General features: G+C 47.3%; 76 protein-coding genes across 76 annotated transcripts; 31 read left to right on the top strand and 45 right to left on the bottom strand.

Annotated features, from left to right (window-relative positions):
- Window positions 1-18800: 18800 nt before the first annotated feature.
- Window positions 18801-21170, top strand: PG994_002623 (uncharacterized protein; the record flags this gene model as incomplete). Its single annotated transcript, XM_066854032.1, has 4 exons — window positions 18801-19382; window positions 19459-19714; window positions 19767-19906; window positions 20046-21170. The coding sequence occupies 4 exons, from the start codon at window positions 18801-18803 to the stop codon at window positions 21168-21170; spliced, it is 2103 nt and encodes a 700-aa protein (XP_066719887.1).
- Window positions 21171-23321: 2151 nt separating this feature from the next.
- On the top strand, window positions 23322-24423 carry PG994_002622 (uncharacterized protein; the record flags this gene model as incomplete). The annotated part of the gene is made up of 2 exons (XM_066854031.1): window positions 23322-23773; window positions 23874-24423. 2 exons carry the CDS (start codon window positions 23322-23324, stop codon window positions 24421-24423), a joined length of 1002 nt encoding a protein of 333 aa, XP_066719886.1.
- Window positions 24424-25391: 968 nt separating this feature from the next.
- PG994_002621 (Choline dehydrogenase) lies at window positions 25392-25805 on the top strand (the record flags this gene model as incomplete). The annotated part of the gene is made up of 1 exon (XM_066854030.1): window positions 25392-25805. The coding sequence occupies one exon, from the start codon at window positions 25392-25394 to the stop codon at window positions 25803-25805; it is 414 nt and encodes a 137-aa protein (XP_066719885.1).
- Window positions 25806-26471: 666 nt separating this feature from the next.
- Window positions 26472-27554, top strand: PG994_002620 (uncharacterized protein; the record flags this gene model as incomplete). The annotated part of the gene is made up of 1 exon (XM_066854029.1): window positions 26472-27554. One exon carries the CDS (start codon window positions 26472-26474, stop codon window positions 27552-27554), a length of 1083 nt encoding a protein of 360 aa, XP_066719884.1.
- Window positions 27555-28377: 823 nt separating this feature from the next.
- On the top strand, window positions 28378-30277 carry PG994_002619 (uncharacterized protein; the record flags this gene model as incomplete). Its single annotated transcript, XM_066854028.1, has 2 exons — window positions 28378-28410; window positions 28484-30277. 2 exons carry the CDS (start codon window positions 28378-28380, stop codon window positions 30275-30277), a joined length of 1827 nt encoding a protein of 608 aa, XP_066719883.1.
- A 113-nt stretch (window positions 30278-30390) lies between these two features.
- Window positions 30391-30807, bottom strand: PG994_002618 (uncharacterized protein; the record flags this gene model as incomplete). The annotated part of the gene is made up of 1 exon (XM_066854027.1): window positions 30391-30807. The coding sequence occupies one exon, from the start codon at window positions 30805-30807 to the stop codon at window positions 30391-30393; it is 417 nt and encodes a 138-aa protein (XP_066719882.1).
- Window positions 30808-31891: 1084 nt separating this feature from the next.
- Window positions 31892-33295, top strand: PG994_002617 (uncharacterized protein; the record flags this gene model as incomplete). The annotated part of the gene is made up of 1 exon (XM_066854026.1): window positions 31892-33295. The coding sequence occupies one exon, from the start codon at window positions 31892-31894 to the stop codon at window positions 33293-33295; it is 1404 nt and encodes a 467-aa protein (XP_066719881.1).
- Window positions 33296-33543: 248 nt separating this feature from the next.
- Window positions 33544-34483, bottom strand: PG994_002616 (uncharacterized protein; the record flags this gene model as incomplete). The annotated part of the gene is made up of 2 exons (XM_066854025.1): window positions 33544-34184; window positions 34273-34483. The coding sequence occupies 2 exons, from the start codon at window positions 34481-34483 to the stop codon at window positions 33544-33546; spliced, it is 852 nt and encodes a 283-aa protein (XP_066719880.1).
- Window positions 34484-34512: 29 nt separating this feature from the next.
- Window positions 34513-34815, bottom strand: PG994_002615 (uncharacterized protein; the record flags this gene model as incomplete). The annotated part of the gene is made up of 1 exon (XM_066854024.1): window positions 34513-34815. One exon carries the CDS (start codon window positions 34813-34815, stop codon window positions 34513-34515), a length of 303 nt encoding a protein of 100 aa, XP_066719879.1.
- Window positions 34816-40670: 5855 nt separating this feature from the next.
- PG994_002614 (uncharacterized protein) lies at window positions 40671-43409 on the top strand (the record flags this gene model as incomplete). Its single annotated transcript, XM_066854023.1, has 1 exon — window positions 40671-43409. The coding sequence occupies one exon, from the start codon at window positions 40671-40673 to the stop codon at window positions 43407-43409; it is 2739 nt and encodes a 912-aa protein (XP_066719878.1).
- A 4125-nt stretch (window positions 43410-47534) lies between these two features.
- PG994_002613 (uncharacterized protein) lies at window positions 47535-48080 on the bottom strand (the record flags this gene model as incomplete). The annotated part of the gene is made up of 1 exon (XM_066854022.1): window positions 47535-48080. One exon carries the CDS (start codon window positions 48078-48080, stop codon window positions 47535-47537), a length of 546 nt encoding a protein of 181 aa, XP_066719877.1.
- Window positions 48081-48543: 463 nt separating this feature from the next.
- Window positions 48544-49839, bottom strand: PG994_002612 (uncharacterized protein; the record flags this gene model as incomplete). Its single annotated transcript, XM_066854021.1, has 1 exon — window positions 48544-49839. The coding sequence occupies one exon, from the start codon at window positions 49837-49839 to the stop codon at window positions 48544-48546; it is 1296 nt and encodes a 431-aa protein (XP_066719876.1).
- Window positions 49840-49977: 138 nt separating this feature from the next.
- Window positions 49978-50280, bottom strand: PG994_002611 (uncharacterized protein; the record flags this gene model as incomplete). Its single annotated transcript, XM_066854020.1, has 1 exon — window positions 49978-50280. The coding sequence occupies one exon, from the start codon at window positions 50278-50280 to the stop codon at window positions 49978-49980; it is 303 nt and encodes a 100-aa protein (XP_066719875.1).
- A 241-nt stretch (window positions 50281-50521) lies between these two features.
- On the top strand, window positions 50522-50878 carry PG994_002610 (uncharacterized protein; the record flags this gene model as incomplete). The annotated part of the gene is made up of 2 exons (XM_066854019.1): window positions 50522-50711; window positions 50760-50878. The coding sequence occupies 2 exons, from the start codon at window positions 50522-50524 to the stop codon at window positions 50876-50878; spliced, it is 309 nt and encodes a 102-aa protein (XP_066719874.1).
- Window positions 50879-62168: 11290 nt separating this feature from the next.
- PG994_002609 (uncharacterized protein) lies at window positions 62169-63293 on the top strand (the record flags this gene model as incomplete). Its single annotated transcript, XM_066854018.1, has 3 exons — window positions 62169-62405; window positions 62485-62779; window positions 62920-63293. The coding sequence occupies 3 exons, from the start codon at window positions 62169-62171 to the stop codon at window positions 63291-63293; spliced, it is 906 nt and encodes a 301-aa protein (XP_066719873.1).
- A 341-nt stretch (window positions 63294-63634) lies between these two features.
- Window positions 63635-64006, bottom strand: PG994_002608 (uncharacterized protein; the record flags this gene model as incomplete). The annotated part of the gene is made up of 1 exon (XM_066854017.1): window positions 63635-64006. One exon carries the CDS (start codon window positions 64004-64006, stop codon window positions 63635-63637), a length of 372 nt encoding a protein of 123 aa, XP_066719872.1.
- Window positions 64007-64065: 59 nt separating this feature from the next.
- Window positions 64066-65117, bottom strand: PG994_002607 (uncharacterized protein; the record flags this gene model as incomplete). The annotated part of the gene is made up of 2 exons (XM_066854016.1): window positions 64066-64735; window positions 64783-65117. 2 exons carry the CDS (start codon window positions 65115-65117, stop codon window positions 64066-64068), a joined length of 1005 nt encoding a protein of 334 aa, XP_066719871.1.
- Window positions 65118-66647: 1530 nt separating this feature from the next.
- On the top strand, window positions 66648-68745 carry PG994_002606 (uncharacterized protein; the record flags this gene model as incomplete). Its single annotated transcript, XM_066854015.1, has 7 exons — window positions 66648-66869; window positions 66966-67123; window positions 67207-67717; window positions 67783-68156; window positions 68230-68251; window positions 68334-68438; window positions 68518-68745. 7 exons carry the CDS (start codon window positions 66648-66650, stop codon window positions 68743-68745), a joined length of 1620 nt encoding a protein of 539 aa, XP_066719870.1.
- A 147-nt stretch (window positions 68746-68892) lies between these two features.
- PG994_002605 (nad dependent epimerase dehydratase) lies at window positions 68893-69875 on the bottom strand (the record flags this gene model as incomplete). The annotated part of the gene is made up of 3 exons (XM_066854014.1): window positions 68893-69158; window positions 69269-69631; window positions 69716-69875. 3 exons carry the CDS (start codon window positions 69873-69875, stop codon window positions 68893-68895), a joined length of 789 nt encoding a protein of 262 aa, XP_066719869.1.
- A 440-nt stretch (window positions 69876-70315) lies between these two features.
- On the bottom strand, window positions 70316-70681 carry PG994_002604 (uncharacterized protein; the record flags this gene model as incomplete). The annotated part of the gene is made up of 1 exon (XM_066854013.1): window positions 70316-70681. One exon carries the CDS (start codon window positions 70679-70681, stop codon window positions 70316-70318), a length of 366 nt encoding a protein of 121 aa, XP_066719868.1.
- Window positions 70682-72809: 2128 nt separating this feature from the next.
- On the top strand, window positions 72810-74201 carry PG994_002603 (uncharacterized protein; the record flags this gene model as incomplete). The annotated part of the gene is made up of 1 exon (XM_066854012.1): window positions 72810-74201. One exon carries the CDS (start codon window positions 72810-72812, stop codon window positions 74199-74201), a length of 1392 nt encoding a protein of 463 aa, XP_066719867.1.
- A 20481-nt stretch (window positions 74202-94682) lies between these two features.
- PG994_002602 (carbohydrate-binding module family 1 protein) lies at window positions 94683-97250 on the top strand (the record flags this gene model as incomplete). The annotated part of the gene is made up of 3 exons (XM_066854011.1): window positions 94683-95792; window positions 95925-97000; window positions 97139-97250. 3 exons carry the CDS (start codon window positions 94683-94685, stop codon window positions 97248-97250), a joined length of 2298 nt encoding a protein of 765 aa, XP_066719866.1.
- Window positions 97251-98405: 1155 nt separating this feature from the next.
- PG994_002601 (uncharacterized protein) lies at window positions 98406-98681 on the bottom strand (the record flags this gene model as incomplete). The annotated part of the gene is made up of 1 exon (XM_066854010.1): window positions 98406-98681. One exon carries the CDS (start codon window positions 98679-98681, stop codon window positions 98406-98408), a length of 276 nt encoding a protein of 91 aa, XP_066719865.1.
- A 39-nt stretch (window positions 98682-98720) lies between these two features.
- Window positions 98721-99315, bottom strand: PG994_002600 (uncharacterized protein; the record flags this gene model as incomplete). The annotated part of the gene is made up of 2 exons (XM_066854009.1): window positions 98721-99031; window positions 99306-99315. The coding sequence occupies 2 exons, from the start codon at window positions 99313-99315 to the stop codon at window positions 98721-98723; spliced, it is 321 nt and encodes a 106-aa protein (XP_066719864.1).
- A 1235-nt stretch (window positions 99316-100550) lies between these two features.
- PG994_002599 (uncharacterized protein) lies at window positions 100551-101444 on the top strand (the record flags this gene model as incomplete). Its single annotated transcript, XM_066854008.1, has 3 exons — window positions 100551-100624; window positions 100937-101083; window positions 101162-101444. 3 exons carry the CDS (start codon window positions 100551-100553, stop codon window positions 101442-101444), a joined length of 504 nt encoding a protein of 167 aa, XP_066719863.1.
- A 1322-nt stretch (window positions 101445-102766) lies between these two features.
- PG994_002598 (uncharacterized protein) lies at window positions 102767-103167 on the bottom strand (the record flags this gene model as incomplete). Its single annotated transcript, XM_066854007.1, has 2 exons — window positions 102767-103012; window positions 103081-103167. The coding sequence occupies 2 exons, from the start codon at window positions 103165-103167 to the stop codon at window positions 102767-102769; spliced, it is 333 nt and encodes a 110-aa protein (XP_066719862.1).
- A 7082-nt stretch (window positions 103168-110249) lies between these two features.
- On the bottom strand, window positions 110250-110618 carry PG994_002597 (uncharacterized protein; the record flags this gene model as incomplete). The annotated part of the gene is made up of 1 exon (XM_066854006.1): window positions 110250-110618. The coding sequence occupies one exon, from the start codon at window positions 110616-110618 to the stop codon at window positions 110250-110252; it is 369 nt and encodes a 122-aa protein (XP_066719861.1).
- Window positions 110619-111278: 660 nt separating this feature from the next.
- PG994_002596 (F-box domain-containing protein) lies at window positions 111279-112413 on the top strand (the record flags this gene model as incomplete). Its single annotated transcript, XM_066854005.1, has 2 exons — window positions 111279-111467; window positions 111859-112413. The coding sequence occupies 2 exons, from the start codon at window positions 111279-111281 to the stop codon at window positions 112411-112413; spliced, it is 744 nt and encodes a 247-aa protein (XP_066719860.1).
- Window positions 112414-113522: 1109 nt separating this feature from the next.
- PG994_002595 (uncharacterized protein) lies at window positions 113523-114707 on the top strand (the record flags this gene model as incomplete). Its single annotated transcript, XM_066854004.1, has 1 exon — window positions 113523-114707. One exon carries the CDS (start codon window positions 113523-113525, stop codon window positions 114705-114707), a length of 1185 nt encoding a protein of 394 aa, XP_066719859.1.
- A 929-nt stretch (window positions 114708-115636) lies between these two features.
- PG994_002594 (mediator of rna polymerase ii transcription subunit 7 protein) lies at window positions 115637-116561 on the top strand (the record flags this gene model as incomplete). Its single annotated transcript, XM_066854003.1, is given in 3 exon segments — window positions 115637-115824; window positions 115839-116121; window positions 116235-116561. 3 exon segments carry the CDS (start codon window positions 115637-115639, stop codon window positions 116559-116561), a joined length of 798 nt encoding a protein of 265 aa, XP_066719858.1.
- A 604-nt stretch (window positions 116562-117165) lies between these two features.
- PG994_002593 (uncharacterized protein) lies at window positions 117166-117348 on the bottom strand (the record flags this gene model as incomplete). Its single annotated transcript, XM_066854002.1, has 1 exon — window positions 117166-117348. One exon carries the CDS (start codon window positions 117346-117348, stop codon window positions 117166-117168), a length of 183 nt encoding a protein of 60 aa, XP_066719857.1.
- A 787-nt stretch (window positions 117349-118135) lies between these two features.
- Window positions 118136-118495, top strand: PG994_002592 (HET-domain-containing protein; the record flags this gene model as incomplete). Its single annotated transcript, XM_066854001.1, has 1 exon — window positions 118136-118495. The coding sequence occupies one exon, from the start codon at window positions 118136-118138 to the stop codon at window positions 118493-118495; it is 360 nt and encodes a 119-aa protein (XP_066719856.1).
- A 2231-nt stretch (window positions 118496-120726) lies between these two features.
- On the top strand, window positions 120727-122614 carry PG994_002591 (uncharacterized protein; the record flags this gene model as incomplete). The annotated part of the gene is given in 4 exon segments (XM_066854000.1): window positions 120727-121078; window positions 121090-121616; window positions 121662-121733; window positions 121796-122614. The coding sequence occupies 4 exon segments, from the start codon at window positions 120727-120729 to the stop codon at window positions 122612-122614; spliced, it is 1770 nt and encodes a 589-aa protein (XP_066719855.1).
- Window positions 122615-122914: 300 nt separating this feature from the next.
- On the bottom strand, window positions 122915-123641 carry PG994_002590 (uncharacterized protein; the record flags this gene model as incomplete). Its single annotated transcript, XM_066853999.1, has 3 exons — window positions 122915-123074; window positions 123143-123218; window positions 123500-123641. 3 exons carry the CDS (start codon window positions 123639-123641, stop codon window positions 122915-122917), a joined length of 378 nt encoding a protein of 125 aa, XP_066719854.1.
- Window positions 123642-125675: 2034 nt separating this feature from the next.
- Window positions 125676-126648, bottom strand: PG994_002589 (uncharacterized protein; the record flags this gene model as incomplete). The annotated part of the gene is made up of 3 exons (XM_066853998.1): window positions 125676-126022; window positions 126271-126299; window positions 126395-126648. The coding sequence occupies 3 exons, from the start codon at window positions 126646-126648 to the stop codon at window positions 125676-125678; spliced, it is 630 nt and encodes a 209-aa protein (XP_066719853.1).
- Window positions 126649-128129: 1481 nt separating this feature from the next.
- On the top strand, window positions 128130-129979 carry PG994_002588 (MFS general substrate transporter; the record flags this gene model as incomplete). Its single annotated transcript, XM_066853997.1, has 3 exons — window positions 128130-128724; window positions 128803-129408; window positions 129525-129979. The coding sequence occupies 3 exons, from the start codon at window positions 128130-128132 to the stop codon at window positions 129977-129979; spliced, it is 1656 nt and encodes a 551-aa protein (XP_066719852.1).
- Window positions 129980-132849: 2870 nt separating this feature from the next.
- Window positions 132850-133227, bottom strand: PG994_002587 (uncharacterized protein; the record flags this gene model as incomplete). Its single annotated transcript, XM_066853996.1, has 2 exons — window positions 132850-133030; window positions 133073-133227. 2 exons carry the CDS (start codon window positions 133225-133227, stop codon window positions 132850-132852), a joined length of 336 nt encoding a protein of 111 aa, XP_066719851.1.
- Window positions 133228-136314: 3087 nt separating this feature from the next.
- Window positions 136315-139152, top strand: PG994_002586 (uncharacterized protein; the record flags this gene model as incomplete). Its single annotated transcript, XM_066853995.1, has 6 exons — window positions 136315-136689; window positions 136956-137401; window positions 137454-137649; window positions 138268-138454; window positions 138506-138746; window positions 138819-139152. 6 exons carry the CDS (start codon window positions 136315-136317, stop codon window positions 139150-139152), a joined length of 1779 nt encoding a protein of 592 aa, XP_066719850.1.
- A 1749-nt stretch (window positions 139153-140901) lies between these two features.
- PG994_002585 (Alpha/Beta hydrolase protein) lies at window positions 140902-142378 on the top strand (the record flags this gene model as incomplete). Its single annotated transcript, XM_066853994.1, has 2 exons — window positions 140902-141993; window positions 142034-142378. 2 exons carry the CDS (start codon window positions 140902-140904, stop codon window positions 142376-142378), a joined length of 1437 nt encoding a protein of 478 aa, XP_066719849.1.
- A 329-nt stretch (window positions 142379-142707) lies between these two features.
- Window positions 142708-143928, bottom strand: PG994_002584 (uncharacterized protein; the record flags this gene model as incomplete). The annotated part of the gene is made up of 1 exon (XM_066853993.1): window positions 142708-143928. One exon carries the CDS (start codon window positions 143926-143928, stop codon window positions 142708-142710), a length of 1221 nt encoding a protein of 406 aa, XP_066719848.1.
- Window positions 143929-145000: 1072 nt separating this feature from the next.
- On the bottom strand, window positions 145001-146970 carry PG994_002583 (regulator of chromosome condensation 1/beta-lactamase-inhibitor protein II; the record flags this gene model as incomplete). Its single annotated transcript, XM_066853992.1, has 2 exons — window positions 145001-145276; window positions 145324-146970. The coding sequence occupies 2 exons, from the start codon at window positions 146968-146970 to the stop codon at window positions 145001-145003; spliced, it is 1923 nt and encodes a 640-aa protein (XP_066719847.1).
- A 1372-nt stretch (window positions 146971-148342) lies between these two features.
- On the bottom strand, window positions 148343-148799 carry PG994_002582 (uncharacterized protein; the record flags this gene model as incomplete). The annotated part of the gene is made up of 2 exons (XM_066853991.1): window positions 148343-148617; window positions 148730-148799. 2 exons carry the CDS (start codon window positions 148797-148799, stop codon window positions 148343-148345), a joined length of 345 nt encoding a protein of 114 aa, XP_066719846.1.
- Window positions 148800-152432: 3633 nt separating this feature from the next.
- PG994_002581 (uncharacterized protein) lies at window positions 152433-153387 on the bottom strand (the record flags this gene model as incomplete). The annotated part of the gene is made up of 3 exons (XM_066853990.1): window positions 152433-152639; window positions 152726-153026; window positions 153137-153387. The coding sequence occupies 3 exons, from the start codon at window positions 153385-153387 to the stop codon at window positions 152433-152435; spliced, it is 759 nt and encodes a 252-aa protein (XP_066719845.1).
- Window positions 153388-154435: 1048 nt separating this feature from the next.
- On the top strand, window positions 154436-155798 carry PG994_002580 (uncharacterized protein; the record flags this gene model as incomplete). The annotated part of the gene is made up of 2 exons (XM_066853989.1): window positions 154436-154443; window positions 154628-155798. 2 exons carry the CDS (start codon window positions 154436-154438, stop codon window positions 155796-155798), a joined length of 1179 nt encoding a protein of 392 aa, XP_066719844.1.
- A 1008-nt stretch (window positions 155799-156806) lies between these two features.
- On the top strand, window positions 156807-157638 carry PG994_002579 (uncharacterized protein; the record flags this gene model as incomplete). Its single annotated transcript, XM_066853988.1, has 2 exons — window positions 156807-156822; window positions 157190-157638. 2 exons carry the CDS (start codon window positions 156807-156809, stop codon window positions 157636-157638), a joined length of 465 nt encoding a protein of 154 aa, XP_066719843.1.
- A 1716-nt stretch (window positions 157639-159354) lies between these two features.
- On the bottom strand, window positions 159355-160113 carry PG994_002578 (uncharacterized protein; the record flags this gene model as incomplete). Its single annotated transcript, XM_066853987.1, has 1 exon — window positions 159355-160113. The coding sequence occupies one exon, from the start codon at window positions 160111-160113 to the stop codon at window positions 159355-159357; it is 759 nt and encodes a 252-aa protein (XP_066719842.1).
- A 47-nt stretch (window positions 160114-160160) lies between these two features.
- On the bottom strand, window positions 160161-160400 carry PG994_002577 (uncharacterized protein; the record flags this gene model as incomplete). The annotated part of the gene is made up of 1 exon (XM_066853986.1): window positions 160161-160400. The coding sequence occupies one exon, from the start codon at window positions 160398-160400 to the stop codon at window positions 160161-160163; it is 240 nt and encodes a 79-aa protein (XP_066719841.1).
- Window positions 160401-161218: 818 nt separating this feature from the next.
- On the bottom strand, window positions 161219-163643 carry PG994_002576 (uncharacterized protein; the record flags this gene model as incomplete). Its single annotated transcript, XM_066853985.1, has 3 exons — window positions 161219-162211; window positions 162649-163309; window positions 163390-163643. 3 exons carry the CDS (start codon window positions 163641-163643, stop codon window positions 161219-161221), a joined length of 1908 nt encoding a protein of 635 aa, XP_066719840.1.
- Window positions 163644-165029: 1386 nt separating this feature from the next.
- On the bottom strand, window positions 165030-168249 carry PG994_002575 (WD domain-containing protein; the record flags this gene model as incomplete). The annotated part of the gene is made up of 5 exons (XM_066853984.1): window positions 165030-165136; window positions 165211-166591; window positions 166657-166847; window positions 166904-168137; window positions 168208-168249. 5 exons carry the CDS (start codon window positions 168247-168249, stop codon window positions 165030-165032), a joined length of 2955 nt encoding a protein of 984 aa, XP_066719839.1.
- A 773-nt stretch (window positions 168250-169022) lies between these two features.
- PG994_002574 (uncharacterized protein) lies at window positions 169023-169697 on the bottom strand (the record flags this gene model as incomplete). The annotated part of the gene is made up of 2 exons (XM_066853983.1): window positions 169023-169418; window positions 169632-169697. The coding sequence occupies 2 exons, from the start codon at window positions 169695-169697 to the stop codon at window positions 169023-169025; spliced, it is 462 nt and encodes a 153-aa protein (XP_066719838.1).
- Window positions 169698-171652: 1955 nt separating this feature from the next.
- PG994_002573 (uncharacterized protein) lies at window positions 171653-172812 on the bottom strand (the record flags this gene model as incomplete). The annotated part of the gene is made up of 6 exons (XM_066853982.1): window positions 171653-171699; window positions 171778-171816; window positions 171895-172096; window positions 172173-172246; window positions 172309-172416; window positions 172494-172812. 6 exons carry the CDS (start codon window positions 172810-172812, stop codon window positions 171653-171655), a joined length of 789 nt encoding a protein of 262 aa, XP_066719837.1.
- Window positions 172813-174668: 1856 nt separating this feature from the next.
- Window positions 174669-175732, bottom strand: PG994_002572 (uncharacterized protein; the record flags this gene model as incomplete). The annotated part of the gene is made up of 5 exons (XM_066853981.1): window positions 174669-174840; window positions 175053-175222; window positions 175315-175404; window positions 175488-175595; window positions 175664-175732. 5 exons carry the CDS (start codon window positions 175730-175732, stop codon window positions 174669-174671), a joined length of 609 nt encoding a protein of 202 aa, XP_066719836.1.
- A 1625-nt stretch (window positions 175733-177357) lies between these two features.
- Window positions 177358-178828, bottom strand: PG994_002571 (uncharacterized protein; the record flags this gene model as incomplete). Its single annotated transcript, XM_066853980.1, has 4 exons — window positions 177358-177660; window positions 177761-178264; window positions 178398-178479; window positions 178557-178828. The coding sequence occupies 4 exons, from the start codon at window positions 178826-178828 to the stop codon at window positions 177358-177360; spliced, it is 1161 nt and encodes a 386-aa protein (XP_066719835.1).
- Window positions 178829-180162: 1334 nt separating this feature from the next.
- On the top strand, window positions 180163-181267 carry PG994_002570 (uncharacterized protein; the record flags this gene model as incomplete). The annotated part of the gene is given in 5 exon segments (XM_066853979.1): window positions 180163-180211; window positions 180506-180612; window positions 180645-180766; window positions 180828-181218; window positions 181238-181267. 5 exon segments carry the CDS (start codon window positions 180163-180165, stop codon window positions 181265-181267), a joined length of 699 nt encoding a protein of 232 aa, XP_066719834.1.
- A 527-nt stretch (window positions 181268-181794) lies between these two features.
- PG994_002569 (uncharacterized protein) lies at window positions 181795-183300 on the bottom strand (the record flags this gene model as incomplete). The annotated part of the gene is made up of 1 exon (XM_066853978.1): window positions 181795-183300. The coding sequence occupies one exon, from the start codon at window positions 183298-183300 to the stop codon at window positions 181795-181797; it is 1506 nt and encodes a 501-aa protein (XP_066719833.1).
- A 906-nt stretch (window positions 183301-184206) lies between these two features.
- On the bottom strand, window positions 184207-185643 carry PG994_002568 (archaeal flagellin n-terminal; the record flags this gene model as incomplete). Its single annotated transcript, XM_066853977.1, has 4 exons — window positions 184207-184607; window positions 184700-184855; window positions 184917-185439; window positions 185605-185643. 4 exons carry the CDS (start codon window positions 185641-185643, stop codon window positions 184207-184209), a joined length of 1119 nt encoding a protein of 372 aa, XP_066719832.1.
- Window positions 185644-187350: 1707 nt separating this feature from the next.
- On the top strand, window positions 187351-188566 carry PG994_002567 (uncharacterized protein; the record flags this gene model as incomplete). Its single annotated transcript, XM_066853976.1, has 5 exons — window positions 187351-187383; window positions 187513-187722; window positions 187773-188124; window positions 188207-188359; window positions 188415-188566. 5 exons carry the CDS (start codon window positions 187351-187353, stop codon window positions 188564-188566), a joined length of 900 nt encoding a protein of 299 aa, XP_066719831.1.
- Window positions 188567-190721: 2155 nt separating this feature from the next.
- On the bottom strand, window positions 190722-191557 carry PG994_002566 (uncharacterized protein; the record flags this gene model as incomplete). The annotated part of the gene is made up of 3 exons (XM_066853975.1): window positions 190722-190964; window positions 191034-191273; window positions 191357-191557. The coding sequence occupies 3 exons, from the start codon at window positions 191555-191557 to the stop codon at window positions 190722-190724; spliced, it is 684 nt and encodes a 227-aa protein (XP_066719830.1).
- A 2221-nt stretch (window positions 191558-193778) lies between these two features.
- PG994_002565 (uncharacterized protein) lies at window positions 193779-196549 on the top strand (the record flags this gene model as incomplete). Its single annotated transcript, XM_066853974.1, has 3 exons — window positions 193779-194328; window positions 194367-194380; window positions 194492-196549. 3 exons carry the CDS (start codon window positions 193779-193781, stop codon window positions 196547-196549), a joined length of 2622 nt encoding a protein of 873 aa, XP_066719829.1.
- A 1966-nt stretch (window positions 196550-198515) lies between these two features.
- Window positions 198516-200353, top strand: PG994_002564 (uncharacterized protein; the record flags this gene model as incomplete). The annotated part of the gene is made up of 3 exons (XM_066853973.1): window positions 198516-198703; window positions 198768-199587; window positions 199652-200353. 3 exons carry the CDS (start codon window positions 198516-198518, stop codon window positions 200351-200353), a joined length of 1710 nt encoding a protein of 569 aa, XP_066719828.1.
- Window positions 200354-200671: 318 nt separating this feature from the next.
- PG994_002563 (oxysterol binding protein) lies at window positions 200672-202160 on the bottom strand (the record flags this gene model as incomplete). Its single annotated transcript, XM_066853972.1, has 3 exons — window positions 200672-201505; window positions 201623-202003; window positions 202074-202160. The coding sequence occupies 3 exons, from the start codon at window positions 202158-202160 to the stop codon at window positions 200672-200674; spliced, it is 1302 nt and encodes a 433-aa protein (XP_066719827.1).
- Window positions 202161-203534: 1374 nt separating this feature from the next.
- PG994_002562 (uncharacterized protein) lies at window positions 203535-203900 on the bottom strand (the record flags this gene model as incomplete). The annotated part of the gene is made up of 1 exon (XM_066853971.1): window positions 203535-203900. The coding sequence occupies one exon, from the start codon at window positions 203898-203900 to the stop codon at window positions 203535-203537; it is 366 nt and encodes a 121-aa protein (XP_066719826.1).
- Window positions 203901-205975: 2075 nt separating this feature from the next.
- PG994_002561 (uncharacterized protein) lies at window positions 205976-206311 on the top strand (the record flags this gene model as incomplete). Its single annotated transcript, XM_066853970.1, has 1 exon — window positions 205976-206311. The coding sequence occupies one exon, from the start codon at window positions 205976-205978 to the stop codon at window positions 206309-206311; it is 336 nt and encodes a 111-aa protein (XP_066719825.1).
- Window positions 206312-207469: 1158 nt separating this feature from the next.
- On the bottom strand, window positions 207470-210101 carry PG994_002560 (polyprenyl synthetase; the record flags this gene model as incomplete). Its single annotated transcript, XM_066853969.1, has 8 exons — window positions 207470-207793; window positions 207867-208012; window positions 208065-208327; window positions 208383-208537; window positions 208596-209271; window positions 209361-209617; window positions 209677-209711; window positions 209774-210101. The coding sequence occupies 8 exons, from the start codon at window positions 210099-210101 to the stop codon at window positions 207470-207472; spliced, it is 2184 nt and encodes a 727-aa protein (XP_066719824.1).
- A 99-nt stretch (window positions 210102-210200) lies between these two features.
- Window positions 210201-210736, bottom strand: PG994_002559 (uncharacterized protein; the record flags this gene model as incomplete). Its single annotated transcript, XM_066853968.1, has 2 exons — window positions 210201-210410; window positions 210692-210736. The coding sequence occupies 2 exons, from the start codon at window positions 210734-210736 to the stop codon at window positions 210201-210203; spliced, it is 255 nt and encodes an 84-aa protein (XP_066719823.1).
- A 782-nt stretch (window positions 210737-211518) lies between these two features.
- On the top strand, window positions 211519-212040 carry PG994_002558 (uncharacterized protein; the record flags this gene model as incomplete). The annotated part of the gene is made up of 2 exons (XM_066853967.1): window positions 211519-211636; window positions 211691-212040. The coding sequence occupies 2 exons, from the start codon at window positions 211519-211521 to the stop codon at window positions 212038-212040; spliced, it is 468 nt and encodes a 155-aa protein (XP_066719822.1).
- A 557-nt stretch (window positions 212041-212597) lies between these two features.
- Window positions 212598-213698, bottom strand: PG994_002557 (uncharacterized protein; the record flags this gene model as incomplete). The annotated part of the gene is made up of 2 exons (XM_066853966.1): window positions 212598-213169; window positions 213215-213698. 2 exons carry the CDS (start codon window positions 213696-213698, stop codon window positions 212598-212600), a joined length of 1056 nt encoding a protein of 351 aa, XP_066719821.1.
- Window positions 213699-213813: 115 nt separating this feature from the next.
- Window positions 213814-214970, bottom strand: PG994_002556 (uncharacterized protein; the record flags this gene model as incomplete). The annotated part of the gene is given in 3 exon segments (XM_066853965.1): window positions 213814-213930; window positions 214164-214934; window positions 214953-214970. The coding sequence occupies 3 exon segments, from the start codon at window positions 214968-214970 to the stop codon at window positions 213814-213816; spliced, it is 906 nt and encodes a 301-aa protein (XP_066719820.1).
- Window positions 214971-215699: 729 nt separating this feature from the next.
- On the bottom strand, window positions 215700-216194 carry PG994_002555 (uncharacterized protein; the record flags this gene model as incomplete). Its single annotated transcript, XM_066853964.1, has 2 exons — window positions 215700-215787; window positions 215869-216194. The coding sequence occupies 2 exons, from the start codon at window positions 216192-216194 to the stop codon at window positions 215700-215702; spliced, it is 414 nt and encodes a 137-aa protein (XP_066719819.1).
- A 69-nt stretch (window positions 216195-216263) lies between these two features.
- On the bottom strand, window positions 216264-216648 carry PG994_002554 (uncharacterized protein; the record flags this gene model as incomplete). Its single annotated transcript, XM_066853963.1, has 2 exons — window positions 216264-216497; window positions 216595-216648. 2 exons carry the CDS (start codon window positions 216646-216648, stop codon window positions 216264-216266), a joined length of 288 nt encoding a protein of 95 aa, XP_066719818.1.
- Window positions 216649-217616: 968 nt separating this feature from the next.
- On the bottom strand, window positions 217617-218564 carry PG994_002553 (uncharacterized protein; the record flags this gene model as incomplete). The annotated part of the gene is made up of 3 exons (XM_066853962.1): window positions 217617-217706; window positions 217832-218203; window positions 218439-218564. 3 exons carry the CDS (start codon window positions 218562-218564, stop codon window positions 217617-217619), a joined length of 588 nt encoding a protein of 195 aa, XP_066719817.1.
- A 1150-nt stretch (window positions 218565-219714) lies between these two features.
- Window positions 219715-220655, bottom strand: PG994_002552 (GroES-like protein; the record flags this gene model as incomplete). The annotated part of the gene is made up of 2 exons (XM_066853961.1): window positions 219715-220182; window positions 220239-220655. 2 exons carry the CDS (start codon window positions 220653-220655, stop codon window positions 219715-219717), a joined length of 885 nt encoding a protein of 294 aa, XP_066719816.1.
- Window positions 220656-223752: 3097 nt separating this feature from the next.
- On the top strand, window positions 223753-227281 carry PG994_002551 (uncharacterized protein; the record flags this gene model as incomplete). The annotated part of the gene is made up of 4 exons (XM_066853960.1): window positions 223753-224128; window positions 224245-224597; window positions 224650-226651; window positions 226713-227281. 4 exons carry the CDS (start codon window positions 223753-223755, stop codon window positions 227279-227281), a joined length of 3300 nt encoding a protein of 1099 aa, XP_066719815.1.
- Window positions 227282-227309: 28 nt separating this feature from the next.
- PG994_002550 (uncharacterized protein) lies at window positions 227310-227657 on the top strand (the record flags this gene model as incomplete). Its single annotated transcript, XM_066853959.1, has 1 exon — window positions 227310-227657. One exon carries the CDS (start codon window positions 227310-227312, stop codon window positions 227655-227657), a length of 348 nt encoding a protein of 115 aa, XP_066719814.1.
- A 423-nt stretch (window positions 227658-228080) lies between these two features.
- Window positions 228081-228332, bottom strand: PG994_002549 (uncharacterized protein; the record flags this gene model as incomplete). Its single annotated transcript, XM_066853958.1, has 1 exon — window positions 228081-228332. One exon carries the CDS (start codon window positions 228330-228332, stop codon window positions 228081-228083), a length of 252 nt encoding a protein of 83 aa, XP_066719813.1.
- A 1939-nt stretch (window positions 228333-230271) lies between these two features.
- Window positions 230272-231336, bottom strand: PG994_002548 (RTA1 domain protein; the record flags this gene model as incomplete). Its single annotated transcript, XM_066853957.1, has 1 exon — window positions 230272-231336. The coding sequence occupies one exon, from the start codon at window positions 231334-231336 to the stop codon at window positions 230272-230274; it is 1065 nt and encodes a 354-aa protein (XP_066719812.1).
- Between the last annotated feature and the right edge of the window lie 22265 nt (window positions 231337-253601).

Here is a 253601-nt window from a genome sequence, read left to right as displayed (position 1 = left end):
CCTCTAGGGACGTCTTTCGGCCTATTTATTCCTTAGGAATTAAAAACCTTAAACAACCCGATTAAGGCCTAACGTATCCAACAAGCGAATATCTCACATAAGCGAATGTCTCATTTTTATAAATTTTCTTATAGCTTTAACCTTTTTTTATATTCTTTTACGTTTAAAAATATTATAACTTTAAAAAGCAAATAATATAATTCTAACGTTTTAAACGTTTTAAAAAGATTTAATTTTAAACGTACGAAAAGCTATATTAATTTATTACGTTTTATTAAAAACTTTATAACGTAAACGAAATAATTAACCTATACGATACGAAATATTTACGAATTTTTAAAAGCTTTTAAATTCCGAAAAAAGCGATTATTTAATATATTATTAATTTAAATACGCGATCGTTTTTTCCTTAATTAAATAGTATAAAAGATATAGCGAATCGATTATTTAATTTACGTAACGCGGGACGCGTCGGCGTTAATTAGGCCTCTAACTTCGTACGATAATAACTAGACCTCCGGACGCGTTTTAACCGAAGAATCGATTATTAAAGAGTTTTTTATAAAGATTTCGACGCATATCGCGCGTAGTTTACCTTCGTACGAAATATAATTTATAAATACGGGATTTAAAAGGAGGATATCTATAACTTCGACGAGACCGACTTTTTTATAGGCTAAATCTCGTCCGAAATAGTCGTAATTACCTCCGATTAATACGGAAAGCCTAGGGTAATATAGTAAAAAAACTAGGAATAGGTTATAATTATTTAAGGCGTCGGATTATACGGTTACGCCATCTCTCCGTATATTATTTTTACCGGGAAAACGCACCCCTTTTTCCTAATACGAAAATAGCTTATTACCGAAGGACTAGGTGATCGTAATTATTAAAAATAGCTAGACTACGAATAAAAGAGGCGAGGACTAGATTCGATATTTTAATTAATATATTAGGTTTTATACAAAAAGTCGTTATCGCCTCTTAATTCTAAACGGTTACGAAAGCTACTACTCGATAACTTTCGAGCTTTATTATAAAAAGAACTCGATTATTATATTTTATATACCTTCTTATTTATTATATAAATTTTAACCTTTTAATATCGGCTATTTTCGTATATTAAAAAAGGCGTATAAAAAAAGAAATTAAATATTTTATACGGGCGTATATTATTTATATTTTAAAGGAGGACTTTTTATTAGCGTTTTTAAAAGCGTTTTAAGCGATTTTTATCGTTTCGAATATATAAGGAGGCTTTTAAAAAATAGGACTCGTTTTATATAATCTAGAATATATTATTTTATAATTAGATATAAAGCTATATATTTTAATACTTTTAGGGACGTTTTTCGGCCTATCGATTCCTTAAGAATTAAAAACTTTAAATAATTTAATTAAAGCTTAATCTTAAACCGAATACGTTTAAAACCGTATTATATAATATTAAAATAGTTTTTCGATATTTATTTTAATTAGTTTTAATTAAATCGTAAAGGTTATAACGTATATTATATACCGAGTTACTTTTTTAAAAAGTAAGAACGTAATATTTCGAAAAGTAAATAAGATACTTAGCCGGCGCCGCCGTATAAAAAAGAAACGGCTATAAGATAAAAGATCACTTCGTATATAAGTTAGAAAAGATTTATAGTTTTAAAAAAACGTTAATAAATAGTTATAAAACGAATCGCGTCAGAGGAATAATTATATAAGAACGTTTAAGACACGTTTATAACGTTATAAAATTTACGGAAAGCCCGGGTATATATAACGAACGCTATCCGGGTTTTAAAAGAAACTTAGTAAGATATATTAAGGTTTATATTAATAATATAAGAAAGTATTTAAACGTACGATAAAAATCGTTTTTATTAATATAATAAATAATAATTTATAAAAACGAAAATAATTAAAATATATAAATATTTAAAAGTATTTATAATAATTTTATTAAAACTATTTATTTTATTAATAAATTAAAATTAAAATTTAAATTAATTATTAAAATAAAAAGTATTTATATAAAATATATAAAAAATATTTATTATTTATATATTTAATCTTTTTTTTTTATTAATTTATTAAATTATTTAGCTCACCTTTATATTTTAATAATCCGAGTAATCCCCTCGTTAATTAAATTACCGGCTCACTTCGTTATCTTTAGTGATCCCTATGATCGCTTACGTGACGTTATTTTTATTACTCTTTTAAGTCGTATCTAGTTTATTACTATTCGGGATACCGTTATTATAATCGTTATGCGTCCTTATAATATAGGTACGTTTATATTAATATAATTAGTAGCGCGGTCGGTGGCCGTAATATCGTAGTTTAGGCGGGGTATTATAAATCCGGCCTAGTAATTTATAAGGTTTAGCCGTATAATTAAGTTAGGTTATAATATTACCTTCTTTTTTTTAATTATTTTATTTTTAAAATATTAAATTTTTTTAAATATTCTTACCCGTTTATTATATTAAAGTTTAATAAGTTTTTTTTTATTATATTTTTATTATAATATTAATTTATTATATTAAATTAAATTAAAAAACTTATTTTTTATATAAAGTTTAAAAAAACCGAATAACGTTATAACTTAGTTATTTTTTTTAACGAATTTAATTTCGAAGCTATATTATATTTTTTTTTATTTAAAAAAAAAAATAAAAATATATTATAGTAAATAATATCCCTCGTTATAAAAAATATGTCCGTCGTGGTCGGTTTTATAATAATTCCGGTTTATTAGTTTTTATAATGTTTCGGGTTATTAATAAGTCTCGTCGCTTACGCTCTAAAAAGTAGGCGGCTAATAACTCTTTACGTAAAGCAAGCGCGGCCTTAGAAAAGGCTTACCGGGAGGCTTAAGGGGCCTTCTAGCGTCTAGAGCGGATTCGGCGGCAGCGGAATTCTCTGGTAACGCGCGGCGTGGAGATGGCTAGGCGTGGTCTTCGTTCCTTGGACGAGCTGGAGGCGGCCGAGCACGTCGAGTTTAAGGCGGTCGTCGAGGCGCAGTTTTTCGGGGCGTTTAAAAATAATAAATTAAAACGTATTAAACTTTAACCTCGTTTTTTTTTAAACTTTTCTAGTTTTTTTATAATATTTATTGAGTATTTTTTAAGTTTTTAAATTCTTTTTTTAATAAGTAATTTTTTTATTAAACGAGGTATTAAAAGTTTCGTTTTTTTTATTAATAATTTTATTAATTTCGTATTCGTATTAATTTATTTCGATTTTTAATTATATATCGATTAAGGTTTTTTTAATTATTAATTTAAATAATAAAATATAAAATATAAAGTATATTTATATTATTTTAAATATTAATAATTAATAATTAGTTTTTAAAATAATTTTTACGATTTTAAATAATCCGATTTTTTTAAAGTTTAATTTATTATTTAATCGTTTTATTTTAATATTTCGTTATAAAAGGTAAACTTTTTATTTTTTTTTATAAATTAGTTTTTTTAATTTTATTTAGTCGGCGTATTTTTTTATTTATTATTTAAAAGAGGTAAGGTTTTATTATAATATAATTTAAAATTTTTTTAATTTTTTAATTTATATAGTCGAGATTAGTATTAATTCTTTTTTAAAGGGGTTTTAATAACTTTTAAGTTATATTAGTAATTTATTCGAAATAATAAAATATATATAGCTTCGTTATTTACGTTATTATAAATAAATTAAGTTATAAATAATAATTATACTTAATTATTCTATTTATAATTAATATAATAATATAAGTATTATTTTAAAGTTTAATTTATTCGTTCGGTTTATTTATTCGTTTAAGGGTAATAAGTTATAAATAGTTTATATTTAATACTAAGTTATATTATAAGCGATTTTTAAAATTTAGCGGTAAATAGTTTATCTTTATTAGAGATAACTGTTTCGAGCAGTTTATATTAATTAACGATTATTTAAAGAAATATATATATTAAATTATTAATATTATTAAACTCTTTATATAATAAAAAGTAAGAATATTTTATAAGTTTATTTATAATTATTAAGATATTATTATAATCGACCTTGGTTAGGGGTTTTTTAATAAGGGTAGCTTAATAACGAAGTTAAGTGTAATAGTTTTTTATGCTTTATTTAGTGATGGGATTAGTTGTAACTCTTCGTATAACCGGTATCGAGTAGCTTTAGTTTTATTATAGAGGTTATATTTACCGATTATTTTAGTTACGATTAATTTAAGGTTTTTATAATTAAATTACTTAATAATCCGTTTTTAAGTTTTAAATACTTTTTAATATTTATAGGTAAGGTATTTATAGAACTTTTTAATAAAGTCTTTGCGATACCGTTTAAAGATATAGATCTTGTTTCGGTAAAAAGTAAGACCGTCGTGGTTTTCGAGGTGATTTTTAAAATAGCTTACGGGGTCGGGGGTTTAATTAAGTTATTAAAACTTAGTAATTTAATCGTTATTATATTAGATATAGTTCGTAGCGTTTAGTTATTTCGACGGTGTGAGGTTATCGTTTTAATTATAAGTAAGAATAGTCCGCGTTTCGGGCGGAACCTCCTCTTAATAGTCCGGTCGTTGGCTTAGTACGTCGACGTAACCGTTCTCGCTACCTTTCCGGTAAATAATAATGAGGTTAAATTTTAATAAGAATTTAAATTATTATATTTATTATTTATTTAATTTTTTAATAATAATAAACGTTATAAAGTTTTTATAATCGGTATAAATCTTAATTAGTTTTATTATTTTATTAAAATAATATCTCTATTTTTTATAAGTTTTAATAATAATTATTAGTTTTTTATTATAAATTTAATAATTAAGCTTTAATTTATTAAATCTTTTTAAAAAAAATATAACCGGGTATAATTTTTCGTTATCGTTTTATTAATTAAGTTAACTTCCGATTATATAGTTCAATACGTTAGTTCTATTTTAAAAGGCTTAAACGAGTTTATTACGCGGAATATTAATTCGTTAAGGATTCGCTCCTTAATATCGCGGAAGGCCTTATCTTTTTTTTCCGTTTATTAGGAGTATTACTATTTTATTAAATTTAGAGACGAAAATCCGGTAATAATTAATTAATTTTAAAAAAGATCTAACTTCTATAGCGCTTATAAGCGTGGGCTACTCTTTAATTATTAAAATTTTCGAAGGTTTTATTTAGATTTCGCCTAAGGATATTACGTATTTTATAAAGGTGACGGATCGTTAATAGAATTCGCTCTTTTTTAAGTTAATTAATAGGTTAATGTCTTATAACTTTTAAAACATTAGCTTTACGTGCTCTCGGTATTACTTATCGTTTTCGGAATAAATAAGGATATTATCGAGGTATATTATAATAAACTTATCGAGGTATTTTTATAAAATATAGTTAATTATAAATTAAAAGCTAATTAATTTATTAATTAAATTAAACGGTATAGCCTAATTATTATAACCCGACCTAACTATGCGGCTAAGACCCTACCCGCCGGAACGGAACTATTATACCTTAACCAGGTTACGACGTTATAATTACCGACCGTATTATTAATTATATTAATATAAACTTTTTTATATTATAAAAACGCATAAATATAATTACGAGGGTATTTTAAATAGCGAAGGGATAGACCCGACCTAAAAAAGTAATTAAGAAAGAGTTATAAAATAAGGAGCGACTAAATTACTACTCTAGTAAGTAAGTTAAGAGCGACGGATTACGACGCCTCTAAGTGAGCTATTAAAATGGATCACCGTGAGCTAATAACGGGATTATTATAAGCCAAGTAATTTAATAGATTAATAAAGGAAGAAATTAAATATATAATAATAAACGTTTTTTATATATTTTATATAAATACTTTTTATTTTAATAATTAATTTAAGTATTAATTTTAATTTATTAATAAAATAAATAATTTTAACGAAACTATTATAAATATTTTTAAATTTATATACTTTAATTACTATTTATTCCTACTAATTATTATTTATTATATTAATAAAAGCGATCTTTATTACACGTTTAGATACTTTCTCGTATTATTAATATAAACCTTAATACGTTTTATTAGGTTTTTTTTAAAACTTAAATAATGTTCGTTATATTTTAATTATTTTTATTTTTACGAGTTATTATTTAAACCTTTAAATAATAATACTATAAGAATTATATCTATACCTAGCCTTAATAATACCGTTTAATAAGGAAAAACTCTTATCGCCACCTTTAAATACTTTTTAATAGGACCCCGTTATAGACGTTAATAGCGACGATAATAACGATGAGCTTATATAATAAGTATTAGCTAAGCGAATTAAAAAACTCGAATAAAAGAGCGTTAATTATTAGTATTATTACGTTAAACTTAAAAGGAGCGTAACGAGCTCCTAATTAAAGGTATTTCAGGATAGATATTTTACGATATCGATAAGCTACGCGAGAAAGTGCGTCTCTTTTATATAGCTATTAATATTATTTAAACCCTTATTATATTAAAAAAAGGGTATAAAAATTAATACGTTAACCCTTTTTAATAGATAAGCGGAAATTTCCGAAGCTTTTTTATTTAGGTTAAAGCTTATTAACGGTTTTATAAAGGGATATTTTAAGATATTATTTAACGAGTTATTTATATCGCCTTGTTTTTTAAAAGTAAAATACTCGCTTAGTTTAAACCTTATTTAAACGAACTTATAAAAAAACGATTAATAAATTAAGCTATGCCGTACAGAGGTATAACGTATTTTTGAAAGTTACGACGGCTTCGAATAAACCTTTAAGTCGCTCTTTTAAAACCCCGACGAAAAGCGACAGGCGGAGAAGGAGCTTAAAACCTTTAAATAAAAGGGGTTAGCCGCTTTTTATATAGCTAAGTTCTGGCGTATTATAGCTCGATTAGATTATATTAAAATTATAAAAATTATAATATATTATTAAGGATTAAAAGATAATATTAAGAATAAATTTAGCCGGCTTAACGCCTTTAATAACTTTTTTTTATATATAGAATTTATTATTAAAATTAATACTTATATATATAAACCACGTCGCGAAAAATAAGGCGGACTTTAGTAATAGATTAATCAAATTTAAGCTAATACGGGGCGATTATAATAATATAATTATATACTGTTTAAAGAATATTATAATATATAATTATTATAATAAACTTATAAATTTCGACGTTATTAAATACGATAAATAAGATAAGAAGTTATATAGTATTTATTATAATTATTAAAAATTAAGATATTATATTTAAAAATATTAAGTATTAAAGAAGGATTTTTAACGAGTTTTAAAAAGATAATATGTTAATATTATTAAAATAGAAGATACTTTTATAATAGTTATTAAAAAATAATAACGTTATTATTAAATATGGAATATATTTTAAATAGCTTATTACGACGATAAGGTGTACCTTTTATTTAGTAATAAAGAAGGTATCGGATAGTTTTTTAAAGCCTTGAAAGGCGGGAAGGATTATAGCCGAAATATTGCGGTAATACGAAAGGAGTAACCCTTTTCTTATAACGAAGATAGTAATTCGATAGATAATATTATAAATTAGTTAAAGTAATTAATAAATTATAAATATTTAATAGGTATATTAATAAATGAGTTAGTAAGCGAGATTGTTAAATTTAGAGACTTTAAGACCGACGGATGGTTAATTATTCCTAGTATTTTTTACCCGACTCGAAATATTTATATTAAATATTTATTACGGCCGGTTTTAGTTAAGGAATTTACGGTAATTACGTAGTAAGGGATGATTTATAGATCTCCTTTATTTACGAAGAATATTTTACGCTTTTATAGATTTTATATATATACGACGCTTATACGGAATACTTCGCGGAGAAGCTTGAATACGAGTAGTTCTTTTAAAGGATTAGTAAGCGACTTATTACGTAACTATACCCGGATTATATTATTAGAAAAATCTGAACGTTAATTTTAAATAGATAACGCGCGTATTTATTAATATAAAAAGATTTATAATAGTTACGGTAATATTATTTAAAAAGACGAGATTAGAGGAGTATTTTAAGGATTAATATTTTAAGTACGCCTAAAAAAAATTACGAGCTTATAAACGTTTAAAGGAAAACGTTTAATACTTTTAGGATATATAGGTATATATTTAATAGGAGAACTTTTTTATTATATTAAAAAATTTATAAAACGTTTATAAATTACTGCGAACTTAATAATTTTTTAAATTATTAAAAAAACCTGAACTTTAAGTATTAGGAGTAATATTTTATATAAAGAAGAGTATAAAAACACCCCTATTAATATATTAAAAAGCGCTTTATAAAGAATGGAAAAAATAACGGCGATAATACGAAGATTGATCGTAAGATATTATTAATAACTTATAAACGTAACGTTTAAGAAATAGACGCCGCTTATTATAAAAGGATAATAATAAGCGGATTAAAATAAGTCCTTATATTAAATAATAGATAATCGAACTATTTATAAATATATTATATTAATATTAAGTATAAAAAGAGTTTATATTAAAACGTTACTCGATAGCGGAATATAAAGAAATTATATTTTATTACGAATTATTAATTATTTTAAATTCGAATAATAGGAGAAAAACGCTTTATACCGATTTAAAACCGTTAATAAAAGACTTATAACTATAACGATAAAAAAGTACGGAAAGAAGTCGCGAACCTTCCGATTAATATCGAAAAACGTTATAAACGAATTACGTATAATATTACGGACGTCGTAGGATACGATATAATTTTAAGGATACCTTAGTTATAGGTAAGTAATCCTAGAATTAATTAAAAAATAGGCTAATTTTAATAAGATATATTAAAAAAAGGTTTAATTAATAAATAACGGTTTAAAAAGCGACCTTTTAATAAATTTAAAATCTTTAAAATATATATTATTATTAAAAAGCTTAAGCCGAACGTTATAACGATTATATTAAAAAAATATCGGTAATTCGAAATATTTTTTAATAAGAAACTAAAAATAAGCTTACCGTTTTATGTATAATAAAATTATAAGATACCTTTTAAGAATAAGAAAAAACCTTTATTTATATTTATATATAAACTTAATTAAGAGTATAAATAAGCTTTAAAAGAGTATATTATAGAAAACCTCGAGAAAAGAGTTATATAACTATTTATATTATTAGTAGGCTTCCTTATTCTTTTTATTTTTAAAAAAAGTAAAAAACGGGAAACCTAAATAATATATATATATCGATTATTAGAAACTTAACGAAATTATTATTAAAAACTAGTACCTTTTATTTCTAATTGGCGATTTATAAAATAAATTACTATACGTTAAAATGTTTATAATACTCGACCTCTTTAACGTATATAATTTAATCCTAATTAAAAAAGGAAAGAAGTAAAAGACCGCGTTCTGAACTAAATACGATTATTTTTAATATTAAGCTATGCCGTTTAATTTAATTAATATATTAATTAACTTTTAATCTATAATTAACTATATTTTATAAAAATATTTCGATAAGTTCGTTATAATATACTTTAATAATATCCTTATTTATTTTAAGAACGATAAATAATACCGAGAGTACGTAAAGCTAATACTTTAAAAGTTATAGAACGCTAACTTATTAATTAATTTAAAAAAAAGCGAATTTTATTAATAATCCGTCAGTTTTATAAGATACGTAATATTCTTAGGCGAAATCCGAATAAAACCTTCAAAAATCTTAATAATTAAAGAGTAGCTTATACTTATAAAACGCTACGGAAATTAAATCCTTTTTAAAATTAATTAATTATTACCGGATTTTCGTCCCCGGATTTAATAAGATAACGACACCTTTAATAAACCTAATAAAAAAGGACGAACTATTTTAATAAAAGAGAAAAAAAGATAAGGCCTTTTATAATATTAAGGAACGAATTTTTAACGAACTAATATTTCGCGTAACAGATTTATTTAAACCTTTTAAAATCGAAACCGACGTATTAAACTATACGATCGGAGGATAACTTAATTAACGAATAATAATAGAAAGTTATACCCGGTTGTATTTTTTTTAAAAAAACTTAATAAATTAGAGCTTAATTATTAAATTTATAATAAAAAGTTAATAGCTATTATTAAAGCTTATAAAAAATAAAGATATTATTTTAATAAAATAATAAAGCTAATTAAAATTTATATTAATTATAAAAACTTTATAACGTTTATTATTATAAAAAAATTAAATAAATAATAAATATAATAATTTAAATTCTTATTAAAATTTAACCTTATTATTATTTATTAAAAGGGTAACGAGAACGGTCGCGTCGACGTACTAAGCTAATAACCGGACCATTAAGAGGAAATCCCGCCTAAAACGCGGACCATCTTTATTTATAATTAGGACGGCGACTTTATACCGTTAAAATAATTAAATATTATAAATCACGTTTAATATAATAACGATTAGGTTACTAAGTTCTAATAATTTAATTAGACCTTTAACCCCGCGAACTACTTTAGGAATTACTTCGAAAACCGCGACGGCTTCGCTTTTTATTAAAATAAAATCTATATTCCTAAGTAATACCGCAAAGATTTTATTTAAAACTTTACGAGCACCTTATATATAGATATTAAAGGATATTTAAAACTTAAAAAAGGATTATTAAATAATTCGATTATAAAAACCTTAAATTAATTATGGCTAAAGTAATCGATAAATATAACTTTTATAATAAAATAAAAGCTACCCGACACCGGCCGTATAGAGAACTATAACCGATCTTACTACTGGATAAAGTATAGAAAGCTATTATATTTAATTTTGTTATTAAGCTGCTTTTATTAAAAAAACCCCTAATTAAGGTCGATTATAATAACATTTTAATAATTATAAATAAACTTATAAAGTATACCTACTTTTTATTATATAAAGAATTTAGCGATATTAACGACCTAGCGTATACATTTTTTCGAATAATCGTTAGTTAGTACGGGTTACCCGAAATAATTATTTCCGATAAAAATAAACTGTTTACCGCTAAATTTTAAAAGTTATTTATAACGTAACTTAAAGTTAAATATAAATTATTCACGGCTTATTATTTTTAAATAAATAAATAAACCGAGCGGATAAATTAGACTTTAAAATAGTATTTACGCTATTATATTAATTATAAATAAAATAATTAAATATAATTATTATTTATAATTTAATTCGTTTATAATAGCGTAGATAACGAAGTTACGCGTATTTTATTATTCCGAATAAATTATAGGTATAATTTAGAAGTTATTAGAAAACCTTTAAAAAGAGAGCTAGTACTAATCGCGACTATATAAGTTAAAAAATTAAAAGAATTTTAAATTATATTATAATAAGACCTCACTTTTTTTAATAACGAATAAAAGGATTAACCTTTAAAAAGGGAGAAAAAATCTACTTCTTATAACGAAATATTAAAATTAAGCGATTAAGCGATAAATTAGATTTTAAAAAGATCGAACTATTTAAAATCGTAAAAGTTATTTTAAAAACTAATTATTAATTATTATTATTTAAAAAAATATAGATATATTTTATATTTTATATTTTATTACTCGAATTAGCGGTTAAAGAAACCTTAATTAATATATAATTAAAAATCGAAATAAATTAATATAAGTACGAAATTAACGAAATTATTAATAAAAGAAAAAGAAGGGCGAAACTTTTAATACCTCGTTTAATAAAAAGGCTACCTATTAAAGGATAATACCTAGGAGTTTAAGAAATACCTGGCGAACGCCGCGGAGAAACTTTAAAAGTTTAAAGAAGAGCTTCCCCCGCGGGAACCGACGGCTTAAGCTTGGGAAACTTATTAAATTAAAAAAACGATTAATTAATGTTTTTAAAGATATTTAAAGAACGCAGGTCGCTAAAAACGAAGTTTTTTTAATTAATAATTAAAAAGGAAATATTATTTTCTTTATTTAGTTTTTATATTTTTTAACGAAACGTCTCCGAACGCTTTTTTATTATAACCTTTTTTATATAATAAAAACGGGCTAAACGACTTAAGGCGGTAAATAATTACGTTTATAAAAAGAATAAAGTTTTTTCTACGTTTAACTTTTCCGCTTTTAGCTTTTTTTATTAAGTAGCCAGTTTTATTAAGGCCGACGTAATAAAGGTATTATTATAAAAGCGATTAACTTAAATATACTCCGAATAATAAAACGATTTCTCGTTTATATAATAAGCTAGGTTTTAACGAAATAATAAGTATAAAGTATATTAATTAAATTACCCGTAGATTTTATATTAACGGTAAGAGTTAAACGCGCGATAGTTTTTTTAAACCGAAATTTTTTAATATAACTAGTTATAATAAATAAATATTATAATAAAAAATAATAAAAAAAAAAACTTATTATAACCTAATAATACGGGTAATTAAAATACTTATAAAATTAATACTTTAAAAATAAAGCGGTTAAAAAAAGGAGGATAATATTATAACCCGATTTAACTATACGGTTAAAACCTTACCCGCCGGAATAGAACTATTATACCCCGATTAGGTTATAACGTTATAACTACCGACTATATTATTAATTATATTAATATAAACTCTCTTATATTATAAAAGCGCATAAATATAATTACGAAGGTATTCTAAATAGCGAAGGAATAGACCCGACCCGGGAAAGCAGTTAGGAAAGAGTTACGGGACAGGGAGCGACTAAATTACCGCTTTAGTAAATAAGTTAAGAGTAACGGATCACGACGCCCCTAAATAAGCCACTAAAATGGATTACCGTGATCCAAGGGAGGGATTACCGTGAGCTAATAACGGGATTATTATAAACTAAATAATTTAATAAATTAATAAAAAAGGAGATTAAATATATAATAATAAATATTCTTTATATATTTTATATAAATATTTTTTACTTTAGTAATTAATTTAAATATTAATTTTAATTTATTAATAAAATAAATAGTTTTAATAAAATTATTACGAATACCCCTAAACCTACGTACCTTAGTTATTATTCGTTTTTACTAATTATTACCTACTATATTAATAGAGGCGATCTTTATCGCACGTTTAGATACTTTCTCGTATTATTAATATAAACCTTAGTAAGTTTTACTAGGTTTCTTTTAAAACCTAGATAGTGTTCGTTATATTAATATTCGAAATAACTGTACTTATATTATAACCTGACCTAATTATGCGGCTAAAAGACTTTACTTACCGGTACGGAATTATTATGCCCCGAATAAGCTACGATATTATAATTACGGACCGCACCGCCAGTTATATTAATATAAAGCTAAACTCTCTTTAATAACGAATAACGCTATTACCGCGCCTAGCGATAAGGCGAACGCGCTTATAAAGTAACGGCGACCGTTAATAAATTACGTGGCACGGTAAACGATTAAGCGAGATTATTAAATAGCGTAAAGCGTAATTAAAAGAGATCACTAAGTAATAACGAATTAATAAAAGAGGGACTAAATATATAATAACGGATATTCCCCTATATATTTTATATAAACACTCTTTACTTTAGTAATTAATTTAAGCATTAATCTTAACCTATTAGTGAGGCAAACAGCCTTAACGAAACTATTATAAATACCCCTAAGCTTACGCACCTTAGTTACCTTCGTTTTTATAAGCTATTGCCCATTATATCGATAGGAGCTACTTCTATCGCACGTTTAGATACTCTCTCGTATTGCTAATATAAACCCCAGTACGTCTTACTAGGTTTCTTTTAAAACCTAGATAGCGTTCGTTACATTTTAATTACTAAAGTAAAGAGTATCTATATGAAATATATAAAGGAATATCCGTCGTTATATACTTAGTCCCTCTTTTATTAATCCGTCGTTATTTAGTAATCTCTTTTAATCACGCTTTACGCTATTTAGTAATCTCTTTTAATCACGCTTCGCGCTACTTAGTAATCTCGCCTAATCGTTTATTATACTACGTAATTTATTAACGGTCGCCGTTACTTTATAAACGTGTTCGCCCTATCGCTAGGCGCGGTAGTGTCGTTATTCGTTATTAAGAAAAGTTTAGCTTTATATTAATATAGCTAGCGGTGCGGTCCGTAGCTATAGTATCGTAGCCTGTTCGGGGTATAATAGTTCCGTACCGGTGAGTGGGGTTTTTTAACCGCATGGTTAGGTCGGGTTATAATAACTTAGTTCGGAACGCGGTTTTTTATTCTTCTCTTTTTTTAATCCGGATTAGGTTATATATATTAAGGAGGTCAAGTATTATAAAGATTTTAGTGTATAGTAGTTTATTTTATAAATCGCCGATTAAAGGTAAGGGGTACCGGTTTTTAATAGTAATTTCGTTAAGTTTTTAATAATTAATATATATACGCTACTTAGGTTTCTTATTTTTACTCTTTTTTAGGATAAAGAGGATAGGGAAGCTTATTAATAATATAAATAGTTATATAACTTTTTTCTCGAGGTTTTTTATAATATACTTTTTTAAAGCTTATTTATATTTTTAGTTAAGTTTATATATAAATATAAATAGGGGTTCCTTTTTATTTTTAAAAGGTATCTTATAATCCTATTATATATAAAGTAGTAAGCCTATTTTTAATTATTTATTAAAAAATATTTCGAATTACCGATACTTTTTTAATATAATCGTTATAACGTTCGGCTTAAGCTTTTTAATAATAATATATATTTTAAAGATTTTAAATTTATTAAGGGGTTATTTTTTAAACCGCTACCTATTAATTAAACCTTTTTTTAATATATTTTATTAAAGTTAACCTATTTTTTAATTAATTTTAAAATTGGTTACTTATAATTAAGGTATTTTTAAAATTATATCGTATTTTGCGACGTTTATAATATTATACGTAATTCGTTTATAGCGTTTTCCGATATTAATTAAAAGGTTCGTAACTTTTTTTTATATTTCTTTATCGTTATAAGTTATAAATCTTTTATTAATAATTTTAAGTCGGTATAGGGCGTTTTTTTCTTATTATTTAAATTTAAGGTAATTAACGATTCGTAATAAAATATAATTTCTTTACGCTCCGTTATCGAGTAGCGCTTTAATATAAACTCTTTTTACGTTTATTATTAATATAATATACTTATAAATAGCTCGATTATTTATTATTTAATATAGGGACCTATTTTAATCCGTTTATTATTATCCTTTTATAATAAGCGGCGTCCGTTTTTTAAAATGCTACTCCTATAAGTAATTAATAATCTCTTACGATCGATCTTCGTATCGTTATTATTACTCCTTCCGTTCTTTATAAAGCGTTTCTTGGTATACTAGTAAGGGTGTTTTTACGCTCCTCCCCGTACGAAATACTATCCTTAATACTTATAGTCCGGGTTTTTCGGGTAATTCAAAGGTTTATTAAATTTATAATAGTTTATAAACGCTTTATAAGTTTTTTAATATATTAAAGGGTTTTTTTTATTAAATATATATTTATATATTTTAAAAACGTTAAGCGCTCTTCTTTAAACGTTTATAAGTTCGCGATTCTTTCTAGGCGTATTTAAGGTATTAGTCCTTAAAATATTCCCTTTAATCTCAACCTTTTAAGTAGTATTATCGTAATTACCGTAAATTTTTTTATATTAATAAATACGCGCGTCGTCTATCAGGGATTAACGTTCGGATTTTTTTAATAATATAGTTCGGGTATAGTTATATAATAAATCGTTTACCGATCTTTCGGGGAAACTATTCGTACTTAAGTTTCTCCGTAAAGTGTTTTATATAAGCGTTATATACGTACGAAACTTATAAAAGCGTAAAGTATCCCTCGTACGTAAAAGAAATTCGTAGGTCGTTCATTACGGCGTAATTACCGTAAACTTTTTAATTAAACTTAGCCGTAATAAGTATTTAACGTAAGTATTTCGAGTCGGGGTAAGGAATATTAAGGATAGCTAATTATCTACCGGTCTTTAAATCCTTAAACTTAGCGATCTCGTATATTAATTTATTTATTAATATAGTTATTAAACATTTATAATTTATAAATTATTCTAATTAGTTTATAATATTATTTATTAAATTATTATTTTTATTATAAAATAGGGATCGTTCTTTTCGTATTATTATAACGTTTCGGCTATAGTTTTTCTTACCTTTTAAAGCTTTAAGGAATTATCCGGTACTTTTTTTATCCGTTAAATAAAAAGTATATTTATTATTATAATAAGTTATTTAAAATAAGCTACCGTATTTAATAATAACGTTATTATTTTTAATAATTATTATAAAAGTATTTTTTATTTTAATAATATTAATATACCGTTTATTAAAAATTTATTAAAAATCTTTCTTTAATATTTAATATTTTCGAATATAATATTTTAGTTTTTAATAATTATAATAAGTATCGCGTAATTTTTTATCTTATTTATTATATTTAATAACGTTAAGATTTATAAGTTTATTATAATAATTATATGCCGTAATATTTTTAAATAATATATAATTATATTAATATAATTATTCCGTATTAATTTAAGTTCGATTAGTTTATCGCTAAGGTCTGCTTTATTTTTCGCGGCGTTATTTATATATACGAGTATTAATTTTAATAATAAACTTTATATATAAAAGGAAGTTATTAAAAGCGTTAAGTCGGTTAAGTTCGTTTTTAATATTATCCTTTAATCTTTAATAATATATTATAATTTTTATAGTTTCGGTATAATTTAATCGAGTTATAATACGCCGGAACTCGGCTATATAAAAAGCGGCTAATCCTTTTTATTTAAAGGTTTTAAGTTCTTTTTCCGCTTGTTGTTTTTTGTCGGGTTTTAAAAAGAGTAATTGAAAGGCTTGTTTAAAGCCGTCGTAACTTTCGAAAATACGTTATACCTCCGTGCGGCATAGCTTAACTTATTAATTATTTTTTATAAGTTCGCTTAAATAAGGTTTAAATTAAGTAAGTATTTTATTTTTAAAAAACGAGGCGGCGTAAATAATTTACTAGGTAGCGTTTTAGAATATCCCTTTATAAAATCGTTAATAAGTTTTAATTTAAATAAAAAAGTTTCGAAAATTTCCGCTTATTTTATTAAAAAGTGTTAACGTATTAATCTTTATACCCTTTTTAATATAATAAGGGTTTAAATAATATTAATAATTATATAAAAGAGATATACTTTTTCGCGTAGCTTATTAATATTATAAGGCGTTTATTTTAAGGTACCTTTAATTAAGAGCTCGTTATATTCTTTTTTAAGCTTAACGTAGTAATATTACTAATTAGCGCTCTTTTACTCGAGTTTCTTAATTCGCTTAGTTAATATTTATTGGGTAAGTTTATTGTTATTATCGTTACTATTAACGTTTATAGCAAGGTCTCGTTAAGAGGTACTAGGGGTGGCGATAGGAGTCTTTTTTTATCGGACGGTGTTATTAAGGCCAGGTATAGATATAATTCTTATAATATTATTATTTAAAGGTTTAAATAATAATTCGTAAAAATAAAAATAATTAAAATATAATAAACGCTATTTAAGTTTTAAAAAAAACTTAATAAAACGTATTAAGGTTTATATTAATAATACGAAAAAGTATTTAAACGTGCGATAAAAGTTATTTTTATTAATATAATAGATAATAATTTATAAAAATAAAAATAATAAAAATATATAAACGTTTAAAAATATTTATAATAGTTTTATTAAAATTATTTATTTTATTAATAAATTAAAATTAATATTTAAATTAATTATTAAAATAAAGAATATTTATATAAAATATATAAAAAATATTTATCGTTTATATATTTAATCTCTTTTTTTATTAATCCGTTAAATTACCTAGCTCACCTTCGAATTTTAGTGATCCGAGTAATCCCCTCGTTAATTAAATTACCGGCTCACTTCGTTATCCTTAATAATCCCCGTGATCCCTTACGTAACGTTATCCTTACTACTCTTTTAGGTCGTGTTTAGCCTATTACTCTTTAAGATACCGTCGTTGTGGTCGTCGTACATCCTTATAGTATAGGTATGTTTATATTAGTATAGCTAGTAGCGCGGTCGGTGGCCGTAACATCGTAGCCTAGGCGGGGTATTATAAATCCGGCCCGGTGATTTATAAGTCTTAGCCGTATAATTAAGTTAGGTCGTAATAGTATAATACGCGTATTTATTAAAATAATATAAAAATATTTAAAAATAAAGATTTCGATTAATTTTAATATATTAAATATATTATAATAAAATTAATTTATATTTTATTAAAAAGGGTATAAAAAAATAAGATATTCGCTTATAAAATACGTTATAACTTTTTATATACTTAATTTTAAGTTATTTTAAAGCGTTTAAAGCGTTAAATTAAACCTTTTTTCTTTATTTTTTAATTCTATACTTATTAAAAAAGAAAAGTTAATATAAAGTTAGTTATAAGAAAGTTAATTAAAAGTACACAGCTCGCTTATATGCGCAGCTCGCTTGTGGGGTACGTTAACTATTAGCTAAAAGACCTCCTTAATCATGATAGGTCCGCAACACAGCGGCTGCGGACCTGCGCACCGCAGCCCAGTATTACATACGAGCAGCGCATGAAGATCGCAGCCGTAAGCACTAAAATAGAAATCACTTGGGGGGGGGGGAATCTCCCTGGGCTTCTAAAATTACTTTTTGCAGACTGTCCCGTCAAGTTCGCAAAAACGTGTTGGGTGGTACAGTTTCCAAAAATCTGTCTTCCAAGCTTTCTTCGAATTACCCATTCACCCACACTTCCAACCATCACGGGAGGCTCCGACCTTTTTGGCGGCATGTCTACGAGTTACCAGCCAGTCGACGACTACCCATCATATCATAATCATGCACAGGGCGGCGAGCACTTCAGTTCGACACATATAACCGACAATGATCCGGCACACAAACCTGCTATGACTGCCAGCTACTGGCCGGTCGACAGTCATGCATCGTATCAGTATTCCCAGGACAACAACCAATTCGATAATACAGTTTTCAGCGACAATGTTCCATTGCATAACCTACCATGTCATGACCAGTTTGGAGATGCGAGATCCTATCCAGTTTCAAATGGTGAGAAACAGGGAGATAGTAGGAAGCCACGGGCGCCCAAAGACAGGGTTCTTCCTCGTCTCTGGATGTGGGAGCTAATGGCCTCGGCATTTAGCCTCGTATGCATAGCCGTCATCGTCGTGGTTCTGCTCAACGAGGACGGCAAGCGCCTGGACGGGTGGGCGCTCATGATCTCTCCCAACGCCGTCATCTCCTTCATCACCACGCTGGCTAAGTCGTCGTGCCTCCTGATGCTGGCCGAGGTCATCGGGCAGCTTCGATGGCTGCATTTCGCCACGGCGCCGCGGCGGCTGAGCGATGTCCAGGTATGTATGCATGCTCCACAGCACACCATCGCCGAACTAGCAACGATTAGCAGCACGCTAATCTGTCCTTCCGCAGTTGTTTGACGCCGGCTCCCGAGGCCCGTGGGGCGCGCTGCAGCTGATGTTCCGGATGAAGACCGCTGCGCTACTGGCTTCGTCTGCTTCGCTGTTGACCATTGCCGCGCTGGTCATCGATCCATTCGCGCAATTGGTATTCACCTTCCCGACCCGGCCCACGCCCACACCGCTCGAGGCTGCCTCGATCAGGCTGGCGCATGTCTATGACGCCAACTCGTCAGTCACTGCCAACCATGGTCCACCATATCCCGTCGGTAGGTTGGAATGTTGATCTTGGTTGGTCCTGGACTGATCCTCGGCCTGCAGCACAAAACGCGCCGTTTCAGTTGCAGAGTGCTGTCATTTCGGCAGCGTTTGGTACCAGCCCTGATTTCGACCTCACTTGCCCTACTTCGAACTGTACATTTCCGCCCGTTAGTACGCTTGGTATTTGCAGCACGTGCGAGGTAAGCGACTTGATCAACGGTTTTGGGAGTATGAGATCTGCCAGGAGGTCTTGGCACTAAAGCTATGTACCTATGGGGGAATCTGACTTACACCTTACATGAGAGCATTCTTAGCACATTCTAGACTAATGCATCCTAGGACGTGGTAGACGCAACGAACACAACTTGCGGTCGCGATAAAACATCAGGCGCCACAGTCTGCAATACCACTGTTCCGCGTCAGCTGTTGCCACCGAGCCGCTTCGCTTGGAGTGTCTCGAGCGATGCAGCTGGGGAGTATGCTGACGTATGGAATTCTTCGAGTGTACCTGCCACACCCAACATGGTTACAATGTATACGGGTTATGGCGAACCCGCAGTCCTCGCGGCATTCACGGCACTCAAGTTGGATCGAAACCTCTTTAGAGGCAACAACGACAGACCCACGAAACCGTCCCAGGTCAACCAGTGCATGTTCGCCTACTGTTTGAAGACATACAACCACATCAACGTGAGCAGCGGAAGGACGAACATCGGGCCAGTGGATGAGAAAATCATGCATATCTCTAGCCATGAGTTCTTTCTCGACCCCCCTCAAACCGGCAATTTCCTCTTCACCATGCAGACATTCGACAATGGCCAGACCTTCGGGCCAAACTACACGATGAACTGGTTCGACCACCTGAACCTCGGAGTGTACATGAAGGATGTCCTAAACAGCACCGTGTTCCTGAACACCGGGACCTACCAGCCCGGCGCCGGCGGGAGGATGGCGCCTTCGTTTGGCCTGGCCATGTACAATGCGGAGAACCTGACGGTGAGGGTGGGACAGATCGCGGACAGCATGACCAACTCGATGCGAAACAGCCAGAACAATTTCACCACGGTCACCGGGACCGCGTTCGTCCAGGAGACGTACATCCATATCGAGTGGAAGTGGCTGTCCCTGCCCATCGCGGTCTCGGTGCTTTCGCTCGTGCTGCTGATCACCGTGATGATCAACTCCAAGTCCCACGGCGTGGAAGGTAAGTCTGTCCTAGCCTTTTTCCTGTCGACAATATTGAAGATACTGACCCGGTCGACTCTTACAGCCTGGAAGTCTTCCAGTCTGCCGCTCCTGTTCTACGGTCTAGAGGGCTGGGACAGTGAGCTTACTCGTGGATTTAAAAATGCTGAAGACCTACAGCAGAGGGCCAAGGCTATGAAGGGCCAAGTAACTTTGGATAGTGATCATCCGGTATTTTTAAGAGATGGCTTGTATCCTACGGACGGTACTGCTGAATAGGATGATACTCTGTTAATTTATAAGACCGTTTTTTCTGGTTATATATAAATAAATCCAAAATAATTACTAGATAGTACCTCAAAAAATCGTGGATGCCAGCCAGTATCGAGCATCGTGCGTTGCCATCAGTTTTCTAGGTGCTCTAGTCGTCTCGGCTATTATGGATCGTTCCGATTTTGTAGTGGCAGTCATTACTCATGATAGAGCGTCGAGACGGCCAACACACGCACTTTCGGAGTGAACCCTTGGTTATTAGGCAGTGACCGGATTATAATTGGATACTTCATGTCAAAGGATTGTCATTTCTGAAGCCACGGCCTGACGGAGAGCTCCGATTAATTGCGCCAACCCCGGTCCCTGCCCGTGCGGCTAGGCGAAAGGACAAGAAGACCCAAGTCAACTTGTGTAACATCCATTGGGGGGTATCATGCCCGTAAGCAAAGCGTGTTATGCCCATTTGGCCGGGAGTGTAACGGTCCGAGCGCGGTAGGAGGGAAGGGAAGCAGATGCAGGAACAGGGGGGCTGGGGGAGAACAATCAATGTACGTAGGGAGGAGAGGGTAGGTTGAAAATTCCAAATAACTGAATTTTTCTGTCAAGGGTGGTCGAGTGGTCTCGATGGCGGAATGTTGAAGAGCTCCCAGGTGCACGCTTGAGGTTTTCCTTCACAGCTCCGTCGCGTGCGAAGTGCTCCCATTGGGACTCTAACTTCACACCAACCCATCTCACTTTTTTTCTTCGTGATAATAACCCCCCAGTGAAGATGCATAGTACAAGCTGTGGCCTTCCTTCAGTACTTGACGTGGATTGTAACAGCGTTTGGTTGGTATGAGCACATCCTGTGAAGAGACATCCCTTCGTAGATCTTGCGTTCGAATCCGACTCCTAGCACCGACCGTCCAACATCCTTTTTGACCTTTTTTTTTTCCCCTCCCTGTCATGCCCCGGCGATAAATAAGTAGAATCTTATCCGGTTGACCTGGATGTTGGTTGGCCCTCCCGAAACCCATCAGTGGGCAACAGCACCCGATGGGCTCAAATTCTTGCCCCCTACGCGTGCCGATCATGAGTCCTTACGTACTTAACCTAGCTGGATGCTATGAAGGCAGCCCGATCTGTCCATGTCATTTACATCTACAGATAATTGTTATCTACAGATGCGCCGAGGTAACACAACATCTTCTGGTTGCATGCATGTCGGATCTCACAACCGGGCATTTAGCCAAAATTGACTTCCGTTCTTCAACCCAGCCGTCATGCAGATACCCGGGGGCGTCGTGACGACGGTCCAATCGTGCAACGACTCGAAGCGCAGTGGCTTGAGTTGATATCTGATAGACACACACTTTTGCTCCCACCAACAACGCTATCCGCGAATTCCCATCCCGCTTCCGCTCAATAAGAACATGCAATTCGATACTCGACACTTTCGGTTCCCGATGGATGAGCTCGAGTTTCTCCAGTGCCTGTTTCATTTCCACGCCAATAGAAACCAGTTTCCTTTTCTAAGCTGGCGCACCTAGCCGAGGCCGACGAAGATCTGGGCTGTGAATGGGGTCATGTTCTGATTACTTCCAAACCATAGCAGACTTGCGTAACCCAGATCATGGAACATCGAAATTAAATCCCACAACCAGTCCCAGTTGGTTGGTGGCCTCTTAGCATAATTTTCACGTTTAACTCCTATTTGAAGTTTCCCCCATGCTCACACCCTTGAACCATACGTACTTACTCAACAGTTGAGTGTGGCTTCAATTGATAAGAATCTCGACTTCATGCTTAACAGTCGGAGTTCGTGGGGTTCAATGGCCTTCTCTTCACTCTCGGTGGACCATGGCTTCGATACCTGACGAGAGGTCTCTTCCGACCGAGTCCACGGACCTGTCGACCTACCCAACAACCTCATTGCAACAAATCGGCTTCTTTGTTATCTTCTTCTTTCCAGCCCTTGCCCTCGCAATCGGCTCTCTTCGAGTGTACAGTCGGTTGTCTGCTAGAACGTTTGGATGGGATGACGGATTCATCATCGCAGCCATGGTACGTGTTCCCACAACAAGCCTAATAGCTGTCTGAGAATGGGACTACAAGTACTCACCTAACTATCCCTCTCAGATAACGGCTTTGGCCGAATCGGGCTGCAGCTATGTGATGATGAAGCTGAACTTCATCGGAGTCCACACGTGGCAGATGCCTGCTCAGCCCATCGAGCGACCATGGAGTCAGATCTGGGCCTACGTGGTCATAATGCTGTACAACCCAACACTCGGCTTCGTCAAATCCTCGGTACTCTTCTTTTTGTTGCGATTAGGGGGCCATAAGCCCGGCATCCGGCGGTCTATCCACTTGCTGAATGTTTCCAACATTTTGCTCTTGATATCGGTCTTCATGGCTTCGGTGTTCACCTGTGTGCCTGTACGCAAGTACTGGCACCGGGGTATCCCGGGCCACTGCAATAGTGAGGGCTTGCAGTACATCGTCACCTCTTCGATTACTGTTCTCACAGATATCCTCGTGGTAATCTTGCCGATCAAGATCGTTATTGGTCTGCAGATGCCCACGAGATTGAAGATGAGCCTGACATTGGTGCTTACGCTCGGCATAATGTAAGCTTCTCTCTTATGGCTCCAGGAAGAGAACTACGTATTGGTACGAGAGAGAGCTGACAACCCCTTCTTTAATATGGACTAGCGTGACCATTGTCAGTATCTTGCGCCTACTTTGGCTCGTTGAGTACCACTACGGCGGCTTCTTCCTGAAGCCCGACTTTTCGTACGACATCCGCTTCGTCTACTCGGCCATCGAGTGCAACCTCGCCATCATCTGCGCGTCGATCCCCGCCCTGTCATCTCTCCTCCAACGGTGGTTCCCAAACCTCTTCGCGAGGCTCACGAAGAGCGGCGGCGGTGGTCGCAAGTACCCAAACCGGCTCTTCTTTAGACGCAGGGACAACAAGACCGCCACCGACGACCAACAGACCTCGTCGCACGTCATCAGGACCTTCGGTGGCGGCACGATCGTGCTGAAGGACCTGCCGGCAAGTCCTGTCGGGAGCTACCCGTGCTCTCCACTGTATCACACGCCCAGGGGTGACAGCGACGAGGAGGGGATACTATTTGATCACTATAACATATGGAAGACTACAAAGGTGGATGTGAGCTATAATGATGCGGGGTCCGTTAGATCAGGGGATTTGGCAAGGTCGGCTTCGAAGTTTCGGTATCAGCAGAGCATGCGTGCATTCTCGGGTCAGTAGCTTGACTGGGTGTGGATGAGATTGAGTACCGTTTGACCAGAAATGCAACTATGGTGGCAGCTGAGCACTGCAGGGCTGTATAATTAGACTACTAGGTTGACGACTCCGGGGGTTGAGCCGTAGTGAGCAATAAGCTGGTCTAAACCAATGAAAACGATGGCCCCCTTCATCTTCTGCAGCGGTCCATATGTTGTTAGCGAAACCGCCAAATGCATGGGCTGCAGTAAAGTCATCATTCAGTCAGCATATGGTGGCGTTTCCATGCAAACCGAGTTAAGCCTCCAGCCGGATGCACGAGCCAATATTTCCCGGCATGGTTGCATCCCGGACCTAGATCCAGATTGCACTGCGACATTCGTGCATGAGGGCGTAGGCCACATGGCGTACGACCTACCACCGACTCTCAATACAGCGGCCCGTCCACACCGCCCATGGAGCATGAAGACCCAATTCCCACTCTGCTGTTTGTCGAGCCTCCCTTGCGTCGCTTGAAACCCGCCAACTTACAAACTCGACTCGGCCACGCTGTATACTATTACTAAAAAAAAATTGATATTGGTCTATTCATGGCGCCCAGATAATCGATATGGGTGCCCTGTGGGAAAGCGATCTGGTGATTGGGCAATTAGACGCATAATATCCCTTTGGTGGCTTCAACCGTACGCGACAGCCGAGCGAAGGAATTCGCCTAAGGGATAAAGCTACCTGCTAATGTGGAATCCCCGCTGGCCCACGGTAACGTCGACACGTGGGTGGCGCAGACTTATAGGCACATGACAAACTCAAGGTATCCTGAATATGGAGGTTAATATAGCCAGGTTGGCTGAGACCGGGTGGGCTCAAGGGGTTTCCGCGTGCCTGGATCACATAGCTACTTAAGCACTCAGCTCGCCTGAAAAGCTGCAGCCTCATAGGCTTCGAGCCCTGCTTCACAAAGATAGTCTGCAACAAAAGCCTACTGGATCAACATGATGCTCGTCAGTCTCTGCAATCTGCTTCTTTTGGTTGCATACACTCTGCTTGGATACTCTCAAGGTCATCCTCATTCTCGCAAAAATGACGAGCCTCTCGGAGCTGTTGATACTTACGACTACATCGTCGTAGGCAGTGGCCCTGGTGGCGGAGTAGTCGCGAGCAACCTGGCCCTTGCGGGCTACAGCGTGATGCTGATCGAAGCCGGCCGCGACGCCAGCGACGATCTCTCGACCACGATCGCGGCGTTGTCATACCCGGGCACCGACGCGCTGAAGTGGCACTTCTTCGTCAAACACTTTGCGGACGACAAGGACCAAGAGCTGCAGTACAACCACCTAACGTGGACGCTGCCGAATGGATCCTACTGGGTCGGCAGCGGGGCCGGGCGCCCAAGGACGCCACGCTGAACGGCGTGTACTACCCTCGAGGCGCCACGCTGGGTGGGAGTGCCATTGTCAATGCCATGGGGACGTTTCTGCCGAACGATGCGGATTGGGACTACGTGGCGGATATGACTGGCGATGATTCATGGTCGTGAGTGATCGAGCAACTTGCTTGTTTCAGGGACATCTTCTAACCGGGCTGTATAGATCAGGGAGAATGAGAGCAATCTTCGAGAAGATAGAAAACAACCATTACCTACCCAAAAGTACAGCAGGACACGGCTTTCACGGCTTCATGGATACCCAACTAGGCTCGTCAGACTACTACAAGAGGAGCCCTGGCGCTCTGTCGTTCCTGGGAACTTTGGCAGGTGGCCTGCTCGGACGAGTTGGAAGTCCGCTTGGGGTAGGCGAGTTGCTGCCACTCATCGGTAAAGATCCAAACTTTGGAGGTTCCAAACGAGACTATACCACTGGCTCTTTTGGGTTGCCCATCCACACGACGGCGTTCGGAAAGCGCTGGACGCCTCGAGACTTGATCCTCTCCACCGCCAAGGCCACGAAGAAAGATGGCTCCAGTCGGTACCGCCTCAATTGCAGTTGGAATCTCTAGCCACCCGTGTCCTCTTCGATGATGGCAGGGGCCATCCCAAACCACGAGCCGTCGGTGTCGAGTTCATCGAAGGCAGCATGATCTACGGTGCCTCATGGAAATACAACTCTCAAGACCCGCTCAACAGCACAGCGACGAGGCGGGCATATGCACGTCGCGAGGTCATCGTGTCCGGCGGGACCCTCGACTCGCCCCAGCTGCTGCAGCTGAGCGGCATAGGCGACCGCGCCCACCTGCAACCCCTCGGCGTCCCCGTCGTGGCCCACGTGCCGGGCGTCGGCCGCAACCTGCAAGACAACCTGGAGCTCCCCGTCGTCGGCCACGGCGCCGCCGACTTCACCACCGCGCCCGACCCCGCCGCGGCGAACTGCACCTTTGGCGCCCCCGGCGACCCCTGCGTCGCGGCCTGGCAGCGCGGCACGGGGGGTCCCTACGCGGCCGCCCAGGGCAACAGCGAGTGCGCCCTGCTCCGCACCCCGCACAGCCCCGACGGCCGTCGCGATGTCCTCACCTTCTCGCCGCCGGGGGGGGGTTTCCGCGGCTTCTGGCCCCCCACAAACCAGACCGAGCTGGGGCTGTTCACGGACCCGCCCAACGCCGTCTCGCGCAGCATGGTGCACATGTCGCGCCGACGATCGCCCTACTCGTCCTCGACAGCGAAAGCAGGCGTGCGCATCACGAGCCGCGACCCGACGGTGCCGCCGTCGATCATCTTCGAGCACTTCCCGGGCGGACTGGAGGATGAAGACCTCGGCGCCATGCTGGACACCGTAGCCTTCGTGCGGCGCGCCTTCGCTGCCGTGCCCCCGCCTTTTGGGCCCGTGACGCCCGTCGAGCCGCCCTGTCCGGCTGGTGTCCTGGCCGACGGACACTGTCGCGTGCGTGAGCAGGATGCGGCTTGGGTGCGGGCCCAGTCGTTCGGGCACCACGCCTCGGGGACTGTCGCATTGGCAGCTTCGGAGACTTTGACGATGGCGACGAGGACGAGGGGAGTGATGATCCGCTTGCCGTGCTGGACTCGCGGTTTCGCGTGCGTGGGGTCCGCGGGCTGCGCGTCGTCGACGCGAGCGTGTTTCCGAGGCAGCCGGGGGGCGTTTCCTGTGTTGGCAACTGTCATGGTGGGGCAGAAAGCCTCCGAGGTTATCCTCGAGGATGCATGATGGAGAAGGCCAAGGAACAATTGTAGTATTGCGTGCCAGTTTGATGAAATGTTTTGTACCGTCGTGGACAACATGAGAGGGTTTTCACTATGACCTTGCTTAGTTCATTGAAATATCTCGGGGAATAAAGTGTGCGTTCATGTCGATTCTGACTACTACAGCTTTTGGGAGTGATCAATGGATCCCAGCCTCTTGAACGTTGAAAGCATAGTATGGAAGCAATATAACCTCCGTTGGATTCAGGAAAGTTGTTGTAGGGGGTTTGGCGTTCTCCTCTCCTTACCTACGGCGGGTGTCTAAGTCTGATGCCTATATTGGTAGAAATCAGTTCATACTTGCATAACTTCCAGAGTTCAGAGATATTGGTTTATAGTTTCAGCCCGTAGCCCCTGCCTGCTGTAGGCCCCTCGCGCTACGCCTGCGTGTAACAGTGAGACATAGATCATGCCTCTGACGAGACCAATCCCATGCAAAGATCAACTTGATATATCTTCCAATTGATCCACGTACCTATTCTCTCTAATTCTCTCCATGCTACTCACCAATAAGCCTTTGGTGGTCGGTACCCCTATTTCCTCCGCAGGTAGACCGAAGTTGAGAAAGCGGAGCCGGAGACTTACTCGGCCGATCCACCACCCAACCCTAGTCGACGAGCCAATGCCTGGTCTTAGAATATCGCAAGGCCACAACCTTAATCCGACGCCCAGTGGAGCAGTTCTATGACTCGTGTTCGTGGGAGTTCCTTGTTATGGCTGATGCACACACGAAGCCCCCCTCTTCCCAACCTCAACACTAGTTACAGTGTCGCCCGTGCATCACCATCATGGCAACGACCAACGCGACAGTTGACGCCGGTGTCAAAGCTAATACCAGGCTTGAGGTGGGATAATCTTGTCCTCTTTTTGAAACGGAAGGCTAATTTTCACTAGAGGGACCGAAGTATCGTCGAGGATGAGTTTAGTCGTTGGCGGCCAAAGTGTCACCTGATCGCACCCAGGGGCTGGCTTAATGACCCATGCGCGCCAGGGTATGATCCAGTGAACGAGCTCTACCACGTCGGTTTCCAATGGGTCCCGAACAGCGTCGAATGGAACAACAGTATCTCCTGGGGCTCAGCTGTATCACCTGACCTGGTCACATGGACCGTACGAAAGGAAACGTCGCTGGAGCCCACCCCGGAAGCCGATAGGCTCGGTGTCTTCACCGGGTGCCTATCCCCCGTGACGGCGAAAGCCGGCACAATCACGGCGTTCTACACCTCGGTCACACGGTCGCCTATCCATCACGCCTCGCCGTACTCTTATGGCCAGGAGTTGCTTCATGCCGCTACGTCATCCGATGCTGGCAAGACGTGGGAACGCTACGAGATGAACCCGGTCTTGCCTGGGCCGCCTGAAGATCTAGACGTTACTGGATGGCGCGATCCCTTCGTCGCTCCATGGATGTCCATGGCCAGGGCGCTCGACGACCCGCCTGCAACGTTGTATTCTCTTATTGCCGGAGGCACTAGAACCGGCGGGCCAACATCGTTTCTATACCGCCTCTCCCCAGAGGCACTGTACGATTGGACCTTTGCCTCCACTCTAGGGACAATGCCGAAAGGTTCCTCTGCATCAGGCGATCGGTATGACTTCGGATCGAATTGGGAAGTTACCAACTTCATCTCCTTCCCCGACCCTGACTCCACCGCAGCAGAGGACTCTCAGCTTGACTTCCTCATTATGAGTGTGGAAGGGATGACGGAGGCCGGTGTACCCTCTGGGCACACCGAGTTCAGGAGGGACCACAAGCAGATGTGGCTATGCGGCAAACTGCAGCCGGGACAAGATCAACCCATCGAAATGGCATACCGCTACGGTGGCTTCCTGGACCATGGATGCTACTATGCTGGCAACTCCTTCTGTGAGCCGAAGTCGCAGCGTCACATCATCTTGGGCTGGCTTGTCGAAGAGGATCTTCCGCTGCAGAGAAGACAGGCCCAGGGGTGGAGCGGAATGCTGTCGTTGCCGAGGATGCTGAAGCTGCAGAGGCTTGAGCACGTCTTTGAGCCGCTTGACTCCAGGATGGAAAACCTCAAGTCATTCGGCGTTCAGAAAACAGCGTCGCAAACATACAACCTCACTACGCTTTGCGCAGTACCGGCCGGCAGGTTGCAGCAGCTCCGACGGAATCACCAGTCCGTGGCTCCACAGACACTGTTGCCGAAGACTAGCACCGGCGGACTTGACCTGCCCCATGGCGATTGCTGGGAATTGAAGGCGTCATTCGAGCTCCCCACCGAGACCGAATCCGTCGGTCTTGTTCTTCAGCACTCCAAAGAGGACCCGACCATCCGCACCATCATCACGTTCCAGCCCTCGACAGAGACTCTCACCATCACCCGCCGCCACTCCACCGTCCACGACGACATTAACAGGAGCGACGAAACGGCACCGCATACTCTCTTCAAGTTCCTGAAACCTTCTACTGCCTCATCATCCGACAGCGATGGTGCTCCGACGGGCCAGCCAACGGTGCGCACAGAACCTCTTACCCTTCGGGTGTTCTTCGACGTCAGCGCGCTCGAGGTTTTTGCCAACGAGAGGACGGCCATGTCGACCCGGATCTACCCCGAGTCGGGCGCTTGCTACGGCATCTCTCCTTTCGTTGAAGGGGGCGAGTGCGAGATGTTGCAATTTGACTACTGGGAGATGGCGCCGAACGTTCACATGGCGGATAATTAGCATGTTAGCTATACAATACGGCTGCAAAAGTTAGTTACTTACTCGTTACGGTGGTAGTTTCAGGGGGTATAAAGGTAGTTTTATTATAACTCAGTGACTAGTGTCAATTTCAACTAAGCCTCTTGTTCCTCCCCTTCCTCTCCTTCTTCTGCCTCCTTCGCCACTCCCAGCCAGAAGGGGCTCCCTATAATCACCATCTCCTCGTGTCCCTTCGGGATAGGCCTTTCGAGCTTATCGATTTCATCATCCGGCTCCGCCTCTTTCTTCTCCGGCGACGCAATGTAGTAGCCCTGGTGGACCAGGCAAAGGCGGTACCCATTCTGTGGCCCGTGTCTTTCGGTCTGGTAGATGGCGAAGACGATGGACCGCTGCGTCTTGCCAGTCTCCCTGTTTCGGTTGGCGTGGTTGAAGATGTGGTGGCGCACGCCGTTCGGGTAGTTGGAGATCTCGTCAAAGGCGCTTGAGTTGGCCAGCTCGCGCAACATGGGGGTTGGGAGGGCAGTAGCGTCGGTCAAGATGTGGGAAGACATATCTTAGTGGTGCTGATGATAGAAGAGGACGGCGGGGGTAGGGAGAGAAAATCGGCACTGTAGCTCATCGGAGGAGAAGCTCTTCTTTATAGTTGCATGAGGAATATAAATAGCCACGTGGTTATGACGTAAGAAGTAAGCTGCAAATTCAAGATGCTGGTCCAGCAGGTGTCGAGGCGATGGACATGATTCCATCATCGCAGATCGTTAGTCAAGCTGAAAATGGCCTGAGGTTAATCAAATTATGTAGAAGAATAACATCAATGCTTAGCTTGCTTTCGAATCTCTCACATTCCCCGGGCAGCTGTCACTTCCCGTAGACTTGGCCGGGTGAGTCACTGCCGGAGTTCCTCCGCGGGAGATAACGATGATTGACCCGGATTTAAATGATTCTTTGAGATTCTACCTTGGGCCTTCCGGGTGAGTCTAAAGCCGTCATGGATTACTGTATGGAATTCGGCTAGCATGTATAAAGGCCCACTGAGAAATGAACGAGGTTTGTATCGCTCGTGCAGTTTTATCGCACAAGATGTAGTATTTGGTCAGTTAGAGAAGTCCAACGCTGTGGCCGACACTGTTGAATAAGCTTGGCACACTAAGGAACTCACCGTTGATCTGTTCACGGTAACTGGATATAAAGATATTAGTAGCTTACGCTGTTGATTCCATCTTTACTGATTCGTGGGTTTCGCCCATGGGGGACGCCACCTCCTTTACCCCTGGGCTATCATGCACCGCCACACAAAACACCAATTAGTCTCATCCTTAAGTCGCCTAGCGCCGACGGTAGCATGTCAACAGAAGAAATTGCTGAGTTGAGTAAGCCGAGACAACTACCATGAAGCATGAGCGTGTTCAATTGCATCCATCAATCAACCAACAGGCTAGATTGGAGAATGGACGTCTCATCACCGCTAGCTCGGATGACTCTAGGCAGCAGCGCCAGCTAAGCCTTCACCACCGTCTGAGATGCGCAAGAACGCGTGAAGCCGTTCATGGTCGTTATCCTGCGACCTTTTCCCCACCTTCTCCCATCTCACCGAGTCCATCGGGAATTTCTCTCAGCCTGAAGTCCACCGCTGCCATGCCGCCGCCATGTCCGCACAAGACTTTACAGCTCGAGCCTAGCGCCTATGCCCGCGAGGTAGGCTTCGAGTGGACGTCACCAGCCCAGCGCCTCGCCGCGGCCACCAGGTCTGGACGCGTTCCGATCATCCATGGTCCTTCGGGTGGCCCCAACGGGGGTCGCCGACGGGCTGACGTACACGTCGACAAGTTCGCACGGGACTTGCTCGCGTCGTTTCCGGGCCCCTTGGTGCTGCCCACGGACGACCTGGCGTGGGACCCGGGCTACGAGCCGCAGAGCTTTCAGGCTTGGTGCGACGACGAGACGCGGAACCGACCGACGAGAGTGCGCAAGACGCTGTACGTCGTGGCGGTGCCCGAGATCACCGAAGAAGTAGGCTTCATGAAGGACTGGTTGCGAGCACAGCCTAAGGCTGGAGTAGCAGCAGGCTCATCATCATCATTCTCGTCATATCCCGAGCTGAAGACGCCAGGCCTAGATGACTATGCCGCGTACCTCGGTGCCTTTTACCACGGGTTCACCGTGAAGCCATTCCCCCAGAAGCTGCGGTTTGTATCTTGGGACCGGAAGAATCGATCGAAAAAGTATCAGTATGTCGGTCTGGCCACGGAAGACGGGAACTGTACCCGCATTAGAGCGCGGGGCTCACCGTATGGCGTGTTCGCGAAGCAGCTGAACCTCGAAGATGTGCTCGATGCGGAGATGTCCATGCTGCCGAAAGACGCGTACGCACTGGCCCTGCTGGTGGATCACGACCTGTACGAGGACGAAGAGGACGATTTCTGCTGCGGGCGGGCGTACGGCCTGAATCGTGTCTGCGTCGTCTCCACGGCGCGATACCACCCGATCCTCGATGAGGGCGAAAAGCTGGACTTGGACCACGCCTGGCCCGCTTCGCACTGCAGGGCCTTTGTCAACGCTCAGGTCGCAGAGGCCGACGTTCACCGCGGCACGCGCGCCATCGCGGAAACATCGACCAGCACGTCCCCGATGCGCGCGGCGATCCAGCGCGCGAGCCAGGTGGTGGAGCACAGCGACACGTCTGTCTTGGCGGAGCACGCGGCGCACCTCCGGACCCTCTGGCTCGCGCGCTTGGTTCGCACGGTGTCCCACGAGCTGGGACACACCGTTTTTCTGGACCACTGCATCTACTACGCGTGCATGATGCAGAGCACCACGGGCATGGCCGAGGACCTGCGGCAGCCGCCTTATCTCTGCCCCGTCTGCCTCGCCAAGGTCAGTTACAAGGCCGCGGTCGAGCTGCAGGGGCGGCGGCGGCGGCGAGCGCGCCAGGGACGCGTACGTGCTGGAGCGGTACGAGGCGCTGGCGCAGGTCTGCGACCGGTGGAAAGAGGTCGGCCTCTTTGCTGGGTTTCAGGCTTGGCTGAGGGCGAGGATTGAGATTATTCGGGAAGGACAATAGCGAAGTTGATTAGATTGGTGCAGTTATGGTCTGAAAGACGTTCTTGTGATGCAAGCGTGGTATTCATTAGCAGATGCGCCAGCACTTCCTAGTATGCTGAAAGAATCACACCGAAACGTAATTGAGCTATGTACCGAAATGAAATTGAGAGATTTACCGAAACGCCATCGAGACTGGCACCCTTCTCCTCCCATAGACCGCGACCAAAACGCAATTGAGAACAGAACTAAGCAGAAGCGTTTCCCGCCATGCTGCCCACTTCGCTGGGCGCGCTGCTGTAAGCAGTCTGAGCCCGGCCGCCTCTCTTCCGTGCCCTCACGGCCTTCCGGGCCTCCGCCTCTTCCTTCTTCTTCTTGCCCTGCCACTCCCGCTTCTCGCGCGCCTCCTGCGTCAGGGACGCCCGGAGCCGCTTGGCGCCGATCTTGGCCGCCTGCTTCGCGGCCGCGAGGAAATTGTTCAGGTGGTTGGTGTGCTCCGCCTTCGCGCGGATCTCGGCGACCCGGCGGTCGACCTGCTGCCGGCGCTCGCGGTCGTTGCGGGCCTGCCACTGCGCCATCGTCTCTGGGACATCGGCACCGCTCTGTTGCTGCTGCTGCAAGTAGCGCCCGGGGTTGGCGGCGGCGGCGAGCGCGGCGGCTTGCGCGTACTCGGCCGCGTGCATGCGGTCCTCGGCCACCAGCACGTTCTCGATAGCGTCGCGGCACGCGCGGCGGTGCAGCTCGAGCCGGTGCAGGCGCCGGCCGAAGCGCTCGATCTTGACCGGGTCCTTGCAGTCCATCATCCGCTCCGTCAGCTTCTCGATCTCCTCGGAGAAGCCGATGTGGTCGTGGATGGCCTTGTAGAGGTTCATGCGGGTCTTGTTCTCGACTGCGGGGGAGGGGGCGAAAACGAAACACTTGGGTTAGCTAGGACTTTTCATATTCATATTAATGAATTGTTTTGCAAGGCGCCTTACCGAAGTTATCCTGTCTGCCGAACTCTCTTACGTTGAAGACAACGGACGTCAGTCTGCGCCGAGACGCAGGAAGCGGATCCTCATTGGAGGAGCTGGCGGGATCGGTATCGTCGGAATCGGAGTTATTGCCGCCACCGTGGTGAATTTTATCTGCGTCACCGTCGTGGAAATCGCCGCCGCTGCCGCTTGAATCATCGTCATCGATGACCATGACGTCAGAGTTGCTGGTCAAGTCGTACACTACGGGCGGAGAAGGTGCGGAAGTGGAAGGAAGAGGAGGAGCCGGCGGGGCGGAAGGGGCGGAAGGAGCAAGCGGGATGTCGTAGAGAGAGCTTGCGGCGCCTCGAGAAACCTCGACTTGACGCCACTGCTGGCGGCATCTCCAGCACCGGCATTGTTGCCGCTCGGACCATCGGGCAAGGCAGTGAATCGCTCGAGAACGGCTCGGCGGACAAAGCTGTTGTCCATGCAAAGATCTCGCAAGACGTCGTGAAGGAATGATCGATCGCTGACAGCGAGGATCTTCTCGATGGCGGGATCCATGGTTGCGTTCCCAAAAAGTGAAGGAACAAGTGAACAGTAGCGCAGGAAGGGTTGAACGGAAGGCCAATTGTTTGATGGGACAAATCGCTTGTTTGGTTGCTGACGAGAAGGTACAAGATCAGGTTATTAGACGAGAGTTGATCTTGACGTCAAGAACGCTGAACAAGTTGGGGGCAGAGAAGGATTGTTGTTCTCTGTCAGGTCAAGGTTCCCAAGGCAGAAACTGATGGCTTTTGACAAGTAGTGGCAGGGAAAAGAGTGAGACCCAAGTTGTGGGATTGAGAGATGTGCACATTGAATAGAATGCCTGAATAGAAAGTGAAGCCGTTGATTGTGGTTCATTTCGGGAACGAGGTAGGCGACGAGAATAATAACACTGGTATATGATTTCTGGCTTGCGGTGAGTAGTTGGTAAAAGATTAGGTCCAAGTTGGGGACAAAGTAAGTTTAGAAAGTGAAAGAAGTACTGGCCTGGTAAAAGCATTACAGGCGATTGTGGTTTGCTTCTAGAAAAGGCGTCGGCGTTGAGTATTTGGTTTCTGTCAGGCTGACTTGGTACTGGATCCAAGTTGAAGGTGACAAAAAAAGAGGTCACCTACAACAGTGAGAAAGGTCCGGGAATTGGCAAACTTTGATGGGATTGTAAGAAGTTCAGGTAATGACATGACATTCTGAGAACTGGGAAATGGTCGGTTATGTTTTGCTTTAAAAACAGGGGGTCGCCGATAATTTCAACGAGTCTCCCTGAGCTGTGGCCGACCTAAGCTGAAGGTGCAAAGTTCTGATTTCCATGAATATTGACTAAGGACCACCTGACTTATTAAAATTGAAATCCAGAATATAGAAAAGCCTTTCTTATAATCAATAATGCGCAGTTATTATTCATTACTAAGAATGACCTGTTTTGTATATTAAGGAATACTAAGTAAACTAAAAATGCCACAAGTGATTACTTTTCACGAAGGTGTCAAAATACTTGCGTGGTTTAATCGAACATTTCAACCAAATAGAACATGACAATTATTTCCACTATTCGCCTTCAAACGAGGGGAAACCGAGCAAATTTTACTGGCTAGAATGACTTCAGGAACAAAGCCAGTGGCCGTGATACTTGAGGCACCACCTTGCCAATCTATGTTGGCTCCTTCCTAAATCCTCCGACTGTCGACATGATCCCCACTCAGCGACTTCCCGTGCCTCACGATGAAATCGGCAAGCGCAGAGCCACAATCGTGATGGTGCAGATCACGGTGTTGAGGACCCCCTTTGGCCGCGAGTAGTGTTGTTTTCCGGCTTGTAGGAACACCAGGCAACAGCTGGTCTGGACTGTTCTGCTCCTTCTCCGCTGGTGTCTTCTTCATTGGCCACGTCTGACGCTTTCCCCATACCACATCTAAGCCTTAGGGCATGGAATTGTTACTTGTCTACTTGGGGCATCTAGGGGGCAAATAATATGTGAGATATCTTAGTATTATGAGCCTTCATCATCTAGCTTTGCTTACATGAACTGGTTGTGTGTATCCCCTACTCCTTGAGTTTAGGTCGGTACACACATTGTGATCTCGCTCCGGGTGGGGGGAGGGGGTAGGGGTAAGAGATGTAGGAATCTACAAGGCTTTTGACTATTGAAACGTACAAAGCAACCAATGATATCCTATGTAAGTATGAGTGATGATATGCCTGTCGCCTAGCTCTGCTGAGTCATGGGAAAGACTGCTCAATTCCCGCGAGTATGAGGCCTGCAAGTATGAGTGAGTGCCCCCTACATTTACATGATTGGGTGATTGTCTCAGGTTGCTCCACATATCCAAAGCTGGCAAGAATGCCTTTCTGATAAGAGCACAAAGTGACAAGATATTGAGCAGTGGACAATGGATGCCTAAATCTGTTGGCTCACACTAAACCTATGGCTAACTATCACCCTTCAACCAGTACAAGGCCGCAGGCTTACCACTATGTACTAGAGTGCGATGGCAGATACACGTTTACGGCAGAAAGCAGAACAACTTTCTCTACATACCCAATAAATGAGAACTACACTACGAAATACACCGGTGTATCATCATAATGAAGTCGAGAAGATAACCACAGAGTACGCTCGATTCAAATTCAACTCCACCGGTGGGTGAACAAGCAAGGCAGCATGGGCAAAAGCCAAAGGACTGGGCCTTGAAAGAAATATTACCTTGAATGTCTGAGTGGCAATTCTAAGAGCTGGCAGGTAACGACCGAAATTGGCCAGCTCAAGACTCGAGCCACTGAGCCTTCCCTCTGATTAAGGCCCAATCTGACTCAGAAATCCTCATGCAACACCAACCGCAGATGCCCAAGTCACACATTCCGACATGCCCGCTGTGATCAGTTGCTTAAGAGGGAGACTCGGCACGCATCTTCCAGGATCCTAGAAGAATTGCAAGACCTGCAAGCGAGGGATTTGTCGAATCACCGCGCCTATCGCGGAAAATGACGGTCACCCGTGACAACAGCGTGATTCATGCAATGCTCCCGCGGGACTGCTGACTGGCCAACTGCGAAATGAACAGTTTTCGGAGGAGCTCGCCGCCCTTTTAGTAGTAGCATCGAGAGCAAGCCTATGCTCAAAGAGGTGTTATTGCCGTGACGTCCTCCTAGAACCGTTATCTCCGATGGAGCAAGTAATTATCGCAGCTACCAACACTGGAGAGGGAAGTCCCCGTCAGCCTACATGAAATATTGCAGATAACGACCGACAACTCCGCGTCTTACGCGTATCTGCGTGTATCTTGGCTGCGTATGGGCTTATGGCTACATAATATTGACCGAATTCTGTAAACGGTACGGTGGAATTCCTCAACGCTGCTGCATACATATATTCCACACCGAAAACGAATTTTGCCGTTTTCTGGATTTCTGTGCGTACATGAGGTGACAGCTAACCCGGCAGATGGCTGGAGCCCCTGCAAGCGACATCCCGGCAGGCCTTTCCCCATACCCACCTCGAACGAAACCAAGCGGCCATGGTGGAGCCGGATGCCCACCTGGTTACTGCAGGGCTAGGCAATAGTCAGCTAGGAACTCGCGTACGTGCCCACTTTGGGTCTTTTCGGCCTAGACTATTCTGGACTATCGCGGGAACAAGCTAGACAGAAACACCTAGGTCGAGCTAGCACAAGCACCTAGGTCACACACACCGTGCACCGTGGGCAAACTGCTGACTGCTAGGCCGAGCAGCACCGGGCAGCCGGGGAACACGTTGGTGAGCGCGCGCGAGATGGGGCGACCCCTGCATCCCGATTGGCCGGTGTGGAGCCACCGGAGAAGAAAAAACATCGTGGCTGGATACTTACTATTCGCTGGCAGCGGGCCGGAAGGTGGATTGCGACGACCTGAAGGATGGAGAGTCCCCATCGCCAGTCGACACATTTGCTTTTGGCTGCCGTTTCCCTCTTCTTTTCTTAGGTAGTGTCTGCTACAGTTTCGTTTCCTGCCTGGTAGTTTGAACCCTGTTTTCTGTCAGACGGTTGAAAAAGCACTGTCCGGAAAGCAATAATCTGCTGTATAATGACGGAATGACGCATGTGACCAAACCAAATATCTTTTGCAGAAGGAAAGGGGAAGAAGGCGTGAGGAGGGGGAACCAGTAGGTACTTCGATGCCAACACAGCGAGAAAGAGCCTGTCCGTACTCTCTTCTCTTCCATTGGCGAGGGAGTGCTGAAAATCAACCTTACCACCTCACAAGCCACGTAGGCTGACCACATCACTGTGCACACAGCCTCTTTCGGTCGAGGCCTGATGTGGCATGAATGGCTTCCCTGCCTTCTAGAGGCGGCAGCAGGCAGCCTATTCGCGGCTCCTCACGCTTTGCAGTAGCCCGCGGGCCACTCACGGTGCCTAGATCGTCACGTAGTAATACCTGCTCCAGAAAATCAGGAAACATCAGTTTGCCGTAATGCGCACTGGCTTTGTCGTTCGGTCGCGACCGAGACGCGGAGTTTCGCATTAACACGACCTTTCGTTGGTTGGGTTCTGGGTGGCTTTTGGTGGTTTGGGTAGCCACTCTTGTCCAAGATGTAGTCAATAGGAGAGCACGTGAGGTTTCATTGGACGATGAAGGGGGTAAACGTCCAGATCGCAACTGCTTTGGTCAGCGGGGGCGCCTTTACGCAGGGTATCCCAACCAGCCTCACGGTGATCGTCACTGTAGTAGTGCATGAGGACGAAGGAGAGAGCACACCCTACCAGATAGATACTCTTACCTCGACGCCCGGGACGTGAGCCAATGAGTGCCGCCGTTATGCATGTTTCGTATCAGGTGATGAGCCGAATAGAGGTCGCTGCAGACGGGCGACCATGCGAGGTGAGGCGAGGCGCCTGAAGCAAGCAATCTACGTCTGTACAGTTTGAAAAGTGACAGCCGGATTCCGTTCCGGGCAATCTAGCCCTGCAATTGTCGCCCCAAGTCATTATTACGGTATCGCGGCAGTTCCGCCGTTGAGCAGGTTTGCTGCGGAATCGAAAAGGAAAGCAGGTCATGCAATGGGTGACAAACACCCCAAGTTTGATTTGCCGGGCAATCGATCAGCCTCACACGGGGTCATGCTTCAGATCGGAGAAAATAAAGAAACAAAAAAGATGATGCAAGCAAGCAAGCAGCTGCATGTTTGGCAATCCATCTCTTTGAGAGCCTGTCGGAGATATCAACATCTCAATTGATGCCTCACAATCGTCGCTTTGTGTCGCACTTGGGACACATGGGCCGTTGTAGCGTAGAAGCAGCCGCAGCAGCAGCAGCAGCAAACCCGCAATCAAATGACTTACATTCTTAGATACAGTGTAGCGTAAAAGACCTGAAAGAGACCAAAGAAGAGGAGGGAATAAGTCCCGCAGAAACGGCAGAGCGAGAAAACGAGACCATGTGGCCCTCCATGGTCGTCGCTGATTGTCGCAAAAACCCAAGTCACGTCGTCGTCTAAGTATATCGCACCCCTGTCGCTGCTTGGCTGACCAGCCCGACCAGCCAGCCAGCCCCCATGCGCGGAGCCGATTGGCCGAAAAGGGAAACCGAGTGGCGATTTTTGGGCTGTCCCATTTGTGCCCAACTGGTGCCAGCACGGCTTATCCTGGCTCACCCTGGCTTATCCTGAGACCCCCCTGTTCCACCGACTACCATTGGCCCCAAGTGGGTTGCTTTTCCAGGCGGTTGAACCCGCAATACCAGGGGACCTCACAGACTAGTGGGACTACCAGGACCAAGGGGGGCCGTTGGGCCACGTTGGATGTCTTGATTGAGCGCCCGATCCTGGTGAGTCAGGCACAGCGACGGCCGTCGAGACGTGCTGCGTGCCCAGCCAGACATGGCATTCTGGACATTTTTTGGCTGCGCACAACCGAAAATGCGTCATCGCCATTTGGCCCGGGCTGAACCACGCAATGAGCTGTTCGGGCACGACGGGCGGCTGGCTGGGCTAGGGCAACACCCCCCATCGAATCCGGGGGATGCTTGCTTGGCCCAGCAGCAATCGTCCGTCGTCTCGTCTTATTTCCCAGCCCGTGTCACCTTACTTCCTGCTTTAGCCTGCCCGATGTACCTTTTTCTCCCTCTTTCTCCTATCTTCCTGCATCACTCGCCTCGGAATCCCAGACAAACAAAACCCTCACAGTTGATCATCGGGCTAGTACTTCTGCTCACCTTTCCCCTCCCCAATCCATTTCAATAGCAATATGCTCAACTACATCAACCACATCTACTCACCATTCAGCTTCATCGCGGCCTACGCACCTTCACACCAACACCGACCCAGGCTAACCCCAATTCATCCACCAACAGACACTGCCCACGACACATAGATCAACACCCAGCCCAGTAGTAGTAAGATGGAACGAACGGCGACGGCGACTCGACCAACGGTCGAAATCAGGAACGACATGGCATCCTCCTTCTCCAGACTCCCTCAAAGGCCCAAGTATCTCAGCAGGGGTAGCTCAGGAGCCTCATCCCAGAGAACGTCCGAGACGGACCTCACATCAAGTGGATATACCACCAGCACCTCGGGGAACTATGCCCCGCAGACGCCAAACCCAGCGCCTTTCGGCAGCACACGGTCGCTCGCCGACCGCTTCATCCGGAACCCCCGGCCTGAACAACAACCACAACAGCTTCAAAGCCTGCAGCAACTGCAACAATCACAACAACACCAGGCCGGCCCGCCACTGGTCTCGTCACCAATTGACAACAACTTCTACAACTTCGACACAGACACGGAGTCGGGCTCGGCATCGTCCGAGCTCTCCATCAACACACAAGCCACTAGTATTGCATCTTCTGATTTCACATCCTCGAGCAAGGAGACCAGGGCTCCTATTCAAAGCAAGCATGTCCGTCATGCGCCCTCCATGACCAAGGTCCGTATGCCGCCGCGCAGCAGGTCGGGTCTGCCCTCCCCTGCCAAGGCGGCGCTCCCTTCCACAACCACAGCACCCTCCCGTCCCACACAGAAAAGTGGCACGACAGTGCGCATCCAAGTACTGCCAACGCCCGCCGCCCCTGCAGCCCCCGCCCTTTCTACGTCCCAATCCAAGGACCTCCAGCTGTCGGGTAAGAGGCTCGGCCCAGCCAGCAATGGCAACAAGGACAAGGACTTGCTCCACAAGATCGAGCAGCTCGAGCGCGAGGCCCAGGATCTGCAGGCCTCCAACAGTCGCCTGAACCGCGAGCTGGCCGACACCACAGAGCAACTTTCGAGGCACGGCTACGACCACAAGGAGGCCGAGCGGTCCATCAAGCAGGAGCGCATGGCCCGGGAGCTCGCCGCACGTGACCTGCAGGAGCAGCGCCAGCGCTTCGACGAGTACCGCTCCAACTTCGACCTACAGCGCAGCATGCTCGAGATGGCCGAGGCCGAGCGCGACGCCATGCGCCGAGCCGGCGCCGAGACCAGGATGGAGCTCGTCCGGCTGACCCAGGACCTCGAGCAGCGCAGCCAGCTGCAAAAGGACCAGGAGGAGCTCCTCCTGCGCCAGATCGCGGCCTTCGAAAAGGCTGCCGCGGCGCTCGAGGCGCGCATCGCGTCCCAGGGCAAAGAGGTCAAGGACCTGACCGCGGAGCGCGATGCCCTCAAGGGAGACGTCGAGAAGCACGCCGCCGAGGCCCAGGCCTTTGCCGAGGTGAAGAAGAGCTTCGCCGAGGCCCAAGCGGCGTCCCAACAAGAGAAGGAGTCCATGAAGGCGGAACAGGAGAAGCTCCAATCTCGCATCAAGGAGGTCGAGGACCAGAACATCGACCTCCAAAACGAGATCGAGAACCTGGAGCAGAAGATCGGCAACCTACAGACCCAGATCGACGCCTTCGGCCCCGAGAAGGAAGAGCTCACCAAGCGCCTGACCGACGAGAAGAAGGCCCTTGAGAAGGAGCTCAACAAGGAGATGGATCACCTCGAGAGGGACCTTCACCAGGAGATGGACCAGCTGGAGAAGACGCTCTTGGACGAGAAGCATGCCGTGGAGGCAAAGCTCCTCGCAGAGAAGGCGGTTATGGAAAGGCAGCTCCTGGAAGAGAAGGAGGCCGTGGAGAAGCAGTTCATGGGCGAGAAGGCGGAGGTCCAGAGACGGCTCGAGGAGGAGAAGGCTGCCATCCAGACCCAACTGGAGGAAGAGAAGGCCACCATCCAGAAGCAGCTGGACGAGGAGAAGGCCAGCATGGCGGCGCAGATCGACACGCTCGAGACTGACCTAGCCGGCTCCAAGATGGCCAACATCGCCCTTGCGGATGAGAAGCTGGTCCTCGACAAGAAGCTGACCGAGGCCCGAGAGCACTTCAACGAAGCCACCGAGAACCTCGCCAAGCTACAGACCGAGATCACCGCCTTCCAGGCCAACATCCAGACTCTGGAGGCCGACAAGGAGCAAGCCGCCAAGGACCTCAAAGCCGCCCGCGAGGAGCACACCAAGGGCCTTGAGGCCGCGAAGGAGGAACACACCAGGGAGCTCGAGGCGGCCATAGAGGGGCACATCAAGGAGCTCGAGGACGAGAAGGCGAAGCAGACCGAGCTCGAGGAGAAGACCAAGAAACTCGAGGCGGACATCGCAGGGCTGGACCCGGACCAGCTCCTGGCCAAGAACAAGGAGCTCGAGGCGGCCCGCTTCCTGCTCGGCGTGGAGAAGACCGGGCTCGAGACGCGCATCACGGCGCTCCAGGCCGAGGCCGACAAGGTGCCCGGCTTGGCCGCTTTGGCCGCGGAGGCCGGCAGGGTTTACGGGCTCGAGGAGCAGAACTGCCAGCTCGCGTCCCAGACGGCGACGCTGATGAAAGAGCTCGACGAGGCGCGCACGGTTCACGCCATCGTTGCGATGAAGGCGCACGAGCTCGAGCTCCGGCTCAAGGCCGAGAGCAAGCCGCGCCGGTCGAACGGTAGCAGCTCGCGCAGCTCGTCGCGCTCGTCGAGCAAGGATGGGCACAGCGACAAGAAGTCTTCGTCGTCGTCTTCGGCGTCGTCGTCCGGGTCCTCGTCGTCGTCCAAGAAGCACGCGCGCTCGTCGTCGTCGGGTATGGTGTTCGTGCGCAACTCGGGCGACCGCGCGGGGACGGTGTGCATCATGCGCCGCGAGGAATTGTAAAGGGAAAGGAAAGGAAACACTCATACGGGTGACGTAATGAGGAGGACGAAGGGTATTGGGGTTCATGTTGTACGACTAATGAGGTCGAACGGTCATGATTGATTGATTGATTGGACGGACGATTGATTTAATGAGGGGGATTCGATGCATGGATGGATATCCAGGGACTGCTCGTTCAGTTTGTTTCTTTTGTCGTGCGCGTTCTCCTTTTGGCGGTTGCATTTGCGAAACTTTTCCTTTGTTGGGCTTGCATTCTCAGGTAATCATCACGGCGGACGGATGGACGGATGAGTTGTCGACATATTCGAGTTTAATCATGTATGTACGAAAATGTACGGGACGGATTGAATGGGAATGGGCAAAAAACGAAATTGGGGGAACGGGGGGATGGAAGGACTTGGGATTTTGTCGGCGGGCAACATAGAACGGCCATGTTGCGACCGGGCAAACTGGAATCATGTATGTAAGATCGTGGAGATTGATTTGGCGCCCCACGGCACACAGTTCTGTTCTTGTAATGAGGGGAATCATCTATCGGATAGGAATAGCATAGATCGTACCTACCTTAGATTTGTTTCGTGTTGTCGGAGAATGAAAAGCAGAACAGCAGTTTGGTATCATCGTCAAAGTCGGTAACCAGGCAACCTCTCGTAGTGAGATTTGTCCCCGTCATCAAAAGGCACAGCCACACTTTAGCAACAGGTTGACCTCAGCCAAGCGCAGCCACGGTTATCCAAGAAGCCGCCTCGTTTACATTCAATACATCATTCCGCTGGTCGAACGGTAACGACGAGATTGTCTTGTACATGTATGTCCTGATTGATTGAAAGTGTAATAGATGAAAGTTTGTGAACAGACATACGGGGATGGAGCAATTGTCCACTTGGAAAGCCCAATCGAAGCTTCCAAGACAGCGGTCTAGGGTGGCTGAAGATCGCACCTCCACAGTGTGGCGCTCCTAGCCCCTGAACCTCTTTTTGTAATATCTTCGCTGCTTTTGACTCGGACAAAGCAGTTATCGTAGGCTATAATCAAGCATTCGTTAAACTTCTATAGAAATTCAATCTCTTAATTAATATCTACGTATTCTGTAGATTTATTGACCTATAACTCGAGTTGCCTTAACTATAGCGCCAAGGTCTCGCCTCATAGTAACGTTAGATTCATCAGCCAGCCTATTTCCTCTTTTCTAGCAAAGGCGCTGTAGCCTTGGACGGAACTGTGTTTAGATATTATAGTCAAAACCATGTCCTCGATGTCCTGAACTGGGGAAATACTCACTCATCGGTTGCCGCTGGTTCGAAACCACCCTCCACCAAAAGATCAACAGGCTCTTTAAGGGTTTCTAGATCGCATTCCAATCGGCTCTCAAATTCTTGCATGCAGGAGGCAGACGGAACTCCCCAAGTGCATGTTGGACCCCACCTTGCGGAGTCCCTGGCTTTAGAGCGCGCGGCGCGCAGAGACTTCCAAGCAGCGTCTAGGTGGCGTTTGGATTCATCGTACCTCCCCAAGTAAACATATGCGATGGCCCGTCTCTTTGAACTTGAGCGGCGGTGAAGTTACGCACACGGTCGTAGAAATGAGTGCCGGGATAGTGTAGCATATCCTCGAGGATCGAGTCAGCCAACTCGTATTGCCTGTCGTGCAGCGCATAAAGGGCGTGATATCTTTGCAGCTCGAAATCGACCCGATCGGAGTTGTGAGTTTGGCCCAAAAAGCGAGTCCGTTGAGACTTGCATAAACTCATTCATTTTGCTTCGCATGGATGAGGCATAACTGATATAATAGTCCTCCGGCATTAACTCCACTGTTGGCTTCTGAAGAGTTTCTTGCGAAATCCAACGCGACCATACACGAGTAGGAGTCTGTAACCACCAACGCTGCATGTTTTCATCATGTCGCGTAGACTTGGACCGCCCCGGGTCGATATCAGGGTTCTCCCAAATCATTCCGTGGACGCAAGGAATAACCAAGGCCTGCGAGTTTCATCTGTCAGACATAGAATGATTTTTGGAACGGATCAAATGAAGGAAAACGGACCCTAAAGCTTCCAGTGAACGTGTTATTATAGATACCTGTTTTTGAGGGCTGCAGTCCATATTGCTCATTGAAGTCTTACTACTGGAGGTTTTCTGTGACAGAAGTTCGAAGATGGTCTGACACTTTAGACTGTGGAGAGCGACAGGCCTACGGAATTTAAAGTCGATTGAAATATTTTATGGTTTGCCAAGCAGTGGTTTGCTTTCCAGGTTTGGCACAAAACACCACGGTTTGGAGACAAACTTCTCAATCTTTTAGCAGGTGTGCCATGCCTAACCAAGGATGCCAAATAACAAACGGGAAAGCAAACTTCCCAGGACAGCAGGAGCTCCTGATGGAAACACACAGGAACGAGGTAGATCCCACGTTTAAGCTCGGGTCTCGTGGCGAGGACTCCCGGCTTACGCAACATCAGCCACGTGCACTATGGCATCACAGCCGACCCGATTCGTACAGGCTAATCTTGCACAAAAGTACATCCTAGGCGTAGTCGATCGCGGTGTCGCCCTTAAGAACCACCAGTATGGGAACAAGTATGACTATTGCGAGGAAGGGTTCGAAGGCATGATATGGAGAATGTCGTTCATTCTATCATTTAAATCACCTAGTTATGTTGCGAGCTATGTGCTGGGTGGCCTGTTGTACGTTCGTGGATGAATAGAAGGATAGGCAAGAACTTACATGTATAAGCAGTCATGGCGCCAGACACTCCCATGACTTTCCGGGCCCAGCGTCGTGGCACTGATGAAAGTGTGCGAGCCCTGTTCTGCCACTCTGCCTAGCAGGGCTTGGATCAGGACCATCAGTAGGTGGCTCACGACGCCAAAGTTGCGATCCAAGGCCAGCTTTGTACAAAAAGGGACAACAAGCGTTGATAATCATACGGCCCTCCCGCTCCTCCCTGGACTGGTCTTGTCTGGTCCTGCGGCTACTTCGTGAGGGCCATCATAGCTTTCAAGATGGCCATGGAGAGCAGCTTGGCGCGTATGTAGCTTGTCTGATCAGCCCGTCCAGTCTTCTCGTTGGCAACGTGCAAAAGTGGTTAAGTTAGCAAATTTGGAGGGCTTGACGCTGATGTGGCAGGCGCTGTTGGTAAAGGAGACATGGACGGTTCACCCGGCATCGGCCGTCCCGCGTAGCTTCGCGAGCAGGAGGAGAGCCATGAGCGCGGTGGAGAGTAAGTTAAACTGGATCGTCAGCTCCTACCCCTCAGGCAACGTCTCCGGCTGCTTCGAGTGTATTTTTATAACCGACAGTATACCTCTCGGCTTGAAGCCGTAAACGACCTCGTTGGAGGATCTTTCGAGCACCGTTGATAATGCATTGTTGAGGTTGAATTGTAACGCGGCACAAGTTCCGTCCATGGTATGCCTGAGGTCGTGATGTGGAATCGAATGGCCACATCTACTTCCAGGTTCGTCCTCTCTCTCTCTGTCCATCCGTTTGTCCATGCCAGGCCGTTCCCATGGCCAGCCTCGTTCCGAGCCTTGTCCACATGGTTTTCCAAAACACGGAGGTGAACTTCGGATCTCAATCCGATATAATCTTTCTTGGATCTAGATCGGTTCATAGATGATACTAATTCTGCGCTATTCATCGGAAATTTTATTCCATAATGCGAGTAAAATCACAAGAAACAACTTCAGCCTCTCAGGATCTTACAATAAATCATTTCGGATTCTCAGGCACCAAAGCTGATCTGACACGGCCGCCATTGGAAGCTGACACATTCTCAGCAACACCTTCTGGTCCTGTCTCAAGTATTAAGCATCAAGGGCGGCAAACCATAGCAATAACTCATGGCCTTGCCCTCAATCCATCCATAGTGATCCATACACATTTACCCATACTAGTACAAACTCGTACACCATGTAAGCTGCTCAGACTTAACAGCTAGTCTGCCGTAGCAAACTCCCAGTCCATGTCGTTGGGAGTGAGGTCTTTCACTCGATACAATTGCCGCAATGGGCGCATGTGGTTGGCAGCCATTGTGTCCCAAGGTTTATGTTCGTTGGTACTTTGGAGATGAGGACGGCACTTCGTGGTCAAATTTCTTGCTTTGATGGGCGCGGCAGTCTGATCTCAATAGTTGTTTAGCAAGTAGTAGCCCATCGCCGTGCCACCTGCCTCGCCTCTGGGGATGCTTCCTTCTCCTCGACCATCCGACGGCGCACAGGGCCGTGATGGAGCGAGAGGACTGGGGGCCGTCGCGTAACTGGGATAAGATGCTGTCCATGAGGGCGTCGAACATCTTGCGGTACTGGATGTCGCCTGCGTTGACCTCTGCGGAGTTGCATGCCAAGTCGAAACGCGCAGGGAAGACCGCGCCGAAGAACCGGAGGCGCTGCATTCCTCCATTGTCGTCTCCGCCGAGCGCCAGAGCCTCAAAGATAAAGTATTGGAATTCAAAAATAGAATGGCCCGCATGTCGCGGTGGTCAGTTAGGTTGTACGCCATCTGATTTCGCAAGAGATACAGGGCGTTGTGGGCATCCTCATGATATCGCGCTGGGCGTGGTCCAGCCCAGCCTCGCGCGGCCGTATGGAGGGCCAAGGTTCCCGCGCGTTTGAATTTCTTGGCCGTGAGCGTCAACTCGAAGTGGCTGAGCAGGGGCAGGAACACGCGCATCTTCTTTAAAACCGCGGCTTCAGCGAGGTGTTGGAGGGGATTCCACCCATGTGCGAGCTAAAACCGGCGCCTGTGCTCGTGCAACCAGACGTAAGCATCTTCGTTGCTCGTGCGGCCGAGGGGCTTACGGCGGCCAAGCAAATCTCGTAGGTTGAATGAACTCTCCCAGGCGTTCGACGGATTGCGGTGCCACTGAGAGGTGAACCACAGCATAGGCCACTCATTCTGGTCATTGGTGAGCAGTTCGGTGTCCACCTGCCACCAGTCCGACAGACCGCCATGGCCGTTCTTTCTGTTGAGCAAATCGAGGACGTCGACTCGGTTTTCGGAACAGGCCAAGAAGAACAGGCCAAGAAGACTGGGGGAGGGTTGTTGATGAGGCAGTTGATGAGGCAGCCGTGGCGATGTTATCTCGGCTGTCGTTTCGGCCCTTTGGGTTTTTATAGTAATTTATTCCAAATTCTTAATTACTAAAGCTGATCTGACAATCCGTACTCTGTACCGGTTTCGCAGAATCCGAACTCAGAATGGAATTGCGAAAGAGATCATGGCAGTGGTGTCTGTCGTAGCGGTGGTGACTGCAGTGGCTGTAGCGTTCTGTCGTCTGGTAGCGACCTGCTGGGCCTCTGCCTATTCCATTTTCTGGACCATCCCCTCGCCAACGCGTTCCCGACCAAGCCATTTCACGGCATAGAGCGCCGTCGTGAAGCAATCTGTTCTGAAGCAGTCTCTCATCTTGGCGATAAGGCAGTCCTTCAAGCCCTCGATCTCCGAGTGACAAAAGGCGCTGCCGCGGCCGAGGTGTTCGGTCTCGCAAGCCGGGTCGAAATGAAGGGGATGACGGTCCGGAAGAACTCGAGTCGCTTCTTGTCGCCTTGTCCACCGAGCTCGAGAGCGGCGCAAAAAGCAGCGCGCAGATCACGGCGGTCGACGAGGCCCAGGTCCATCTGCCGCTTGAGTAGGTAGAGGGCGTTATCGGGGGCTGAGCGTATGGCCTGCGCAAGCAGGCCCGCTCGTCTCTTCTGTCCGGGTTCTGCCAACGGTTTGTGGCGCGATCCTTGCCCGCTTCCAACAGGGTATCGATAATGGCTTCATGTCCGTCAAAGGGGGCCATTCCGGTGTTGAGCCGTTGCTGGTATCGGCGTGCTGGCTTTGGCTTGTGCGAACCCACCCAGCCTCTGGTAGCAGCTTGAAGCGCCAAGGTAATGGCCCGCTGCCACTTCTTGACGGTCTTGTTGCGTTTGAAGTGCGCGATCAAGGCCTCTACTACCCGCATCTTCTTGAGAACAGCAGCTTCCTCGAGATGCTGGATGGGAATTCCACCCGGACGGGTGGAATAGCCGAGTCCGTGCTCGATCAGCCAGATGCATGTTTCCTCATTTACCATATTCATGTTGTTGAGATGTTTTCTTCGGCCATGGCTATCAAGTGGGCGCATGGCACACTCCCAGGCGTCTAGGAACGGCGGTGGGCGCTGGTGCCACTCGGAGTGGATTCCGACGTCGAGGGATATTTGGTTCCGGCCATTCGTGGCCAGGTTGATGTCCATAGGGGCCCAGGGCTTTCTATCAATATATTCGGCCTTAGTATGCAGCAACTGGAGCATATCGGGTCGGTTCTCGCAGCAAGCCCAGAGTACGGGAGGGAGGTCGTTTGTCAAGGTGTAGCCATCCGTGAACCTTCTTCGGATGAGAGCCTCTTTCCATCCCAGCAAGTACACTGTGTACTCAATTAGGTAAGCCTTGATGATGTCCTTCATCACTTCTGCATTAAAGCATGAGCTGATCGCTCGGTTAATTAGGCTTCCAGGTCTGTGGTACTTGGGTAAGCGCTTCACCAACGCCTTGTCCTACAGAGTGTCGGACATGGAACAGGTAAAGTACAGGACGCCGGGGCCCTATTTTTCGACGTCCTCGTCCATCATCGCGAGGACTCTCTGAGCAAACTCATCGTCGTCGATGTCGAACTTGGTAGCCCTCGACTCCGGCCATCTCTCCACATCGCCGAGGACGAGGTCAATGATGTGCTTACGCTGAGCCTGGTGTGCAATATGCCAGGCTCTGCTTATATCGAAGTCTTGCCCGTCTTCAACTTCCCTCTTGATATAGTAACGGCCGCTAATGCCTGCGAATGTGTTTCTACAGCATCTTTGCATGCTGGTCAAGTCCCGGAAGTTCAGATAGTCACCGATCCGGCACATGACTGCGCCTTCTAGGGTATTCAGACCAGGCACGGTTGCTTGCGTCTGTAAATTCCATGTTAGCGTGTGGTTCGATAATAACCCACTTTCCGTGTTGAATTCATGTGAATACGACAACAGTGCTGTACTTACGTTCAATCATGTTGACAGACACGTGGTACTAGAGTTCAGCAGAGACAAGTTGGCATTGGGGTCCCCGCTGTCGTGGGGCGTGCCCTCCGGCGGCGGGCCGCATTCGGCGATGGGACCATCCATGATTCTTTGCCCCGTGGGTGCTTCCACAGCGGCAGATACTTGCGTTGGTGAAGGCAATGGAGATTGCAATCCAGGCAGCAACGAGGGCAGCGACGGCGTCAGCAAAGAGGAGAGCAAATTGGACGGTGAGGAGAATGGTGACGAGGATGGCGAAGAGGATGGGAAGAGAATGTCAAGTAGGATGACGAAAAGGTTGTGCAAGAATTGCTGAAGAGAGTGTCTAGTGAAGAGACCGTTCAGCAAAGAAAATGCTTGTGTTGGCAAGGTTGAAGCTCTTTCTGAACCAAGCCGGGAAAAAAGGGATTTTCCTTGGCTTGCTCAAGTTGTGGACAAACTGATGTAGGAGTTAGGTAGCTATATATGCCTTCCTCCAATGCTGTAGGATGTTTCGAATCAGTAACCAAAGGGTCGACCACACTTGACGAGGTTGCCGGGGAAGTGTATGCATTCGACCACTTTCGACCACACACCAGTCACTCGTCAATCACTCTTCTCTAGACCGTGAAGCCAATTAGGCGTTAAAGAACGGTTCCAGTACATCCCACAAGTACAGAAGCCGTCGTCGTTTCGCTATCTCAAGTGCTGAGCCATACAGTAGATTCAAGGAGAACTTTCTAACGATAATCCTTTCTATAGCCTGGATAATCATAGCCATGCTTTTGTAGGATCAACCCACACAACCCAGAAGGGATTTTCTAAAACATAGTCAGGCTCACCAAGACCGCAAGTTGGTCTAGCAGCATTAGAAGAACTTTGCAGAGTTGAGTCCAGGATCTAGGTCTATATCAAATTGTATAATTAGGAAAACCGAACATCGAGATCGGTATCTTGCAGCTACTATCTGTTTTGAGCAAGGGCAAGGCTCATCATCAAATGTATGAACTCCGATCATCTCACTTGAAGCTCGTTCAAGTTCAGCAAGGGAGAAATGCAGCAGTTACGGAATCCGAAGCCAGAGGTCAAAGGTATGCTATAGGGCCTGGTCAATCTTATAGGCGTAAGATATCCATCACAGCAATGGATCGGGTTATTGGGGGCCTCAAGTTCTAGTTTCACAACTGATTTCTTCCTTGAGTCATGCCAGTCACCGCTGTTGGATCCAGCAAACTGTCAAGGTCTTGCAAGATAGAGTGAAGAGATGCCCGTAGGGGTAGGTGTGTGCATTCACTGAACTCTGGCCCTCCAACTATCTGGGAGGACCACTAGACTTATATACCTAGCGGCGACCTCGGCGCTCTGCAGCCGGGTATCAGACCCTTGTCAGGTGCAACCCTGACACGGCACCCCTCCTTCCCCCGAGGCCGTCCCGGCCTCGTCGAAAACCTCACGGCCGGAGTGACTTCCTTGTAAAGGCCCGGTAACTCCACTATGTAGCTTCCTAACAGGTCCGGTATAATTAATGGCCGCTCCTACTAATTCTATTACTTCTATCACTCCTACTAATTTTATTAATTCTATCGCTCTTACTAATTTTATTCCCTTATCGGTTTCGACCCTTTACTAATTCTATAATATTCCCTCGGCTCGTCACCTATATCGTTTTCTCCTCTTTTAACTTCTACTCTCACCTCTATTATAACTAACCCTACTAATATTAACACGTTTATTAACGTAAGCTCGTCGGCTACCATAAAAAGCTCGCTTAGCGATATATTCGCGTCCTATAAGCTTAGAGCTGCTATAAAGCGTTCTGCTCGTAATTAAGCCGCGGTTATTCTAATTAAAAAGCGTTAAAAAAAGGCGTAATAACTCGTTATATTACGGCCGAAAACTATATATATTATTAAAATTATAATTATATCCGCTATTTCGTTATTATAGCTTTTATAAATATAAAATAAAGCTTAATTAATTATAACCGAGCGCGTAATAATTTTATTATTTATAATAATAAATTTAATATATTATTTTTTATTTTTTAGTTTAATTTTTATTAATTTATTTATTAATTATTATTAATTCGAAATATTCTCGTTACGTTATTTTTTTTAAGTTTTATTTATTTATAAGTTATCTCTTTTTTTTAAAGCCGTTTCCCGGCGGTATCGTATTAAGATAAAGGTTAATATAATAATAATATTTTAAAGTTATAATTATAACCGGTATTATTTTATATAAAATATATATTACGTATTATTTTAAACCGTTTAATAAAACTTATTAAATTCTAATCGATACTTAACGTAATTAAAATATCGTTACCGCTTAATATAAAATTATTAATAAAGGTTTATTAAACGTTTTTATTACCTCTTTTTAAATAATTATTAATAAAATTTTAAGCCTTATTTTAATACTTAATTAAATTATATCGATATTAAGAAAACTTTATAATATTATAACTAATTTTTATATAATTATTAAAGTTTTAAAAAAAAATATAACTCGTAGCGTTTATATTAAAAACGAGTAAGGAATAAAAAGAATAAATAAAATTAAAAAGTTTAAATAACTTAATAATTTAATATAATTTAAAAATAGTTTTTATATTTTATAATAACTTTAATTTTAACGTTTTTTTAAAGCTCTTACGAATCGTTTTTATAATTATATCCCTTTTATTATATTAAATATTAATAAGTTTTTTTTATATTTTTATATTAAAGGATCTTTTTTATTTCGTATACGTTATTTTTATTTAATTTAGGGTATTAAAACTTTAATAAGTTTTTATAGTTACGGCGGATAAATACCTCGATCGAAAAAATAGGAAAAATATCGTGAATTTTTTAAATAAATAGGATATCTAACTAATAGGCTAGTCCGTTCGAGCTTATTTTTTCTAAAACTTAAAATAATTTTAAATACTTATCCGAAAGTTTTTTATTAAGGCGTTTTTATTTAATATTTTTTAATAATAAAAAAACTTAGTTATTTATTTCGAAATTCCGGTTTAAATACGTTTTATTATATTATTTCGAATAAATAGTTTAGGCGGTATAAATTATTTATAAAGCCGCTTCGCGGTTATATAAAAGTTTTTTTTAATTAATTAATAGTTTTTATTAATTATTTTAATTTAAAATTATTTAATATATTAATTAATTTTTTAATTTTATATTTATATAATAAATAAAATAAAGTTTATTTTATAATTAAGTAAGAATTAGTATTATATATATATATAACGAGGTCGAATTAATTTATTTAATCTAATTATTATTTATTATAATATACGCGTAAGAAATATTTAAAGTTTTAATTTTAATATTTAATTTATTTATTTATTTAAAAATAATAAATAATATTAAATCGTTATCTTATATTTTTTAAAACTTATTTATAAATAAGGAGCCTTTATTTAAAATAATACCTTTTAATAAGCCGAATTAGTAAAAAATAGCATAGAAAAAGATATCCGCGAATTCGCCGGTAATTAGTTTCGAGGTTATAAGGAGGTAGAAAATATATTTCGTAAACTTATTAATAATAATTAGGATTACGTTATAAGTTTTTTTATTCCGGTTAAATATTTTCAATAATTTTATAATAAAATTAAGTAAGATCTTTTTTTAAAACTTAATTAGTATTAAAAGCTCGCTAAATACGTTAAATAATTAATACTTTTTAAACTTAATTTTTTAATATATAGAATATATTTATATATACCGTTTTACGTTTTTTATTAAAACTAGTTAAAAATAATAACGGCTTAATAATTTATAAGTTTTAATATAATTAAGATACCCCGCCGTTTCGGCGTTATAAAATAATTATAGAAGCTTTTTTTATAATTTAGGCGTATTAAGTACGTATAGTTTTTTTTAATTTTTAAAAAATTATCGTTACTTATTTGCCGCTTACGAGGTCTTTTTTTAATTTTATTATCGCGACCGTAAAGAATTAACCCCGTTTCGAACTTATTTCGCAAGATTGTATTCGTTTATACTTTATAAATAATTTATTTTAACAGTTCTTTTAAATCTAGCGTAGCTAATTCGGTTTATATTATCTTTTTTTTTATTCGTTAAAGGTTAAGCGGTTTATAACCCGCCGTTCTTAATAATAGATTTAAGCCGCCCGGCGGTTTTATCGCATTTTTTAGGTTATTAACCCTTAACTGTTTATTTTAATTTATTACGCGGTTTATATTTATATTTCGTATTAAATATTATAAAAAAACGCGGTCTATATTTATATCTTATATTAAATATTATAAAAAAACGCGGTTTATATTTATATCTTATATTAAGTATTATAAAAGAACGCGGTTTATATTTATTTCTTATATTAAATATTATAAAAAAACGTTACTTATATTTATATTTTATATAAAACGTTATAATATTAATAATAATAGCTTACTCGTTATTAACTCGTTTCGATCGGCTTATTAATATTTAGGCTTACGTAATATCCCGTTTACTAAATTCTTTATCCCCGGTTTATACTCGATTACGAAATTAAATATTATTAGTTTTTAGTTCTATCGTAGCTCGTAATTATTAAGCTTTTTTTTTATAAAATAATTATAATTAAAGTAATTAGTTTTAATTATTACTATATTTTAAAAATAAATTAAATAATATTTTTAAACGTGAAACGTTTTAATAACTGTTAAAAACTTAGCGTTTATAGTATTATAACGAGTTTCGATATTAAAGAGCTTCTAAGATAAGAACGTTACGAGGTATTACCGGTCTTTATATAATTAGGTTAAGACGGCCCTAATCGCGAACGTAGACGTATCGGTTTTAACGCGTATACGTTTCGTTAGTTTAAAATAAGCGAGTAGAAGTGTTTTAATAAAATATTATTTTAATTACTTAAATACGGAAGAGGCTATTCGATTTAACTTAATCTTTTTTATTACTTTTTTTCGAAATAAATTTATTAAAGGTGCCGTAATTTTAAAATAGTTTTTAATAAATCGTTAATAAAACTTTAAAAACTTTAAAAAAACTTAAAAGTTTTTTACGTTTCGAGGTTTTTATTAATTCGTTATTATTTTAATTCGATTTCGTTTTATATAAATTTTTTAATTATTAATTATAAAGTTTAGGAAATTAATCTTTTATATTTTAAACTCGTACTTTTTAAAGTTTATAAAGAGTTTATATTATTATAATCGTTTTAAAATAATACGTACGTAATAATAATATTATTTTAACGAATTAAAGTAAATAAAGATATCGTTTAAATATATAATATAAATATCGTTAAAGAGTCTTTTAAACGTATAATTAATATAAGTTTAAAAAGTAAAAAGGGTATTATTTAACCCGAAAAATAACATGAAATATTCGAATAACCCGTAATATATACGAAAAGCCGTTTTTTATTCGTTATTTTTATAGATCCGTAGCCGATAATACGCGTTTTTTAGATTTAATTTTATATAATATTTTATATTCAATAATTAATTTAAAATTTCGCCGATTAACGGTAATAGCGTATAATCTTTTTATATAATCTAATTTAAGCCTTAATAATCTACGTATAAACGGAGCTTGCCGCCCTTTTTAAATATTAATATAACGGGGGCTCCCGCTAAGCTAGTAGACGGTCGGATCTATCCTTTCGCGAGGGCGTCTGACAGGTAGTTTCGAAAGACCTGGAGCTCCTTCTCGGTTAATAGGTAGATAAAGCCCTAAGGTAGGTGCGACCCGGATTCGAGATCGATTCGATATTTTAATATATAATACTTCGAAAGTACGCTAGCTACTTCTTCGAAAAAGGTATAAGTAAAGTCGGCTATTTATTTAAATAATTTCGATCTCGGTTTAGGCTCGCTTTAGGATAATTACGTTAATATTATTATAAAAACGTTCCGGGCTTCGTATATAACTTAGCGTATCTTTTTCTAGCTTTATATAATAAATACGTTTCGAGGGTTAATATAATATTTTTAGCGCCGTTTTAATTATTAATAATTAGAGTTAATTATTATATATTAAAAATATTTTAAAATAATATTAAACTTTAAGCTAATTAATAAATCGGCGATTATAAAAATATCTCGCGTCGTTTTTATTTCTTCGTAGTTATCGGTAAGCTTTATAAATACCGAGGCTTCGCCGTAAATAACAATAATATTTTTTAAAATAGAACCGATTTTAAAAACTTTAGGTTTAAAAAAGCCCTTATTACCGTATTCGTTAAATATATCTCGTTTAATTATATTCTCGTCCGCTCCCGGGTTTAATAAAGCCCGCAGCGGTTTAAAAAACTAGTTACCTAGACCTCGTATCCTTATAAAAATACGGATCGTACAGGGCCTCGACGGCGCGGCTACCTAGCTACTAACTCTTAATAATGCCGAATTTACTCCGGTACGAATTCCCCCAGGGTAGTCCGGTTAGGTATATCCGGAACCCCTACACCTTCGGCACCGCTTCCTTTATATATATTCCCGTGAATAGTAGCCAGCTATTCTATACGTTTAATATACCGAGTTATCGCTATGCGGTCGCTTCTCTCCGCCCCCGAATTAGTCCTTATTACTTATAATAAGATAATCGGTAATCCTATTATTAATTAAAGGGGCGCGGGTATTAAGCCAGCTAATAGTACTACGGTTACCTCATATAACGGCGACCCTTAAATTTAAATAGCCCTTAATAGTATCACATATAAATTAGTATATAAACTAGTTAGCTTTTAATTTATAGTTAATTAAATAATACTATCGTTTTCCTTTTCTTTTCCTCTTTTTAATAGGCTATAAACTTAACGAGTTAACATTATAACGCGCGATTTAAGATATTATAAATAGCTCGTTAATAAAATAAGCCGCCGAGAAGCATAATATCCCTAAAATAACTCTAAAGGCTCGGATTCACGGCCGCAAAACTATAAAATAATAGAATAAGTCTTTCCAGGCCTTAATAATAGCGGAAAAGTCTTAGATCGTGACTTAATACCTTCTATAATATAATCTAAGCTGCTCACCGGCGTATATTATCTTCCGGATATTCGCCTAACGGATTTTTCAAACTAACGGGATTAATATAATACTCGGTAAGAACTAGGTTAAAAGATTTATTACTCGCTATCCATCTATCGGTACTACTTTTTTTAAAAGGATAGATTTCCTAAAGCTTAACGTAATTTCCGTAAAAAAAATTATCGAGTTTTTCAAGCGGCTTAATAATCTTATTCTAAAATCGATCCCTTTAAAGTTTCGATTTAATATTAACAAGATTAGTAATTAACTCGATTATAAAACGAATATAATAATTATTAAACTTATTAAAATAAAAAGAATATTAGTTATAAACTCTTTTAACCGAAAATAAGCTTCTACGATTAAATATAATAACGTTTTAAGCCGAGCTTTACCTCTTTTTATTATATTTAAAGGTTAATAAGTTCAATAGTAATAGTTTTTAGAAAAAGGAGGACTCGCTAATAGATACTATAAAGGATTAAGTCTTTACGGCATCCTTTAAAAGCTAAACTAATAAGGAGCTAACTTTAATATAATTAAATAAGGTTTTTATTTTTTATATAAAGCTTAAAAACGAAGATTAATAACGGTTTATTATCTTAAATAATTATATTAACTATATAAACGAAAACTTTATTATAACGTATTTAAAGCATAAAATATAACTTCTCTTCTTTTCCGGCACACTCGTCGCACTTATTATAACCTTTAAATCTTAATCCTTTTAATATACTAAAGAATACTTATTATTAAAAAATAACCCTACACTATATAGTGTTTAATAATATAAATATAAATAAGAAGGACTTCCTTTAATATTACGAATTAATTAAAAGGTTTATTTTTTAACCGTATATAATAATTAGCGGCTAAGCCGTAATTAATATATTCCCTCGTAATATTAATAAGCTCCTTAATAACCGGAACCGGAGAATAAAAGACTAAGCAAAAGCAAAACTATTTAAGCCTCCCCCTAACGTTTTTAATAAATAATTCTCCTCTATAGCGTTATTAATATTTACGACCAGCCGCTAGATTAAAGAGTTAGCGGATACGCTTAATAATAATAATATTATTTTTAATAGCGCGACGCGCCGGGTTTTATTCCGGAAGCTCTAAAAGAGTTTAGATACTTTGAACGGCTAGATCGGCTAATTAGAGCACGAGAAATCAGTTTAAAAAGTAATTTAAAAAAAGAAAGAAATAAAAAAAGGAAAAGAGTAATACTTAACCCTAATTAAAAGTTTACGCGTATACGAGATACTATAGTAATTAAAAGGGAAATAAATAGCGTTATATCGGAACTTTAAATTATTACTCCTTTATTATCGGCGTTAGAAGCCGTTATAATTAAATCTAACTCTAAATTTGAGATTAAGAGTATTATAAAAGCGTTTCGAGACTAAAACGGTGTTTTTAAGATTTTATATTAATTTTTAATTAAATTATTCGTATTATTATTATATAATATTATTATTAGTTTTTAAAGTCGCCGTTATACAAGGTGACCGTAGCACCGTTAACTGGCTTACGATATAAAATATTAAGTACTTCTTTAATTAATTAATAATTCGATACGAACTCGTTTTTTATTTAAATCCGTAATGTTTAAAATATAATTTAATATTTCAATTAAGGTTTAATATTTCGTACTAAATTATTAATACGCGTTTTATTAAATAATAATTTTAAAAGCTTTTTTTTAAACTTTTTAATACGGTTTATAAAACTTTAAATTATTTCGTTTTTAGCTTAACGGGTTTTTACGAGTTTTAAAAATATTACGAGATCGCGGGTATTTTTATTCGGTAAAGTATTTTTTAATTAATTAATAAATTTAAACTAATTAATATTATTAATTAAGCTTTAATTAATATATTAAAAGTAATTAAACTATCGCTTTTTATTTATTATATTTAACTTTTATTATACGATAAGGATTCGATTTTTATTTATAACGAGGTCGCTTCGGCTAAGGTCGAAATACCCCTCGTATTCGTATAAAAATAGTATTATATCCGAAGGAGTTGGGTAAAAACTATTTTTAATTATAAGCTTTAAGATTTTAAAACCCTTTAAGTATCCGCTCTCTCGTAATAATATTAAAACCGGTTTAGTCGTAATACTTTAACCAGCCGAGGTAATAGCTTCTCGAGGAGGTTGCTTTAAAGCTGCTAGGTCGCTTTATTATTACTAGATCCGATTACGAACTTCGTTAAGGCGGATCTATTTATTAATAGCCTCTAGCTCGCGGTTAGCCTACTTTAGTTAGGTGTTTAAGGAGGCCTGCTCTTCTTTTCTAAGTATTATGTCGATACCGAGCCGCTACGGCGTATAGCTGCGGTCGCTCCTCTTTTAGGCATCTCGACGGTCTATCGCCTTTGGGAAGAAAAAGAGTTCAACGTGTCAAAATCTTATAAGATAGAGTGAAAAAATACCCGTAGGGGTAGGTGTATACATTTACTGAACTCTAGCCCTCTAACTATCTAGGAGGACCACTAGACTTATATACCTAGCGGCGACCTCGGCGCTCTGCAGCCGGGTATCAAACCCTTGTCAGGTGCAACCCTGACATAAACCCAGCAGCGGCGGTTGCTGGCCCAAATGATGACTCCAATTTGGCCGCAAAACAGGTCACGTAGCGGAACAACCATAACAAGCAATTAAATAAAATACTCGTTTGATTGGAATCATCTTATCTCTCCCTGGGGGTGCGGATAGCGTAAATACGCGGAGTCTATACCCACACCGAGATTGTTGATGCATTGGCATCGGTGTCCTATTGACGTTGCCCAATAGCTTATTGTTATAATTTTTCTACTCTCAATCCTTTAGCAATGTACCGGCACTGCGGCTTTGATAATTTGTCTATTTAGTGTCACCTTGATGCCCGCTGGCGCTTCCCGCATCTTTCATGTTCATTCAGATCGACTTCTGCACTGTGATTATACGCCATGTAACCAACGTCCATGCCCGCAGTCCAACCACTGCTGTCAAGTCTTTGCCAGCGTGGAAGTTGAGGCGTTGTTGGCCCTAATTCCTCTCGGCCGTCTCGGTCGTCTGGGCCGCAGTATTCCTCTGAATTATTTGTCCAGTGGTTAATTGCGCCGGTTAACGACACCACGGCGAACTGGATCTGGAGGCTTACCAATCAGACCGATAAATATTTGACGTATGGCTGCGGACCAGTGGGAAGCATATCGGGGATTCGCAATCTGTGGCGGTTATCGGGCGTCATCGTGTTTTGACGAATTATGACCTCTGCAAAAGGTCTTATGTAGAATGTCGTTACGCGTTGCGGCCGATGCCGGGCCGACTGGACAACCTCTGCGCGGTGTGGGGCCGATCCGGGGCCCATCTGATCGGGCAAACTTAGACATTGGACGACACTAATTGAAAGATTGTGGGCGTGTAATGCGGCTCTGCATACAGTACATTAAGTAGAAAAGCAGTGTCAAAGTATCGCACACGTGCCAGCCCTCCTCTGGAAGGCGCCTCACGGACTCGTTCGAGAAGCAACTCCTTCCAAGACATCCCGATCATCAAAGATGTACAGCTCTCCAGCTCCGCTTTCTGGGCCAGTGGGTAGTTCCAATTGTCAAGCTTACCCAGTTCATACCCATGCTTCTCTAAATTTTGATCCGGACTCCAATGGCAGTACTTTTGCTATTATTGCAGTCTAGGAAAGGCTCGGGCCGATCTGGGATAGCGTTCCAGAATGATACCGGGAAGGGTATAGAGAACCAGATTGAAAGCCCATTCGCCTCAACGCCCCAACGTTTCGCTTGGCGTCTCGACAACGAGCACATCTCCTCGTGTCTCATAGCCCGGGCTGTCGCGCCTTTCTCATAAAAGCGAGCCTTGCATGTGGGAATACCTCCAGAGAGGTTACCATGCTCATAATCCCGTCGCGAATGATCTTGCATCCAAGGCGACTCTCATAAGCGCACCGCTGGCACTCCTCGTTTCCATAGATTTCGATCCTTAGCCGATCTCCGCGCCCAAAAACATCAACGCCCAGATTGTGGCAAGCCGAAGCAGTTCTGACTGTCCGGTGGCAAACAACCAGTGTCGCTCAGGATGATATCGCTGTCGGAAGGTATAATCTAGTAGATTGGGCAATATGGCGACCTGACATGACTCAACGCAGATGGAAAGGTGAAGATCGTTCATGTCAAGCCCCGCTGTTAGAATTACCGACATGCATTGGACGCGATTCTGACCAGTGATCATCGGCTCTCCCCACCCATCCATGGTTACATAATACATTCTGCCTCGCTTTTCATTGGCAATGGATCCTCGCCAATAGAGGAACGTGATGCGATGCAACTGCTCCAGCCTGATGTTGGCTACCCAAGTCTTCTATGATTTCTGCCTAATCCTACTCCCTTCCTTCCTTTTCGCTTTCCGAGAAACACTTCGACGTGTTGATCGACGACGTCCCAAGGGCTCGTGGACGTACAGTACACGCGTTCAAGGCTCGGAGAAGCATAAATAGGATGCCTTCCCCCTCACCTCACAGTAGTTGTAGCAGTAGCAAGTAATCTAAGCACTTCATACCTTCATTTTGACACAGAACCCAGTACGATAATTTCTGTTAGCTATCTGGTAGTTCTCCGTTGTCTTGCGATGGAGACCGAGCTTGAAGTGTTTCGCGGGCGGTATGCCAACATCCAAACCGATCTCACCGGAGAAGTTGATCGGGGATGAAGCTGATGGAGGCAAGGCTCATGCATCTCTAATAATGGATCCTCTGTTTTTTTCCCGATTTATTATCAGCGCTAATGACGTGGCTCGAGAACAGGAGCTTTTGACCAGGCTTGATTCTACCAAACTGGAACTGCATCAGTCGAAGCTTGATCTGGAAAGCGAAAGCCAGACCCGACGGCTCTTGCAGCAGGAGAAGAAAGAATGGGAGGCGCAACAGGAAAAACGACCCTTCGCTGCCGTGTTGATCGATGCGGACGCAGACGTCTATGTGGTAAGTGCGGCGTGTACCGAGCAAGTACTCCAATGATAGACAGGCTGACGAAACGATGACCTGTTTTCCCTCCATCTAGTTCGACGAGGACTTGATCAAGAAGGGCGAGAAAGGCGGCGTCGAAGCGGCCGATGCGCTGCTGGCGGCGGTGCAGAGCCACGTGAAAGAGACGCTCGGGTTCCCATCCGAGGTCAACATCGTCGTCCGGGCGTTTGCCAACATGACGGGCCTCGGGGAAACACTGCGGCGCGGAGGCACGCCGTGCGACGTGGGCCATTTGAGGGCGTTCGCCAACGGCTTCAACATCCGCCAACCGCTGTTCGACTTTGTTGACGTGGGCTCCGGCAAGGAGCGCGCGGATTCCAAGATGCGCGGTGAGTTTTCCTGGCCTTTTTTTTCATTTCCGCTTTTGCTTCATCATTAAAGTTCCTAGCAATGCCCTCCAGCGTCTTGTTCAAGCAACACTAACTATTTGTTACTAAACCACAGAGAATATCAGCTTTTTCATCGATAGCATTCAGTGTAAGCATCTCATGTTGGCATGTGGGCACGACGAAGGCTATGCCCCTTTTTATGGGACAGTTTGTTGCCAACAAGCAAGTCGCCGAGCGCATCACCTTGATCAAGGGACGAAACCAGTTGCCGGCGGACATACAGAAGCTGGAGCCCAAGACGGCCCAGTTCGATTCCGTCTTCAAGGGGCTCAGCCCAATAGCGACGTCGCCCAATGTGGTCGGGACGGTGTGGGGACGCACCACGGCCGCCCTGAAGCCAGCAGAGCCCCCCATTCCAGAAGAGCATTCGAATTACTCCAGGCCGGGGGTCTCCAGGCACAGTCCGGCTTCACCAACCCTGCTGCGCAGTCGTCGAGGTCGGGTCCGGCCATAAGAGATGGCAACGGGCGTGCTGTTGGCAAGGCGCCGCAGATAGAACAGGTCGTTGTTGAAAGAACGAGGAAATGAGAGTTTTGCTACTGGCTCTCTCTTCGTGGGGATTGTGACGGGTGTGGATGGACTATCTCGGGAAATCATTAAGCGTCATGGTAAATTGGTCAGAATGTAACCCTAATCTTTTTTTAATATCTGTTTTCATAATTACTCATAATCATTACCAGAATCCATTTCATCAGTCTTCTAGAAGCCCACATTTGTCTTAATCATAACTTCATCGAGATTCAGAATTACGTTTACCGTTCCATGTCACGCATGCTGTGGCCTCTTTCTCGAACATTATAGAACCACTTTCGTAAACCAAAAAGAGTCCGGCTTGGTGCCCGACCACTCATACTCCAGAATCCGCGAGCCGCCCTTGGCCGTCATGTACAGATGAAAGTCCTGGCTCAACGCGATGGGCGCCAAGTCTATTTCGGGCTTATCGGTCGTGACATTGCCGCCTCCGTTCGTGAACATGGCGAACAGGTTCGACGTCTTCCCGCCCTCGTTCCAGTCGCCGGCCGAAGGCAAGTAGCTCACGGTGATGTTGCCCCCGTCCCGCAGCGCCATGACGAGCCCCCGGGAGTTCATGTAAGAGGGGCAGCCGTTCGGATGGGAGCCCGTTCGGATGTCGGGATGTGCTCGATCAGGTTCACCGCCCCTGTCCATGATTTGATTATATTATTTCCTTTCAATGTAAATAGGGACCGGAATAACCTATCGCTGTGTCAGCCAAGCTTGGTCTCGTTATTGAATAGGAACTCGTCGATCTGCCCGTCGCGGTGGTAGAACAAGTGCATCTGGCTTTGTGCTATACCAGCTGACATATTTGATACGGTGGCCGGGAACATCGCCAATGGTGTCCCGAGGTTAGCCCCAACAATTCGATGCTTGACTTTTATGTCGTCCCCAGCTATAGAATACAGGTCGCCGCCGTCTCGCTGAAATACCAGAAGCGTGCGGTTCGAACAGGGCGAACAGTCAAGCCCGAGGACCGCGAGGTTGGAGTTGTCGCCGGCGGTCACGTTGGAGTCCCAGAACTGGCCTTGGCTCCAAAGGCTGACGTTGGTGGGCCAGGCAACCAAGTCACGAATGTGGTTGTTCGAGTCGAGGTAGAACAGAGTGATGCCGCTTTCGGTATTATTTCCCTCCCACCCTGATCGGGTGGATATGACAACGGACGCAAGTGGTGTCCCGTTCTTCACGCTGAGATCCTGGGTTTCCGGGGTGTTCAGCCGAACGATCTCTTCGACCCAGTCATCGCCGACCGTGCGGCTCATGAGCAACAACCCACTCTTCTGGTAGAAAAGCGCCGTGCACCGGAAGCACCGGGCCTCTGAGGATCCGATCCAGTTGAGCGCGCTGAGTCGCGACGCAGTTGCATGGCCAAGGACGACCCTGCCGAACGCTCTTCGGGAGAGTCCGAGCCCTTATGAGATGATGACCTCTCAGACTGGCCGCGGCGACCGAGAAGCCCGCCAGCTATACCCCTGGCGACCACAGCCGTCAGCAGGATGTTGATGCCGATCACCATAACCCAGAACACTCGAGGTGATAGTCCGCATCGTCTCTGGTCCAATTTCGAGCGCTGTCCCTCTGCATCACTGCTGATTTTCGACGCCCTGTGATCGCTAAGTTCGCGCGGCCCCTCGGTACGGCTAGCGTACGAGTTGCAGGTGATCTTCTCGGTGGCGTCCGGCCTGACTATCTTCTCCTGTGAAGATTCAGGCTTTTGGTACACTTCCAGAGTGCTCCAGAACTGGCCAGTGTTTCGCGACATCTCACCGCCAGGTTTTCGTTCGTGGGGCTTCTGTGAATTATGGACAAGGCATGGCGACGCACACGCAACGCATTAAAATGTCTACAACATGGGAAATTTCAGACACAACTCACAAGATGACCATTATGAGAATGCAGTCTTATTTATGAAACGAGCGAGCAGCAGGCTGTGGTGCTTAATTGTAGCTGGTCTCTGGTCGCTGCTATGGCCTACGATGACCCAAATGCAAGGCCCGGCTGGAGGTTTGGAAGAAGCAAATGCCCGTGATAAAAGCTTATGAACATCGGTACTTTGAATCTTGCCTACCCTGGAGCCAACCGTCTCTGACCGGAATGTTTTGATACCGCCACCGCGCTTATCTGACGAACATGGATTGGAAGATGGAAAACTGAAATCGCTCCTGGTATGGATATCAGGCTGCATACCAGATACTAGTGCCGTTGTTTTACGCATTAGTGAAATCCTTCAAGAGGGGCCTCAGCTGTCGGGTTCTTTGCTCGGCTCGAAGACTGCACCTTCCATTTGCCAATTCGATCTGTGGCTGACACGAAGGATTCTGTAAAGGGGCTGTACTTATAGCATCTCTGGCATTTGCAGCCATATGTGTAGAAGAGAGGCCTGAAACATCAGGAGCACGTTAGGAGCGGCGCTTATTCACGCGATTGTATTATAGGCTGACTTGGCGTGGAAGACCCGGCCGCGGCCCGACATGTAACTCTGCCAAGACTATGGCGTTATTGGCGCTTACAGCGTCGGATCTCAACACGATTGGGCTAACCTGTCTCGGATCTTTGTTTTCTTCTTTTATACATGAGGCACATATACAAACTTCTAAATAGTGGTTGCAAATTCCATCGTAGCGGCCTACAAGAGCCGTGCTCAGTGTGCTGTTGTGGAAGAGATCCCGGACCTCTGGTGATACTGCACGCCTATGGGCTGGCGAGCTTTTGACGTGATATTGCACCATACTGACGCTGCTCAGATAGCGGGGGTCACGCATACCAAGTGGGTTGCAACAGCCCAAAAATACGGACAAGGATAACTCTGGGGACGATAATCACGGAATCTGCCTGGATAATGCGCCTTATGCTGAATTGGCCTTACTATCAATGGTGTCGCTGGGGCCCAATTGGCCGAGGTGTCTTCGCCGGATGGCATCATCATGGTTTTGGTCCACATCTTCGGGTCCAGGGGGCGCTCGGTATTCTTGTTTAATAGAACGTGCATACTCGTCAAGATAAGAGAGATGCAATGGGGATAGACCCCTGACCTCGGTTGTTTTTAGTGTGACTCTCCCACGCTTCTGCGCGAAAAACAAGACAATCCTTGACGCCATGCTGCATGAGCAGCCGGGTTTTGATGTATCACGCCAGGAAAGAATGACGACATATAAGAACACGAAGCCAAACATCACTCAACAACGGCCTGACGTTTCTCTCAGAATGCTTCTCTCTGGTCAGTCGGATGAATACGGCAGTAACCCCCTTTTGTGCGACCGACTCTTATCCACGACGAATTCTTTGCACCGCGATGGCAGACGATCAAAAAGCCCCGCTGAGCGTGGCCTCAAACCGAGGAACAGATTCTGCCAGCGACAAGACGCCTCTTTCGTTACGCCTGGGAAACGCCGATGCTTTCGCCGGAGGAGGCGATATCCGATTCTACGAGCCCATACCCGAGTATGAGGGCTATCACCGCTACGATCCGAAAGAGACATGGTCACCAGAAGAAGAGAAACGGTTGGTCAGAAAGGTATGCTGCCCAGTGCCTTTATCTCCTTCGCCACTGCTTTGGTCTTCTGGGGGTAAACTATCGCCCCTTTGACCCGGTTCCCTAACACCGTCACAGCTTGACTACAAGATCTGCACTTGGGCCTGCATCATGTTCTTCGCGCTTCAGTTGGATCGAGGCAATATACAGCAAGCTTTATCGGACGGTATGTTGAACGATCTGGGGCTTTCAACCAACCAGTACAACACCGGCATGACCATCTTCTACCTCTACTTGTAAGTACCTAATTGCCTGCCTCCCAACCTCTCTATTAGATATGTAGATGCCATTCCTTAACGTCACACACGCACAAACATAGTCTGTGCGCAGAGCTGCCGTCCCAGATGATCTCCAAAAGGCTCGGCCCCAACGTCTGGATCCCCATCCAGATGACCTCGTGGAGCATCGTCGCGTGCTGTCAGAGCCGCCTGACCAGCGAGGCCTCCTTCTACGCGATGCGGGCCCTGCTGGGCCTGATCGAGGGCGGCTTCATCCCGGACGTGATTTTGTATCTGAGCTACTTTTACAAGTCGCGCGAGCTGCCCCTGCGCCTCAGCTTTTTCTGGGCCGCTTACATCTCCACCAACATCTTCTCGGCGTTTCTCGCGTACGGCATCCTGCGACTGCGCGGCGTCACCGGCTGGGCCGGCTGGCGCTGGCTGTTCGCGCTCGAGGGCGGGCTGACGGCGCTCATCGGGATCCTGTCGTGGTTCTATCTGCCGCCGTCGCCGACCGAGACGGCTAGCTGGTTCAGGGGCAAGGATGGTTGGTTCTCCGAGCGAGAGGAGAAGATCATGGTGAATCGCGTTCTTCGAGATGATCCAGGAAAGGTACGTTCTTTGTTTACGGCCTGATATCGCCGGATTAATCCCCACTAACACCAACAATCAATCAGGGTGGAATGCACAACCGCCAAGGCCTGACCCTGAAGCTGCTCTGGGAGGCCCTGACCGACTACGACCTCTGGCCCATCTACATCTACGGGCTGGTCTGGAACATCCCGTCGACCCCCATCACGGCCTACCTGACCATCAACCTCAAGACGCTGGGTTTCGACACGTTCCAGACCAACCTGCTGACCGTGCCCGCGTACTTCCTCTTCCTGCTCCAGGTCGTCTTCTGGACGTGGGTCTCAGAGCGCATCGACAACCGTTTCTTCTGCGTCCTCGTCACGCAGATCTGGTTCCTGCCCATGTGCATTGCGCTCGAGGTCTTGCCGGCGACGGCGAGTCCGTGGTCTTGGTATACTTTGAGTATACTCATGATTGGGTAGGTTTTCCCTACTGGTGAACCTCCTACTGCCTATAACGTGGATATCTCTGTTGACACTAGAATTGTAAAGTCACCCTTATACACACGCTATCGTAAGTTGAGCACCAGCACCATCTTTCTGTCTTTCTGTGCCGGGAATTTCCATATGAGACGCACACGTTAACTCTGCATCAGCTGGTCGCTCTTACGTCACGCAACGCAGGCACCGTGCGTACGCGAACAATTGGGAGCGCCATCTACAATATATGCGTCCAAGCCGGAAATATTATAGGGTCAAATGTGAGTCCGCCCTCTTCTTCTCCTACTCGTGCACCTCGCTTTTCGTCTTTTACCCGATACTTACCAACGAGGCCTACAGATCTATCGAGACCAGGACCGTCCGCTCTACCGCACAGGCAACAAGGTGCTCTTGGGTCTCATATCCTTTAACATTGTATGGGCAGTGGGTATGAAGTTCTTCTACATATTGAGGAACAAGAGCAAGGAGAAGCTATGGTCTACCATGTCACGAGATGAAAAGGACCATTACTTGAACACCACCAAGGACGAGGGCAATAAAAGGCTTGACTTCAGATTCGCTCACTGAGTGGCGGAGTTGCCACGTCGAAAAGGCGTCAAAAATGGAACGTCTACCCAACAGTATACCATCATACATATAAAGCACTCAAAATAACTGATTTGTAAACGATTTCAATCCTATACCACACTAGGAGATTGTTTCCTTTAATCCACCTCAGCGTCGCCACAAATTCAAGCTGGCGTAGATCCCAGCGCCCATCATGGAGAAAATGCCCAGCCACATCAGCCCGAGCATCCCGAACGCTTTTGCAGCCGTTGCATCGGCAGCCGCGGCATCGTTGACTCTCGGGAAGGGCTCGTCCGGAACCGGCTTGTCCAAGAAGTTGCACAGGGGCTCCCAGCCCTCCTTCAAGGACATGACCAGCAGTTGCTCCTTGGGGACCACGGACCTGACCCAATTTTGGTAAGCCGGCAAGAACTCTGATTTTGTGAATGGGGTAGAGTCAGCACGCAAACCCATCAACAGTTGAGCGAGTTCATACAACAACCGTAACAATAACATTACCAACAAGAAAAAGTCTCCAACTTACCCGGACCAAACGTATGATGATCATACCCCTCCCCCATCAACCGCCGAATCTGCCGCGCAAACTCGGAAACCATGACGGGCATCCACCGCAGCCCCGGGTGGATGCACACCGCGAGCGGCAGCCACCAGCCCTCGATGTGGCCGAAGACGCCCTTGAGACTCGGGTGCCACCGGGCCGGTTCGCGCGTCACGAGCACCACCTTGACGCCCGGGTGCAGCTCCAGCAGCTCCTCGAGGAACCACAGGCACGGCACGTCGGTGCACCCGACGAAGCCGCGGATGCCCGCGCGCACCAGTTTCAGGGTGCGCGCGCGGTCGCCGGCGCGGCGGGCTAGGCAGGCTTCGCCCCATTTGCTGCCGAAGTCTGGTTGTTGCGTAAGGAGTAGTCGTCCACGTCAGTAACTGGTTATGCAATGTCTAGGTGTGTGTAGGGGTGTGGGCGCTGTACCTTTCCCGTTGGATACCATGTGCGATCCGCCGTGGGCGACCGGGCCGTGCAGTAGCCTCTCCAGAGCCAGCTGCATGGATGTCGTGCCCGTTCGGGGGAAGCCGGCCCCTATGACCTGCAGGCTCTTGGAGTAGTCGGGCTTTGATGGTATACCGCCCATTTTATTTCTGTGTGTGCGTCTGTCTTGAACCGAAGAGCGATTGGGGAATTGCGAACTAAAAAGGTCGGTGGAAACGCCATAGCTCGAAGATACCCACTACCAGCCGTCGAGTCGAGAGATCATACAGGAGCATTCCACGCTTCCGGTATGGTGCTCTACCAATAAAACCGGGCATGACGTACTATTTCGGGCATAGTTGTGAACTGTGCCGCAGGAGTAGGAACCAATTGAGAAACGGAGCTAACCATATAGTGAGCTGATTGCAACACAACGTGCTTGGCAAGAGAAGATTGCATTGGACCTCTGTAACCTTCCAGGTATGATTCGACGCAGTACGATATCATCGAAAGCCCAAGGCTTATAATCCGATCTTAATCGCGACTGGAAGGTCCTTATAACGTCATCCATGAAGAAAGGGCTCATGGTAGATCAAGAAAGTGTCAAGATGTACCATGAACGACACCGGCGTATCCACTATGGAAGTTGGCAATGGCAAGCCTGGGAAGACTGCTGAAAGGTCCAGATGTTATCGAAAACTTGCTCTGGCTGTGTTTGCCCTGGACAAAGTTGCTAGGACCTCCAGATCTAGCGTTGAGTTTTTGTTGAATGACATAACGCGGCTCAGTCAGGCCAGTATCCTCGGGCTCTACGGGTGTGTCGGAAGCTGGACCAGTCAGTATCAACGATGGGTATCCGACCGTGGCGGGTTCCCAAGCCTCTAAGTCGACTGCTACTATACCAAGTATCGAAGCGAAAGGGCCAAGCTGCTTCGGTTTGTCCAATTTGGCAACAGCCTTTGACTTCATACTAGCCAGTCCGGGCACGCAATCATCGTCTGTATATACAGGTGAAATCACATGGTCTTCGCCAGATAGCAATTTGCCTTCGGTCAAGTCATCGGGCTTGCTAAACGAGCCCCTGCCATTCGTCGCGTTCGGCGAAGGTGGTACCCGAGGTCGGAACCGTGTTCTTTATGTTGAGAGGTGGGTGGATATATTGGGACCTAATGGTCTTGGAAGTGATGATGCAGACGTGATTCAACTGGGGACGGAAAATACATGGATGATGCTGAAATTGAGCAAGGCCGATACAAGGGAAGCAGAATACGTACGGGATTAAGCTTGCCGTGTCGCTGGTTCTCCCAACAGCGATTTTCCGGATGTCTTCGCCCATTCACGCTTCGTCACTCATACTTGTCCATCAAATGAATTTAGGCCATTGAAACTCGAAAAGAATTAATGCCGAGAGACATGGATTAGGCTGCTACGGGATAACCCTGCATACTATGATTAGAACGTGGCGTCGCCATTGCCGTCTCACTCTTTCGCCGCGTCCCAGCTCGGCCAAACCGGGTTCTGGAGCCGCTGCTCTAGTTCAGCCGAAAGGGGGAAGGGCGTGGAGTATTAATGAGTATTCAGCCCTAGCGATATTCCCCTGGCTTGAAGCCGCCCCAACAGAGTGCTGACGAGCGATCGACTTGGCCTCGGCCGAAAGCGACCTTTCTCTTCCAAGATGTGATTAGTATCACAGAAGGACAATTTTCTCCTATGCACTAATCACCTCTCACCTTACCCTCATCTCTATCTCTCTACATACACGTACAATGATACAGACACCGCCACGGCGGTGCTAGTAGAGGAAACGGCGGGGATCGGGCGAGCCACCAAAGACTCGGGTGTCATGTCAACAATAGCGATACACCAAAGGGTTTCACTTTTTGGACATACGTACAGTACGGTCAAGGCCAAGCTAGAATATTCACGACCGAGAATCCTAGAGGCGGTCTCGATTTTGTATATTTTAATTTTTCACTTTTGTCCCTACCTATTTCGGTCAGATCAACTTTCAATTTCGATTCTCTTTCACGCAGATCGTGTACATCCCTGTTGTTTCTGCCAGCTCTAATTACCATCCCATCGTTTTCCAGTGACCCCAGGTAGACTGTTTGCTAAAAGGGTCTTTGCGCGGATAAGAGAAATCTGGACTATCAATTTGGCTGCCTAAACCAACTAATCTTCGTTTTTCTCACTAAATGCCATGGGCTCTACGTCGTCCGCAGTAGTCCACCAGCCGGGTAATGCCTTGCTGTGGTTGGCTGGTGTAGCGAGTGGGCGGTGTAGCGAAACCAGGGCCGGCGGTCGCACTTAAGCTGCCCAAGGCGGGCTCGTGACTTGGAGGTGAGAGAGGGTTTACCGGACCGCCATTAGCCGGCGGAAAGAACAAAAAGAGGGCGACCTTGCAACCCTTTGAGCTAATTAGTAAGCCGAGAAGATGGTGGGAGGCAAGGGGGTGGTGAGTGAGTAGATTAGGGCCGGTGAGAAATGAAGTTGATTAGTGTGTGCGCACACATAGTTATTCTTTCAAAAGTGAGACTTAATCTACCTCGAATTGCCTGGGGCCTACTTGTCCTTGGAGGAGGTGAAAGCCAACCAAGTCTCAGAGCTGCATGTAGCGGTGCGTGGGTTTTGACCGCCAAGAAAGAAAAGCGATCATGAGAACGCTATGGCAGTAGAATCATCTCGTGGTACAGGATCATGGTATGAAGTAGCAATGTAAAAACTATAAGTAAGGAGAGGTTCACATGGAAAGCGGAATGATTTGTCCAGCTAGTCCTGGCATGACACATATGGTCAGTTCTGTATCCTATATTTTTCTCGACGTGCTTGAAAATCTCAAGCCACAAGCTCAACCGCCTCGCAACTAAAGTTTAGAGAACACTGGGGTACTGGCCGAAGAGCAAGAAACAACCCTCAAACTACGACTTCCTAAGCGAGACTTCGCTTCTTCCCGAGGCCCGGAAGTCATTCACCAAACCCTGGCCCTACTGACTTCATCTCTTCTTGTTTCTTACATCCCCCAAGACAAGCCAAAAGCCACTATTCCCAAAATCAGCCTTTTGGATGGTTCTCACCTCCTTGATCGCCCTTCTTCAAGATGTCGATGCTTTCCAACCATCAGAGGCTGGCCCACGTGAGCCGGATCTCGCAGCTCGAGAGCATTGTGGTGCCTCCGAGGTCCACCCCTACTTCAACCACCCCGATCCGAGATGAGCCCAAAACCTCTTCTCGACGCAAACGAGCAGCAACCTCGCAGAGCCCCCTGCAGACCCCCAAGCCGGTCAACACCCCACCCGGGGACGACGGCTTCTGGAGCCCGCCCACGTCGCCCGTGCAAGAGCTACAGGAGCCACAGTACACCAGGGTCGCGACCGACATCCGAATATCGCTGTTGGGGCCGGACCCCACCCTCGAGGCCGACTCGGAGGAGTTCAAGAAGCAGGCCAAGGAGATCAAGAAGGACTTGCAGCGGCTAACGCGGTACACACGGCGGCAGCACAGCAACCCGGCCACGATGGCCGAGTACTCGCGGATCCAGCGACCTTCATCGACGCCGGCATTGACAGCCATCGCCAGAGTTCCAACAATAATGACACAGCAGCAGCAACAACACCAACAACAAGAACAACAGCTACAGCAAATACCACCTCAGCAAAAGCTCGAGGAGCTGCAGCACGAGCACGAGTTCCGCCGGCGCTTCTCGGTCCAGGAGGGCCGCGACTTCCTGGCGGACTTCCTGCGGGTGCACTTCGCCGAGCACCGCGACCACGTCGCGATTCGGACGGCTAAGACGCTCGAGGAGATCAAGATGATCGGCAACGAGGAGGACGTGGCGAGCGGGGTGCGGCAGTGCCGCCGCCTGTTCAACGCGCCCGTGCTCAGCGACAGCGTCGGCTCTCTTCTGTACGAGGAGCTGCGGCAGGGCGAGGACCTCGACCACAGCCACGAGTGGCGCCCGTCCATCACCGACGATGACGACGAGAGAGTCTATGAAGAGGACAAAAAAAATGATGGTTTGCAGCAGAGCCGGGAAAATCGGAAGAAGGACAAGAAGAAGAAGAAAAAGATACCCGCGCCCGAAGAGCTCCGGCAGTGGCGTGTCGATGACTTCGAGAGGAGCAAGGCCGAGTTCATCGAGATGATGCAGCTGGCGGCAACGGCCCAGAATGTCAACGGCAACAACAGCAGCAACACCGCCCTCTGCAGGTGCGCGTCACTGGCCGGGCCGACGTCGACGTCTGGCTGCATGGCGTGTTCCCGACCACCCCCGGGCGGCCAGTCCTCCGAGCCCAACATCATCAGTTTCAAGCCCCGGAGAGACGGGGCGGCGCAGTCGTATGCCGCCAGATCAGAGGAGGAACTCGATGAATTAGCGAGGGAACTGCTGGCGGGCCGGAAGTCGGTGGACAGCATCTTGAGCGAGGTCAAGCGGCGGACATTTCGCGGGGCCGAGTTGATCGCGGCATCGCTGGCGGCCGGATATCAATGAGCAGATGATGATGCCTGGCCGTTGGTTATCTTCTTTCTTCTTTTGTTGCGATGAAGATGGAAGGGTTTTGTGGCGTTCAAAATGGGGATACCACATGATGAACGAGAATGAGAAAGCAACCTTGTGCACTTTCAAGTCAAAGTCAATCGTACGCTATGACTGCTCATGACCTAGATATTGAACCTGGAGATCTGCATCTCCAATTGGCGTCCATAGCCATTTCCATTAAACATTGAACCAATTGAAGCGCTGCACTCACTGACTTGAGCGTGTTGATGGATGTTCCTGGAGATGTGTGTCTATTGAACATTTCCACCTTTTTAAGCGAGCCGAGCCCCTCCCCAACTTTACGGGGACACCAGTAATTTAGGTTATCCCTTTTAAACTGCTGTGAAGCTTAGTACTTAACTTATTACTCGTATCCTACCCTTATATTAATGCTTATTTATTTATTTATTTTATAATTAATTAATATAAAACTAAAGTAATATATAAATATGTTTAATATAATTTATTATTAAATAGTTTATTTTTATTATATCTTAATATTTTTATACATAATTATTTAATTATAATATTTTAAATTAAATAAAATTACTCGTTATTTAATTCGTTACTCAATTTTTTTTATATATTCGTATATTATAATTTATTTTATTATAAATATTATACCGCTTTTTATTAATCGTATTTTATTTTAATAAATCTTTATTTTTATATTTATTAATCGTTAAACGCTTTTTTTATCTACTTATTATATATATTTTATATATTTTTAAAACTTTTAATAATAAGGGCTTTTTTAAGTTAAACTCGCGATTTTTAAACTCTTTAACACTTTAAAATAATTAAATTAACCTCTTTTAAAATATATATTTAATTATACATTAAGGTTATTTTAAAACTTATTTAACTTATACTTTCGTTATCTAATTTATAATATTTTAAATTAATATTAAAAAACTTTTTTAATAAATAAACCTTTATTTTTGATAAAAACAAGTATTTAATCGTATATTAAAAATTAAATAATAGTTAAAAGTTATAAGTATTAATCGTTTTTAAATATAATAAAGTAAGTGTAAGCGTTTAAATATATATATTTAATTTACTAATTATTTCGTTTAGTTAATAAAATATTAAATTAAATGTGTTTAATTTAAATTTAATATTAAGTTTTATAAAAATAGTAAAATACGCGACTTTAAAAGCGATTAAAAACTATATCTTTATTATATAATTTATTAACACTTTAATAAATAGATTAATCTTTTTTAAATACGCACGTTTTAATAATAAATAAAGGTTTATATATTAAATAAGCTTTTATACGTACGTACTAGTTCCAGGTTTAATCGAGGTTATATCGTTATATTTTATTATTTATATCTATCTTTAATACGAGCTACAAGGGGTATCGTATACCCCTTTTACTAAAATAAAAAAGGGGTTCTTACGCGTAGGTACGTAGCACCTTTTTTAAAGTAGTATAAATAGTTTTAATTTTAATTATTTTAATATTAGTAGTTTTTTATTTTAGTAATAAAATTAATTTATTCCCTTTTTTAAATACGGGCCTTCCCTTCCCGAGGGTTTCGTACGGATAGGTTACGCTAATTCGGTATTCGGTGCCTACTTAAGCCGTATAAGTAATGCTATACCTTTTTAATATTAATTTTATTAAGTAATAGGTTTATTTAATTAATTTTTTTAATTATTCGATAATAATAACGGTAATAAGGGAAGTTATTATATATTAACGTATATTATTTCTCGTTATAAATTAAAAAGAATAGTTTAAAAGTAATAATAATAATAGGGGTGTTATCGTATATCGCGATACGTTATACCTTATTAAGGATATATAAATCTAGTTTTTCGATTTACGTTTTTATACGTACGGTAAGGCTATTTATTAAAACTATTTACTTAACGGCTTTATTTAAGGATACTTTAGTAAGGGCGTTTACCGGGTTATTTTTTTTAATATAATAGATTTATAAGATTTTCTTTTTTTCGTACGACTTTTAAAAAGATATAATATCGATTATAAGCCTCTTTTTATTTATTATACCTAGCTTAATTAAATATTTATAAAGAAATTTTAAATTTATATAAAAGGTTATTAATATATTTTAGAATTCCAAGGTTTATATAATTTTTTTAAGCGTATTATTTAATATAATACTGTTATCTATATTTAAAGTTATGCTATATAGTTCGTTAATTAATATACTTCGTGTAACTCTTTTATATTTCGTCGAGCTTTAATAAATAATATTATTTTATATTTCGAACTAGTTTTTTATATAATTTATCTCTTAATATAATAAGATTAAGTATTTAAATTAAAAAGTTAAATCTTTATTATTTATAACCGAGTTATTAATAAAAATATATATTTTTATATAATAAAGGTTAAGCGGGATAACGTTAGAGACCCACCTTTAGGCCCCCTGTTAACCAGCCACTTAATTTTTCACCCCCTTTAAAATTTTGTAACTCATTTATTAATTCCTTATCGTTCTCTTTTAGATTTTATTTATAAAGTATTACTATTTAATTATAAACTAATACTTTAAAAAAAAGCTTTAAAAACCTTTAAATTATATCGTAAATAGTACTCTAATTAAATAAGCCGCTTAAGAATACGGTATTCTTAGGTTAACGCTTTAAAACCGGCTTAAATGTTAATACTCTCGATTAGAAAGTATAGTAGATCTATAAAGGCTTAGTCTTAACTAAGAGAAGTACTTGTCGTTATGAATTATCGCTTAGCAGGCTTTAGGGCTTCCTCTAACGCACGTTTAAGTAAAAGAATTCGCCGAACGTATCCTCCGAGCTTAAAAGGACCCCGAACCACTCGGTAAAAAGTAGCTGCAAGCCTTTTTACATAGAAATCCTACTATAAAGGCCTAGAGAGCCCGATTTATCGATTTAAAGCGTATTAATAGAGCTTTTATTAAAGTAATTCGGTTATAGTTTTAGCGGCTTAAATAACCCGAGATTTAAGAAGTTAAACCGGCTAATCGTTATAATATAAACGAAGTAAGGGTTTTAAAAGGTATCGAATCGAACGGTTTAATACTTAAAAGTATTAAAAACCGGTTTATTTAAAAAAAATAGCCTAGTTTAAAAGCTTAAACCTCTTTTATTAAATACGTATCTACTTAAAGGCATATATTACCTCTATTAGTTATTTTTAAGGGTAAAACCGTTTAATAATAATAATTTCTTTTTAATTTAAATCTTTTTAAAGGCTAGTAGTTTACCGTAACGGAGAATAGATAAATAATAGATAAGACGGTTATCGAATAGCTCGAAAAAAATCTTTATCTCGAATACCGCCTCGAAAGACCTTTCGAAATACCGGCTACTCGTTATAAATAGCTACGGAAGCTATAAAACGACCGATTTTATATATTTATATTTCCGCTATCGTATTCGCCTTCTTTTTTTACCCCCTTATATAACCCATGTTTTATAGCCTCTCGATTTAACCGTCTTCAGCGCTCTTAAATCGGCATATCGAAAAGTACTCAAGAATTTAAACTAATTAATAAACTCGACGGTAATCAGTAAGCGATATTTCCTTTAATGCTGTTAAAAAGCACGTTCGGAAACACTCTCGGGCTAGAATATCCGAAGTAGCTAAAGGGTAGCCGGTCTTTAGCCAGTAAGCATAGCAAAACCACTATTAAGCTCGCATCTACTCAAAAACACTAGCTATACGACGGCCGATCCTATTAAGACAAGGCCTAACGAGTTTAATAAAGCCTTCTATACGCCCCGGAATACTACTTAGGGTTCGGATATTATTTAATCGATTTTAAGAAAATCGAAAGAGTTTAGAAAATAAGTACGACTTATTAACTTATTAAAAGAGTATATAACTATATAACGCTAATTATTCTAGAAAGTTTAAAAAGTATTCGATAAAAAGAAAGTATAGGTTACTATTCTATAGAGGCAAGTTAAAGCACTCTAGGCTTAATTAAAGGCTATGAGGCTAAAGAAATAAAAGAAGGTTAATTTAAGCTCGAATTCGAAGTTTATAAAAATTAAAGATATATAACGCACGTAACTAGTTATTAATAAAGCTAAAAATAATCCTAATAAAGAGAGTAATAGTAATAGTAATAAAGCTAGTTCTTATATAATTATTACAGTAAGGACGAGCTAAAAAGACGGTGTTAAATTAAAGGGGTTAATTTAAGCGAACTAGTTAACAAGGGGCTCGAAGTAAGGGGGGGCTTAAAGGTGGGTCTCTAACGTTATATTTTAAGCCGCGTATCGAGTTTTAAATTTTTTAATTAATACGTTCGTTTAAGCTCTTAATATTCTTATTTTTTAAGGTTTATATTTAAACGATAATAAATAGGTTACACGTTATTTTTAATTAATAAATAAATATTAAGTATACTTTTCTTACTCGTTAAGAGATATAGTACTAGTTTTTATTAATAACCTTCGAATTAATAAGCTTTAATTATTTAGCTTATCCTTTTTATTCGAAAAGAATATTATACGATTTTAGTCGAATTTTATTTCCGTTAAATTTTATTAGCGTGTTTTCGGTTAAGATGCTTTTCGGCTTTATATAAAATCGTTACTTTATTAGCTTTTTTCTTTTTTTTAAGAAAAAGGGGCTATAGCGAAGCTAAACGTATCGTTAGTTTATATTATTATAAAGCCGAAAATATCCGGTTTATTCGTAATAAATAATAAGTAGGCGTTATATGTTAAAACTATTATTTTTAGATTTTATACGTAGTGATTATAATACGTTTTAAATTAGTAAAGTCTCGATTTTATTAGTTCGTATAGATGTAATACGATTTAAAATAGCGTCTCTTCGAGATATTAAGTTTTTAGCTTTGCCGATAAACGTGTATAAATTAGTCGGTTTAATTTATTATACGATTAAATATATGCTTATATAATATCGCGTAGCTTATTTTATACGTTAAAGTATTAGATTAAGGTCGGTTTAAAGGCTAGTAAAAGTTTTTATTTTATCTTTTAAATTACTAATAACTAAGTTAAAATAGCCTCCTTTTTAATATTTTTATAACCTTATATTACGAGCTTAAACTTTTTATATAGCTTTATAGTTTTTCTTTTAATTTCTTATATAAGCCGTGTTTTAAAGATTTTCCGGGTAGTATATTTACCGGGTCGAATCGAATAAGTTCGAAAACTTTTTATGCGGCGAGATTATTAATTTCCTTCGCGTTAAACTTTTAAAATAGATATTTAAACGAGGTAATAACGCCGTTTTATTAGAGCTTAATTATTAAGTCGTAATTCTTTTATTTTTTTTAGGTAAGAAATACGGCGGTTAGAACATTCCGGAGTGGATATTTTCTAAGTCGTTCCCGGCTACGTTATACGAGAGCTACCGTAATTTCCTCGGCTATCGGTTTAATATCTAGGGTATTTACCAGTTATTTTAGATCTAGTTATATATACGGCTCGTTATACGGTTCTCTAGCCTCTTCCCGGTAGTACGGCTTAATTTAAGTTATTCGAAAAGCTTTCGGGCCGTTTAAGGTGTTCACCCGGATCGTACGGTTTTCGATAGCTACTATCTTATATAGTCCGGTTTATCCTTTTTTTTTTATTAAATTAAGACTTTATTTCAGAGCGGGAGTATTAAAATATTATGGATAGCCGGTTCGTTCCGGGTATTTAAAGCTCGGTAAATATTAATATCTATACGTATTTTTTAAAGTATCTTTATTATTTTTTATACGGCTTCTCTTCGTGCCTATATTTCTAGTAACGATAGTAAGTTTTTATCGATACGAGGGTATATTTCGAATATAAGTAAGCTAAGTACTAAGCCGTCGGAGCTAGCCGTATTATTTAAAGCATTATTTCGATATTCGTTTAATAACCGAGATCCTTCTATAGGATATTAAAGGCCCTACGTAGCGAAACGTGCGCTCGTTTTATTTTATTTATTATTTAATAAGCTTCGATAAATATTTATTTATAAGTAATTTTTATTATTCGTATATAGTTTCGAAATTATTTTTAAAAGTATATACCCGGATTATACGAGATATAATTAAAAGGTTTTTAATATATATATATTTAATATTTATAAAGGGTATTTTAAGTATTTTATATATTAAGCGAATATAAGAATATAGCCGTTTAAAAAAACGTATTTAAATCGATTATATAAAATACGTTTTATTTATTAACGTAAATAATATTTATAATAATTTCGTAATTAAAGTCGTATTTATTTTATAATAAGAATTTAAATCTGTATAACGCCGAATCGTGCGATTAGTATTAAGAATAAAACTTTTAAATCTGGTTAAGAATAGTGAAATTAATGTTATTATAGCCGGCGTTCTTTAAAAGCGTATAAAGCTTCTTTATATAAAAGTGTTTAAACTATTAATAGAGGTATTAAAGCTGTTTTTTAATAAAATATAACGTTATTTCTATACGGCCGGTATTAAACAACGAGTGTCTTTATTTTTTAACTATAAGTAATATCTCGCCGTTTTTTCGTATAATAAAATTAAAAATATTATTATAATACGCTTTAAACCGGTTAATATTATAAAATAAGAATAGGAAAAAGGTTATACTATTTAAGATATAATACCTGTATTACGATCAGCGGGTTAGTCCCTTACGAGGTAGCACTTAAGGCGTAGAATTAGATAAAAATAACCCGAAGAGTCATTTCCAAAGCTTTTGCTTTATAGCTTAATAATTAGTCTAAACGTATTATAATATAACAACTCTTCGCCCTTATTAAATAGGAGACGTGGGTTCGATTCCAACACTTGCTAAACAGGAGCTCTCTCTAGCTGCTTAGGCAAGATCGTTAGTAAGCAGGCAAGGCCTTGTACGGGCTGGTTACTCGTATAAAAGCTTTAGGGTTTCTTTATACCGAGCTTAAATAAGTTATATAGTATTAAGGGTTTATCGCCTTAAGTATAAGGGTATACCTTTAAAGAAAGGGTATAGTATTACGATCGGCGGGTTAGTTCTTTACGAGGTAGTACTTAAGGCGTAGAATTAAATAAAAATAACTCGAAGAGTTATTTCCGAAGCTTTTACTTTATAGCTTAGTAGTTAGTTTACACGCATTATAACACGTATATTATTTATATCTTTAAGGAGGACTTCCTACTAGCGTTTTTAAAAGCGTTCTAATGTAACGAACGCTATCAGGGGTCCAAATGGAAACCTGGTAAGACGTACCGAAGGGTTTATATTTAACAGTATAAGAGAGTATCTAAACGTGCGACAGAAATCCGCTTTTATCGATATAATATGTAATAGCCGTAGGAAATAAAAAAGGGGTGACTGAGGTGCGCTTAATTTAAAGATGTTTATAATAGAGTCGTTAAGGCTATTTATTTTATTAATAAATTAAATTAGTATTTAAATTAATTATTAAAATAAAAAACGTTTATATAAAAATATATAGGAAACGTTTATCGTTATATATCTAATCTCCCCTTTATTAATTTTTCGGGATCACTTTTAGCTCACGGTAATCCGTTAGTAGCTTACGGTAATCCATCTCCTAGATTACGGTGATCTATCTTTTAAATTACGATAATTTATCCTTAGTTAACTTATTATAGGCGTCGTCTCTTCGTTATCCCGTAATTTCGTTACGTAACCCGTCGTCCTTCTTCCCGCGTTTATCCGTACCCGTCTTATCGCCGCGCGGGCTAAGACTGCTTAATTTACTATACGTTATTAAAATACGATCGGGTTTATATTAATATAATTAGCGGTACGATCGCTAATTATAATATCGTAACTAGGTTAAGTTATTATATTTCCGTGCCGATAAATAGAGTTTTAGCCGTATAATTAGGTCGGGTTATAATACTATCCTCCTTTTTCTAATTGTTTTATTTTTAAAATACAGATTTTATAAATACCCTTATTTTCTTTATCTCGTTAATTTTAATAAGTTCCTTTTTTTCTTATTTTTATTATAATATATATTTATTATATTATTTAATCGTATTAAAAAACCTCGATTAAAAAAAACTATTACGCGTTTAGCTCTTACTATTAATATAAAATTTACGGGTAATTTAACCAGTATATTTTATACTCGTTATTTTCGTTAAAACTTAACTTATCGCATAAACGAGAAATCGTCTCGTTATTTAAAGTACATCCGGGTCGGTCGTTCTTACGACGGCATTTTCGTCGCGTTAGTTTTAACGAAGCTAGCTACTTAATAAAAAAAACTAAAAGTAAAAGAATTAAATATAAAGAAAGCCCTATTTCTATTATAAATATAGTTATCTACTACTTTAAGTCGTTTAGCCCGTCTCCGTCGTATAAAAAAAGTTATGGCGGAAAAGCGTTCGGAAGCGTTTCGTCGGGGAATACAGGAGCTGGACGAGAAGGACAGTATTTCCTTTTCGATCACTAACTAAGAAAATTTCGTCCTAAGTAACCTGCGTTCTTTTAGGCGTCTCCGGGGATATTAATTAATCGTTTTTTAATTTAAGCGACTTTCCGGAGCCCGGCCTATTAATTCCTACCGAAAGAGTTCTCCCTTAAACTCCTAGAGTTCTTTAACGGCGTTTTTTAAATATTTCTTAAATTCTTATATATTATTTTTTAATAAGTAACCCTTTTATTAAACGAGGTATTTCTATCCTCGGCCGATCTTCCTTTTATTAATAATCCTTTCGATTTCGTACTCGTATTAATTTATTTCGACCTCTAATTAAGTATTAAGTATTACGTATATTAAGGCTAGTTTAAGTAAAGAAATATAAAATATTAAGTATATTTTTATAGTTTTAAATAATAATAATCGGTAATTAGTTTTTAAAATAACTTTTACGATTTTAAATAGTTCGATCTTTTTAAAATCTAATTTATTATTAAGTCGTTTAGTTTTAATATTATATCGTAAGAGGTAAACCTTTTCTCCCTCTTTAAAGGTTAATCCCTTTAACCTTATTTTATCGGCATATTTCTTTATCCGTTCTTAAAAGAAAGTGAGGTCCTATTATAAAGCAGTCTGGAATTCTTTTAGTTTCTCGATTCGTATAGTCGCGGCTGGTGTTAGCTCTCCTTCCAAGGGTTATTTAATAATTTCCGGGTTATACCCATAGTTCGCTCGAAATAATAAAATACGTATAGTTTTATTATTTACGTTATTATATACGAACTACGTTATAAGTAATAGTTTTACCCAGTTATTTTACTCGTAATTAACGTAATATTATAAGTACTGCTTTAAAATTTAATTTATTCGTTCGGTTTATTTATCCGTTTAATAGTAGTAAGTTATAGATAGTTTATGCTTTACGTCTAGCTGCGTTATGAATAATTTCTAGAACTTGGCGGTAAATAGCTTATCTCGGTCGGAAATAATCGTTTCCGGCAGCCCGTATTAGCTAATAACGGTTCTAAGGAACGTATACGCGAAATCGTTAGTATCGCTAAATTCTTTATACGGAAAAAAGTAGGTGTACTTTATAAGCTTATCCGTAATTATTAGTATATTATCATATTCGACCTTAATTAGTAGTTCCGTTAATAAGGGTAGTTTAATAACGAAATTAAGCGCGATCGTTTTTTATACTCTATTCGGTAATAAAATCGGTTATAGTTCCTTATAAGGTTTATATCTAGCGGCTTTAGCTTTATTATATAAGTCGTATTTGCTAATTACTTTAGTTATAAGGGGCTTTAGGTTTTTATAGTCGAATTACTTAGTAATTCGCTTTTAAGTCTTAAAGACTCTTTAATATCCGTGCGCGGGGTATTTATAGAAATCCTTAATAAAATCTTCCCGGTGCTACTTAGGGATATAGATCTTGTTTCGGTAAAAGATAAAACCGTCGCGGTTTTTAAAATAATCCCTAGCGTAATAAACGAAATCGAGGGTTCGGTTTAATTACTTAAACTTAATAACCTATTCGTCGTTATATTAAATATAATTCGTAGCGTTTAATTATTATAACGGTATAAGGTTACCGTTTTAATCCTATTTAAGGATAGTCCTGGTTTTAAGTAGGACTTCCTCTTAATAGTCGGGTCGTCTACTTAGTACGTCGGCGCGACCGTTCTCGCTACCTTTTCGATAAATAATAACGAAGTTAAATTCCGAAAGAAATTTAAACTATCGTACTTATCGTTTATTTAGCTCCTTTATAGTAATAAACGTTATAAGATTCTTATAATCGGTATAAACCTTTATTAACTCTATTATTCCGTTAAAATAATGTTTTTATTTTTCGAATACCTTAATAATAGCTATTAGCTCTGTATTATAAATTTAATAGTTAAGCTCGGGTCCCTTTAATTTTTTCGAAAAGAATACGATAGGGTGCGACTTCCCGTTATCGTTCCGTTAATTTAGTTGCCCTCCGATCGTATAGTTCGATACGTCGGTCTCGATTTTAAAGGGTCTTACGGGATTTGCTACGCAAAGTATTAGTTCGTTAACGATCCGCTCTTTTATAGCTTAAAAGGCTTTTTCTTCTTTATCGGTCTATATAAATAGGGTATCCTTTTTAGTTAGGTTTATTAGGGGTATCGCTATCTTATTAAATCCGGGACGAAAATCTGGTAATAGTTAGCTAGTCCTAAGAAGGATTTAATTTTTATAGCGTTTATAGGCGTCGGCTACTCTTTAACTATTACTACTTTAAAGGATTTTATTCGGATCTCCCCTAAAAATATAACGTATCTTATAAAGGTAACCTAGGTCTAGTGGAATACGCTCTTTTCTAGGTTAACTAGCAGGTTAGCGTTTTATAGCTTTTAAAATATTAACTTAACGTACTCCTTATATTATTCTTCGTTCTTAAAATAAATAAAAATATCGTTAAAATATATTATAACGAACTTATCGAGGTACTCGCATAAAATATAATTAATTATTAATTAAAAGCTAATTAACGCGTTAATTAACCTAAACGGCATAGCTTAATACTCGAAATATTTATATTTCGTTTAGAACGTAGTTTTCTATTCTTTTCTTTTTTTAATACGGATTAGGTTATATATATTAAGGAAGTTAAGTATTATAAAGATTTCGGCGTATAATAACTTATTCCGTAGGTTATTAATTAAAAGTAAAGGGTACCGGTTCTTAATAATAATTTCGTTAAACTTTCGGTAATCGATATATATACGCCACTTAGGTTTCCCGTCCTTACTCTTTTTTAAAATAAAGAGGATAGGGAAGCCTGCTAGCGATATAGATAGTCGTATAACCCTTTTTTCTAAGTTCTCCGTAATATACTCCTTTAAGGCCTATTCGTACTCCCGGTTAAGTTTATATATAGGTATAAATAAGGGTTCCTTCCTATCTTTAAGGGGTATTTCGTAATCTTACCGTATGTAAGGCGGTAAGCCGGTCTTTAGTTTCCCGTTAAAAAGGTTTTCGAATTACCGGTACTCTTCTAATATAATCGTCGTAATATTCGGCTTAAGTTTTTTAATAATAATATATACTTTAAATATTTTAGGTTTATTAAGGGGTTACTTTTTAAACCGTTATTTATTAATTAAACCTTTTTTTAATATATCTTATTAAAATTAGCCTATTTTTTAATTAATTTTAAAATTACTTACCCGTAATTAAGGTATCCTTAAAATTATATCGTATCTTGCGACGTCCGTAATATTATACGAGATTCGTTTATAGCGTTCTCCGATATCGACCAGAAAGTTCGCGACTTCCTTCCGTACTTCTCTATTTTTATAAGTTATAAATCTTTTATTAATAGTCCTAAATCGGTATAGGGCGTTTTTTTCTTACTATTTAAGTTTTAAGTAATTAATAATTTATAATATAATATAATTTCTTTACGCTCCGCTATCGAGTAAAGCTTTAATATAAACTCCCTTTACGTTTATTATTAAAATAATATACTTATAAATAGCTCGATTATCCGTTATTTAATACAGGGACCTTTCCTAGTCCGCCTGGTATTATCCCCTTATATTCGGCGGCGTTTATTTCCCGACCGATATTCTTTTAGGTAAGTAATAAACTCTTACGATCGATCGTTTTATCGCCGCTATCGTTCCCTTCTTTCTTTATAAGAAACTTCTTAATACGTTAACGGAGGTGTTTTTATACTTCTCCCCGTATATAATACTATCCCTAATACTTAGGATTCGGGTCTTTCGGGTAATTCGGAAGTTTATTAAGTTCGCTAAAATTTATAAGCGCTTTATAAGTCCCTAATTATAATAAGGGGGTTCTCCTATTAAGCGTATACCTATGCGTTTTAAAAGCATTAGGCGCTTTCTTTTAAACGTCTATAGGCTCGCGATTTTTCCTAGGCGTGTTCGAGGTATTAGTCCTCGAAATACTCCTTTTAATCCCGTCTTTTTAAGTAATATTTTCGTAACTATTTTAAATCTTTTTATATTAATAAATACGCGCGTCGTTTATTAAAGATCGATATTTTAACTTTCTTAATTATATAGTCGAGGTATGGGTTTATAATAGCTCGTTTATTAATTCGTCGGGGAAACTATTTATTTTTTAGTTTCTCCGCGAAATATTTTATATAAGCGTCGTGTACGTATAAAATCTACGAGAGCGTAAAGTATATTTCGCTTATAAGGGAGATTTAAGGGTTATCGCTTACTACGTAATTACCGCGAACTCTTTAAGCGAATCCTGCCGTAATAAGTACTTAGCGTAAGTATTTTAAATCGGAGTAAGGGACGCTTAAGATAACTAGCTATCCGTCGTTTTTAAGGTTTCTAAACTCGGTAATCTCGTTTATAAGTTCCTTTATTAATATACCGATTAATCGTTTATAATTAACGGGTTACTCTTTTTAATTAATAATTTTATTACTATTATTAAAACTATCGAGGGCGAGATTATAAATTAAAGCGAAATCTCTACTTATTATAGCAACGCTCCGCTTAGGGCTCCTCTTCGTTTTTAAAGCTTTAAAAAACTATCCGGTTCCTTCCTTATTTATTAAGTAAAGGGTACACTTATTATCGTAATAAACTATTTAAAATAAGCTACCGTGTTTAGTAATAACGCTATTTCTTTTAATAATTAATATAAGGGCGTCCTCGCTTATCGTAGCGTTAATATATCGTCCGTTTAAGACTTTCCGAAAATCCTTTTTCGAAGCTCGGTATTTTCGTAAATAATACCCCTTTTTTAATAATTATAATAGGTAACGTTCTATTTTTTATTATTTTTATCGTATTTAATAGTATCGGGATCTATAGGTTTACTATAATAGCTATACGCGGTAATATTCTTTAGCTATATGTTATAATAGTAACGTAATTATTTTATATTAGCCTAAATTTAATTAATTTACCGTTATTATCCGCCTTACTTTTCGCGGCGTTATTTATATATACGGGTATCGATCTTAATTATAAGTTCTATATACGAAAAGAAATTATTAAAGGTATTAAGCCGGCTAAATTTATCCTTAACGTTTTCTTTTAATCCTTAATAATATATTATAATTTTAATAGTTTTAATATAGTTTAGTCGAATTATAATACGTCGGAATTCGGCGGTATAAAAGGCGGTTAATCCTTTTTACTTAAAAGTCTTAAGCTTTTTTTTTACCTATCGTTTTTTATCGGGGTCTTAAAAAAATGATTTAAAGGCGTCCTCGAAACTATCGTAATTTTTAAAAATACGTTATACCTCCGTGCGGCACAGTTCGATTTATTAATCGTTTTTTACAAGTTTATCGAAGTAAGGTTCGAACTAAGCGAATATTTTACTTTTAAAAAACGAGGCGGCGTAAATAACTCGTTAAGTAAGGTTTTTAAATATTCTTTTATAAAACCGTTAATAAGCTTTAATTTAAACGAGGAATTTTCGGAAGTTCCCGCTCGTTCTATCGAATAGCGTAAGTAAACTAATCTTTATTCCCTTCTTTAAAACGATAAGGGTTTAAATAATATTAGCGGCGGTACGGAAAAAACGTACTTCTTCGCGTAGCTTATTAATATCGGGTGTTTAATTTAGGTTTTCTTTTATTAAAAAGGTGTTACGTTTTTTTTCGAGCTTAGCGTAATAGTGTTAATAATTAACGCTTTTTTATTTAAGCTCCTAAATTCGCTTAATTAACGCCTAGCGGGTAAAGCCGTTATTATTATCGTCGCTATTTACCTTTATAACGAGATTTTACTAAGAGGTATTTACGGTAATAATAGAGGCCTTCCCGTAGCGAGGGGTATTATTAAATCCAGGTGTAAATATAGTTCCTATAAGTGCTATTACTTAAAGGTTTAGGTAATAACTCGTAAAAATAAAAGTAATTAAAATATAACGAACGCTATTAAAAGTCTAAATAAAAACCTGGTAAGACGTATTAAAGGGTTTATATTTAATAATACGAGAGAGTATTTAAACGTGTAATAAAAGTCCGCTTTTATTAATATAATATATAATAGCCGTAAAAATAAAAAAAGGGGTAATTAAAGTACGCTTAATTTAAAAATGTTTATAATAGAGTTGTTAAAGCTATTTATTTTATTAATAAGTTAAATTAATACTTAAATTAATTATTAAAATAAAGAGCGTTTATATAAAAATATATAAGAAACGTTTATCGTTATATATCTAATCTCCCCTTTATTAATCTTCCGGGATCACTTTTAATTTATGGTAATCCGTTGGTGGCTCACGGTAATCCATCTCTTAAATCACGATGATCCGTTGGTGGCTTACGGTAATCCATCTCCTAGATCACGGTAATCTATCCTTAGTTAGTTTACTACGGGCGTCGTCCCTTCGCTGTTCCGTAGCTTCGTTACGTGACCCGTCGTTCTTTTTCCCGCGTTTATCCGTACCCGTCCCATCGCCGCGCGGGCTAGGATTACTTAACTTGCTGTGCGTTGTTAAAGTGCGATCGGGTTTATATTAGTATAGCTAGCGGTGCGATCGCTAGCTATAGTATCGTAGCCGGGTCGGGTTATCGTACTTCCGTGCCGATGAGTGGAGTCTTGGCCGCATGGTTAGGTCGGGTTGTAATATTTAAGCGATTTTTACCGTTTCGAATATATAAAGAAGCTTTTAAAAGATAAGACTTATTTTATATAATCCGGAATATATTATTTTATAATTAAATATAAAGTTACGTATTTTAATACCTCCGGGGACGTTTTTCGGCCTATTTATTCTTTAAAAATTAAAAACTTTAAACAATTTAATTAAAATATAGTTTTAAACTAAATACGCTCGAAACCGTATTATATAATATTGAAATAGTTTTCCGACGTTTATTTTAATTAGTTTTAATTAGATTATAAAGGTTATAACGTAGGTTATATACCGAGTTACTTTTTTAAAAAGTGAGAACGCGACACTTTAAAAGGTAAATAAAAAACTTAGCCGGCGCCGCCGTATAAAAAAGAAACGGCTATAAGATAAAGGATTACTTCGTATATAAGTTAAAAAAGACCTGCAGTTTTAAAGAGACGTTAATAGATAGTTATAGAACGAATCTCGTTAAAGGAGTAGTTATACGAGGACGTTTAAGACACGCTTATAGCGCTATAAAATTTACGGAGAGCCCGGGCATAATACGCGTACTTATTAAAATAATATAAAAACCTTTAAAAAAAAATTAATATATTTAATTAATTATAAGTATTATAATTAAATTAATTTATAACTTATAAAGCTTAATAATAAAAAGTGCGTACCTCGTTTATATACGTAGCTCGCTTATAAGGTACGTTATTAATAAATATTTTAGTGAAAATTTTATACCGCGTTTATTAAAAATAATAAAAAGTGAAATAAAACTTAGAACTATTTTCGAAAAAGCTTTTAATAATTAAATTAAAATCTTTAACTTATATAATATTATATAATTAATACTTTTTTAAATATAAAATAACCGATAATATAATTATTATTACATTTAATTAATATTTTAAAAGTTTTATAAAGTATATATATTTATAAGAAATATCTAAAATATAATATTATATTAATTACGTTTTTAATTCTTTAAAATCTTTATTTATATAAAAAGTGTATTTATAATACACTTAAATTTTTAAAAAATGAAGTAAAATATAACATAGCTTATTATTAAATCGACTATATTATTAAATCGGCTATTCTTTTTTTTAACTTATATAATTAAACTTTAATACGTAATATCTTTATAACTATAATACGGTTTAATTAAAAAAAGATCGTATTGTTTTAATAATTTAAGCGACGTGAGAAGGTTCGAATCGAATTAGTTAAAGAGTTACTACGAAAGTGTACGATATTCTCCGAGCTATTTTAGGCGACCGATTCCGCGGTACCGAACCTCGACGCGAAATCTAACATTTATAATATAAATTAAATCTAATTAAAAAAGAGGTGCTTCGTAATTATATAATTAGTTTAAATATTTAAAAAATACTTTTTAATATTAATATTATAAAAAATATAGCTAATTTTTTTTAAAGTTGCGCGGCGGCGACCGCGTTAGTAAGTATTAGGTCAAACGCTTTATTAACCGTAACCTAGACTTTAAAACCCGAATAAACCGTTAATATAATTATTAGAGGGCTTTTTATAAAGATATAGGTGTTATTTTCGGCTAGTTCGCATTAATCGTAAATATTAAAACTAAATACGGTATTTTAAACGAAAATATATAGAATTTTAACGAAACTAGCTTTATAATAAGTATAATCGAGTTAATACTCGTCGTAATAAGCGCCGATTATTATAAGAAGGCGAAGTCGGTTTAATTTAATAATTAAGAATAGTTAATAGCTATTAAATATATAAATTCGTAAGGCTAGTATATTCCGTCGTTTTTAATTATTTAAAACTAATATTACCTCGTAAACTAGTTTCGTAAATATAACCTACCGGGCGATTAAGTGATCAAACCGACTTTTAACGGCTAGACCGATAACGAAACGAGCTTAGATTAGATTCGATACTTCGATAAGTATATTAAAACGCGGACGAAAAGCCCTTATCGACTCTTGATTTTAAACGGTTACGAAAGCTATATTTCGGCTAAATTCGAAGAATATTATAAGAATAACGGCATTATTACGCTTAATATACCTCTTTATTTTTTTTACCTACTTTAGCTTTTAAATATAGCACTTTATTTATTATTAAAACGTGTTTATTTTAAAAAAAATCGAGCTATTTATTAAAGCGTTAATAAACTATATTACGAAGCTAGAGTTTTTTATCGCTTTTAAGGCCGCGTATTTTATTATTTTTATAAAACATAATATTAAATCTAGATTTAGCGCATCTAGTTTAATATTTTATTACTTGGACGAAATAATTAATAAACTAGATATACGTCTTCGAACGCCTACACTAAACCCGTCGCGTCCGGGGACGGCTAATACCTATAACTTTTAAACGCCGTCTAACCTTTAATAAATAATTAAACACTTTATTTTTATTAAACATAAGGTTTTTACTTTTTAAAAAAGCTTTTTAATATTAATTTTAAATATTATAAACTAAATAACGAAAAGTATATATATAATAATATATAAAATAACCTTTATAAAAGATTAAATACGTACTTTATAAGAGGTTAATTTAATACTTTCTAAACGCCGGAGAGTTAAAAAATCGCGCGTTTAATTTAAAAGAGCCCTTATTATATAGAAATCTTAAGAATTACAAGACGAGAAGGTAAAAAACAAAAAGCATTTAGTAACTAATAAATATAGAACGGGGGGTCCGTCGAAGCGAAGGACGACCGGTGGAAGGTGCTGTGGTATCTGCGGCGAAATAAGTTATAATATACGAACATATAAAAAGGATATAAAATTAAGTAACGAATTAAATAAAGAATAATTTTAATTAACTTAAAGCGTTAAGGTTAAATTAATTTATATAAAAGTGGTAAAATATAGAAAAAGTAGCCGACTTAGTAATATAATCGACTTAATAATAAACTACGTTAGTCTTATTAATATAATAAATAATAATTATAATTTAAATCGTAACTTTAAATAATATAATTAAAGTATATAACGTAGTTTATTTTTAAATTAACTATATTATTATATCGGTTATTTTTTTATATTTTATTAATCTTTATTTAATTTTATATCTTTTATATATATATATATATTATAACGTTTTTTATTAAACGCTTTTCGTTTTAATAAACCCTTTGTTTTACTTTTATTAATTATTAAACACTTTGTTTTATTTTTTCGTTTTATAACTTTTAAAATTTTTATAACGTGGTTTATTACTAAATTAATTATATTATTATATCGGCCACTTGTTTTTCCGATTTATATAATTAAACTTTAATACGTAATATTATTATAAATATAATACCGATTTAATTTAAAACAAATCGTATCGTTTTAATAATTTAAACGACGCGAGAAGGTCTGAATCGAACTAATTAAAAAGCTGCTACAAAAGTATACGACGTCCTTTGAGCTACTCTAGGCGACCGACTTCGCGGTATTAAAACTCGACGCGCAATCCGATATTTATAATATAAACTAAATCTAATTAAAAAAAATGCTTCGTAATTATATAATTAATTTTTTTTAAATTGCGCGGTAATAACCGCGTCGGTAAATATTAAGTTAAACGCTTTATTAATTATAACTTAAACTTTAAAACTTAAATAAACTATTAATATAATTATTAAAAAGCTTTTTATAAAGATATAAATATTATTTCCGGCTAGTTCGCGTTAATCGCGAATATTAAAACTAAATATAATATTTTAAATTATAACGAACGCTATTTATGTTTTAAAATAAACTTAGTAAAACGTACTTAAGTTTATATTAATAATATAAAAAAATAATAGAATATTTATTAATTTATTTATAAATGTTATATTATATATTATTACATATATATATATATATTTCGTTATTTAATTTATAATATTTAAAACTAAAAAGTAAAGTTTTTAATTATTTATTAAAAATTAAACGGCGTTTAAAAGTTATAATTATTAACGGTTTTTATATTATAATTTAACTTAAAGACACGATTAATACTTACCTTCGAAACGAGATTATAATAACTCGAAGCGTATATAAAATTTTAAGCTCGCCTCGACCTCGCCGCTTAATACGTATAGCTTTATTTATAATAATAAAACTTATTATATTATTAATTAGCGGTTAAAATTAATATTATAATAATAATTTAATAATAAAATAAAATAAATAATATAAAAAAACAGTATATTATTATTATTTAAAATAAAGAGAAGTTACTTAATAAATAACGAGTATTAACTCGATTAGCGCGAACTAATTAAAAATAACACCTATATCTTTATAAAAAGCCTTTTAATAATTATATTAATAATTTATTTAAATCTTAAAATCTAGGTTATAATTAATAAAACGTTTAATTTAATATTTATTAACGCGGTCGCCGCCGCGCGATATTAAAAAAATTAATTATATAATTACGAAATAATTTTTTTTAATTAAATTTAATTTATATTATAAATATCGGATTTTATATCGAGGTTTAGTATCGCGAAGTCGGTCGTTTAAAATCGCTCGGGGGACGTTATACACTTTTATAATAACTTTTTAACTAATTTAATTTAAACTTTCTCGCGTTATTTAAATTATTAAAATAATACGATTTTTTTTTATTAAATCGATATTATAGTTATAGAAATATTACGTATTAAAGTTTAATTATATAAAAAAGAGTAGCCGATTTAATAATATAATTAACTTTAATAATAAACTATATAAATAATATTTTAAAATAAAAAGCTTAATAATATTATATAAAGATTTTTATTTAATAATTAAAATATTAATTATAAATTATATTTTCAATTAAAATTAAGCCTTTTTATTAATTAAAAAACTAATATATACCGGTATAAAAAGGTCCGTGCGCGATTAACACTCTAATCTAAGTAAAAGAACTCGGGATCCCCACTATCGAAAGTTAACAAGTACTGTTGTGGGCGACCCCTCCAGCTACATAGCCAAGTACAAGTAGTAGTAGTAGTAGTAGCGCCGGACGGAATCCGTCGCTCCGTTTGCCGGCCCAGGCGGGACAAAGCTCCCCTTTTTAGACCAGGGCCCCCGATTCGCGGTAAAATCAAAGCTGACCCAGCCCACGCTGGCCCATTCCGGCGTTTCTGCCCTCCGCTGTGGATCAGTCCCACCAAGTCGGTCGTCGCTATGAACGCGTTCGAGCACCTGCAGCGAGAATATTTGGTGGTAATGGCGCCATCCGAACCATGCTGAGATGAGGAGACTGGAGAAATTCCAGAAGTTCGGAACTGCCTGCTCGCATTGACAGCCATGCACGCGCATGCGGAAAGCGGAAATGGCTCGATAGGTCGCGCCGCGCATGCGTACCTGCGCTGAAAGCGACACATATATAAGGTCGTGATATAACCCCCTTTCCATCTTTTGCATTCCAAATGCTCGACGCGCATTGGTCCCCTGTGCAGCAATCGATCCCCAAAGTGCTGCTGTCAATCTGACTTCGACGCAATGAAGAAGTTCTTCAGCTCCATACAGCTGCTGCTGCTCGGCACCGCCCAGGCGGCCTCGCAGTGGCAGAACGTGCGCCTTGGCGGCGGCGGCGGCTTCGTGCCGGGCATCGTCTTCCACCCCAAGACCGCGGGTGTGGTTTACGCGCGGACGGACATCGGCGGCCTCTACCGGCTCAACGCGGCCGACGACTCGTGGACGGCCGTGACGGACGCCATCACGGACGACGCCGGCTGGCACAACTGGGGCGTCGATGCCGTCGCGCTCGACCCGCAGGACGACGCCAAAGTCTACGCCGCCTTCGGCCTCTATACGAATGACTGGGACCCCTCCAACGGCCAGATCGGCCGCTCCGCCGACCGCGGCGCCACTTGGCAGTTCGCCGACCTGCCCTTCAAGGTCGGCGGCAACATGCCCGGCCGCGGCATGGGCGAGCGCCTCGCCGTTGACCCGGCCAATCCCGACATCCTCTACTTCGGCGCCCGCTCGGGCAAGGGGCTGTGGAAGTCGACCGACGGCGGCGCCAGCTTCGCCAAGATCGACTCCTTCACGGCTGTGGGTACCTACGCGCCGCAGCCGGGCGACACCACGGGGCTCAACAGCGACATCCAGGGCCTCACCTTCGTCACCTTCGACTCCACGTCCGCCACGCTCGACGGCGCCACGTCGCGCATCTTCGTCGGCACCGCGGACAACAGTACGGCCAGCCTTTACATGAGCGAGGACGCGGGCGCGACCTGGTCCGCCCTGAAGGACCAACCCGGAAAATTCTTCCCGCACAAGGGCAAGCTGAGCCCCGCGGAGAAGGCGCTGTACATCTCCTACGCGGACGGCACGGGGCCCTACGACGGCACCAACGGCGCCGTGTACCGGTACGACATCGCGGCGGGCGCCTTCAAGGATATCACGCCCAGCATTGGCGAGGCCATCAACTTCGGATTTGGGGGTTTGGCCCTCGACGCCCAGAAGCCCGGCACCGTCGTCGTGGCCAGCTTGAACTCGTGGTGGCCCGACGCGCGCCTGTTCCGGTCTACTGACTCGGGCGCCACATGGAGCCAGCTCTGGGAGTGGGCGGACTATCCTGAGATGAACCTGCGATACAAACAAAACGTAAACAAACCCACCACACATCACACTGATATAGAATCTACTTGCCCACCCCACACATACACACGAAATCCCAGGAATCAATAGCGAATAGAACTCCAATGTATATGTTGCTAACCCCTTTGTTGCTCGCAGGTCGACAAAGCCCCCTGGATCGGCCCCGGCTTCCTCGACATCGACACCAAGGACCTGGGCTGGATGATCGAGGCCCTCGAGATCGACCCCCACGACAGCGACCACTGGCTGTACGGCACGGGCCTGACCCTATACGGCGGCCACGACTTAACCAAATGGGACGCCGGCAGCTGGGACGAGAAGCTCACCATCTCCTCCCTCGCCGACGGCATCGAGGAGACCTCGGTCCAGGACGTGGCCTCGGTTCCGGGCGGCACCGAGCTGCTCGCGGCCACGGGTGACGTCGGCGGGTTCACGTTCGCCGACGCGGCGGCGCTCGGCACGGCGCCCAAGGTCAACTGGATGAATCCCCAGTGGACCACCAATGTGGGTGTCGACTACGCCGGCGCTGCGGTTAAGAGCGTCGTCCGCATCGGCAACTCCGCGGGCACGAAGCAGATCGCCCTCTCGAGCGACGGCGGCGCCACCTGGCGCGAGCACCCGGGCGCCGACACCAGCGCCAACGGCGGCACCGTCGCGCTTGGGGCCGACGGGAAGGTCGTCGTCTGGTCAGCTGCCTCGGGCAGCGTGCTGCGCTCGCAGGACGAGGGCGCCTTTTCCAAAGTCGCCAGCCTTTCTTCTGGCGCCATCGTGGCGTCGGACAAGCAGAACGGCTCCGTCTTCTACGGCGGGTCAGGCTCAAGCTTCTACGTGAGCAAAGACGCCGGCAGCTCGTTTGGTGCGACCGGTAAGTTAGGAAGCGCGACGGCGGTTCGGGACATTGCGGCGCACCCGGCCAAGGCGGGCGATGTCTGGGTCTCGACGGACGCGGGCGTATTCCACTCGACCGACTACGGCGCCACGTTCACGCAGACCTCGACAACTCTGACGAACACGTTCCAGGTCGCGCTCGGCGTCGGCAAGGACAAAGAAAGTTGGAATATCTACGCCTTCGGCCACGTCGCCGCGGGCCCGAGGCTCTACGGCAGCGGCGACAGCGGCGCGACCTGGACCGACATCCAGGGCGACACCCAGGGCTTCGGGTCCATCGACGGCGGCACCAAGCTGGCCGGCAGCGGCAACGTGGCGGGGCTTGTGTACGTCGGGACCAACGGGCGGGGCGTGTTCCGAGCCACGGTTTCGTTGGGTGGTGGAGGTGATGGTAATTAGGAGCCCCAACCTCTCTCCGTTCCTGTCACACGGGGCCGTACTAACTAGCCACCCACCCGTAACAGTTCCCAATCCTCCTCCCTTATCGACTACTTCGGCAACAACAAAGCCAGTACCGCCGACGACAACGTCGGCGCCCGTGACTACTACATTGTTGACGAGCACCACCACGTCTAAGCCGGCTGTCAGCACCACGTCGGCTTCGGGGCCGCGGCAGAGTCATTATGGACAGTGTGGGGGACAGGGGTCCACGCCGGTCGAGTGCGAGTTGCCTTACACCTGCCAGAAGCAAAATGATTGGTACCACCAGTGTCTCTGAGGAAGAGGGATTGCGAAAGAAGAGAGTCTGGTGTAGATATATAGCTAGTTGATGTATCTTATATATGCACACATATGTGCAACTCGTATACTAATTATGTCCCTACTTACTTTTTTACATCCGTTATTACTTGTAATGTTTTGTGCCTTCCGTGGAATACTGTATTTTAGTCGGCAACAGTTGCTTGAAATCTGCGTAGCTCTACTGGCCGCTTGGAATACCTAAGTAGGTTGGTAGGCGAGTGATAACAACTAGTACTGCTTGATGTGTGGAAAGCAAGTAGCAACTAATCCGACGTAAGCGAATATGAACGCATAGCTCGCACACGAGTATTAGCGTTCTGGTGTCTCCGTTATATAAATACATAACATATTAGCCATGGAAACCCAGAAAGATAAAAAGACGATTAAAGGGCTTCAATAGAGACGGAAAAGGTCAAGTATATCCAGAAGCCAGGATTCGAATCTGGAGCTGCGTGTCTCCGTAAAGGGGCTCGGTTGTTTCCAACTCAAGTACGAGCCCGCTGTATTACCTATTCGGCCACTCCGGGCTGATGAAAGTAGGATAATTGGCGCTCCGAGGGAAAGTTTCTGCCCGAAACCTGCTTACTTCAAAACAAAACAAGGCTCTAGCATCTCATGGTAAAATGGGTGGGCGAGAGAGTAAGCATATCGTGCATTTACAAGAACTTCGGAAATTCTATTTCATTAAGTTATAGTTAACAGGGCCTGAAGCCAAGGAAGAGGCTCGCCAATGGGTTTAGTGGCTTAGTAATGGCCAGTAGGCCCTGCAGATTTATAATAAGCGAAATGTGCCCACGAGCGGAAACACTAATGAGTTTCAATTCACCCTTAAGCTGAAAGTCGAGTCAGATTCGAAAGTCATGTCGTGGAACATCGTGCCAGCGTGAAATGTATAAGAAGGTTCTATGTACGTGCGATAGGAAATCAAACCCTAGTTTGTGCAAAGAATAACAATTGACCGGTTCGTGCCATATCCAAGCCAGTTCAAGATCAGTCATCATAGTCAGACTCATCACCACTGTCGTCACTGTCGCTATCTTCGTCTCCACTATCGCCGCCGGATCCTCCCTTTGCGGTATCGAACGGCTTGGCCCCGGCGGCCCCGGCAACCGGAGGGCCAGCCAGGGCAGCCCACGTGTCGAACTCGGGCCGTTTGGCGAGGGCCATGTCCGCCTTGAAGCCGCCCTCGCCGATGTTGTGGAAGGCCAGCATGCCGGCCGAGCTGCCCGGGTTCCCCACGGGCTTGTCTGACAGGGCCCAGCCCATCTCCACGCTCGTCCCTGCGGCGTGGGAGTCCAGGCCGAGCTAGGCGCCGAGGCAGCCCTCGCACAAGAAGGTGTAGGTCAGGAACGTGTTGTTGACCGCGGTGCCCTTGGCGATGGGTTTCACGGAGAAGTTGCCGGCAACCTCGGGCGGGTTGTCCTTTTCGTTGGCGGCCTGGCGGAAGGACGAGACGACGCTGGTTCCGTCTGACCATGCGGCCATCAGGAGAGGCCCCTTCATGTCACCACTCAACGACCAACCGCCCCATCCAGCGCCATTGTTGAGCGGGAACGACAGTTGCCCGATGAAGGAGTTGGTCGGGGTTGCCGGGAGCGCGATGCCAAAGCCGTAGCCTCACTTGGATCCGAAGAAGCGTTGCAAAACGATGCCGGTCGCAGGGTCGGTGACTTCGTTCGTGACCTTCTTCTCGGCTAAACTGCCAGTTGAGAGGGCAAGTAAAGTGAGGGTGATGGCTGGTAGACGGGAGTGGTTGGGTGCATGAAGTAGCGCAGAAGGGAAGATGAGCCTAGATTTCGTAGCAAAAGGAGCGATGGGCGGTCGTTCTAGAGAGTGGTATGAGCCTGCTGGTTGTGATCTAAAACCTACTTCTAGTGGCAATACCTTAACTTGCGGGCATGTTATATACACAGTTGATAGCAGGCTGTTAAACCCCCGCAAATGGGGTGTCATTGGCTTGGTATGAGCATTGTCTCATAAGCCATCCATCTAACATAGTAAAAGTGCCGCCAACGGGAACATCTCGAGGCGAGCGAGTAGAATGTGCTTCGCAGATAGGTGAATTGGCACGAACATGGTCAAGGGTTGTGCCGAGTTGCCGTCCAAAGCGGATTGTTCTGGGTCAAAATTGGCCTTGTTGCTATTCTGGCAGAAGAAGAAATAAGCCAAGATGCTATTTTTGGTAAAGGCAGGTTAAGCCTAATCGACGGGACGGTAGGTTCGTCCCAGATGGTGCAGTTTCACCCACCACGTCCGCAATGTGTCGCATGCTCAGCTTCCCTATCGGAAAAGACGGGGATCGAGGATGGATGGGGTGATGTCGTAGTCCGGGGTCTGAAGACAGGGATCCAGGATCATGTTAAACGGTGGCCCGGCGGGTTGGGCAGCGGGTTGACTTATCAGGTTGCAGCACGCATGTACTGTACATGCCGAGGAGCCGCATGCAGTCTGGTGTTCGATCAAGCATTGTGCTCCATCCCCATCCCCATATGGCGGTATGTATGACACTTGTCGGCGGTGGGGTTGCACCCAGCTGACAGGGAATGCTGGTCGAGATCATGTTGCCAAGTTTGGAAACGCGCATCTCGAAACCTCGCACGTTCCAGCGAGCTGACAGTCTACCGTTGGGCTGGAGACCAATCAGTGCCTCCCATCTCGATTGATCAAATCATCACCATTCCTCGCATTTCGATTGGTGATGCAGCTGCATGCACTTGGTGGGTATGTTTTCGAGATGAGTCTCAGAGCGATTAGCTCCAAGTTCGCGAACGTGGAATTGCATGCAGTTGGTGTCAGTAGATTAGGAGATGAGATGCATGATATCTGCCGTGAAACAGAGGAAGAAAACGCCTGGAAATTCATAAATAGGCACAAGCTACCGGTTCCTGTTTCAGGCCAAGACTTAGGCCAAGACTTCATCGGATGTCATGTTTGTTTGTGCAATTGTAGCCGAAAGATAGAGCATACGTAGACGAGCAGTCTTATCTTGACATCCAGAGTGGGTCGTATGTCCAGTTGGCTAGGGGAGGACGGAGCCCGCGCCTAAGGAAAGAGCTGGCGAGGGAAAAACGTAGCTCCGGCGCAAATCCAAACAGCCAACATCAAAACAAAACATGGCATGACGCACGGGCTCCAATGGCCGCGACACCATCGTTCGACGGCCAAGGCAGCCAGGCCAACGAAACAGCCGACTTTCAATTCAAGACCAAGTCGGCCCAACTTCATTTCAGCCTCGCGACCACGACAAGCAGGCAGATTATCCGCTCTTTACTTATGCTTCTTTCATGCTAGACTTAGGGAAAGGGACGCCCGTCCCAGTCCAAAGCATCTATTTCCAACAGCCTCCTTTCAATACCTTCCCCCCCCCCCCCGACTTTCGCATCCAAATAAATAAATAGCCATTTTCGCAATGGGCGCATGCGCATCTTGCCTCGGCAATCGCAGGCAGGAAATGTTTGACGAGGTTCGTTCCGGCGCAACAATTGTCATTGCTGCCACTCTGCTAATGTTTTTACAATTAGGGATGACGTTTCCCGCCTGCTTATCGACGATCCGAACAACTTCCAGTATGGCAGCTTCAGCGACCAAAACATGAACGCCCAGGCAGACCCCCTCGAGTCGCAACGCGAAAACGAGGCCGTTCAAAAAGTGGTGGCAAAAACATCAAAGTAGGTCACAGCGCGAGGCGCGATGGAAGAGGTGCACACTTGTCGAACCTCGAGTTGAAGCTAATAGGCTCGCTCCAGTAATTTGGTAGACGTTTTCGAGATTGCTCCCCAGGAGACACAGCAAGCGCCACATGCAATGCTGTCCGGCCAAGATCTGCGGCTGTCCCGCTACCAGACCATCTTGGCAAAGCTGTCCACCGACGACGACCTATCATCCGCCGGCACAGTGCAGGGTCAGTTACAGTTAGATTGGACCAGCGACGACGACCTGGCTGAACTGCAAGGCCACGCTCCCAGTATCAAAGATTGCGTGGGAAAGCCTCTGGTGGGAACCTTCTCTGACGCTGCTGCGGCTGCATGAAGCAGCAGGATATGACCATCACGTGTGCTGTCGTGATGCACGAATTCCCCGCCGTCATATCGCAAAGAACTGCCCCAAAGGGGCTTAATTAGGTGCCAACGGTAAGGCGTACGCTACGCTGCGACTCAGGAATTCATCCAGCGGTTTGGTCAGCTGCCCAGTACAGCCAATGGTGGCCGTCCGCTATGGCCCGGAGTACTGGTCACGGGGGGTTGCGGATGGAGCCGCTCCCCTGTGCGACACACGGGTTGAATTGGATGGATCTTTGTTGCACTTTCACCGCTGACTGGCTACTATACAGCCAATCATTTTGATCTTCTGGGTCTCGCTGGCCATGAGATCCATTGAGTTGTAGCCACGTGCCCGCTTACTCCCCTCCTACGAGTGGTGGAGCTGTATAAAAAGACAGGCAGTTCTAGCGCACATTTCCTCTGTCAATATCATCTTATTCTGCAAAAACCGCAGCGGATTGTCGTCCGACTCCGACCCTCTGGATCTGGGTCTGCATCATGCGTACGGCCGAGACTGCGTCTGTTTACCGCTGCAATCTTGGTGTACTGTAGCAAGGGCGGTGCGGAACCCTGCACAAGCGATGGGAATCGACCACTCAGGTGGAACCTCGGGACTGCCCGACCCATCAGCGTCCACTTAGCTGCAGCTCTCGCACCACTGGTTCTTGCGACTTGCTCCAGGCTAGCCAGGGCTTCTTTGATCGACTACGTGATCAGTCTGGCGGCCCCTCCGCTCCCTGTCCACGAATAGACGTTTTCCTTGGATTGTTGTGCATTCGCTAAGAAAAATTGCAACCCTAGGAAAGTTTCGGTTCTCCTCTCCCCCTACACTGGCTGCCATGGCCTGGGTCAGTCGTGGATGATGGGCCTGAAAAAGCTGTGCAGAGGTCTTCCGGTCATTTCCCCGCTCCTCAAACCACAAATTTGCGCCGGTCGAAAAGAGAGAATGCCTTGTTCTTTCTGGATGTGTCGAATGCTGCTCGAAACGACGAACAGTGATGTTCTGCGGGCCGCTTGGCAGGAGACCAAACATTTTCACCACAGCGACGACAACTCGGCAACCGGACCACACGGAGCAATTTTGGGGAATTCATATTTTACGAAAAGAGGGTTATTCTACTCATAAAAAAGACCGTTGTTCCAACTCGAACAGGCCCCCGAAAACGAATACATAACGGTGATGGGCCAAGCCTGTAAGTTCCTACGCACCCCGATTTTCCCACCCTTGATTCCCTTGATCTTTGTTCACTTCGTTGCCCAAAAGACTGACTGCCTAGTTGAACATCCACTTCCTCCCGACATCTAGAGAGCTCAAAGCGTCTCGTGGACCTTCAGGTAGTGCTGTTGCTCCAACCCCTGAATGGCAGTCTCCACATCCATTATATCTCTCTCGGCTCGCTCGATCGTCGCACTTCGACCCCCCTCCCTCTGCCATCGATATATGTCGCTCTGGAGCTTGGCGTATTTGCGCTGCTTCTTCTCGATGTCTTTGCAGATCTTGCACCGGTCTTCTTCGAAGGTGGTCTCGTACACCAGCTTCATGCCGCAGGTCTCGCCCTATCGACACTCAACATCAGTATGACTTCTTCAAGTCCACGACTAACAACGGCCCCGGAGTAACGAACCGTACGATATTCCTTCGGACACTGCTGCTTAAAATGCCCCCAGCGCCACCAACCACAGCTCCATCTCGTTTGTTGGAAGTAACACATTGTGGCGCGCGGTGTATAGTGTTCGCTATATTGGTCGTTCCAGGTCAGCATGTCTATACTTAGCCCTGATTAAAGTGGAGACGACAGAACGTATATACTAACCACGGACTCAACCTTCAGCTGTATTGATGGTCAGATTCTTTGCTTCACACAACTGGTGAAGGTCTTTTCGATGTTCGAGATGTCGGGTGCCGAGCGGCTGACGGTATATCCTCAACAGATGCGGCCGGGAAACCCCTTTATACTTATAATGCCTCGGCGTCACAAACACCCCACGCTGCTGTTTGTTCTTTCCAGAGGCATCATTTCGTGAGGCTTTCCTGATGATAGGCGTTGGCTAAAGACGTTTGTCACTGTCCAACCCTACCCAACATATCAACGCTCGTTTGGTGGAGAAGAACGGATTCGTCGAATCTGATTGGGTTACTCAACCTTTGCCCAATTTGTTCCCCCATTCCTGAAGAAAAGCCCTTAATGGAGTGCCACGTCTCGATCCAAGACCGGGAAAATGCCCCACCCAGCCATCGATGTCCAAGGCGGGTGTTAGATTTCTTGTACAAGTAACCTGGCATGTGCCCGCTTCTTTGTACTTTGCTAATCCCTCACTTCCAGGCGTTCGTATGCGTCTTTGCCGCCACGGTCCACCTCGGATGAAGACTTGGTGTGCGCTTGCTAGTACCTGCCTGCGGTATGTATGCATGGTTGATCCCGCTCAATCCTGTGGCCTCCTCCCCTCTGGACCCCGTTGCACAAGCACGCCATGTAGACTATCATGGTTAGACGCGGTTCGGACCTTACCTGGCCTGGCCAGGAATGCGTTGTCCAGAGCAGGCATGGCAATTAAGTCACGGGATACCGGCTATCCAACATCACCTCTTGGCCCAGCAACTACAAACAGGCTTGTCTTGATACCGATTGCCTCAAACCACCACGCCGAGGAGGTATCTATTTGGGTTCGGGAACTTCGATATGTGCCTGAAGTGGATATCCCACAATACAGGGTGCGACGCCCGCAGTGTCACAGTATGGCCTTGCCACCCTTTCCTCGTGAGGAATCTCTTCCGTGGAGCCTGCGGTTGATCTGGGACATGCTAACCGTCACCTATGTGTTGTCCACTTCAGCAAGCCACCTTCGGAACAAATGACATTGTCCTCACGCAGTTCTGGAAGAACTTGCAGCCAACACTGTTACAGCACATCTACAACGAGAGAGGATGTCTGTCCCATACCCGCAACAGCCGTCGACTCCATCGCTGAGAGAGACAATCTCGATACCTAGTGTGTGTGTGTGTGTGTACCCGTACGATGGCAGATGACAACACATACACACATGAAATACACCTTACACACTTGAGACTTTTGCATTAGCGACCTGGCTTGCGCATGCGCGGTGACGAAGGCAACGACCCCTGACTTGGACAGCAATCAGCCTTGTGTTCCCCGGCCACCACGGAAGCCCAGATAAGGTTCATGCTGCTCGCAAGGGATTTACGAACCGCTGGGGGAGGCGGTACTTTGCATTCGCGTGGGCAACAACACCCTTTATGCCTGCCCAGAGGTTCTTTTCGATCTACATCTCCATCTCGCGTCAAAACGAAGACCGACGGGGCCTGGGATCTTCATGGATCCGGTTAGACAGGACCAACGTGGCGAATGGCCCATTCCGCAGACCTCCCACTCCACCTTGTCACCTTGTCGTTCGAGGCGTATTTTGGGCCGCAGCGGCCGCGATGGGATGGTGGCGCCCGGTATTTCTTCATTACATATGTTTCATCCCTGGTAACTCTGGTACCTGGCTCACAGGATACATTGCATCGTAGGAGATACCTACCTATTCTGGGACTGCAAGACCGATCAACCCCCAAACGTAGCCTTGCCTCTCGGTGACGCACATTTCGCTGTCCGCTAACTTGGCCAGATATTAGATGCAAGATGCCTGCCTACCCGTCGTCAGATGGCCTACACCGCTTTTCAGCCACGGTGTGACCTGGCTTATATACATGCAATACTCTAGGCACGGCCTCAGCGAATCCCTATCCGGCGTTGGCTGGATGGGCCTCATTGGGCTCAAATACCTCGTCGCCCTGTGCTCGCACAAGAAGCTTCCGTTCATCTCGTACTGAAAACTCGGAAAAGCTATGTTGCTGCGGTGAAAGCACACCGGGGTGCGGTGGAACGTGATACCATGACACGATTCCAGTGCATATGCCGTGAAGCCACCCGGGCAACGAACCCGCAATCCGGGATCTCCCCCATGGACGTCTTACTATCGTCATAGTGTATATACGCCTCGCCAAAAGTCTAAATGCACGGCTGGCGATGGGAGCTCCCATAGTGAGGCTCGTGTTCGGTGACAGAATTGTACACCACATGCATTGCTGCTCACTCGCGCTCACATTATACTGTACAACAAATGGTGCCCAATATAGCCCAGCATGTAATAATACCAAACGCTCGATCAAGTAAACGAGTCGCGTCTACAAACAGACGTCTTCGCGAAAAGGGACTTTTCTCCTCTTCCCCTCGGTCTTTTCATGGGCTTGGCCCGCTTGGGACCTGTCAACAACACCCAGGCCGCCCAAACGGGCCATGTCATGTTGTTCAGGCCAGCCTAATCTGGCAGACCATCGGCCAGTCTTGGCTTTCCAGTGTCAAGCTTCGAGAACTCCGTATATCCTCGTTTCGCTCTGAGCAAACGAAGCCAGTAAATGGCACTCTCGTGGTTTTCATATCAAATGTTCTCTTGTCTAAACGATATCACGTAATTACTACGTTCTTCGGATATTATATCCCACCCGACGTCCAACAACTAGCATCTTAAGATGCACCGCATACGGCTATCCAATTACCCATTGGTATTGAGTGACTAGTGGAATACTTGCTGCACGATATATGGGGGTATTTTGCGTAATTCTGTTGAAGAAGTTCCATCATTCACCCGCATCCAAGCCCCGTTCAACGATGGGGGGATGCACCGTCCATTGCCCAATCCCATCCAATTCATGTACATATATCAGACTGTAGCAATGCTCTCGCATTCTAAGGGCCCCTCCTTTTCACTGCTAAATCAAGGTGCTTATTGCGTTTAGAGGACGGCACGTTTACTGGAAGGAAAGGGATGGTGTGAAGCACTACCTACACCTCCGAAGCATAGGACTGACTAGGGGGGATGAGACCCCACCCACCCCCTTCTTCTGCGAACATGTTTTGACTGCAGGATTCCACGAACGGGCCAGGGCCGCCCTGTAGGACGCGTTCTTGTTTTAAGCCTCTGACAAGGCCTCTTTTTCTCAAGGGCACTGACCACAAGCCTAATGTACACAATTTGGGGCCGCTGCGGGATGTGCCAGGGTCCGCCGGCCGGTCAACCGCAACAGTGACCCTTCCTGTGGAGCAGCCATCCACTCACACACCCACACCCACACACCCTGACACATTCGCGCATACACACAGACACACACATCGATACCCTCCCCATCCCAGAAATACACATGGACGCACAAACACAAGCACAAGCATAGGCACAAGCAAAGACACAGACACACCTTCCAGCATACATATTGACCGATGAAGAGGCAGATCGAAGACATAGACCACTTGGAAGCTATGGAACGCTTGCCGGGAGAAGGGAAACAAAGCGTTGAGCCCTCGAGGCTAAAAGCCTAGCCCGTGCTCTGAATTTGATGCCGTGCCACCACACGAGTATATTTATAGTCGACGTCATTCGCTGATTTCCCCCCATCCGCCTTTGACGGGCGACGCTCGATCGCCCAAGCGTTGAGCTCTGCTCCCCTCGCTACAGCGCCCTGACTCCTCTCATGCACTTCCTTCCCCCTCTCTTGTAAACCACAAGCCTAGGGCAGAGGTGAGTCTTCAATGAGGGGAAGAGGGAAATAAAGCAATGAGAGAAGAAGGGGTAGACTCTAACTGGATCTCTCATCGGCTCTCGTGTCTCAATTCCCCCATTGCCTTGAACTCGGTGATTGGTAGGGACTGAGTTGTCCATGGAGAGTTACGAAGCCTTCTTTCGCACTTTTCGGAGAGAACAGGGCAGCTGATTGGAACGGCCAGACTGACGGCTGTTCTACTCCTCTTATTACTACGACAAAGCCTGCCTTACCAGCCGAAAGGGGAGACGGTCTCCTCTTTTCTGGCCCTTCCTCCTGCTCCTTGCCCGACCCCCCTGCCTAGGTAGACAAACTTCCCGGACGCAGGAGTGGGAAAAATAAAAAGAGCAACTATACCAGAGCCTGCTTTCAATCTCTCGTGTTTTAACCACGCACGCTCCCTACCTAAACTAGCTACAAATTCGTCTAGTAGGGGACCCGGCAATGCACACCAACGAAAGCTCCACGGAAGAAGAAGAAGAAGTTCTGTACCTACCAGGGCCTTTCCGACTTGGGGAGTCGTGGAGCCGCACTCCGATGCTGCTGGATTGAGGCCCAATCGAGACGACAATGTATCCCAACCCTGTCCCATTGGGCGCCGATTGCCTCTCGCGGGAAAAGATGCTGCGGGTTTCCAAGCGCAGAGGAAATGGGGGTGGTGGGATGGACGCGGCCGGCCTGGCCTTATGCGGCCTCTGTTTTCCTGGCCCGTGAACACTTTCTTGTTGGTGTGTTCAGCAAGAACATCTCAAGCGAGCCACTGAAGGAAATCAAAACAAGAAACATTAATAGAAAGAACCAGGATTCTTCTTTGCCACGAGGTTTCCTATTTCTCCTATTCTCCAGCTGTCGCCGTGACATACATCAATAGCCCGCCTGCACCCACAACCAAAGGTTCATAGTACTTGGAACATATTACCATAGCATGTAAAGTACGATAGACATAGGAAAAACCGGTTGATGAAGAAAAGTGATGATCAACTTGGCAGCCAGGATTTGGGGTATTCATGTAATCATGCCTTCTGAGGCTGACCAGGTTAAATCTTGAGGGCATTTTAGCCAGACAGCCCGAACATAATATGAGACATGCATCATCGCGTGCTTGTAGTTTGAGTAATTCGGGGGCGATTACATAAGTAAGGGTGGATGATTCCGGGCGGGCTGAGACAAAGAAGAACATCGGCTGTCATCCTACAGACCTACTTTCAACTTGACCGGTACACCCAATTCACGAGCAACTTGCTGCATCTTGCACATACACAGCTGAAGTAATCAAGGAATGTAGTGCAGATGTAAGTATATACAAGTTGCTTGGACGTTGAAAACAGGCAGCGGCAAAATCGCCGCCCGTCAAGAAACTTGCCAATGGCCAATGGAAGAAGACCGACAGCACAACACATCAGTCAGCCAGCGACTTGGCTCGAAGCGATACGTGCCGGATCTCCGATCCTTAGCAGATGAACAGGCAAAAAAGCGAGCGGCGACAACCAACATTATAAACGACAGGAGGGAAAAAGCTTGAAGAAAATATTTAATACGCGACTATACGGGATATGTCTACCCTCGGGGCGGGAAAGAAATGTCCGGCCTCCTGCTTCTTGCTAGCCTGTAAAGTCCACCTTCTGTACCGGGATGCGATGGAGATTGGCATGTGGTGTAGTATTCTGACCTACATTTTCCCGTGATGGATCGGACGCCGCCCGCTTGTGGAAGGATACCCGCGATGTGACAAATTGACAGGCGGGGGGCATCCCGCTTTTGCTACCCGCAACCAGCCATCGTCCCGTGACTTTCTCAGACTACATCTGTACCTCAAGGCTCACTTGATTGCCGGCTTGCCAAGTAAGTGTCTCAACTCGTCTACGTCTAGTTCGACAGATAGATGGGAAACGGTTCGGGCGCGCGCGGCTGGTTAAACCTCGCTCTAATTGCGTGCTCCCACCGGCAAAACATATAGATGGACAGAGCAGGACAGGCTGTCTCACTTCAAACTGAGACATTGATAAGAGACATGACCCTTCGCGATTGATTGACCTGCTGGCAGCTGCTGCTAGTACCCTCGGAGCTACGACTTGTACTAGGTTAACCTCATGTCAATCATATCTCAACTAACAAAAGACGGTGGATTCAATGGTGGTAGGATGGGCTAATAATCCTAGACAGCTGGAACATCGGACATTGACGAAGACATCGAGTTTCATACTACGGCCGGTCGGCCGACTTTGGATGTTTTACAATTGGCCTTTGTGGTGCCAAACGTACATCCTCTCACTAAGTGAGTGCGTCATTCAGTACTTGGCACTGTGTTTTAGCCTCAAATTGCTCCAGAAATAGCAAAGAGCCAGCAAGCCGACCCCTCTAAAACCCCAAAACACAGTACGGGCTCACTGTGTCACTTCTCCAGCTATTCCTGGCATTTGATCAATCAGATGGGAGAGATGAACAGACAAGCAACGCAACTTGGGCCAGTAGTGCATCCTGGCCCTGAACCATCCCGCATCATCCCTGCCGACTGATCGTATCAACTGCTGAACCTGTGACGCATTAAGCGTCTGGCCTCGACTCAAGTCACTCGACGAGATGAATTGGACCGAGAGTTTGCCAACTTTTTCTTCTTTCCTATCTCAAGTATCCGGCTCTCGCAACCGCCTCAAGCGTTTTTAACATGTTAACTTCCCCGTTGCTAGCGGATGAAATGGCCAATTGTTCGCTCGACTGACGGATTAGGACGCTTGATTGATGGATTTGGATTGAGCGCTGCGCCCGACTTTACTCCATCTTAACTGCGCATCTTAAGAACAGGCATCTGGATGCGCCATTCTCCATCTTCTTCAAGGCCTCACCCCGCCGCTGCGCCTCGACCTCCTCCTTCCAGCCATCTGCACACGGACACACCTCGCCGCAGCTTCCTATCCGCATCCAGTCCTGCCTCTTCGCCTCACTAAAGACTGGTAGGCTGACGAACAAAGCCTTACGAACCTTATTACTGACATACCGACGGGCATCCCACGCCTCACCATCCACACCTTGGTCTTACACCGACAGGTGGCAGGTCTTTAGGTGTCAACACAGCTAGCTGTCTGCACATCTGCGGCGTGTGTGCTGTATGAACGAACCATTGACGGGCTTGGCGGACCTCGGCACAAACGACCTCCATATCTGAATCGCGGTTCCTCTTCCCCTCTTGGGCCATCCTTACGTCTTTTTGCCGCCATCTGCATATGCCGTAGCAGCGGCCAGCTGGCGCTGCGGACCAGGGTATTTCATCCCCAGCAACCTCCGCGGATATTGGCACGGCTCCTCCCCCCCCCCCGGCGGAAAATAATCCCTGGACGACACGACACGCTGTCGCTTCTGCCCAAGGTTTAGCGCAGGGCCTCCATCACCCAACGCGCGACGACCCTCCTTTTCGTTGTTGCGGCGCGCGCCTGTTCGCTCCCATCTGATCTGGCTATTATCGGGATTTGCTATCAGCCGGCCACCTAGGTGCAGAACCATACGCCCGATTACGCCGAGACTCCGATGAAGAGAGCCTTTCTGGCGCTTGGTCACGGCGCAGTGCATGGCACCTCGTCACTGTCACGGTTACTGCCACGGCTTCTGTCACGGCGCATCGCAACATCGGTTTGCACCCAACTGGCTGCATACCTAACCCAGAAGGGAATACAACCTCTTATCATCCAATACCAATCCAGGTTTACAGCTCATTGACGTCCAAGCCGGGGATCATTGACCCGCTACGCAGTTTTGCTTGATGCCGGCTTCTACTTCCGCCAGAGGACTAAGTCGAGATCGCTCGCCATGACGGATTCAAGACCCTCGTCGCCATCGCTGGCCTATTCTGCCGAAAGCGATATTGCTACCACACAAACAGAAAGCTATGGCGCTGCCCAACATGCCTCACTACATCTTGTGCTGAGCAGCGATACTTCAGGAGTCAACTCTCCAAGTTCCTATACTTCGGGGCAATCGACACCACTTTTGACAGGCCAGGCAGTTGGCGATCTGGGCCACCATGACATGCCGCTTGCAGCGACCTCTATGAGAGACCGAGGTATTACCAGGGACATGCGGGCAGGGACGGGCCAAGCCGCCGTCATATCTCCAACGACTTACTCGATTCACGTCCATGCATGTCGCTTAGTTGCGCCTCCAGCAGGCGATGTGCATACCGAATCAGGCGCAGTAGATAATGCCAAAGTCGATATGCCGACGACTTCCATCATGTCTAGGGCATCATCATCATCGCCATCACCACCATCGGCTATACCGTGGGTGGAGGGCCTGGCGGCGGACAGACGGAGAAGGGGTAGTAGTAACAGCAGCATGCTCGAGCTGGATAGTCTGCCCAACGAAGTACTCACGCACGTCCTGAGCTTTCTTGAAGTGTGCGATCTGCTGGCTACGTCGAGGGTAAGTTGGTTCTCTTTCCAAGGTGGCTGCGCGTGTCTCTGACGTGGTCGACTCACCCTTGAAATCCCCCGTGTGCGAGATTTCCGAGGTTCGAGCAATGCCCACATCTTCGTGCCCCTTTCTCTACCCGCTCTCTGGCATACGCGAAAGTTGTGCGACCTTGAGATGTCCGTGACTGCTGTGTCACCAAAGGCTGCTTGAGGTTGAATCTTGTCGCCGGTCTCTATCCCGCCCCTGAAATAGAGTTAGGCGCGCTCGTGACACTCCTATTCATTGCCTGTGCTGCCATCCACCATCTCTTGTATGGTTTTATGTTGCCCACGTTTACGTTTCGTCCTTACTTCTGCACTTTCCAGGTAATGGCATTGAATGCTAACTTATGAGTGGCCAGACTAATCGCCACTTGCGCGCTCTGTCGCTTCACCCGCTTCTGCACATGCTCCGTCTGCGCCGCGCCCGGGCCTCGCTCCCACCCCTCCTGTTCTCACCCTCACGGCCGACGCTGCGGGACCTGATCGCCAAGCACATCTTCCTGACGCACACGACGCAGATCTCGCGCCGCCTCGCGCGCAACCTCGTGGCGATCCGGCTCTCGCGCCGCTTACCTCTGCGACCCTCGGCCGAGACGCTGGTGCAGCGCGGGGTGCTGCCCGGCGAGTGCGTACCTGGGGCCGCCCAGTGCCGGGAGGGGAGCGGCGCCGTGGTGGTGGCCCCTGGGCTCGTGGCGAAGAAGCGCGCCGTGGAGCGCGAGAGGCTCAAGGACGGGCTCCGGCGTTGGGTGGCTTGCGTCTGGACGGGCGAGGTGCGAGAGCGCGCTGAGGGGGTCCGACGGTGGGAGGAGCAGGCTGGGGTCGGGCGCGTGTGGCGGTTAAAGCGGTTTTGGGAGAGGGTTGGGGGGAAGGCGGCGGGGGTGGGGGAAACTAACCAGGTGCGGGCTGCGGGATAGAGCAAGCAAGCAACACGGAAAAGGATCTGTAGGAGATCGGATCGGTTCAACCTAGGTTAAGGGGAGAGCCATTACTGGAGGCTACTACACAAATGGACTTACAGTCAGGGTTTGGCAACTGGCGTGTATGAGAGAAGAGGCACGATGCTGAAGACTTTGCGGAAAGGGTCTCACAGGTCGAGGATAAAGGGGCGTTACTGCATTTTGGGTGGCAACCCCTACTATTGTTTCTGGTTTCTGGAAGGAAAGGATTTCATGGCAGTTGGGATTGGGATTTGTTTGTTCGTGCTGGTACACATTGTGTGGGCGTTACTTCGTATCTGAAGGGGCAAATCGGCATGGGTTACTGATGATGTCTGATAGCTAGCTGTACAGAGCATGCCATGATGTTTGATCTTGAGGGCCAGCAACCAGTAGCACAAGGGGTATTTCGACCTCATTTAGGATCAGGTCCTTGATTGAATCAGCGGTGGTGTCGAAAATGTTACGAAGCTTGGGTTTCATCGTACTATTCCGTTATGTATTCGGGTTTTATTCATGTGGCTACTTTCACTTCAACACGTGGCATACAGTATAGAAGGGATCACGAGATTGCATCTGAGATTGATGGGGGGGGCAGCGACAGGCAGCTGTCATTTGGTTGTTATTGCCCGCTAATTGGCTGGACCCCATACCGCTGGAGTTGGGACGAGTTGGGACCCCGCAGGAAGTGAGCTAGCCTGCTAGCTGGCTAGGGGCGTTGCTGGCTTCTCCAATTTCAGAGATTCAGCGTCACTGGTTCGACTTCCAAACTGGCATCAGCTCCATTGACGCCATACCGCCCATACCCGTTTTTTTATGAAATGAACCACCTCCATAGCAACCGAACAACAACCATCAACAATTCAAAAAGACGATCGAGCCTCAGCGACGACCAGAGACCGACTGTCTTCAACTCCTGCCAATTTTGAAACAACACTCCATCAAGCAATCAATTACGATTACGATCGACCGAACCTTGCCGATCCCCTACCTTCAGTTTCCCAAATCTCCGAACTGTGCCAGCACAGGTCCACGCAAAACTCCTGCTACATACAAAACCAATATATACTAGAAAAAGGGAGCTCGTCATGTCGGACGCTCGCTCGCTCTTGCGTGCCCATCGCGCCGCCAACCGCATCGAGCACCCCCATGCCGCCTACAGCGACGCCGGGAAGCTGCTGTGCAAGCTCTGCCACGAGGCCGTCAAATCAGAGTCCCTCTGGGACGGCCACCTGCGGTCCGCGGCCCACCGACAAAAACTGACCGCTCTTCAAGAACGACAACAACAAGAACAACCACAATCCTCGTCTAGACCCGCCGCGGCACCCACAGAAACCAATACGACCACGACGACGATCAACCACAAGAGAAAGCATGGCATCGATGAGGACGATATAGATATGGATGACTCTGCTGATGGGCTGACGGGTGCTGGAGGCGAAGACGCCGCCAGCAGGAAGAAGAAGAACAGGACAGACTCGACAGGGACGGGAGGAGAAAGAGCCAGCAACACACCGCCCTCGCTGACGAGGCGGACGTCCAACGCGCCCGAGAAGGGCGTCGGGATCGCGATACCGTCGCGGCCCGCCACGCCGCTGCTCGACGCCGGCTCGGCCAACTCGACGCCGCGGCTGCCGTCCCACGGACGCTCGCCCCTGATTGGGTCGGGGTCCGAACACTCGAACTCGACGCCGAATACGTCTCATGGAAGAGCTCCTACCTCTGCCCCTGACTCAGCGGCTGCTACAGCTACTACTACAAATACAACTACAACTGCCCCTGCCGCCGGGAAATCCGTAGACGAGGCCGAATGGGCCCTGTTCGAAGCCGAGATCGCCGACACCGCGGAGCCGACACCGCCGCCCCCTGAGAGCCTGCCCAATCCCAGAGGTGCGGCCGGGGTCATCTCGGCGCCGGCCCTGACGGCGGACCAGATTGCGGCCAAGTCGCAGGAGGAGGAGAACGAGCGGCGCAAGCTGCGGTTCGACGCCGAGATGGCCGACGAGCGCGAGGACGCGACGCGGGCGCTCGAGGACGAGTTCGACGAGATGGAGGAGCTCGAGGCGCGCGTCCGGAAGTTGAAGGAGAAGCGCGAGGAGCTGCGGAAGGGGAGCATGGTGAATCTGCGGGCGGCGGCTACTACGGGCCCTAAAACGGCAAAGACCCTGGCGGCTGGTGGCAAGGAGAATGGGGGCATAGCTGAGGACAGCGAGGAAGATGACGAGGAAGATGAGGAGGAGGACTTTGATGATGGGTTCCGGTTTCGAGTCTGAAGCGGGGGACTGTCTAGAAAGAAGAAGAAGAGACGAGATACCCTACGTATTCTGCATTGGGTTTTTGTTTTTCTATTCCAGCATTGCGTTTTGGCATCATGCATCGTCCAACGCTTCGGTTCTGTCTGGTGATGAGACGCCTACCGTTGCTATTGGCATTTGTATCACTAGGAAAGAGAAAGAGAGACAGAGAAAGAGAGAAAGAGATAATGTATGGGATAAAAAAAGAGGGCCATTGACTGAGGTTGGTGGTTTGGCATACTATGTTGTTTCTTCTGGTGTTTCTACTGCTACTGCTGCTATATATCTCAATGAGATGAGCTTGCCCGCGTAAAGGGAAGTGACATCTTTTCCAAGTGGAACTCGGTAATCTTGACAGCTGCAATGCCTTTACATATCTGACTGATGTATCATTGTGCGCTTCTAAACGGAAGCATTGGGCCAGACAATTTGCAATTGTGATTCTAGTGAGTACTTAACCTACATGACGGTATACTTCAACGCCCCTTGCTAATCATGACCCAAAGGGGAGGTGCAGTTGAAGTCGAAATAAGGTCGACAAGCCCCCAACCTTCCCCACGGCGGGCGCTAGCCCCTACAAACTGTACCTGAACGTCCGTGCATTGTTCTTTCCCACAGTTCGTTCAAGTTTAAACTGCCTGCCCGCCTTGCTTCTCTCAGCCTTTCAGCCTCGCATTCGTCATTGGTATGTCGACTGATTGTTTTGGAGGTCCAACATACTGGCTCAATCATACCCGCTAGAGAAGCAATGCATTGCCATAAACTCACATGACATTGCGCCTCTTTGCCGTGATTGAGACGTCACCAATCGCTATTTCCGGCTGCGGTCGACATAATTATCATCCTTCACTACGAACTGAACATTTACCGATACCCACCACTACCCTTCTGCCACTACCACCACCGAGATGGCCAACCCGAACGAGAGCCAGGAAATCCAGGATCTGGACCAGATCACCTCGACCTGGCCGCGCCCGCCACCCTTCTATAAATACTTCACCGCCGACAACCTCGCGCGCCTCGCGGACCTGAAGCGCGAGCGCGCCGAAACCTCGAACCCCCCTCCTCCTCATCCACCAACAACAATGCCAACGACGTGCTTTACCAAAGACTGACGGGCCTGCCGCCCAACCTACGCAACCTGCAGCCGCCCCCGCCGCCCGACGAGGGCGCCTGGCGCATCTTCGGCGACCCGTACCGCCTTGTACAGCCCCTACCGAAGCTCGAGGAGGGCGGCGAGATCCGGCCCGTCGTGGCCAATGGGGGCTTGCTTGCGGACGGCGAGCGCGACGACAAGCACTTCGACCGCGCGACGGTGCTCAAGCGCATTGCCAAGAGCTTGCTGCTGAACTTCCTGGAGCTCGTGGGCATCTTGGGGCAGAACGCTATGGATGTGAGTTTTTGGCCTAACTGTTATTCTAACCTCTTCTATCTCTCTTTCTCTTGCAACTAGGGTTCTCTCTCTCTTTTCCGGCCACGAGAAAACTAACCACCAAAAACTTCCAGGCTGCCGACAAAGTCAAGGACATCCGCGACCTCCTGTATAACTTCCACCACCTCATCAACGAGTACCGCCCGCACCAGGCCCGCGAGTCCCTCATCGCCACGATGCAGGCGCAGCTCGACCGGCTGCGCGCCGAGACGGCGGCGATCCGCGACAGCAAGGAGAAGGTGGAGCGCATGCTGGAGGGGCTGGGCAGCCTCAAGATCGACCAGGAAGAAGCGGTAGCAGCAGCAAGCACTGCTGGTACGAACAACAAATCTGGTGGCGGCCGCGGCATGGGGGAGCTCGAGGAGGAGATGTGGGGCATGCTTGTCGAACCGGCCGTCTAGAGGATGGACGGGGATGAGAACGATGATAGCGGTGGCGGTGCGGGTGGTGCCTGGGTTACGTCCTGGCGTTGGCTGTATGACTACGTCGCTTCTCGGTATGCCTGTCACGTCTGCGGGACGCTGTTCATACGCCACGACTTGTGGTGGAAGAGGCAGACGACAGTGAACGGGGTGGAGGTACTGCTATGCCAGTCTTGCTTTGGGGTGAGGGTGTGATTGATTGTTGCATTGCAATGCCGTTTTATGGGCATAGGGTTTTCTTTTCTTATACCGCCCCCAAGGATGGGATGGGCTAAAGCTAAGCACAAGGGAATGAGAACGAATTTTAGTTTTTGATTATGAATGTTTCTTGGTGACCTGCTGCTACAGTCTGGTATCTATCTTCTCTCCATGCTCAATCGAGCGATCCTCGTTGTTGTTGTTGTTGTTGTTGTTGACGTCAATTCGTATGCTTTCATGCCGACCGAAGCTCCAGGCCTTTCTTGTCAACCGAGTCTATATAGAAATATATCTATATATCTCCGCCATTTCTCTAGGTCGGATCCATCGGCGGCCTTGCCTTCTCTCTCCGTGTTGCTGTTGTTATTGTTTCCTCGCCCGCTGTCTACATGACAGTGCAGGGGATGGGGATGCAGCAGCACTCGTAGCCGTCGCACTCGATGCACTTGGTCTTGCCCGAGCCGTCGCCGCCGGCGGGCTTGTTGATGATGCTCTCGATGGTCGAGGAGGCGGCGCTGCCGGGGCCGTTGCGGTTGACGAGCGTCGAGTGGGGGATCCCGCAGGCCATGATGATTATGATTGATGTTTGTTGGTGATGTTTGGGTTGGAGGGTTTGCTGACCGCCAAGTTGCACGTTAGTTTATTGATTCGGGAAGGGAATGAGTGGCGGGTTCAATCAAGCATTGCTGACGTACCAAAACGAGAGGGGAATGCTTGGTTAGTTTAAGTAGTGAGCGGGTGGCTTTTGAGGAATGGGAATTGAAGCAGGAGTTGGTTGAGAGAACTGGATCTACAGGAGTAAGATCTAGGTTAGAAGAGGTGTATGTAGAAAGCAGATCAAGTCTGTTGGGTTGCGACGCATTGCATTCAAGATTCAAGGCGATGCACATGCACAGCCCCCCGGGAAACGGGTTGTCGTCATCGCCTGCGAGTGCCGGGCATGGTCAGGTGGGGCCTTCCTGGGCAAAGCAATGACACTAAACGCCAAGTCCTAACACTGATGAATGCCGCTCACCCAGTCAGTCAGTCGTATGGGCAACAACCACAAACTTCCGGATTTCGTACACGGCATCAACTTCACAATGCCTGCCACGTGATCAATCTGGAAGCTTCTTTCCATCAAGCATGCCCGTTGTGACAATAATGCACCCCGGATCTGGACATCGATTTAGCCTCAATTGGAGGCCGTTAGCATTGATGTTACGATTGGCGTGTTAAGCGATGGGTGGTGGGCGGTGCGTGACGCAGGCCTCCGGAACCCGAGCTTTGGAGAATACAGCCTGGACAACAGAGCTTCAACTTGATGTTTGTACTTCACGCGTCCATCGCCTTCATCCGAACTTGAGTCGAACATCATGCGACTCCTTCATACCAAGGACCTGACATTGAAAGAATGGCATGGGGATTCTCACCCTCTATATGCCATTCTATCGCATACTTGGGAGGATGACGAGGTTCTCTTCGCCGATATCGCAAATCTCGAGCACGCCAGGAGCAAGGCTGTATTTTCCAAAGTGCAGCAGGCGTGTCGAACGGCAGATGACGATGGCCTCGAATGGATCTGGATCGACACCTGTTGCATTGACAAGAGTTCCTCGGTCGAGCTCAGCGAGGCTCTGAACTCCATGTTTACCTGGTACGAACGATCGGATGTCTGCTACGCCTACATATCCGACATGCTACCAGAAGAGGATCTGTCGCACGGCTTAGAGTAGTCTCGCTGGGTCACCAGGGGTTGGACACTGCAGGAACTAATCGCCCCTCGGAATCTATGGTTTTTCGACCGAGCTTGGCACAGGAGGACTGGATATGGCCGCATCTGTGACATAGCTGGGATCGACCCCGATGTGCTTTATGACAGACGCCCTCTCTCGAGCGTACCCGTATCTCATCGGATGTTGTCTTGGGCCGCATCGCGCGTAACAACGAGGGTCGAGGACAGGGCGTATTCCCTGTTGGGCATATTCGGCGTGAACATGCCGATGCTCTATGGCGAAGGCGCCAGAGCGTTCGTTCGGCTGCAACATGAGATCATCAAGACCACCAATGATCTTAGTATCTTCGCCTGGATCCCAAGCGAACACACGACATCCTCGGCCCGAAGAATTGGTCAACAAATCCATGACGCGATTGGATTACTAGCACCCGGGCCTGAAAACTTCACCTATTGCCAGCCGATGGAACGTACCCTTGATTCTGTCTTTGGCGGCGAGTTTTCTGTGACCAACAGTGGCATCAAGATTACGAATAGATTGGAAATCTACACGGACGAACAGGAAGCCCAACGTTTTTGCTTCCCAAGATTATGATACAAGACTTCGACGGAGTTCGAAAGAAAGGAGTTGGGTATAGCTCTATGTAAAATGCGGGCCCAACATGTTCTCACGGGTTCCACGTCCAGAACTATCTTCCCTTCCGCACAGGAGCTCTGCTAGTCAGATCGCGAGGTAAATGATCTGTTTTATAACTTCCTGCGACACACTACGTTCCAGCCGGCCCTGAAAGCGCTACACTCTTCGAGCCGCGGACTCATGAAGTATGGTGTGTCGTGATTACGCTAATCGACGAACCCTGCGGAAATATCATACTGAACTTACAACCGCAGCCTCCCGCTTCTGAGCGCACCTACATTATGGCGAAGCCAGGTCTGCTAAGAGCTCAAGGGGTACGAAAAGGTGCCTTCGTTTTCAAATTCTTGCACGCATTCGATTCCTATTTCCAACGCGATGAAATCCAAGCTCAGCCGGGCACACATTACGACCTTGCCAACCACCTCTTCTTCACCCTCGAGCGCCCGTGGTTTATAGGCCAGCTTCACCTTCCACACAATCGCGCTTCCCCTGAACATGAACCAGTCTCAATTATCTGCGGACTCAATGAAGCCTCCGAACCTTGGTGCAGGGTACGAAAAGGTGCTGATCAGCACCTGCACTCGATCTCGCCTACCCGGATACTGAACTGGGTTATTGCCAGTGCAGGAAGCAGTAGCGCGGCTAGGTCCTGCGTAGAGCTTCGGGTTCGTAATATACAGGGTTATTGGCACGACATCCAAATCGGCATGTCTCTTGGACCTGGCACGTTCCCCGATCTTAGCGACGGGCTCGAGGTGCAGGTTCACGTAGTACAAGTTGACGCCTCTTGGCCGGTAGATGAATATTATGACTGAAAGTCATGTGAATGTCTTGTGCAGTCTGATCATTGATGTGGGTGGAGTTTTGTTAGGGGACACGATGGTTATTGATGGAGCTGCACATAATGATATCTTTACCTAAATATCCATCGCAGCGAAGATGTAAGTTAACATTGCTCAGCCCAGATTGGCCGTGATTAATTGTTAATGTTACTTAGCCATGCGGTGAACTAAGTATTCTAAGCTGTTTTTTCTCATTCTCTTTTTTCTTTTTTGTAGCATTGCGATCGATGTTGCCTGTTATGTCCACTGGGGTCATTAAATATTCATGGAGCTCGAAGCACACTTTGGGCGACCTGAAAGAGGTGAGTAAGGTTTACACACCAAGATGGAAGCCACCCACAGTGGTAAATTTATATGTACTTTAGAAAGTTGATCGGATTCTTGTCCGAATCATTGAATGGCGTATGCACGTTAGTGGTTGGCTACATGTTTTTGGCGATCGTTAATGAATATGTTGCTGGTATTGCACTCATGCCTTACTGGATGGAGACTTGAGCGTGCTGATAAGCCATTGGCCCCGCCACTAAGCGCACCGCAAGCAACTAATTTTCCCGGGTCACGGCGCCATTTTGTTAATTATCTCAGGGGGCCATCCACACGTTCGCCCGCTCACCCGCCTATCCCCGCATGTTCATGGAACACGCAAAAGACTAGAACAGAGCTACTTGGTTTTTAGATGCGTAAAACAGGTTAAAGCAACTTGTTGCCTTAGATTTGGTGTTTGTGATTCTAGGTGTTTTCTAACGAGGAACAATGTCCGACATATTGGTCGGCGGCGGCGCCATCAAGAGAGTCGCCGTGATTGGCGCCGGGCCCGCGGGCGCCATCACCATCGACGCTCTGGCGCAGGAGAAGGCCTTTGACACCGTTCGGGTTTTCGAGCGCCACGAAGCGCCCGGGGATGCTGGTAACAACTCACCATCTATCTGGTCTCCTGTATCGTATCGGTGCACTTTCACTGACCGGTCCTGGCTCAGGCTGAGCGACGATGGCAAACCGCCTCCTGTGCTCTCGGACTTCGAGAGCCTGGCCAACCGGACCGCCGATGCGCCGCTGGAGGAGGACATCCCAGTCATTGACGCCGCTGCTGCTGACGATACGGCAGGTGCAAAGCAGGGAGAAATTCCCAAACTCGGGCGGCGAGGCCGAAACGACACCGCTGGACCGAGCCGCACATCTACCCGTACCTCGAGACCAACGTCTCGGACGTCGCGATGCAGTTCAGCGCCGAACCTATCGCGGCGGAGCGGAGCGCGCGCTCCGTGGCGCTGCACGGCGCCGACACGCCGTTTCGGCACTGGGACGTGCTGCGGCGGTACGTGGACGGGCTGGTCCGCCGCCATCAACATGTCGGCGACACCGTCTCAGACTCATTGGTAGTGGGCATTTCGTACATCACGACGGTGGAACGGGTCGAGAAGGTCGGGCTGGAGTGGAAGGTCACTTTGCGGAAAGAAGAAGGAGGGGACAAAGAGGAGGATGAGTGGTGGGTTGAGTGGTTCGACGCCGTCGTCGTCACGAGCGGGCACTACTCGGTCCCCTACGTACCGGCAGTCGAGGGGCTCGAAGCGATGCAGCGGGCGCGGCCGGGGAGCGTGTTGCATAGCAAGCATTACCGCGGGCGCGATGCTTATCGGGACAAGGTAAAACCCGCTCTCTCACTGGTCTTCATTCAATACTCATATTAGGAGACGGAAACGCTGATGATGAACACTGGGTTTTGGTGGGCAGAATGTGGTCGTGGTCGGAGCTTCGGTCTCGTAAGTCTTACTCACAACTGACTGACAAGGCATAATGCCCTCTGAAGTGGCTCAGTAAGTAGCTAATGGGCAATTGCGACTTCGCTGTGTGCAGCGCAGCAGACATCGCCTTCGATCTGGCCGAAGTGGCGGCGTCCACCCATGCCGTCGTCATCGGCCACACCATGAACCGGTACTTCGGCGACGGCGCCTTCAACCACCCGCGCATACACAAATGCCCGTCGATCAAGCGGGTCATGGTTAAGGAGGACACGAAAACGACGCCAGTCGTGAAAGCCCAGGTAGAATTGATGGATGGGACCGTGATCCCGGACGTCGACCACATCATCTTCGGTACGGGCTTCAGCTGGACCCTTCCCTTCTTCTTCTCCCCCAGCTCTTCTACCATCCCCAACGCGGCGACGCCATCTGTCCCAGTAGTGCGCAACAACCGTGTACCAGACCTCTGGCAGCACGTCGTCTGGCGCCACGACCCGACCCTGCTGTTCGTAGGCGCCGTGGGCGCCGGCCTGACGTTCAAGATCTTCGAGTGGCAAGCCGTGCTGGCGGCGCGGCTCCTCGCCAACCGCCTGAACAATGACCCTTCTACTGGCGGTGGGTTGCCCTCGAGCGAGGAGATGGCGCTGTGGGAGGCCGACCGCATCGCGTCCCGCGGCGACGGGGCCATGTTCACGCTCGTGCACCCGGAGTTCGAGGCCTACTTCGAGACGCTGCGGGGGCTGGCCGGCGAGGGGGCGCCCGGGCTGGGGCGGAGGCTGCCGAAATTCGATCCGGCGTGGTTTGCGGCTTTTATGGAGGGGCATGAGTTGCGGAAGCGGATGTGGGAGAGGATCAACGCCGAGGCGGCGGCTAAAGAGAAAGAGGGGGGAGAGGAATCCTAGCACTCGTGCTGGCATTGCTCATTTGTGAAGAACAATAGTGGTAGAATGAAGAAGCGACATAGGTGACCTCATGTTGGTAGAGCGGTGTGTGTATGGTATTGATGAGGGAGCCCTTTGATTGAGAGAATCGTATGGGAGAGATACGGATACACAGCGGTATTAGAATGAAGAGACAGGAAAGATTGATATCCCAACCCAATGCAGCAGCGCGATACGCCAGATCGGAACCCTATCCATGCATATGCAAGCCCAACTCCCTCAACTTCACGTCCCACCATTTCCCCTTCTGCCCAACACCTATCATGCCATAAAAGCCTTCAGCGTGGCCGGATCCATGATGCCGTCCTCGGTCATGCGGCCTTCCTCGGTAACCTTGCCACCGACCAGCTCGAAGCGCGCCAGCGTCGGGACGTTGTTCACGTTCCACTTGGTGCGGAACACGTTATCGCGCTCTCTCCATCTTTGGGGATCATCAGCATCAAGATTCAACTCTCTTTCAATTCATCGGTAAGGCAGGTAAGTACTTACTCGGGTTTCTGTCCGACCTCAACGAAGCCTACTGTAGGCGCATCGTCGGCAGAGAAGGCGGCCTCAATGTGCGGTACTATATACGTCAGTAGGAAGCCCAAGTATAAACCGCGGCAAGAGAAACGTGTCTTCTCTATATATCTCTTCCTTGTTGCGTAATTGGCGTCCGTCCAAAAATACATGGATTGTGGCTTGGTTGGTTACAAGAAGCAGCCGTCCGGAAGATACCGTGGCGGGATAAGTGAGTTGCTGCACTCTCAACTCACCCGGCACCCGCGCGGCGACCGCATGCACATACGCATGCTCACAAGTCGGGATAGACAGGAATATGTGTGAGATAGACAAAACAAGACTTACACGAAGCCCGGACGTCGGGGCACCATGACTTGCCGGTCGCAGGGTCTTTGGAGGCGATGAAGAGGAGGAACACCGGCTTCGATGAAGAGAAGCTCAGAGCGTCTGGCGACTCGGGTAAAACGAAGCTTCTCTGGATCGGCATGCTGTTCCCTATTCCTTCTTTCTTCCAAATAAGTTGTTATTTGGATTTAGCCTGTTCGTTGGCTGCTTGGATACACCGCCGCCGGAGGAGAAAAAGTGGACTAAAGAGCGGAACGGAAAGGAAGTTTCTGGCTTTTTCCTTCCTCCACTGAAACTGTAGGTAACGAATGAGTAATGGTGACGATCCCTTTGCTTTCCCGACGAAAGATGAGGGTAAGAGAGAGACCATGGGGGTATTTATGGTCAAGATTGTTCTCGACCAGCAAAAACGAATGCCGTTGGTTTGATCGTTCGTGAGTAGGTAACGCCCGGGTAACTACTCCTTCCGCTCTGGAGCCAAGACAGAAGGGCACAGGCCGACAACTGAGTCAAGGTAGATTGAATATATTTGCGATTGCCATGTGCGATTTCCCATTGGCTCCCGCGATGGCACCTTCTAAATTCAGTAACACTTGGGATGCCATTTTAGGAGAGCGCATTGAGTCGGTGGGAGTGGGGATTGATTGGCAATTGGAGCATCTGCCCAGATTGCCTGCGGCATGTGCAGTGGAAGCATGTGGACCCCCAGAAACCCCTAGGGGTCCCCTGCCCGGACCCCTGTTTTGGGGGGTTTCGCGACCGCAATTGGAAGGAAAATAAAAACCTCGACAGGGCTTGTGACCAACCAACTGCAACGCGATTGCCAGATTCGATGATAGGTGTCCTTTCGCATCTTCTGATTCTTTAGGCATTTCTTGGCGTATTAGACTGTGCACAATAGTACACACGTTGTCCAAAGAGCCGCGGTTGCGATATCGCCTGCTACACTGTTTCCACCACCGAGAAGGCAAGAAAGCACCTTTCCCTCTGCATCTTCAAAGTCCTCATGGTGCTCAGAGATTAGGGTACAATTGGCAATATAATCGGTAAATGCCTCGGTTGCATCTGTCGCACAAAGCCGCATGAAGTGAAACCTCCCAATCATGGCCCATAGTTACTGCCACTGCCCTAGCCATGGTGTTGCTTTTGCAAGAGCCTGACAATATTCCGGGTCAGTGGAAGGTGTGAGGAAGTCTGGGACACCCGGGATACATCCACGAAGACCCGCCGTGTGATCTTGATGTCCGGCATCATCGACGCCAAGACTCCTGATTTGGGCGGTCCGCCGAACATGTACCCGTTCTTGTTCGCGAAAGCCCCCCAAATCGCCTTTTAGGTGAAGGGACTCAACCCTTTTACCACTCTGTGGTTCATCAAAAGCTAGGTATATATATATCAAATAAGTAAAGTAATTACTTGATGATACCCTCCTGTTCGACTGCGGTTCAATGGGGTCGGGACCGGCTTACAATGAGCAAGGAATCAAGCCTCTTGCTTCTGCCTTGGAACAATTATCTGATAACTGTGGACTCCTGTCATATAAGCACTGAAGCTGGATAGTTCAGTAGAGGGTGTCGCATCCCTTTCCTCGTTCATTGGCCTTTTCTGGTACATGGATAAAGATAACAGATTTGGAAGGAATCAAAATAGTTCAGCGACTTAATGGAATACAGGGGGTCCATGCTGGCTGGTTTCTACCATTCAAGGACTTCCGGATGCGTTATATCTTCGCCCGTCCCTATTTCTAAAAGATGCTAAAACTTTCAACTCTGTCTTCGTTGCAAGCCTCCATCTGGTCGATATTTATTCGAAAGTGCTATCAACTGAGCCCGCACTCTCGTACGGCAGCTCACCTCTTCCAATGGCGGCGAAGCCAACGAGGACAAAGCACATAATCTCTCATGACGATGACCACGTCTGGGCTGGCCAAAGATGCTTCTATTCGGGGTATGTTCAGTCATAGGCTGTTATCGATGCAATCATCATAACGCGCCGAATTTCGCGAATGGAGTCATCCTAAGAAGCTACAACAGGGAAGTATGGCCTGCGCAAGCTACCCGTGGAAGACAGCCGAAGTGAGCCGACCGCTCCCATCATCTTCGGAGGAAGGCTCTCCTATATCAGTTCCCGCCGAAATGGAGACCTCGGTTTGCACTCTGATACTGCCGCCCGTCTTTTACATAATCCGATGTTGGCTTCCCATGGACTCATCATCGTCGTCGTTGTCATCGTCATCGCGTCCGGCGTGGAGATATGGACCAGGCGATTTACTGCGGCCACCACCACCACCACCGTGGTCGACGGACCTGAGCGCGCTCAGACGAATGTCCGTAGACCCTCCGCCGCTGCTCTTTGACCTCTGCTGGCTCGCGTTGAAGCACTGGGTCTGCTCAACGCCCCGGAGGCGGAGGCCCAGCGCCAGCCAGGCCTCTTCGAAGAGTTTCAGGACGGTCGGGACACACGCCGCGATGCAGCCGAAGTTGATTTGCAGTTGGGCGACGATTAGGCCTATTGATTGGAAGTCTAAGGAGGAAGAGAGAGAATATCAGCAAATTTCTCTAGAACCAACCAGGGTCGCGATGGCCTGTGTACTCACGTGTCATATCAGGGTTCGGCTGAACAGCTTCTCTTAAGGTCTAAGTCAAGAGCCATAGAGCTGTGGCCCTGAGGATGGATCCCCTAAACACGCAAGTCAACAAACGCCCCCAACTCCTATATTACCCCTATTGCAGAATGAGCATTCCCGATAGCAAGGGCGGACATTATCGTACCGATGACGTTCTTGCGCTTGCATTGGATGCTTATGACGAATCACTCAATCACGTTAGCTAGCCACCTTCTATATAGCATCATATTCCGGGCAGTACACCCAAAAGGTGACGGGAAGTGACTTACGAAGCAAAGGGCCACCATGGTAAGGCTATCATGACCACGCTCGCGGTGATATCTATGGCAAATTGGGCGTACCAGAAGGCGGCCACGTTGATATAAGTCCTCTGGTCTGGCGCCTTGATCCAGTTGTCGGCAAGGTCGGGGCCGCACTGAAATACAGAGACGATGGTGGTGGCCACGCAGTACATGCCCATGTACGTCGCGACGATCTTGCAGCAAGTATGGAAAGCCCGCATCTGAGGGGGCGCGATGGCCATGACCAGGAACACAGTTGCCAGCTTGGGTATCGGAGCGATGAATCTGTAGCTATGATGTCATAACGAATTAATTAGCATGTTAGGTTTGCTGGCCGACAAACAGTGACAAGAGGGAAGAGGAGTGGGTATAAATACGAACAGTACTGAATATACGTATAGCACTTTCAACTTCCCTACCAGCTGAGGCAAAGTGAGCTGCCAGTCATGTAGTCCTTGATTGCATCGAACCACTGATTCGTATGTTTAGTCTGTGTTTCACCGCTGCAAAAAGGCATTTCCATGGGAACTTACTATATATCTCCATAGCAGTCAGGGCGATGGCACAGATCTATCATGCTCGCGAGTTAGGATGGGAGCTCGACGAGTTAAGTATAGGCAAATAGCTAAGATAGTTCTACGTGCATAGGAGAATAAGATGGTAGCATCTGACACCGCAACGTAGGTCGCCGTCGTCTAGCGTGGCGTGTGGTATCGGCGTCGGCGCCACAACCGCATCGAAATGAATACGGTGACCAGGGCCAGCATTACTGCGGCGAGGGTCACGATACTATCACCCAAGAAGCTGTGAGCCGTTGGCAGGCTGTATTCCTCTTCCATTGTTGTGAAAGTGCCGTCGATTCGATGGGCAACGAACGAGCGGAGTGACGGACAACTGGATATTCATAGCTTCGTCCCTGTTCCCCTTTCTTCTTTGTTTCGGGGAGGAGAACTTTCTTGACTAATTAGTGGCTCGAGGCCTAAGCTCGACAAGAACATCCCTGACAGTCTGGATCGCTCACCGTACAAGCTGAGTTTGCTTGCCCAGCTTCTAATACAGCCTTGTGGTCTAGGGTTAGCGGTTAATCAGACCATGAATTAATAAACGCCACTTAGCCACTGCTCGTGTTCTCACTATTAGTGAAGCACGTGCTAGTATTAGCGGCTGGCATGGGGACCAGCGACTAGGGAGGCACATTTGACATTCCATTGGTCCACCAAGACCAGATCTATCAATCTGTAGTTAGACGATCAATGATCTTGATAGGGGTGGGAGAAATGACATGAATGGAGAAAATATCGATCTGGTGAAGATACTAATGTCTAGCCCTATGCACTGTAGCAACCATGTTCGAGCATCGTGGCGTTGCCCATCTACCCTCTTGCAAATCTTTTCAATCCCTTACATCCTCATCTTCTTCAGCAAGTCTAAGCGAACCATGGCCTGGCTTTTTAGAATGTGACTTATGGGACTTGCCGGTCACCAAGCTCAGTATTAAGGAGGCGAGGGGCGACTGGTTTTGTTCAGCTCTTCTGTGTTTGGCAGAGGCAATAGTTGCCAAGATTCTGGTGTGACACTATCTACTTAAGATGCAGGGATAGAATGCCCGGTCTTGGCTAAGATACCGGGGTGCAAAGCTCTTCTCAATGGGTTTGTTTGCTACCATTGCAACCCCCTCCGCTCGATCCCGCCTCTGAAGGCCAACCAAAACCAGGGTTCTGACATGCACCCCGATTTGCCGGCCGCTGCTGGTGATGAAGACTATGCAGGCCACCACCACCACACCTTCGGAGATCCGGTCGCAGTGAGCCAAACCCCGCACACGATGATGTTATCTTCGCCGACATATCGCGCTTCTGCTTGCATCTCTCCCATATCCAAGACGACTCACGACCTCTTACTGAATCTTGGCAATCAACACATTATGGGAATTGAAAAGAGCCTGGAGTCAGCGATCGCCAACGAGGAGAAGCTCACAGCGGAGGATCCCACCGCGCAGGATCCCGCCAGTGGTGACGTCCAAGCAGTAACAATTTTCGATGCGAAGCTATGCTACAAACTCGATCTAAAGATACTGACGCCCATGTTTTTCCTCAACTTCCCTGTCGCTCATGGGCCGCACCAACATCGGTGCGGCCCTGATCCAGGGACTGCCGGAAGGCCTCGGCATGGACGCCATGCAGACCTTTCTCGCCATCGTCATCCCTGTGGTCATGCTCATCCTATTCGAGTACCGAGAAATCTTCTCATGCGATGGCTGGACAGAGGGCTGGGACTACCTTACATGCGCTACCTCAGCCTCGTCACTGTAGGCCTTGGTCAGTTTGCCCGCAATAGCTTACGGCCGTTGTCTCCGAATTGGTTACTAATGAGTTAATTTTCTTTTCGGTCCGAAGGAGTCGTCACTCTCGGACAAGCATTCGACAAGTCGTACGGCGCTCTGCTTTCGACTCGGTTCCTCGTCGGCATCTTCGACTCTGCCGTCATGCCTGGCTGCGTCTTTATCCTCTCGCTCTACTACCCCTCCACGCACCTGCAATGGCGCCTGTCCATGCTCGTGGTGTCCAACATCGTCAGCAACGTCATCTCCAACATATTGGCCTTTGGAATTGCCCACATCCGCAGCGCCAACGGCTGGCACGGTTGGCGCTGGATCTTCCTGATCGAGGGCTTGCTGACCATCACCGTCGTCGGCGCCGCCTGCGTCTGGTCCGACATCGGTAGGCCGGAGAAAGCGACCTTCCTCTCCGAGCGGGAGAGGACCATTATTGCCACGACTGTCGAGTCCCGCAAGTCGACGATCAGGGTCGCGGCCGAGGTCCGGGTCTTCTTCTCGAACCCTCTGAGCTACCTCTGGGCGACGATGATGCTGTTCACGGTCACTACACTCTCCTCCGTAGCCGCATTCGCGCCCTCGTTCGTCGCTGTGCCTGATGATGGGGTGGTCGGCGGACCGGCTGAACCACCGCTGCGGGGTTGCACTTTTCGGTTACATTTTGGCAGTGAGTTGGTTATCGGTCCAATATCTTCTTCCCCTCCTCTCCTCGAGATGATTTTGAGGAGTAATAATCGGTGAATGAGGGTCACCTAGCTGTTAGCTTGGCTACTACTAATTAAGTACCCCAGATCATCGGATACGTGATCCTACACGAGACCGATCGGTTCAGCCCCGGCCTACAGCTGCTCGCGCTCTACGTCGCGTGCATGGGCACGTACACGTCGATGGCGATGCTCTGGGCCCTCACCTGCCTCAACGCGGCGACCCCGTTCCAGAAGGCCTTCGGCTCCGCCTTCGTCATCGGCGTCGGCAACACAGGCAACTTCGTCTCGGCCTGGATCTTCCGCTCCAGCGAGGCGCCGCGCTACACGGCGGGCATGACGACGGGGCTCGTGCTGACGTGCGTCGCGGCCGGCCTGGCTGTTGTCGCTTGGGGCTACATCATATGGTACAACCGGAGCAGGGGTGCGAAGAAGATTGAGGGGGCTGGGTTTGAGAACTTGAAGAATTGGCAAGGTCAAGAGGCTTGTGGCATGAGTATTGGTTGTTATATTCTGTTAGGCGCAAATTCCTAGGAATGATCTAGCTAGTATACCCCCCTTTACGTCATGCCTTGGTACAGTTCAGCGCTCACACCAAGTGATTAGGTGCAATGTAGCATCAACTATACTGCCTAGGTGGCACTCTAGGAGTCCGAAGCCTGATTCTTGCCAAGTATTCATTGTTCAGGCCCCACCCGGGGGTGATTGACGAGTCCCTTCGCTGAGATTTTTGGTGATATGCATCGCAAAAACCGCTTTTGGGCAGTCACGGCTGCCATTGATCTCTTCGAGTCATTTCCCGAGGTCCAGTGAATGTCTGCTCAGACATATATCAGCTTTGGGCCCAATAGAGTTCTGCCGAGCAGTTTGCGCTTGACTTGATCATGAATCGTGGCATTGTCATGGCCGGCCGCACTACCACTGAAACATCCAGGCTACTGTAGTAATCTGGAGGATATTGGTACACCATCCGAGGTGCTTTCTCGAGGCTCGGGTCGCCGATTCTCCGGAAGAGCTGAGCAATCCCGTAGCAGGCACTTCCATCGTCAAATTTCTGAACTTTTCTCCGGAATTCTACTTGATGTGAGGAACATAGTGCAAGCGTACTAAAGCTGGGCTTCTCAAGAGTTGGAGCCGGAAAGGGGCTGACTGGGGCGAAATGTTCACCCTCAACGACAAACTTACTGACTTAACCCCAAAGTACGAGGGCGCTATTGACCACAGCACGAAAATCATTACAAATATTCTTCGCCTGTAAACTATATTAGTTACTTAATTCCCTACTAAGCACACTACGCGTGATATCTCGGAGGTTCTATAGTCACACGTAGATTGATTCAAAAGGTAAATCTTACCAGTCGAAGTTGTTCTTCATTACCTGCGAATCTACATATCTATGACTGGCTCTTGCATTTCTTGCTGGGGCCTATGGTGTACCGATTCCCTAGGCGGGTTAACAGGAGATACGACTCAAGACTCTGTTACCATGGTTGCGGCGAAGAGGGTTATACACTAAAGTTTCTGGCTACGCTAGAGGCTGTGAACCTCTCGCTTCATACACTAATGGTTGAACGAGCTGTGTTTGGCCGGGCAGAAAGAGTCGCCCATGTCTCTCTTGTAGACCGTGTTCGTAAGGACTGAAGGGCAGTTGCCATTGCAGCCGTTGATTATAATCTTTACCGTGGCAAAGACACAATCACAACGCTTGTAGCGGGTGACGGTTATCTGACACATGTTGTCTGGATCCAAGGTGTTGGGTTAAGGTGGCGTGGGGTTCAGTTAGTATGGGGTTTTAGTTGATATCACCTTTCCTGTATTGACGATGGCCTACGACATAGTACTTATACAATTCCTACTCGCTAAGCAAATCACGCAAACAACAGAAATGTTTGGAATCAAAGTGAGCAATGATTTAGTAGAGTGAAAGAAGAGTAGGGATGTGCTTAAACAGTAGCCTCCACACTCCGTTTTGTTTCAAGGGCTAGGATAGACGTACGAAACATGTATAATCTGGAGTCACTTAGTTATTCGTGATTTCTGGTGTTTCCTCGCTTTGTCTGCCTCTCGGCAAATGTCACCCCTGCACCCGGTTGTCATTGTTTTACGATAGTTGCGAGGGCCATAAGACCCTGAAAGGCTGGAAGCGTTTGTGTTCAAGAACTAGCACATTGGAGGGTGGCACAAAACGCTCAAAAGTGTGACATCCTGGTCTTTTCGAGTAGGGCCAAATACCAAGTTAGGAAAAGGTAAATAACAACAAGGATGCTATCATGATTATTTGGCTATCTTTCAGCTCAGCCAATGTGGCGCTATCCACAATGCAGCCCAAACTCTCAGCTCGACTGGGACGAAAAGGCTACAATAACCAGGCTACCCCCGAATATCATGACCTGAGAATAAACAGATCGATTGGGCAATGTGCAGTAAAGGGGTGAGTGGTGGATTGACCGCTTTCAATGTATGTTTTATATCAGCTTTTCCACCATTCCTCATGTATGATACGAAGCAATATTCGTTCATGGTGAGCCCATCGTCTCTTATATTGGAGGCAGGCTGGAGGAAATTACTTTAGGCTGGGAGGTGTGCTCCAATGATCCCGCTACCACTGCAGCCACAATAAGTGATCAGGCTGATCTCGGTGGCTGGCGTAATACGGAATGATGCATGTAGAGCAATGTACATTTCCTGGATTTGGCTAATGTTGGGAGATATCTCTCCGCACTTCTCTGCCAGTCTACCAGACTCCAGATGTAACTAGATCCTTCTATAGACACGCTGTCCACTTCTGACTAAGTCTATAAAGACCCAGCCTTCATCCGGGCTTCAGGAGATGGATAGCCAAGAAGATCAGACAATACACTCCTTCACCCCACCCAACAGCTAATCTTGTACTTCACCCACGTTCGCCATGCTCTATGTCTAGAATGCGGGCCAGGCTGCTTAAAGGCTCGGCCGTCCGCTCCCGCAACCTTTCTAGGTACTTTGCTTCCTTTCCATCTGCGTCAATTGCACAATACACTGAAAATTGCAAGAAAAACATCAAGAACAGCCAACATGGCATCCAACCTCGGTGCATTGCCAACTCCGTTCGCCACTAATTCCGCATGCATTACACAGATGGAATATGTATATGATGCGTCCTACTTGCTTCAAGGCCCACCGCTGACGCGCATGCGATGCTTGCCCGATAACTATGTTCCGTCGACGGGCTACTTCTACTCTGCTTCAGCGTGTCCATCAGGCTATACTTCAGCATGCCAGTCAACTGCAGTTGTGGCCACCCTAACCGATACCTATATTACATGTTGTCCTACGTAAGAGGTGTCCCCATCCATAGAGCAATTCTTGACCGCACGACTAAATCTTCCTCCAAGCCAACAGCATTTCACGTGACAGACCTCGGGCTAGTACTCGCAGCAATCGACATTAGGGTGTGAAAGCACATTGCCTGCGACAACCTGGACGTTAAGCTCGGGATTTACAGAGTCACGGGGCCAAGCATATTTTACAGCCTTGACCGGCACGTCGGGTGCCATCAACCCATATAGCGGGAAAATCCAACACGGCGCAGCCGACGCGGTATGTCTATTCTTCCGAGGCCGTTATTGAACCTACTGTGATATTAACTTGAAGTAGACTTCCACAGCTTCCTCGCCCACCTCGTCCTCATCATTGACCTCGACAGCTACATCATCACCTGCAGCAGAGCCTTCGCCAACAGGCTTGAGCACCGGTGCGGCGATTGGGATTGGACTCGGTTGCACGCTGGCAGGCCTAGCCATTGTAGCCGCCGCAGCCTTTATCTTCCTGCGAAGACGACGACAGCACCACGGCCCGATAGAATTGCCCAGTAAACCAGCCCATCCCTTTAGGTATTAGTTTCGCCTGAGCTGTGGCAAAAGTCATCAGCCTTCTCGTTGTTAACGTAGGAGGGTATGAAGCAGGGACAACAATAATCACAATCTGTTATTTGAACACACTATGAGGAATACGGAGTTTTGATCAAGATATGTAATATACGAGTATAGGACTTTGTTTCGTTCCCAATTTAAATCGTTTTGAGCTAGTACGATCTTGAGGTAGTGATCATAATCCATGTATTCAAGGTCAATGCTATTTTGATCCACGACCCTCTTGTGGATTCCAGCCAGTAGGCGTGTGGAAAGAGTCATTGCAAGGTCTCAACATTCTTTCGGGAATTTTAGGGGCGGTGCCTTGCAGAGCGCAATACTGAATTCAAGCTTTGTGTCTAAGAGACAGTCTTAGACGGTGAAACATTCTCGCATCTTGAAGATGTTTCTATACCGCCGTTATGACCCACACCGAGCACCTGGAGATTTTAGTATTAAAGGAAACGGGCCACATCGATAATGGCAATGGCCCTTCAGATACTCACCAGCGTTCTTCCATACGCATCTTAATATTGATCATTACCAAGAAATCTCAGAATCATCACCTACTACACACTTCAAAGAAAATAAATCACTTCGGGGCACCCCAGAGGAGTTACGAGGAGGTCCCTTCTGTTCTAATATTTGGACTGGATTCAGCTGCGCACCGTCCATCAGTACGATGTTTTCCGGGCTACTCGAGTCGACTTAGTGCCACGCGTCTCGAACACCTCGAGCAGAGTGGCCGTATGGTCGCAGAGGAATTCAACATCCCATTAGACCATATACCCAATCTGCAACGTGTTGCACTTGGCGTCCGGTATGATGCCATGGCGATTCATATTCGTATATTCGAAGGCAGGTGTTTCCAGTGTCACTCGGTCTTTCAGAGGGCTTGGTCTCAGTCATTGTTTTGCATCCATCTTCATCTCAAGATTGATCAACAAACCGGGCCCTATCATGCCTGCACGTCTGAAACACATTCAGAAACCCCTTGGGAGCCCCGGGACCTTGATTACAATTTCCTGGTCTACCTGTTAGAATGTAAGTTGAAGATACTGCACAATAACAATCCCCACTGGTGGAAGGCGCCAAAGCACATCAAATATGAAGAACTAGTAGGCCTTATAACCTCAATCTCGGAGTCTTGCACCAGTCGGTGCGTAGACCCAAGAGGATGGCAAAGTCCTGCTTTGCCAGGTTTCAAGGCCCACAACATGCTCTTCCACGTGCTGGGTGGTAATGAAGACGTGGCCTTTGTCTGTAAGACTGTCATCATTGCTGTGTGACCCATCGGTACTTGAATTGCTCTGTACGCTTGTCATGGCGCAATTAGATAAACCTAAAATTGGCCCAGAGTTTTCCCTGAATGGGTTTCCGCTCATACCCTTTATCACGAGGTCAGCTATCAACTCATTCCCGTCAATGGAGCCCGGGATCACTATGAGCCAGTTGATCGGGTCGGGTGCAGGGAGACATGAGCGCCGAGCGGTCCTGGAATAGATCTGCACAAAGTTCGAGGGGATGATGGTTCCGACACCACCGTCGGCTGCTATCCCTCAGATGCCAGGCTGCGGCAGCTTCCTCCTGCTGAACACCCATGAGTAACGACAGGCTGGGTTTGAAAACCAGCTACGGAAAGCTGGACTCGCCAATGGTGGCATTGCCGCTTTCCATGGCTCTCTGCCACACAACCTGTTCGACATCCTGTGTGACGGTCTCAAGGGTGGCCCGCTTGTCTACTCCTCCAACGAACCGGCATTCTCAGCTTGGTTCATCTCGGACAGGAGCCAGTACGCACTAGACCACCCCGACTCATGGGTCAACAACCCGCAAATGTGCAACGGCTGGAGCAACAGCAAATTCAAGAATGTGGAGATTCTGTTTGGCGTCGAAGTTGCGGGGTCGCACCTGACCCACAGATACAAAGAGGGAAATGCTCATCAACACGCAGTCATGGTGCGGTACTTGTTCATTCTACCGGCAGAAAGGGTTCAGGGAATGCAAATCCATATTTATCACTGGCCTTAGGATTTTGGATGACTGGAAGATGGGTACGGGGAGGTTCGATCACGAAGCACATGAAAAACGTCTACCGGAAGATTCATGACGGGAGTCTGATCTCGGTAATTGAGGACAGTGTCAAGGCTTGACTCCAACGTTAGTTAGATCTAGGGGTGCCAAGGTGGATGAAAAGATGATGACATCGCATATGGTCTCTGAAATCCGTCATCGGAAAATTGGTTTACGATCCTGGGATCGGAAGACAAGATATTAGACGGAGTGTTCTTTGTATAACCTTCTAAGGATATTGGCAAGCGATAAATAAAACACCTGATTGAAACCGCCAGTAGGCGGTGTATATTTATGAACTCTGTTTGATATGAAAACTTCGTCGCCTTTGATAGCTAGGTGTAATGATGAAGCTAATATCAATAATAAGTAGCCATCCATACTGTGGAAATGCTTCAAACGAGATGTTTTAGGCAAGGCCTGAAACATGAGACATTATAGAAATCAGAGGGCATAGTTTATATGTAAATGGCCGAAAGAACGCAGTCGCAAGGGATAGATAGGGGGGGTGACGTTATATGGAAGTAACCGATGACGATTCGATATCATGTTCCTGGCCAAGACGAATCATGACTGAATAGACGCGTCTGTAATTGAAATCAAACGAAGTTTAGTTTTATCCGACTCGGATCAATATGGAATATGTTTTTACAGAGCTTTGTTGCCCTTTGACTATCCCAGACCGAAGACGCTTCTACCGCTACGGTGGAAACTTCTATTCCTCCACGATAGTCATCGAAGACATCTCAAGCTGAGAGTTAAAAGGTCCGCTGTAACACCCAGAGTTTTTATAATGTCCTTACTACTTGTGCAGAAAAGCAAGTGTACGACTTGGCTTGATCCACTCACCACCATTACCATCCAGCCCCTGAATACATCAGTTACACCCATCGTACTTTCGCAAATATGGCCTGGACACTCCAACTTTATCAGAGCGTCCCAGGCGTGACGCAAGTTGGCGTGAGCGAGTATCAATTCTTGATTCCATTCGCCCTCATGCCAGAGCTGAACCTTGTCGCGCTCGGAATCCGCAAGTCCGCCACCGCACTTCTCGTCCGCATCTTTGTCGATTGCTGCGACAATATGCCCAAATTCTGCATCCACTTCCCTCCCGACGATCTGGAAGGCAAATCGGAGCACAGCTACTGCAGTGCCGCCCTTCCCGTGGAACGACCAGACCCTTGCCAACACGTGCAATGCGGACACCAATTTCCTGGGTCATCTGGTGGCCAAGGAGATACATATGAAACTCGGGCAATGGTTCTGCTCTTCGACGGCTGGGTCGGCAGAATCCATCTGGAAGTCCATCGGGCGGGCTATGATCAGAGCGAACCAGCATGCCACCAAGCGTTGCATTATCTGCAAAAGTGAGCTGGGTACGTCTGTGGCTCGACTAATTGCTTGCTCGGCGGCGTGTCGACAAGAATATGCGCAGTGGCCCATCAAAACCAGACTGTCTCCACTGATACGAGAGCCCTCCGCGATCGATCTGCTTCTCACTTGTCTCACAGCTCAGGTCAGAGCTTACAAGATCTGTGGCCTAATAGCAGATGACCGATCCCGTTGGCGCCCTCCCGCCCGTGACCAGTCTTCCATTCCCAGATCCTGACACCATGACCAATATCATATACTCTTTCCCAAGCATGCGTCCTGGTATCACTTATGAGCATCTGATCAACAACGGAGATGGCGCTTCTGAACGATGCCAAGTCCTGAAGGGGCTTTGTCATACATTCCAGGGGATGATAGTCCCAACGCCGCCGCAAGATAACGTCACCATCAGTATACCACTGAAAGGCTATGGAAACATCACACCAAGAAGCTTGCTCCTCCTGAACACGCACATAGAGAGGCAGACCCAATTTGAATCTCAGTTGCACCAAAAATGTTCCAGGCTTGGAGTGGGAGGCACCGCTGCCTTCCATGGAACTCCACCCCATAACATCTTCAACATACTTTGTGATGGACTGAAGCAGAACGCGGTCACAAAGCGGTAATTTCTACTACTTACGGGAGCCGCACATGTCCATGTTCTTCATTTCGAGATCGTTGTCGCTGCCCGAATGCGAATTCCTGTCCCATGGTTGGGCCAACAGCATGTTCCAACACCAGGATATGCTGTTTGGAGTCGAGGCGGCAAAGCCCAGAGTGTTCTATGGTCCAGAGGTGGAATCGGCCAGCTACGAGGATACCGTGATGGTCCGTCACATCTTTCTCCTCCCTCCCGCTGAATCTGTTGCAGTGAGACATAAGTACTTACATATGCACCTGCCCAGGATAGAGCCATCAGGCAGCAGATGGAAGACACCATACGCCGGATCCACGATGGTAGCTTTCTAAAGCATGCTTAGCGAGGACTTACAGACCAGGGGTAGCATTGGTCCCAGCCAGCTGAGCAGACCACCGAGTTTTATTGGGCAATAGCAGGAGCCAGGTAAACGTGAGATTGGCATCCAATGGCGATAGCGGACAGAGTACCGATGGGATCTTGGACAGCGTCACGGAATGGTGTGCCTGGGATATATGATGGGTGACCCGGACTCCAACTTCTTGACCCATTTACTGGCTAAACGTCTGCACACAGAATTCAAATGCCACATGAAGCAACTAATGAAAAGACCGGCAAAAGATACTCGGGATTGTCTCATATCTCTTGCGCAAGACGAGAGCCGTAGGGCTACCAAATACTGTATCATCTCCTCTTGTGCGAATAATCTAGGGTTTAGCGTCGCACGTCCGGTAGCCTGTTCCGCGAACTGTCAGAAGGAATTTGATAGGTGGCCTTTGAATATCAGGCTGTCACCATTTTTACGCGATCCCTCTGTGATTGATCTCCTTTTCGCTTGCCTCAGTGCTCAGCTCACGGCTCTCAAGATGAGGCCTCACTTGGACCCATCTGGCAAATCTACGCCGCCTTTGAACGGCTTCGATCCTGTCAAAATGCTCGACATCCTCGACACATTTCCCTCTATGGAACCTGGTATCACCCTCCAAGATATAGTCAACTGCGAAAGGAAGAAGGGCAAAGAACGCCGTGAGGTCTTAAGTTGGTTCTGTTCTAGGTTCCAGGGAATGATAGTTCCGATACCAAATTTAGATCAGATCATGCTCCACAAGCCGAAGGATGATGCTGAACGCGGAAATTTCCTCCTGATGAACACTAATGCGCAGCGACAGGCCAAGTTCGAAGGGTTGCTGGCAGTTTGCGATGAGAACATCGGAATTAACGCCGCTTTCCACGGGACGCCGGCACAAAACACTTTCAATATCCTTTGTGACGGGTTGAAGCAGAATTCTGATGAAGACGGCACGGTCTGGTATGCCGATGAGCCATACAGGTCTGTTTATTACATGTGGAGGGGATTACCGAGAGACAAGCAGCGGCTAGTTTACCAAAGCTGAAGCCATAGAAACTTTAAGGACCAGCCGCTGCTATTCGGCCTAGAGATCGCCGGACCAATATCTTTGAGCGAAGATTCAAATGGAGAATGTGTCCAAGACAATATCATGGTCCACCACCTCTTTATCATTCCCGCGCCAGCCAAGGGGACACGCAGAAATCCCCGGGGCGGTGATAAAGTATGGGCCGAACAGGCTATTTGGCCAAAGATGAAAGAGGCGTTTTCTCGGATTCATGACGGCTGCTTGATAAGAGACGTTCAAATGGAGTCAACCAGGCAACAAGATGAGGGCGGTACTAGAGGCAGGGACGATAACTCTCAACTGGAAGGTCTAGAAGAATAGCCAGACACTGGGGGTTGAGTTCCGAATTAGTTGCGAGCAGTCATACCCAATACGACATTAGTTCGGCTTGAAAGAGCCTGTTTTCTTTTCAGTACGTTCGACTTGCCATCTTGAGATAATTCTGGAGTAAGCATATTAACACTATATAATGCTCTAATAGTCAACTCTGCGGATAAAGAGTACTGGATTCTTCTACTAGATATTATGAATAACTAATGGGCATCAATATATATATCTTGGCCAAGATATCTCCCTCCCAGTCCCACCTGCAGCCACTTCACCAGCGGTTGTCCAGGACTGCACCGGCCGTGATCAGTGTTTGTGACAGATAACTCCTCGTTTCTACGACGACACAACCACCACTTGTTCCACAAATCCAGGGCCCTGATAGTGATGGCTCCCACGGTGGGCCCGATCGCGTCAAGATGGTCTTTACTTTTAATCCCGGCAAGTTGGTCAAATATGCACGCTTGGTTATGAGGCTGACCATATCACATGTTGGGCAGGATCTCAAATCATTTCGACACAGCGGCTAGCACCCATATGGAGTCGAAAATGGATCAAGTTGTCGCCCCGTTGCGGTGGGGCATATCTGAAGCCAGCGAGAGAGCCTATGCATCGTGGCCGATGGTGTTGGCAGTCATCAATGTCTCCTAGAGGCACCACGGAACATCCAATTAGGACTCTCGTACGACCCATTTTCACATGCTCGCGGGAACCGGGAGTTCATTGCACCCACTCTAGTCCATTCAGTCCGGCCGTGATCGCATCGGGGACCAACAGGCTGCAGTTTTAGACACCTTGACGACGATCTCCCCAAACTGGAGGATATGCATGCATGCACAACTAGCATGTGCAGCCCCGCCCCGTGAACCGTGAACCCCTGCCCGTATCTCGTCGTTTGTTTTTGCTTACTTGAGCTTGGGTATCACTCTGACCGCTGACCGCCTTGCTATGACCCTCACTAACCATCGTCATCTAGCGATATAGTGGACACCGCCCAAGCATGGCGATAACGTTGCCCCCATACGCTGATTGGCGCGATTAGCCGCCACTTGGACCAAGCCTACGTGGACCCTGCCTGAACCCCCCACCGCCCTGCCCTGGCAAGAGACCACACCGAGGAGTTGGAGCGGCAAGGCAACAATGGTCTAGACCTCACCGAGATGCCTTTGACCATATTGCCTTGCAATGCATCACTGAGCGGCAGGCGTTGTCAGAACCGACCTTATATCCCTGAGAGATGGCAACTTGAAATCTCCTATGGAATGCATTCTGACATATTCAATATTATACTCCGTACACTTAGTCTTGACACTCCCACATGCCTGCATGCTCCTGATTGCGTCGCGTTGCTAGGTGCATGCTTCGTCATGGAGGCCGCCCAGTGACATATTTCAACAGATAGATCTCTGTTAGATTTCTGGTTAGGAAACGAAAATATCGGATGCGTTGCCTGCTTACTAGTTTTTTCAGGTGCATATGTAGATGGAGCTGCTGCGTTGGCATCTGCAGGTCCAACAATCGCGGTGGGCTATAGCCCCGGTTTAACAAGTGGTAACATACGATTGCGCCGGAATGTCCACCCTCCCCCCTTTTTTCCCGACTTATCCTGTCTGAGGAATGTGGGGTTTCCGTCCTTCTGACTCGACTGCCACATATCTGGTTGCCCCTGACCAAAGCTTACCTACTCTCACACTGCTAGCTACCCCTCACAACGCAAAACACATCAACCCCAACATATCAAAGATGTCTGCGCCAACATCACCAGTGAAGGGTTCATCAAACCCGCCGCCGGCCCAGCAGGAGGACATGGGCCTGGGCGGTCTGGTCCTCACCCACGCCGACCTCAAGCTGAAGTTCAAGGCCAGCTTCAGCGAGGCCGTGACGAAATTCACCATTGACGTGCACGAGCCCTTCCTGACGACCACGAAGCTCAAGGCCTCGTTCACGCGCTACGTCGACGACCTGGTCGACGACGACGACCAGCCCGTCGAGTCCACCGACGGGCCCCCGCGCCGCATCGTCGAGAAGGTCGCGCAGTACTGGGCCGAGCGCTACGACTGGCGCGCCGTCGAGGCCGACCTGAACGCGCGCCTGCCGCAGTACACGACCCTGGTCAAGACGCCCGGGACCGGCTTCACGGATCCCATCCCGCTGCACTTCGTGCACAAGCGGTCGCCGCGGCCCGACGCGATCCCGCTTTTGTTCCTGCACGGCTGGCCCGGCTCCTTCCTGGAGGTGGACCCCATCCTGGAGCCCCTGACGAACCCGGAGTCCGCCGATCAGCCCGCGTTCCACGTCGTGGCGCCCTCGATCCCCGGGTATGGGTTCTCGCCCGCGCCGCGGCGCGCGGGCATGGGCTACCGGCAGGCGGCGGCCGCGTTCGCGGCGCTGATGCGGCGCCTCGGCTACGACAAGTACGTGTGGCAGGGCGGGGACGCGGGCGACTTCATCGGCCACTTCCTGGCGCTCGATTTTCCCGACCAGGTCGTGTCGGGCCACTCCAACTTCTGGGTCGTGCCGCCGACGCCCGAGGACCAGGAGCGCCGGGCGCGGCACGAGACGACCGAGGACGAGGACTTCGTCATGGCGCGCCTGGGCCGCTTTGTCGACGTCGGCTGGAGCTACGGCCAGATTCAGCAGACCAAGCCGCTCAAGCTGGCCGCGGGGCTGACCGACAGCCCCGTCGGGCTGGCCATGTGGATTTATGATGCTTGCGCGGGCGTCGTGGCGGATCCGGAGACGGTGTTTGCGCCGGAGCGGTTGATCACGTGGACTATGATGCACTGGATCCCCGGGCCCTACGCCGCGTTCAGCCTGTACAAGAACGGGCGAAAGGTAAAACTGTTTTCTCCTCTTTCATACTTTTCCCCATGAGTTGTCAAAAGCTGATCGATTACTACTTTACTTAGGACGGCGTCATCTCCACCAAGGGCGTCCAGTCGATGCCCTACGTCTCGCAGCCCATGGCCATCTCGCAGTTCCCCTGGACCTCTGGTACCGCACCCCGCTCGAGTGGGCCAAGCGGACTGGCAACGTGGTGGCGTGCGTGCGCCACGACCGGGGCGGCCACTTCGCGGCGCTCGACGCGCCCGACCTGCTCGTCGGCGACGTGCGCGCCTTCTTCGGCGACCGCGAGCTGTCGGGGACCCAGGTGTTCGTGCCGCCGCCCGTCCGGACGCGGGGGCAGTCGGTCGGGATGCGGGAGTGGCATGTGCGATAGATGGGGCCGGACGAAAGGATGAATGAATAGGGGTAGGGATAGGATGAGGCAGGCAGTGAGTTGGAAGTCTGGGAACCTGGGGGCACATGGATGATGAAGCAAGCGTGGAGGATCAGGTCTTTCCTCTCGACTGTGGTGGACTGATATGTGGCAACGAACGCATGTAGTATATGACTTGATACGTGGTATAGAACAGATTGATAACGACGACATACTTGAATGAACCTATTTTAGTCAGGGGGCCCGTTTTTGTGTATTGGCCACCTGCCCAGATTCGATGGCTTATGGCTCCCCGTTGTCTACTTACTCAAGTCAAGAAATCAACCGCTTCAGTCATACCAAATGACATTGGCGCAGCACCCCCCATCCGGAATATCCACCCGCGCCACATCCCTCGCCGTTGTCGTCATAACCTCTCCCGTTTCTTCATTGGAAGTCGCCGGCTCAATATGCCACATCTGCACGTACCCCGTCCCGACATCCGTCATGGCAGCCCAGTCCTCCGACCACGGCGCCGGCGCGACCGCGTTGGCGATGCCGTTCTTGGTCGTCGTGGGCACCCTGAACAACTGTTCCCGCACCTGGCCGCTTTCCCCGTCCAGCCCGAACGCCGAGATGAACCCCGTGTGCCCGTTGCCCGGCCACGCCCGCGCCGTCGCCCAGAGGTACTTCGGGCTCTGGGTGTCCGGCCTCTGCACAAACGACAGCATCACCTCGGCGGACCAGTACTCGCCCGGCTCCGCCCCCTCCGGCAGCAGCGAGTGCCGCGACAGCTCCGCGACCGGCAGCCGCGTCACGTCGTCGAGGCTATACGCCGCGACGACACTCGCGGCCTCCATGACGACGTACAGGACGCGGCCGTTGGGGTGCACGACCAGGTGGCGCGGGTGCTGGCCCGCGGGCGCCAGGTCGTACCGCCCGCGCAGCCCGACGACGCGGCCCGTCCCGTCGGGCGAGATGACGTGCGCCCACAGCGCATCGCCGTTCAGGTCGGCCGAGTAGATGGTCGTGCCGGCCGGGTCGAGGGCCAGGCCGTGGATGCCGGAGGTGTTGCCGTAGCGCCAGGACTGGATCACTTCCTCGAGGACCCCACCACCGTTGTTGGTGGTGTTGTTATTGTTATTTCCCGGCGGCGGCGGTTCTGAGATCGACAGCGCCATTGCGCACGCCTCGGGCCCGGGCCACGAGCCCGTGTACACGCGCGGGAACACCGGGTGCGGCAGCACGAACGCGGCGGTCCGGTTGAAGCATTCCCCCGCCGCAGCGACGCTGTTGCGGAACGCGAGCGTCAAGTTCTTCGTCGTATCCTCCTGCCCGCCCTCAACTACCACCTCGTAGCTAGCAATAGCCGCCTTGCCCAGCGACGCGCCGTAGACGTTGGTCTTGTTGGCGTCGAAAGCGATCCAGGCGTGCGTGGCGTCGGCCATCATGTTGGCCGTGACCTCGAACCCGAGGGTCTCGTCGTCGAACGCGAGGGCGTAGAGGCGCGCGGGCGCGTTCAGGTTGCCGACGAAGAGGTGGTGGACGCGGGCGTGGACCGTCGTCGTCATTATGGGCATCATGGTGGCTGTCGCCGCCAGCCATGCTGACCGCAGAAGCAGGTTCCGCTTATTAGAAGAGGCCATGCTCTGTTATCCTGTCCAATGCGGGAAGGAAGACTTGATTCACGTGTATGCAGGATTTTGAAATTGCACCCAGGGTCTATCTACCTGTAGTGTTTCGTACTGTGACGAACTCGGCCAGGGCTTGTCCCGGGACTCACTCGATTGAAGAAGTCAAGAGAGCAGAAAGCGAAAGAAGATGAAGATCTCATTGGCGTCGTAACAGCTAGGCACATGATGTATTAATAGTACCTACAATCCGGATGCGCGGGGGATACACCTCATGAACCCGGGATCTCATTTCAGCCGATCGCATCAGGATCTGGCGTAATTGGCAAGGACCTCCGGCCGCCTACCACCCTCCAGCGGTGAGTGTGGGACTGTAAGAAGCTTGCCCGCTTCTTGAATGCCTCCAAGTGCCGTCGTGTGCTTTTGGAGCGCGTAGTACCCGTCCACTTCAGGCAGAAGATGCGCTGCGACGCTGCTTGCATGATAAGATTGCGCCTCCGCCGACTCGATGACACGATCACTACGATAAGCCGGAGTGGCGATCCTGCAGTCGCTGCAATCAGTGAATGAGCAGTCACCGACTTCCAAATAGGATAAAAACAGATCCTTGAGAGCCAAGAAGAATAAATAAGCCAATCGGGCGCTGGTTGATCAATCAGAAGCCCAAAAAGCAACAAAATAACATGCGTGCAATTGGTAGAGGAAATGCAGATAATATTACAACCAATATGTTCGCTCCTATAACAACCAAAAATCAAGATCGTCAACTTTTTGCCCTGTCCGCTAAACCTTCCTATAATGAGGCAAAAGCAGCCCTATCCAGCTCCTTCGATGCAACCCATCATGCAAGCGATACAACCCCTCTCGGCTACTGACCAGACGCGACTCACAAGCAACCGTTTCCTGACAATAAAATCCCTCAAGCGGAACAGGATGAGGCGTACAAGGCTTGTTCACAAGCAATAACTGTAGAGTGGGTGTCTAGTTTGACTCTCGCTTAGCGCCGGATGACCTAATTGCCATTGACGGCCTTGTCGTCATGGGGTGCTGCCACGATCGAGTATTGTCCACCTGCGCCAGCCCAGATGACTTTCCTTCCACGTAGCGCTGTGTTGTCAATGAGGGTGGGCTCCTCGATATCGTCTATGGTTCCTTGGCCGGTCTGGTAATTGGTGGAGAAGCCCCAGGAGTAGACCTTGCCATCACTACTTATCGCGAAGTTGTTGTCTGTACCGGCGGCGACAAAGGTGGCCTCGAGATCTAGAGTGTTTGTTAGTGAATTGGTCGTCTGGAAAATGGTTCGAGCTGAGATAGACTAGACTTACCTGGAAGTACAGTGGGCTCTCTGAGAATTCTTGGCTTTGTGTTCTCCTTTCCGTCCTCCTCCTCGTCAAAGATGGCGTTCTCTTTTGTGAAGAAGTCCTTCTTGAGTCCGGTTTGGTGGCCATCAATCCGGCCCCAGGTGAGAACCTTGCCATCCTCGGTGCAAGCGATGGAGTGGTGCACTCCAGCAGAGACCTGCTTGACCTTCTTGTCCTCCAGGCTGGCGACCATGGTCGGATGCTCAATCATGGCGTCCGAAACACCCGCCCGGTCACCAAGACCAGTCTGGGAGAAGTTGTTGAGACCCCAGCCCCAGACTTGACCGTTGTTGTCAATGTAGAAACTGTGGTAAGACCCGGCGGCAACTTCGACGGCGTAGTGCTTCTTGGTGAACTTGCCGCAGGGCTCCGGCTTGAGGCCGGCTTCGGCATGGTGCCCGCGTCGGGCGATGGTGCGTCGTCCCAGCTGGAACTGACCACCAGCACCCCAGGTGAACACCTTTCCATCCTTGTCCATGGCCAGAACATGGTTTGCGCCAGCGGCCAGTCTGGTGATGTTCCTTACCTCCGGGATCCGGGCTGGTGTGGGCTGGACCCGGATGTTGTCGGTGAAGCCGATGATGCCATCGGTACCTCGGAAGGTACCCCATGCATAAACGTAGCCGTCGTCGGTCAATACTAAGGAAGCAGAATCGCACGCAGCGACAGCGGTGATCTTGGCATCTGGGTGCAAGACGGACATGTCGACCTCACCGGGCGTGCTCTCATGGGGATTCATGCCACTATCATCGTCGTCATCGTCATCGGATTCCTCATCGTCGATGTCGCGAACGCCTCCATCCCAGTTGGTGTCACGGCCAAGGGCATTGTCATCATTCTGCCCCCACGTGAGGATGCGGCCGTCGTGTGTCAACGCGACGGCGTGCATACCACCACAAGCCAGCGCCACCACGCCGACCTTGTCGGCATCGAGCTGGTGATTGAGACGGGGTCTCTTGACGTCAATGGCCTTCTTTCCCTCATACTTCTTGCTACCCAGACCGAGCTCGCCAGAGGAGCCTTCGCCGAAGACGAAGACGTCCAGCTTGGAAGTCGGGCGGTGGTTGAGGACGGCATTGCGCTTGAGTAGGGTGACAGGCTTCTCCTTCTTGGGGGCGGCGACCTTCTTAGGGGCAGCCTCCTGCTTGACCTTCTTCTGGGGCCTTTGCTCCTCCTTGGGCTCCTCTTCACTGCTTGCTTCCTCTTCAGTTTCCTCGACCTTGCGCTTTACCCCGTTGGCCTTGGAGGCAGATTTGGTAGCAGGCTTGGCTGCAGTCTTGGCTTTCGCGGCGCTGGGCTTCTTCTCGCCATTTGTAGCAGCCGCCGCCTTGGTCGGCTTCTTTGCAGGAGCTGCTTTCTTAGGGGCGGGGGCGCGCTTGGCCTTGGTAGGGACTGGGGCTGGTGCTTCGTCTTCCTCGTCTTCTTCTTCTTCGACTTCGGACGCGTCACTTCCGGACTCGTCTGCGGGTGGAGGAGGAGCGCGTTTTGACGCGGCAGACTTGGGAGCAGCGGCCTTCTTTGGCGCAGGAGCCGGTTTGGACGCGCTTTTCTTCACGGCAGGTTTCGGTGCGGGTGCAGGCGCGGCAGCCTTTGGTGCGGCAGCTCTCCTGGTTGGTGCCATTGTGTGGTTTGTCGTGTGGGAAGAAAATAGACAGCGGCGAAGCCACCTACTCTGGGAGCGAGGATGGGGTTTGGTTGGGTACGGACGCGCTGGGCGCGTTGTTGGTGAATCTGTGGTAGACGACTGGATGATAATGGCGCAAAGGTTTTGATGCGTCGCGCTGAGAATCCTTCGAGTCTTACGTCAGGCAATCAGGTCTGTCTCGTACGATGGTCGCTTGACTTGTAACCTCGATTCAGCCTTGGTACTCGCAAATGTTATTCCTCCCGGAAGAACAAGGGGAAGAGGAGGTGTGCAGATGCAGGTGGACTCGGGAGAAAGAGTTGGAATATTTCCTTCAATGGATGGAAGGGTGTTGGGTTGGGTCGGTTGGTTTGTGTGTGTGATGTAGTAAAAGTCGCGCCTCAGTAATATTTTTCGTTGAAAGGTGCTGCCGGCTGCAGGGGTAGGCTGGGTACGAGGACTTCTAGCTCCGAACCACCGGGCCTGAAGACAAGGGCCCCAGTGGATTATCGGCTTGAATCAGGTCAGATTAGGCATGGCTCAGGCCCTCTAGTGGAGAGCAGGACAATCCCTCAGCGCTCTGATTAGCTATCTCCTGAGCCAGTGAAGCCCCAATTGTTTCCCAAGGAGCAAGCCGTCCCCACACAAGCTCTTACCGCCTACCATATCCTGCGACCGTCAACCGTAAAAAGTTCGACGGCAGTACCCCCTACTTACATCACCGATACGCCATGCAATACGATGGGAAAAACATGGCGCGACACTGGCCGTATGCTACCACGTCCAGTCGGAGGGTGACGCGACACCCCCTATCACGCTTTGGATGGTTGACTGTTACGATTACTGGTCGGGAATCTAGCAATGAAACGAATGAAATGATTGGTGTTTGAAGTAGTGGGTAGGTAGGCACCAGCAGCAACTGACAATTGGAGCCTGGCCATCGGCAATCATCGACCACCTATGTTTGCTGCTACCTTCTGGCTGCATCACAGCTTGTCGCTGCATTCGGTCACTTTGAATTCCATACATGTAGCACGGGGTTTGTATAGGTACATAGTCACACGCCATTGCGACGAAGCATTGGGGTTGTGGTCGCCAAAAAACGCAGCGATTTTTTAATATTTACGTCTGGGAGCTCCCTCGATGGGACCCGGCTCAAAACAACGCCGACCAAATGCCCCCTCTAGCCACTGGTATCAATTCTCAGTCCGTATCCCTAACGCCTCGTGAAAAATGCTTTCCCTGTCCTGTTCTTGTGTTTATTTCTTCTGCTATGCGCATACACTCCATGACTGAGCAATACCCCTGTTTAGTCCAATTCATCGTTAGCAGTTGGCACGCCCAAGTCTGCTTGTGTGGATCGAGCACCCTATTTCTTGGTGGTGAAGTCGGTCTCGTTGGGGTTGGCAGCACCGGCAGAGGCGGACTTCTCGCAGGTACAGGCATCGGCAGGACGAGCACCGCAGGCGCACGACGAGCCGGCCACGGGGGCGTTCTCGGTGGCGGATCGGTCGCAGTTGCATTGGCCAGCGGGCCTAGCGTGGCAAGAGCAGCGGGCGCCCTCGACCTTGTTCTCCGAGGCGGCCTTGTCGCAGCTGCAGTTCAAGGCCTGCTCCTTGCCACAAGAGCACTTGGCTTGCTTGGCTGTGTAGGACGGCGTCGTGTTAGCTTCACTTCCCCAGACTAGGTATGTATGCAGGTAGACAGGAGATGGGAGTGAATGTCGGCTGAATGATCTGTTTCGGGTAAGACATACCGCATACGCATTCACCACCGCTGGCTTTGCCGCAGCAGTTGGAGGAGGCTTTAGCGACTTCGGTGGCCATTGTGATTTGCTGTTGGAGTTGGGATGTTGGAGTTGGGGATGATAGAGGGGTCGATGGTTGTTGTTTTGGGTAGATGTGAAGAGGTGTCCAAGAAACAGATTGCAGGAGAGTCTTTGCCTGAGAAAGTGAAGTGGGAAGCTGTAAGATTGATCTTGTGATGCTGAGCTCTCTGGGATTACTTCTCTGGCTGGGGAATGGCTGCTTCTTATGTACGCCCTGCCTGTCGAGTTACTGGATATGGAAAGTACCACTTACATCACTGTTGGCTGGGATTCTGTGTCATGCCAATTACCTCGTCTCTCATTGGCCACTAGTAGAGGCTCCGTCAGGCACCGGCCAATCAAAGCAGCGCTGATTACGCCTACCTTCAACGCTTGCGCTTGCGCCGGACCTTAGCTCTCTCAATCATGCAGGGGCACAATGACATGGCCGCTTGCCTTCCATCCATGGACTTCCAATGGCTTTGCCAGCCTGTCGTATGTTCTCGGCTTGCAACTGCAGGTGTTCGTTGGATTGGCTCTTTTCGAACAGCTGACTCCAGCATCCTGCTTTGCCACTGTCAGGTGTCCTTTTGCAAGTTACCTTACCTGTCTTTACGAATGGAACAACAGCAGAGCCGCAAAAGAACCACTTGAGCATCTGCTCGATATGGATCGTGGCCCATACCATGGCTTTAATAGCAGATACTGCGAGATCAAATATACATCAACTTCGCAATGTACTTTACTCCTGTTCATGCAATTGGCTCTGCATGGTCTAAGTACGACTGGGCCGCCATGCTTTCTTTTCATACCTTGTTTTGTCTTGTCCCCGCCGGCCACCGGCCATATCCGCCCTTCAGTAATCGCTGATGCTATTATACATTTGAGATGGTTGCCAACTCTGATCACCCGGTTGACGTTCGTGGATCATGCGCAGCGAATGGCTGGGCTGGCTGATGCTGGCCGATGTAGGACCGCCCTCATCACCCCCCCGCCGACAGCCACAATAGTGGCCATAGTCAAGAGGTATTGTGTAACCCCTCATGCTTTGGCGGGCTACATCTCCTTCATCATCTCCAATGTGAGAAGGTAGCGATTCAGTCGCATGGATCCAACTCATAGGCATCAGCGGGTCCCCTTAAGGTACCAGCGTCAAGAACCGTTCGCCCTTTTGCAGCACTCGGTCAGGCAGGTCGGAGTACCGTTCCCTTTCACCCACGTCGCACTCTTGTTTTTCTCAGACAGGCTGATCCACAACAAGGAGACGCATCACGTTGATAATCGTGGCGTACATCGGCGCGTACTCCTTGGCCGTCCGCCGGCGTGTGCCGGAAGAGCCCAAGCCCATGGCCGCCAATGCGCTAATCATCCCATTATGACAATTATCTCCGTCAAACTTTTGACCTACTATTACAGCCATAACGTCTATGCCGGGCAAAGGCGGTTTTCGCAAAACTGCATAAATAGGTTATCTCCGAAATCCTCGGGGACGGGCTTGCTGGATAGGTCCTTCATAAGCTTGAGCTGCCGGGTAGTGATAACTAACAGCGGCATCCCGACTCCCGAGGGGCCGTGATTCCGGATCACGTATCACAATACGTAAGGTTCTCATCACTCATCACATCGAATCCCATCGCATAAGATCGATGAACTTAGTCATGTCCTGTCTGTAGTCTTTGCCTTCTCTGTTCTCCGCAATAGGATTGAACAGTGTTGTGAATTGTTCACTTCGGCTTGGTGAAAAGGTTACGACCTGCCGACCTAGTTTCTCGAAAGCAGAATAAATCAGTTCTAAACGACCTTTGCTATCGCGTGACTCTGCAGCCAGTCAGTCCCCGAAGGTACTGGGGACCGATGAATTCCAAATGTGTAGATTATCCCGATATGATGACTTATGTACGATGTTCATCGCAGGCGGCGGGCCTTTTGTTTGGGACTGTGGCAAACTGCGGGCTCCCTGGTGACTCTACGGGCCTACAACGCAGCGCGGCCCTATGTGCACATTCAGGGCGATGACGCCAGGGATGAGTCGACAACTTGCGGCCGATAGACTTGAGACCGCAATGGCAATAGGCAATAACTGGTATTATTGGACGGCCTAGTAAGCTCTTGATGAGAGGCAAAGGTCCCATGCTTGTTTCTACATCCAGCACTGTCCAGGTCGAAGATGCTGGAACAGGTCTTCGTCTTCGTCTTATTCCTCTACTCTACATCTACATCCCCTCCTGTGAAATATCAACGTATTCTCGACCTGCAACAGCAGTGGCACGCTCCACGAGCCATAAAGTTCCGACGGGTCGTGGCCCACTTCGTCACAGCATCTAAACAGCGACTTCCCGCCTAGCGGCCCAGCGTGGGAGTATACCTGGCCATGACTGCGGAGGCATGTCTCTAGCCTCCTGGATGTAGGGGCGGCATCGGGAGGTTTCGGGCTGATGCGGCACCCATCTAAACTAATCTACATTGTGATCTCGAAGCGACACGGCGGTGTCATGACCATATACGTCCATTGGCGACTTCCCGAATCTCAAACCTACAATGACAACTCGTGGATGAGGTTCTTTACGTTCCTGTAATTACATCGAGTGCAGGATCTTCTGTGGCCGTCTTGCGCTCCTGGCTTTTGGTAGGTCTGCAGTGTCGCCATGCGTATCATGCGCTTGGAGAAGGTAGGTAGCTCATCTTCTCTTATAAACTATTATCCCATTTGCGTCCTCAATCGGGATGGATAGCAGGTCGGGATACGGCTTTGCAAACGGATACGACGCGCAGGATGGGAGAGTGGACACCGAAGGGCGCCGTGTACCGCGACGTCGCAATGATGATTTGCGCCTATAATCCGTGTACACCACACACCTTATTGAGGAATGTTCTTGATAGGCAGGTAGTGGGGGATCTCTTTCCCTCTCTAACACAAAAGAAGCATCAGAACACACACGCTTGCAGTTATGTATCAAGTTAGGAAGGGAATTTGGTAACAGGCGACGGGACCACAGTGGTAGGAATACAGTACAGCCCTTGGTCCCTTAGCCGAGTGGAAAATCTTACATATGCCACTAATAAAAAATAGGAAAGTGGTTGGGCCCGACTCTTTCTGGAGGACCCAAGTTCGATTTGCAGCTGTTTCTGGGTCGAAAACTTTTTTTTTTTTGGCTGCCAGCATTTCACCTGGGAGGTGAGGTACGTTGTTCACCGTGGCTAAGTTGATTCAGGGGTAGAGTTAGTGGAGACCCGGCCGGACATTATCGGCGGTACAGAGGGCTCGCGCCCGCTAATTGGGCCAGGCAATGGCTGGAGGAGGACAAAAATGTCCTGAATTCTCAATCAAAACCATGATCTTGCTTATCGTAAAGAGCCAGATCGACATTTCTAATTGCAATTGATGCGGAGCCTGTTTCCTTGGGACATTCGTTTTTAGATGAGTTCCGCGCACCTGGTAGAATTTTACGTGGATTTTGCTTAGCAGACAGAACATGTGCAATTCAAACAGCATAAGGAGAAAGAGTTTCATTGCGAGATACCTAACGAAAGTCGACCATTAACATACAAAGCTAGGCTCTGGATCTGGGAAAACCCATATCACAAAACCACATTACACAGCCCTCCTATCTGGTCTCCGGCTACGACCAACCAACCTGGTTCGCCTTCCTCATCATCGAGGGGCCACACGCTGCGTCACCAAGCCAGCAACGATCAAAACGATACAAGCAATCAGTTCCGGCAAGAAGACGATGACAACCCGAATCGACAGGGCGCCGGTAGAGGGGTTGAGATACGGCAGCCTAGTCGTGAGAGCGACCAAGCTGTAGAGGACGCGGATGCCAATGAAGGGCAAGGCGGCCGCAACGCCCAACAAAAGCTAAGAAGAAAAAAAGAATCAGTCCCATCACTCCATTGAATAGTTCCTATCAACTTAGAAAGTCTCGCTGGAGGGGTTTTTCTCACCTTGGTTCCGTATCCATGAGCCGTAGTAGGTGTGGCGATGTCCATCACCTTCCCCTCCTTCTTCTTCTGCCGGCTGGAGGGCCGGAGCGATAGCGCGGCACAGATGCAAAGTACGAGCCATGCGGCCACCAGGAGCGCAATGCCGACGTTGACAAGTACCAAGTCCTTACTTGTGGCGTTGGGCTGTAGCAGGCCGGAGGCGCCGGTTGCGAGGAGCGCCACGCCGGGAGTGACGATGGCGTGGAAGACCAGGACGAGAAGCCATTCCATTTTCTTGTCTCCAGCGACTCGGTAAGCTCTTCTGTGTGTGTGTGTCAGAATGTCCCAGTCCCAGTCCCAGTCCCAGTCCCAGTTCAACGTTCCCTTGAAGTCTAGACCCGGGGGACGGAACTTGTCTTTGAAATTGCTTACCCTTCGTGGAGAATGCCAGAGGCAGCGAGCAGCAGAGGTGACAGCCCGACATTGGCGATGATGGATGCCGACGATGAGCTGCTGCTACTCATGGACATGGCGCCGCTGACTATCCGCAGCGTGCAAAAGGCTAGCAGGTAGAGCCAGCCGAGCAGACCGGTCTTGCCATGGCGGACGAGACAAAAGAAAACCGGGACGCTCAGTACGGCGTAGATGGCGAGCGTGGCCGTCGGAAGCGCGTCGGCGGTCATTGTTTGAGAGACTCGTAGGGAGGCGGGGGCGGGTATTGTTCTGCGGTAGTGGTACTAGTAGTGTGTATAGTTTCGGGCTTCTCATGTCTTTTCTTTTTGGTTGCCAAGATAGTTGCTGCTGCAGAGACGATGAGGGCCAATAGCAATCTCATGACCTGCGTGGGCGGGTCCAACGTCTACTTATATGAATGCGAATCGTAACTTGAAGTCAGGAAAAGCGGACGGGATAAGCATTTGCCAGGACAGCTTTTGTACTATCGATCGGATGTAGAACAAGTAGAAGAACAGTCTCGTTGGGATCACACTGCTGGTATTTATGTGCCTATCACCGCTACCAAAAAAGCAAGATGCTACGTAACAAGTGCAGCGAATCCGATGCACTACCTTTTGCGGCTATGAAGATCGTCAGCAAATGTGGAGGATAGTAGGTAAGCCCATTGGTCAGATCTTATGCTGCCGAACCATGCGAATGGGCAGTCCAATCAAGAGGGTTTGGACGAACGTTAGTCTGTCGTGTACTACTTACTAAACAAGCGTCCAAGCATTGCATTGAGCTGTCAGCTTACCGAGCTCAGTCACCAGCGACCCCAGACTAGACTTGTTTTGACCAATCAAACAACTGAGCTCGCGATCGGAAGCTAGCAGGGATACTCGGTCTCGCTCAGTGCAGGGGGCCACAGGGGGGGCTGAGCTTAATTCATCGACATACATACCTCTTGATTACCCCCTTCGTTGCCTAAAAATACATGTACTTAATTTTACTTCCATGCCATGTTGCGTGCCCGGCTTCCTCGCTCTCGTTCCCCCACAATTCTCTAAAATGCATTCTTCTGGTCGGCGCGCCGGGCTGCCCAGACTATACCACTCCAAGTCGCGGACAGGCTGCCGTCGATGCCGCACCCGACGAGTCAAGGTTGGTCGGAAAGCCCTGCCCAATCAAAACAGTACAACTGCAAAACTACATGTAGCCCGCTAACGTACGACCCGTAGTGCGACGAATCCCATCCAGTTTGCGTACGTATCTATCTATCTACCCCATACAACCACCATGCCCCAGTCCGTCATGGATTATTCCATCAACTGAGACTAATGTAGCCTAGAACAATTGCCATCGTCATAATGTGAGTTGCGAGTATGACAGGCCAACAACAGGTCAGGGGGTTCAAAAACCCACATCACCCCCTTTGGACTCAACAAGCCCTCCCGACCCCGGCCCGCCCTTGCCGCATACAGGGAACAGCTACTGGGAGCTCCGCGCATTCCACCACTTCACCGTAGCCACAAGCGCCACGCTCCCGGGCACCCACATCCCCGAAGTGAAGGACTGCTTCGCCGTGCAGGTCCCCATCCTGGCCCTGTCCCACGCGCCGCTGTGGAGCGAGATGGTCGCCCTGGGCGCGCTACACCTCCTAGAAACAGCCGCCTCCTCCACGCCGCCCGAGGGCAAGGAAGAGGAGGAGGACCCGAAAGGCCTCCTGGCGTGCCGCGAGGCTGCGCTCGAGGCCGCGCTGCGGACCTACCGCCCCGTCCTCGGCGAGCTGGGCCCCCACAACGCCGATGCCGCCGGCTTCACCGCCATCCTGCTGCTCATCGATGCATTCGCCACCCTGCGTATGGCAGACCAAGGACGACGAACTCCTTCGGCGGCGCCAATTACCGCGGTCGGGGGTGATGATTGTCGCGGCGACGGTGACGACGTGTACGCGCCGCCCATGCATTGGTTGCGCATCGCGCGCGGCGCCCGGGTCGTCCTCAAGACGGCGCTGACCCTAGCGTCTACCGCCGCACCGCCTAGGCGACAGAGAGATGATGATGGCGAAACCGGCATCAAGGCGACGAATAACGCCATGAGTATACTGACCATCATCGAATCGTACCCCAGGGTGCACTACGATCCGGCAACGGCGTCCGCGACACTTCGAGAGGGGCCGCCGGAGCTCCATGCGGACACCGACAACAACTGCCTCACCCACCTCATGATACCGCTGCCCGGCGAGCCGAAGCAGTCGACCGAAGTCATCGTCGCGTACGCCGGAGCGGTGCAGCAGCTGAACCTGATCCAGACCGCCATCGCCGCCGCCGCCACCGCGGGGAAAGAAAAAGATGGCCAAAAGGGGGTGGAGAAGGGGAAGGGGAAGGAAGACGTGCGGTTCCTGTGCCGGGGCATGATGGCCTTCCCGTGCCTGGTGCCGCCGCTCTTCCTGGACCTGGTGGAGCGCCGCGAGCCGCGCGCACTCGTCATCCTGGCGCACTTCTTCGCCTTCATGACCCGCGTCCGGGCGCTCTGGTGGGTCGGCGACACGCCGGTCCGCGAGGTCCGCGCCATCTGCCGCGCGCTGGGGTCGCGGTACCACCGGCTCATGCGGGTGCCGTTGGAATTGGTGGAGCGGTGGCATGACGCGACGACGTAACGGCACAGCGGGCTTTCAAGATTGGCGTTTGAGTCGGTTATTTGAGCGGAGCTGCAAGGCGGTGCGCAAAGGATATAGGGAAACCCCTTCCTAAGGAACTGTCATCGGTTTGCCATGAAGCCGTCTTATCTACCGAGCATTCCCCTTGGGCCATTTAAATACATGCGCGGTGTCGTTTCACTCTTCTGCTGTCCATTTGGGGTCTTTATGTTAGGCTTCATACATGTTAGTTTTGACAAAATCTGATGATTTCAGTTCCAATGAGTGTTCGTGGGTGCTCTTGTACTTTGCCGCCGCCCTTGGCGTCGGACAGGGTCGCGACGTCCACGACCGCCTTCCAGACCTTGTGCGCCACGGCCCACGGCCCACAGCCCCTTCGTGAGGACATCATGGCTGATAATGGCGGTGCGGGGTTGCTCTTAGTCGTCGAGCTGGCCTTCGATTGTCTAGAGAGGAAAACGCCCCCCATCAAGGGCGCAATTTGTTAGCTTTCATTCACGTAACTCTCTGTGCAAACCCAGCCGCCGACACACACATCTCGTTGATCCTCATCCCCGATTTCACTCAAAGATGTGCCACGGAGTAAAGATGACTCATGAACCACTTGTCAAGTTATGATTGTCCTGTGCGTCATGTTTAGCTTAATAATAAGAGTGTTCAATCCATACATTACCATCCGTTCTGCTTAGACTATGGCCTTCGGTATGATACTGAATTAAGGGTTCGTTGTCCACCTGCACAAGACGAGTGAGGTTCTCAGGCTGTGGCGCTTGGTTATTATAATAGGAGGTTCCGGATATCTGTCCTTCAGTGACTGATTAGCTATGATTTCAATCATCTTTAGACGTATCTTCTATCGAAGCACTTCAATAGGAGATACCGGAAACCAAGCTGACTTTTGCGAAGAACCACTATAAGTATATTCTCAGGACACTGCGTAAACAACTCAATATAGTAATAAAAAATCGTATAGTCGTCTCTTACATATCTTTATACTAGAGTGTAAAGATGGTGAATCATACACGTCTATTGTGTAAAAAAGGGGTGGAAAGCTGGTACCGATATGCTCAAGCTCAAGATAACCTGAGGAGTTCTACTAATCCGCGAGCGATTAAATACAGACAACAGCAACTATTTAAACATTAGTTTCAACTATTCACTTGCTGCATATTGAGTACTACATTCACACTCGCCATTCTCCTATAAATTAGTGCTCTCTGCCAGGCCTACTTCCCTCAATTTCTTTTCTCTCTCACACTCACAACTCTCCAGTCCGAAGACAATCTCGAGAACCCTTCAGTCGCGACAACCAATTTTACACACACACCAATCCGAACTTCCCTTTTGTCTCGCTTAACGCCCCCATCAACTCAACACCAACAACTCTCTAGAATCCTCGCCTCGGTTTTTCCACACCAAGCACCTGCAGCAAAACTACCTGTCCCAGAACCAAGCCCCGACAATTCCCTACTACTACGGCGCATCCGGAGGAGGCGGAGGCAATGACCTGCCTCCGCTGCAAACCGCCATCCGAAACGAGGAGGGGTACGGCCGGAACAGCGCGGTCTACCGTTACTCCCACCGAGCCGCTGGCGACCTACCCGTACTCCAGGTCAACACGAAGGCGGGCCACAAGAGCAAGTTCAAGGCCAGTCTGGGAAGCGCCGGCGGCGCCGCCGCCGCCACCCTGGAGCCGCCCGTCTCCAGCTCCAAGGGAAGCGTCATCGACAAATACGCCAAGGACAAGAAGTCCCACAGCAGCAGCGGCCACCACGGCTCCAGCGGCCACCACTCCAGCAGTAAGGGCAAGGGTAAAGAGAAGGATCACGGCTACTACTAAGTATCCACTCTGGTCACCCGCTGAATGGTTTCCCTTAAGACAGACCGAAGCTGTGCTGGCTTCAACAGGGACGTCCACCACACATCGACATGGTAAGTGCCTTCATTACGAACATACTGCCTGCGAGAACTTTTGCTAACTTGCTGCGTGCTTGGTTTAAATTGCACCTCTCTATTGCTATGAATGACTTTCGGTTGCGAAGGATCGGCAAGGTCCTTTGACCTGGAGCAAATGGGAAGCGCAGGCGTTTGGGTGCTGGCTGCACTGATTGATAGCCCCCCCCCTCTCACGGGGCTAGATACTGAAAATTGGTACACTTATTGTGTGATAAACCATATGTATTCTTTTTGTCTCTTTTCGCTGATCTCACCGTGATAATTTTCATGTCCATTGTATGCTGAGGCCCTTGGGTTGAACCATGCCCCTCTGAGAGCTCCCCTGTCTCTCTTGGGGTCCACCAACGAATGAAGCAACTTGGGCTTGACTTGAATGTAGCTCCTAGACATTGAGGCGGAGAGCAACGTCTTACATGTTCTGCTTATTCATACGTTCCCCCATGTGTGAATGAACGCGGGGCATCTCCCTTGACGAAATTTGTTAGGGCCCGGCAGGGGTTAATCTCAGCACAGGATGGGCAGTACGGGTAGGAAGTCGAACAGGAAGCTCGAGGGATCTCGCGTCAAAGCTTGTCTTGGATCTCGGGCTTTGTCGCCATCCTGTAAAACCTCCACGACAGCGCCGTGGGGGGATGTTGTTTGCCCCCCGAAAGTAGGCTGGAAAGTTTACAAAAGTTCGATTTAATATTCAGCGGCCTCTGTGAAGTGATCACACAAGCTTACATGGCCAGTTATGAAAGTGTGTGTGGTTCCCTCAGCAGACCCTCCTGAGAGCCTTTCCTCAATGAGTTGCGCCAGAATACCACCAGACCTCCTCTCATTGACTCCCAGAGACTTGGATCGAAAATATGACACAGCTCTTCTTCGTCTTTTTTTTTTCTCACCCCCTTCTTCCTATGCAACCCCCCTATCCATCCTTCCCCATTGAAGCGGGAATGGCAATTGTTTGCACAAAGACAGCAGCAGAAAATGGGAGCACACCGCGGAGATGGAGAACTGCCGCCCGGCTGCTTAAGTCGCATTACAAGGGCCAGCTGACAAACGCCGTCCAGTCGTTACTGGGGTGGACTGTCATGGTTCATTTCGTAGATCTGAGAGATTATCGAACTAGGGAGTGTTGGAGGCAGATAGACGATGCAATCTTTGACAGTTGAGTAATAATAGCAACGGTGAAGTTCCTAGGGTGATAGTCTTGGTAAGTACCTCACGTAATAGAAGGGACTGCTTTTGTTTGAGGCCCTGCATGGGCTGGAGAAGAGCTCGGGTCAGCTAATAGGAGGGGGCCTATCTGGCCCAAACCCCCTGTACTCTCCCAGCGATAGCATAGGTCAGTCTCAACCTTTGGCGTATCATCGCTACAGGTTCTCTATGCAAACATGCCGATACAGACGTGCACTTGAAGAACAAACAGCCAACTAATTATCACAGCCACCATCAGTTATTATACTTCAATGGAAATTCACTCGGTAGTATGGGCAGACAAAGAGCATAATTAAATCGAAGTGAACTGAATCGAATTGAATAACAGAACCAAAGATTCCCCCAAACAGATGTCTATGTTTCCTACTCACCACTTTCCTCCCAACACGTAAAATCATTTCTAGTTATTTTCACAGTACTTCGCATAAGCCCTCGACCCCCGAGACGCCCGCCTCGCCTCCCACCCCGCGAGCAGGACCGACTCCCGCCCCTGCCGCCTGTCGTCGTCGATGTTGTGCAAGATAGAATCCAGGTCGGACGCCGGCGCGGGGGATGTAGACCGCATCGGAGGGGCGACATGGGTTGTCGTGGGCGAGGAAGGGGCCGAAACGGAGTAGTGGCTCTGTCTCTTGTGTTGGTGCTGGTGGTGACGGAGATGGGGTGGCAGGGTGCTGAGCGGCGGTGCTTGTTGTTGTTGGACTTGTTGGACTGACGTCCTGTAAGGAGGAGGCGGCGTCATCATCTCCCGTCGCACTTCTCCGACTGTTGCTGCCACTGCAGGAGTGTTGTTCGCCACCACCACATTGGACTGGCAGGGCCGGACCAACATGCGATTCGCCGTGGTATGCCTGAGCAGCCCACCCATGGCGCCGACTGTAGTAGCAGAAGTAGGCGTAGACGGAGTACTGACACCAGAAGTAGTAGGTGCGAGAAACAGTTCCACCCCGTCACCATCACCCTGATTCGGTCCTCCCAACGGGCTCTTGGGAACCCCGCCACCCACTTGCAGACACCCCAGCGTCAAGGGCGAAGCGATTAGCGAACTGCTTGCCGCCACACCCGAGGGCGTAGTAATTGTCAACTTAGGAGCAGGCACTCCTCTTCCGCTGTCGCTACCACTGCTGCTACCACTACAACCCTCCAGCTCGAACCGTATCATCCCCGGGGAACCCTCCTTCTCCGCCGTCGTCCCCTCCGTGCTGGTAGTCACCATCGGCACCGCCTGCGGCACACCCCCTCCATCTCGAAGACGGGCACACTGCCCGCCTCTACCGCCGCTTCCTGGCCATCCTCGACACCGCGCGGTTGCTGGCGCGCCACAGTAACTCTGATGGTGCGGATATGGTCCGGGATGTCGGCGTACTGGTACGCGTAGGGATCCGAGAATAGCCAAAGCGCGCTGTTGGTCGTATGAGAGCTGCTGATGTCGATAGAAGTACGAGACATGATGAAATAAAAGAAGAGAAAAACGAATGACTGACTGACTGATAATAGTACGAATAGTATGTAACGTTGTCGACCTTGCGACACGAAGAGAAATAAAAGCCAAAAGCGAAAGATGGTAATAACCACAATATGTTGTTTGCAAAAGACAGGAATAGATAGATACACCAGTTTCAGAGAAAACCAGGGCTGACCCAGCGGCGGGATACAGTATTAGAAGGCTCTTATTGCTGTACACCTCTTTGTCAACGCCTCTGGATGGACCTTTCAATCACGAACCATCTAGCCTTGGGCACTTCTTTATTGGCGACTCTTTGAGATTGACACGCTATGAACAGACAAAAGAAAGGCAAGCTCAATACCAGCAACACAGCGCAACAATAATGACAGCATGCTGTTAGATCCCCAGCCCCAGCCACAATGCATGTGACATCATTTAAAGAAGACAGACTGATTGGAGGTCGCAATCACCAAAGCATGAAGGGCACAACACTCTTTAACTTGATTTCATTCATTGCTTGTAGAATCATGAGAACCGTAGAATGTATCCCTATATACATCGAAACGAAAGGCCTATTCCTGGCATAGAAACCGCATTCCTCTGATGACCTTGTTCGAGAACCAGAATGTTCCAAGAACCCAAAGTATCCATGTGATTGGAGAAGAATACAAGTCGCAGAATCGGCTTCCTCCTCGAACGAACCATATACTGTAGAAGCCTGCAAAATCAGTAGTGAGCTTTGCACACAAGTTTTGAAAGCTCAAATCAGACATTATGGATGTGAAAGAGAAGTTGGGACAATGGGAGTGAAATGTCCATCTTAGGCCATCGTGGCCACAATGATCGTCATCAAGACAAAGTAAAGCCACGAGTAGAGTCGGGTAGAGAAGGCAGATTCAGAGTTAGGACGCCATGCGTCCACAATGTGAAGAACGGGTTCATCACCTTCGAGCGGGTTGGTTCCAAAGCCGTCCACAAGATAGCCGCCATATCCGGAGCCGCCAAGGGCCATCTCTTCTTTGCGCGACCATCCGCGCTTCTTGAGGAGCCACTTGCCCCCAAGCCAGAGTCGAATGCAGGTATGGAACGGCTTCTTCTGCTTCGAATGGTACGGCACGAGTCTGGAGTTGTCGAGGTCAAGGCCGCCAATTGTGTGGCCACAGTAGAGGCTGGGGGCCTCACGCTCCTTCTCGAAATGTTTCCGATATCCGTCCAACTCTTTACGGCGACGAAGGAGGCTAGCATTGAGCTCCGCAGCTCGGATCTTCTTGGGATCTTGCTCGGGGCCATTCGTCAGCTTCTCCACCCGAGTAGTACGGTTTTGACATAAGGCATGAGGGTTGCTAATATCGTGGAAGTACCACACGCGGCGCTTGGGAAGAAACATATTGACGCTGAGCGTATGAACCGGAGAATCGCCAAAACGCTCATAGTAGAAACCACCGGACCGATCGAGGTGTTCAAAGTAGGCCTGATGCTCTTGACCACGGAAGTACTCCAAGGAACCAATTTCGAAATTGGAGTAGAACTGACAGTTGTTGTATTCTTCTTCCTCTGACATGATCTCGTAGCCGGCAGGTGTCGAAGCTGAGCGAACAATCTCTCCAGAATCCTTCGGTGTGTGAAGTGCCCAACTCATGTCGGCTTCGGGGTGCACCATATTCGGGTGCGACAGCTTGAAGCCCTTAGTGCGATCCCACAGAGAAGGGAAAGAGCTTGCGTCGTCAAGAAGTGCCAGGTTGAAGCCAAATGCCATGTTGTTATCTCGCATGAATCGGAAGACATCGTACTTGAAGTTACATGTGTATTGGACCTGTCAATATATTTGGTTAGCTGTTGTCATATTTCAATGAACTTGGTGTACCTAATGTACGAACGAGACTGAACTCATGCTTGGGATGTTCTCATGTGGTAGGCTTGGACCTAGATGCGGTGAACCCAAAAGACAAAAGCCCGAGTTAAATGAACCAAAGGAGTAAGAGTAAAGCAAATTGGTGACGCCTTGGTATACTAGATCGCCGATGATAGGGGTATGGGAGTCGCCGATGATCAGATGTAGGACTCGCCGCAGATGGATATAGGAGTCGCCAACAATAGGGGAATGCAGGACGTCATGGACCAAAATCACAAAACAGCGCCACAGTGCATCTTGGGGGATGGATAACCACAAATGTGTGTGTGACAAGGGCTGGACAGGAATGAATAGAGTAGTATGCATGGGGGTGAGAAATGGCAGATTAGAGAACTTACACCAGGTTCGATGCGCCAGTACCATTCATATCCCTGGAGCCGACTTTCTAAAGCGAAAAGACCAGCATTCCACCGCGACTTATGGTGGTAGCTTTCCTGCCAAGTCTTTCCAGCGCCGAAACCCTTCAGAGACTCGCGAGCAGCTGCGAATTTGGCATGATCGATCCAATGAGGGACAGTCCAATGGTTCCGAGGAATGCGCTCGAAGAAGCAGCGAGATGACGAGATGTTCAGGACTGCAGCCTTGAACTCGTCGCTAAACTCTTCATTGTTGAAAAACACCCAGTCATAGCGATGGAGCTTGTGTGAATTGAAGTGAGCCTCAAATTGGGCGACAGTGTGAACCATGGCGACAACGTCCGAATTGCTCACGAGGGAGATGAGTGCAGCCTTGGGTTGGGATGCCTGCAAACCCAGAAGTTGTTTGCTTGGTACCTTAACAGGATCAACGTGGCTATTATCACGAAGCCACTTCAAAGGATCAAGCTGCTTGTATTCGTGATGATAGCCGCTGTGAAGCTTAGGGGCTGGGTACACAAAGATGGTGGGCTCATTGTCGATATTGATCAGAGGCGATGCTGCGCCAGGCAGCATTGGGTCATCGCGTGAGTACATCGAGACCAGCAGGATAAGAAGCAGCAGACCGACAAAAGTAACAAGACTTCTGCGAAATACGCGGGGGCTGTTGATAGGTATGCATCATTAATAAAAGACTGGCAGCGCCGATCTAGACAGACTTACCGAGAAGCAGCGACAGTAGATTGGACATCAGAGGCCGACGAGGCGCCAGTGAGTACGCCACTAGGGTTATTCAGCACCTTGGACATCTCATTGTATAGCGGCAGCTCTGTGTCGCTCTCTTGTCGGTCGGCAAAGGACTTATCAGCAGCCTCAGTCTTGCAGAACTTGGCATCCACAAGCGCGAACTCGTGGATGTTCATGATTGAGCCCTGGGACGGGCTGCGCGCAATGTGGCCATCGTTCGAGCGCGCCATGGTCTCGATGCTTTGTAACCTTCACTGGTTGCAGTCTTACTGATTCAAGCGCTGTGGTGTTGTTGAAGGGATTTGCGTGACGGGTTGGTGTCGATCCAAGAATGGACCAAATATCGATCGAAGCTCTCTTGTTGGAGTAGGATAGACAAGAACTCAACGGTTCAAAAAGTTTTGGAAAACAGAAAAACGGAAGAGATCAGACGTCGCGAAACGAAGGTAGCAGTGATGTTGCCGAGAACGAATGTTCGTATTGTTGTTTTGCACTTGACTCGATGCTAGATCGACGATGAAGTGCACTACCACACAGCCTCGAGTCTGGCTGGTGAAATATTGTGAAGTAGCTGGGAACAGAGAAATGAGTGGCGAAGGAGTTAGTCTGGAAGTGGAAAAATCAGAATCAGAGAGCGACTGGGTAATGAATGATGGGACGGATGAAGATGTAAGTCCAACGACCACGCCGGCGGTCCAAGGGGTTCGCGACGACAGGGACGACAGGAGGATTGGAGAATGAGTGACTGGAGTTTGCGTGGGAGAGGAAGTTTGGAAGAGGCTGGTTCCTACCTACAAGACGAAGTTGAGAGATGGAAATGTGTGAATATCATAGTCCCTTGGTTCAACCAATGGGCAGGTGGGAAGAACGTGGGGATGGTGTGAGGAAGATTGAGACAAGCCACTGCCACGTGCTCTGCCCGGTGAGGAAGGCAAACGGAAGGTGCACAGAAGGTTCCCCATGTTCCCCAGGCGCTAAACTCCGAAAGAGGATCACTGGCAACAATCGGAGGGCAGGCACGAGTTTCGGGAGCTCCAGTGGGTGCTCAGCAAGTACACAGGCGGGCAGTAGCGATGGCAGCCCTGGGGGACAGCGGACTTGGGGAGAATCGGTCTAAGTACACCAGGTAACTCCTGGGGCACCTACGTCACAGAGGAGATATGCAGTCAGTGAACGGAAGGGCAATAGCAAAGCCAATGACGGGGACAATGATAGGAATCACAACTGGAAACCACTTTCAAGCAAGCAGATACCAACACAATCGCCCTCAACACCGACTTCCCAGTCACGCACGTCACAGATCATCGTGTCGCCAATGCTGAGAAGACTCGAGTGTGTGTGTTGTTCCCATCGTGGTATATACTTAATACATACGTACACATAGAATTATAGGCAAAAGGAATGAGAAGACTGCATGGTATGCTATGGTGTTCCCATCGTGGTATTATCGCCACTACAGTCTGTACATACACATGAAAGTATAGGCAAAAGGAAGCACTACTTAGGTATCATCATCCGTTTTCCCTGCCCTGAATGACGAAAATCAACGCCTGCTAATTCTACATAGGCCGCCGCACCGTTATTGACGGCCTCCCAGCGGCAACCGTGAGTGCTTCTCATGTCTCTACGATCATGGTGTCGCTGCTCTCTTCTTCGTCTTCCAGTGTCAGGTCGAGCACGCGTGCATATTGTACAGTAAGTCGCTGGAGTTCCCTGAACTTGCCTGTGTAAAAGAAACTGGATTAGCTGTGATCGTGAAAATGAATAGAAGGATAGACAGGCAGGGCATGAACTTACCAAGGATCATGACAACTCCCTTCAGGAGTTCTTTGCGGTCCCATCCACATATCTCATCTCCTTTGCTGAACCAACCCTTGCCATCATCCTCTGCCTCTGTCTTGTCTTGCAGAATGCCGCCGAGCAGGCTGTTCATCAGCTCCTCCACTTTGCTTTTGAGACCCTCTGCTCCTATCCGCTTAGCATACATGAACAGGTACAGTCTGAACTCGTCTTTCGATCCCAGTGTCAGGGCACCAGCAATGCGATTCTCCAGGTGAGCAATGCTGACACTCGACTCGAAGTTCTCGAACCCATCCTTGGACAGTAACAGCTTTACTATGCGCTGTAATGTGTAGGCACGGCCCTTGAGCAAGAACTCATTGGTTGTGTGTCGCTCAAGGAAGGGGATAATGCCTGCCGAGACACTGACTTCCTCCTCCTTGGAGGACTTGGATGCTGTCGGACCGACGGCTGTCGATTGAAGAGAGCCGATGGAGGAGTCGTTGCTGTTCCAGTACTGGCTACCGACAGCCCACCATGACTCAGATAGGCGTTGCCAGGAAAACATGTTGGGATTATAGTAGTAACCGTCACCATTTGTCAGAGTGACAATGATGTGGCCGTTGGAGTTGAGATGGGCAGACGTCACACTAGGGGCTGGCATGGCGGCATGGGGCTGGAGAGAATGGATGGCGATCTCCAGCACGGGCGCGAGAGAAACAGGGGGGGGGGGTGAGGATAGACTATTGATGCTCCAAACATGGCACATACCAACTGCTGTGATGCAGAGAAGCCACCACCCTCGGCATTCCAGGATGACGGGCTGCGACTCCAGCACCATGGCATTGATCAGCCGTCGGCCGGCTGGTGTCCATGTGTAGAGGCTGCCATCTTCGCAAGCAGCTGCCCAGAAGTTCTTGTTGCCAGTGACGAGTACGATGGCGCGGGGGAGAAAATCTTGCCAGAGCACAGCGCCGCGCTTGGAGGCTGTAATGTGTGACGGATCTCGGATAGCAACCGGGTTCTTCGCCTCCAAGATCACATTCTCGGGTATCTTGGACGCGTCCTCCAAGCTCGTATCGCCAAGCAACACCCCGCGTTCGAGCGGTCGCACAATCTGTGACCGCACCTTGGGTACGGCAAGTCGGACTTGAGATATGGCAATGGATGGGTTGAGCACCGCTGGTCGAAGGTATTCTGGAGTCGGTACGAGGCCGTGTTTCGGGGGTTCTAGTGTAGCGGGCTCCAGTCCCTCAACACCATTTCTCACGATAGGCCTGGGTCCAGTAGCTGGTCGCTTGGAGTGGTGATCCTCTTCTTCTTCATCCAAGGGTATTGCTTTTCGTTTGTTGCCTAGCAGCATAGCAGCTAAGCCACCCTCTGGCAGACCGTCGAATGGCTTGGACAAGTCGAGAACCGTTTGGGTGCATCGTTTTGGGCAGTTTTGGCGCTACTTGAGCCGACCAACTGGGTTTGCGGGAGTGAGGACTGGCCAGTGCCGGATGAGGAGATCAGCATGGGTGCAACCCTCTTCTTGCCTTCTTTAGTGAACGTGACACGTGACTTGAGTTCGTTGACTCGTTGGACTTGCTTGTCGGAGTTCTCCCCAGCCTCTGTAGTCTTCTCCTTGTCCGTCTCTTTGGTGGCCTCGGCTTCTAGTTGCGCATTGGGGGTTGCCACATTATTGGTGTGGCCGTCCCTGTCTTGACACCATTGGTTGCGGGTGTATCGGTGTCTTTCGATATGGGGTGGAAGTCGCCCATCAGAGCTCCCATTCGGGACTCGGCGCCTTTTCGCTCGCCCTCCTTGCTGTGATTCTCGAGCCTCAGACCGTCCACGTCCTCGGCAATGCCCATAGCCTTCCTCGAGGCACCGTACTTGGATAGTGCTTTGTCGGTTTCTTCCAAGTTCGCAACCCATCCGAGCTCGCCCGTCTCAAACCTGACAGTAATGATGCTTCCATCCAGGCTGGCTGCAAATAATGTCTGGCCGTCCGGCGTCCATGCGAGATCGGATATGGACTTCGCAGCGAGGTCTTGGAGGATGACGACAGGTCTCGATGTGTTGGTATTCCATATGCTCAAGGTCTTGTCTTGGCCAGCAGATGCGATCACGGTCACTAGAGAACCGCCCGAGCTACCGTTGGTCACGCCATTCTCAGCTGGCTTCTTGGTGTGGAACAGACGCGGAGAGAACATGCAGACTTCGGTCGGGCCCTCGTGGCCGATCAGGTTGATTTCGCTGTCCCACCTCGACCGCTCAATGATGGCCACGGAGCTGACTGGTCCGTTGACTGCGTTCGCAGCAGCAATGTGGTTACCATCCGGAGACCAGGAGCATCTCCTGAAGTAGGTCGTCAGAGGCGAGGATTTGAAGGGGGTGTTGATGGTGGTCTCGAGCTGGAAGTTGTTCACCATGTCATGCTGTGTCGCATTAGGCGCCGGAGACGTAAAGCGGAAAATCTTGATCGTTCGGTCGTCGCTGGCTGTGGCGAAGAACTTGTTGGCTGGGTCGAAGGTGATGCCCTTGACGTGGCTCTGGTGTACCGACAAGACCTTTAGTTTCTCGAACGTGTGCCCTGACCAAATAACTATCTTAGAGTCGAGACCGACGGACACCAATATAGATCCATCAAAAGACCAGCCCAAGTCCTGCACGTCATTGTCGTGTCCAATCAGTCGCCGGGAGGTTTTCCAGTTCTCAACGGGAGGGGGCTCGTTGTTGCTGCCAAAAGTGGCTATAGTGGGTGGGCCGCTTTCCAGTTGGTATATGCAGATAATCTTGTCGTCAGCGCCGGATGCTAGCAGACGGCTGTTGGGCGAGAAGCGCACGGAGTGAATAGTGCCGAGATGGTGGCTCATATGGCAGAGCTGCCTCGGTTTCCGTGTAGGATCTGTCGTCGGAGTTGTAGATGGCTTCTGTCGACCAGACTCGGACGTTGCCATCTAGAGAAGGGGGTTAGTCAGGTTAGTTTGATGTCGGCTACAAAGGATATAGGGGACATTTGCGACGAACCTCCGCCTGCTGTGGCCAGCCTCTTGCCGTCGGGCGACACATGACAGCTGTAAACCTCGAAGTCTTTATTTTCGCCTGGAGCGCAAAGTTAGAGAGGCCTAGTTCCAAGAAGCTTTGTCGGTCGGTCAATTGGCTTTACCCTGATGGCTCAGCCATGATGGCTTGATGATGTGCATCGTGAGTCGTTGACGCGATGCGACTGTCGCATGTCTGCTGTGACCGAAATGCGAAGTTGATGAGGGTGTGGTGAAGCTATCATCGAAGTCAGGCACAGCTTCCCAGGTGCGTGCGCCAAATCAAGCACTTAATTAGCGGCTTGGGAAATGCGCGACGCGACAGATACGAGGGACTTCCAACTTCCAAAAAGGCAGTGAGCTTTAGTGGGCCAGACGCCTGGGGCCGTCAGCAGTCAGTGACCTTAGCAGGCGCCGAGGCGCTGAAGTCGGCACGGATCAACGTCGGCCCCTTTCAGCTTTCTTGGGCGGTGCCAACGTGGGCTTCAGCTTTCAATTACAACCAAGACACCATCAACAATTCTGGAACAGCTTGGAAAAGCCTATGTGGTACCTGCACTTTTGCTAGCTGGAATCTGTGATCACACCAGCTCACCGCGAGTTCCAGTACAGTATTAGTCCTCGCTGCTTCAGAGAACATCTACGTCTGTGATTGGGGCAGTATCTTAAATTCCTTCTAACTTATTCTTAGGACCAGTTTTTGGTTTCATTATAGTCTTTGATAATGCATCTATAGAGGCTGGTATAGGTGCTGCGAATGCAGTAAGCCGACCAATTTAGACATGTTTCGCAGCCCCTGTCTCACTCTGCTAAAATACAATGTGTGTTTCTACGCGATTGATTATCCTTGCCAACTATGATGGGAAGCAAGGGTGCTGTGGGTTCGTCCTCAGCCACGAGGGAGTCCAACAAGGCTTGTCTCTGCTCCGGTAGCAACTTCACGATCCTGTAGGGAGCTTCGTACCGATCAGGGTGGAGGTAGACGGCATTCGAGTCGGCCTCCGGACTCTCTGCCAGGTCTCTTCTATCGAACAAAACCACGCCGTCAGTGATCTGTGCTTCGACCCAGTACCCAGCCATGTCGGCTGCACCGTTGGGAAACTGGCCGTAGTCGATGTACCACGAGTGCTGAAACAAGGTAGGCCGAGGGCCGTCAGGTTTTTTTCTCCAGTAGCGCTCGTCTGACTCGGGCGGCTTCTAGTCGTGCACCCCGTCATTCTTGTGTATGCTCTCGTCTCGTTGGTATATCACCACCCCGATCTGATGAAGAGAGACGGCCATGAGTTCAATCAGATGAAAGTTGAATCCTCTTGAGCCAGGAGCGGCCGCCTGAAACTCAAACAGCAACTGGTTTCTTGCGGCAGTCAGTATGGTCAGGGGAAGGGGTTTCCAAGAAGGACTGCGTCTTACCTTAGCATAAAAGCGGAGGGTCTCAAACTGGAACTCATCACGGAACTTTCGTGTCTTATCCATCATGCCCGGCAGAGCTCCTCGTGGACTTGGAAAATTGGATGATTGTAGTGAAACTCGCTGTAGCCTCTATTTCCAGCAACATCTGATATTGGCAACCCATCAGTGAGCTGTGCACGAGTCACTTCGGCAATCTCCGTCGAGACGAGCCTGATTCCAGCTGATGAAGTAGTAACGATTTCCTTCATCGAGGTCAGCGATGCTGAGCTTGCGGGCGGTGGCATCATCCTCTCTTGTTGTTTCTGGTTGCGACTCGGATGAATGTGCGGGTAGCTGGGTTGACATGACGGTTGATGCTATATAGGGAGTAAAGACAGGTAGCAAAAGAAGAAGGTTCACAGAGTGTTAACGGAAGAATTCAAGAATGAGGGAGATCTGTGTCTGCGTAGATGGCTGTGACAGTCAATCGGGGAATGTTGAAGGGGAATTGTGGATGTTGGCTAGCCTGCTATAGGCGAAGGTATAAATAGGTACAGCGCCAGAAAAGCAGCCAGTATCTCCGTTAGCAAGGGTATCATCAGCAACAGTCTACACGGCAAACAGCGGCATCCCATATTTGCTGAAAAAACCTATGAGACGTTCAAGTTCCAGATGAGGCTCAGCATCGTACACGAGATTATCCATCTTTCCGTTGGATTTCCAATGGGATCAGAGCGAGCCATAACGCCGCTCAACGCGACTATGTCTGTGTATGACCAGGATACTACGGTAGGCGAGGCCGGAAGGTACGGAGAGAAGATCTTCCTGGACGGAAGTGTAGAGAGTTGGTTGACAATAAACCATACAATGGAAGAAAAACAGCACTACTCTGTTTACAGGAAGAGTAAACAAGGCCTCACTGGATGCATCTTCAGAGAAGAAACCATCGTCCTCTTGGCGCTCCGTAATCTGGCCAGGGGGGTTATGTGAACAAAGACATGAGCTCGGGGACCATCACTGGCGGAAACCAGCGGCAGCGGGACACCTGACGCGAAGTCGGCATACCCTTGTTGTCAGGAGCAGCAACTGCAAGTTGAGCGGCGGCGTTACCAGTGCAGGTAGAGCTTGGTAGCGTCCAGGTTCCCGGGGGGCTCGACGGCCGTGAGCATCACGTACTTAGATGTGGTTGATCTCAGACTAGGGCGCTAAAACCAATAGTTTGTCCTACTCGTAGGTAAGGGTCACCTCATGTCTTTCTTCTTGTACTTCTCTGCAGCAATTGAGATCGAGATGTCAAGGTTCGTCAAGGGTAATCAAGGTCATGTAATACAGGTGGGCAGTGCCAGGTAGCAGACTGCAGGTCCTGCACAAGCGACAATCAGACTGTACAGAAATTCTAGTCAATAAAGATATCTTTCAATATACACGTGTAGCGAAAGAAGTAAAAAATGATACGAGCCGATATCCTTTATTACGTTCTACTATAATGTGTAATAAGCTTCAAATTAATTATATAAGCACCTTGTCCTGACCAGGCCCGCTTGGCTTAGTGGTAAAGCGCATCACTAGTACTGACGTAATGATGAGATCACTGGTTCGATTCCAGTAGTGGGCAATTACTTATTTTTCTCTCTCCCAGTAACAACTTTCTGCAAGATCGTCCGTTTACCTCTTTTTAACATGTCTCTCTTTTACTCAACTGCATGGGATGTCGAGTCTCTAAACCACATCACAGGCCTGCTTGGCACGACCGCGCGACCGAGTGTTACGGGCACTCACAGCTCTGTACCAGGTCAAAACACCTCAATATATCACTTCTAAATGCTGGATCCAGCATCGCTCCTGTCAAACAAGTATTTAGTATTGAATAGTTCTGAATTGAATATACATATAGACAGATCGCTACGCTGACTCGTAGCCTCTGCCGCCGCCCAATGGAATGCATGGCTCTTTCTAAGAAAAGCCCGTACGCCCAAAATATATGCAAAGAAACGCTATGCTTAGAAACGAAAGATTGAAGATTGGGTTGAGCGACTGAATATCTAGTCGTCAATGGGCAGAACCTTTCGGATGCCTTCGGCGATTTGTTCTGTGCATCCGTCGTTAGCTGAGCCCATGATCCATTCGGTGTAAGTGGGTCAAAGGGGTGATTCGGTTGATGACTTACCCTCCAAGTATGGAATAACATGGTCGTAGTCCTTGCACACTGTCAAAAGAGAAACACTGTCAGCAATATGTTCTCGCTTCAGCCGATCATGCTGCTATTGCTGAGCCAGCTGCTTACCATGGTGGCCGTTCCAGCTTCCGTCGAGCGGGCCGTTGTCGTCCGAGTCGGACTGGTCGTGTGGCTCCATGGCCAAGTCGGCCGAGCACATGATGCCCTGCCGCAGGTAGTCCACACAGTGCAGGTATTGGCTGTGGTAGTCGCTGGGCAGGCGCTCCCTCGTGTTGCCCTTGAGGTTGGCGTAGATGCGCGCCATCATGAACTGTTCGCTTGTGTGTGAGCAATGTCTGCATGCCTCTCGTCGCACGTATCTGAAAGTTCGTAATCTAGGTACTCACCACGCAGTGCAACTGGTGCGTCATCGAGGTCGTGAAGAATGTTTCGTCCGTTACCTCGCCCCATCCGGAACCGACTGTGGTGCGGTTAGCCTATGCCGTCCCAACGAGCCCTCGAGGGTGCGCAGGTTGAACGTACTGGGTAACATGGTGTTCCATTGGGAAATGGTTTCGTTGGTGAAGAACTTGGACGTGTCGTTCGGCACAAAGGCCGGATCCGCATTGAACTTGACGATCTTGGTCGGGACTAGATGTTGTGGATGCGCAGTTCAGCCATCTGCCAAGGACACAAAGCAATACAAGAACTCAAAACTCAAAACTCACACTCGGGCCCCAGCCCCGTCACATCGCCCCCGACCTGAATCGTGGACACCGACTTCTCCCGCCAGAAGTCCCGGACCAGCAGCAGCGACAGCGAGATGTTGACGCAGAGCAGCAGCGTGTCAACAATCCACCGGTAGCGCCGGAACCGCGTCATATACTTCCGGGTCGTCGACTCCTTCTCATGGGAGTGGTGGTGCTCGCCGCGCCAGTGCTTCTCGTCGCCCATGACCGACTCGTCGACTTCGGTGCTTGAGCGCCCGTCCTCCTTGTCCTCGGCGAGCGCGACATTCTGGTATCCGGACTGCTTGCTGTACTCCATGGTGCTTTTCTGTTAAAGTCCTCGTCTGGTGCTGAATCCAATCAAGCTATCGAGTCAAAGAAGAAATAGCAATATGATTACTCAAATAGGCAATGATGAAGCCAGCTTCTCAGAAGAACAGAAAACGCGTCGTGGTGCAGTCTTGCTGTAGGGATGCCAGTCCTGGAGAGGGAGAAAGAAGAGGGAGAAGAAACAAGATGGAGATCAGCCAGTCCTAGAAGATAGGAATAGCCGGGCTTGCCTCCCCAACCGAGCGCAAAGTATCGTCAACTCGCCATATTGGGAAAAGGGTCCTGTTTCCAGTATCCATCCACCCTTTTCCTCTCCGTTTCAGTCTTGGCGAGCAGACGATGCAACGCGAAGAGCGGTCCTGTTATTGGCTAGCTCGAGGCCCGGACCGTGGGTTGGCGTCTCGACTATCCCCACGTTCGAGATGGTACGGACATGAGACCGAAGAATCGCCGTCACTAATCACCGCCAGACTGGACGCCAGATCTACAATCTTCTCATGCCAATCGCCGGCACACATGGGCGAGGGCATTCCGGCACACTCGATGGGTTCTGGCAGCATCTTTGTGCACTGCTGTGCAACCTAATCCGGCATTGCGCTGGCTGTGATACGTGTTGCCCGTCTCGCGACCGAGACACAAATGAATGCCTTAAACTTGTCTAACGGCGTTCGTGATTCAACAACCGTAGCATACAAAATCTGGTCTCTGCGCCGAGTGATAAAGAAGCAGTCAGCGAACGGCACTGGATGCCGATGAAGTCAGATAGTGTGCTTGTCAAACCAATTCTGTAACTGGCGGGGATCAACAACGGTGTTTCAGTCCCAGGCAGGCGACAGGCAGGCCGGGCCCTGGCAGTAGTTCGCGCTAGGGCCCTCTGCGACCTGCGGGCTGGGATCTTGAGGAATCTTCCAGTGCAACGGTCGCTTAACGCTTAGCCTGAAGATCGCGCGATGAACCAATCACAGGGTCGATGCAGTGCCCCAGACAACGTTGAAAGGCACACAACAAAGTCACACGAGATATTGGAGAGTAATCGCGAAAATGCTAATCGGGAGATGTTATGAAAATGCTGTTATCTGTTACTAATTAGCATCGCGCTATTGAGCAGCTACCTAGTAATCGAAGCGCTGTGCAATGACTGATGGTCTCAGCAAACATGAGAGATGGAGATGAGAACGACAGACAAGTAAAACATTGAATGATATCGACTCATAATGTCCCTCATTGTACCCAAACGAGCGCCAGGTCACCCTTTGCATGCTCGTTTCCCAGCTGGAAGACTCCGGCTTGGCACCTCCGCCGAGGAAGGATTTGGGTAAAGAATAGGTAGCGGCAAGTGGCGCAATTCCCGATCCCCAGAGCGGCACCGAGTCCACAGCAAACACACCCACCAGCTCGGTTGATCGGGGGTGTCAGCCCCTTATTGCATCATGAAAAGTGGCCACGAGCCAATGAGATTGATCGGCGCGGTGTGCATCTCACCAGGAAGGGCTCTTCTTGATCATGTGTGGTGTGTGAATCTTCTTCTTCCTATTTCTCATCAAGGAGGCGCAAACGAGTGTGTGCTATCTGACAAAAACAAAACGCAGTTGCAATCCATCTCAAACCAGGGCCGACCACAAGAGCCCTTCCTCAGTGAAGGCATACCATCTCGTCCATTCCGTCAAAATACAATCTAGCCAGTTTCCTCTCCAAACCAACTTTACTCCTGGGTTCTTGTTTTCGGGGGCTTCTCTTCTCCTCTCATGCATTGGGTGTACACACAGAGAGAGAATGCGAACCGAGAACGACCGCAGAAAAGAAAAGAAAAAACGAACAGATATGGGTGGGGATCGGGTGCGTCGTCTAGCACAAGTGGAGCTTGCCGGCGACTTGGACGCTGAAGCCGGCCGCGGCGTACGCCGTGCCCCAGACCTCGTTGGATCGGTAGGGGCACTGGTCCGCGGCAGCCTGGGCGTAGTCGGCGAGGGCGGAGCACTTGGTGGCGTAGCCGCCGGTCGGGCTGTCCCAGCACCACCTGTTGCAAGCAAAGGCAAAGAGAGGCGTCGGTTAGCAAGAAGAACCTTTCCTTTTCAATCAAGCAACACACAAACCATACAGAGATCAATCCTTGAGCAAACAGGTGCCGTTTCGAAAAGGTATAGCAAGGCAAACAGGGAGGAAAGTATGGGGAAGAGAAAGGAGACGAAAAAAAGCCGGTAGTGTGTTCAAATTAAGAAGTCCACGTACGAGATGGCGCTGTCCCATGAGCAGCTGATGCGGCCGCAGGGTCCGGGTGTAACGCCGCAGTCGCCGGTGAGGCCCCTGAGGTATTTGATGCCGTCATAGATTTCATCGCCCAGGGCATAGCCCCAGTCATCGGGAGGACCATTGGGCGTTTCGCAGGCAATGCTCGTGACCTGGATGCGGGGACGGCTGTCAGCAAAAGGACATCCTTCGGACCTTGGAAGCAAAAAGGAGGAAAGAAGGCCGGCTGGTCCAAGTGACTTACCGAAGCCTTGAGGGGCGCGGCCGGGTCCTTGCGGGGGACCTCCATGAGTTTGTACTCTGGATTGGCCTTCATGATCTGGGCGTAGATCTCCTGTGGGGAAAAACGGAAAGTCAAGGTCAGTAGCCAAGTCAAAGTTTCATGCAAGTCGGGACTCATCGTGGGGAAAGACATACCTGAACAGTGCCGTTGAACTGATAGACGGGACCGTCGACGGTGATGTTGCCGCGCCACATGATGCCGGAGGCGGAAGCAGAGCTTCTGGAGGCACTGCTGTCATCAGGCTGCAAGCAAGGTTAGAATAGAGGGTGCCTTGACGATCGCTTGAGATTGTGGCGGCGTCTATACTCACCAGCACAGCGGCGCCGCTGACCAGGGTGCTGACCAAAGCGGTCCAAATCCAGAAGATGAGGGCAATCATGATGTTGTTGCTTGCAGGGAATGATGGTAGATGGGAATGGAAGAGAATTTGACCAACGAAGATGATATTCTTGATTGGATGCAAGTGGGAAAGGATTTTTGGTTTGTTGTGAAGGTTGGGCTGGGGCGGTTTATGTAGTGCGTTGATGGGATGGGATGGATGAGAGAAAGGCGTTGGTGGTAGCACCAGATCTAGGCACTGATTTACACAGCAGGAAACGGTTCTCGGGTACTGATATGGGCAGAAACCAAGATGTCTAACACAGCTGCTGCAGACTCGGTCAGTTGTTTCATAAGCCGACTGAATGCCGTATTTATTGGCTACCTACCGGCCGGAGGTTTTCCGTTATTGATTCACGGCTTCGTCGTCACCCACGGCGTACCAGAGGCACCTATGGTAAGGCAGCATACGCACGACCAAGGATGCCTTGGTCAGGTGATCCTGGTCGTATAGTCCTACTCGCATCTCGACTTGGTCCAATTATTTTCCATCTTGACCGACCTCACGTCCTCCCCCCAAAGTCTTCCGAGACCACCAGCACCACCGCCCCGATGAGACCCCCCACTCGGCACCTGCGATGTCTCGGACCGGCCCATCATCCCTATTCTCCGGGGCGATTCCTGAGCATAGTTGCTAAGAAAGATCGGGATGGAAGATTTTGGAAAGTAACAGTGGCTGTGAATCGTATGATTTACCAAAGCTGCCGAAATCCAAATGCCGCCACCTCAGTATTACGGACTCTAGCTAACGACCTGATTTTCGAGATGCTTCCAGCTCCCATCGTCTGTGACATCTTTGCCACTGATGCAATTGGTAGAATCGCTCCGCCTTCCGCAGTTCATTATCCTTTCACACCCAGTTCGCCAGCTGTTTCTCAACCTGCTGTTATGAATGTGGTCGCTCAGCATGAAAATCAGATTCACTGCCAGCCCGGCCCTTCTGCATTGTGACAAATCATATTGCCAGGACTGTTTTGGCCCTGTGGACGTCACTGTTAGTTGTTGAAGATCATGCACATCCTTCTGTCATCCGTAGCTAAGACATTCGCGTCGAAAGTAAAAAGTTGGGGTCGTTTGGCTAGAAAAGGGGCACAGTAGTACACCCGATCGTAGCAGCGAAGTCAAAAGTTGCAAGTTATTATGTATAGGAACGTGTATGAACTTAATAGACCAATGCGCCAGCAGCACCTCTTGGTATATTGTAGCTTCGATTCGGCGACCCAGTTATTCGCCCAGCACAAACGAAAGACTTCTCAAAAAGAGAGAGCTCCAAGCGCCCATACTTATCTAGGTAAACTCCCGTTGAAAACCCTCCGACACCGGGACTGCCCGATCCTCCACCTTCTCGTAATCCACCGACCTTGTCGCAGCAACCGATGTTGGTAGAACCAAGCTGCGGTCTCACGGTAAACGACTTGTCGCCAAGCGCAGGCCGAGACTCGGCCGTTCGCCACCGCAGAGGCACCTTGACCATATAATCCGGAATCCACAAACTCTACTACAGCCCAGGGTAATCAGGGCCTCGTAATCGGGATCGGAAGTTATGAACACAGAAGCTTGAGCAAAGTAAGTAGGTAATTGGATGGAGGTTGTCTATCGATTACGTATCTACTTACTGATGTTTAATTACTGGCCGAGCGTCGCCACCATCTCCCACTTCTCGCCCAACTGCGCCCGCCCGAAGTACCGCGTGCACACGTAGGACCACTGCGCCGTCCCCGACGCAATCCGCCGGCAGCACTGCACGTACCGCCGGACATGCTCGTTGGTCTGCTCGTCGTCGTCGGTCCAGGGCAGGCGCGCCACGGCCGCCTTGCAGGACCGGTAGTGCTTTCGGATCAACGCTTGCACTTTCGCGAGGGCGGCGTGGATCGAGATGTCCTCGGCGTGGACGAACAGGAGACAGAGGTTCTCGAGCTGGCCCGCGCGCTGGGAGGGTGAGAGGTTGTTAGGAATTACCTCCTAACTAACTACTACAGACAAGATACGTGGCGGGTAGGTATTAGAAGGGAAATGATAAAAAACTCACGAATTCCTTCTCCAAGCTCAGAATCTCATTCACGAGGACGCACAGCTTGGCGCAGTCCAACACAATGCATTCCATCGCCTCGTGCCGAACGACGTGCTCCGGCAGCTCGAAGCCCATGGCGTACTCGAGCTGCGTGACCGACGGCCGGACCCCGATGTCGTCGCACCGGAGCCGCAGATGGTCCCAGGGATCGGGTAGGCCGTCGTCCCGGCGCACCGGATGCTGCCGCGCCACGCCCTCGAGGTACGCGTGCAGCTGGCGCCGCAGCCTCTCCGTGGTGGCGGGCCCCATCCCGGGCCGCATCGTGCCGAGGATCCCGTGCAGCATCTCGACGGTGCCCGGCGACCCCGGAGGAGGCGCGCCGAAGGTGGCGGTAGCACGCTGGGGGTCCGGGTGCAGGCAGGCGTCGATGCACTGCAGGATCTGGTCGCAGATGCGGCGGGTGCCGGCGTCGTCGCTCGTAAGATCGCCGCCGGGGTCGATCTCGTCATCGAACATAAAGATCTGCCAAGCTCGGTCAGTTTCGTTCGCCATGGCCAAAAGTCGCCGCAAGGGCGATCTCGGGAGAGAGAGACACACGGGGAAACACGCTTGCTTGCCCAGTAGTTGTATTCCGTCAGCGTGACCAGTTTCTCACTCGAGCAGTCCGCATAGAAAAGGCTGGAGATGATGACATAGTCTCCCGTTGCTTCCTTTTCTTTGCTTCTGGAAGATTGATTCTGACAACCCAGTGTATTAGCGCCGTTGGCAGAGAAAGGACGGAGTTTATCATGGGAATCCACCACTCATAACTCACGTCTTTAGCCATTCATCAATCTCCACGTTGACCTCGTCCAGTATCTTTTGCGGCTGTATCTTCTTGAACCAAGCTGGCATAAGACTCATCAGGTTCTCGACATGGATAGTCTCGCCCGTACACCTCTGCACGAGCCTCTGACGCTCAGCACGTGGGTTGGTGACAGCAAAAGCGGGCAAGTCCAATGTCGCCAGTGTCTCACCACTGCTAGGAGGTACGGACTGACGGATGCTGGTTGGAGAAGGTGGTGCTTTCAGGACAGCGGTAGCCATGGCGTTTCTGGTTTTTCTTCGTCTGATGTGATCGTTACAACAGCTAAGGGCATGGGGATGGGGATAACTATATACCTACTCTCTCGAAGATGGTTCCTTGTATGAAATGGAGTCAGTCGGGCGAGCGATGATCTGGTTTGCTCAACTTCCAAGTCGTAGAGTCATGTCGACTCGTGACCAATGGAGTCTGACCAATGGAGTCTCATGAACATACTTGCCTTACACATTGTGGGAAGTACATATTCGACCCTTTCGAACTTGATTATCGGGCTTACTCGTTCCCGTTTGATGTTTTCAGTAGACGGCTGGAAATCCGCAAACATTGATGATTGCTACTAATGTGTCCATATTAAGTGCGGTTACTACTTGCGGCACGCAGCGCAAATCCACTATACAGGCAGGGCCTAGGCCTTGACATTGAAGCTTGGCGTCGCTTCTATGCAACTTACCGAGTTTCTGGTCAGGCTACACGGGCCTGGCTTCCAGCAAGGTGATAGCCCGAGGACGCTGGGCTGGGAAGCAGATGAGGCCGACCATACAAAAAGTTTTACGTCGGATGAACACACAATTTGGCCAATCTTGGTCAAGTGCCAAGAGAGAGATCGTGCGATTTCCTTTCCACCGCCGCCATCTACTAAGCGCGAAAGGAATAGGCAAGGGATACAATTCATGAAGAAAGACAACTGAGGGAGATAATCAATGGAGACACGCAAGGGAGACAGTTAGGGGAACCATTTTGCGTACTATATACAGGGGTAATTATACGAGTTTTGCCAAGCATGGGCCGGTCGAGCCTCTCTCTGCCCCCCCTGGCCCTGTTACCAGCCCCATCCAGACTGCAAATTCTATGTAGGAAAACGAGCATATGCGCATAATTTATTTTCGCGGACCCTGTTTGCATGATGATGGTCCTGCTAATGGCACCACTTGTTTGGAAGCTGGTGCGCGAATAATGTAGGAAACAGTGGACCATAAACTTCGTGCTATTCAAGCTGGTTCTGGGCCTCTCTAGTTGTTGTCTGCATGACTACTGGATGTCCAGAAACCACCTGCACTCCACCTCAAATGTTTCATTAACAGCGTTTGGCTGACAAGACATGAATTAAAATTCAAGGGGTAGATAAGTAGGAGTCTTTGAGGCTTCGGTATAACCTAGAAGAGTGACTGGAATAGCTATAGCAACAAAGTTTACCAACCATCTTCTTCTCACGATAGAACACTACACAACAACACTACACTGCTATAGCGACAATTAACGGTACGGGGACGCCCAAGCGCCAAGCCTCTCCAGGCAGAGTGTCTCCCGCTGAGGGTAGAAGACGTGAGACGGCGGAATGGTGGTCCAAGATCGTCTCGGCCCAACACGGCTCTTCGCCCACATCAGTCATCCAGGCCGACTTATGACAACAAAGACCCATGCTCATCTAATTATCATTCCCCTTACTCTGTCGACTTCCCTGCATTCTCTCGGCTCCCTAGACTCCCTCGAGTCACCCTCCTCTCCCCCTTACACGCCCCACTCGCTCATCTGTTTCGACATCTTCATGTCCCTCTGCGCTCAACTCACGCTCTACTATCTGCTCTTCTGCCTCATGCAAATCTTCTAATACCTTTTCGTCCTGGTCTTGCTCTTTACAACGACCAGCACCGCCCGCGTGCCCCATATTCTCCCCAAAGCCGGCCCCAACCCGGAGCTCGCCGCCCTCGCCCCCTTTCTACAAGCCACCCATCGCGGCGAGGCCGAGCTTTACCACCACCTGGCATCGCCACTGCGGGCAGCGGGCGTCCGTCTTCCCCATTCCTACTTCGCCATCAGCGGTTAAGGCTCGTGGTGTTTGAGGACCTCGCGGCCCGCGACTGCAAGCTCGACCAGCCCGAGCGGCCCAGGTCCGTCGACAAGGGGCGAACCGGCGTCGAGGATCTCGCCACGCTAGACGCGTGAATATGGTATAAGTGTCACGGGATGATGACAAGCACACGTGGCTGCAGCAAGAACAAGACGGCTCGCTGCGCAACATCATCCGCGAGCTCCTGAAAACCGGCCCCTTCGACGCCATCACGCCCAGGACAAAGCAGAACCGGAAGGCACCCGTTTCCAACAGGAGCACGCGGCCCTACTACTAGAACGCGAGCGCAGAAGAAAATCCTTCGAGGCCCTCTGGAGCTTCGCGGACGAAAACGATCAAAACTCGTCATCATCCGGGGCGTTCCAGTGCATCGCGCACGACGACCCCCCACATCGCCAACACTTTCGCGACGCCGACTGGCGGAGCCGGGCTCCCTCGACCGGCAGACCCTGGCCCGCGGCAGCGGGTTTCACGACGTGGCGTAATTACTTCGTAGCGAGCGCCCTGGCCATCGAGAACCGCCGGGCGCACGAGGAGCGCGTAGTGAGTTCGCACATAGCAGCGCTGCAACGCCGAGGCGGTCCCCGCGTAGGGTGGGAAGACGCGTGACTCGAGTACCCGAGACACCTGCTCCATGGGTACGTGTTGTGCCTGGCACAAACCGATAATATTCAGTCTCAGACGAAGATATGGGCTCTGACGGAACGTTACGTCCCGGCCATACTGGACCATTATGTGATCAAGCTTTTCGACGGACCGCTTTGAACGTAGAGGGAACTGGCCGGAATAAAAAATGCTGAAGCCCTTCAGCCACCTTTATCAACGGGCAGGCAAAACGGTAGGTGCGGTGGCACATGCACACAGTCGGTATGCGAAATATCTTGGCTACTGCATCAACATAGTAACAACAATTGTGCATCATTCTCCCTGCAATATCAACATCGGCAATATCATTCAGCGCGCTAAACTTCTATCTAGGGTTACGCTAGGAGAACTCGTGCCACCTGGCGGGCGCATGGGCTGCACAGCTCGTCTTGGAGCAGCGAAGGGTAATTTCGTGTGGACCGAACGGCCGCCGTTCCAGAGGCGGATGTGCCCATGTAGGCTGCTGGTATCTCACTAGCTCACCTTCGGCTGGGATTGTGGGCCCAGGCGCCCCAACTCCTCTAGAGCCTCTATCAATTCTTGCGAACCAGAATCTGTTGCCACGTCCATGGGAGTCCAGCACCTTATTCCAGAATAAAAGCCGCCAAACAGGGGCATTCCGTGTGCTGCAAACAGCCTTACCGCTGCGACGTCTCCGGCACAACATAAGGTACAAAATACCAAATAGAGCGTTTGGGGGTAGAGACGTAAATACATGCTGATATCAACCAGGTTCTCCTCCAAGAGAAAGCGTATAAACCCGCCATCTCTGACCCCACGCCTCCTGGCATCCATGTAGGTCCTTATGATGTCTCTCCATTCTGCTGGAGACGGATCGACCCCGGCTTCAAGAAGAATCCTTATAATGCCCACGTGGCCCCCAAGGGCGGCGGCGTCCATCATACAGACCAGTCTGGCGTGACGAGTGTAGGTTTCTACATCATTCTTCAGGAGCAGCCGTAATATACTCTCGTGACCTCGAATGGCAGCGATTTCCACAGGCATGAGGGGTGTTAGACCGTGCAGTTCTGGCATCCACTCGACAGAGCCAAGAAACATGTTAACGTCGAGGTGCCGGTGAAGGTTGAACAGCCGCTGGACCAGATCGTCGTCTCCATTACAGCAGGCGTTACTAAGTACTGTGTGAATGAAACCGATATTCATGTATTCGGCGTGGTCGAGGAGGATATTTGTGATGTCGCGCAAGTCGAGCTGTGTAGACCTAACGATTAAGTCTTCTATCGCGATTCGGCGGGGCCCTTCCGATCGGGTATGCTTGTAGTTTGGATCGAGTAGAAGCTTCATCATCGTGAGGTCTTGCCGCTCAAAGGCCACCGCCAAGTCATAGTGCGTAGAGTCGATATCAGCCCCTTGATCTAAAATATGTCGGGTGAGATCATACTGTCCGGTCTTGACAGCTGCAGATAGGAGTATCCTAAAGACCTTATCGCGGGAGTTGGCGGAGCTTAAGTGAGGGTTATCCCTAGATCTGATAAAGTCCCTAACCGGTTCGAGCTGACCCAAGAATATCTGGCACACAGTGATGTTCGATTCCGGCATTGAATCCTCGTGGACTATGAGCGAATCACTCGGATGGATTCCAGGGAGCAGCTCATGGCCGTGGCCTGTAAGCGTATCTTGTCGTAGATCTCGTTTGGGGAGCCGGTCTAGGAACTCCCGATACATGACTTGGAGATATGGATGGCGTTGTTCCAGCATGTTCGGTTCCGGCTGTTGATGCTGCTGGCGGATTACCTCATCCATAGCGTGGTGAAGGAGGGCTGGCACATTGCTGGCCCAACGTTTGCCACTGTTTGATTGTCGGATGATGAAGGAAGCAGCTAAGGAACTGAGACTGTCGATTGGAGCTTGGCAATTGCAGGTTGGGCAAATGTTGATGTCGTGCCATTTCCCAGGGCGCAGAAGCTCTACTTCCTCGATGCAAAGCATGACTTCCTGATCGAAGAGGTCTGTTATCATGATGGTCAGCAAGGTAAGCCGGATTCCTTAGCCAAATAGAGATGAGTACTAACGATTTACCAATCTCCATTGCAATACCACCTGGATGTCAGCCGTAGATCCTCGATCTTTGATCAGTTGAGATTCAGTGTCGTCGGTTTCGGAGATCGACCACGGGCATTGTTCAGCCACAGCCTCTTTCACAATTACGCGGAGGCACTCCAAGGGTAGATCTAGCAGACCCGGACCAGGCATCTTGACGGAAGCCTGCGTTGGTGATGGCGAGAAGCTTGACTTTGGGTCCGTCAAACCAACTTGATGAATTAGGTAAGGTTGAGTCGAAGGTCTGGTGCCTAGGTAGGAAGGGCAGGTAAACAAGATCAGTGTAGGGTAAAGGTTTGGCACTTGCAGCCCCACTTAGATTCTGGCGTAGTTGCCTCTTCTAAATACGGATGCCAACATCGAGGACTGTTCAAGTGAGGAAAGAACTGCCTGGAACGTGCGCTGCTCATTCATCGAGGGTGGGACCAGGTGAACAACTGACTGCAGGCGGCGTTTGCAATGAACACTCGAGTTGGTTAGCACACCAGACTTTGCCGCACGTACAGGATGAATATTGAACATTCTCAGTTGCGCCATTCGAAGAACAGCTGAAATAGCAAGTAGCAGTTGCCCTTGCTAACATTAGACCCGTCCTTCTCGATCAGCAACCATCATCATCAACACAGACCCTTTGCCATTATCCCCGCTCAGTGAAGCGGCTTGCAAGGCAGTAATACATAATGAGATATATGCCATTCATTTGAACGATATCTTTTTTCTCTCATTTTTGGTGTACCCAACCACAATCGCAGCAGATATACACCCCTATACATAGCTTTTAAAGCACTAAACCCGATAAAACAATGAACGAAAATGCTAAACTTATCAAACCATATCATCCCGCTTAGCGTACGTCACGCTCACCCGGTGCGATTTGTAGATAACGTCAGACCGATGATGCGGCTCCAGGCTGTTGAGCTCAACGTCACTGCCCGTGTCGTCGCCGCCTCCTCCCAGTCCCATGCTTTTGGCGCCCCCGCTGCTCACGATGACGGGGCCGCCGCCGGTCCGGTGGCTGCTGATGAGGTAGGGGTCCCGCCCGGACGACAGCTTGATGTGCTGGCGGCTGGTGCTGGTGCCGCCCGTGCGGCTCGTCGACGCCAGGATCCCGCTGCGCTTGGCGGCGCTGCTGCTCATCGAGGAGGCACCGAGGTGCACCAGCGACTTGAGGGACGGCAGGCACACTACCACGACGGCGGCTACTAATTCGGCCATGGACAGGACGTCTGTAGGTAGGTAGGCCTCTGGTCAGCATTGGAAGAAATCTTGTATTATCAGGTGGGCGGGCCCCTGGAAAGGGGACAAATAGGCAACTTACAGACGTTGGTCCAAGCGTGTGTGACCTGCATCGTGGCAAACCGGCCGATACTTGTGCCTAGTGTGATGATGCCTGAAGAGAATGTCGCTGCCAGGCCGGCCATGTACCATTTGTTGATCTGGAGGCCGGGCAATAGCGGAAAGGGGATTGAGAAAACTGCGTTGGTATGTCAGCACTTTTATTTAGACCACCCAGGCAAACATATGATGGCTCATACTCAGAATATCCGAAATGAGGTTCAGCGTCCAGTCAATCCGTGTCACCGTCATGGAGTCGAACGTGCTGCACGTGCCGTCGAGGTTCCAGTTGACCGTGACATCCGAGCCACACCAGAACGTATCCACAAAGACGGTCGTGAGGAAGAAGCAGGCAGTGAGGCCCGTCGTAAAGTAGAGCAGCTTGTGCAGCTTGGGCATCGTGGGCGGGACCAGCCGGTAGTAGAAGGAGAGGAGCGCGAGTTTAGGTAAGTAGACGCCCGAGTCGTAGAAGTAGTTGCCCGCGAACGAGACCTTAAGTAGCGAGACCTGGTCCTCCATGGGCGTGCGCGGGTCGTAGTCGTCGTCCATGCCGCCGAGGTTGTACGCCATGACGTCGGTCGCGAGCAGCGCGACGAGGTCGAGCGCCGAGGCCACGATGAACCAGTCGCTGATGGTGAGCCGCGTCCGCTGCAGGCCGAGCCGGAGGAAGAGGCGCATCGAGACGAAGACCATGGCCACGGCCATCAGCGTGGCCTCGACGGGCTGTACTCATTGGGGCATCACGTTAGCCTTGGTCCAGATAGATCGCACCAGTCCTAAGCAGGTAACAGGAAATGCCGATCCGATCTTTATGGCCCGGGGGGATCGGATATGGGGGAAAGAAAAGGGGACGGGAATGAGAGAGCGAGAGGGAGAGAGTCAACTTACCACGACGGCCGTCTGATTGATACCACCTCCCGCAGACATGACAGTATTAACGATATATAACAGAAAGGAGCGTCGAGTTTTGGGTCGTCGGTCGACGACGAAGCGCGCGAAGGAGAGGCTCGAGTTCAATTATCACCACATCTCAGACAGATGCTCCGCAAAATGGGGAGAATGCCAATGCAAGCAAGCATCGCATGGGGTCTCCAGACTTCTAATATGCCCGATGCAAACGGTCGATCGTCGTCCCGTCGTCATCACTTGCCCGATTTTTTCCCAACCCAAACGGGAACCCTCTGAGCCATTTCGCACGAGCGAGTCGGAGCTGTCAGAGGCCTGTTACGCGAGAAGGAATAATATGCGTGCGTTGCGTGCCCACTGCGGCATGGCAAGCGCGAGGGGGCTCCCTCTCTTTTTCTTCCTTCGCCGTCCTCGGGCCGTCCAGGGGGTTCAGGCAGAGGTGTGAGATGAGAGGTTCTGATAGGCTCAGGCCTCATCTCGCGCAATATGCATGAATTACTCCTGTATGCAGGTGTCAAGCGAACCGTTACACTTTTCCCGTTTGAGGCTGCGACCTCTTTTCTCTCCCGTCCCTCTACCAGGGCCGGTGTGTAACAGTAAGCGAACAGGGATGGCGGAGGGACATGGCAGAAAAAGAAGGTGGTGGCTGATTCTCAATCATGTTTCGCTCGTCTTACTATGGGAGGGGCGGGTGAGTGGATGGAGGAATGGGGAGAGGAAGAAACGGCTCGCGGGATAGGTCAAGCCGCCGGTCCGGCGGCGTACCTATAGGGCTTAGATTGTTGGGGATAGACGGCCCAGCAAAAGCCCAGGTACGAATGAGTGGAAAGGGACCCCTGGTTGAGCTTGTCCAGAAGGTGGAGTCTCTGAGCTTGGCTGCATGGCCGAGATTGATCAGTCTGCGGTCAGCAGTATGCGCATAATTAGAGGCATCTCTGGTGTTGAGTCCTGAAAAAGACTAGGGTTAAACATCGACTCGAAATACACTGCATAACATTCAAGCATACGCTGCTACGATAGCTGGGATTTCGATGATACTCCGGATGTCGGGTTGGTGGTGTCGCATGGTTGGATTTGACAGTTGATGATGGCAGGCTGGCCCTTGCGCTAATAATTCTTCTGGTTCATCGCATCTGGGAGAAAGAGAAGGTCGCATCCACAGTAGAGCCGGACCCCTGTCGTGTCCCTGGCCAGAACTGGTCCCCGATTGATCCATGGCACGTTACTAGGTACGGAGTACATGTAGTTCCAGAACTGGCCAACCTGGAACCAACACACCCTCTCCTCTACCAGCTCTCTGGCTGCACTGCACCCTCGACGCAAATCTCCGCGCAACTGTCCCATTGGCTCCGGTTAAACTACTCTATATGCGCGGTTCTCTCTGCATCCGGCACGTATTTCCCACAATTATCGGGCAATGTCGTCTGAGGCCACACCCCCCTGGCCGGCTTGGCATAAGAAAAGTCGTTCCTTGGGGGTCGAGTGCGATTCTGGGAAAGCTTTGGAGACCCGCCGTCCCGTGCCACACTGCTGATCCCGTCTTTTGCTTTATATTGATCTCGGGTGACTTTGTCCTCCTCGGTTAAAGTGTGATGTTGGGCTTCCATGATCCTTCTTTCTGTTGCACATCGGAATCTCCTCCTCCCTCCCTTATTGCAGCTGCCGTGAGGTCTCTTTTCTTCTTTGGTGTAAGAACGAACGCCCCCCCCGAGCTAACCGCTGATCACAATGGCGCACTTCATTGACGGCAAGGATGTCATGGTAAGCAAGCAGTCGCTCTGACACTCCCGTGAGCCCCTCAGTTCTGCAGTGATAGGTCACGCTGTCACTGTCACTGCTTTTCGCCTGCACGCTCGGACTTGGGACTCACATCATAATTTGGTTATATAGATATCCGAATGGATCCTCCTCATCGTCGCTCTGGTCTTCGTCGCACTGCGTGTCTACACGCGCCTCTTGCGCCTCCGCCAGCGACCTGACTGGTCCGACTACCTGCTCCTGGCTTCGGCCGGGATCGCGCTCGGACTGATCATCTGTGACACTCTGACCTACCAGATGGGCGTGTTGGATGAGTACGAGACCTCTGAGAGGCTTTCCAAGGTGAGTGCCGTCCAGTCCAGCGTCGATCCCAATCCTCCCATGAGGACTAGGGGCCAACTGGCCATATCATGAACGGCACTTGGCTAACCAACGACTGTTCTCAGATCTCCTTCGCGTCCAACTACTTCTACGACTTCGGCATGGGCTTCCCCAAGCTCAGCATGCTGGCCTTCTACTGGGCCTTTTTCCGGAGTAGCATCAGCTCGGGCATGCGCAAGACCCTCTACGGCATCACCGCTTTTGTGTGCATGTGTTACTTGACTATCCTTTTCGACGACACTTTCTTCTGTGGCAAGAACGTGTCCGTGCAATGGTCCCAGGAGGAAGGCGCCTGCAGCGTATTCTATGCGCCAGAGCCCTTTATTCTCAACTTCACGCTCAACCTGGCCTGCTACCTCGTCGGTGAGTTTGTTATACTCAAAAATTCATGGCGTCCATCCCAATTCCACACAGGAGAACTTGACAGCTAATACGACGTTCCTAGTCTACGCCATCCCCCTTATCCTGTTGATCCAGGGTGTCCTGCAGTCGTCCACCGGCCTTGCCGTCACCTTCGTCTTTGGTACCTTAACCATCTTCACCACTGTTGTCCGCTTTGCGTGCCTCAAGATCGGCACGGGCCAGGAGAACCTCGTCTGTAAGTGGCAAGCCTTCATCCGTGACAAGCGGCAGACCTAAACATGGCGTTACAGACCCTCTCAGTATGCTCGAGATGGCCCTCGCTATCACCGTCGTTTCCCTTCCGGGTCTCAAGCCCCTTGTCGATCGCCGCATCAGACGTGCTCCCTCGATTGACGAGGAGACTGTCCATGTCAACGACGATAACAAGGGCCAGTTACACTAGTTGGGAGAAAAGAAAGACCAGGAAAAGATTGATTGACTACGTTGGCGATGTCCACAATGTTTCCTAGGCTAAGTTGCTTCTATTCCCACAGAAAAGGCTTCAGCCTTGGTTTAGGTAGTTCCAAATAGCTCTCGTACATATTACTTCATAGATAGTTCACATAGAAGAAAAATTGGATATTAATAGACCGCTCTCGCATATACTGCTGCCGCTTTGAACTTTGGATCCTTACAACGCGTTTCTATAAAGAGAGACACAGCATCTATGACGATTGCAACGACTCTCCTGATTCTCTTGCGGACGTTGCCAGAGACCTGATTACTTTTGGTATTGCCTGCATAGCATGTGAAAACACTCGGGCCGACTCCAAGGCACGGCTGCTCAAATCAGGAACGCGCACATGAGCAAAGAAAAGGGAGCACCCGAGATTTTGCTGTTGTGGTTATTTCATTGGCTAACGAAGCACCCGAGCCTCTGGGTCCGGAAGAGTGGCTTGAGTTCCCCGCGATCCACATTATCGTCGTACGATCTTATACAAAAACGGCATGGCCGGGAAATCGTCAGTCCCAGTCCCCTGCCCGTCCACTCTCCACCAGCTCGGGCAGATTCAATGGGCAGATTTACGATGAGTGGTAAGGCTAGAACCCACTCGATATATAGTACCTTCTCCTCTCCTCCCCTTCCCAGGAAGCGACAACGGCCATCCAGGATTTTGTTCCTCGAGTAGAATGCATAGACTTGCCAATATGGCATTGCCCCGTGTCGTCTGAACATGATGGTCAGTTATGCGTATCATCCCACTGCTTCGGAGTCGATCTCTACTGGTTCATCCGTGAATTACCATCTTGCCCCTATGCGGGAATCCTTGGACGGACACTCCATGCGGTCTTCATACCAACCATGGGACGGACTGCATATGCTGAGAGATCCAGCTATGATTCGCATACCACATCTGGATCGAACATAGGTGTTGGGAGCAATATTTGGCGCATCCTACTATCCAGAAACACTCATTCCGTGGTTCATCTTCCCATTTGGGATTCTAAATAGAGCAGTTTCCACTGATTACCGATCTCTTGTTCAGGGGTAAAGAATGTGCCATACCCTTTTGAGACGGGACAGGGGTGGTACTGTGCAAAATGGTTGCGTTAAAATTTTGCTTTTTCTCCTCCAATGGGGTCTAGGCCCCAACGAATTCCGAGAAACGACGTTGCAACACGCCAAGCGATATTCTTTCCAATGAATGGGCCTCGCTACTAATACTACGGAAGGAACAGCCGGAATTTCGATGTGGCTGGCCAGCCCGCCAGCTGTCTCGACTCTCGTCCAGGTTCCTTTGAGCCCTGAGCTATACGCCGACTTTTATCACCACGCCGCATTCTCGCGCCAAGGACTGTCAAAATGCCTGCTGGGACTTTCGGCGGAAGTGCTGTCTCAACCCCCCTGTTCTGCCCTACCAGGCAGCATTGCTTTTTCCCAACGGTCCTCGAGAAAAAGAAAAGAAACCGAACGATTTGAAGTGTGCTTGGCTTCCACCCACCCTTATGGCCCAAACGTCGGGTCACACCAGCTGAAACATCGCCTCGGAGCACCCCCGCCCAGAGTGTTAATGTTGCCAAGTATGAAATCAGACCTCATGTTGTGTGTTGCCTTGCTTCCTTCGCCCACCCCGATATCTCGGGGATGCGGCGGGGTAGAGTCGCATCTGCCATCGATAGAAGTAGATTACAAACGGAAATTCACCTACCATTGCTTTTCCCAGGTGCATGGAAATAACTCACTACACTGCTGCAAGCTTAACCCCGAGACGCGAGCTATTAGATCGCAAGCTCTTCCATGTCCAGTATGTAGCCGACAGCACTCAGCAAGTCATATAGCCTTTGTGAGGATCATCGGGTTTACTCCATCGCTTCAATGTCTTTGGTGACAGGAAATCGTACGATACATTCCGGTTTCCTTGATTATGCGCTACTCTGGAACTCTCGCATTGCAGCTACTTACGTCTTCCGTTGGTAAGACAGAGGTCAACCCAAACCCCGATTCCGCTTAATGGAGGTAACAGGTGCTAGACATTGTTGACAATGAGAGACACTACCATCATCAGGACCTGGTCGCAGGCGTTCTCTTGAGATGCACATGGTCGAGACTTTTCCGGCTAGTCCGCGGCATTGTCCGCCGGGTCCTTCCATTCCTCCGGTTTCAACTCGCAGGCATCGACGCACTCGGAAAAGGAGGGGACGATCATGGTCGTGATGGACTGGACGCCCTGCCAGAGCTTATCGCAGTGGAGCTCGTAGCGGTGGCCTCGGGGCCCCGTACACGGGTTAGACAACTCCGGGCACTTGCGTAGAGAAGGCGTGGTCGGCCCGACGTCTGCTGCGGTGGTCGTCGTGGTGGCCTGTGGGTTGGTGCGGGGAAGAGATCAGTGGTTGTTTGTGTCCAAGTTAGGAAGGGAAATTTGACTTACGGTGGTCGTCGTGAACACCAAGGCGGTATCGTAGATGGTGCTGGTGCTGATCACGGTAGTCGTGCCGATGGCGGTGACCGGCTTGGTCTCGGTGGCGGTCGAGGTCGCGCTCTCAGTGGCGGTGGCGTCAATGGTGGTCGTGGAGGAGGCCGCGGACGTGGCGGTCGTGTAGTCCGTCTCCGTATCCGTGACTGTCGCCGTCTCGGTGCCCACGGCCGTAGTAGAGACGGTAAATAGATTCTCGCATGAGTTGATAGGCTGTCTCCATGGATAGGGAGACGGAGGAGGGTGAAAAAGTTAGGACGAAGAAAAGAAGGACATACCAGACTAGTCTGCGTGATGACTGCGCCCGTTGAAGTCACGGTAACGGTCGTGGAATCTTGAGTAAGGAGGCACGAGCAGGTACTGCTTAGCTTAGAGGGCCCATTGCTAAGGGCGGTGGCCAGCCAGTTTGCCCTGCTGTACTGGACCATATTTTGACGCTTCTTCTTCTTCTGGGTGACTGCAGCTGCGACAGTGGTCATTTCCAGACTTGATGCATATGGTTAGTTTCAGTGATCAAACCCGGAGGTAACCATTCAAGGAAGAGCGCTCACTCGGTCTAGATACTGGTCGAGGTAGAGTCAGTGGTAGTTGCAATGGTGAATTACTCGGCCGTGGAGAAGCTCGTTGTGGCCATCGTAGTGACGGTGTCGGTATTGATGGAGAGGACAGTAAAGGTAGCGACCACGACCGTGATGGGTACTATGATGATAGGTCACGGTGGCGGTGACTTGGGTTGAGTTGGTTGCCGTGACGTATGTCGTCTCAGGAGTGATTGTGGCCGTCTGCGCACACACAGTGGTGGGCTGGAAGGGGACGGTCACCGTCACTGTCGTGGTGCTGGCTTGGAGGAGCTTGCTGCAGTAGGAACTAGCCTTGACTGTATGCGCTTCCCCGTGGTCACTGGTTGAACAACGACAGCGGGTGTCAGGACAGAAGAGGCGCCCAGGAGAACCGCAGCTGACTGCATATTGCCGATTATAACTTATTGTCGAGGGATTCAAAGACACCCAGATACGACTTAACGAGTGCCTAAAGAAACAAGAATTGACAGAAGACTGGCTTATCGATGCTGCTTACGTGCAAAGCTGATATGAGACTGATATTCTTCATCTCGAAAGAAAGGATGTCGCAACACTAGACATAGGCTAGTGGTAGTACAGGCTAGCTTCGAGGAGAGCGAGCGTGTAGGGGGCTGCGCTAGAGGTAGGGCTGTGGAATATCCAACTGCCCAGCTCAACTGAGAACTAATTAGAACAAACAGTCCACGAGGCGTTCAAGTTCGTCCCTACACGGATCATGACCCCCGCCCTGCTATCCAACTGTTTCATACCCACCAATCGAAGCCAAGTCCATTTCTTAGACCGCACACGCGAACCTGGCAGCTGTTAGATCAACCCGATACCAGCCGCACCTTGGCGCAATATCCGGGATATATGGTGTCCTTGGCATATAGATGTTCTGGTATCCCACTACTGAGCTGCCTAGCTCTTGCCTAGCAGAGTCGTCTTTTTGAACTTCGAGTTACTCAGCCAGCCTACGCGAAAGCCCCACAATAGGCAAGCTACCTCATCGAGCAGGTTTCGTCAACGTGTAGACCAAACTTGATGCCATCACTAGGATGACAGAAACATAACTCCTAGTCGGGATGGGCAGTGACTCCATCGTATGGCGCAAGGATAATGTAGTTTTGCCATTCGATCATAGGGGTAATGAAACTCGAGATTCGGACTTATAAATGCCAAGCCCAGACGTATGGTGCACCACATTAAGTGATTGGTTCGCTTAAACCTGCCGGTAATAATATTAAACTGGTCCGCAGCAGAGGTCGTAGAAATCAGCAGGGCTGAAGAGGTAGAACCGATGGCTACTCACATCCACGCATCAACTCCACTGACGCACTGATTGTTTCTTGGCCTCGATCACGTTGGTGACAGCCAGCAAATGAAGCCATATCGGTGATGGCCAATACCGACCGGCATGAAGGGCTTACCACCCCCATGGGGTCCTGGCACGGCCCAGCCTCCGTTACCCACACCGGGCTGTCTGTAGTGTTTGAGCCTAGCGGGGTGCCGATCGTCGAGTAAACAAACACCATTTCATCGCATTGGCGTACCTATGGACAAGTCTTGTCGACGCGTGATGCTAACAAGCGCATCGCTTGTGATTAGTATTGTTTTTGTCCACGGCCTACAAGGGCACCCGTATCGAACCTGGGCTGCTCAGCGATTGAAGGCAACGCACTCTCCCCTTTCCGATCGACCGATCGATGACGCGGAATCGTCTCTGGGGAGTGGAAGAATAAAACGCGGTATCAGGAGAAAAGTCCTGAAGGTTTTGGATCAAAATTGGCCGCAGTATCGAAACACGCTATCCCAATAGCAGAGGGCAGCAGCAGCTGGGACAAGAATCACCGTACATTCGATGAAGCCAGAGATGGCGTAATGGATACCCCCGAAGGTACATCTGACGAAACTCCCCTATATTACTGGCCGAGAGAAGCACTGCCCGAGTTTTGCTCCGAGGCCCGAGTCTCGACTGGGGCTACGATAGCCATACTACCAAAGGATTCAAAGGGCGAGCCAACAAGAACACCGTCTATCAACACGGAAAAGATCTTCTATACGGCTTGAGCAGACAGAGTTCCGCTCCTAGGCCTATGATCTTGTCGCGCATTCCTTAGGTGGTATCGTCACCAAAGAGATGTTGTCACTGTCACAAAGTTCCAGTGATGCTCGTGTCAAGGCCGTCGTTAAGTCCACGGCGGCTGTTGTCTTCTTAGGTACTCCACACAGAGGCAGCCAATGGGCGCAGTTGGGAGAAAGCGTTTCCAAGGTTGTGAGCTCCCTTGGTTTCGACACCAGCCCGAATCTACTGACCGCCCTCGGCCTGGGAGCCTCGGACTTACAGAGATCGCAAGATGCATTCTCCGCCATCTGGAACAAGTATACTTTCAGGGTCAAAACATTTCAAGAGGGTCAGGGGCTCAAGGGGACAAGACTTGGTGGATTGGACAATAAGATTGTTGATATTTCTTCATCGCTTGGCGATGAACGTGAACAAGCCGAGGTCCTCAATGCGAACCAACGAGAAATTTGTCTCTTTTCCGGGCCTAGGGATCCTAATCTTATCAAGATACTGGCCGAAATTGCTGATATTTGCAGTTTCAGTCTCGACGGTGGTCCTAACAACCCCTCGAGGGCCGATGGGCTTCAGGGTAGGATGCTGCCTGTCGATACCCACGAACAAGAACGTAAGTCACATCACATGTAACTTGTCTTCTATCCATAGCTAACATCATGCTAGTGCTTCTCCTTCAGTCATTATCATTTCCAGACATGCGTGAGGCGTGCGAGCCGTTGAGCACCAACAGGCACTGCGACCGGCTTGACAAACATAACACTTATCTTGACTAGTGCAATGGAAACCCCGGTCCTAACACCCAGCCAATCCTATGGATCAAAGGTGCTCCTGGCGAGGGAAAGACTACCGCGATAAGGAATGTGCTCCAGAAGTTATCCGCAGAAGAGCAATTCAATCACATACGATTGGCATCATTTTTCTTCAATTCTCAAGCACAAAATCAACTGCTGCGGAGCCCTTTGGGTCTATTGAGGTCATTACTTTGTCAACTGTTGCCCCAGGATCGTCGGGCGATGGCCAAGGCTATCAAATGGCACCGATGGAGGCTGGCGGATAATCAGCACAAGTCTGTTGTCTGGAACCAAATTCAGCTCGCACAGATGATCAAGGGGCTTTTCGCAGACGGTTCCCAGCAAACTATCATTCTGATTGACGCAATGGACGAATGCGGAAGTGAAGACAACAACCTTTGGCTTATCAATTTTTTCCACGATTTAATTCTCAAGGATAGTGTTAGATTAAGATTGTGTCTTACAACTAGACACCTCAGCGCTTTAACCCTTCAAGGCTGCTCATATATCGTGGCCGAGTTAGAGAACGGGTCAGACATTCGACAATATCTCGACAAGAAATTGCAGAGATATCAACGTCGCGGTGAAGATGAATTCAAGGTTATCAAAGAGGACAGCCAAGAACTCTCATTTGGCATCTTCTTATGGGTCGTGTTGGCCACGGATTGCTTGGTCAAAGATATTGTGAAAGGAAAAAGAGGTATTTTCCATTTGAAGAGGCTGCTCAAAAATGTCCCTAATTATCTATCGAGTCTCTACGACAGTTTGGTCACGAATGCGGAAAACCCGGGATGGCCATTACGAGTACTCCAGTGGGCCGTATTCACCAGACGTCTTACGTTAAGAGAATGGCGATACCTCCTCCCAGTTCTTCGCCGCTCAGAACCTCACCATCTAGTACCGCATTCGCTTTCTCAATGCCGGAGGTCAGAGTACTGGGCAACAGATGACGAAGATCTAGCTGACCTGATATGTAATCTTTCCATGGGCTTAGTGCGGGTCCTGGAAAATCCATCATCTCATTCGATGGGTGCGGGAGTGATCTCCGCTGGCGGGAAATCACAGAACGATCGTACATCTCTTGGCGGTCGCGCTGGATCACTAGAATCGGAAGAGGGAGATACCAGATTTGTGTCTGTGATCCACGGCTCTGTTGCGGAGTTTTTCAAGAAACCCAGAGACAACGACGAGCTCGGGCGCTGCCATTTGGACATCATGGATACATGCCTAGATATCATCGCTGTTCGGGAGCTGGATGAACTAGTGGATGCCAGATTCCAGCTAGGGCATCCCGAGACCTACATAAGCTCATACGAAGACACAGATCAGGGGTGTTCAACGAAGCGATCACGGATTAGAAGGGGCGACAGTGTGCGAAGTTTCACGTCTGCAAGTTCACATGGAAGTCGGCGGCTTGCGATCCCAGTCCCTGATGACACCCCTGATGACGCGCATGGGATGGAAACAGCGGCCAAAAGCCCAACTGACCTTGGGTCTGAGACCGATCTATCCCGCTACTTATCTATAACCGAGGGCTTGTCGTCAGAGAACGCACAAAGACAATTTCGCTTACAACTTCTGTCTTGTCGTGACTCCGAAGACAAAAATGCTTCTCCTGTTACCAAAGAGGTTGTTCATGAACCTGCCCTTACCGTGGCGTCTACTGGCGATTTCAGTGTTTGTGTCTTACCGGACTATCCGGACATCATTAACTACAGTATATCGGGGTTCAGCTTCCACGCCTATGAGGCCCAACACTATGGTGCTGACTCCTTTGAGATAATCCGGGCGCTTTTAGAAGACAACGGAAAGTTATGGAAGCGCTGGCTTTGTCTGAGCGAAGATAAACCATACGATACCACGTTGATGCACTGGGCCAGATTTGAAGGATTATTCACGTGGCTCGATATTATAGAAAATGCCAACCCTGAAGAGCCCCGGCCTTCAGATACCGACGGACACTCCACACCCAGCCGTGGTAGCCAGGCATGCTCCTCAGAGAACGTATCCGACACGGCCGAGGACGATCCTACGAGATAATATGCCGCGGGCATCGTTATTGAGCGTATATGCCCCAATGCCGGAGACGAGAGGGTAAGTACTCTTAGCACAACTGGCCGCGCTTGGCTCGAGGAGATGGGCGAGACACTTATTAGACCGAGGGGATCGTGATCAATACAGGAAAGCTGGCGACAAGTCCAAAATAATGTTTCGACTCCCACAAACAGCCTATTCATTGCTCTCGACTGTGAAGAAGAGGTTTTTTTTCGGTGTAGTGTTATAGTAGCTGACAATACCAAATGTTTTCCTGCATTCTGGGTTCTTTCCTTACCCGCGTGTCGCCGGCAATGATGAAGAGCGACAGGATCAGGGCTTTGCAAGCAGCAGCGGTCTCCTTCTTCTCCACTGCACACAGCGCAGAATTTATTGTGTACAGTTACAACAACCCAAAAGCTTGAACCAAGAACCCGACCGTGCCTAGCGCATACGCGAGGAGAGAGATTAATTGTGCCGTGAGGATGCGCAGGTGATTGAGTCTTTGGTCAGGTTAGCGAACTCGTTTAAGGGGCTGAGGGGTCCCCCAGCTCATCCCCCATTTTGTGGAATTGGGGAAAGCTACGCCAGTGGGTATTTATTTCAATTGGGCCTTGCGAGTTGGATCAACCATGCGTTTCTCCTTCCGTTTAAATCACGGGCAATGCTGACCCTTTCCCTCGAGGCCGTAATAATAACCACAGGATTCTATATCACGGTTTCCTTTTTTCCTTTTTTTCTTCTCAATCGGCTTGCGAAGCATCAAGGTATTGGTTTCAGGACTAATTGAGATAACGATTGCGACCAGCCAAAGCGCTGGGGAAATGTCCCCCACACTCACTCCAGGTTTCCCGCTTCCCGCTTCGCGCGGGGTTGAGAATCAAGAGCTCCAATTTCCTCCAATTCCCCCACTTCCCCATCAAACACTGGGCTACTGGGCGAGGAGTGTCTTCCTCGAAAAAGAGGTCGGAAGTAAACCAGTCAGTGGCATGGATTAGGGACATATCCCTTACTCGGGCTTATGTTTTACCAATCTGCTTCAAGTGCCGCGAAACGACCGAGCGCAATAGCCGAAGCCAGCCGTACCGTGTAGCGACATCATCGAGGTGGATTGACTCAAGACTGCAGTACTGAGTAGTCCAGCAATGCTCATGTGCCAATACTGCTTACTGACAGCGGTGGCGACGATCCTGAAACGGACCGAATGTCCCCAAAAGAATAAACAAAATCCCGCGGATCTGCAACTGGACTTTTGCTACGCATGGAAAAGAGAGTCGGGTTCTGGGGTAGCACCATGCTTATCTATGGAGCTGGTTCCCCCAGACATGTCTGGAGTTGGAGGAGATGACGTATGGGGGAATATCGACCAGGGCGCGGCGGATCCGGGCGGATGACTTTTCGTTTGGGACATGCACCACTCACGGCCCATCGTTCCTGGGGACCCCGACTTCTCCGGACTCCTAACCTAGTCTGAGTAGTCTCCCAACCTGCAAAACCGATGACGCGCTCCCGACGCCTCAAAGCTTGTCGGTGGATAAGCTTCTCTTCGGACTGGCGGTTGCTAGGGGTTGCAAATGCACCTTGGAAACATGTTCCCCTGCATTGCCCTTCATAAAAATGACTCGGCCGCCGATCCCCGCCCTGTTAGCCTGGCATATCTCAGCCCGTACAGAGAGAGGATGGGATGGGATTTTGGTGGAGAGAGTCAAGCCCGATGGGAGCCAAACCCTGCACCGGTCCCAGCTCCATGGCTTGGATCTGGTAAAATGCCCGAAACTTGCGACTGCATGACGAAAGAAGTGCGCATGAGCTGACCATTTCCCCTTCTTAGCCAATCTATAAGAACTGAACGATGTCTGTCGTCACGATCCTTCGTCTCTCTCCTGCATGGCACTTCTCAGGTCTTCACCTCCCATAAACCGGCCCAATTAGTCGAAGTTAAACAAATCGCCTAGAGCGCTGATTGCCCTTCATGTTGGGCATGAGCACGCATGTCACGTTCGACCATGTCAACGTTGACAAGAACGAGCCGGAAAAGGCATCGAGCCACATCGATGGCCCATCCAAAGCCGACACTCTCGACTACAGGCCGCTGAGGCGCCTGACGGGACGGTCCATCGCCATGGGCGCCCTCGTCTCGATGGGTGGCTTGATTTTCGGGTAAGCCGCGGCCGATTAGGGATTGACTATGACCAAGATGTGCTAACCGACCTGCTCTTCTTAGTTACGACACGGGCCAAATCAGCGGGTTCTTGGAAATGCCCAACTTCTTGGAGCGGTTCGGCTCCCCGCAGCCGCCCAACGGCGAGCTGGGTTTCAGCAACACGCGGTCCGGCCTCATCGTCGGCCTGCTGTCCATCGGCACCCTCGTCGGCGCCCTCATCGCGGCGCCCGTCGCCGACCGCATCGGGCGGCGCTGGTCCATCTGCCTCTGGACCATCGTCGTCTCGGTCGGCTTCGTCGTCCAGGTCGCCGCCTCGACGGCCTGGGAGCAGATCATGGCGGGCCGGCTCGTGGCCGGCTTTGGCGTCGGCGCGTTGAGTTTGCTGGTGCCCATGTACCAAGCCGAGACGGCGCCGCCGTGGATCCGCGGCGCCCTCGTCTGCACGTACCAGCTCTTCATCACGCTCGGCATCTTCCTGGCCGCCTGTTTTAATTACGGCACCTACATCCACCAACGCGACAGCTCGGCCTCGTGGCGCATCATTATTGGGTTGGGCTGGATCTGGACCCTGATACTCGGGCTTGGCATCCTCCTCTTCAGCGAGACGCCGCGGTTCGACTACCGCCGCGGCCGCATCGAGGAGGCGCGCCGCACCCTCATGCGCGTCTACGGCGCCCCCGCCAACCACTACGCCGTCCACGTCCAGATGGAGGAGATTGGCAGCAAGCTGCGGGCCGAGTCCAAAGTGAAGAAGGGGATCGTGCGGGAGATCGTCGACATGTTCAAGGGCCCGCGCATGTCATACCGCATCGCGCTGGGCATGCTGCTCCAGATGTTCCAACAGCTGACGGGCGCGAACTACTTCTTTTACTATGGAACGGTAAGCCGCCTCACATTGCTTGACTGACATGCAATAAAATTGCTGACACCTCTCGATTCCACAGACCATCTTCCGCTCCGTCCAGATCAGCTCCTTCGTCACCCAGATGATCCTCAACGGCATCAACTTCGCCGTCACCTTCATCGGCCTCTACCTGGTCGAGCACTACGGCCGCCGCAAGTCGCTCATCACCGGCAGCGTCTGGATGTTCATCTGCTTCATGGTCTTCGCCTCGGTCGGCCACTTCCAGCTCGACCGCGACCACCCCGAGACCACGCCCCAAGCCGGCATTATACTGATTGTGTTCGCCTGCCTTTTTATCTTGGGCTACGCCACCACTTGGGGCCCCATGGTCTGGACCCTCATCGCCGAGATCTACCCGAGCCGCTACCGCGCCCGCGCCATGGCGCTCGCGACAGCGAGCAACTGGACCTGGAACTTTTTGATTGCCTTCTTCACGCCCTTCATCACTTCGGCCATCGACTTCCGGTACGGTTACGTGTTTGCCGCCTGCAACGTGCTTGGCGGTTTGTTGGTCTACTTCTTCGTGCTCGAGGGCCAGGGCCGCACCCTCGAGGAGATCGACACCATGTACGTCGAGCACGTCCCGCCTACCAAGTCGGCCAAGTGGGTGGCGCCGCCGCCCGAGGAGATTGCGCGTATCCGGCGGGAGGCTGGGACGGAATTGGTGGTGGATGATGATGAGGTTCGTTCGCCGGCCCACGCGGGTGTTCCTCCTAGTAAAGAAGCAGGGGAAAGGGTATAAAGATCGAAAAGTTTTGGATTGTTGTGGTCACGTTCTATCATATAGTTGTGTAGTCATCTGTATATATATCTTGAATATCTATATATCACCATTAAATTGTAGACGTTGAAAAAAGTCAATTACCAGTGAGGATACCTGAACGCCATGCCATAATCACAAGTATCAACATCTAATTGCCTAACCCAATCTGAACCCCGAACCCGCCTTGGAAATGTCGTCTAGACATCCCGTAATCCTGTGTCGGCCGTTACGCATTACCCTGACCCGACCCCTGAAACCACCGGCGCAACACAGCACATATTTTCCTTATTTATTCCTCTAAGCCCCGACCCTAATCTCGTCATCAAGCATACCGATCCCCGAATCGAACCTCGTATGCGTGGGGCTCTTGACCCCCTCCGCCGCATTTTGAAACGTCCGGCAATACTTGTCCTCGTCGAACTTCCAGCTCATGCCCTCGTCGTTGCTGGCGCCGCCCTCGAAGGCGGGCTGGAGCGCCGCCGCGTCATCGGCAAAACGCGCCAGCACCGGATCCTCGGAATCACGGACTTCGCGGAAGAAGCGCCGCGGCCAGACGCGGCCGTCAGCTTGCTCCTCGCGCCGCAGCTGCCGCTGTGCGTTCTCGATCGCGCCCTTCTCTCGCCCAACCGCGAGGATGTCGTTCGCCTCGATCGCCTCTACGACAGCGCGCCACGCCCGACGTGACTCGAGCGGGTGCTGCTGATAGAGGGGCGCGATCGTCAGGGGCGTGCGGCGCAGGCCCGCGAGGTCGACCGCCGCTGTCGGTTTGCTCTTGTCGCCGCCCTTCTTGATCGTGTACGACTTGTTCCACTGGCCCTCGAGTGTGTAAAGCGGCTTGGACGGCTCGGAGGCTTTCGACAGGGTCGCGACGAACGAGTTGCTCTTGCCCTTGAGCAGCCAGCCTTTGCTCGCGTACTCGATGCGCGACACGTAGCCGGAGCTGCTGTGGATGTAGGAGACGCCGCTCAGCTCGGGCGCGATCTGGAATGTCATGATGCCCTCGACGTGCACCTTGGGCATGGTGATCAGGTGGTCCTCGTCATGGCGGTCGATGTGCAGCACGCCGTGGCCCTTGCGCTCGATGTTGATGGTGGTGGAAAAGTACGCCTTGGGCGCGACGTGGCCTTCGAGCTGTAAGAGAATCACATGTCAGTTTGGGTTTACCATAGAAGTAGGGTTCGCTGCAATTGGTCTTGGAAGGTGATGGGTAGGTAGGTAGGTAGGTAGGTAGGTAGGTGGCACACTTACACTAATGCCGTTCGCCTTGTTAAAGATCTTGTACGCCGTCTTGGGCGGATGGTGCGACACCTGCTCGCTGACGAGCTCGGTCACGCCCGCGGACTCGTCAACCCACCGGCCTAGGAAGATCTCTCCGAGGAAGGGGTTGAGCGGCTTCAGCTTCTTGCGCCGACCCTGCTCGTCTTTGCTGGCGTGCTGCTCGCGCAGCGTGCTGAGGAACCACTGCAGCACCTTGAGGGCGCGCAGCTCCGGGTCGGCCTCGAGCGCGGGCGCGATGAAGAGCTTGGGATGTTCTGCCCAGTACGCCGAGTACTCGATGATGCTGGTCGGGGCGAGCAGGAAGGGCGGCGCGGTCAGGGAGGTCAGGTCGCCCTTGAAGGTAATGACGGACTGTAATACACACCGGTTAGTCGGCCAACTCGCTCGTCGCCAAATAAAAGCATATGGGCTTGGGACGTACCTTGAGAAATTGGAACCAGGCCGACTTGGTCTGCTCCTGGCCCTTCTTCTCATCCATGCATTTCGTAGGTGCTGTCGTCAACGACATCGTGATGTGTGTATGCGTGATGTGGGGTATATGTAGTATCGTTCGCTTGAATCGTCGACTGCTCTATCGAATCGACGTATGCAGTAGTAGATCTAGAATGAAAGAAGAATGCGAAAAAAGAAAGGCCGGACTGAACGACGAGTGTGACGTGAGAAGAAGAAACAATCGAACGAAACCACTTGGTCCCCTGATCTACTGGGTCCGCGGATGGATACATGATGCTAGACAATAACGGCGTCGCATATATCGCAACTTCCCCTACTTTTGGCGGGCGGGCAGGCGGGGATCCCATCTCTCGCTTTCCTCTCCTCAATTCATCAGATGATCAGGCCTGTGCCGGGCTGGGATGAACTTTGAGGCTGGCGCAGATAAGCTACTGCAGGGCTACTGCGAAGCAAAAACAGGAAAGCAGTGCCCAATCTTGGAAAATATGGGCGAGATCCGTCCGATTGCGAAGCTTGCTGCAACGGAAAGGGACAGACCACGCGCGGGCGCACCTTACCTAGCAATTGCGCACATCTCAGATCCTGATCTTCCCTTCCCAGCTGTGGTTGGTCAAGGACGATCCTGAGACGCCAATCGCCTCAGCCAGGTCGCAGTGGACAAGTCCCGGAAACGGCATGTGAAGAGGCAGGGGAGGAGACGAGGGAGAGTGGAGGAGGGGTCGAAATGGTGGGACGTTTCGCATTCGGATGATGACCCAGAACATTCAATGCCAAGCTGGAAAGTATCCTAGCGACGGGTATGCTGAGGATCACGTGATGTTACATCTTGGTGTTAGTCTTCCTTCAACCTTCAATAGCTCTGACTCGTTCCTGTCGTTCCTATCATTCCTATCCAATCTTCGACATGTCTTGCATTGATGGGATCAGATGGTCGATGCCAATTCCGCCATCGAAGCGTCCATCACGCGCGCGCAAACATATTTGGGTTCGTCGTTCCTGAACGATGATCCAATGATCCCGGTCCCGTCATCAATGAGGCACAGATCCTTATGTTGGAGCTTGGATTCAAGCTTGATCTGTCCAAACGATCAGACGGAGATGAGCCCGCACCACCACGAGAAACCACGACAAGATCGGATATCGGCTTCGAATCAACCACACAGACCGACGCCTCGTCTTTGGTTATTACATAAACAAGGCAATTCAATCACTTTATTCCCCAAACCCAAGATTGAGATGTGATGGTTGCAACTTGTATCGAATTGGTGCGCACTGGCCCTGAACTGAATGAACTAGCTCATTGAATCACCCTGATTTGACGCTTGTAAGCATGTCATCATCTCTCTCCAGCAAACTGACCCCATCTCCATATCCGCTCAATCCTCGTCGAATCTCCTCTCGGAAGCGGCGGTGTCGCTCGTGGGCCGTGCTACCGAGCGCACGGGCCGTGTACGTAGCGAACACCCGCCGATGGTTGATCGCGTCCCGGGCGTTTGTTGGGGTCATCGCCGCCGTGGTCGTTGTGGTCCGTGCCAATCTTATTGTCATCGGCAACACCACCAGAGTGGCTGCCCTCGTCCTCTTCCGTCTCCTCCTCGTTCACGAGGGTGTCGCCCGAGAAGTCCTCGCCGGTCTCTTCATCCCCCACGATGGTGTCGCCGGAGAGGCGGCGGATCGAGTGCCAGCGGCCAAATGCGAGCCGGTGGAAACGAGGCGTGTGGCCCTCGGGCTCGTCGCTGTTGTCAGGGTGGTCGCCGTGAAAATAGTGCATGGCACAGACCATCGCGGTGAGCATGACGAGGGCGATGGCGTAGGTGAGGGCGAGGCCGACGTGCTAAGACTCAATTGATTGTTCGGTCATCTTGACTAGATCAGTTAATGGTCTGCGAGAAAACAGATTGGTTCTTACATTGGTTGGTTCGAGTAGGATGGCGATGCTTGGGTGGTTAGGTGTTGTTTCGGCTGAAATTTGCTTACAGGTCAAAAACCATCGACCTTGTTGTCGCTTGAGGTAGCAAGCACCCCTCCGAACTGGTATGACATCGCCGTCGACAATACTAACCCTCTTTTGGGTGCGACGACATCGCACGGAGCTGCCGCCCCTCTAACAAGGGCCTCTTTCCTGCCATGAGCACAATACCCGCTTTATGTGCACCTCACCGCGATCAACCACTTTACACGCACCCCTTTCTTTTATTCCGTTCATTCCAACAAGTACATCCACCTGCGGGGAACAATCGAGCGTTGATTGCGCTCACCAATTTCGTTATTCCGTCAGTCGCTCTCGCCCCTTTCGGTGATTACTCAGTTGTCCCTACCTGCCTACCCGCATAATACCGGCCTGCCTGCGGGGGGCAGAGCTGCTTGCTTCTCCCGTGGCGGGCATGGCACCGCTCGGACCCGCAATGTATAGGCAACGATCGGCTGGGACCGGACAGCCTCACCTGTTCTACTACCTCGAGGGACGATGCTTTTGCTTAACTGCTGCTCAGTCTTACCTCCTTCTCGCGACGTGTTCATAGAGGTCATATGCACCTGCAAGAACAAGCCCAGGGAATGGACAACAGGGACATTGTCTACGCATATACACAGCTGCACACGAATCTTTAGGGTCTTACAGGTACATTGATCTGGTCAGCAATGTGAAAGATGCCCAGATAATTAGTATCTGCCAGGCTCCAAGTAAATGAAATCGAACATGCAGGTTATTTTTGCTCCGCCGATCTGCTGCGACTAGCCTGCTTAGGCGCCTTCCTTTGTTCACTTGGAGTATAGTTAAGTTACTCTGAAAAATCACTACTGGTATGATATGCTCTTATGTATACATTCCTCGATTATCACACTGTGCACGATACACAAATGATGTTCCTAGGCAGATGCCCCTATATCTATAGCAAAGAGCAGAGAGTATCCAAGTGGGCCTGTGTAATCGATCTGCTAGCTCAGACCGATTTACCCCTGAAATAAGCTGGGATAGCTGTGAATCACGCCCTTGTAAGTCCCCTGGTCTCTTTTCAGGACTCACATAGCTTGTGTCTATTGCATAGCTTGGTCTCCAATCCAATACCTCCTACATCTCTTGCGCCTCTTATTTCCTTGCTTTTTCTAAGCAGCATCTCCATTTGCCTCTCCTTTTCCCTAAGCTCGGCTCTGGTGCCTATGTAGACCCAGTAATCATCTACCAGGAAGTCCAGCAGATCGTTGTCGGTCGGCAACCTTCCGTCATCCTCGTCAGCCCACACCAGGTCCTCAAACCCCTTGGCGTCTTTCGGGAGCCCGTCCAGCCATTCCTGCGCCGGAGTCCGGAAGAACCCCGAGAGAAAGCTCCATGGCGTGGAAGATGCGTCAGAGGAGTTCTCGGGGGAAGAGAGGTCCTGTTGATGGTGTTGGTCGGAGGGGATGCCGTGGCAGGGTCTGACATGGTGTAGTGTATGCTTTGAGGTGCTTGTTGGTTCAGCAAGGTATGGGGAATATGGTGAAGGTTTTGAATACGATAGTTGATAGCACTGAGCGAATGAGACAATGAGCACACCAGCCAGTTATATATACTTAGAAAATGCTGCCGAAGTCGAAAGCGGCCCCGAGAGCGGCCCCTGACTGTAGTTGACTAACACCACGTGGATGACTGTTTGTTTAATCGAGAAACGCCACACCTCAAAGTCAGAAATGGGGCCGGTGGAGGAATACAAGCGGTAATGAATGTGACTGTGCAAAATAGAAGGGAGTGCAATGTTCGTTCCAGCCAAACAATTTCCAACCCTAAAACTCCTTGCTGCAACATCCTCGAATCAACGTAGGAGTCGACCTTCAAACGGGGAAAAAATATATCATCTTCTACATTTTTGCACTGGACATCTCATTCCATGCACAATGGGCGACACCGCGCGATACGAAGCATACCGGGTCCTTGAAGGCAACAATATCCCATGCGTCGTATGGCTCGACGATGCGCTTGGCTACTACGGCATGAACGCTGTCTTGTTTCGGCTTCACCTCATCGTGGAATCGGTTGACACCGCCGCTGGAGTACTCCAGCTGCAAGGATGGACATTGTATCAACCTCGACCAGATGATCTGCGATCATTCCTCTCGGACATGCCTCCTTCTAGCTACCGCCGCTTATTACCCCCGGACTGGGTGGAAAACCCTGTGGAGCCCTGGCCCCCCCCTGCCTCCTGCTCAACAAGAGCCGGAAGGACAGCCTGAACTGGTCCTTCTCTCAGCTGACTTCTGGAACGTCTCTCTCCAGAACAACAAGTCCATGTTTCCTCCGCTCGAGATGCTCGTCGACTCCTTGATCACCGCGATACCTCGCCCGATGGGACTTTCCTAAAAGTCCGCCTGGGTGTTTACATATGCGCTTTGTATCATGAAGTGGCGGCTATAAGACGCCCCGACTTTGCGGCGAGCCTGAGTCTGACCAATCGGCATTATCATCATGATGGGCTGAATGGTATGGTGGTGACGACTATTCCCGGAATTAAACGCCAACGCTAATTTCGGGACAAACTGAGGGAATTATAGGTGGGCCACATGGAGTTTGGCTCACAAAAAGTTGAATAGGTGGAAAGGAGTTTAACCTCCTTGCTGTTGTACCATCAACAAATGGGATCCCGTATTAACCAAGTTCAGACCCCCTCTTGACACATATCCCGGTTCTTACAGCTGTTCTGGGTATACCTATTTCTTTTCAGCCGACTTCGCGGGCGCCACAGTCGCAGGTTCTGCTTGATCAGGATCCAGCACCCTGACTTTAGAGTGAGAAGCGGAAAGGCCGGACTCGTTTCCGGATTGAGTAGGGGACGACTTCCCTATAACCAACACCACAGCATCGCTGGTGGAGACAGGGCTGATGTCAACTTTCGCAAACTTGTCTGGTTCAGACGGCGACGGCTGAACACCGGAAAGGCAAGCACGGCGGCAGGTCGTATCTCTTCTCATGCTCTAATTCGCCGGAGTACGACACGCTGAGCAGCCGACCCAGCAAACGTGCCCAAATTCAGCACTGAAGCATGAGTAACCTAGGATACCACCAACACTTCAACGTCCAAGGCGGACTACACGTACCTGGGCAATAAACCCTATTCAACCCTGTTGATAATAGTAGAAACGATCAAATTACATAAGCGATTGCATAAGGCTTTTACAAGCGGTCATTCGGCTCTAAGGTACTTAAATTCAAAGGAAACGCGTAGCAACCTAGTGACCCTTAGGCCAGCTGGGGTAAATGGTCGTCTAAACTGTAGCAACGTCTCAATACTGTCGGATTATATTATCAACTTGGGCCCCGGGAGAAACAGGAAATCTCCAGCATGCCTCCCAGCTGGTGGTGCGACCATCCGGTACGAAACAACACCACCTTCACTAGTCAATCTCCAACCGTTTCTGAGCCAGTCGCAAGAGCCAGTTCTTCTCGCCGACCCGCTTTTCGTACATCGTCAGCGTCTCGTCAACCGCCTCCTGCAGACCGATGGCCGTGTTCTTCGCACTCTGAAGCCCACCGGTGGCTTTGATATCCGCCACGGCCAGCTTCCGCAACTCGTAGCTAAGGCCGCCGCCCATCTTCCGCTGTTGCAAGATACTGCGCAGTCGGCCTTGGTAAGGCGACTTGGTGTCGAGTGCGTATATGAGAGGCAGGGAAAGCTTCCCTTCTCCTATATCATCTGCGAAGCCCTTCCTTTGGGTGTACTGGGAGGACGGGAAACGTTAGCTTGCGGGGCGGCAATCACGGCCGTGCCTGGAGGACTGGGGGGTCACGCACTTCGTCGCAATGGAGATTCTGGTAGTCATCGCGTGCCTGGAAGAAGCGGCCCACTAGCTTCATAAGAAGGCCGGCATCGAGATCTGTATGCGCCGTGGCTTCGGAACGCATCAGCTCGGCCAAGAGGATAAAGAGACTCCCTGTTTCTACGCCAAAGTGTCAGCTTTGTGGACAAACATTAAATCAGAACGCACTTACTGCCGTCCACCATAGTGAAATACTCCTCCTCGGTCGGCACCTCGGTGTGATGGGTCCAGTAAAGATCCATGCCCTGGCCGATGTGCCCATCGATGAGCCTCTCGATCAGGATGTGCAAAGCGAGCGGCGAGAGCAGTTCGGCGGCTTTCAACGCTTTCATGAGCAGGAGGTTGGCCGAGTTGATGGTTTGGCTAACGCCGAACACGACGTGGGCTGCTGGAAACCCGCGGCGCAGCTGGGAGCCGTCCTGGATGTCGTCCAGCCTTGGTTCTGGGTTAACGGGGCTTTCGGCCTGTCCGATCAGGGCAACGTACGTACATGAGAGAGGAGCTGTGCAGCAGCTGTATGATGTCGCGAATGACGGCGAGGGACTTCTCGGGGACGTGGTACCAGACCTCCAGGCCGTCGACGATGGCATTCCGGACGTCTTTGGACGGCATCATCTCCAAGTACTGCTGAGGCTGCAAGATGAGCTGGGAAAGAAAGAGTTAGCTTCGTTAGACTCTGCGGTGGGTTTCAGTTCCGCCTCACCTCCTCATTCTTTTGCAGAGACCAGTCGCCGTTGACATGGGACTTTGCAAATCCAGGCTGTGCGCGAGTTAGGGGTCGTTCGTCCACCACTGCTGGCTCAGGCCTCCGTATGTTGGGCTCTGGAGTGCTGGGGTCCAGATACTTGCGTTCTCCTAGAACCACATCGATCTCGTCCGCCAGCTTGGCCGTGTTCACCGAAATGGAATGCCCGAGGCTGTTGGCAGCCCCCGACGAACCGTTGCGTCGCAGTGCCGGGTAGGCGTCCTCGACGCCGAGTTGGTACCGAGCCGTGGTCATACTCCAGGCAAAGTTGCCTGCCGTGACCAAATCGAGCAGCTCCATCCACTGGACGGTCTTTTCCGTGGCGAAGCCGCTGGCGAGGAACTCGTCTTTGAGTCTGCAGTACGTCTCCTCGCGCGCAATGATTTCCTTCCGGAGCATCTTTTTGGCCTCGTCGTTCGGGGCGGAATACCATCGCGTAAAGAGGAAGACGGCACTGGCTATCAGTCCGGTACCTCCCTTGGCCTGATGGTTCTTCAATTCCTTCTCCCACGAGAAGTAGTCATTCACCAGGACCCAGCTGCTATACGCAGCCCAGGTTATAGCCGCAGTCTTCTCTGTTTCATCAGGAGTCAAAGTGAAGTCCATGGAAAAGCACAGCAGGCTCATGGTCCAGCTAGCAGTTTGCAATCAGTGAACGTATCTTTGGCATTAGGAAAGAGAAGAAAAATAGCAGACGGATATTGAGCGTCAGAGGGTACTCACGGACAGCCCGCATCAACTATACGGTATTTGAGATATTCGTCCAAGACGGTGAACTTCAAATCTCGGATCTGGACAAACACGTCCGACATCTCCCTCCAGAGGCGGAGGCATTCCTTCGCCTTTGTCTTGTCGACGTCCATGAGCTCCATGACCATCTTGGCTTGCAGTTGCCGTCGCTTGACGTCATCTTTCGAGCCTCCGCTGGCGCCGCCGTTCAGTGTGAGGCCTTCCATGAGTTGTCGGTTTGCCTCGGTAAGCTACGACGAATGTTAACGCCCGACCCGACTATTCGTTGGCAACACGCGTCTGTCTCTACCTCGGATTCGCCCCTGTTCTCGGCGTACTCGATGACTAGACGATGTTAGTTCTTGGTCTCCTGATGACTACGACGTCTTGAGGGCGATCTTAATTACCATCATCGTGTATGTAAGCGTACTCAACCATGTACGTCGTAAGGGCAAGCCGGTCGCTCAAGGCATCGCAGGCGCACAAGGCAGTGAAGTTGCCCACGACCGGGTTGATGCAGCCCACGGCGTAGCTCGTCACATCCTTGTTGCGATCCGCATCGGCGCGCGCCTCGGTGCTGGACTCGAGGAAATCCACCTGGCACTGCCACGAGCCCGCGTCGGCGAGGCGGGCATCGCGATGGATGCGTGGACTAAACCGGCAAAAGTACTCTTCTCCCTCGTATGCGTCACGCGGGAGAGGGAGGGATTTGCGGATGAGCGAGGGAGTGGGCATGGTTGTGGATGTAGGTTGCGCTCGCCAATACAGAGGCAAGTTGTTACCTATTAAGGGCACCATGGGTTGCCCGCGCTTTATACTTGGTACGTTTCATCTCTAGCATACCGACTTGAGCAGGGTCGGCGCTCGAACGTGGAATGTGTTCCATAAACAGGAATGCGCCTCGCACGCGGGGGACTGCTGAGATTTGTTGTTCTGAGTTGTTCGAGTCGCGTTGTCCCGAGCCGCGTTGTCCCGAGCCGCGTTGTCCCGAGCCGCGTTGTCCCGAGCTGCGTTGTATGAGCCGCGTTGTATGAGCCGCGTTGTCTGAGCCATGAATCAGGGGACAGAAACATTCCCGTGTTACTCGGAATGCGCAGTGGCAGGTTCTATGGGCACAAGAAGCGAGAAATTCGATAGGGCGGACCACGTCCCGAGACAATTTTTCGGATGGTACATACCACGACGTAAGACAGTGTTTTACGGGTGAGACTTTCGAGGCCGTTTTTGTGACGACTGCGGGTATGGATGCTGGACTAAAAACCTTTAGGTATATAGACGCAGGACAATAATATTGTTCTCTCCCATAAACCAGTATATGAGCTTACCCCACCGCTCCATCTGTGTGACCTGGTCTTCTCTTCGCGCGCCATGTTCATGGTCCAGATGACCTCGTATCGCTGGAGCTTCGCCTGAGCTTCGCCCAGTCAATTCGCTCTACGACATTGAAGAGGAATAGTTGACGAGCATTTGACAAGGTTTTCCGAGATGGTTTGCCGTACGGTCCGGGATGTAACGAACGCTATCAGGGGTCCAAAGGGAAACCTGGTAAGACGTACCGAAGGGTTTATGTTTGGCAATACGAGAGAGTGTCTGAACGTGCGATAGGAGTCTGCTCCTATCGATACAATGTGCAATAGCCGTAGGAACAAAAGATAACTGAGGCGCGTTGACTTGAAGGTATTCTCAATAGGGTCGTTAAGGCAATGTGCCTCACCAATGGGTTAGATTGATGCTTAGATTGATCACTGAAGTAGAGAGTGTCTATATGAAATACATAGGGAACGTTCATCGTTATATATCCAATCCCTCCTTCACTGATCCCTTGGATCTCGCGGATCTCGCGAGATCCTCGAGATCCGGATCTTGGGATCTCGCGAGATCCCGAGATCCCTCACGTGACCTCCGTCCTTTGCCTTTTTTGGCTTGGGAGCCCATCCGGCCTATCGTTGGTCGCGGAGTGCTCGTGCGGGGCGTTGATTAGTCGCGGAGTGCAGGTGGTGTCGTAGTCTGGTCGGGGCATCGTAGTTCCGTGCCGTCGGTTGTGGGGATCTTGGCCGCATGGCTAGGTCGGGTTGTAACACGGGACATTGTTGAGAAAAGCGTCCCCCAAGTTGGCCCTGAAAAGATCGGCTTAATACTCGGCCAAGTGGTGATGAAGACTCCCATGTCGATTCTGGTTCCTGCCACAAATGCCAGCAAGACATTGGTCAACGACCTCAATATGGTTCCTGTTCTGGGCAGTGCAGACATGCTCAGGCTACCCGTCATAGGTAAGGCATTTGTGGTTCGTCCTGCGTGGGATCTCGGGCTAACTCTAGATTTAGGACCGATGCTGGCGGGCATACAAATGGCTCTAACCGCTAGAGAATTGATCGACGGAGCCGAGGACGCCATGGACCCATTGGCAGAAAGGCTCGGGGCCGAAACCAATGCAAACGCAGAAGCGGTGTTGGACGCGTTGGGTAGGCCGACTGAGATCATAGGAGTGACGGCTGGAGAGCGTGTACTGGCTGGAGCGTCGGCTGCCGGTTTCGCGTCTGTTAACGATGCAGCTCTTTCTGCTCTTTCTGCCACCCAGGGCAAACTATTAGGACACAAGATCGGGAGCCTAATGGAGACGCCCGATCATGTTGTCGCAAAGAGGCGTCTGACGCCGCTAGGTAGGATCCTTTAGTCGGAGACAGGGTCACGCTATGCCTGGCAAAAGAAAGCCTGGCGTGGTCAAGCTCAAATGGTTGTGTCGCTGCACACGGGTGAAAAGACATTACCCTGGCAAAAGGAAATATGGTGGCACATAATAGCTTTTCGTGAGATTACTTTACATTTCACGAATGTAGGCATGAAATACTGCAACGCAACATCTTATACCAGCCTAGAAAGGCTCGAGAATCCGAACACATTGGTCATTGAATCTAATCGTAACGCATACTCCTTACACTCTGTAAATGCCTAATTCTGTATTCGATGGCGTATCAGCTGAGAACAAAGACTGCATGGTAGAGGATAGGCCGGACGAGAAATTGAGCTATATGTACAAATGAAGTGGTTAACTATATGGTCGTGTAGCTAGAGTCCCAGGGAAAAACAAATTTATATACACGTAGATTAATATATGGTCAAGCTTAAGCATATTCTAAAAATAGGCTATTACGTTAAGTAGGTAAGGTGGCTTCCTCAGCGAGGATTCCATTACTGCTTTACTCCGCCCTACAGTCTATCCACTAAGGCGCCTCATCTGCTGGTTCTGGCCTGGCGAGGGTTCAATGGGCTGAATTCAAAAGGAGAAGCGTAAAGTTTGGGCTCATTTCCGGGGTGACCAGGAGGGGATCCCTGCCCGGGACCTTCCACCACAGCATCGCCGGTGAATACGGTGCTGATATCAACTTTCGCAAACTTGGCTGTGTTACTCAAGGTACAGTCGTCAGCGTTCTGCTGCTCTTCGCTGCCTTCGTACAAGTCATCCAGAGGTAGCCCCGAGACCGTACTGGCGGGTCTCCGGAGTTTGGGATACCTCGGATCCGTGATGTCGAGGCTCGATAGCACGTCGTCCATGGCACTCGTGGGGACGACCGAGGTGCAGTTCTTCCACGTGCTGGAACCAATCTGCTCTTCTGCCTGGCGGTGTATCTGCAAAGTGGCATTTGACCTCCACTCCAGATGTTGGTACGACTTGTGGCGGAATCTGGTGTGGAGGAAACTGCACATGGGGTCCAGGAGGTATGAGATCAAGACAATGAGTCCACCGGTGGCAAATGTGAAGCATAGTCCGAACATGCTGAAAGACGTGTGCGCGGCACTTAAGACTTTCTGTTCCAAAGGCAGTTTGTGAGCGGATCATCAGGGGGTACCCAGTTCAGCTAGAACACTCGCCTGGCTTTCGTAGAATGTCTTCTCGTAGTTGTTGACAGTGGACAACCGCATGGCCTCGAACTCTGGCTCGCTCGGTCCCCGCACTGTATTAATGTATGACAGCTGCCGCGTTGCCAAGATGGACTCCCACCACCGCGCGACGTCTAGCTTCCACTGGTCGTCAGGAAGCCCCGCCGCCACGGCCCCGTACAGGCGGTCCTCCGACGCCAGAAAGTTGGTCCGGGCCGCGCCCAGGAACTGGTAGAGGGTGAAAGGGTTGTGGTTGGCGATCAAGTGGCCCCATATGAGAGCACTGCCCCCGGGGCTTCGTGTTGACTCCCGAAACCCTTCCATTTCCTCGTCGGTGATGCCGAATAGGGGTGCAGCAGCAAGATAAGAGTCGGTGTAGCTGGCCAGCGGCCCGCATGCCTGGTCTTTTGGCAAGGAAGGGTTGCACCATTGCCACTGCCTGACACAGCCCATGGGAGATGCCGCAGTCTCGAATTTATACCCTTGCGAGCTTTCTTCTGTCGAGGTTTGGAGAGTCGTAGAGGGTACAGTTGCACGATACCAAGCATCAGCCATTCGTCTATCGAAGTTAACTCCATTGCCGGACAGAAAAAATGATCTCGATGTCGCCATCGGTCCGCTGGAGCTCCTTCCTTGGCATGAAGGTTCCCGACATTTTAGGCTTGTTTTGAAATGTCCACGACATCTCGGATCGGAAGGCGGTGTCGGTAAGTCGGGGAAGGTAACAATTGCACTATTGAAAGCAAGCCTACTCTCTGGAGCCTTAAATTCCTCCCCTGAACGTGCTAGTGTGTTCAGTCTGTACTGTGAATCAACGTCTTCGACTTGATACGTATAGTTTTCCATAGTGGGATTCTTATTGGAGCCTTAGATTATGCTGCCATAATCGTACGCAACAAAGCTTTGGCTGGATAAGACGAGATTTCTTTCGTATCCTTCCGTTCTCAGCGGTGCGCAATGAAGCACCTCTCTCTGTTGGAATCGTTGGCTGTTGGGTGAGTTGAGCCCGAGATGCTCGCGGCTGTCGATATACCCCGAGTCCAGCATCACGTTCGAGCCGTTGCTTCGGCATATGTTGCTCTGGAACGGGCAGCTAGCGGTGTTGTTGGTGATGGCAGTCGGAAGTTTGGGTACGACAAATCCCTCGCACTCGACCATGGCGGAAATGCGGCTGCTGGAGTAGCACTGTTCGACGTAGTTGATGGCTGTACTGATCTTTTGAGAAAAGAGAGAGTTGAACAGGCTACTCTCCGCTTTGACAGGGGAGCGTACGAAGCCGCAATGGTCCGTTCGGAGTAGCACTTCGTTTCGTACATCGGTAGAGATCCGTGAAGAGGCACTGCCGGCGACCACGAAGCCCGAAATGCATAGAACGACGAATAGGATCAAGAGTGTCAGTCCATACAGGCGTTGTAGGCCTAAATGTCGCCACGAACAGAGGAGGATGGAGAGTGATACCAGCCCAGAGCCTGGGCTTGAAGAGTTGCATAGAATAATTTGACGCTGGTGGTGCATAGTATCAGCGGATGCTGGGTTCGAAAAGCATCGATGGAATATGAAACAGGAGATACGCCAGAAGCGAGTAGCAATGAATGCGATGAAGAAGGCGGTCTGAGCAATGACGTAGTTGCCATGCTCGCGATTCAATGTCAGTGTTGATCCAAGAACAGGTCCGCGCGACCAGTTGGTCTAAACGCCAAGATAGACTCTGTAATTAGCATTCATTATGTTTTTCAGCCAATAGAGGCGGATTGTAAGTTATGTGATGAACATTCGAAGTACAAGCTATTATGAGACTGACCGTAAGGGTGTAGACAGATATTTATAGACAGATATTTGTAGGTAGGTAATAATTACACGTAACTCCCAAAGAGCCCCAAAGAAAGATCAACATGGTCAATGTATGGCTAACCTAGAATTCACACAAGGCTGTAGTGGAAAGGTTGTACGTAACTGATGATCTACATTATTTGCATTAGTAAGATGCTGTGTCGCCCCTTTTGGACCCCAAATACAGGGGAAAGGGGCCAATCACTAGACATTCCTTTTATAGATTTTGGGGGCTCAATTAGAGCGCTTAGCTGCTATAAGCTCTGCAGTCCAATCAAGCTCTTGCTACCAGGAAAAATACTCACACCACTTGCAGAGTTAGAAAGGCTTTCGCCCTAAGCCACATAGCCTCACAATTAACATGCAACTTTGACCTAAGTCTTCTGGGGGCAGGAACCGAAAGTGGTTGCGCATTCGATCGCTAATTCCTTCCCTCCCTAAGCCCATTCTCCCCATAGATAGATGGAAGCACTGAAGTGCTCACGTAAAGGAGACATATCAGAAGAATTTCAATGGCGCAACAAGAAATAACCCTGAAAGGCTTGGATTAGTTGCTTGTACCAATAAACTAAATCTCTCATTGTCTTCCAATGGACAATGCCAATATCGGGAGAGCCAAAACGATCACCAAGCCTCATCAACAGAGAAAGACCTCTTAGGCCCCTTCTTGTGCTTGGATCCAGGTACCGGTGCAATCTGTCTGTGCTGCGCCCTGTGAGGCGAAGATGGAGAAGTCAGCATAGCTCGCGGAATCAACAGCCCCATGTGCAATCAAGCTGTTTCATCAACATACCAGTAGTGGGCGAATCGGCAGTCGGAATCACTCTTGATGCAGCGGTTCTCTGCCCAGAAGGAGCAGATCAGAGGGTCCTTGTTACCGTCGGGGATATCCTCGTGAATCCAGGCGCACTGCCCTTTCTCCTGCTCGCGGCATCGGTAGCCGGGAGTCAGGAACCACGGGCAGACGATGTTGGATCGTCTCGAGTCGGACCAGGTGTCTCCGTCAGGTGGAGAGGTGCCTCCGTTGTTGTCACGCCATGTGTCAGTCGGGGCAAAAGCTCCCAAGTTGAGCGAGCCGGACTTCTTGGGGCCTTTGGAAGACCGGTCGTTGACGGTCATGTTACTAAGACGGGAGAATTAGTTTCAAGCCGCCCCGTGAAGCTGGTTCATTTGACTTCGTAATGATACTCACCTCAATCCATGCTGGAGATCAATTAACGATACTGCCGAATCCGGGTCAGATCGGCTTAGCGGGGGATCTCTTTGACAGGGAGTACGGCAGTTCAGATTCTTGGGTTTGGTAATAATATTCTTGGCCCTTTCAGATGCGCTGGACTCGTCGTTGTTGTCATTCAATAAGGCTATGATCTGCTCGTGAGTGTTGGCGGAGATGCGACCCACACCAAGGAGGATGCCCAAGCCCTGCACGATTGTCAGTGGGGTTTCGTGGCGGGCACGGGGCAAACAGTTTGGAGACGGGACTCCAAACAAACGGTGGAGGTAGAACGTTTGCACTCACGCTGTGGACACTGCTCATGCCTTTCAGCACCATGTTGTCCTTCTGGCGGTCCATGTTCAGTATGAGTTTATCGCCAAAGAAGTTAATTCACTCAAGTTGTCGATAGTCTCTCAGTCAGCGCTTTTCCAAAGCTACTGGAGGCAGTTTAGGTCTGTTTGTATGATGTTGGGGTAAAGAAATGTATCCAAGGCTGTTGTGACCAGGGTAGAAATGAAGGGAAAGCCGTTGAAATGCGTGAGTAAGATCTGAATCAGATAGGAAAAGCACACATGCAGCTGTGTCTAGTAGTTGCGTTTGAAATCCAGCCAGGGCCAATTCCGAGACAGTTGACACTGGCGATGCTACATGGTGTGAATTTGCTTTTGCTGCCTTTCGATCTAATCTGGCGGTGGAACGTGAAAGTGACAATTGAAAGCACAGCACGCGTTATCACGTGCAGACTGGCTGTCAGGGTTCCAATGGCTAATGCGTTCCAGGCTTTGTCCAGGGTCATTCCCGGGCCCCCGAGTGCAATGCACAGTTAAGCCAAGCAATTCATCTCGTCGCGTCACATCAATCACTCATCGATGGGTACTAGCATAGGAGGCCCAGAAAGGATACACCTTCAGTTGGCCTGCGTTTTTCGAAGGCAGGCTACTTTAGCTACCAGGGGGTTTATGTAGCTGGCGGTCAATTAGCATGTCCATTTGATGTAGCTGGCAAAAGGGATACGGGAATCTTGGCAGTGGGACAGTTGCAGCTACCCATCCAGAGTCAATCGGCCTTTCACTGTCACCTCCCTATTATGACCAACTCATGATTAAAACCTTTCAAAACTTTTAATAAAGCCAGCCTAGTTACTTAATAGCAATATACCAGCAAATCAATTCAGTAAGACCTTCAATAAACTGAGACAAGTCCATCATGAAGCAACGGCCGAAACATATTTGCCCTAAAGAACCTCACCGCATCCTGCTTCCCCTTTCCGTATCATCGCCTTGGCCCAGTATTCTTTAGCAGTCAATTAATTCGCAGCGGGTCGACTAATAGAGGCCAGAGTCAGTCAACTGGCGGCTAGCCGAACTCTCCTTAGATAGCCTACCGTCATCTTTCTCCGTCACGGCACCTCTCGTCTAATCGTAGAGGCAGGTCAGTACATATCGTATGTAAGTAAGCATCTATGACCAGTGCATCCAGTCTAATGACGATAAATAGGGCAGGTAGGATGGATGGATGGATGGGAGCATTTAGTACCTACCGAGAACTCGTGGCTAACCGCGCCCTCCGAATCCAGCGCCGACGCCCGGGGAACCGCATCCACCGCACTGCGCCGCGGGTCCTCCTTGCTGGCGCGGGGGATGTCAAACGTGTAGCTCTGGCCGTCGACCTCTAATATCTCCCCGGGCCCCGCACTCTGGGTGCCGCTCAGCGACGCCCGCTCCCGGCGCGACCCGATGATCCCGCTGGTGTCGTCGGGGGCCCGGCTGCGGCCCAGGAGGTGGTCCATGACCCCGTGGCTCCGGTGCCGGTCGTGCGTGTGTTGGTGGTGGTGGTGGTGGTGCTGCTGGTCGCCAGACGACCCGGGCAGCGCGGAGTCAAAGTGGTTCCCGGCTTGAGGCTCCTTGTGCCCCTGGATGGTGTGCCAGCCCCTCGGCGGGCTGCTGTGCTTGTCGGGACCCGGCGTCGCGGCTGTCCATTAGGCCCCCTTCTACGCTTCCTTGGCTCGCCTTTCGGGCGCGCATGTCGCCCGGCTGAAAAGCCTCTTTGAAGGTGTCCACGAGGCTGCCGCGGCGGGGTTTGGTCTTCACCTCATGCTTGTGAGGTAACAGTACACATCAGGGTGCTTTGCTAGGGTTTGGACGTACTTCAGATGGCTCACTTATCACATCTTTGATATTAGGAATCCTAGGGTCTCTGTTGCTGATCACGCCTGGGCTCTTCTTGTAATTCTCCGGTCGTCTGGGGCCGGTCTCAATCCCTGGAATGCCCATCTTCAATATTGATAGTAGGTTGTGAATATAGTCCAGGGAAATGTTAAATTGGCAGGTAGTAGTAGTATGTTCCGAAGTAAAAAATAAAAATAAAAAAAACCGCCATCAATGCAAGACACAGATGGGAAATTTATATTCTCACTGCCGCCACCATGGCGGGCTTTTAGCCGGGAGGGACGTTGGAGATCCATCCGATCTCGTCTGTGGAGCGTCATAGTGATGCACCCATCACAGATGCCCCCGCGACGGGGACACCCGCAATTCCACATTTCAACATTTCGGTTGTGTATTTCCTTCTAGAGCTAATCCGTAAGTGGCACTCCTCCAAGGCAAAAGCCCGTAGTTTGTGTCTTATGTTTTCGTCATCAGTGATGCCAACTTCAGCGGCGGTAATTACAGCACCATTCCAATCCTCCAACCCGGACCATCAAGGCTTCCTACCCTTGCGAAAGCCATCCGGTAGCAGGTTGCTGGAGGTCTGGTTGACCCTTCCATAAGTGCAGCTCTCCCAACCGTTGATAATAGTTTGGTCCCAGCTGTGATCACCGGCCAGGTGGCAATCTTCCCAGACAAGCCTAAGGCCCATGGACCTGCCGGCTGCGAATTTCCCTCGTGAGGTTAGTGACCTAGGATTCCACGCAATGGATGTGATACGTCATGGTGCTTCTAGGGATCACGAGGTGGGTAGACCTACGGCACCGGGTACTTCCACCCTGGCATGGCCCGGCATCCCGAATGTCATTTTTGTGACGTTGTCCGCACATCCGTTTTTGCAGTCCGACACCTATAGGGAATACAAACCAGTACAAAGGGACTTTTCCCCGGGTCAAATGGTAATAAGTGCCCCTTACCACCTAGCTCCCAAATGCAGCTGCATGCAGCCATGGTGTAAGAACGATTCTTAACCGGATGTCCCCTAGGATAGGCAAGTGATGCCAGGAGGCTCCACTGGCAGGATAGGAGGAATGGTCCGGGCAAATAGCAAGTGAAAACAGGCTGGCAACAACTTCACATTGGCAATTCTTTTCGCCGAAGCGCGAGGTAAGCCCCCAAGCAAATCAGATTTTATGTGATTTCATTGCGTATAAATTAGAAGCTCATAACCTAGCTGTCCCAAACTCCCACAAATCCCAGACTAAACCATCACAACTCAAACGCCATAGACCACCCGCCCCTCGAGTGACTTGTCCCACCACGTCTTCTCGATATCCTTGAGCTCGACCTTGGTCGTGGGCAAGTCCGGCCACCCGACGAGTTGCGGAACCAGCACGGGCAGCTCCTTCATGAGCTGACCCATGCCCCAACTGCCACCGCCGGCGCCGCGTATCGTCAGGTCGGTCGAGCGCAGGATCCCGCTGGGCAGGGCGATGCCGTCGCGGCCCGACAGCACGCCGATCTGCACGTACTGGACGGGCTTGCCCGGGTTCCGAAAATTGGCGAAGAACTGCTCGGCCACGTCGCCGTACACGTAGTCGAGTACGACGTCGGCGCCGGCGGCGTTGAGGAGCTGCGGGTCCCGCTCGGCCGCGTTGAAGACGACGTAGTCGTCCAGCCCCTCCACCGATTTGAGGCTGGACTCGCTGCGTGCCGCGCCGACTACCTTCTTCGCGCCCAGGGCCTTCGCGACGTGCACGGCGAGGCGGCCGCTCGCGCTGGTGGCGCCCAGGATCAGACAGGTCCAGTCTTGGGCAGGTCGTTGGTGCGCGCCGTGATAGCCATCCAGCTGCTAAACGCCGGGTTAACGCTGCCCGCGACGGCGACGGGGTCGGTGCCCTCGGGCAGAGGGACGAGGAGCGTGCCTCCCTTCTTGGGCACGTTGATGTACTCGATGAAGGTGCCGAAGGTGTCGGCCAGCGACGAGACGTAGTACAGCTGGCCCGTGGCCTCGTCGCGCGCGACGCAGTCCATACCTGGCGTGTGCGGCAGTGTTTTGGCCGAGTAGTGCGTGCCGGCGGCGCGGGACCGCACGACGTTGTGGGCGCCGGTCGCTAGGACGCGGAGCTGGATCTCGTCGGCGGTGGGGGCGGGTGGGGCGTCGATGGAGACGTAGCGGGGACCGTCTGACCAGTTTTGGACTTGGGCGGCGTGCATGTTGTTGGTGTTGCTGCGGTGCAGCAGTGATGAGGATGACAAGGGTCTCCTGGGGTCTTTGGCAATGAAGGTTGTTGTCGGTGAATTCAGGGAGAGTGATTGTGGTCCTGAAATGGTGTGGTATTGATTGCTGACTGGGAAGTGAGACAGTTGACAAGGGGATCGACGAAGTTTAGATAGCTCGGAGAAGGAGCGCTTCGCAATGGTGCACATATAGTAAGCAGTAAGGTAAACCTTGAATGGAAATGGTCAGATTGTGTTATCTCTCTTGGTTGCAGAGCAGGTTAAGTAGAGATTATTCTTCTTATTTTGGATGGTTGCTTTATACATATCATCTTGGTGCCTTGGGAGGTCAGCCAGTCCTCCCTCTTCTTCGGCCTTTCGCGGTTACGGATAGTGCTTTCGCGGCATGACGGCAATGCACTTTGTCGCTAAAGGTTTAGGTTCAGCGGCAGGGAAGAGATGGTACCCACCGTCAAAGATTAGGGTGGCAGCCATAGGGCTGGCGGACCCCAAATATCTCGGCGGTGATGCATTTTACTGGCTGGCAAGCAAGGAGCTGAGGTCAGCCGTTTCCACTCTTAGCTTAGCCACCCCCCTCCCCAAAAGTCTCGATTGTTCAGATGGAGCACCTACTTACGTACAACCCACATTAGTAAAGCACTCTGAAATAGAAGCAACTGCAGAGAGACTGATTGATTAGCAGCTTGTTTTGATGCATTGTGAGCCCCGATTAGAAATGGAGGATTAGAGCTTGCAAATACCCGCTCGGCTCCCTGACTGCTCTTCCCGTCACTTTTGTGGTGGCCTGGTGTGCGTCAATGGACTGACGAAACACATTGAGCCAAGGCAGCCACCATGCACACTTCATACCTAAAATACATGGCGGGTGCAGTAGTGCGCATTGGCTTCGGACCCGAAAGATTGATAAAACGTCCATGGCGATTGCACGAAACCGCCGACGGGATTAGACTTGGCATATGCGCGCCGACCGCTGCCCAGCCGGAACTGCGGAGTATCAACGAAATGCCGGCCGATGGTATGTGCAAAGGCGGCCTCAACGTTGAGCTTGCCTCTGGATTGCTTCTTGTAGATTGGCTATTTGGATTGTGTACAGCGACTTTGGGCTCCAAACAGAAAATACACCAAGAAGTCATCATTTGCATGACCACCAAAGCTGGATCAAGTGCCTCCTCGAAATCTTCTATACCACCATTCGCTGTGGGCAGATTACATACATGTCCAATCCACTGTGGAAACCTAAGAAGGGCCGAGACCTGACCAGTGTAATTAAGTATTCATCTCAGGCACCTGTAGGTGAGAGACAGGAAGCCTGCGGTTATCTAGAACACCGAATGGACTAGTACATACTAGCACGCAGGGTTCCTGTGTTTGCTTAAGTTACCAATGATTCCGTTATCGGTTGCATATGAATTATGTAGCCCGGCAATGTCGTCAGGTCAATTCCAAATAGAGTTGGACAACAATCTTGCAGTGTCCCACATGCATATTGTCCGTAGAAGTGTACTTTGAAAAAATAATCTCATAAGCTAAGACTGATTGCCTCTTTCTCAATTCTATTGTCATTAGCTATGATGAGCGGCGTTTCCAGTATATGTAAAAGTGCCAGTGTTTGTCGGGAGACATGGTGGTCTTTAAGAACGCCCTTGTATTGAGTTTAAGCAGTTATAACATATGCACACCCATTTCCTCTTGGCCAGCCAGACACAGAATGAGTGTTCTTTCTCTGAAGTCGACAAGAAGTCGACACATAACGAGCTAATTATCGTGAGGCAAGAACTAAGGCTATTATAATCCCAACGAAGGTGAATGCAGATATCGTGGTTTCCCCGAAGCGTAAAGGGCCTACCTCATGCTCTGCGGTTGCCTCTCCATCGTTTCCTTAGATCAACAGGATATATCGATGAATAAAGGCACCACTAAGCTTGAGCAACTCCTTCCAGGCATATAATTTGCTTTCTTATCGTTCCTCAGAAAGTCGATCAGCATCTTGGGAGGCTTGGGTGGTCACTCGCTCATAACATACCACCTTCCCAACCCTTGGCCTATCTTTCTCTCTGGGTAAATTTGGGGTACCATCAATTCATCCCAAACCATCTTTCCTTCGGGAGTCATCAGTACTTTCCACCATCCTCTCTTTGGCCTTCTAGGTATTACATACTGATCCTTCTATCCTTCGCAAAGCAACTCTCATTACCAAGTCAAGGATCGATATCATCTCGGCCTAATCTTTCGTCAGCTGAAGGATTTAACCCACGTATCTTTCTTACGTAAGTACTTCTTCCTACCAAACTAAATCATCTACCAGCCCGTCTCAGCTCGAGTCCTCCGAGATGATATAGAGCTTCACTTTTCATTCACAAGCCCACCCCCTGCCTCAATAACTCGCTGGCTCTGCCAAAATTCAACATCTCATCTTGGTAAGAGATGGGTACGAATTTCGCCAACTCATATTTGGTAACCGATACCACCCAACCTTGCCTACTCCTAACTTCTGCATGTAACAACATCTTTGTAGGTTAAATCTTTAACTTCCTGCATAGTACCATACAGGAACTCAACGTCCCAACGACATCAAGCAATTCATCTCCAGTCCTCGTTCCTTCTTTACGACTCTACAAATGACAGCTGGTAAGTCCATGCCTTCTTCCCTCTCCCCTCCTCTACAAAACTTACAAGTGCCATTTGACAATAAGCATTTCGCATTGGCGTTATCTACCTTGCAACCTCGTCACTTTCGTCGGTCTTTCTGACAAGACATACATGTCACAGTCGTTTCTGCAAATTTTATTCCACCCAAAACAGTCATCTGCTTTCTACATCGATCCCTACGTCGTCAGTCTCGTGACCTTGCGACATCATCATTTGGTAAGTCAAGACGGGTTTGAGTATTCGAAGAACATTCCCATCAACCTCACCCATAATATTACCCCCTGCCCTGTCTGTCCTTGAATTTAGTATTTACTGAGCGCTCACACTTCAGATTCAGCTAACTAATTCCTCTTCTCGCCACAGTTGCCTACCTTCCGCATTATCCCCAAACCTACACTTCTTACACACAAGACTGGAGGTCACCATGGCTTCGGAGATCGGCCATATACGACCGGCCCTGGGGCAGGTCTCTGACCTTGGAAGCCTCTACGATGCTCACACCGACAATTTCTTGAATGTCAGTATCATTGACAGAGACCCGCCTCCCACTACTATCACCCTTGAGAAAATCAAATCGCATGGCGTACAAGTCTCCGCGGCTGGCACTGTCAAAGATAAGCTGAAAAGCTTCGGAGTCGACAACCGCCTTGCTACAAGCTATGTGGCAGGATTTTTCCAGGCCGCGGGATCCACCAGGTACCTACAGCATCCTCGGCACGAAGAAGGCGGACGTGGCGGCGTTGTTCACTACGAGATCCTGACTGAGATATCACGCTTGAATCTTGCCGACCCACACCTACGTGATTACATAACGACAGACCCCATTACAAACAATCGGTCGACTCACATAGTTACTGGTGCCAAGTTCATCTTGGGGGCCAGCCATGATTCTTCGTCTGCAACCTCACACCGCAAGGGCTCGTGACGAAACTGGACTTGGTCAAGTCAATGTTCAAGCAGCATGAAGTCCATTTCCACGGGGACCTTGGCGAACCATCTTCGGGCCAAAACCGTCGGCAGTGTCTGCATCCAAATATAAAATACGTGACATTTGTGGTGTTCTCGGACATCAAAGGCATGCCGTCAGTGAAGAAGGTGAAGGTATCAAAAGTTGAGTCTCTCATAGGTGATATCCCTAAGTCACTCGAAGAGACCAATCATGGTCGTGGTGTCCCACTGATATATCATCTGGTCCCCCTCGACTACCTTCGTGTGATGCATGGCCTTGAGATTGGCCCCAAGCTCACAGTGCACCACCCAGATGATTGGGTTATGGACATGTTTATTGAGACTTGGGAGAAATTGGAACGACCTTGACCAGCAAATCAAGGCCTTCGTTCACGAGACCAAATCCATATACTTCATGTTCGGTGCACAAGGTCCTCAAAACATCGATGAGTACATAGAGCAACTGGAGAACGCCCTTGAGGCGAAGAAAGAATTCCGACGGGACGCTTCTAACACATTCGAGAAGCTGCGCGCAGGCAATTGCCTAGGTGACTCTCTGGAGATATTGTTGCTGGATCATGTTCAATCCAGCAGCTCGCCCGAACACACAACAAAGGTTCTGAAGCGCGCCATCAACTACGTGAGCTTGCGCAAAGCATTGACTACCCATGGTGGCCGCTACTTCGACTACAACGGTTCCCAAGATGAAATCTCCATGGGCAGCAGTATTTATGTGCTCTTCTTCACCGAGGCCATGACAGGTGATAAATCATGGCGCGAGAGCCAGAATGTCATCAGCCGACTCCTGGTACGAAACCCAGGCGACTACCATGTGAGCACCGCGGAGTGTGGACCCGATGAAATTGATTCCTCACGGCCTCGCATCTCTTTCTACAGCCATGGAGAAGTCAAGATCCCCAACATGCTGGAGTCCATGGAATTTGCAGACCAGTTTTTCGTCCGACGCGTCTCTAAGGCTGGGGCGCCGCAAATGCAGCCTGCACCGCGCGAGCGACGACTTGTCCGGTTGCCGTGCCCCCAACCATCATGTGACCAGTCCTTGTCTCATGATTGGGTATGCTACCACTGTCGTCGCGTCCTGGAATACCATGAGAGGTTCTTCTTCTGTGACTGCGGCCGAAGTCCCATCTCTGACTTCAACTGGCAGTGCAATGCAGAGACACAAGGTAAGAAGTTCGTCTCGTGGGAAAGCCAGGAATCGAAAGCAAAACTTGACTCTCTGCACTCATACGAGGAAACAAACATACTTGTGCTTGGAGAATCCGGAGTAGGCAAGAGCACTTTCATCAATGCATTCTACAACTATATGTTGTTCGACTCCCTGGATAAAGCAATGGGTCATGAAAAATTGGAGTACGCCGTTCCCTATTCTTTCAATCTACAATACTTTGACGAGAACCAACCTGAGGGCGGCTTCATTGAACGGAAAGTCAAGGTTGGAGAGGACGTTGAAGAGCACGATGGGTCATCGGGACAATCTGCAACTCAGTCACCTACTGTCTACCGTCCACCCATAGGCAATCGGCTCGTCCGCCTGATCGATACTCCAGGTATTGGAGATACAAGGGGAGAGAAGTTTGACAGGGAGAACATGTCCAAGGTTCTCAGCACCTTGAATCAGTTCCCGAGTCTCCATGGCATCATCACTCTCTTGAAGCCCAACAACACCCGCCTGAACGTGGTCTTCAAGTTCTGCGTCCAAGAACTCTTGACCCACCTCCACCATGATGCTGTCCGGAACATCGTTTGGGGCTTTACCAACATGCGCCAGTCGAACTACACGCCCGGCGATTCCTTACAGCCATACAGAACTCTGTTGGGCAAGCACGAGTCACTGGGTCTCCAGCTGACAGTCAAGACCATGTACTGCTTTGACTCGGAGAGCTTCCGATGCGTGGCGGCCCAGAAGCAGCTTGGGCATACAATGAACAACATTGAAGACTTTCAGAAGAGCTGGGATAGCTCGATGGAACAGACAAGAGCCCTTCTTGAGCACTTTTGCTCTTTGGAGCCTCACAGCACCAAAAGAACGATGAGCATGATTCGTGCTCGGGAGGCAATCACCCACTTGACCAAGCCTCTGGCAGACATCTCAGATACTATTGAACGGACCATACGTCTCAACGAGGAGAAGATCAAGGAACTGAAGTCAGCCAATCTATGTAAACAGGATCTTCAGAAGAAACAGCACTTTGAGCGCGTTGAGATCCAGTGCGAACAACTAGATCAGCCCCGCACTGTGTGCAGGGACCCGGACTGTGTCGAGATGGAGAGAGGTGGCGGGAGTCTACAGACCTCTATACTTATCGCTCTGCCACGATCCATGTCACCTGGAGACTGTCGAGGAAGATGTGGTTGGTCATCATGACCTGATTCGCTGCAAAGCCTTCAAGGGCAACTACGGCCATTGCAAAGGCTGTCGCCATCACTGGCAGAATCATCTCCATATCTGGTACACCCTGACAGAAGTCGCGGTCATGTATACGAACCCCGAAATCCAACAACAACTGACCGCCAATGCGTCGATCGTCCAGATCAAGCAGTTGGCAACCGAGCAGCTGACGAAGGAGGTGGACGGACGCAAAGCAAGCCTTGAGGAGATTCAGGATGCAGCGAGCCGCTTCGGGCTGTACCTAAAGAAGAACAGCATCGCCGCCTACAACGACGCCATGATCGAGTACCTCGACCTGCTGATCAAGGGCGAGCGTCGACAGATCGCCCACGCCCAGGAGCGCGGCGTCGACGTTGAGAAGAACCAGGAGCGGCTGGAGTCACTCGAGGACAACAAGAAGCAGTACGCGGAGCGGATCCGCATCCTCGAGGCCCGGATGGCCGAGCCGGGCGACGGGTCGGGCGTGCTGCTGGACGAGGAGGGCGCGGTCGAGCTGGTGCAGAAGCTCCTCCGCCTCCGGCACTGGGGCCAGGACCTGCGGGCCATGCGGGCGCTGGTCGAGTGGTCCAGGGCGTCCGGCTTCCGCGAGTAGCAGCTGCGGCCGTGCGCGACCCGGGGGCATGGCCGGCTTCTTCGCCAACATCCACCCGGCCGGCATGGTGTCCGCCGCGTCCAGGTTCTTGTCCGGCGCCGCTTCGGCCATGGCTAGGGGACTGTTCGGCAGAAGCGGTGCCGACCAACAGCAGGGAGGTGGAGGAGGAGCAGCTGTCGCCACCTCACCCGCGCCGCGCACCCCTCGGACATTGTCGGGACGTGGGCGCCCGCGAAAGAGCTCTGTGAAACAAGAAAGTGTCACCCCTTCGGGCGCTCAGGAGGAGCAGACCACCGTAAAGCGAGAACATTCGCAGAACTTGACACCGACACGCCCGGATGGTTACACCTTTCGCGAGAGAAAGCGACGACACTGAGTTGTGGTACCATGGCCAAGAGAATTGCGACCATGTTTGCTTGATGAACCGCTCCGGTTAGATCTGAGCACAGTTGAGAAAAGATGATTTGATTTGTACAATAGGCGAGCCGCTCGCAATTACACTGGCATAATCGCAATACGCCACAAAAGCAGTTGCCCCAATATTCCCCCATAGCTCCTGAACACATCATAGATAGTCGTCAGAAGAAGAAATGAATACAGCCTTGCATCAACCCAGTATCGCTTGGTAAACTCCGTCCCCCACCCAAAGTAAGTTGTATCGTGATATGATGATGCGTTTTGAGAACATCAGCCTGCAGTTGATGGTGTCAGTTGGGTGGGCTCTTGGTAAGCAACTCGTGGGGCAAAAATGGATTGGGCTGACTCACTCCTTCAGCTACGTAGAGAGCTTCTTCTTCTCTTACAGGCACTTGGTGCACTCGGTGTGCGCGCAGGCCGAGCACTTGTCGCTGATGACGAGCATGCCCCCGCATTGGCAGCAGTACTTGGAGTAGGGAGGCATGATGGAGAACGACGAGGCGGTGGTGCTGTTGAGAGGTACGTTGTGTCGCCTCCTATGCTTCGTTGGTGAAGGCGCGGGGTGGTACGGGTCTAGGTAGCTCGAACCGAAAGAGGAGGAGGATAGCTTGGTGTCGGATTGCTGCGCTGTCATGGACTATTCGCAGACAGGCTCAGATGTCACGAGAGAGAGAAAGAGTATATTTTGGTTATGTGTGTCACTTCAAGAGAAAGAAGAGTGAGCACGGAGCTGAGGGGAGGGGGATGCTTCGCCCATCTATATAGACAGACAGACCATCGAAAGCATGTGTGGTGGTCGGGTCCTTGTTCCGTCCAGCCATCCATCCATCCATCCTCATCACCCCTCTTTCTTTCTTTTCTGTCTTTTTGCTTCGCCCCCGCTCTCGCTGCTAGGCAGGCAAGCAGGCAGGCTCCCGCAAGTCGCCGGTCTGCTGGCTTGCCTCATCCTTTCCGGTATAGGCAAGATCAGCTCGACATGGTTGCCCCTGGTCAGCCGTCATAGGCGCCCACCTCTGATTCGGAGGGACCTTTGCGCATCACAAATACCTATTCCACGTCATTCGACGATCAGAAGGCTAAAGGGAAAAGGCCAAGAAAAAAAAATAAAAAGAGGGTCCAAGGCTTGTCACGACTAGATTGGATTAACGGTGGCAGGGGGTGTGTGTGTCTTGGCCCTGGTCTTGGGTTTTCCTGTCGTTGCACTCGGCGAATGATTGGCCTCAGTGCCCAGGCCTCTGGGGGGGGGGCGCTAGAAATAGCAGCGCGCCGCTACCCCGCATGAACAAGCAGCGCTGCAGCAACAGCCTGCACAGCCCAGCGAATGGCGCACGAGGGGCCAACCTGGGATTTTTCGGGGCAGCGTCGCACTGCAGATCCGGGGTCTAGTTAGTTGCTGCTTGCATGCATCATGGTCGTCTCGTCGTCTTGTTTTGCCTGGCCGGGCATTTCCCTTCACACCCTCTTTTTCCGTCATGGCTGCCATCCTAGGCACTATTCGTAGGCAGTGCTACTGTAGCTGCAGCTTTCTGCAGCCTGCTTTCAATGTTCCATTACCCCACGACCCACGTCCTTATCTGGTCTTGGCCCGGTACTGGGGACCGTTTGACTGGCCGCCGCGTATTTCGGTTGGGAGATGCGAATACATAATACCCATAGTGCCCAGCGCGGCTCGTGAGCGAACTCGGCCATCCTTGTCCAGCGCCATCTTCTTCTTGCTCTACGACGTACTTCATTTATCCTTGAATCGCGAGTGGTCGGAGGCCGCATTGCCCATCGTAAGAGCACTCACCATCCCTCGCACCGCGTCGCATCGTAAGACGGCAAGAAGGAGGATGGATGGATGGATGGGTCGATGGATGGAACTTGAGCCGACGTTGCTCATCGTCGTCATGCGGCGGTGAGAATAGCGCACATACTCTCTTTACTACTACTCTCTACAACAATGAGTGTCGCATTGAGTAGACCCTTTCGGACTGGTCTAGAAGGCAGTTTCGCCAAGCTGAAACTAGAACCAAACTCCGATTTTGACTCAACTTCGGGCAGGGAGCCTCGGTCAAAATTCTCGGATGAGCCATCTGCGTCGTACGGATGCCAAGAAGAAGTTGGAGCAAAGGTAAACCAAACAACCACCACTTGAGTTGAGTCACTTGGCAAATCGCCGACGCGCAGCGACGGGCATGAAATCGAATCGAAACAACAGCACCTTATGGTGAATCGCCAAGAAACCTTGTGCTATTCTTGATATCGCGAGTGGCGGGTATCATCACTACACAAATCTAACCTAATCAAGTGTCTACACCACTGCCTCATCCTTTTGGGAGAGAACCAATTCGCGGGGATAATCAAGCAATCCAATGCCCGAGACACACCTCAATCATCATTCCAAAACAAAGAGGCCAAGAGATCATGTTTCATCCTGTCTTGTATCCGACCCGAACGCCTCGCCACAAACCATCTAAACCTTCTCAATGTCTTCAAAACCCGTTGCGACAACACAAAAACAAAAAGGAAACCATCAAAGCTCTGCTCGTATGACCTCAGTCGCTCAGAGACGACGGACATTGCCGCCATAATCATGTGTGGCGGTATTCGGGACGGCCACCCTCTTCCCGAGAAGAGTCCAGAACGACCTGCGACGGATCGGTGCTGGAGCCGTAGCCGCCCAGGACGCTCATCTTGGTGACGTTGCTCTGCTGCGGGGCCTTGAAGCCCTTCATGTCCCAGTGGCCCTTGAGCGCGAGGCCCGGGTGGAAGGCGACGAGGGCGGCGCAGGCAAGGATGACCATGGGCCCCTCGATGATCATGAAGACGACCTCGTTGTTGGCCAGCTTGCCGTGGAAGCCGCCCTGCAGCTCGGCCAGGCGGTAGGCCGACCGCACGATGATGAGGAAGACGGCCGCCGCGAGCGCGCCGACGAGGCCGCGGAACATGAGCGTGGCCCGGAGCGCGCGGTAGCGGTCCACGACTACGGGGTCGGTGGTCGCGATGGAGGCGGTGCGCCACTCGCGCTGGCCCTTGCGCACGCGCCAGGCGAAGTCGAGGCAGAGGGCCGAGAAGGCGACGAGCGAGAAGAGCTGGAAGCCGAGGCCGGCCATCATGACGTTGACGCCGAGGTCGACCTGGTCCTTATTGTCGTCGCCCGTGGCCGTGATGCCGCCGCCGGCGCCCTGCAGCACGAGCGCGATGAAGTCGAAGGTGACGAAGATCCAGGTGTACATCATGGGCCGGAGGCGGGTGTACTGCAGGGCCGGGTCGATGATGTGGACGAGGCGGGCGAGGCAGAGGTACATGCTGGCGGTGATGAAGGCCGGGGCGATGGTGAGGGGGATCAGGTAGGTCAGGAAGCCGTCGAAGCTGAAGATGTCGTTGTACAGCATGATGCGACCGATGTAGCCGATGATCTCGCCGAGCAGCCCCAGCGACATCCAGATACCAAAGGACCAGGTGCGCCCGCGGACGGTGAACCACAGGTTCGGCAGCAGGATGAGGCCGAACAGGGCCGCGTACAGGGCGTTGCCGGCCAGCGTCGGTAGGTAGTCCATCCAGCCCTGCGCGAGGCAGCAGGTCTGCGGCGTGCAGACATCGTCCGAGGTGATGGTCGTGTTACACACGGGGTTGAAGTCGGAGGCGGACGGCATGGTTGCTGTGGTTTGCTGACCCGCTTGAGGCCAGGTAGATGCTCCGGTTTACCTAGTTAATCGACTGACGGATGTGGGAGCTTGGTGCGATCGTCCAAAATGGAAGAGTCGACAGTCTGGATGCGATATCTATCGGTCGGGGTAGGTTGTTGGAGTGTGTCGATGAAGCAAGAGTTGCCCAGAAACCCGTGACGACGACCGTCCTTATATCAACTCTCCCCAATCCTCCAGGTTCGAACGGAGAAGAAAATTTCTATTTCCATTTCCAATCTCGTCTGCGGGCACCGTATAGCGCAGCAAGGGTTCTTTTCGTGTGCGAAACGTGGCCGGGTATTACAAGCCCTGCCAGAGGTGACTCCAGAAGGATTCCCTCCGCCTCCCTTACTATGCCCTTAGGCGCGGGAAACTAAAGCGTCAGATCCCCCATCTAGTGCCTTTCGCTTAGATCCAACGACCCAGCACGACAAACCACGCCATCTTCTCATTGGGCACGCCAGATTCCTGCCCGCTTAGTCACCCAGCTGAACTTGAACTGCCCCGTCGCCAAGCGCCAAGCCACCACCGCGTGCGTCTACCAAGCCAGCTAACTGTAGGCAACAGCTTAAGAGCGATAAGCATTCAAAGACAAAGTGTGCTTACTTCTCAGCCCGACAATCGCTATTGGCTGCAGTCGTTTTGCGAGAAACGGAAATGGGTCTTCGGTCACCACAACAGCTTACGTGGTTCTCCGTTCCAAACTCCGGTGGTCCATTGTTCAGCCTTCAGCCGTACATAAGTAGTGGGAAAGCGAATGCGAGAAGCGATGATTCCATTTTTCTCAGCCCTTTCTCTCTTGGCAATTCTCCGGTTCCGGTTTCCACAGCATAACCCAACCTAGTGGACGCACACTGCCTTGTGCAGCCCTGGCTGGGCCTCGTTATTGAGTCCCATTGGGACAGGGGAAATGGTGGACTATGCGAAGCTTATTTCCAACAACATCGCACGACATCACTCCAAGACTATCTATCTTCGTATCTTATCTCGTGATTTAGGATTTCATTCAACAAGCCAACAACGCACCTCTGAGTCGAGCCTGTATCAATTTAGCTACTATGGTCCGATGCAGCGACTCGAATCGGAGGAACCGAACGAATGCGACAGATAACAGCAAGTATGACGCCTCTCGGGGATCGGGGCTCGGGCTCGGGGTTGCCATTGTCGCATTCGTTTTTGTCGTGCACTCGAATCCAACATATCATTTCGCACACACACATACTCTCTCTTTCTTTCTCTTTGTCCCCTTTGCCTGGTAATCCGGCGTTCTATTTCTGATATATGACTGAGAGTGAGACGGTCTAGAATGCCTGGGGTGTGGAGATTGAAACATCACCAACCTGTCACTTCAAGTGGATAATTATTTCTTCTCCCTCATAGGATCCTGACTGCCTCGGTCTCGAACTGATAAGGGATCTTGATCATCTTCTCGTAATATCAAAAGCTCCGTGATTGATTGGCTCTATCGTCGTCAACACGTAAGCTCATCTTCCTTTGATCTTATTTCGTACTACTCAACATACGGACTTAAGCACAAATGCCTATATCTGTGCATTGCTTATATATCGCCGAAGTAGCGTCGAGGGTGAGCATTTACATCCTGAACATTTCATATACTGTCCTGCCGTACTTGCATCTGCATATCGTTAATATTTTGGGTGTGTGACGGTAGCTAGCGCACTGTTCTTTCAATGTAAGATCCAACAAGATGCGTACAACAGGAACAGAGTGAATATGGCAAGATAAGACACGAGAGAGATCTAGGTCCGAGCGACATTTCTCACCCGCGTGGGGGTTTGCTGCTGACGACACTCTACTCCTTCCCAGCCGCGTGGCAGCAGCAGCAGCATCGTGCCTGCTTTTTGCTTACTACTACTAAGACCTTTATTTCAGTACAACTCGATTTTTTCTCTAACCAGCTATTTATTCAAACCGAGCCCGAGTCCGAGCCCATACATATATAGGAGGAAGCCGGAGATTATGTGTGTCGGAGACTACCTCCTTTATCTATGGTTTATATTATTATTATTAATAATACGCCGTAGGCCGAAGGCCTTCGGTATATCTACTTAGTTCCTCGTGTAATAAACCGTGCCGAAGCTAGACTAAAAAATATACGCTATTAATATCGTAAAATCTACTTCACGTGCTCGACGTTACTATGCTAGTTCTTACTTATTAGCCTAGTAACCCTTGTTTTAGGGCTTAAAGAGATTATTTAAGTTCAAGTAGTCCCCTAATCTTTATTATTAGCTTATATAGCGGCAGTCGACCGGTTCGTAAAAGTTACTTTACAATAACCTTCGCCGTATTTTTTTTTATAGTAAGCGCCGCTAGATCGCGACGAGTTCGTAACGGATTAAGTATTAATTATTTTATTAACTATTTTTACCTTCTTTCGAAGTTTTTATAATATAGAATTAAGTATTTAACTATCTCCCGCTTTTTACCGTAATTATATAGCGGCGTTGAAACGTTTAGGATACGGTAAGTAAATAAGAACGACCTAAATCCTATTTTTTTTAATACGGGTCTATATTAGGACCGAAGCTTTGTATTTAAGCATATTATCGTAACGACGGTATGTTTCCTAGTCTAGCGGCGATTTTATAGCTAACTTGCGGCGACCTTATGTAAGAGTAACGGCGTAAAACCATTTTTATTCTTATTTCTTTTTAAACGTTTATTTAACCGTTTAATTATTTAATTATTATTTAATTATTATTTAATTAATACTAATTAAGCGTTACTTAGTTATAAAATTATAAAGGCTTTATTAATAATTTTTTAAAGTTTTTTTTATTTTTTCTTTTTTATATTATATTCTTTATTAATAATCTCTACCATTTTTATATAGGCGCCGCGTAAGAGTTATAATTTCCCGGTAATTTTTATATATATTTCGAAACTAGCTGTCCTCGTATTTAAATAAAGGTCGAGGGGAAGAACTACCGCTTTAGTTTCTAAGTAATATTAGGGGGTCGCTTTATATACCCTTGTTACGGTCCGGATATAAGAGTTCTAAATTATTATAAAATTAAGGGCTAGCCTTTTTTCGGTATCGGCTATTTTATACTAAATTAACGCTCCGTACGCGAGTATATTACGTATTATTTTCGTATAGAGTTCTTTTACCCTTCGTACTGAATATCCCTAAGCTGACGCTACGAGCCTAGTGAGAGCTAATATTTGAATTATTATTTTCGCTTTAATTTTTAAGATATAGTTTTTTTATTATAGCTTTTAATAAAGCCAGACGCCGAGGAATTTTATAAAGGTTACCGGCGATATAGCGGCGTTTCCGAGGCGTACCTGTAGCGTATAATCTTTTCGCGTTTTAATAAAATAGATAAGCTCGTTTTTTTAAATTTAAACTCTATTTTTTTATATGTACTTAACGGTTATAAGTTTTTTAGGTTTTTTTTTTAAGTTTTAATAATTCGTAACGTGGTCTAGTTTTATAGTAATAAAATTTATATTATTTACGAATTTAACGATAATAAATTACTCGTATATTTTAATTCCTCGTATAATATAACGATATAAAGAATAAAGAGGATTAGTAATAATAGGGAGCTTTGCGGAATATTAATATAGAGCTAGATTTTTTTAATAATTTGCCGTCGAAATAAAAGTGGACCGATTTATTTATAATAAAACTTTCGATTTATTAATAAACTTAATTCGATAATCTTTTTTTATAAAGTATAATAATTAGTTTTTTATAATTAATTATATCGAAAGCGCTTTTAATATTAAATTTAAAAAGGGAAGCGACGCTTTTTTATTATTACGTTATATAAACGATATTAATAATTAATTAAATAGCTAGCTCGGTAAACGGTTATATTTAATTCTTTATCTAATTTTTAAATAAAAGCGAGCACTTTTTAGTTATTCCGGTAATTCGCCGGTTTATAGCCGTTTTTATTACTTTCCTGACCGTACTAAATAATGAAATAGGTTTTTATTTATTAAGTATTTATTTTTTAATTATTATTTTATTTAGCTTTAAAATTACGATAATTTTTATTATACGGAAACGTTTAGGGAAGTAGGTAAGTTAAAAGCTCGCGGTCGTTAAGCCGGTTAATATTTAGAAAAGGGGTTCTTTATACGTTTTGAGGAAGTTAGTAAGTAAAAAGTTTTCTTTTAAAGCTTTTTAAGGTCCCGTTTATTTAATAATATTTCTTATTTCTTTAGCCGTTACTTCTGCTTCGATAAAAGTAAAGTTAGGGGCGTAATTCGATACGGTATTTAAGTTTATAAGGTCGGTTTCTAAGTTAAAGAAGAACCTCTTTAAAAAAAGCGTAGCTTTTTCGTTATAGCTTCGCGTTTTAATAATAGTTTTTTTATTACGTTATAATTTTAGGATACCCGTTATTTATAGTAACGTTTAGTTCCGTAATCGAGCTTATTATTCGAGCGATTAAAATATTTTAAAATTGTGGGAGGTAGCGGCGATTACATAGCGTTAATTTTTTATTTTCGCTTTTTAAACGATTCTCTTTAAATTTATTTTTAATTTAGTATATTAATTCTAAATATATTATAAAAATATTATGAAATAGGTTCGATATTATTATTTCGTTATAATTTATATTTTTTAAACCTTTAGTAATTATTATAACGTATTTTTATTAATATAAAGGGGTTTTTTAAAAATTATTATATCGATAATTTTTTATAGGTTATTTATAAAATTATTAATAGCTTAATCTAGTTCTTCCGAGCTTATTAACTTAACGATATCGGTTAAACATATCCGGCTTCCGCCTATACTAACCCTTTATTTAATATTATTTAATTTTATTTTTTTATTTTCGCTTTATTACTTTATAACGAGTTAGTTTTTAATTTAATACGAATAATTTATACTTTATAATTAAAACTTTTTAGGCTAAGGTTTTTTTTATATAAAATTATCGTTTTTCGTATTACCTAGGCTAGGTTTAGCGTAGACTCTTTTTATTCGTGGCGTCGTCTCGTAATTTCTCCGTATAGCGTAGCTAGCTCTAGGTTCTATTGGTCCGTAAAGGCAAGAAGGTTATTTACTCCGTACGATTTTCTACCGTGTACGTTTTAGAGCGGATGGTATGTATTAAAGTTTCCGACGAGCAAGTGTCGCCCGGGGTACGAGGTCGTATCGAGGTTGCTTAGGGGGCTTCGTTACCGGGACGTTTTTTGGATCGGCGAGTATATAAATTATACGGTAAAACGGCCACTTTTTCCGGTCGGTATTATAATGATAGCCTAATCGGGGCCTGTTTTAATTTTTAATTTAATAATATCGAGGCGTTTATATATATAAATAGCTGCTTAGCCCTCGCCGTAGATTACTCGATACCTAGTTATTTCTAGATAGTACGCGGTTTATATACGAGAGTTTATTTATACTTTTTATAATATTAATATATTATACTTTTTTAAGTTAATTAAAATAAATACCGTTATTACTTTTAATATTATAACGTTTTAATATATTACTTATAAACTTATATAATTATAAAACTATAATAATATCTTACGTTAATAAAGGAGCGGCGGTACCGCGCTGGCTTTACGAGCGTATCTCTCTACTTTAGCTACTCGTTATCGAATCGAATCGCGGGCGGCCTCTTTTCCGGGAAACTATTATATACCCTTTTTTATCGCTAGTAAAGAGCGTCGCCGGTAGTAATAAACGCCTTGTTCTTGCCGAGCTGTTACCGATACTATGGATTTCGAACTAGCGTAGCCGGTGAGCATAAGCTTCCTTTACGCGTTCTTTTTATTAGATCGCTACGGGGTAGTTACGATCCTACGCCGTATATTCCCTATCTTAATTAATGTAACGTTTCCTACCTCGTGGTCCTTTTTAAAAGTATACCTGGTCTTTTTTAAAGTGTGCTACTATAAAGTAATAGCTATATCGCTATTATTTTCGATAATATTTCGCTACGTAATTATAATTATAATAGCGGTAGTATTATTAGATACGGAGGCTAGCGTTATATAGTTTATAGTCGAAAATTTTAAAATCTTATATTAAGCCGTTATTATATAAGTCCTTTATAATTTAGATAGAGCTTATATATAAAATAAGGGAGGCGTAGCGTATTTCGAGATTTTTCGGTAGGTTACGCTTATATTTCGAAATCTTTCTCGGGTTATATTTATTTACGAGTAAATTATATAATAACGTAATTTTATTATAAATATCCCGTAGCTTTATTATTAAAATCTTTTTTATAATAATTATTAGCTCTTTATAAATAAGTTACGCGTTATTTTTAAAAGCGTTTAAAACTTATTTATTATTTTTTATATATTTTTTCGCCTCGTTTTTAAAAGTAAAAATAATATCGCTACTAAATAATTTTTTTATTATAATAATTTTATTATACCCGATTACCGTATTAACGCTTTATATAATATTTATTAGCTTTTTTTTTTAAATATTATTAAATTAATTTACGCTTTTAATTATTACTTCGCGGTTTTAACGAATTAAGACGATAACTTTTAATTATTAAGTAACGGGATTACTATTACGCGGTACGGATATAATTTAAGCTTAAAACTTAATTTATATAGCTTTAAAATTTTACGTAACTTAGGCGATAGCTTCTCCGATTATTTTTCGCAATTCCCCGCGGGTTACCGGCGCGTTATTGTTATTATTAAGATACGGTCGTAATTCGGTCATTTCGGTGCGAAGTTCCTTAATTATTTAAAAAATCTCTTTACGCTTACTATTAGAGGCTACTAAATTAGCGATTAGTTTCTTTAAATACTTTAATCCTTTTTCGATACCTCTTTTCGAGCTATTTTCGCTACTGGGACGCGTTTAAGGCGTTTGAGGTCCTTAGTTATACGCCGCGACGTTGCTACGCGGGTAGTACTGGCTCTACGCTGTAACGAACGCTATTAGGGGTCCAAATAGAAACCTGGTAAGACGTACCGAAGGGTTTATATTTAGTAATCCGAGAGAGTATCTGAACGTGCGATAGAAGTTCGCTTTTAGCGATATAATATGTAATAGCCGTAGGAATAAAAAGGTAATTAAGGTGCGTTTAATTTAAAGGTATTTATAATAGAGTTATTAAGGCTATTTATTTTATTAATAAATTAAATTAATACTTAAATTAATTATTAAAGTAAAAAGTATTTATATAAAAATATATAAGAAACGTTTATTATTATATATTTAATCTCTTTTTTATTAATTTTCCGGGATTACTTTTAATTTATAATAATCCGTTAATAGCTTACGATAATTTATTTCTTAAATTATAATAATTTATCCTTAGTTAGCTTATTACGGGCGTTATTTTTTCGCTATCCCGTAGCTTCGTTACGTAACCCGTTATTCTTTTTCCCGCGTTTATCTATACCCGTCCTATCGCCGCGCGGGCTGGGACTATTTAATTTACCGTGCGTTATTAAAGTGCGATCGAGTTTATATTAGTATAACTAGCGGTGCGATCGCTAGCTATAATATCGTAGCCGGGTTAGGTTATTATACTTCCGTGTTAATAAGTAGAGTTTTAGCCGTATAATTAGGTTAGGTTATAATATTATCCTCCTTTTTCTAATTATTTTATCCTTAAAGTATAGATTTTATAAGTACCCTTATTTTTCCTATCTCGTTAATTTTAATAAGTTCCCTTCTTTTTATTTTTATTATAATATGTGCTTATTATATTATTTAGTCGTATCGAAAAACCTCGATTAAAAAAATCTATTACGCGTTTAGCTTTTATTATTAATATGGAATTTACGGGTAATTTAATTAATATACCTTATACTTATTATTTTCGCTAAAACTTAGCTTGTTATATAAACGAGAAATCGTTTCGTTATTTAAAGTGTATCCGGGTTGGTCGTTCTTGCAACGGTACCTTTATTGCGTTAGCTTTAACGAAGCTGGCTACTTAATAGAAAAAACTGGAAGCGGAAGAATTAGACGTAGAGGAGGCCCTGTTTTTATTATAAATATAATTATTTATTACTTTAGGTTGTTTAGCCCGTTTCCGTTATATAAAGAAGGTTGTGGCGGAAAAGCGTTCGGAGGCGTTTCGTCGGGAATATAGGAGCTAGACGAGGACGGTATTTCTTTTTTAATTATTAATTAGGAGAATTTCGTTTTAGGTAACCTACGTTCTTTAGGCGTTTCCGAGGATATTAATTAATCGTCCCTTAACCTAGGCGATTTTTCGGAGCCCGGCCCGTTGGTTCGTATCGAAGGAGCTTTCCTTTAAACTTCTAGAGTTCTTTAGCGGCGTTTTTTAAGTGTTTTTTAAGTTTTTACGTGTTATTTTTTAGTAGGTAACCCTTTTATTAAACGAGGTATTTTTATCTTTAGCCGATCTTCCTTTTATTAATAATTTTTTCGATTTCGTACTCGTATTGATCTGTTTCGACCTCTAGTTAGGTGTCGAGTGTTACGTATACTAGGGCTAGTTCGAGTAAGGGAAATATGGAATACTAGGTATATCCTTATAGTTTTAGGTAGTAATAATCGGTAGTTAGTTTTTAAAATAACTTTTACGATTTTAAATAATCCGATCTTTTTAAAGTTTAGTTTATTACTAGGTCGTTTAGTTTTAATATTATGTCGTAAGAGGTAAACCTTTTCTTTTTTTTTAAAGGTTAGTCTTTTTAACCTTGTTTTATCGGCGTATTTCTTTATTTATTCTTAGAGAAAAAATGAGGTTTTATTATAAAGTAGTTTAGAGTTTTTTTAGTTTTTCGACTTATATAGTCGCGGCTAGTACTAGCTTTTTTTTTAAAGGTTATTTAATAATTTCCGGGTCGTACTTATAGTTCGCTCGAAATAATAAGATACGTATAGTTTTATTATTTACGCTATTATATACGAACTACGTTATAGGTAATAGTTTTATTTAATTATTTTATTCGTAATTAACGTAGTATCGTAAGTATTACTTTAAGGTTTAATTTATTTATTCGGTTTATTTATCCGTTTAGGGGTAGTAAGCCGTGGATAGTTTATATTTCACGCCTAGCTACGTTATAAGTAATTTTTAGAACTTAGTAGTAAATAGCTTATTTCGGTTAGAAATAATCGTTTCCGGTAGCCCGTATTAATTAACGATAGTTTTAAGGAACGTGTAAGTAAGGTCGTTAATATTACTAAACTCTTTATACGGGAAGAAGTAGGTATATTTCGTAAGTTTGTCCGTAATTATTAATATATTATCGTATTTAACCTTAATTAATAGTTTCGCCGATAAAGGTAGCTTAATAATAAAATTAAGTGCGATCGTTTTTTATACTTTATTTAAAGGTAGTATAAGTTATAGTTCTTTATATAGTCGGTGTTATGCGGCTTTAGTTTTATTATATAAGTCGTATTCGTTAATAGCTTTCGTAACCTGGTCTTTTAATTTCTCGTAATTAAATAACCGTGTAATTCGTTTTTATATTTTAAATACTCCTTGGTATCCGTGCGTAGGTATACGTGGAATTCTTAAATAAATTCCCGTTAATATTATTTAGGAATAAGGATCTTGCTTTAATAATATATTAGCCCATTTCTCGATATTCCGTACGGTAGTCGTAAGGTGGCTGTATTTATTTGTTCGTAGTATTTCTTAAAGCGCGCAACCTATTTGTCGTTATGCTAAACGTGGTTAATTACGTATAGGTATCGTGATAGCACGAGGTTATTATTGTTATCCTGTATAAGGATAGTTCGGGTTTTTAGTAGGACTTTTTCTTAATAGTTTAGTCGTTAGTTAAAGGCGTCGGCCTTTCCGTTATCGCTATTTTTACGATATATAATAACGAAGTTAAATTTTAATAAGAATTTAGATTATCGTATTTATTATTTATTTAATTTTTTTATAGTAATAAACGTGGTTAGGTTTTTATAATCGGTATAAACCTTTATAGGTTTTTTTGTTTCGTTAAAATAATATTTCTATTTTTTAAAGGCTTTAATAATAGCTATTAACTTTTTATCGTAAATTTAGTAATTAAGTTCTAGTTTATTTAGTTTTTTCGAGAAGAATGCGACGGGTATAGCTTTTCGTTATCGTTTCGCTAGTTTAGTTAGCCTCTGATCGTATAGTTTAATACGTCGGTTTCGATTTCGAAGGGTTTTACGGGATTTATTACGCGAAGTATTAGTTCGTTAACGATCCGCTCCTTTATAGTTTAGAAGGCTTTTTTTTATTAGTTTATATAAATAAGGTATCTTTTTTTAATTAAGTTTATTAGGGGTATCGCTATCTTATTAAATCCGGGGATAAAAATCCGGTAATAGTTAGTTAGTTTTAAAAAGGATCTAGCTTTTATAGCGTTTATAGGCGTCGGCTACTCCCTAACTGCTATTATTTTAAAGGATTCTATTCGGATTTCCCCTAGGGATATGACGTATCTTATAAAGGTAACCTGGGTATAGTGGAACACGCTCTTCTCTAGGTTGATTAGCAGGTTAGCGTTCTGTAGCTTTTAGAGTATTAATTTTACGTGTTCTTTATATTATTCTTCGTTTTCGGAGTAGATAAGGATGTCGTCGAGGTATATTACGACGAACTTATCGAGGTATTCGCGTAGGATATAATTAATTATTAATTAAAAGTTAGTTAATACGTTAATTAATTTAAACGGTATAGCTTAATATTTAAAATGTTTATATTTCGTTTAGAACGCGGTTTTTTATTCTTTTCTTTTTTTAATACGGATTAGGTTATATACGTTAAGGAGGTTAAGTATTATAAAGATTTCGGCGTATAATAACTTATTGCGTAGGTCGCTAATTAAAGGTAAAGGGTACCGGTTTTTAATAATAATTTCGTTAAGTTTTTGATAATCGATATATATACGCTATTTAGGTTTCCCGTCCTTACTTTTTTTTAGAATAAAGAAGATAAAGAAGCTTATTAGCGATATAAATAATTATATAACTCTTTTTTTTAAGTTCTCCGTAATATACTCTTTTAGAGCTTATTTATACTCCTAGTTAAGTTTGTATATAGGTATAAATAAGGGTTCTTTCTTATCTTTAAGAGGTATTTCGTGATTTTACCGTATATAAAGCGGTAAGCCTGTTTTTAATTTCTTATTAAAAAGAGCTTCGAATTACCGGTACTTTTTTAGTATAGTTATTATAACGTTCGGTTTAGGTTTTTTAATAATAATATATACTTTAAATACTTTAAATTTATTAAGGGGTCGCTTTTTAAACCGTTATTTATCGATTAAACCTTTTCTTAATATATTTTATTAAAATTAGCTTATTTTTTAATTAATTTTAAGATTATTTACCCGTAATTAGGGTATTTTTAAAATTATATCGTATTTTGCGACGTCCGTAATATTATACGAGATTCGTTTATAACGTTCTCCGAGGTTAATTAAAAAGTTCGCGACTTCCTTCCGTACTTCTCTATTTTCGTAAGTTATAAATCCTTTATCGACGGTTTTAAATCGGTATAGGGCGTTTTTTTCTTATTATTCTAGTTTTAGGCGGTTAACGATTCGTAGTAAGATATAGTTTTTTTACGCTCCGTTATCGAGTAACGCTTTAATATAAACTCTTTTTACGCTTATTATTAAAATAATATACTTATAAACAGCTCGATTATTTATTATTTAATATAGGGACCTTTTTTAATCCGCTTAGTATTATCTTTTTATATTCGGCGGCGTTTATTTCCCGACCGATATTCTTTTAAGTAAGTAATAAATTCTTACGATCGACCGTTTTATTATCGCTATTATTCTTTTTTATTTTTATAGGGAGCTTTTTAATATATTAACGGAGGTGTTTCTATATTCTTCCCCGTGTATAATACTATTCTTAATACTTAAGATTCAGGTTTTTCGAGTAATTCGGAAATTTATTAAGTTCGTTAAAATTTATAAATATTTTATAAGTCTTTAATTATAATAAAGGGTTTTTTTTATTAAACGTATACCTATACGTTTTAAAAGTATTAAGCGCTTTTTTTTAAGCGTTTATAAGTTCGCGATTTTTCTTAGGCGTATTCGAGGTATTAGTTCTCGAAATACTCCTTTTAATTCCGTTTTTTTAAGTAGTATTTTCGTAGCTACTTTAAATCTTTTTATATTAATAAATACGCGCGTCGTTTATTAAAAATCGACGTTTTAACCTTCTTAATTATATAATCGAGGTATAAGTTCGTAATAACTCGTTTATTAATTCGTTAAAGAAACTATTTATTTTTAAGTTTTTTCGCGAAATATTTTATATAAGCGTCGTATACGTATAAGATTTACGAGAACGTAAAGTATATTTCGCTTATAAGAGAGATTCGAGGGTTATTATTTATTATATAATTACCGCGGACTCTTTAAGCAAATCTTACCGTAATAAGTATTTAGCGTAGGTATTTTAAATTTAAGTAAAGGACGCCTAGAATAGCTAGCTATCCGTCGTCCTTAAAGTTTTTAAACCCGGCAATCTCGTTTACGAATTTCCTTATTAATATATCGATTAATCGTTCATAGTTAGCGGGTTACTCTTTTTAACTAGTAATTTTATCGCTATTATTAAAGCTATCGGGGGCGAGATTGTAAGTTAGGGCGAAATCTTTACTTATTATGGCGACGCTCCGCTTAGGGCTCCTCTTCGTTTTTAAGGCTTTAAGGAACTATCTGGTTCCTTCCTTATCTGTTAGGTGGAGGGTGTACTTATCGTCGTAGTAGGCTGTTTAGGATAAGCTGCCGTATTCGGTAATAGCGCTACTTCTTTTAATAACTAGTACGGGGGCGTCCTCGTTTATCGTAGCGTTAACGTGTTATCCGTTTAGGACTTTTTAAAAGTCCTTTTTCGGGGCTCGGTATTTTCGTAAATAATACCCCTTTTTTTAATAATTATAATAAATAACGTTCTATTTTTTATTATTCTTATTATATTTAATAATATTAAAATTTATAGGTTTATTATAGTAATTATACGCGGTAATATTTTTTAATTATATATTATAATAATAACGTAGTCGTTCTATATTAGCCTAGATTCGGTTAATTTACCGTTATTGTTCGCCTTATTTTTCGCGGCGTCGTTCGTATATACGGGTATCGATTTTAATCGTGAATTTTATATATAAAAAGAAATTATTAAAGGTATTAAGCCGGCTAAGTTTATTTTTAACGTTTTTTTTTAATCCTCGGTAATATATTATAATTTTAATAGCTTCGGTATAGTTTAGTCGAGCTATAATACGTCGGAATTCGGCGGTATAAAAGGCGGTTAATCTTTTTTACTTAAAAGTTTTAAGCTCTCTTTTTGCTTATTGTTTTTCGTCGAGGTCTTAGAAGAGTGATTTAAAGGCGTCCTCGAAGCTATCGTAACTTTCGAAAATACGTTATACTTCCGTGCGGTATAGTTCGACTTATTAATCGTTTTTTACGAGTTCGTTAAAGTAGGGCTCGAATTAAGCGAGTATTTTATTCTTAAAGAACGAGGCGACGTGAATAATTTATTAAGTAAAGTTTTTAAACATTTTTTCGTAAAACCGTTAATAAGCCTTAACTTAAACGAGGAATCCTCGGAGGTTCCCGCTCGTTCTATCGAATAGCGTAAGTGAACTAATCTTTATTCCTTTCTTTAAAGCGACAAGGGTTTAAATAATATTAGCGGCGGTACGGAAGAGACGTACCTCCTCGCGTAGCTTATCGATATCGGGTGTTTAGTTTAGGTTTTTTTTTATTAAGAAGGTATTACGTTCTTTTTCGAGCTTAGCGTAATAATATTAATAATTAGCGTTTTTTTATTTAAGCTCCTTAATTTATTTAATTAACGCCTAGCGGGTAAAGCCGTCGTTATTATCGTCGCTATTTATTTTTATAGCGGGATTTCGTTAAGGGGTGTTTACGGTAATAATAAAAGCCTTCCCGTAGCGAGGGGTATTATTAAGTCTAGGTGTAAATATAGTTTTTATAGGTATTATTATTTAAAAATTTAAGTAATAACTCGTAAAAATAAAAGTAATTAAAATATAACGAATATTATTAAGGGTTTAAATAAAAACTTAATAAAATATACCGAAAGGTTTATATTTAATAATACGAAAAAGTATTTAAACGTACGATAAAAGTTCGCTTTTAATAATATAATATATAATAGCCGTAGGAATAAAAAGGTAACTAAGGTACGTTTAATTTAAAAGTATTTATAATAGAGTTATTAAGGTTATTTATTTTATTAATAAATTAAATTAATACTTAAATTAATTATTAAAATAAAAAGTATTTATATAAAAATATATAAGAAACGTTTATTATTATATATTTAATCTCTTTTTTATTAATTTTCCGGGATTATTTTTAACTTACGGTAATCCGTTAATAGTTTACGGTGATTTATTTCTTAAATTATAATAATCTATCCTTAATTAGCTTATTACGGGCGTCGTTCTTTCGCTGTCCCGTAGCTTCGTTACGTAACCCGTCGTCCTTCTTCCCGCGTCTATCCGTACCCGTCCCATCGCCGCGCGGGCTGGAACTGCTTAACTTGCCGTGCGTTATTAAAATACGATCGAGTTTATATTAATATAGCTAGCGGTGCGATCGCTAGCTATAGTATCATAACCGGGTCGGGTTATCGTACTTCCGTGCTAATAAGTAGAGTCTTGGCCGCATGGTTAGGTCGGGTTGTAATATACGCGAGTCCGGCGCGACCGGTATTAATAACTATCGGATCATCCATCGGATCATTTATACCGTAGCGCCTTAGCTGCGTCCCCTCGATAAAAGTTCGGCTAGGTTAATTCGACCTTATAGATTTAAATAATAAGGTTTGTTTTCAATTATTCGATGGTTCGACCGAGTTATCGATTATTATCGGCGTTTTAATTTTATCCTAATCATACCATCCTATGGTTTATATATGATAAGACGAGATGATTATTACGTAGGATCTCCGGCTCTCGTCATACTTTAATAATAGACCGCGGATTATATTATCCTAGCTGCTATGTACTCGGAGACTAACCTATCCGGCTCCATCGAAGGAACCCGGCGACGGGGTGCAGGGTGGTATATTGGCTGCTACGCTACCTGGCAAGGGGGTCGGTGAACAAGCGGTGGGACTCCGATCAACCAGCGAACGAGCCCAAGTGACTAAGCACCCCTGCTTGCCCATTGTAGCAGCCACCCGCGCCGGGCCTTCGCTTGGTACTCGGTCCTACTCTTGGTCCCTGCATTTGCTTGGTGGGCCGAACCAGAACCAGCTATCCTGCGTGAGCAAATGCAGACATACATACCGAGTATACATCCAGGAACTTAACTCTGTATGTAATGGGCTTGGGGATTAATACACACTGGTTTGGCATATAGACAGGGCGAGGAAAAGCACCAATTCACAGCATAATGTAACCAAGCGCCCCTAATGCGGCTGCAAGACATGTAATGGCCCCAAGAGCCGATTGCTGGATGGTACGTCCCCCGCTCTCTTCTTCCGGATAGTCGAATAGGTTTGCCAGGTGGTACGCGTTGTCGTCGCCCTTGCAGGCCAGCTCTTTGGTAGTGACATAGATGCTTGACTCGGCGGAAGAGTCGATCGCAACCCTGCAAGGGTCTGGGGTACGAGTGGAATTCGCCAACACTGCTCAAAGGCCGGTAGGCCGCTGATTGTGTTCCCCGGCACATCCTCCTTTCCCCCGAAGGTCCAAGGTGCCGGTCACGTTCAGGGTAACTCCTTGCTGCTCGGAACACTTCTTGTTGGTGGTGGTAGCGGCGGCGAGGTCGACAGCTTGCGCGCCTTCTTAAATGGTGAACTGGACATGGCTCCGGGAAAGCTGGGGAAGGGTGGGATGATTGTGGAAACTGTCGATGGACTCCTCGGTGCAGTGACTCCACGTGAGAGTCCAGATCAAAGTATATGTGCCTGGCGTATCGAACTCGGTCTAGAAGTGGTATTCAAGATACGGCTCGTGGCGGGAGAAATCGTTGAGTCGCAGGTTGTTCCGCAAGGTGAAGGGGTCTTGTGCGGTTAGGTTGTTGCAACCGCCTGCGACCCGTACAAGCCATTCAAGCTGAGGGTCCAACCAGGGGGGCGAGCTCGGAGTTTTGGAAAGCGACGACGATGGGGGAGAGTTTCGTGGGCGTTTACGTCCCGTTGAGCGGGAAGACCGTTGAGCGGGAAGACCGTTGAGCGGGAAGACCAGGTTTGCTTCGAGGATGCCCGAGTTGGTGGCGTCGACGACGGCTCCCACCAAACGAGACCAGCAAGGCCGCGAGGAGCCAGCTGGGCCGGAAGAGGAATCGCATGCTGCAGTAATAGGGGGCAAATGAACGGACGAGGCAGCAGCTATTCGGAGAAGTGATGTGAGGAAGAAATAATGTATATATATATAACACCCCAAGCCGTTTGCCCGACTGGGAGTGTGGAAAAAAGAGTTGAGAGCCATCGTTCATTCTTTCATATCAACTGCAATGTCAACTGATATGATAGTTGTTATCAACGACGCCATCGAGCGATTTGGAAGCAATGGGCAAGGTAGGAGGGAGCCAGAGGATATATGAAGTGTAACGGAAATGACCGCCTGCAAGGCGTCAGGTTGGAGTAATATGTGCTACTGAAAGTGGCGCCTGTTGTGCTTCGCGTCTCCAAGCAGGTGCATCTGCGAATACTGCTCGCGAGAATGCGTTCGAAGCCTCTAGTATATCCGGGGTGAACATCACCCGAAGGCAGCCTTGGGGGTTGAGGCTGTCAAAGGGCAAAACAGAGACCACAATGCCATCTTCTGCATCTATTAAGTAAGGGTCGAGCAAGGTCTCGAACCCCATGCGATGAGTAAGTACACGCCAGCCTCACACTGGCTTAGGCCTCACTGCAAGAAGTCAAATCACACGATCTGGCCCATTATATCAGAGAGCATTAAGTGCATGGAGTCCATCTTGGCTCGGTGAGTCAAGTTGTCTATCCAGAAAAGAAAAGAAAGCCCAAATTATAACAGTTGACGTCAAAGCATTTGGCCTCAAGAGCTATTCTCACTCACCCTACTTCTCACGTTGCCCCTCTCAGACATCAGTCGCCGCATCCGCATTAATGGACAGCATCATTGGCATCAAGAAGCAGGAGAATGATTTTAACTCCTTTCTTGAAGGCAATGAGAACGGCAATGAGGAAAGAGGGGGGGGGCGGGTTTCAAAAAACCGGGAGCAACCCGGAAGGGTGAAGTTGAATCCATGCAAAAGAATGGAGCCTCGCCTCCAGTGGTGACCCCAGCCACTGGGACTGAGTGTCTGCTCAAAGCCCCGTCCTAAGGGTCCTTGAAGTGCCTTTGCTGTATCAACTGAGGTCAAAGGACACCCGGACAATGCTCCGGTGTCCATCGAGGATCAGGAAGACAACGAAAGCAACCGCCATCATTGCCCTCAATAAGCTCTGAGCCACCAAGGAGGAGCGGGCAAGCCGCTCGTTTTCTAACTCCATTGTTCAGGAACAAGAGGCTCATGGCGTTCGGTCCTCGGGGAGTTGCGCTCAACGGATACGAGGGTTATCACGCCGGGGTCTGAAGAAGCTCGTGTTCAAGGCGCCGTTTTCAATCGGCCTTTTCTTTTCTTTTTCTATCGATGGGGCTACTTCAAGGGGCTGCTGAGCCCGAGACGGCGAGGAGGCATCTGCTGTGAAGCCCCCTTTTGCTTCCAGGCATCAGCCGAAGAGGCGAGAGAAAAACTAATTATATGAAGCAGTAACTTCTCATATTTGCGGGGACTCTATCATAAGGCTTATAATTATACAGGGTTGGCTGTGAGGGAAAGTTCTTCCCAGTTCTATAATGTAGATGGTGCCCCCTCACAGTATGTGCTGCCTCTATAGTATGATCATGCATGTTATTGGCTTTATTTACCATGCCTCGCGCAGCTGGGCGAGCGTGTGACGATATATCTTCTTGCGTTACCACAGGCCAGGCAGCCTAGGGTCGCTCGAAGCCACTCCTTCCGCCTGAGGGGGATGGTCCCTAGGGCCAAGCTCGATGCAACATGAGCCAGGGCGTGATGATGACCCATACGCGTGGGACGGACACGTTGATACTTATGCTGCCGTATAACATCCATGGTGCTGCCAGTGGCGCTAGCTAAGGGCGCATGTGCTTCTCTTCCTAGCTGGTTTTGTTTGTTCTGCTGGTGCTGTGGATGAACGGGCGATACCATCAAGACAGCATTCCTGCTGGTATCACTGGTTAAAGGCGCCGCTCAGTCTGGGGGCACGAGGGGAAGATGGTGAATACTACTATGGAAGAGGGGAGTCTGCAGTGGGTGAGATTACTCCATTCTTAGGATTCAAAGCGGGATACTGCTATCGAAAACAATACGTAGGCAGTTACAAACGTTTAGACCACGGGTCGATATATCCCATAGTAAAGAGCTATAAGCCCTTTTCTAAAGCCAATACTACATGTATATATGATTATGAGGCCCTTTGTGACTAGCTACGCCAGGAATGCAATTGCACTTTAATATTAAGCGGCATCTAGCTATTCATAAGGCTTCGTAGCTAACTGCAGTATCCTAAAGGGACTCAATAGACTGTCCGTCAGCCACAAGAGTTCTTATCCATAAGCCGCCCATGCGTCAAGCTGGACTGCCCCGACTTCGCCCCCCTGACGAGAATCCGGAGTTTGTCCTCGCGTTTACATGCGAGCCTTGGTATCGCTTATCAATCCATTCAAAGCAAGATGTTGGATCATTTCCTGACGGGGCCAAGAAGAGACCGGAGTTGCTCAGCCTCATCCTTCTCTAACGTTGGCGTGCTTATGAGGTACCGCCGCCGCTCACCTTTCAATCCCTTATCTTCAGCGTGCGTGAGTCATTCGCACCCAAAGAGGCAGGTGGCCGAGAGCCATGGCACGTTTTTTCCCCGATGGAATATCGCTCAGTCTGAGCGGCGGACGAGGAAACAGTTCATGAGCAGATTGCCAGTCATTGAGGAGAAGACAGATGATGGTGGAGGTTTTCCCCGGAGTTGTTGCAGATATAAAGGAGGCACGGGTGGGCTACAACGGGGTGTCCGACCCGACTTAACCGCCGATTCTCCAATCGAGACACCCCCACCCCCCCTACTATCCGGGGCATTCTGGATCTACGCGATGCATGCACACTGGCCAAAACAGTGAATGGGGCCATTTCTACTCGATGCGAAACAATTCTCTGTGTGCTTGTGCGAGAAAATCCCGTGCAATAACTACTCAATTCCTGTTTCATAGATTGTCACAAGGGTCCGTCCGATAAAATGGCCCGTTAGGGTCTAGCACTGCGCACTTACCTAGCGTAATTAATCCCCGAACGCTTAACTTGCGACGACCCAAACAGCAACTGCGGTAGAGTACGGACGTTTCTGGGGGGCTTGACGAGTCAGCCAGGAAAGAGAGAGAAAGGGAGAGACAGACCTCTTTCACCCAAACGGTGTACGTAGGGGCTGAGTTCAAACGGCTAAGAGGGCGGGAGGTCTAATCAATTACCCGAAGGACAAAAAACATTCCGTTGTGTGTGTGTGTGTGTGTGTGTGGAAATGCGCACTGATGCCTTCTCGTTAGGCGTGTTAAGGGTCCAATTGGTTTCGTGTAGTAGAACACTAAGGTTAGGGGGCTGCGATTACATAACAGCCAAGCAATTGACAGAGTTTTAAGGCCGTCATGAACGAGACGAAAGGAGGAAAGGGTGAAGGGAAGAGACGGGAGAAAGAATAAGGATAAAAGTAAGAGCACGTAAGATGAGATGATATGGTTGGATGGGTAGCGTTGCTGTTGCCGCATTCACCAGGAAAACAGATATTTCGCGTATCGTTGAAGATGGGAGATTAGATTGCCCATGATGCTAAGGTTAAAGGCTTGTTGTGGTATTATTAGTAGCCCACCGCCGTCTGCTAGGTTACATGCCATAAGTCGCGAACTACTGCATGCAGTGCAACACCCGCCTGGGCCCTCCCTCCCTGTACATACATAGGAGCTGGCGGCACCGGAGGCACATGCAATTTTAAAGATGAGTTGTGGTTGGCGGGTTCCCGAAGCGCACGCATGCATACGTCCAGACGCGCTCATGTACGTTTGATGTAGGTGACCGGTCAATAGATGGCAATGGCCATCAGGGTCAAGATTGGATTGATAAGACGGCACCGGCCGAGGTCATGCGGTCGATATGTCTGATTTCAGGGTGGGCTGGCAAAGTGCGTGCAGGGAGTGGGATTGGAATGATCTATCTTTCTCATCTTATTACCCCGCGCTTTTTCCCCAGCAAGAGAACCAGGCCATGTGTTTCTGGCAAGCAATGTCATTTACGGAAATTGTTGTTTCTGTTTTTATCCAGCAGTGTATAATTTGCTTACATTACAACAAACAACCGTTCTGGGGCATAGGATCCAGGTTAGCCTAAGCCTGTGTTGAAGGAGCAGATTCTCCACGGGCCCCCGACCGGTGACCGAGCTCCGAGAGCTGAGGTCGTATGGCGTATGGAGAAGAGAGGAGGAGAGAGCATTGGCCAGGAAGACTCCATTGACATCCAGATGCGCTCACCAACGAAAACCGTGCTCAGTGAACCGCCATGGTCATGGGTGTTGCCATTGAGGATCGAATCGAATTGCGAGAAACGCACCTTTTCAACAGTTGGGTTGCCTAGCAAAGACCTTGCTCGATAGGATACTGAGAAGGTGTGATTGAGTGGAGGGAGATATCGACCGCACATGGAGAGTCCTTGGAGAGACAGGTTCATGACCTGACTGACCTTAGATAAACTGGGGCCAACCTTGTTGCGTCCGAACCTGGCCAGTCAGTCCAAATGTTCAAAGCCTATCTAAAGTACATATTCCCCCAAGACAGATTGAAATGAACGGAAACCAGCAGATCGGGTCATGGCAGTTCGAGCCGACTTCCTCAAGGTCAACTCAAGCAAAAGGCCGCACCATGGCATTGGCTCCAACCGGATCACCATTTCTTGCCACTGTAATGGAGCAACTGAAGCGGCGCGCCGGTCGCGAAGCTACATACAAGGCTGCAGGTGCTAGCTAGGCCAGCAGCGAGGCCGGACAGCAATCAGCGAACAGGCGCCTACCACGTAGGCGCTCTAGCACCTAGCGCATCCCGGATGTTTGGAAGAACCGCTCTGAGGGAGCGTTTGGCTCTCAAGCTCTTTCCACGTCCCTGTCTAACCCTAGCAAGTTGAGCCAGGTTTTGGGTTAGTGTAGCGAAATTAGTGAAGCCTCATCTCTGCAGATTGACAATTGACAGGGGGGGGGAGGGGTATGTGCGCTTATTGCTGTTTAAGCATACATACAGTAGAGGCGGAATGAGGAATGTGCTCAATCGACTTCCAATGTCGGGTACCAGTGGTAAACGAACTGCTCTTGACGTCAACAGCTGGCATGCGCGCTCCCGCTGAAGAACCCGAAAGAAAATAGTTGCATGCACGATGCTAACAAACAATAGCTTGTTGGTTTAGGTAGCATATGCGAGATGCCGGAGCGGGATGGATGGCAATGGCACGCTGCAGATCGCCTGACATTCAGATAGAATTGCTCCCTTGCGTCGGCCTGCCCTTCTCTCTCGTATGGCCTGTTGTGTGTGGTTGCTCATGTCATTTCCATGCCGCTTGTTTTGTAGCAGCGCCGGAGCTCCTGTGCGATCACGGGATACAAGGAAAAAAAATTAAACATAGATCTCGCACCTTTATTACCTAGCCCCATGCCGTTTTGGATGCTCATCAGTCGATGCGCGGGGGAAGAGATATGCATGAAAGGGGAAAGACAAGACCCCGTTTCTCCTGACGGTGGAAACGTGATTTTTTCCAGCCCGTTCGATGCTTTTTTGCATCATCGCTGGGCTGCTGTGCAATGAAGGACCCCAAGTCAAGCTGATATAACGGAGAGAATATATCTATACGAAGCAGGCCTTATGGCAGGGTCAGCGCCGATCACTATGTCGCTGGTAATAAACCGAAAGGCACCGACGACTCGTGTTCAGCTGTGGAATCCTTGGCACTGGCCAATTATTGAACAGAAGAAAAAAACAAAGTGCAAAAATAACGAAGCGGACCACTGCGGACGCAGAGGATGATGGATGACGGAACCCAACGGCCAAAAAGGCAGAAAAGACCCCAACGACAGACAGTACGAACCACAATCTGTCAATGATGACACGGATTCCGCCCACACTATCGGACGACAGATGGTTTGCCGCTGGTGTTTTGACTAGATGGACTAGACGTAGACGGAGCATGGCTGCATTGTCGTTGTCGGATGTGCTTAGGCAGTATCC

Source organism: Apiospora phragmitis (genome assembly GCF_038363925.1).
Source record: "Apiospora phragmitis strain CBS 135458 chromosome Unknown utg000003l:1.0-2676785.0:1.0-2680665.0, whole genome shotgun sequence".
NCBI lineage: Eukaryota > Fungi > Ascomycota > Sordariomycetes > Amphisphaeriales > Apiosporaceae > Apiospora > Apiospora phragmitis.
The sequence above is the reverse complement of the archived record's forward strand: the minus strand, read 5'-3'. Positions and strand labels throughout refer to the sequence as shown.